This window comes from Anabrus simplex, chromosome 12 (genome assembly GCF_040414725.1).
Source record: "Anabrus simplex isolate iqAnaSimp1 chromosome 12, ASM4041472v1, whole genome shotgun sequence".
Lineage (NCBI taxonomy): Eukaryota > Metazoa > Arthropoda > Insecta > Orthoptera > Tettigoniidae > Anabrus > Anabrus simplex.
In genome coordinates this window covers 104,085,287-104,373,644 of record NC_090276.1, presented here as the reverse complement: position 1 = coordinate 104,373,644, position 288,358 = coordinate 104,085,287, and positions in this window count along the sequence as shown.

The window sequence follows — 288,358 nt, the reverse complement described above, 5'->3', positions numbered from 1 at the left end:
GGTGCTCTCTGGATTAAATATGGCGGTTGACAGCTGCACGTGGCTTTGTTTCCAAACAAGAGCACGTGGAATTTGCCGTCACTACATTTCAAAGGTATCTAGCTAAAGAGTGCAGCACTGAGGTTTGCGATGCAAGATGGCGGATGACAGCTGTGACGTACCATATTTCAAAGGTAAGTAGCTAAAGATGGCAGCACGGTGCTCTCTGGATTAAAGATGGCGGATGACAGCTGCACGTGGCTTTGTTTGCAAACAAGAGCACGTGGAATTTGCCGCCACCACATTTCAAACTAAAGAGTGCAGCACTGATGTTTGCGATGCAAGATGGCGGATGACTGCTGTGACGTACCACATTTCAAAGGTAAGTAGCTAAAGAGGGCAGCACGATGCTCTCTGGATTAAATATGGCGGATGACAGCTGCACGTGGATTTGTTTATCTCACGCTAGTGAGGTTAAGTTGGTAGCACTTAGGTTTAGGCAGCACTGCCGATGACAGGTGACGAATTTTACATCTACTACGATAAAGAGGGCAGCACAGTGCTCTGTGGTTTAAAGATGGCGGATGACAGCTGTCAAAAAAGCACGTGGCTGTCAAAAAGCACGTGGCTTTGTTTACCACACGCTAGTTAGGTTAAGTTGGTACTACTGAGGTTTAGGCCCGTCAAGATGGCGGTACTGAGGTTAGTGATGCGTTGTTGTCTGTCAAAAAGCACGTGGCTCTCATAAAACACGTGGCTTTGTTTACCTCGCGCTAGTTAGGTTAAGTTGGTACTACTGAGGTTTAGGCCCGTCAAGATGGCAGTACTGAGGTTAGCGATGCGTTGTTGTCTGTCAAAAAGCACGTGGCTGTCAAAAAACACGTGGCTTTGTTTACCTCACGCTAGTTAGGTTAAGTTGGCACTACTGAGGTTTAGGCCCGTCAAGATGGCAGCAGTGAGGTTAGCGATGCGTTGTTGTCGATGACAGCTGTCAAAAAGCACGTGGCTTTGTTTACAATTTCAAATCTCCCGCCAAAATTCAAATTTCCCGCCAAAATTCAAATTTCCCGCCAGAATTCAAATTTCCCGCGGGACGAGGCCGCAGAACTGTCCAATTATACTACTTGTGCTCATAAATACACTATGATAAAATGTATGATTTAACACCTTTGATATCGGCGCAGCTAAGTGATAAACGGATATAGACAATGAGCTACAGCGTGATCCAAGTACACAACCTACACGATATTTTGTGACAGATTCTTCCGTGACAGCGTATCAGATGTATCGGTGACAAAGTAACAGGCAAAGAGAATATGTAACAGGCTGTGATTTATCGACCATCTCTACAGTGCGTGGCCAGCGCGGCGTTGAGGCCTCGTCAATCGTCGGACGAGCTGTGGCTGTACTTCCTACAATGTGAACTGAGAGGAATGTCTAGAAAATTGTTGCTCCGACTATATTATAAACAGGGCCACTTCACACTAGGCGACTGGAATCTACGACCAGCCGCCCGAGCTTGTGAAACATTGCTTTAAACGGATCCCTTCACACTGGGCTACTCAGTAGCCGAGCTACAGAAAGAAGCCCGGCGAGCGACTTTGGCGTAGCTCACTGCCGCTACCGGTCGCCGAGGCAAATTCAGCAACCCCGGCTTCACACTGGCCTAATCTGTAGCCCAGCTAAGCGTCCTCTTTGCGTTACATTCTGAACAGCCTTCAGTGTCATTGTGCATTTCAAGTTCCTTCTCGTTACGTATTCCGTTTCAAAATATTAAAAACTGTACTAAATATATTACATGCAGTATGAATGATTTAAATAAACTGTTCAGCGTCCATCTGGAACTTAAACGGTGACGACTAATTTATAGTAATGAAGTTTAGAGAAATGCATAGTATGAAGTAATGGGACAGTTTTTCTGCGCCTTTAAAGAAAGAACATCCCAGGAAAGAAACGAGCTTTGTAATTAAAGTACAGTATTACAAATATAAGCGACATCACTTTTATTAAATGTTCAATATAAGTTAATTGAGATTTTGCGGTTGGAATCGTTTGGCTGTACGCTAAATACAGAGCCCTTCAGTCCGTAGGTTCCAGAGTTCGATTTTTTTATTATTATTATTATTTTTTTTTTTACAATTTGCTTTATGTAGCACCGACACAGATACGTCTTATGGCGACGAGGGTGTAGGAAAGGGATAAGAGTGGGCAGAAAGTCACCGTGTCCTTAATTAAAGTACAGCCCCTGCATTTGCCTGGTGTGAAAATGGGGAACCACGGAAAACCATCTTCAGGACTGCCAACAGCGGAGTTCGAACTCACTATCCCCCGAACGCAGGATGTGCCCCAAACAGCGCAGCGTTTGCTCGGTCGAGGATTTTAATCTCTTATGGTTAATGCTACTGCCTCGGAAAATGGGTGCTAATTCAAACATTGCGCCAGTTGAAACTCCTCTATTGGAGGAAGCCTGAACTTTAACAACCACATTAATTCTAAGATTTCTCAAAAGATGTCCCTACTGTAAATTTTGAAGTGTTCTGAACTATGTCAGTTTCGATTCGTTTTTGTTTTCTCTGTAGCAAGAAGTGTGAACATTCTCTTCTAGATGGCACCACTTAAGAACTACAATTGTGCACCCAAGTGCGAAGTGAAGGAACTTTTTTTTTGAAGAAATTTTGTAGTCATAAGTTTGTTCTTTGTTAAATTTCTTTCTGTCATTGTTTGAGTTGGCAATGTTAATCCGTTCGTTCCGCCAGTTTTGAAATTAGCCAATCCCGAATTTCTTAAATTCATTTTCGACCAATCGGGGCTTTCTTCCCCAACCTGCTCTGTAACTGTGTTCGGTAACCAATAAAGTTTTGTGGGCGGGTTGTAATCATTCATGAAACGTCTCGAATCTTCCACGAGGATATATAAACTGCTGATTTTCTGGTCTCGGGGCCACTTCAGTAACATCTTTCCTAGTGTGATTATATAGCAGGGGGCGGGAAGCGCCCCTTTCTTCAGGCGGCAGTTCATCCATCGGGTAATGGCCTTTTAATAACTTCTTTGTTTGCTAGCTCAGCAGTTTAACCCTCGGAGCAGGTTCGAAACTTTTATCATGTAACCTTCCTTTAAAATGTAAAAGACACTTGGTATAAAGTTCTGTCTCTTTAACTACAAATTGGGATAGAGAGTGCCTTACCCTCTCGAGCTCCCACTCATATTGTTTTGAGCTGACTTCATTTTTATAACAGTTTCCCATCTCTTCGTAATGTAATAAAGTTTTATTTCGTGTCACCTCCGTAGTATGGGATTAGGCCTTGCATTAGCGGCCTATGGCCAAATTAGGTTTTAATAAAGTGTATTAGGAGTGCTGAGTACGCCTCCACTCAAGTTGGTATTTTGGGGCCATGTCATTGTCCTGTTTCTTTACTGAATAGGCCTCAGTAGGTTGGGTATTTTTACCCCTGTTTTTATGTGTCCGGAGGACAGCTTGAAGGTGGAGTTTGGTGTGCCCGTTGATGGGCTTGAACTTTGAGAGCGGGTTGCTCTTTCTTAAATTTGGGTTCTGTGTGCCTCGAGGAGGCTTTTCTGTGTAATTGGGAGCTAGTGCTCCTTGGTATGATTGGGGTTTTCTGTCCCTTTGTTGAACCTTATACATAAGTAAAGTTGGTCTAATTGCTCAAGAATTGTGAATCTGGGGGCTCGAAGCCCAAAATCCATTAATAAACTGTAATTGTACTTTCTTAACTTGTTGATATACAACTGAGTTCCTGTTATACTTGTTATTTCTTGACCTTGGAAAGAAAATATAACCTTTGTTAAATTTTAAATTAACTTTAATTTCGTAAGTTGAGACCTGTTCATCCCAGCACCTTCTTTCACCTCTAACTACCACGGATAACTCCGTAACAAGGGGTAGCAGAGCGTGGTTGAATGGGTCTCAATTTAGCCCCTGTTGACGGCGAAACATTGCTTCGCTTTCGAACTCTAACAATTTTCTCAGTTGCTGGAATTTTTTGATTTTTCTTTTTTTCTGTCATCATGTCCGGCCCTCGCGAGGTTCTTCATCCTTTCTATTTGCGTAAAGAGGAATTAATTTATGAACTATCTCTTAGAAACGTTCAATCTGGAGGCACGGTTGCGTTGGATGCCAATAAACTTAAAGATTCCCTTGATTTGCCTATTACCTACGTTGGGAGAGAAAGAAATTGACGATGCTCTCTCCACGATCAATGACAATTGCAACCTTACCAATTAGTAAACAAAACATCCAATTAAAAATACAAACATCAAGAAGAAAACAAGCACAATACTTACCGAAGGGCAGTAGCATTAAAAAAATATGAAGCGTGGAGGGCAAAGACGAGAATAAAAAAGCCAGGGTCTTATATAACTTTGACAGGTTGCCAGGTAAATATTGCTAGCTACTAAATGACACACCAGATAAATTTAAAAATGAAGAAAATTTACTAAGCAAATGTAATTTGAAAATGGTATAAAATAAGAACAATAAAAATATATATTTCTTTTTCTAAAATTTAAAAATGCAATCAAACTAGATGAGAAAAACAGTATTTTAAAATAAGGTTAAAATTAAGGAGAAATGAAGCTCACATTAACATAGGCTTCCGCCAAAATTAAGGTTTGAAAATTCATTAATAACTCATTACCTTACATATAGAAACATTAAAATTATTTAAAAATTGGTTGCAACCGATATGCGGGCCCGCGATATAAAATCACTTTAAAATTGAAATTTGCTACACTACTAAAATACTAAATTACAAGACGCGCACAAGCACACACGTAAAAGAAGGAAAATTAGTGGCTCCAACCGCGAATAAACATAACTCCAAAGAAACGAGCTAGATGAAAACACAATACAATAATAGCGCACAGCAACTCCAACAAAAGAAGAATATTAAAGGAAATTTACAATTAACGGTGCACTCATAAAAATAATAAAGAACACTGAAACACCCAACAGGAGCTACCCGTTAACGACGCGAAGCCAAGATCCCATAATAATCATCAAAGCCACCCAAAATATTAACGTATCTTCAGATTAGATAAGAAGGGATGACATGACGTAATAAAGACAAAAGCAAGGAACGCAAACAATGGGAGAAAAGATAATAAGACAACGAAAGAAAACTCCCATTATTAAACTTAATTTTGACCAGCAAATTTCAATTTTAAGATTTTAAGTTATTAAAATAATAATAATTATTATTATTATTTATCCAAGAAGGGATAGTACCAGTTTACATTAGCCTTACTTAATCAATTCACCAGCGGTTTACATACTTTAGAACAGAGGGGGCCGTGGAATGCGCTACGATGCGAATATGAGGTGTCATTAATTAAGGCCCGTAACAATGCGATAATTATCACGTACAGATAACCAGCCACGAAGGCAATAGGACATCAGACAGCAAAAACCACCAACCAGGAAAAAATTAAGGGAGAAAACACGCACCGAAATGAATTACAAAATAATAATAATAATAAGTTTCATCACCATAATGAACATCAAGAAAAACAGTTGGCAATAATGCACACCGACAAAAACGTAAGATAAAATCACTTACACAAAATATCACCTCATAGATGCATAACTAGCGATCCCGAGCTCCCTACATTACATTAAATTTTCTTTTCAAATATATATCAAATTTTGCTTATAAGGTTACACTATACCAAATTTGTCGTTTATAATGTTGCTCATGTCCACGATGAAATTACTCACACTAGTGCCTGAACGAATGGGATCCCTTCAATAAATTATAATTTTCAGTACTTACTTGGAGTTAATATATCCAACTTACGAGACACTTGAAACTTTTAATACCGATAACGGTTAACACACTGCACCAAGTTTACATGTTACATTAAGAAAATATTAAGGTTGGAGCACACTGGATAACTTCAAAAAAAAATAACAGGGCCTAGCCCTCACATTACTCTTTAACCGCCGGAGTCAAGCTCCATTATAATAGCTTTCCCACCTCGCCAAGCCGTCTGCTTGGGAGCATCATACAACACAGCCATCTTGGAGAGTAGCGGCGAGCAGACTACTGCAGACTACTGAGCTCACACCGAGCTAGGCGAGTCGCCAGTCCCATAATTCAATGCGTGCACCGCGAAAATGCGCAGAAATTACAAATGATAATTCAGCGCATTACAGAGTCCAGTCAAATGCCTGACAATAATGGATAGATAACTTGAATTAAATTGGTCTGGTGACTTCCACAGTTAGGAAACAGTTCCAACAATGGCCGATAATACAGATAACGGCTGGATACACATGTCGACATGACAGATGAATAAATAAATACACTTAGATGCTTTGATGTAATAATTCAGTTATGTCCAGTAAATATTAGTTCCCATTTTCACATTACAACAATACTACTGAGCTAGCATCTGTAGTTAGTTTTTTTGAAGAAGGGAATCCATCTCCTAACCAACTTAAACGGATACAAGCTCGACTATTCCATTTTTACAATAGGCTCAATGATTTATTGTCTTCAAAGTTGAATGACATTCAGGGAAAGGAGGCTAGTGCCCTCATTGAAAATATTTCTAAATTGTCCAGTACTGTCGGTCAATTGTTATCGGGGGTAACGACTCCCAAGGCCGATCCGCCCATGGCGGTAAACACTGTCAGTGAGGAAACTTCTTCCAGAGGGGAAGAAAATGGCACATCTGCAGTTGCTAAAAAAAGACTGCTGCCCATTTAGAATCCGGCCCTGATCGTCGGCCCTCTGTTCCGCCTTTCTTTTTGAATAATGCTCCCTCCGAGCCTCCGCCACCCCCTAGGCAAGTACTTACTATGTCACCTGGGTTCAGTAGTTTGCCTCATCCATTAGCTATGTTACTTAGGGGTATTTCTAAGTTTTCGGTCAACTCTACCAGTGATGTAATTTCTTTTTTTAGATTCTTGGTCGAATTCCAGGATCATGCTCTAATGTTTTCCCTCTCTGCTTCGCAAATCCTTCAGATTATATATCCATATGCCATAGGGGTTCTCTCAGACAAGATAGTTAGGGCAATTGCTGAACAGTCATCCATAGAAGACTTCCACGCCCATCTGTTAGCTAATTTTATTCCGGCTCGAGCTAGGTCATCTCTAATTCAGAAATACTACTATAGAGTGCAGCGACTTGATGAAAACCTGGCAGACTTCATACTGTCACTCACCCGAGCAATGGCGATGCCTGGAATCGCGCTAGTTGACACTTTCAAGCACAAACCCGGACTGGGTCTGGATGCCAGTAGTGATGGGCGATATTTCACGAATTGTGATTTTTTCACTGATATCAATAAATCACGAGTAACGACTGTTACTTTCTACGCTATCACTGAGATCAGCCGTGATTTCAAGATTTCACTTCAAGTGATCACCGTACGCCCTCTTAACTCCATATACCGAACTAGAATGTTGCTACCTAAACTGTGACTGTGATCGACGTTGTGATCAGTCGTGATATCACGACATGTGCTGCCGCAACGGTATCCACGCGAAGCGATACGTTCAAGGAAGCAGCATCGCCATGATTACCAACAGTATGGACATATGTTGATTTCAGTTTTTAAGTTTTTAAGGACGTCAACATATCGTTCAGTAGATAATGTATTTGTAGGGATTGAGCACATTCCTCCCGAATATATTAACAACCGAAACACTTATAATCCTCGGTATCGCTTGCAATATCAGTTTCAGGAAATTGTCAGTTGACTCACAGTGTGGTATTATTTTTAAGCGCGCGTTCAAAAAAATCGTGGTACACGGGACTCTCCTAGAATAGTAACAAACATGTATTTCTCCTGTATTTTGGAATGCCCGGGGGCATATTGTCACTGGAGCTCAGTATTAGGAGGCAAGTTGACTGAAATGGCGTTTTCTAGAAAAAGGAAGAACAGTGACCTGTAGCAGTCCTTTAAAGAAGTGGATGAAAAGTTCACATCTATATATATATAAAATAACTTGTCCTGACTGACTGACTGACTGATTCATCATCGCCGAGCCGAAACTACTGGACATAGAGAAATGAAATTTTGGGGATACATTCATATTAACATGTAGGTGCTCGCTAAGAGAGGATTTTTGGATATTCCGTCGCTAAGGGGGTGAAAAGGGGGGTTAAATTTTAAAATGAGAATATCTATATCTCAAAAACTAAAAGGTTTAGAGTAATAAAAATTGGTATTTGGTATCTCCTTTAAAAATAAAGAAAGACGTATTTTTTTGTTTTCGGAAAATCCCATGAAGGGAGGTGAAAAGGGGGGGGGGAATGGGTTGAACACCTTTTATGAGGAGACATAGGTATATCTCAAAAACTGAAGAGGTTACAGTCATGAAAATTTAAATTTGGAACCTCCTTTAAAAATAACGGAACACGAACTTTTTTGTTTTTGGAAAATCCAAATAATGGGGGGGTGAAAAGGGGGGTGAATTTTTAAAATGAATGTATCTATATCTCGAAACTGTAAAAGTTTACAGACGTAGAAATTGGTATTTAGAATCTCTTTTCAAAATTTCGGAAAATCCCAATAGGAGGGGTGAAAAGGAGCGAAAAATGGGTTGAATGCCTTTAATGAGGATACTTATTTCTCAGAAACTGAAGATATTACAGACCTGAAAAAAGATATTTGGGATCTCCTTTAAAAATAAAGAAACATGTACTTTTTGTTTTTGAAAAATCCGAATAGTGGAGGGTTGAAAGGGGGGGGTGAATTTTAAAAATGAGTGTATCTATATCTCAAAACTTTCGAAGTTTACAGATGTAAAAATTGGTACTTATAATCTACTTTCAAAATAAAGAAACAGGTATTTTTTTATTTTCGGAAAATCCCAATAGGAGGGGTGAAAAGGGGTGAAAAATGGTTGAATGTCTTTAATATGGATCCTTAATTCTCAGAAACTGAAGATGTTACAGACCTGAAAATCGGTATTTGAGATCTCCTTTATAAATAAAGAAACGTGTATTTTTTGTTTCTAGAAAATACAAACAGTGAGGGAGGGGGGGTGAAAGGGGTGGTTTATTTTTAAAATAAGTGTATCTATATTTCAAAACTTCAAAAGTTTGCAAATGTAAAAATTGATATTTAGAATCTCCTTTACAAATAAAAGAACACGTATATTTTTTGTTTTCTGTAAATCCAAATAGGAGGGGTGAAAAGTGTGAATAAAAGGTTGAATATCTTTAATGAGGATACTTATATCTCAGAAACTGAAGATATTACAGACCAGAGAGTTAGTATATGGAATCTCCTTTAAAAATACAGAAACATTAATTTTTTTGTTTTTGGAAAATCTAATTAATGGGGGTTAAACAGGGGTGACAAATTGGGGTGAATTTTTGGAAAGACTGTATCTACAGTATATCTCAGAAACGTAAAATGTTACAGACGTAAAAACTGGCATTTGGAATCTCCTGTTAAAGTAAAGAAACAGGTATTCTCGGAAAATCCAATAAAGGGAGGTGGAGGGGGGTGAAAAATTTAAAAATTAATTGAATTAATTGTATGAGGATACTTACATCTAATAAAAACTAAAGTTGTTACAGACGTGAAAATTGGTATTTAGATCTTCTTTAAAAATAGAACGTCGCGTTTGGCGGAGGGGGGGATCATCTTTGGGGGCGGGTGTGAAAAGGAGTTGAATTCGTTTCATGAGGACACATATCTCAAAAACTGAAGATAATCGGTATTTAGAAGATCTTTTACTATTAAAGAAACAAATATTTTTTGCCGGAAAATTCACTTAAGCCGGGGGGGGAGGGGGTAGTGTGAAATGTAAGTGGAAAAAGTGAATTATTGTTATGGGAATACTTATATCTCAAAACTGAATGTAACACACGTGAACATTGGTATTTGGAATCTCCTTTAAGCATAAAGAAACACGCCTTCTTTGTTTCTTTTTTTTTGGGGGGGGGGGTAAATCAACAACCGCGGTGGGGTGAAAACGGAGGTGAGACCAATTGATTTTACTGTTCCTAATGTACTTATAAGGAGCCTCCGTGGCTCAGGAGGCAGCGCGCTGGCCTCACACCGCTGGGTTTCGTTGTTCAAATCCCGGTCACTCCATGTGAGATTTGTGCTGGACAAAGCGTAGGCGGGACAGGTTTTTCCCCGCGTACTCCGGTTTTCCCCGTCATCATTCATTCCAGCAGCACTCTCCAATATCTTTTCATTTCATTTGTCATTCATTTATCATTGCCTCAGAGGAGTGCAGTAGTATAATGCAGGGATTCGGCGGCCGCCGCCGCCGCACGCCTCCTCCTCCGCCGCCTCCTCCGACGCCGCCGCCGCCCGCGGGAAATTTGAATTTTGGCGGGAAATTTGAATTTTGGCGCGAGATTTGAATTTGTAAACAAAGCCACGTGCTTTTTGACAGCTGTCATCGACAACAACGCATCGCTAACCTCACTGCTGCCATCTTGACGGGCCTAAACCTCACTAGTGCCAACTTAACCTAACTAGCATGAGGTAAACAAACCCACGTGTTTTTTGACAGCCACGTGCTTTTTGACAGACAACAACGCATCGCTAACCTCAGTACTGCCATCTTGACGGGCCTAAACCTCAGTAGTGCCAACTTAACCTTACTAGCGCGAGGTAAACAAAGCCACGTGCTTTTTGACAGCCACGTGCTTTTGACAGATTTGTAAACATAGCCACGTGCTTTTTGACAGACAACAACGCATCGCTAACCTCAGTACTGCCATCTTGACGGGCCTAAACCTTAGTAGTACCAACTTAACCTAACTAGCATGAGGTAAACAAAGCCACGTGCTTTTTGACAGCCACGTGCTTTTTGACAGATTTGTAAACAAAGCCACGTGCTTTTTGACAGCTGTCATCGACAACAACGCATCGCTAACCTCAGCACTGCCATCTTGACGGGAATAAACCTCGGTGGTACCAACTTAACCTAACTAGCTCGAGATAAACAAAGCCACGTGCTTTTTGACAGCCACGTGCTTTTTGACAGCTGTCATCCGCCATCTTTAAACTACAGAGCGCTGTGCTGCCCTCTTGCGTCACCTGTCATCGGCAGTGCTGCCATCTTGGCGGGCCTAAACCTTAGTGCTACCAACTTAACCTCACTAGCTCGAGATAAACAAATCCACGTGCTTTTTGACAGCCACGTGCCTTTTTGACAGCTGTCATCCGCCATCTTTAATCCATAGAGCACAGTGCTGCCCTCTTTAGCTACTTACCTTTGAAATGTGGTGGCGGATAATTTGAAAAATGCTTTTTGACAGCAGCCATCTTGCATCGCAAACCTCAGTGCTGCCCTCTTTAGCTAGATACCTGTGGTGGCAGACAATTCCACGTGACAGCAGCCATCTTTAATCAAGAGAGCACCGTGCTGCCCTCTATGTGGTGGCGGCAAATTGAAAAATTCCACGTGCTCTTGTTTGGAAACAAACTCACGTGCTTTTTTTCTGACAGCTACCATCCGCCATCTTTAATCTATAGAGCACAGTGCTGCCCTCTATGTGGTGGCGGCAAATTCCACGTGCTCTTGTTTGGAAACAAAGCCACGTGCAGCTGTCATCCGCCATCTTTAATCAACAGAGCACCGTGCTGCTATCATGCGGGCAATTTCATCACCTGTCATCCGCCATCTTTAATCCACAGAACACCTTGCTGCCCTCTTTATGGCTACTACCTTAAGCACGTAGTAGCGGGCAATTTGAAAAGTTCTGCTAGTTATCATCCACCATCTTTAATCAAGAGAGAACCGTGCTGCCATCTTTAGCTAGATACCTTTGAAATGTGGTGACGGCAAATTGAAAAATTCCACGTGCTCTTGTTTGGAAAAAAACTCACGTGCATTTTTGACAGCTACCATCCGCCATCTTTAATCAACGGAGCATAGTGCTGCCCTCTATGTGGTGGTGGCAAATTCTACGTGCTCTTGTTTGGTAAACATAACCACGTGCTTTTTTGACAGCTGTCATCCACCATCTTTAATCCAGAGAGCACCGTGCTGCCCTCTTTATCGTAGTAGATGTAAATTCGTCACCTGTCATCCGCAGTGCTGCCATCTTTAGCTAGATACCTTTGAAATGTGGTGGTGGATAATTTAAAAAGAGAAATTCTACAGCGGCCCTCTCTCGACGCTAATTGCATAAGATGGCGGCTATACATGACTCCTTAAGGGTTCTTACGCAAGATGGCTGCTATACACAGGTTCTTATGAGACGCCCTTGTGATGCTTGCTCAAGATGGTAGTTATACATGACTCCTTATGAGATGCCCTAGGGATGCTTGCTCAAGATAGCGACTGCTCTTATGGGACGGCTTAAGTGTCCTTGCACAAGATGGCTTGAGACGCCCTAAGGATGCTTGCGCAAGATGGCGGACACAAGATGGCGGCTATACAAGTCTCCTTATGAGACGCCTTAAGGGTGCTTGCGCAAGATGGCTGCTGCTCTTAGCTTAGAGGCTAACGTGTCGTGCTAGTTCGATTCATTAAATTTGGGGCTTAAATACATAATGTTAAATATCTCGAAAACGGTGCATCGTAGAGCAAAACGGACAAAATTTTTCTACCCAATACCTCGGTTCGCAGTATGGGGAACAAGTAAAACATAGTCTAATGATGAGATCAACGGTTCGGTTCCTACTTAGGCCCTTTGGCATTCTCTCTGTTTTAGCTTGTATTGAAGCAAGTATTCGTAACATGATCAGGTTTAGCTATGGTAGAGAGTATAACGTGCCGTGCAGGTTCGATTCATTAAATTTGGGGCTTAAATGCAAAATGTTAAATATCTCGAAAACGGTGCATCGTAGAGCAAAACCTGATACCTAGGTTTGCAGTATCAGGAACAAGAAAAAAACATAGTCTAATGATGAGATCGACGGTTCAATCCCTACTTAGGCCCTTTGGCATTGGCAGCTATCTAATTCTACAAGATGGGGGCTATACATAGCTTCTTATGAGGCAGCTTAAGAGCGCTTGCACAAGATGGCTGCTGCTCTTATGAGACGCCCTAGGGGTGCTTGCGCAAGGTAGCAGCGACAAGACGGTGACTATACACAGCTCCTTATGATACGGTCTAGAGGTGCTCACACAAGATGGTGGCTGCTCTGATGAAGAAAGCTAGCTTTGCATCGTGCAGGTATCTTTACAGCACTAAACCTCATACCTTTGAAATGTAATTTGAAAAATTCTACGTGCTTTTTCTTAACAGCAGCTATCTTTAAACAATAGCGGCTATACATAAGCTGTTAAGGCCTCCTCCTATGTCAAGGCATAAACCTGCATCGGGATAGCTAGAGTAAGCACGTGCTGCAGTGATGACGTCATTATGCATGTTTAGACTTGCAAATCACTAAAGAAACATAACAAGACTAGAATCGAACACTGCACTCTATGCTGTTAACTTTATCATGTGATCGGAACATTGATTGAAGTGTTTAGAACACTAAATAAGTAGAACAGAACACTGTACTTGATACAACATGTCAGAGGATACCTTTGTTCTAAGAAGATTAGATTACCGCACATTCCTTGTAGGGCTAATAGGCTAAAGGGCTAATGGGCAAAAGGGCAAAAGGGCTAATGGGCTAAAGGGCTAAAGGGCTAATGGGCTAAAGGGCTAAAGGGCTAGGGTGCCTCTCCTCTCTTTATCCGGGCTTGAGACCGGCTCTACAACTAGAGGCGGAGTTAACACCCTAAGGAAGGGAGAATGTTGGGAAATAATCTATACGAATATAGCTACTCGATCGACTATATACTACAGATGGATGACTTAGGTGAGGGTAAGCGCTTACTTAATAATACCAACACGACGTAATTCATGCTCTATTTCAAAAATATCTTCTTTGTACTGTGTGTAACCAGCATCATGATAGGCTCTTAGCAGTTGTAAACGTTTTACCAGTACGTTGGGGTCTTTACAGTAGCTTATATCTACATAGGGTAACAGAGGCTTGTTGTGAACTTTGAGTCTATATGCAGACAGTTGATGTGCAGGGACTTGTTTTGATATAATACGTGCTTCAGCAGTAGCGTTTCTAGGTACAAACATAACTTGTTTCGATAGCGATGAAGCGTTGAAATTTCCTTCTTCTTTACCTTGCATCTCTTCTTGAGATGTTTGCACTTCGACAGAACGTGTAGTAGGCTTAGGAAATGAAGTAAAATCATCAAGCTGCAATGGCAATGAATTTTCTTCTTCTTCTACTTTCCCTTTACTACTGTTTTGATCAACATCATTATCCTTATTATCATAATCATGATCTTGCCTCTCTTTATCTTGAAGTTTGTGCTCAGTAACAGAACTTGCAGCAGGCCTAGACAACAAGGGAGAATTAAAAATCTCTCGCAGAGGTGTACTTTTTAAACATAAATCAGTGTTCGCTGGAATATGGTCGAGCTCTTTGTATTTTGTTCCCGATGAAGCTACATTACACGCGGCTTCATGACGTTGAGCGTTGTATGCGTTCTTGAACTCTCTTCTACAATGTTTGCATTGAAAAATCGTCCTACATGATATCTCATGACGTCTCCTGTGATAGCTTCGGGAAAATGCTTTTCCACACTCTTCGTAAATATACCTAGAAATAGGTTTTTCCATGACGGACTTTTATCTTCTGCTAACAGATTCTTCTTTAAATCTACTCGACATTTGTTACTCTCTACTTCGATGATGCGAACAGCTTAGCGATTAACAGTAAACTAACACAAAAGCGTATAACCAAGGTAGCAACAGTAAGGTTTAAGCCTATCAAGATGGCAAGAGTGAGGTTAGCGACGTTCTGCTGTTGGATTTTAAACTCCGCGCTATAACATGCATAAGGTGGTAGCCTTGAGGTTTACTGCTGTAAAGATGGCAGCAGTGAGGTTAGCGACGCTCTATTGTCCTTCAAAGTGAGGTTAGGCTCCGTCAAGAAGACAGCTGTCAAAAAAAGCACATGGCTATGTTTACCAAACAAGAGCACGTGGTCATGACGTCACGGTCACGTAATCAATCCTTAGCTCTACGTCGTTAAGAGCAGCATTAGGATTAGCTATGTTTAAAAATCTTAGGAACAGAGCAGCAGTATGAATAGCCATGTTTTCAAGCGTGTAGACATCACCTATCGATTTTACATGCATCGACTCTCGTACTAAACTTCTTGCGCTAGATTGCGCTGCTATCTTAGCATAACCTATACCCATGACCTTAAAGTTCAATGAATAGTCATGTTTCAAAGCGTGTACACATCAACTATCGATTTTGCATGTATCGAATCTCGTACTGAACTTCTTCAGGTAGATTGTGCTGGTATCTTAGCATAGCCTATACGCACGAACTTAAAGCACAAAAAATAACGATGTTTAACAGCGTGTTCACATCACCTATTGATTTGCATGCATCGACTATTTTTTACCGCCAGAGTGTACAACGATCGCATATGTGTATTGCTAACGTATGTGTATAAAGTTAAAGCACAAAGAATAGCTATACTCCAAAGCGTATACACATCACCTATCGATTTTGCATTCATCGAGTCTCGTACTAAACTTCTTGCGCTAGATTGCGCTGCTATCTTAGCATAACCTATACCCATGAACTTAAAGTACAAAAAATAGCCATGTTTCAAAGTGTGTACATATTACTTATCGATTTTGCAAGCATCGACTCTCGTACTAAACTTCTTCCTCTAGATTGTGCTGCTATCTTAGCATAACCTATGTGCATGAACTTAAAGTACAAAGAATAACCATGTTTCAAAGCGTGTACATATCACCCTGAACTTCTTCCGCTAAATTGTACTCCTATCTTAGCATAGCCTATACGCACGAACTTAAAGCACAAAAAATAACGATGTTTAACAGCGTGTTCACATCACCTATTGATTTGCATGCATCGACTATTTTTTACCGCCAGAGTGTACAACGATCGCATATGTGTATTGCTAACGTATGTGTATAAAGTTAAAGCACAAAGAATAGCTATACTCCAAAGCGTGTACACATCACCTATCGATTTTGCATTCATCGAGTCTCGTACTAAACTTCTTGCGCTAGATTGCGCTGCTATCTTAGCATAACCTATACCCATGAACTTAAAGTACAAAAAATAGCCATGTTTCAAAGTGTGTACATATTACTTATCGATTTTGCAAGCATCGACTCTCGTACTAAACTTCTTCCTCTAGATTGTGCTGCTATCTTAGCATAACCTATGTGCATGAACTTAAAGTACAAAGAATAACCATGTTTCAAAGCGTGTACATATCACCCTGAACTTCTTCCGCTAAATTGTACTCCTATCTTAGCATAGCCTATACGCACGAAGTTAAAGCACAAAAAATAACGATGTTTAACAGCGTGTTCACATCACCTATTGATTTGCATGCATCGACTATTTTTTACCGCCAGAGTGTACAACGATCGCATATGTGTATTGCTAACGTATGTGTATAAAGTTAAAGCACAAAGAATAGCTATACTCCAAAGCGTGTACACATCACCTATCGATTTTGCATGCAACAAAGAATAGCTATACTCCAAAGCGTGAACACATCACCTATCGATTTTGCATGCATCGACTATCGTACTAAACGTCTACCGCTAGAGTGTACAACGTTCGCAATTGTGTGCTGCTACCTATGTGCGTGAACTTAAAGCACAAAGAATAGCGTGTACACAACACCTGTCAATTTTGCACGCATTAACTCTTGTACTAAACTTCTTCCACAACAGCGTGCGATCATCGCTTGTGTGTGCTGCAATCTTAACATAACCTATGTGCACGAAGTTAAAGCACAAAGAATACCCAAGTTCAAAGCGTGTACACATCACCTATCGATTTTGCATGCATCGTCTTTCTTACTAAACTTTTTCCACTAGAGCGTGCAACAACCTTATAAGTATGCTGCTAACTTAGTATAACTTATACGCATGAACTTAAAGCATAAAGAATACTGATGTATAAAAATCTTGTGAACATAGCAGGAGCAGCAGCAGCAGCAGTAAGAATAGCAATGTTTTAAAAGCGTGTACGCATTGCCTATCGATTATACATGCATCAACTAGAGTACAAAACCTCTCCCGCAAGAGTGTGCTGCTATCTTAGCATAACCTATGTGCACGGATTTAAAGCACGAAGAATAGTGAAGTTTCAAAGTGTGTACACAACACCTATCGATTTTGCATGCATCAACTATATTAACACATCCCGCTAGAATGTACAACGATCACATGTGTTTGCGCTGCTACTTTAGCATGACCTATGTGAACGAACTTAAAGCATAAAGAATAGCGATGTTTGAAAATCTTGTGAACATAGTAGCAGTAAGAATAGCAAGGTTTACAAGCGTGTACATATCACCTTTTGATAATGCATACATCTTCTACGTGAGCGTGCGACCATCGCTTGCACTTGTGCTGCTATCTTAACATAACCTATGTGCACGAACTTAAAGCATAAAAAATAGTTATGTGAAAGTGAACATACCAGAGTGTTAACTACGTAGGTGTAGACATTGAACTTTGCATGCTGAAGCAGCATACTACGTGACCGTGACGTCATGACCACGTGCTCTTGTTTGGTAAACATAGCCATGTGCTTTTTTTTGACAGCTGTCTTCTTGACGGAGCCTAACCTCACTTTGAAGGACAATAGAGCGTCGCTAACCTCACTGCTGCCATCTTTACAGCAGTAAACCTCAAGGCTACCACCTTATGCATGTTATAGCGCGGAATTTAAAATCCAACAGCAGAACGTCGCTAACCTCACTCTTGCCATCTTGATAGGCTTAAACCTTACTGTTGCTACCTTGGTTATACGCTTTTGTGTTAGTTTACTGTTAATCGCTAAGCTGTTCGCATCATCGAAGTAGAGAGTAACAAATGTCGAGTAGATTTAAAGAAGAATCTGTTAGCAGAAGATAAAAGTCCGTCATGGAAAAACCTATTTCTAGGTATATTTGCGAAGAGTGTGGAAAAGCATTTTCCCGAAGCTATCACAGGAGACGTCATGAGATATCATGTAGGACGATTTTTCAATGCAAACATTGTAGAAGAGAGTTCAAGAACGCATACAACGCTCAACGTCATGAAGCCGCGTGTAATGTAGCTTCATCGGGAACAAAATACAAAGAGCTCGACCATATTCCAGCGAACACTGATTTATGTTTAAAAAGTACACCTCTGCGAGAGATTTTTAATTCTCCCTAGTTGTCTAGGCCTGCTGCAAGTTCTGTTACTGAGCACAAACTTCAAGATAAAGAGAGGCAAGATCATGATTATGATAATAAGGATAATGATGTTGATCAAAACAGTAGTAAAGGGAAAGTAGAAGAAGAAGAAAATTCATTGCCATTGCAGCTTGATGATTTTACTTCATTTCCTAAGCCTACTACACGTTCTGTCGAAGTGCAAACATCTCAAGAAGAGATGCAAGGTAAAGAAGAAGGAAATTTCAACGCTTCATCGCTATCGAAACAAGTTATGTTTGTACCTAGAAACGCTACTGCTGAAGCACGTATTATATCAAAACAAGTCCCTGCACATCAACTGTCTGCATATAGACTCAAAGTTCACAACAAGCCTCTGTTACCCTATGTAGATATAAGCTACTGTAAAGACCCCAACGTACTGGTAAAACGTTTACAACTGCTAAGAGCCTATCATGATGCTGGTTACACACAGTACAAAGAAGATATTTTTGAAATAGAGCATGAATTACGTCGTGTTGGTATTATTAAGTAAGCGCTTACCCTCACCTAAGTCATCCATCTGTAGTATATAGTCGATCGAGTAGCTATATTCGTATAGATTATTTCCCAACATTCTCCCTTCCTTAGGGTGTTAACTCCGCCTCTAGTTGTAGAGCCGGTCTCAAGCCCGGATAAAGAGAGGAGAGGCACCCTAGCCCTTTAGCCCTTTAGCCCATTAGCCCTTTAGCCCTTTAGCCCATTAGCCCTTTTGCCCTTTTGCCCATTAGCCCTTTAGCCTATTAGCCCTACAAGGAATGTGCGGTAATCTAATCTTCTTAGAACAAAGGTATCCTCTGACATGTTGTATCAAGTACAGTGTTCTGTTCTACTTATTTAGTGTTCTAAACACTTCAATCAATGTTCCGATCACATGATAAAGTTAACAGCATAGAGTGCAGTGTTCGATTCTAGTCTTGTTATGTTTCTTTAGTGATTTGCAAGTCTAAACATGCATAATGACGTCATCACTGCAGCACGTGCTTACTCTAGCTATCCCGATGCAGGTTTATGCCTTGACATAGGAGGAGGCCTTAACAGCTTATGTATAGCCGCTATTGTTTAAAGATAGCTGCTGTTAAGAAAAAGCACGTAGAATTTTTCAAATTACATTTCAAAGGTATGAGGTTTAGTGCTGTAAAGATACCTGCACGATGCAAAGCTAGCTTTCTTCATCAGAGCAGCCACCATCTTGTGTGAGCACCTCTAGACCGTATCATAAGGAGCTGTGTATAGTCACCGTCTTGTCGCTGCTACCTTGCGCAAGCACCCCTAGGGCGTCTCATAAGAGCAGCAGCCATCTTGTGCAAGCGCTCTTAAGCTGCCTCATAAGAAGCTATGTATAGCCCCCATCTTGTAGAATTAGATAGCTGCCAATGCCAAAGGGCCTAAGTAGGGATTGAACCGTCGATCTCATCATTAGACTATGTTTTTTTCTTGTTCCTGATACTGCAAACCTAGGTATCAGGTTTTGCTCTACGATGCACCGTTTTCGAGATATTTAACATTTTGCATTTAAGCCCCAAATTTAATGAATCGAACCTGCACGGCACGTTATACTCTCTACCATAGCTAAACCTGATCATGTTACGAATACTTGCTTCAATACAAGCTAAAACAGAGAGAATGCCAAAGGGCCTAAGTAGGAACCGAACCGTTGATCTCATCATTAGACTATGTTTTACTTGTTCCCCATACTGCGAACCGAGGTATTGGGTAGAAAAATTTTGTCCGTTTTGCTCTACGATGCACCGTTTTCGAGATATTTAACATTATGTATTTAAGCCCCAAATTTAATGAATCGAACTAGCACGACACGTTAGCCTCTAAGCTAAGAGCAGCAGCCATCTTGCGCAAGCACCCTTAAGGCGTCTCTTAAGGAGACTTGTATAGCCGCCATCTTGTGTCCGCCATCTTGCGCAAGCATCCTTAGGGCGTCTCAAGCCATCTTGTGCAAGGACACTTAAGCCGTCCCATAAGAGCAGTCGCTATCTTGAGCAAGCATCCCTAGGGCATCTCATAAGGAGTCATGTATAACTACCATCTTGAGCAAGCATCACAAGGGCGTCTCATAAGAACCTGTGTATAGCAGCCATCTTGCGTAAGAACCCTTAAGGAGTCATGTATAGCCGCCATCTTATGCAATTAGCGTCGAGAGAGGGCCGCTGTAGAATTTCTCTTTTTAAATTATCCACCACCACATTTCAAAGGTATCTAGCTAAAGATGGCAGCACTGCGGATGACAGGTGACGAATTTACATCTACTACGATAAAGAGGGCAGCACGGTGCTCTCTGGATTAAAGATGGTGGATGACAGCTGTCAAAAAAGCACGTGGTTATGTTTACCAAACAAGAGCACGTAGAATTTGCCACCACCACATAGAGGGCAGCACTATGCTCCGTTGATTAAAGATGGCGGATGGTAGCTGTCAAAAATGCACGTGAGTTTTTTTCCAAACAAGAGCACGTGGAATTTTTCAATTTGCCGTCACCACATTTCAAAGGTATCTAGCTAAAGATGGCAGCACGGTTCTCTCTTGATTAAAGATGGTGGATGATAACTAGCAGAACTTTTCAAATTGCCCGCTACTACGTGCTTAAGGTAGTAGCCATAAAGAGGGCAGCAAGGTGTTCTGTGGATTAAAGATGGCGGATGACAGGTGATGAAATTGCCCGCATGATAGCAGCACGGTGCTCTGTTGATTAAAGATGGCGGATGACAGCTGCACGTGGCTTTGTTTCCAAACAAGAGCACGTGGAATTTGCCGCCACCACATAGAGGGCAGCACTGTGCTCTATAGATTAAAGATGGCGGATGGTAGCTGTCAGAAAAAAAGCACGTGAGTTTGTTTCCAAACAAGAGCACGTGGAATTTTTCAATTTGCCGCCACCACATAGAGGGCAGCACGGTGCTCTCTTGATTAAAGATGGCTGCTGTCACGTGGAATTGTCTGCCACCACAGGTATCTAGCTAAAGAGGGCAGCACTGAGGTTTGCGATGCAAGATGGCTGCTGTCAAAAAGCATTTTTCAAATTATCCGCCACCACATTTCAAAGGTAAGTAGCTAAAGAGGGCAGCACTCTGCTCTATGGATTAAAGATGGCGGATGACAGCTGTCAAAAAAGCACGTGGCTGTCAAAAAGCACGTGGATTTGTTTATCTCGAGCTAGTGAGGTTAAGTTGGTAGCACTAAGGTTTAGGCCCGCCAAGATGGCAGCACTGCCGATGACAGGTGACGCAAGAGGGCAGCACAGCGCTCTGTAGTTTAAAGATGGCGGATGACAGCTGTCAAAAAGCACGTGGCTGTCAAAAAGCACGTGGCTTTGTTTATCTCGACCTAGTTAGGTTAAGTTGGTACCACCGAGGTTTATTCCCGTCAAGATGGCAGTACTGAGGTTAGCGATGCGTTGTTGTCGATGACAGCTGTCAAAAAGCACGTGGCTTTGTTTACAAATCTGTCAAAAAGCACGTGGCTGTCAAAAAGCACGTGGCTTTGTTTACCTCATGCTAGTTAGGTTAAGTTGGTACTACTAAGGTTTAGGCCCGTCAAGATGGCAGTACTGAGGTTAGCGATGCGTTGTTGTCTGTCAAAAAGCACGTGGCTTTGTTTACAAATCTGTCAAAAGCACGTGGCTGTCAAAAAGCACGTGGCTTTGTTTACCTCGCGCTAGTGAGGTTAAGTTGGCACTACTGAGGTTTAGGCCCGTCAAGATGGCAGTACTGAGGTTAGCGATGCGTTGTTGTCTGTCAAAAAGCACGTGGCTGTCAAAAAACACGTGGGTTTGTTTACCTCATGCTAGTTAGGTTAAGTTGGCACTAGTGAGGTTTAGGCCCGTCAAGATGGCAGCAGTGAGGTTAGCGATGCGTTGTTGTCGATGACAGCTGTCAAAAAGCACGTGGCTTTGTTTACAAATTCAAATCTCGCGCCAAAATTCAAATTTCCCGCCAAAATTCAAATTTCCCACGGGCGGCGGCGGCGGCGGAGGAGGCGGCGGAGGAGGAGGCGTGCGGCGGCGGCGGCCGCCGAATCCCTGCATTATACTACTGAGTGCGACAGGCTTCGGCAGCCGGCACAATTCCTATCCCCACCGCTAGCTGGGGGCTTATTCAGTCCATTCCTGACCCGGTTGAATGACTGGAAACAGGCCGTGGATTTTCAATGTACTTATTATGATCATAAACCGATCATTTTTAATCTTTCCTGGGTTCGTTTTCAAGAGCCATATTTTCCTTTGGAGATTCTTCTTAGATTGCAGTAGATTCTTCTGGCATATAAATAAAAATTTAAACACATTTGAAGTAAGCGATAGGTATAAGATTGACCGTGCAATTGTTCACGTCTATAATAAGGTCAGTAATGCACGGAAGTATGTCATTCGCATTGCCAGAAGTCCTGCGCACTTGCCTGCGGGCGACAATGGTGCTGGTCAAACTGTCATCAATGACAATGGCAGCAGATGTAATTTACCGCCAAGTAGAGGTCTTGCATCTTGCTGTGGGGTCCACAACATCAGTAATAATAATAATAATAATAATAATAATAATAATAATAATAATAATAATAATAATAATAATAATAATAATAATGTTCTGGACCGTGGTCAAAATGTGCGGTCCGTGCTGGAAACGGGTCTGGACGCGTAATGACTATGATTGCAGTTCGGCCGCCGGTTCAGTACCGCCAAGGCACCCAAGACGACACCACGCCGGGTATCCTCAAGGATTTGATCCACATTAAAAATGCTTATAGGAAAAGGTGGCAAAGATTTAGGGACCGAAATGACCGGGCGGAGTACCTGGACCTAGCGCGGGAAGTACGACATCAATTGCTGGAAAAAAGATTGAAAAATGGGAGGAACGTTGCCGTAATTTCTCAGAAAACGAGTCAGATCGCGAATATCGGCGGGTTATATATAAAACGGTAAGCTATAAATTTCAGTATAATACCGTAGCGAAGCACGGGTATCTTGCTAGTTATGTAATATGTACAAACAGAAATTGTCTTAAAAAGAAGTACTTCAAATCTGAATAAACATTTGGAATGCAAGCACCTCTCACTTGCTTTGCCAGAAAGCAGTAGTCAACAATCGGCATGTATCTGATGATACAGACCTGGGATTTTAAACTCTAAAAGAATGTTTTAGGCACCTAAAATGGCTTTAAACAAGTAAACAGGTTTTTAAAAGAGAATATAGTCACTCCAAATATGCTTTAAAAATAGGCAGAAAATAGACTTTAAAATATGACAATATAGACCTACACTGTAATGTGATTTTTTTTTTTTACGTTAAGTACAGTAATGTGGTATAGACTACCCTTTCTAAATAGGAATAGTTGCAAAATGAAGGCATAATTAAACAGGCGTTTATTACAAACAGCTATGGATTAGGAAAGAAAAAATTTTAATCAGTACTGTACTAAAATTAAATTAAATGCGGATTACTGGTATGCGTATTTATTTGTGAGGAACATTCCTACTGCACTTTTCAGTCGTAGTTTGCTTTACAGTATATAACAATAATCTTCTCCAAATTTTCCACAGTCAGGCTGCGTCTTTTGTCTGTTAAAACAATGTTAAAGGCAGAAAAAATGTGCTCTACACTCACAGATGTTCGAGGGGCATAGCAAAATTTACCTATATTTTTCAGTTCAATTTCACTAGGTAAGTCTACTTTTCCCCATCCATTACCTGATGTACCCTTTCCTGCACTGAATTACCTACATTCTTCTGCAATACACTAGCCCACCTGTCTTTTATTTTATCCCTTACTTTACCCCTAGTACTTAGTACAATATTCTCAGCTTCCTCAATTACAAAATATATCTGTTTGAGACTCTACTTTTTTTTCTATTTTTGTAATGATTGACTGGAAGAAATGAAAAATTTGCCTGAATATATGCAATGTCTCTCTGAACACTGGAATAATCCTTTAGCAGATTTTTGCCCATACGACACACATGCAGAGTTGTCTGTTAAAGGCATATTGTCTATCACAGATGTTCCATATAATACAGGGCAGCTTCCATTGAGGAACCCCAACGGCTGATGATTGGCTGTGGTGGAAAAGAATAGAGGGGAATTTCTCTCAGAAGATGGCTATTCTTGATGGAAGCTTACAGAACACTCTCTTCGTTGTTGAAATCAGACTATTTACTGCAGGCAACTTGGCCCTAACTATTTCTGTGAGTCTGTGCAAGGCATGGGCCATGCAAGTAACATGAACATTAAAGAAGGGTAGAAAGTTTTAACGAGAGATAGAGTAGCAATCATGTAGGAAGCAGCATTGGAGACAAGGAGAAGGTCTTTATAATCATCAACACTCCCAGGATACAACAACTGGAACCACTTGTTGATGATGTACACAATGCTCTGCTCTATTTGCTGAAGCTGCTTAGAACAAAGGAGAGCAGTAAATGTCAATTAGGTTCCAGTTTTCCTTCTATAAGATTAGCAATGTACCTGCCCACAGAGTTGCTGGTTTTGTCCACATACAACCCTATGTAACGACTCCCAAATATCCTCTGTGACTGGCAAAATTACCTCTTATATCTAAGTAGTTTTTCTTTAATGTAGATGTTGAAAGTATGTGTTGTTGGTGTATTTCTGTAAACAAATCTCTGAAAACATGACTATGCACAGAATTCCAGGGGATATTTTCAGCAACTAGGGCTCTAAACATATGAGCATAGAAACTAATGTGGATTGTGGGAGGTATACTTTGTGTGAGCAGAGTCTGACCAATGTTACTTTACATGGTTGATTTTGCTTTGTGACTCGCACTATCAGCATGCTCGTGTGAAATCTAAAACACAATAATGTGATGAAAATTACATACTAAGATAAGGAATAGCTAATGAATAAAATTTGTAATTTTGAATTACTTCATTTAAACCACTATTACTCTAAAGTTAATTAAGAACAAGAACATTCCAGGCCTCGAAAGGTCTTGGCTTTCATTTACAGCTGCTGCGCAGCTCTAGGCTTGCAGATATTAGATAGCCGTGTGGTCAGCACGTCACATCCCTCAAGTGTATTGCCGCGCCTCTGACACCGCTGCTCATTGTAGCTTCCCAACTGCCCTCACGCAGCTGGGTCAACGCCTTTCCATACCATACATTTTTCTAAATTACTGCCGGTACTGGTATCTAGGGAAAGGTGCACTGGTATCGTTAACCTTACATTAGGTGGCTGAGAATAGTCATTCATCATTATATTTTTCACTTGTGCCAGATAAATGTGTAGAATTTAATTTCCTAGCAAATACCAAATAATCGGTTACAGTATAAAACACGACTGTTGCCAATATTTATTCTATTTTTTCCTTGACATATTGGTTGAACTTCGGCATGTCTACAAAAAACGAATGTAAATAATAAAATGATTATGTTTGTACGCCTAGAAGTAAATTGTCAACGACCGTGTCTGTAATGCAACCAAAATGTAGGCTGTTTATTAAATGCAAAACCTTAGATGGCTGATTTTCTTATAAATGTTTACGCAGAGATAGCCTAGTCACAATAACAAGGCATTATCTTGATCACAAGCTACAAATAACAAGCAGCATGGACGATGCGGTGATTGTGGTCACGTCACGACTAAAAATCACTGATATCAGAAAATCACGATATCAAATCACGGTATCGCTCATCACTAGATGCCAGCATGACGTTGCTCACACCACACGCTCTCTTTCCCGCATGCGCGCAAGCAGGACTGCGATAGCGCGGTTATCAATGCGCAGAAGGAATTTTGACTTGAGAACTAGGGGCGTAACGAATGTAATATACGCCCGGCTGCCAAAGTAACAAATTCCGGCCCCCTCAAATAAAATACAAAACAACATCAGTGTCCAGCTACATGAACAAATGCATTATTTGTTATTGTAAGATAATTTTTAATTGGTTTCTTTTGACTGCCTCCGTGTTCAACGGCTAAGTTGCTGAATTGGTTTCATTTTCAGTAACTATACCTGTAACCGATACCGATGTCTCCGTTATAATAATGTATTCGATTACAGCACAGAAAAATATACGAACAAACTTAAATCAAAAACTGTTCCAATAAGGTTTGAAAAATACGTCAAAACGTATTATTAACTTCACGCAAAGAGAGTTTGACTGATTGTTATTCACAAAATTCTTATTGTTGTCGAACGTTAAATGTTCTACAGAATTTGTGGACAGTACGATCTCAGAAAGTATCATTCTGGAACTAAACTTTGCTATCAATTTTCATTGCTGTAATTATTTTTAAATAATTTGATGCATGTCTTTTCTAAAGAGCGTGTCAGGTATTCCGAGAGACTATTTGCAGCTGTGCCGTACAAATTCTACAAATATCCCTGATCATTTTCGTGCGAAGTATTAGGCTATTGTTATTTTTTCGCAAGGAGTCTGCCAGGCCCTGACTTACGCGCCTGTTTAATATTACCACTATAACGTCTCTTCCCCACTCCAATGAATATGCCACCTATTCTAATAAAAGCTTATATCCGGCCTAAGTAACACCGACAGTACAGCTCTGGCCTTCTGAGCCCAACTGGTTTAGTCCGGTTGCATTTGAAGGAGCTCAATTACGTCAGCTTCGTGTCGGACTGGTACATAGAACTCATTGGGACAAAATTCTGAAACCACGGCGTCTCCGAAAACCATAAGATTATTATTAAAGCTTATGACATGCCTTATGCTAAGACATTAAAAATAAACATTACAAGAGTAGATGTATTTTGCATTTTACCCGTGTTTATTCCCTAGCATTAAGGAAATCTCTTAGAGGTTTAAGTGTGGGGAAGGGGACAAGAGAGCGTTAGTTTCCGAGTCTAAATCCACAAAAAAAAAAAGTTCAATTTGCATTCACTAAGAACAAACAAAAAATTTTGTATTTCAAATCATGTCGTAATTTACATTATTATAAGAGAACGCTGCAATTATCGGCATCAGGAAAGTGGGGCAATTGTTCCCACCCCACATGTCTGTCTGTTAGTACTCGTTAGTGACTAAAGATCATACCAATTAAATTACTGCTGCCGATGGCTCAAACATACCGCACTCCACCCCGCTCGACCCTGACTGACATGCACGCCACTAGCATCCTTGGAGTCGAGTATACAGGACACTCCTCTCCGTCGCTAGGCCACCGTAGTAGCAAGTGGGAGGGGGGGGGGAACAAATTGTATAGACAACAAAAAGTAGGTGGGGGTGGGGGTATATTACATCAAAACCGAAATAAAGGCTACAAAATGGTAAGTTAACAGTTTACCAACTTAAGTGCGGTAGGCCTATTAATAGATTTTTGAGATTTTGATTCAATACTACAGAATATAACTTTCATCAAAGAACAATATTAAAGATATATTAAAAATTACAATTAAGTAGAAGTACGGCGTGTTTATAGAATTAAAAATCATTTTTATACCTGCCAACTTTCAAAAAGAGAAATCTTGAGACATAATGGAAAAGGACGGCAAGGGATGGGGGAGATTATAAACAATAGTAATACAGGTCAAATACAATAGAACCTCGATGCATTGTTCCCTGGAACTGTCGTTTTCTCGTATTCATCGTCGATTCGGTCACAAAAATGTTCAACATAAACCTATGTTACATCTATCGTTTTATCGCATCGATCGTCGTAACATTATTTGTCCTCGGTCACAATTTTCCCGCATTGATCGATCGTACATAAGAAAAATATACGCTTTTTTATTTATTTTTTATTTAGAGGGACTGCTCAATACTCTTAGCGGCAACCTGTTACGAGCGACTATAGAGTTGCTAGTCTTGTAGGCTGGAGTGCTGTGGGCACGAGCCTCCTGGTGCCAACGCTTCTCCTCGGCCCAATAACCGACCCCTAGAAGTATTCTTATTTACAAGAATTAAAACGTAGACAGCGTAAAACTATTTTCTGTGTTGGTATAGTCTGGCTAGGGCTGCCAACTTCGTTAAAAAAGGGAAAAATCACGCAGTGCGCCAGATACTTTTTAATTAGCCACAGGGTGATTAATCGCGTCGTACCTTGTGGAGTGTGTGGGATGCTAGAAGCCTGTTGACCGATTTGTTGCCCGCTGCCCAATAGTCTTGAAAAGCCAGACCAATAATCATTTCTCATAGCCTAGTCTTGTAACTAGTTCTTAAGTTGGCAGCTTCGCACAAAGCGCTGTGACAGCATTCGAGACGCACCGCGTTGAATTCTAACCTCTGTGATATCGTCTGAGCTGAGCTGCGGGAGCTGCGCCGTTCGCAAAGGGTCTAGGGAATCTCTTCCTAAATACATGTTATCGCCGTAATATACACGTATATCTTCAATTTGCAATATGAGAACTGAACTTAAAGGTTTTCAATTATAACGAAATGTGTAAAGAAATGTGAAACGAAACGGCTTTTCATTTTCATGTCGCAGGCCTATGTCACGGTTGCAATATTTTGATACCGGTATGTATAGTATGAGCACGTGTTGGCCTTTGGTTCAAGGGCTCTCGATTGGGTCGAGGATTTTAACTTTCCTCGGTTAATTCCAACTGTTTGGGGGCTGTCTGTTTGCCGAATTAAACATTAGAATTCATCTTAGGTAGGGCCGTATTTTCATATGCGCTTAGATCGCCTATCACGTGACAACTCGAAACGAAAGACCTGCACCCGGCTCCGGAGGCCACGTGCCATTATTGGTTTTGTTTTAATAATAATAATAATAATAATAATAATAATAATAATAATAATAATAATAATACCCGTGTGAGGATTTACCGGCTACCTCCATCGGGCGCGTCCCATTGGAATTGGGGAAGCTCGCTGGCTCTGCCGCCAGCAGAGTCAGAGGGTAGTAGGGAAATAAAATACCACCGTGAAAAAAACACTGGTCCCTTGCCAGGGTTACGGCGAAGACTGGTAAATGACCAGAAGCCAGAAAACATCTTGAGGCAACCTCTAGGGCTAACAACCCTAGTTGTAAAAGGATGGGTACCCGGCCAAAGCAAAGTCAAGTCAAAAAGCATTATGGCACAACATTTCAAGAAACATACCCCAGGGGGTAAATCTTCGGATAAATCCCTCGTCGTGAACGCCACGGCGCACGAGTCTCGTTCGGATTCTGGGGGAGACTCGACATCATGCAAGAGACGAGTCGGAGCGTCTCGGTGTACCCCGAAGAGTCTAAAACTCAGGCCAAAATCTAAAACCTTTCTAGCAACTTTCAACATAAATTCACTTACACAAACTGGCAAGCTGAAAACCCTCACCAACGCTCTTCACGAAAATCAGATATACATAATGGCCCTACAGGAAACAAGGTACCCAGATGAAGAGATTTTTGAATCCGAAGGCTACCGATTTTTCAAGAGCAAAGCGCAAAGAGGAATCCTCAATGGAGCTGTGAAGCTTGGAACCGCGTTTGCTGTTAGAACCAAGATCCTTAAATCGGTTGCAAATTTCGAACCTGTGAATGACAGATTGTCTATACTCACAATTAAATGTGCGAACAAAACCTACGCCCTAGTTAACGCACATGCTCCTACAAACGATAAGAACAAGTCTGATCCAGACGAAGTTGATAATTTCTGGGACCTACTGGATGAAAAATTAAACGAAATCCCCAAACACCATGTCAAGCTTCTTTTAGGAGACTTCAATGCCCAACTAGATCGTGAACAGAAGTACAAGAAAGTTATAGGAAATTACCCTGCTCACAAAAGAACCAATCCCAACGGCAAAAGACTGGTGTCCATTTGCGAAAATCACAACCTGCAGGTCATGTCGACCCACTTTCGCCACCTACCCAGAAAGCAAATGACTTGGCGTTCTCCCCTCCAAGCTCTCGGAGAGTTCCAAATTGATCATGTTGCAATCTCCAGGAGAAACAGCCCTGAGATTATGAATGTCAAGGTAAAGAAAGGCATCAATGTGGCCTCAGATCATTATATGTCTCTTATCAAATTCAAACCAATTCCCGCAAACACAAGGAAGACAATCAAACAGATCACACGCTTCGACAATGATAAACTTCGGCAAAGGGTCGAGGAGTTCCAGGAGAAGGCTAGACCAAATGACTGTGACTTTAACAACGCCAAAAGTCTCCTTGTTGAGGCCGCCAAAGACGTTGCAGAAATCAAGAGAAGCAAAAAGCATGCCTGGTGGAATGGTACCTGCGAATCAGTCCTCCAAGAAAGACTCAATGCGTGGAAACAGTACTACTCTACGAAATCAGAAAATGATTGGGAAACCTACAAAACCCAACGTGCCCAAGCAGCTAAGGTGTTCAGAACTGAGAAACGTAAATACGAAAAATCTCTCATTGAAAAGATAGAACAAAACTTTAGGAAGAATGAAAGCAGAGAGGCAAAGCGCCATTGAGACCAAGGAACCCTTACTCAGGTACCCAGATTCCAGACCACCCGACAGAGATGAAATCAAGCGCCACATTGCCCGTCTCAAAAATAACAAAGCGCCGGGGGAAGACTCAGTAGTAGCAGAACTATGGAAATATGCCCCAGAGGAATCACTTGATATCTTGCAAAAGCAAATAGAAGAAATGTGGAACAAGGAGACCCTACCCGAAGATTGGAAAATAGCTTTGATCCATCCATTACACAAAAAAGGCAGCATGAAGAACATCAACAACTACAGAGGAATATCTTTGCTACCCGTGACTTACAAAATTCTATCACTTGCCATCCTGGAGCGTTTGGAAGCACAAGTCGAACATCAAAAGGTCGCTCAACAGCTGAACAGATCCAAAATCTCAAAACGATCATCAGATATTGTACACTAAGGTCCAAGCAGTATGTGTCTGTCTTTGTGGACTTTAAGAAAGCGTACGACTCCATTGACCGGGAAGTCCTGCTAAACATCTCAAATGAATTTGGAGTCGATTTGAAACTGCTGGCATTAATTAAAGCCACCCTGACCGATACAAAATCCAAGGTGAAGTTCCACGGATGTTTCTCGCATTCCTTTGACATCAAAACAGGAGTCCGACAAGGTGATGGGCTATCCCCGATACTCTTCAACTGTGTTCTTGAAAAGATCATCAGAACCTGGCGGGTGAGATTACAGGAAACCAACTACAGTCCATTGAGAATAAGAACCAAATCAAAGGGGATCGCAACAGACTGCTTAGCATTTGCCGATGATATTGCTGTTCTCTCAAACGACATAGGAACCGCTAGAGCTCAAGTTGAAATTTTAAAGTAAATTGCCGAACAAACTGGTTTGCAGATATCGTTTGAGAAAACAGAAGTAATGACTAACATCAAAGAGGCTCCACCAAAACTCCATACAAAATACGGGGACATCACCCGAGTAGACAAATTCAAATACCTGGGTGAGATCATCATGAAAAATGGACTGGACAAAGAAGCACTTCAGGAGCGAGTACGCAAACTGGAAGTAGCCTACCAAACATCCCGCACAATCTACAACAAAAAATGCCTTTCCCAAAACACCAAGATACGTCACTATGAAACAGTTCTGAAGCCAGTAGTTCTATATGCAGCCGAAACCCTGTCTCTAAATGCCAACAAAGGACTCCTTGAAGAACTGGAGAAAAGAGAACGCAAAATTGTGAGAGGAATCTTCGGATCAAAGTACAGAAATGGAATCCATCAAAAGAGATCCAACAAGGAAGTCTACAGCAAAATAGAGAAAATTACCGACACAATCAGAAAAGGACGGGCACGATTTTACGGTCATCTGAAAAGAATTAACGGAAGAAAGTTAACTAAAGTAATCTTTAACTTTTTTGATTCAAATCCCAAAATCACAATTCCCTGGTTTAGATATACCAAAGAAGACCTGCAAATACTACATATCTCAGCTGAAGACGCCCTTAACAGAGATCTGTTCCGTAAGAAAATATTGACGAACGGGCTAAATCGAGACGAGCAACCGAAGAGAAGACACGGTGGCCCTTGGACAGAGGAGCGTAAACAGGCCCACTCACAAAGAATGAGGGAAATTTGGGCTCTAAAGAAGGCCAAGTTCAGTGTCAAATGCAACAAGACTTAACGTGGTCCTTGATGGCCCTGCGAATTATATAATAATAAGAATAAGAATAAGAATAAGAATAAGAATAAGAATTAGAATAAGAATAAGAATAAGAATAAGAATAAGAATAAGAATAAGAATAAGAATAAGAATAAGAATAAGAATAAGAATAAGAATAAGAATAAGAATAAGAATAAGAATAAGAATAAGAATAAGGATAAGAATAAGAATAAGAATAAGAATAAGAATAAGAATAAGAATAAGAATAAGAATACCACCCGTATTTTATTATTATGCTTTCCTCCTATTTTTATGTTGCCCGCATTTATAGTTTTCCCGCATCCGTCGTCATTTCCCCCTGCCCCCTGAAAAACGATGCATCGACTTTTTACTGTATATTTTATGATCACCCCTGAAATTAAATACTTACACAAAGTTACATCTTGATGAGTGTCTGACTCGTTGGCTGAATGATCAGCGTACTGGCCTTCGGTTCAAAGGGTCCTGGGTTCGTTTCCCGACCGGGCCAGGGATTTTGACCTTCAATGGTTAATTCCACTGGCTCGGGGATGTGTGTTTCTGCTGTCCCAACATCCCTGCAACTCACACACCACACATAACACGCATTTTTCTACACATGGCAGATGGTACCCACCCTCATCGGAGGGTCTGCCTTACAAATCGGCTAGAACTAGCCACACGAAATTATTTATTATATCTTGATGAGTGCTTATCTGTTTTCAGTTAACACTGAGAACACTTTCCGTGATCGTATAAAACAAGGAAATTAAGCAGAATATGCCTCCCGAAAATATTGAAAATATCATTTCTTAGTTGAACTCATTACGAACATTCGTCACAGAATTCCACGAGTTTCAGAACTACCGCCAATCGTACACACACACACACACACACACACACACACACACACACACACACACACACACACACACACACACACACACACACACAAAAGGTTTGTTTCAGTTCGCGTACGGTTTTGTACCGATTCATGGACTGATGTAAGCGCATGCGCGAGCTACATACTCGTTGGGAACCGTCGCGAAACAACAGTCTGTTGGAACGGTCAAGAAAAACTACAATGCGCATGCGTTCACGAGTATGCCGGAGATTCGTCAGCACGTTTGACGATAAAAGAGAAGTTTGGTTACTAAATGATTTATTTCACTACATGTAATACATATTATGTAAAGATGTATTATATAGGGCTGTACAGTTTTTATTGTGTATATTTGTGTCCTTTGTAAATATTCATAGGGTATACCGGTATCTTTAATTTTAGATTAATATCTATTGTACATAGCTCGGATCTTTGTAATTCAGCGTTATGCTGTTGCTGATAATAAATAAATAAATAAATAAATAAATAAATAAATAAATAAATACCATTTAAACATAACTGCAAACAAGTAAAACATAATAACAACTTCCCTAAATAATATTCATTTTTCGCGTTTGGGATATTGTAATGTATCTCCAGATCATCTTCGCTGGAGTCTGAGTTCATAAAATTATCAGACTCGCCTTCAGTATAGTCATGTATCATCCTTATTATTATCTAGTGCAGGGCTGTCCAACGTTCGTTTCTACGCGAGCACATTCACATGATAACTAAGGGTATGCGGGCGCCAGGTTCGATTCCACTAATTCGACTACTGTTATCGGTACTACAATGACTATATAATAATAATAATAATAATAATAATAATAATAATAATAATAATAATAATAAATCTAGAATTAAAAATTATGTGAAAATATATTTACTCACATAATTAATGTGAAATCTGGCACTGCATCCTCGCTGCAAGTTGAGGAAAGTCTGGTGTGTAACTGGAACAGGCTGCTCTTAACGCGTCATCCAGGTGTGAGTCTGTCAGGAACGATCGGTATTTGTTTTTTATTATGTTCATGGTCGAAAACGCGACTTCACAAAGATAGGTTGAACCAAAAAAGATTGCATCTTCAGAGCAACACTGCGGGTAATGGGATAATTTTTACCGTCCACCAAAGTCCAGAAATTGCCACATGTTGCGTAGGAGGATTTCAAAGAAAGGTCTGACTTAAGGCTTAAAATTTCCATTTCTAATTCTTCAGGATTATAATGTTCGAATATTACACACACCCTCCTCCCAAGCTCACAAACGTCAACAGAAACGAAGGGTTTATTGACAAACATGATTGAAAACTGGCTAAATCTGCTACAAAATTCGGACCCAATAGTTTCAAGATGTTTAGCAAGAGATGAAAAATCACGCTTGCCGCCATTTACTGTATCTGCCATAGATTTCAAATTTGGAAAATGTGAAAGGGAATTTCTGTTTAAATGGACAATCCATACCTTAAGTTTCTTTTCAAATGCATTAACAATACTTAACATACCTGAAATATTATGATCTTTTCCTTGCAATTCGAGATTTAACTCATTTAATTTTGAGGTGATGTCTGCCAAGAATGCTAATTCGATTATCCAAGATATAGCCTATCATCAAGTTCGTGATGATATTTCCCAGGAGATGATTTCATAAAGCCTCGTATCTCATCCAACAGGCAGCAAAACCGTTCAAGTGTTTTCCCTCTACTAAGCCACCTTACGTCTGAATGAAGGATGACGTCACCATACTCCGAATCTGACATCCTTAAAATATTTCTGAATAATCGATGACGAGTAGATGACGATCTTATATAATTCACGACATGAGTTACAATTTTCATGACATGATCGAACTTTAAAACCTTTGCGCATAAACCTTCCTCACATAGTCGTACTAATGGCAAGAAAAGTGACTCAAGGTGTTCTTCGCGTGATGGTAATGTAATATTATCCCGTGGTCGCCCCTTTTAGTCACCTTTTATGTCAGGCAGGGGATACTGCGGTGTATTCTTCATCTGTGTCCCCCACCCAGAGGGGGTAAATTAATTTTATATTTTATTTATTATTTACTGTACCTTCATAAATATTTCAATCATTTGTTTGTGCAATACTCTGTTGCAGTAAATGATAATAAGTGTGGATAATGTACAGTATATAAGATAAGAAGTGATGGTGCAATAGTAATAAGGCGAGTGATCCTGCAATGAAACCAGCCAGTTTTAATCTGGTTGGAACAGGTGCCTCTTCTGACTGTTGGAAGCAGGCAGCTGGATGGCCAAATACAATGATCTGAGAACTTCCCTCAACTAAACTGCATAAGGAACAAATCAAGTCTTAGAAAGAAGATGATCTCACATCTCGTCGTTAATCCTAGCTCACTTCATAAGGACTTCTTTCACTTTCCTTTTTGCTTGTTTATCTGTCCTCTCTCTCAATAAAGCTGGGAGTGGAGCAAACTTGTCAGAGGTGGAGAATTGACGAACTCTGTTTTATTGCAAATAAACAGTGCATAAATAATGATGATCAGCTACACAATAACTATAAAAGTTTCCCTTTTTATATTTTTGCTATAAAAGTTTCTATATTATTCACTTGTAATGCCTACAGAGTTTCTAAATTAATCTTTTGTAATGCCTACAGTCTTTCTGAATTATTCACTTGTAATGCATACAGTCTTTTTAATTATTCACTTCTAATGCCTATAGTCTCTATGAGATATTCACTTGTAATGCCTACAGTGTCTCTGAATTTTTCACTTGTAATGCCTACAGTCTATCTGAATTATTCACTTGTATTGCCTATAGTCTTTCTGAATAATTCACTAGTATAGCCCTTGGTCTTTCTAAATTATTCAAGTGTAATGCCTATTGTCTTTCTGAATTATTCACTTGTAATACCTATAGTCTTTCTATATTATTCACTTGTAATGCCTATATTCTTTCTGAATTATTCACTTGTAATGTATATAGACTTTCTGAATTATATACTTGTAATGCCTATAACCTTTCTGAATTATTCATTTGTAATGCCTATAGTCTTTAAATTACTCACTTTACTGCCTATAGTTTTTCTGAATTGTTCACTTGTAATGTCTACAGACTTTCTAAGTTATCCACGTGTAATATCTAGAGTCTTTCCGAATTATTCATTTGTAATGCCTATAGTCTTTCTGAATTATTCACTAGTAATGCCTACAGTTTTTCTGAATTATTCACTTGTGCCTACATTCTCTCTGAATTATTTACCTGTAATGCCTATAGTCTTTCTGAATTATTCACTTGTAATGCCTATAGTCTTTCTGAATTATTCAGTTGTAGTTCCTACAGTCTTTCTGCATTAATCACTTGTAATGTCTATAGTCGTTCTGAATTATTCTTTTGTAGTGCCTATAAACTTTCGGAATTATTCACGTGTATTGCCTATAGTGATTCTGAATTATTATCTTGTAATGCCTATAGTGTTTCTAAATTATTCACCTGTATTGCCTATAGTGTTTCTGAATTATTCACTTTTAATGCCTATAACCTTTCTCAATCACTCACTTGTAGTGCCTTCTGTCTTTCTGAATTATTCACTTGTAATGCATATAGTCATTCTGAATTATTAACTTGTATTGCCTACAGTCTTTCTAAATTATTCACTTGTAATGCCTATAGTATTTATAAATTATTCACTTCTAATGCCTATAGTCTTTTTTAATTTACCAACGCGAAGATCCAGAGCTAGTTCTTATTATATGAACCCATTGCTTCTGGATAACCTGTCGTCCCTTATGTATTGAGAAACGGGGTTTGTGCTGCCCGTCGAGGCATGATCAAAAAATGAATATAGTGTTTCCAGCTGTGCTTGTGCCTATGATCTTCAAATACTATCACGAGACCCCATGAGGGGGGCATTTAGGCATCTTCAAACTGGGGAAATGGTCCGAGAGATGTTCATTTGTAAAGGTATGGACTGTGAATTTCGAGTATTGGTAAAAGCTTGTACATCTTGATTTCTTAGCCCACCTTGTCCACTGAGCTAGGTCTATTGTCATCTCATCAAGCGTCGCGCCGCATGGAACGTCTGTATGTAGACTACGTCGGACCCTTCCCATAATCAAAGGGAAGCGCAAACAAATTTATTCTGGTGTGTGTAGATGGTTTCACTAGATTTTCCTGGTTATTCCCGACTAAGCTGGCAACCGCGCAGTCTACCATATCTTGTTTGAATACCATATTTGCTTCTCTTGGCCCACGTCAATATGTAGTTTCTGATAATGCTAAGGCATTAAGATCCAACTTATTCCGTAAATTCTGTTTTGACCTGTCTATATCACATGTAACTACTTCAGTTTATTACCCTCAACCATCTCTTAGATCTTAGATCTGCTCTAATTTCTTTCATCATGAAGATCATTCCAGGTGGGATACGTCCCTGAATTGGTTGGGCTTTGCTTTAAGTTCGGCGGTTCATGAATCCCATAAGTTCACTCCAGCTTCCGTCATTTTGAAATTTGTTCCTAACACGCCGCTCTCTTACCTCTGGTCACTTAATGATATCTTACCAGAGACAATAGATCCCGAAAAAATTAGAGATCTATGGAAGAAGGCTAAAGTCAATCCTAAAGCTTCCCATGAAAAGATTAGGGAAATATATGATCGTGGACGGAGACCCACCAATTTAAAAGACGGAGATCAAGTCATGGTAATAAATTTTGTTCCTGCGGGCAGGCTTGCCCCCAGATTCCACGGGCCATGATTCATTCTACACTTTCTCACACCAGTTACGTTTTTGGTTAGTAATCCAGCCACAGAGAGGATCTTTAGGGTTCACCTCTCTCAGGTGAAACCTATGTTATTTGATTGCTGTTTACTTTAGCCATTAAAACTTGGCGGGTGTCGGAGGTTATGTTCCTTTGAATGTTGTTAATAATTGATTAGAGGCCTTCTGCCCCGATTTGAAGTAATTTTGTATATTATCTAATATGTACGATCTTCCCCTCTGATTATTCCTGTGGTCAATTCCCTGGTGGCCACTAACAAGCCCCTGTCTCCTGTATCTTCGCACTTTCGATGCACACTCACCTTCTACGCCGCCCGCCCCCATGCCTCACAAATAATGATCGTACACACAAGGCTACAGCAACACTTCTCTGTCGCCAAAACATTATTGTTTCAGTACCCCCTCAGCCGTCAGCAGCCGTCTTTCAACATCCGGTGAGATATACCGGAATGGGATAAGGACCCACTCCACTCTAGTGAAGACTCCTTGTGGACGGCGCGCTTTAGCTCCATCCCTCCGGCAAGGGCTGAAGTGAGGTAACCCTACCGCCAACCCATCTGGGGACTGCACATCTACATCTGATCTGTGGCGACCTTCACCACGACTACACCTCTCATGTAGCGGGAGAGGTGTACCTGAGGATACTTGAGGGGTCCGAACGACCTCACCTGGGCATATGCAGCCGCGGCAGGTCTTGCCGTCAATCTTAATCAGCTTGTTATTAACTTCTATGATCACAAGGAGGATTTAAATCAGAATTTAAAATTTTCTACCAATCAACTTTCGGAAAAGACTTTTTAAAAAATTTATGGAATTTTTTCTCTCAAGTTTCTTCTTTGTTACCCCAAGGAAGGAACTTCGGGGGGGGGGGGGGAGAGCTGTACCGGAAGGTACACCTCAGCTTCTCACATTGAAAAGATGCGCCTTAAAGAACACTATCTGTCTAAGCAAACGTGAAACTGCTACTGCATGATCTTGGAACTTTAATCAGGAAATGTCACTACTGAAGTATTGTGTTATTGTGTTATTGTGAAGTTGCCTAAACTGACTGGATTTATTTGCTTTGTTTGTTTACTTCAAGAAGTATGGACATTTCCCCATAGAGATCACTACCAAAAACTATGGTCATGCACTCTGGTGCAAGGGAACGTAAGTTTTTATTTAAAGAAATTTTGTGTTTCTAGGTTTTCATAACTGAATCAATGTTCATTTATTTTCGTGTTGGCAACCCTTCTTTTTCTTTCCGCCAGTATTGAATCTGGCCAATTACAAATTTCTATAATTATATTTCAGCCTATCACAGGCTTCTTGTCATTGTTTGAATTGTCCAATAAAATTGAGAGGGTGTGTCCGGACTAGTCCAGAATCCTCCCGAACCTCTCCTTCGGGTATATAAGCTGAGGCTTTTCTGGCTATCTTGTCTCATTGATCGTCGTCTTTCTGAGTGTGTTTGTTAATGCAGGAGGCGGGACGCCTCATTCTTCGGCAGGCAGAACATCAGCCAGGTAATGTCCACATAAACTCTACCTTTCTTGCTGTCTCCGCAAATTTATCCGAGGGGGAATGTCCGAATTTCTAACTATGTAACCAGCCTTTTCTAAAGTGTAAATTTTCGTTCAGCTAATGTAAAAATTTCATGAAATCTTTAACTGTAATTCCGGGATAGAGAATACCTTACTCTCTCGAGTTCCCTTTCAGCTTGGTTCGAGGTGACTACGATATTGTAACTGTTTCTCTTTATTTCCTCTAATGCCTTAAAATAACTTTCATTCGAGTCACTTCAGTAGCTTGGGATTCGCCCCTGTATCACTGGGTCGAGAGCCCCGTTAGGATTTTATTCTTCATTTAGGAGTGCAAGTATACGCCCCTATTCATTTTGTGTTCGGGCCAGTAATCTAACCTGTTCTTTTTTCCATGATGGCACGGTAGGTGCGGTACTGGATACCCCTGTGTAAAACTGTTTCCCTTGTAAATCGTGCCTTGAGATGTAATGTTGCCTTGAGTAGGCTGTTTGAAACTGAGAACATGTAAGCTCTTTCTTAAGTTTTTTGTTATATTGAGGAGTACCTCTGGAGGCTAACTATTGTAAATATTGGAGCAAGTGCTATTAAATGGGGATATTTTCGTCCTTGTCTAAACGTTGAGAATTCGCAAGTTTGTACACTGGATCCGGTATCTCAGAATTTGTAAACTAAGGGCTTGAAGCCCCAAATCTGTGAAAATTCACTAATCTTGGATTTTCAAAGTCTTGTTTCAAGATTGCTATTTGTGCCTGTAACCTCATTACTTCACTGAGTGAAAGATTTGTTAAGTTTGTGATTTAAAGTGAAATATAACCTTTGTTAAAGTTTTAATTCCATTTCTGATATTGTAGTTAAACCCATTCAACAGCCGCACCTTCTTTCTCCTCTTTCTGCTCCATGGTTATCTCCATAATAATAATAATAATAATAATAATAATAATAATAATAATAATAATAATAATAATAATAATAATAATAATGAACACTTGAACTTACTGTTCCATCGTTGGTCGTCTGCCAGTTTTTTAAGTCCACAGACTATTTGATTTCAAGTTACATCGGTGAATTTCGATTCGTATAAATTCCTGTTCATTTCAGTGGAGTTTTCTGATCTCTGCTTGTTGAATCATTTTCTACTGCACTTAATTCGAATAAATTAGATTAAACTTACCAAGTGTTTTAGGATAGCTCCACCCTGTCAGTTGTAGTGCATGGAGTTAGACGTTCGTAAGAGGGCGTACACCGAACACGCCCGAGTTTGCAAGTTAAGTCGGAGAAAACGAGACTTTGGTGACAAATAAAAGCATAGCACTTGATATTTTGGTAGGAAGCTCAGTTAAATTCCACGTTGAAGACGATTACTATACTTTATTTATTGACTGGTTTGAGTTCTATGAACATTACGGAAGGAGAAGCAACAATCAACACCAACAGAAGGCGAACCCATTCAACAATGGTGAGTGCTCCCACACATTCTTTTTTCACTTCTTGCCAATTATGAAAAGCATTGTTTCAGAACGGCAGTCGCTCTTTGACGCCGCTTGACCAGTCTTTAACCATTACCCGAGTCATAAACAACTCATCAACACGTGTCAAAGCCTGATGGACTCGGTGAAGGCAGTAGCATTGGTCAAAGATGGCCACACCTACCGCTATGTAGCTGAGGTTTTTAGTACGCTTTTTACAAGCATTCATCGGGCTGTGAAACGTTTTATCTTACCACAGAAAGCCTGGCTCAGGCCGTAGTAAGTGCACTTCTGCTAAAGTGTTGAGTGAACCGGCACCTCACAGTGTTTGTGGCTCGCATTGGTGTGACGCAGGTCCACAACGTCGCTGTGAGTGAGAACACAGTCAGAAGGCACATTTATTCTCTAGGAAAGCAGCACTTCTGCCACAACACCGAAGAGACCGCCTTCGGGTGTTTCGAAATTGGACTCAGACAATAGTGCAGATTCAAGTTGTGATAATTGAAATTCTTCTTAAAATGAAATGTTTTGAGCATTGTTATCTTAGGAGCAGATATGAAATAGGTATCCAGTTTTGAAAACTAAAATAATGTTTGCTACCTTAAACTGAGATAATTTTAAAAATTAATACACTGGTTTTGGAGATCAGTGCCATTGTTACTGAGTTCACTGGAAAGCGAAAGTAGTAATCCACCTGCAATATATAATATCAATCAGCACGCTCCGCATGCACGATACTTGAGGTATGAAGTTAGTTATCTTCCCCTGGATTTACTTACATCTACAGAAATAACAACGAAGAGTAGTATAATAGGACAGTTCGGGCGCCACCGCCACCGCAGGCTCTCAGAGGCCTCCTCCACCAAGACCACAGCCAGAGGCCTCCCAGAGGCCTCCTCCACCACCACCACAGCCAGAGGCCTCCCAGAGGTCTCCTCCACCACCCGCGGGAAATTTGAATTTGTAAACAAAGCCACGTGCTTTTTGACAGCTGCCATCAACAACAACGCATCGCTAACCTCAGTACTGCCATCTTGAAGGGCCTAAACCTCAGTAGTACCAACTTAACCTAACTAGCGCGAGATTTGAATAGGTAAACAAATCCACGTGCTTTTTTGACAGCTGTCATCCGCCATCTTTAAACCACAGAGCACTATGCTGCCCTCTTTATCGCAGTAGCTGCAAATTCGTCACCTGTCATCCGCAAGCTGCCATCTTAACGGGCCTAAACCTTAGTGCTACCAACTTAACCTCACTAGCGCGAGATAAACAAATCCACGTGCTCTTTTGACAGCTGTCATCCGCCATCTTTAATCTATAGAGCACAGTGCTGTTCTCTTTAGCTACTTACCTTTGAAATGTGGTGGTGGATAATTTGAAAAATGCTTTTTGACAGCAGCCATCTTTAATCTAGAGAGCACCCTGCTGCCCTCCTTAGCTAGATACCTTTGAAATGTGATGGCAGGCAATTCCACATGACAGCAGCCATCTTTAATCAAGAGAGCACCGTGCTGCCCTCTATGTGGTGGCGGCAATTTGAAAAATTCTACATGCTCTTGTTTGGAAACAAACTCACGCGCTTTTTTGACAGCCGTCATCCGCCATCTTTAATCAACAGAGCACAGTGCTGCCCTCTTTAACTAGATACCTTTGAAATGTGGTGGCGGCAAATTCCACGTGCTCTTGTTTGGAAACAAAGCCATGTGCTTTTTTGACAGCCGTCATCCGCCATCTTTAATCAACAGAGCATCGTGCTGCTATCATGCGGGCAATTTCGTCAGCTGTCATCCGCCATCTTTAATCCACAGAACAACGTGCTGCCCTCTTTATGGCTACTACCTTAAGCATGTAGTAGCGGGCAATTTGAAAAGTTCTGTAAGTTATCGTCCGCCATCTCTAATCAAGAGAGCACCGTGCTGCCATCTTTAGCAGAGCACCGTGCTGCCATCTTTAGCTAGATACTGTACCAGGAAAAGTTGTGGGCAAAGGGCATGAGTAGGACCTCAGGGAATGGAACTTGGTTTTGGAGCCGATACAGAGTAGGATAGACTCGCAGAGCGAATAATAGATGGTAAAAAAAGAATTTTTTTTTCAAAACAATTTATTAATTCTTTACCCTGCGATATGATTATTGACTCAAATCTGGCATTGAAATTAAAAGCTTGAAAGTAATCTTCCTGAATTCTGTTCATGAAAATGGCATAAATATTACTGATTTCAAAGTCTTTCATATGTGAGAATATGAGGTATTGAATTTCCACCTAAAGTCTTTCTAAACCTAAGCACACACTTATAATTGTAAGTTGATATGAGAAATTAAACTTTGGTTAATAGTTTTCAGTTCTCAGTTCGTCAACCTTGATATATAGCACACTTGAAAAGCCTAAAGTCTTTCTACGAGATATGAAACTGAAATTTGAAATTAAATTAATCACTTCTGAGAAATTATGAGAACTCTGAAATATTTGTTCACACGCGGCACTGAAGTTTCCACTGTTCACAAATTAATGAAAAAAGAAAATTTTAGTCAGTTTGTTACTACTCACTTATGGCAAGAAATGTTGCTACAAAATGTCGAAGGATGGACATCTGGAATGTTCCGTGGAGAAACAGGATCGGCGATGTTCCCTTGACACACCATGTTGACGTTCCCGATGAGGTGATGACGGCTGGAACTGGATCATGTAGAATTGCAGCTCGTTAGGGTGATTTTTCGCACACGAAAAATTCACTTAGTGCGAGTAGCTATCACTGACACTGTCATTGACTGTTGAACACTATTTACGGCGTAATTGAAGTGAAATAAAGAAACACAGTCCTTCCTGTATGAAATACTATTTACAGACGTTATTGAAACGTTCATAAATGCACAGTTCACACTGGAAAAGGCAAGTCGATAATCACAGTCTTTGAACACAGTCATTAAGTCACTAGGAATTATTTTCTGCTTATCTTGTTATTATAATGTTATATTACCTCAGAAAAGTTCTTAATTTTCACTCAAATTACTGTAAGTCGTATACTGACGTGGCATGAATAAAGGAATACAGTTCGATACTCGAAAAGAAATGAGTTCTGGTGATTCTACACATTAGTTTCTGTAGAAGTTCAATATCATAAGTCTACACGTAATGACATATTCTGTGAACGTTAAATAGTTAATGTTTGCACTTCAATAAGTTCACTCGTATTATATTCTTAAATGTCTGTAGTCGCGACACGATATACTAAATATAGTGCGACGTCTTTTATAATTCTGTCGGCGATATAACTTTGCGTTCCGGAAATACGACGGAAAGTACTTTCACCGTGACTGCGCGAACATACTGTACGCGGGCCAGTCTCTCCTCTGTCTCACTCACACAGCTGTCTACTCGTCCTTGTACTGGCCTGCTGGCTGGCTGGCCTTGGCATATATAGATACCAGCGCTGGGAGAGGTAGCATCTCTCTCGGCCATGTGACTGTGATTACGTAATTTCGTTGAAATTTTAAATTATTATAACTCAACAACCATGGGATGAATTAATTCGAAATTCACAGGGATTAACTTTTATGACGTCCGCTATAATTCAGCGTTTGTCCTGTTGAAATTGGTTAACCCTTTCATTCCCACATTATGAATTCAGCTGTGGAAAATTTTTTATTCAGTATTTTCTGTATTAATACAATGCACTAAACACAAACATTTGTTGTTTAATATTTTTTATCAAATAATTTATTTTTTACATCATGTTGTTCAGGAACAACAATGGGACTCGACGGTCAAATGAAATGCGAAATATAATACTAACACAACAGATGGAAACTATTATAAATTTTGAAATAAGTAAACACATTCTTTGGTGAAATTTTCACTCTTAATCATACTAAGTACAAAAATTAACATAATTATGAAAAATAAAATACAAACATTATGAAACAATTACAAACGAAATAGACATCAATGTTTTTCAACATGCAACGACTATTTCTTGTGAGAGTCACTGAAGCAATTATTTTTTGCTGTCAAGCACAAATGATCACCACATTTTCTCCACATGATATGTGCAAAGCCCTTTTGGCAAAGTTTGCACCGGCCTTGCTTCACATCATATCCTGGCCAATGGCCAATATTGTCATATCTGATATCAGCAATTGGATTTGTTGATACTTGCACCTTCCTCTTCTTTGGATTCTTCTCACTACTGCTGGGTCCCCCTTTCCTTTTCACATCGACTTTCCCACTCTTTGTCAGGCCTGTTGATATATCAGCCTGAAATTGCATCAGTGAGTACTCACACTTTTTCCCTCGTTGCTCTTGGTATCGCATGTACAACAGCCAGCTGCTTACGACTGCTACCCCCAGACACCAGAATACCAGTCGCATATACCACTTCTTCGATCGTATGTCAATGATATAAGGCTCCAGAAGCATGTCAGCTTTATCAACCCCTCCCATGAACGTGTTGTACTCTTTTACGACAAACGGTCGATCCACCTCTATAGCCTTCTTTTCTGTAGCTCACCACCTTTTGCATTTCGATTCAGGCTCTATGGCAGCATGTGATGATATGAAATTGATGGCTTTCCGATCGAACCACCGGATCAGGGAAAGGTTAGACTTGGTTTCAACTCTCCAGTCTTTACTACCATGCCCCAATTTCTTCAGTTCTTGCTCATTTGCCAAAGGACATTTTCCCATTCTATCCTGTCTAATTGTGCCAACGCAGAGTATACTCCTAGCTTTTAGTGCTACTGCCAGTTGCAAGGATGAGAACCAGTTATCAAGGAAAACTTTGAAATTTTGTCCTTTGGGTAAATCTTGACAAAGTGCCATTACGATGTCCCCAGAAAAGCCAAGTCCGAAATCACCACAGGTACCTTTGCCCACATATACGGAAGAGCTCATCATCATCGATATAATCTGAGAAATCACTAATTGCTGATAAATTTCCATCATTTACACCCTCAACAAGTTCGTGAATTTCCTCAATAGTCATATTTTCTAGATCCAAACGTTCCATTGTAAAACTGCCTTTAGCTTACCAAAAGTTATAACTATACACAAGCTTTCATAGTTTTAGCCTATAATTGAAACCCATCTAGTAGTCCAGTAATAGTACCACCTGAAATGAAGTAAATGGAATACTTGTGAGAATTGAATCTCCGCTTATCACTCATTTTATCAATCGAAACAGCAAAATGTAGTATTATTTTGATATTGACAATTAGTAACCTTGTAGTCCCAATGTTGTTCATGGACAACACACATGTTTATTAAGGTGTATTATCATTTCATAAACTATTTAGTTGATAATTACTATGTCACAGCAATAATGCAGGCATAACCTTCACCAAAGAAACAAATAAATAACAATTCACTGCTGAAATAACAATAAAAGATTATAAATACACCACACAAAAAGCCATCCCTAGACAGCAACTTAACCTGACATCCAAGTCAAAGAGATTAATACATCTGAAGTAGATTCATGCACCACCAAGTGGCAAAATACCATACTAGAAGCTTGTTGTCCCTCAACAACAAGGGGATTTCAAGGATTGATGAACATAATACTGTATATAAGAGCTTTAAATATGATGTTGTCTACGAACAACACTGGGAATGAAAGGGTTAAGGCGTTAAAAAGCTGGTAAAAGAAAAATTCTTTCGAGAAATATCTCTAGGGGAGGTGAGCTTCAAGCGACAGGTGACATCACTTGACTCCGCCTAGTGCACTCGTAGGGTCTGGCACATACTGGAACATTCTTTACATAGATGTTCGTACGTCGGTCGGATCGTTTATGCTGGAATAACGTTTCTTTCAATTAATATGGACCAGGACCTAGGCTTTCCTGGTACAATACCTTTGAAATGTGGTGCCGGCAAATTGAAAAATTCCACGTGCTCATGTTTGGAAACAAAAACTCACGTGCTTTTTTGACAGCTACCATCCGCCATCTTTAATCAACAGAGCATAGTGCTACCCTCTTTAGTTGAAATGTGGTGGCGGCAAATTCCACGTGCTCTTGTTTGGAAACAAAGCCATGTGCTTTTTTGACAGGTGTCATCTGCCATCTTTAATCAACAGAGCACCGTGCTGCTATCATGCGGGTAATTTCGTCAGCTGTCATACGCCATCTTTAATCTACAGAGCACCGTGCTGCCCTCTGGTAGTAGCGGGCAATTTGAAAAGTTCTGTTAGCTGTCATCCGCCATCTTTAATCAAGAGAGCACCGTGCTGTCATCTTTAGCTAGATACCTTTGAAATGTGGTGGTGGATAATTTAAAAAGAAAAATTTTACAGCAGCCATCTCTCGACGCTAATTGCATAAGATGGTGGCTATTCATGACTCCTTAAGGGTGCTTACGCAAGATGGCTGCTATAAATAGGTTCTTATGAGACGCCCTTGGGATGCTTGCACAAGATGGCAGTTATACATGACTCCTTATGAGATGCCCTAGGGATGCTTGCTCAAGATAGCGGCTGCTCTTATAGGACGGCTTAAGGGTCCTTGCACAAGATGGCTGGAGACTCCCTAAGGATGCTTGCGCAAGATGGCGGACACAAGATGGCGGCTATACACAACTTTTTATGAGACGCTTTAAGGGTGCTTGGGAAATATGGCTGCCACTCTTAGCTTAGAGGCTGACATGTCGTGCTAGTTCGATTCATTAAATTTAGGGCTTAAATGCAAAATGGTAAATATCTCGAAAACGGTGCACCGTAGAGCAAAAGGGACAAACGTTTTCCGCCTAATACCCAGGTTCGCAGTATGAGGAACAAGAAAACCATAGTCTAATGATGGGATCAACGGTTCGGTTCCTACGTAGGCCCTTTGGCATTTGCTCTGTTTTAGCTTGTATTGAAGCGAGTCTTCGTAACATGATCAGGTCTAGCTATGGTAGAGAGTATAACGTACCGTGCTGGTTCGATTCATTAAATTTGGAGGCTTAAATGCAAAATGTTAAATATCTCGAAAACGGTGCATCGTAGAGCAAAACGGACAAACTTTTTCCGCCTACTACGTAGGTTCGTAGTATCAGGAACAAGAAAAACATAGTCTAATGATGAGATCAACGGTTCGATTCCTACTTAAGCCCTTTGGCATTGGCAGCTATCTTTTTCTACAAGATGGTGGCTGCTCTTATGAGACACAAGATGGCTTGAGACGTCCTAGGGATGCTTACGCAAGATGGCGGACACAAATGGTGACTATACATAGCTCCTTATGAGACAGCCTAGGATTGCTCGCACAAGATGGCGGCTACTCTTATGAAGAAAGCTAGCTTAGAGTCTACTGCGCAAGATAACAGCTGCTATTATGCATGCGGTGGAGGGCAATTTGAAATTCTATGTGCTTAATCAACAGAGCACCCTGCTGCCCTCTTTAGCTGAAATGTGGTGGCGGATAATTTGAAAAATTCTTTTGACTGCTGTCATCTTTAAACAATGGCGACTATACATAGGCTGTTAAGGCCTTTTCATTCTCCTCCTCCTCCTCCTCCTCCGCCTCTTATGTGAAGGCATAGCTTTATATCGAACAAGTTTAAACCTGCATCGCGAAGGTAAGCGTGTGCAGCGATAACATTATTGTGCATGTTTAGACTTTCGAAACATAAGAAGAGTAGAATTAAACGCTGTACTCGATACAACATGTGATCAGAACATTGATTGATGTGTTCAGAAAACAAAATAAGTGATCAAGACTAGAATCGAACACTGTACTCAATACATCATGTGTTTAGAATATGTCAGGGGATACCCTTGTTCTAAGAAGATCAGATTGAAACATAACAAGACTAGAATCGAACACTGTAATCGATGTTGTTAACTTCAACATATGATCAGAACATAGTTTGATGTGTTCAGAGCAAAAGTACAATTTTGATGATTTGCTTAGTGTAAAATCAAAAATAATGGAAACACACTGTGCACATATCGCGTAGCTAACTCGCTCAGTAAGCAATCTTGCAAAACTACAACTTCAATGATTTGCCTAGTGTAAAAATCGAAAACACACTGTACCCATACTGCGCAGCTAACTCGCTTGGTAAACGATATAGCAAAAGTATAACTTCAAATTATTTACCTTCCATCATTCGTCTTGTGTGAAAATCAGTCGAACAAGTTATCGCATAAACATGTAACATGAAATATCAGTCAATCTGTTGGCATGGGTTACAAGCATGTAGCTTATGAGGGAAGTAAAATTAAACAGAACGCTAGTGCTATAAGAAATACTCTGCTTACATTTAAGTCCCTAGCTGTTGAACAAGTTATTACATAAATATGTAACATGAAATATCGGTTCGGAAACATATTGTTTCAATCTGTTGACATAGATTACAAGCATGTAGCTTGTGCAGGCGACGGCTACTATGCAAAATGCTAAGCCGAAAAAAAATCGTGATAGGGTATGGAACCCAGGGGTTACATCTTATCAGAAGGGCAAAAAGAATGAAAGGACTCTTCCTCCTCCTTACCGCACATTCCTTGTAGGGCTAATTGGCTAAAGGGCTAATGGGCAAAAGGGATAATGGGCTAAAGGGCTAATGGGCAAAAGGGTTAATGGGCTAAAAGGCTAATGGGCTAAAGGGCTAAAGGAGCAACAACCTCATCGATCGCTATCAGCAAGAACGCTTGTACATTGTTAAGTGTAGAAAATTAATCTTTATCGGTAAATGGTTTTATGTTCAGAACAAGGAATGCAACCTAGGGGTTACGTCTTACCTAATAAAATCCCCGAGGTGCGATGAGTTACGTTTTTCTAACTAGTGTTTGGAACACTGAACTTTTCAAGATGGCAAGAGTGAGGTTAGCAATGTTCTGTTGTTGGATTTTAAATTCCGCGCTATAACATGCATAAGGTGGCAGCCTTGAGGTTTACCGCCGTAAAGATGGCAGCAACGAGGTTAGCGACGTTCTATTGTCCTCCAAAGTGAGGTTAGGTTTCGTCAAGGAGACAGCTGTCAAGAAAGCACGTTTCTATGTTTACCCAACAAGAGCACGTGGCTGTGACGTCACGGTCACGTAATCAATCCTTAGCTCTACGTCGTTAAGAGCAGCATTAGGATTAGCTATGTTTATAAAACTTGGGAACAGAGCAGCAGTATGAATAGCCATGTTTTAAAGCGTGTACACATCACCTATCGATTTTACATGCATCGACTATCGTACTAAACCTCTTCCGCTAGATTGTGCTGCTATCTTAGCATAACCTATACCCATAAACTTAAAGTACAAAGAATAGCCCTGTTTCAAAGCGTGTACACATTACCTATCGATTTTGCATACACCGACTCTCGTACCGAACTTCTTCCGCTAGATTGTACCACTATCTTAGCATAACCTATACGCATGAACTTAAAGTACAAAGAATAGCCATGTCTAAAAGCGTGTACGCATTATCTATTGATTTTGCAAGAATCGGATATCATACTAAACTTTTTTCACTAGATTGTACTGCTATCTTAGCATAACCTATACGTATGAACTTAAGGTACAGAGAATAGCCATGTTTCAAAGCGTGCACACATTACCTATTGATTTTACATGAATCGACTATCAAGCGTGCGAACATTACCTATTGATTTTACATGAATCGACTATCATAGTTAACTTTTTCACTAGATTGTACTGCTATCTTAGCAAAACCTATACGCATGAACTTAAAGTACAAAGAATAGTCATGTTTCACAGCGTGTACACATTACCTATCGATTTTGCATGCATCAAATATCATACTAAACTTCTCCCACTAGATTGTGCTGCTATCTTAGCATAACCTATACGTATGAACTTAAAGTACAAGGAATAGCTATGTTTCACAGCGTGCACTCATTACCTATCGATTTTGCATGCATCGACTCTCATACTAAACTTCTTCAGCTAGATTGTCCTGCTATCTTAGCACAACTAATACGCATGAACTTAAAGTACAAAGAATAGCCATGTTTCAAAGCGTGTACACATCACCTATCGATTTTTCATGCATCGACTTTCGTACAACGATCGCATATGTGTATTGCTAACGTATGTGTATAAAGTTAAACTTCTCCCGCTAGAGTGTACAACGATCACAATTGTGTGCTGCTACCTATGTGCATGAATTTAAAGCATAAAGAATAGCGTGTACACATCACGTATCGATGATGCATGCGCCGACTATCTTACTAGGCTTCTTCCGCTAGAGCATGTAGCAATTGCTTTTGTGTATCCTTAACCCATGTGCACGAACTTAAAGCACAAGGAAGAGCTATGTTCTAAAGCGTGTACACATCACCTATCGATGATGTATGCATCGACTATGGTACTAAACTTCTTCTACAACAGCGTGCAATCATCGCTTGTGTGTGCTACAATCTTAACATAACCTATGTGCACGAACTTAAAGCACAAAGAATAGCCAAGTTCAAAGTGTGTACACATCACCTATCGATTTTTCATGCATCGACTTTCGTATTAAACTTCTTCCACTAGAGCGTGTGACAACCTTATAACTATGCTGTTAACTTAGTATAACTTATACGCATGAACTTAAAGCATAAAGAATAGCGATGTATAAAAATCTTGTGAACATAGCAGCAGCAGTAAGAATAGCAATGTTTTAAAAGCGTGTACGCATTGCCTACCGATTATACATGCATCAACTAGAGTACTAAACTTCTCCCGCTAGAGTGTGCTGCTATCATGTGCACGAACATAAAGCACGAAGAATAGTTAAGATTCAAAGCGTGTACACATTACCTATCGATTTTGCATGCATCAGCTATTATACCAAACACATTCCGCTAGAATGTACAATGTTCACATGTGTTTGCGCTGCTACTTTAGCATGACCTATGCGCACCAACATAAAGCACAAAGAATAGCGATGTTTAAAAATTATGCGAACATTGTAGCAGTAAGAATAGCAAGGTTTAAAAGCATGTACATATCACCTTTTGATAATGCATACATCAACTATCGCACTAAACAACTTCTACGCGAGCGTGCGACTATCGCTTGTACGTGTGCTACTATCTTAACATAACCTATGTGCACGAACTTAAAACATAAAGAATAGTTATGTGTAAAAATCTTGCGAACATAGCAGAGTGTTAACTACGTAGGTGTAGACATTGAACTTTGCATGCTGACGCAGCATACCACGTGACCGTGACATCACAGCCACGTGCTCCTGTTTGGTAAACATAGCCACGTGCTTTTTTGACAGCTGTCTCCTTGACGAACCCTAACCTCACTTTGGAGGACAATAGAGCGTCGCTAACCTCGCTGCTGCCATCTTTACGGCGGTAAACCTCAAGGCTGCCACCTTATGCATGTTATAGCGCGGAATTTAAAATCCAACAACAGAACATTGCTAACCTCACTCTTGCCATCTTTACGGCGATAAACCTCAAGGCTGCCACCTTGTGCATGTTATAGCGTAGAATTTAAAATCCAACAACAGAACATTGCTAACCTCACTCTTGCCATCTTGAAAAGTTCAGTGTTCCAAACACTAGTTAGAAAAACGTAACTCATCGCACCTCGGCGATTTTATTAGGTAAGACGTAACCCCTAGGTTGCATTCCTTGTTCTGAACATAAAACCATTTACCGATAAAGATTAATTTTCTACACTTAACAATGTACAAGCGTTCTTGCTGATAGCGATCGATGAGGTTGTTGCTCCTTTAGCCCTTTAGCCCATTAGCCCTTTAGCCCATTAGCCCTTTTGCCCATTAGCCCTTTAGCCCATTATCCCTTTTGCCCATTAGCCTTTTAGCCAATTAGCCCTACAAGGAATGTGCGGTAAGGAGGAGGAAGAGTTCTTTCATCCTTTTTGCCCTTCTGATAAGATGTAACCCCTGGGTTCCATACCCTATCACGATTTTTTTTCGGCTTAGCATTTTGCATAGTAGCCCTCGCCTGCACAAGCTACATGCTTGTAATCTATGTCAACAGATTGAAACAATATGTTTCCGAACCGATATTTCATGTTACATATTTATGTAATAACTTGTTCAACAGCTAGGGACTTAAATGTAAGCAGAGTATTTCTTATAGCACTAGCGTTCTGTTTAATTTTACTTCCCGCATAAGCTACATGCTTGTAACCCATGCCAACAGATTGACTGATATTTCATGTTACATGTTTATGCGATAACTTGTTCGACTGATTTTCACACAAGACGAATGATGGAAGGTAAATAATTTGAAGTTATACTTTTGCTATATCGTTTACCGAGCGAGTTAGCTGCGCAGTATGGGTACAGTGTGTTTTCGTTTTTTACACTAGGCAAATCATTGAAGTTGTAGTTTTGCAAGATTGCTTACTGAGCGAGTTAGCTACGCGATATGTGCACAGTGTGTTTCCATTATTTTTGATTTTACACTAAGCAAATCATCAAAATTGTACTTTTGCTCTGAACACATCAAACTATGTTCTGATCATATGTTGAAGTTAACAACATCGATTACAGTGTTCGATTCTAGTCTTGTTATGTTTCAATCTGATCTTCTTAGAACAAGGGTATCCCCTGACATATTCTAAACACATGATGTATTGAGTACAGTGTTCGATTCTAGTCTTGATCACTTATTTTGTTTTCTGAACACATCAATCAATGTTCTGATCACATGTTGTATCGAGTACAGCGTTTAATTCTACTCTTCTTATGTTTCGAAAGTCTAAACATGCACAATAATGTTATCGCTGCACACGCTTACCTTCGCGATGCAGGTTTAAACTTGTTCGATATAAAGCTATGCCTTCACATAAGAGGCGGAGGAGGAGGAGGAGGAGAATGATAAGGCCTTAACAGCCTATGTATAGTCGCCATTGTTTAAAGATGACAGCTGTCAAAAGAATTTTTCAAATTATCCGCCACCACATTTCAGCTAAAGAGGGCAGCAGGGTGCTCTGTTGATTAAGCACATAGAATTTCAAATTGCCCTCCACCGCATGCATAATAGCAGCTGTTATCTGGCGCAGTAGCCTCTAAGCTAGCTTTCTTCATAAGAGTAGCCGCCATCTTGTGCGAGCACCCCTAGGCTGTCTCATAAGGAGCTATGTATAGTCACCATTTGTGTCCGCCATCTTGCGTAAGCATCCCTAGGACGTCTCAAGCCATCTTGTGTCTCATAAGAGCAGCCACCATCTTGTAGAAAAAGATAGCTGCCAATGCCAAAGGGCTTAAGTAGGAATCGAACCGTTGATCTCATCATTAGACTACGTTTTTTCTTGTTCCTGATACTGCGAACCTACATATTGGGCGGAAAAAGTTTGTCCGTTTTGCTCTACGATGCACCGTTTTCGAGATATTTAACATTTTGCATTTAAGCCTCCAAATTTAATGAATCGAACCAGCACGGTACGTTATACTCTCTACCATAGCTAGACCTGATCATGTTACGAAGACTCGCTTCAATACAAGCTAAAAAAGAGCAAATGCCAAAGGGCCTAAGTAGGAACCGAACCGTTGATCCCATCATTAGACTATGGTTTTCTTGTTCCTCATACTGCGAACCAGGGTATTAGACGGAAAACGTTTGTCCCTTTTGCTCTACGGTGCACCGTTTTCGAGATATTTACCATTTTTCATTTAAGCCCTTAATTTAATGAATCGAACTAGCACGACATGTTAGCCTCTAAGCTAAGAGTGGCAGCCATATTCCGCAAGCACCCTTAAAGCGTCTCATAATGAGTTGTGTATAGCCGCCATCTTGTGTCCGCCATCTTGCGCAAGCATCCTTAGGGAGTCTCAAGCCATCTTGTGCAAGGACCCTTAAGCCGTCCTATAAGAGCAGCCGCTATCTTGAGCAAGCATCCCTAGGGCATCTCATAAGGAGTCATGTATAACTGCCATCTTGTGCAAGCATCCCAAGGGCGTCTCATAAGAACCTATGTATAGCAGCCATCTTGCGTAAGCACCCTTAAGGAGTCATGAATAGCCACCATCTTATGCAATTAGCGTCGAGAGATGGCTGCTGTAAAATTTTTCTTTTTAAATTATCCACCACCACATTTCAAAGGTATCTAGCTAAAGATGACAGCACGGTGCTCTCTTGATTAAAGATGGCGGATGACAGCTAACAGAACTTTTCAAATTGCCCGCTACTACAGAGGGCAGCACGGTGCTCTGTAGATTAAAGATGGCGTATGACAGCTGACGAAATTACCCGCATGATAGCAGCACGGTGCTCTGTTGATTAAAGATGGCAGATGACACCTGTCAAAAAAGCACATGGCTTTGTTTCCAAACAAGAGCACGTGGAATTTGCCGCCACCACATTTCAACTAAAGAGGGTAGCACTATGCTCTGTTGATTAAAGATGGCGGATGGTAGCTGTCAAAAAAGCACGTGAGTTTGTTTCCAAACAAGAACACGTGGAATTTTTCAATTTGCCGCCACCACATTTCAAAGGTATCTAGCTAAAGATGGCAGCACGGTGCTCTCTTGATTAAAGATGGCGGATGATAGCTAACAGAACTTTTCAAATTGCCCGCTACTACGTGCTTAAGGTAGTAGCCATAAAGAGGGCAGCACGGTGTTCTGTGGATTAAAGATGGCGGATGACAGCTGACGAAATTGCCCGCATGATAGCAGCACAATGCTCTGTTGATTAAAGATGGCGGATGACAGCTGTCAAAAAAGCACATGGCTTTGTTTCCAAACAAGACCACGTGGAATTTGCCGCCACCACATTTCAAAGGTATCTAGTTAAAGAGGGCAGCACTGTGCTCTGTTGATTAAAGATGGCGGATGACGGCTGTCAAAAAAGCGCGTGAGTTTGTTTCCAAACAAGAGCATGTAGAATTTTTCAAATTGCCGCCACCACATAGAGGGCAGCACGGTGCTCTCTTGATTAAAGATGGCTGCTGTCATGTGCAATTGCCTGCCACCACATTTCAAAGGTATCTAGCTAAAGAGGGCAGCAAGGTGCTCTCTAGATTAAAGATGGCTGCTGTCGAAAAGCATTTTTCAAATTATCCGCCACCACATTTCAAAGGTAAGTAGCTAAAGAGGACAGCACTGTGCTCTATAGATTAAAGATGGCGGATGACAGCTGTCTAAAAAGCACGTGGATTTGTTTATCTCGCGCTAGTGAGGTTAAGTTGGTAGCACTAAGGTTTAGGCCCGTTAAGATGGCAGCACTGCGGATGACAGGTGACGAATTTGCAGCTACTGCAATAAAGAGGGCAGCACAGTGCTCTGTGGTTTAAGGATGGCGGATGACAGCTGTCAAAAAAGCACGTGGATTTGTTTACCTATTCAAATCTCGCGCTAGTTAGGTTAAGTTAATACTACTGAGGTTTAGGCCCGTCAAGATGGCAGTACTGAGGTTAGCGATGCGTTGTTGTCGATGGCAGCTGTCAAAAAGCACGTGGCTTTGTTTACAAATTCAAATTTCCCGCGGGTGGTGGAGGAGACCTCTGGGAGGCCTCTGGCTGTGGTGGTGGTGGTGGAGGCCTCTGGGAGCCTGCGGTGGCGGTGGCGCCCGAACTGTCCTATTATACTACTACGAAGAAGTAATACACCCTATGCTCCGACAATAATATCAACCCACTAACATCATGAAGATGGCGCTTATTGTCAGCTATGCCGTGTTTGAAGGAATCGTGCACTTCCCGAAACACCTCGGGTTACCCGGTACACGATCAGAAACAGTAAGGTAGACCGCATCCATAGGAAGGAATGGGATTTGTGCACGTCATGTAGGAGCTGTAGTGATACCGTACATCACAGACTTGCTCAGTGTGAAGTCGCCAGGAGGTATGGAGAAAATTTAGGGGGCTAGTACAATCCGTTATAAATAAGTCAGACATCTACATAGCATCTGACTGTCTGAGCCGTCTGACCTTAAGTTTTAGGGCATCTGAAGTAGTACTGCTACTATCTGCACAACGTATCCTGCAAGTAAAGAAGATACATTCTCGGATATGAGTGTCTGGATAAGGAGAGCTCTTACTTGTCCGAAGAAGACGAACTGTGTCAGAAAACTAGCTGGCCTAAGTTAATAAAGTGCAAGTGCGGTTTCTGAGACAGAACGTGAAGAAACGAAAGAAATGGAAGAGTGGCTCTCTTGGATGCGCTTAATTTGTTTGAAATTAGTGTGGAACATTTTTAAAATGTAAATTTGACATTGATCATGTTTTCTATTTACAGGTCTACCGTTTCAGCATCACTTGAATACACTTTATTTAACATGATTACTTATAATTTTCAAGGATGTTTATTGTTATATTCCTAATAAAAGAACCATTTTATTTTCAAACAAATACCGCCGACTTAGTTCAGGGACAGACTAATAACGGGTTCAATATGTGCATGTGTAGCCAACATAAGAAACATTTCAGCCAGAGGAGTGCATTAATTGCCACTAACGGACTTCGAAAAATGTGTGATTAAAGGGATAACCGGAACGCTCATGTCAAGGATAAGAATTTTGGAATGTTCAGTGTTTCTATTGGACAAATTAGTAGCAACAGATGAAAAGAACTTGCCACTACGATGAGGAAATTACGGGAAAGAAAAGACATTAACATCCCAATCTGACGCTTCATGGTCTGTTCAATGGTCGACTCTCGGCTAGGTCGTGGAATGAATTCTTAAAGCGTTTAGCACCCTAGGTTGGGGGATTGTCCTCAACAACACTATTTGGCAAAATATGTAGAGCCTCCATCATCTTGGCGACCAGGGTATCTGAGTCAGGCACTCTTCTCACTCAATTATTATTATTATTATTATTATTATTATTATTATTATTATTATTATTATTATTATTATTATTATTCTGACCTCTCCTGATTTTCCCGCCCAAATGGCATCCAACAGTCTGGAATGCCCGATGGTCCGGCACCAATGCAGGATATTTTATGTTATTTGCTTTTTTAAGTTTGTGACAGTTAAAGCGCATGGCGCGGTTAGAAACCACAGGAAGTGTACTTTTTTCTTGCGATCTAGGATCCGTATTACAATAGTGCAGTAGTGTAGTATCAAAGTGCCCCGTGGAAGTTTTCTTGGTATTTAAGCAGTGATAATATTCTCGAAATCGAAACCTTCTTCAAGTTTCAAATCAGGAGAGGAACGTAAGAACGTAACTCTGACCATCAACCAGAAACTGGAAATCATAAACGCCTGGAGAAAGGTGAGAATAGAAATATCTTATTGAATGAATTTAATATTGGCTCGTCAAAAATTTACGACATAAAAACAAAAAGATTTTACTGCAAAACGCCGTGTTACACCCGTTTTTGCTGTACTGCTTAACCTATATCGTAGTAAGGGGTATCGGCCCGGTGCCGGATTACCGAAAATACTGGACTATCGGATTTCTACTGAAAAGCAGTTTGTAAGCAGGAGTATTTACTGCCCATTTTATGACAAAATATTGATAACATTTTATGATGAGCAGTACCGGTTGAAATAGGTGAAGAGAGATTTTATACGCTCGTTAAATTAAATGGCCGGGAACGGAAAACGCAAAGGATCAACTAAGTCTCCTCTATTAGCCCTGAGTTAGTAGTGAAAGGTTCCTCTTCGAGGTAAGTCACGCTATTTCTGAATCCCAAAAAAGTAGCGAGGTTGCTGTGTGGTCTAATAAACTACTAAAGTTTATCAGACTGTGAGGAAAACCTAGACCGTCTTAGTTTGGTGCACCCTTTGCGTTACAAACAATGCTCTAGCGTTATTAGATGTTGTGATGGGTCGAACTAGCTCTTTTGAGGGAGCTAGCTCATTCGCTCCCGCTCCTAACTGAGAGTCGTTCAAAAGAGTCGACTCTTGGGAGCGGGAAGGTAGGAGCGAGCCAAGGAAGTCAGAGACCGCTCTCCGCTCCAGGTTCATTCGTTCATCCGGTTTAGGGCAGACGGCTCTTTATAACTTCCAGTCGCTCTGTATGACTTCCGGGAACGAACGATATAGCGCAAATAGTTTATATTTCCCACAACATATGGCTAATCTATTATATTAATTAATACTCTATTAACGGTAATGTCCAGTTTAGAAAGCTACTCTCAAATACAATCTCTACTGCATTTGCTACTCTTGAAATAAAACAAATGAACAACTAATATATGCACTCTTGGCAACATTGGCAATTAATCTAACGATAAAGCTTTATATACAATAACGAAGAAATGTTGAACAAATATGCAGTATTAATGGATAACATCTAATATTACTTTGCCTATGTTCCACTCTTCTTAAAATGATGCTTTTCAAGACTGAATGCACCGTGACGAGACGTATGTTCATGATATTGGCAACACTTACACGTTAAAAAATAATTGTTTATAAATGTAATGGGATGTAAGTTGCTATAGTATATACTAAGCCATGAGTTATTTATTCATAAAAGCCCAAAATAGTGTGATTTTATATTTTCTAGATTAATCATGACTCCCGTTTTTATTTGAATGAGCGAGATGGCGCGGGATAGTTCACCTTTCCCACAACACATGGCAACACAATGCCCAGTTTGGCACGCTACTCTTGGAATAAAACAAATGTACACTACTGGCAACATTCGCAATTAATCCAATGATAAAGTTTTATACACAGTAACGAAGAAACGTATCACAAATATACAGTGTTGATTGACGACATCTAATTACTTTGCCTAAGTTCCAGTCTTTCAAGATTGAATGCACCGTACGGGACGTATGTTCGAGATATTGGCAATACTTCCGTTCGACCCCGGCAGTCTAGATAAGAATAAGAAGAATCTATATTCCTGTTCACGTAGTTTACATTTCACTCAAAAGATGTCATCAAAATATCCTCTTTCGACTGGAGCTACAGAAAGTTTCTCACTTGACTCTCCGCGCTGGAACAACAGATTCTTTCATGCATTAATGCAGCGTAGGAAACATAACTGATTAAACGCGATCTTTAACGAAAATAATGGAAACTACTATCAGCACAAATGTACATATAACGAAGGATACTACAGTACGCATAGCATTTTGCCTTTTTTTTTCGCGTATAGTATGGTCACACTCTCTTCTATTTTTTTTTCGAGATGGATTGAACCGTATGAGACGTATATGTTCGATATATTGGCATTCCTTACACTACCTACTTCTTCTTCTCCTTCGACCACTTTTCCCACACTTGTGGGTTCGCGGGTGCGAACTGTTCCGCAAATGTGGACTTGGCCCTGTTTTATAATAAATGATAATGTCATTGGCTTTACGTCCCACCAACTACATTTACGGTTTTCGGAGACGCCGAGGTGCCGGAATTTAGCCCCGCAGCGGTTCTTTTACGTGACAGTAAATCTACCGACACGAGGCTGACGTATTTGAGCACCTTCAAATACCACGGGACTGAGCCAGAATCGAACCTGCCAAGTTGGTGTCAGTAGTTTGAGTCACTCAGCCCAGCTGGCCCTGTTTTACGGCCGGATGTCCTTCCTGACGCTAACCTTATGCGAAGAGATGTAATTAATATTGCGTGTTTCTATGGTGGTTGGTATTGTGGTGTGTTGTCTGAATATGAAGAGGAAAGTGTTGGGACAAATACAAACACCCAGTTCCCAAGCCAGAAGAATTAAATTCCCGACTTGGCCGAGAATCAAATCCGGGACCCTCTGCAGCGAAGGCCTCAATGCTGACTATCCAGCTAAGGAGTCAGACTCCTTACACTTTAATAAATAATTATTTGAAAATGTTCTGCGGTATACACTTTGGTATGAGTTTTTAGTCTATATTTTAAAGCCAAAACTAGTGTTATTTTCTATTTGCCTTAATTCGATTTAAAACTACGGTAGGGCCTATATTATTTTATCCACTGTACCGTAAAACCGAAAGATTTGGCAATATGTTAATTCATAACTTCGACCGCATTTAAGAAACAGGTGAGGATCTGTCAGAGTATTTCTTATTTATTTCAGACAATAAAACTACGCCGTTTCTACTTGCCGAGTGGTATATTCAGTATTCTGGATAGTGACTGTTCGTGCTTAGTTGAGGTTAGTTAACCCGAACTTCGTGTCGTTTATTTGCTCCTAACCTAATGGACCTATACTAGGCCTTACATCCTTCATAGATTATGAGTGCATACAGGAAGTGAACAGGTAAGTATTGCTCAATAACATGTTATTTATTTCATTTCATTGTTTCGTTAGGTGGCAAGTTGCCAGAAGTATGGCACAATAACGTACCTAGCAGACAGACCTCAACCACCAGGGAGTAAAGAATACAGAGAGCTGCCCGCTACACTACTCTCTGTGGCTATCGCTTGAAGCCAACGGCCACGCCCCCCATGGTTACCAAAACATGGCAGTTCTTACGTTGGGGATATATAGAAACTAAGACATTTTCTCGGGAGTAGGGAAACTTCGAATCGCTCAATTAAGTAGAATCGTTTCAAAATAACACGCCGATTAACTGTAACATTTTTTTTTTTTTGGCAAACAGACCTATTAATGCTTTTTTACTAAGCTCTAATAAAGCTTTTCTCATGACCCGCAGCCTTAAATCTACCCTCTCGCTAGTTGAATATCGGTACTACAAACCCAGTATATTAAAAACAGTAGATGCAAATCTTCACCAGATATCAGTATAGATAAGGAGTAGGCTCTTAATAATGGCATACCGCAGTCTGAATGCTCAATCAATACTGATCTGCATTTAGGTCAGTCGCCCAGGTGGCAGATTCCCTATCTGTTGCTTTCCTAGCCTTTTCCGAAATGATTTCAAAGAAATTGGAAATTTATTGAACATCTCCCTTGGTAAGTTATTCCAATCCCTAACTCCCCTTCCTATAAATGAATATTTGCCCCGGTTTGTCCTCTTGAATTCCAACTTTATCTTCATATTGTGATCTTTCCTACTTTTATAGACGCCATTCAAACCTATTCGTCCACTAATGTCATTCCACGCCATCTCTCCGCTGACAGCTCGGAACATACCACTTAGTCGAGCAGCTCTTCTTCTTTCTCTCAAATCTTCCCAATCCAAACATTGCAACATTTTTGTAACGCTACTCTTTTGTCGGAAATCACCCAGAACAAATCGAGCTGCTTTTCTTTGGATTTTTTCCAGTTCTTGAATCAGGTAATCCTGGTGAGGGTCCCATACACTGGAACCATACTCTAGTTGGGGTCTTACCAGAGACTTATATGCCCTCTCCTTTACATCCTTACTACAACCCCTAAACACCCTCATAACCATGTGCAGAGATCGGTACCCTTTATTTACAATCCCATTTATGTGATTACCCCAATGAAGATCTTTCCTTATATTAACACCTAGATACTTACAATGATCCCCAAAAGGAACTTTCACCCCATCAACGCAGTAATTAAAACTGAGAGGACTTTTCCTATTTGTGAAACTCACAACCTGACTTTTAGCCCCATTTATCAACATACCATTGCCTGCTGTCCATCTCACAATATTTTCGAGGTCACGTTGCAGTTGCTCACAATCTTGTAACTTATTTATCACTCTATAGAGAATAACATCATCCGCAAAAAGCCTTACCTCCGATTCCACTCCTTTACTCATATCATTTATATATATAAGAAAACATAAAGGTCCGATAACACTGCCCTGAGGAACTCCCCTCTCAACTATTACAGGGTCAGACAAAGCTTCACCTACTCTAACTCTCTGAGATCTATTTTCTAGAAATATAGCAACCCATTCAGTCACTCTTTTGTCTAGTCCAATTGCACTCATTTTTGCCAGTAGTCTCCCATGATCCACCCTATCAAATGCTTTAGACATGTCAATCGCGATACAGTCCATTTGACCTAAAGAATCCAAGATATCTGCTATATCTTGCTGGAATCCTACAAGTTGAGCTTCAGTGGAATAACCTTTCCTAAAACCGAATTGCCTTCTATCGAACCAGTTATTAATTTCACAAACATGTCTAATATAATCAGAAAGAATGCCTTCCCAAAGCTTACATACAATGCATGTCAAACTTACTGGCGTGTAATTTTCAGCTTTATGTCTATCACCCTTTCCTTTATACACAGGGGCTACTATAGCAACTCTCCATTCATCTGGTATAGCTCCTTCGGCCAAACAATAATCAAATAAGTACTTCAGATATGGTACTATATCCCAACCCATTGTCTTTAGTATATCCCCAGAAATCTGATCAATTCCAGCCGCTTTTCTAGTTTTCAACTTTTGTATCTTATTGTAAATGTCATTGTTATCATATGTAAATTTTATTACTTCTTTGGCCTTAGTCTCTTCCTCTATCTCGACCAACAATCTTTACATACTGCTGACTGAATACTTCTGCCTTTTGGAGATCCTCACATACACACTCCCCTTGTTCATTAATTATTCCTGGAATGTCCTTCTTGGAACCTGTTTCTGCCTTAAAATACCTATACATACCCATCCATTTTTCACTAAAATTTGTATGACTGCCAATTATGCTTGCCATCATGTTATCCTTAGCTGCCTTCTTTGCTAGATTCAATTTTCTAGTAAGTTCCTTCAATTTCTCCTTACTTCCACAGCCATTTCTAACTCTATTTCTTTCCAGTCTGCACCTCCTTCTTAGTCTCTTTATTTCTATATTATAATAAGGTGGGTCTTTACCATTCCTTACCACCCTTAAAGGTACAAACCTGTTTTCGCATTCCTCAACAATTTCTTTAAACCCATCCCAGAGTCTGTTTACATTTTTATTTACCGTTTTCCACCGATCATAGTTACTTTTTAGAAACTGCCTCATACCTGCTTTGTCAGCCATATGGTACTGCCTAACAGTCCTACTTTTAAGACCTTCCTTTCTATCACATTTATTTTTAACTACCACAAAAACAGCTTCATGATCACTAATACCATCTATTACTTCAGTTTCCCTATAGAGCTCATCTGGTTTTATCAGCACCACATCCAAAATATTTTTCCCTCTGGTTGGTTCCATCACTTTCTGAATCAGCTGTCCTTCCCATATTAACTTATTTGCCATTTGTTGGTCATGCTTCCTGTCGTTCGCATTTCCTTGCCAATTGACATCTGGCAAATTCAGATCTCCCGCTACAATCACATTTCTTTCCATGTCGTTTCCCACATAGCTGACTATCCTATCAAATAATTCCGAATCCGCATCAGTGCTACCCTTTCCCGATCTGTACACTCCAAATATATCAAGTTGCCTATTATCTTTAGAAATGAGCCTTACACCTAGAATTTCATGTGTCTCATCTTTAACTTTTTCGTAGCTTACAAATTCTTCTTTCACCAGAATGAAAACTCCCCCTCCCACCTTTCCTATCCTATCTCTACGATACACACTCCAGTGCCGTGAGAAAATTTCTGCATCCATTATATCATTTCTCAGCCATGATTCAACTCCTATTACAATATCTGGTAAATATATATCTATTAAATTACTTAATTCTATTCCTTTCTTTACAATACTTCTACAGTTCAACACTAACAATTTTATGTCATCCCTACTTGATTTCCAGTTCCCTGTTCCCTTATCACCGCTCCCTAGGCCATCCCGTTTCCCTGAATGTACCTCCCTTTAGGGGAATGCGCAATAAATCACCAAACTGGGCTCAGCAACATTGCTTAGGTCTACTACATACTTTGGAGTGGTGGTGGTGATGAAGGTTTTAATAGGAAGTAAACCCATGAAGTAAACCATTCTCTGACACAAGTGGAAACAACGCAGGACTCACATGAAGTAAACCATTCTCTGACACAAGTGGAAACAACGCAGGACTCAGCTAAGGGCCCTTTGGACGCCAACCCACACTCCGAAGTTAAGACACCTTTAGGCCCTTAATCGCCTTTTACGACACGTGGTGGTGATTATTGTTTTAAGAGGGAATACAAGTAGGCAACCATCCTCTATTAACACTAATCAGAGAGAAATGAAGATATCGGCCAAAGAAAGACAAGGGCCATGGAGGCCGAGAAAATGAAAGTCTCCCTAGACCTCGAATCCTCTTATAGGCTTGGGGTCGGAAAAGAACAAGACTTGACCATCGGAGGTCGGACATGCTAGATTAAAATTAGCCTGGCAAAAGTAAGTGGAAGGAATGACAGGACTCAGCTAAGGGTCCCGTGGTTGTCAACCCATGCTCCCAAACTGAGAGCTCCTGGGGCCCCTTCCAGTCGCTTCTTGCGAAAAGCAGGGGATACCGTGGGTTTTGTACTTCTACCCACACCTCCCCAGGGACTTTTACGACAGGCAGGGGATACCTTGGGCCTTATTCTACCGTGCAGGAAGTACAACCGGGCAATCATCCTCTATTACACTAATTAGGAGGAAAAATGGAAGGGATCCCATACTTCGAAAAATCAAGGTATCGGCCAAAGGAAGATGCGGGCCATGAAGGGCGTGAAAATGAAAAATCCCTGGGCCTCGAGTGCTCTAATTCTGTAGGTAAGAAGGGAACGCTTCAAAAATAGTAGGTACTGCATTCACCTTCAAAAATCTTTCTTCATAGACCGATAAAATGATTCCGGTTTGAAATGTGCTGAACATATTCTGGTGTAAGGAGAAGGTATCCAACTTTCCCTTCTAATTGCCTTAATCCACTCTGCTCTCCTTTCTTCATGAACAGGAAACCTCAGGAAGAATTGACGATAAACAACAAGTCTAACCTAAAAATTCTTACAAAAGTGGACGGTGCTTCTGAGACTCCGAAATGCAATGGAGGTAGTATAATGCACATATTAAAAGCCATACTTAGAATCTTACCCGTGAAATGTTATTCCAGCAATATTTTTGGATTTCCGATTCTTGCAACCGTATGCACAAAACGACATTGTAAGAGCTACAACATCAACTAAATATTAGTATCTCTTTTACATTTTTGCGTATCGTACAGTGTTTGCATCTGAAAATTCCCGCAAATACAATTTGCGTACATTGTATTCACTCCAATGAGCTGTAACAGATTTGACTCTCAAGAAAGAGCATGCGTTCTCGCGCCTATTTACGACCACGCCCCCTATGTAGACCACTGTCATTGGGCTTCACTCTCAGATCTCCAAGGCATCTCCCTGTATTCTTTACTCCCTGTCACCCACTGCACTCACAGCACTGACTCTGACTGAATGCGGGAAGAGGCTAGACCAAAGAGGTGGGCTAGACTGTACCTGTAGACTGGGCAGCCTATAAAAAAGAAAGCAGCTTCTGTATGTCACGTGATTATCTGAGCATGGTATTGGCTAGAAATGAACGAGAGTCGATGTGACGAGCGAGCTCTTTCTTAGAGTCGAGTCGGCTCGTGCTAGCTCTCAGGGAGCAAGGATGGAGCTAGCTCATACAAGAGTCGACTCGTAATTGAACGACTAGCTCTCAAGGAGCAAGGAGGGAGCTAGCTCTTACAAGTGTCGACTCTCAATGAGGGAGCTAGCTCTGAGCTAGCTCTCTCTCCAATGAGTCGTTCAAAAGAGTCAGTTCGTTCATGAACGACCCATCACTAATTAGATGCACCGCAGAGTAATAGTGTAACTTCCCAACCCCTTTTCTCGGTCGCTACATTGCGCTCTGGCATTAGATGTAAAAAAGTAGGTCGAATTCAATGTTTATTATGGCATCAATGGGAAAGTAAAACTACGCTCGTTCACAGGTACACAGGGGCGTTCATAACATTAGTTGTCAACGATTGAGACATTCACGACTACATTTCTCACAAACTCCCACCAAATATCTCGACAGGTGAATGCAAAAACGATTAGGCCTAGGGAAAATCCAAACCAAATATGCGTTGTTATCGTGCAATGTAGGCACTCGCCAATTAACAACAAGGCAGTCATTACTCAGTCGTCATGGTTACGGACTTGCTCTTATCAGCTCCAGAGAATCATGTCAGCATCCCGCCAGAGTCACGAGATAACGACGATAGCTATCACAAACACGTGAGGAACGGACCACTAACACTTCTCGATCACCGAGATAAAGACGATGTCTATCACAAATATTTGAAGGAGAGATAATTATCACTCCTCGATCACCGAGATAAAGACGATGTCTATCACAAATATGTGAAGGAGAGATACTTACGGTACCAGTCAGGGAAATAATGACAATGTCTAACGAATTCAGGGCACAATGTTTGACGTGTTCTCAGTAATACGATACAGCACAGCTCCTGCTGGTTGGCGTTCGCAGTGAAATGGCAACAGTAGGAAAAATGGAGGGCTCCGGCCTCATCCGCTAAATTAAGATTAGCCAACCTCACACTGGGATCTAACCCTGCACTAGGGCCCTAACATCGGGCATAGAAGTTCAGCAAATTTTGCTAGGCGTTCGCTAGATTTCAACCTGTAATTTAGGACAGCGTGAAAGAAGTATGTCTCTCCCTAATTTTAATATAATATACATTATTTAATGGAAATTTAATATATTTTTCTTTTAATATTATTATTAAAGTATCAGTAGGTTTGTTGATAAAGTACTTACAAAGACGGGAATATTAAAAAGGGTCGTAGTGGTTAGGCCTATACTCTATTATTGCGGGCATTTGACAGGGTATTTGAAATAGCAGTTCAACGGTTCCACCTATCATGAAGTACTTCTTTAAATAACGCGATACTGTTGCAAATTTTGTTTAAAGAAAGGATTTCAACAGAATATACAGTATTTCACTGGCAAAATAGTTATAGTAATCGCCATGTAAGGCAATACACTAGAAAGTAAATATCACCGCCCGATTCTCTTCTTTTCTCTTTTTTGTAATTGCTGATCACTGCTGCCAACCTGCCTGGTTACATATTATAATCACCAGACATAACCATAACAAACTAACCTCAGTGTAAGCATCGATAATGAATGTTTCCCTACCCTAGTAGGCCTAAATGATAAAAGTTAAGATGAAATAAATCAAGATATTCTACGCTCAATGAGGAATTAAGGAAATAAACACACTTTCTCACTCAAATTAATGTTACACATTTCTGTCTTTATTTTGACATAGAGTAGGCGTACTATAACCACATTCTTGAAAGAGGGGCGTGTTAAACGATGCCATTTATTTAATAAGTCTTTGCAGTGTGATTTTCGAAAGTTCTAGACATCAATTAATAACTTTCCTTTCTTTTGCGCGGACATTTCCTTCTCTCTTCAATAACCGGAAAGGAGAGAGATTATTGGGCATATTTCCAGCCTGCAGGCTGGTTATATCTTCAAACTTATCCAGGAAACATATAGGAATACTAATGTGCCAAGCTCCGTGAACGGAAATTAGGTCAGCGTTCAAGTTCACTGCGGAATCGAAAATAATAATGTTATTAGTTCTACTACCATAACTACTTCTATCGTTTTCATATACGCCGAAGTGGCAAAATTTCGTCCCGCAAGAGTTATTTCATGTACCGGTAGATCTAGACATGAGACTGGCGTATTTGAGCACTTTCAAATACCGCCGGACTCGAACCCACCATATAGGAACACTAATGTGCCAAGCTACGTGAACGGAAATTAGATCAGCTTTCAAGCTCACTGCGGAATTGAAAATAATAATGCTATTAGTTCTACTAACTACTTCTATGGTTTTCATATACCCCGAGGTGCCAGAATTTCGTCCCGCAAGAGTTATTTTATGCACCGGTAGATCTAAACATGAGGCTGGCGTATTTGAGCACCTTCAAATACCGCCGGACTCAACCCACCAACCTGAGCTACTCATACATTCTCTCCTTCAGTCGCTTAAATTAATTTTAAACATTTCCTGCCTTTATTTTGATGTACGCATTACTACAACTGTATTATTAAAGGGACTGGGAGGGGGAAGGGAAAAGAGAGAAAGAATCTAGATTGTATAATACATCGCAATTTCTATAAATTCAAGGACTTACCGCATATGACATATCTGCCCTTCCTTTTAATAATGATTATAGCTTTACATCCCACTAAGTACTTTTACAGTTTTCGGAGGCGCCGAGGTGGCAGAATTTTTCCCTGCAGGAGTTCTTTTACGTGCCAGTAAATCTATGGACATGAGACTGATGTATTTGAGTACCTTCTAATACAACCGGACCGAGCCAGGATCGAACCTGCCAAGTTGAGGTCAGAAGGCCAGTGCCTCAGCCGCCTGAGCCACTCAGCCCCGTGTCCTTCCTTTTGCTTGGATGTTATCTTCTTTCTTCAATAAGCAGTAGGGGATGGAGGGCATTTTAAACATATTTTCAGCTTGCAACTTGGTGGATCTCAAGCTGACAACATTAGGGAAACTCAGGAAAGGTACGGGGGCGCTAATGAGTCGCTTATTTCATTTATTTCATTGCATATTGATATTGCTATGACAACATGACTGCTTTATGGTGTAGATACAGTATAAAAGTATTTCTTCCCAAATAGATTTGTTATACACCCTCATGGATGAGGGACGCAGGCGAAGAATACACCCACGGTATTCCCTGCCGGTTGTAAGAGGTGACTAAAAGGGGCGACGAAGGGATGATTGTATTAGAACCATGGAACTACTTTTGATTAGTACCATCATGTGGGGAACACCATGGGCCGCCTTTACTTACGAGTAGTATCACTATGTTAGATACACGATAGGTTTGTGATTAGTAGCAACATAAGGGGAGTGTATGGGTTTTCCAATACCCGTGATTAGTACCATTGTGAGAAACACCACGTGTCTGGGCGTTACCTGTGATTAGTACCACTATATCAGCGGCACCGTGGGAGGAACACCATGGGAACACCGGCGCCCGTGATTTGTACACCTAGGTGAGGAACACCATGGGTTTGCGTTGCCTATGAGTGTCGCCATTATGTGAGAAACACCATGGGTCTGCATTACCTGTACAAAGTAGAATACTTGAGAGTAGTACCATAATGTGTTGAACATCGCGAGTCTACACTATTTCTGATTAGTACCGCACCATGACAAATATCATGGTTCTACTTTACTAGCGATAAGTACCATTATGAGGGTCTGTTGACCTGGATTTTGGACTCCTTTAGACAATACGCATCCTCGATTCAGAATTGTGCTTTAGAGCAGTCAATTGGTCAGTAATACTATTGTTTATGATAGTTTCTGAATTGGATCCACTGATGGTTTGAAATTCATATCCATCCATTCATTCATCATCATCATGTTCCTTTATTCTGGTCAGGATGGATGACGCCTTCCGAAAGACTTTCTCCAGGCCACGAGGAAAGCTGGTCAGTATGAAAGACGCTCAACAGGTTGCGTTCAGGAATTGGAAACCAAAGACTAACATGAGAAAGTGGGGTTTTGTTTGTGACTCCACTCTATATGAATGTGGTGAAGAACAGACAATGAGCCATCTTCTTGTTTGTAACTTGTGTCCAACTACTTGCACTCTACAGAATGTGATCGACGCTACCAAGGAAACATATAAATTAGCCGCTTATTGGTCACACCACATTTAATTAATTTTGTATTTATGTAGAGCTTAAGGGGAGAACGTACTGCCTATGCTGACAATGGTAATTTCTCCATTTTTAGGTATGCTCAGGTAAAAGGTCCTTTGTCCTACAGATTTGAAACTTCATACTGTTACTGTAGGAACTTCGTTCTTTACATTGCTGTCTTTAGTTTTAGCATTAGATGCATGGTTATTGTTTGGGAATTTTTTCCAAATTAAAGAAATGTTCATGAAAAATTTGAGTAATAATAATTTTTTCTGGTCTCATATATTGCACCCGTCCACCTCCCGAGTCCCAGACTAGCATTTATCTCAGGGGTGTCGGTTCATTATTTAAGTCATCAAATATAAATATAACGGCATAATAGAACACGGGAATGAACGGAGCAATTAAAATTAAAATGGGGAAGGCTCGAATGTAACTTGAATTTAAGGACTCCATGATAGGACTAGGAAGTGACTGTTAACTTTAAAAAGGGCATCATCTAACTACAATAAAAAGATTATGAGAGTGGTTTCCTTTGAAATAATTTACCAGAAGGAGCGGTTTATTACGCCATCTGACGTATGAAACTTTGATACATTTGGCAACGATATTTAAATTTCCACACATGTTACATACACAAATCACTTGCCATACCGCAAGTGGTATCAATATCTTGCTGGGTTGCTTCTGAAATAAAATGACATTTTGGAGGTATAACTTACGGATCGATTCCATTTGAATCGAACCGTTACTCAAGGATATAGCTTCCTTCTATCGGGAGCCCGAGCGTAACCCATGTTACGGTCGGCTTCCCGATTTAACTAAGATGACGTACTCCGGCTATATACATTTTTCCGAGACCGGTACTCGGACTGGGTAATGTTTCTCGTGAATTGCGAAAACTGGATTCCACGGACAGTTCCTATCTTACGATATCCAGCTGATACCATACCACTGAATTAGCATTTATATTTTATTTACATGTGATTTGAAATCTTGCAAAGTAGCCTCAGCAGACTACTGCCACAGATGAGATAACGAGAAGCGATTGGGAAATACCGTGGCAATGGCCCCCCTCGCATCGCGAGCGAAGTAAACAAACATGCCAAGTATTACTGTCACATCGTCCCATGCGGAAACCGTACGATAACGAGGTACCAAATGACTCTAATATAATCATTCTCATGATTCAAACATACGAATAGAGGGATGTTGTCACCAAACAATTAATCCACGATCGTCGGAATATTCATGAAATTATCATCCTTGAAATTATTATTATTATTATTATTATCAACGGTTCCTGGCACTGTCACGTTTGATTAATATCGTCATTATTATGCGGGACGCAAACACAAATGGTTATTACTGTTATTATTATTATATCCCTCTTGTGATTATTATTATTATTAATGAATAGGTGACTCAAGATATTATTATTATTATTCACGTCCCTTCAGAGGTTATTATTATTAATGAACCGGTCACCTCCGCCAAAATATATTAAGATATCGGTCGCAATTACAAATATTTCACTGATCAACCAACGACATCATTACTGTTATTATTATGACAATTATTATTAATCTGACCGCGATGATTTAACATCGTCCTTACATTATTATTATTATCGGTTGCATATTATCATTTAGATTCCCGTTTAACATCTTTATCAACGCTCATTTACTTAAGGTAGTCCAATCCTTTATCTGCAATATTTATTATTATTATTATCACGACATCATGATTGTCCTCGCTCGTCATTACAATGAATACAATCTACGACCATTTATGTGGAATCTGAACTCATCTTATCCTTAGATCCGTTGTATCTCAACGAATAGCTGTGCAGTCTATTTATTTCGTACATGCTGTCACGGGTTCGAATTCTACCCGCTATGTAACTCAGTCTTTCTCTGTGACACTGCCCGTACATTTTACACTCATATCAATATCCTAAGTGTCTCTCGTACGGAATCTATTTTCCTCTCTATCTCAATATTTATTCCTCACAGAATTATCAACTGACTTATTTATTCATTTCTGACATCGTACGACCTTTATTATCTGACTGCAAATTCTTTCACATTTTTCTATCTCATTTTGATCTACGCTTTAGTTCATTCTCCACAAATAATCGTAACATCTTGAAATTATATTTACCAAAATTTGACAATCATGGTCTCGTAATATTAGTCCTACGTGTTCCGGCTAATGAATCGCAACTTTCAGACACGACATTTATACGAAAAAAATATTGGACCGTAATTTAAACCACACGTTCATTAAAATGTACGGATTATTAACACCGATCTACATTTCAATATTATTAATTGATCAAATTAAATTACCACGCACTTTAATTCCGAATTCAAAACGACCTCCCGTCATTAAATGATTCCCAATAAACTCAACACCTGATCACATAAATTTATTATTACGCACTGCTCACTAAATATTCCAATATCACATGAATTATTATTATTATATCCAAATTATATTTAAAAAAATATCTTCTTCAAAAAATAGTTATATTATTTATTTATTATTTATATTAATTTAAAAAAATAATTTCGTCTGTTACACGGTAGTTCACTCGTAATATGTTTAACGCATAAGCCCTTTCACAAACTCGATTTATTCTGGCACTAAACACTCCAGATATGATTTACTTGGAAATTATTATGTTAATCGCATCTCACAAATTTAACAACTTCACTTTGAAAATATGACCATATTAATTACAACAAAACACAACTGGTATGGCGAAGCTGGATTTTCCTTCAATGTCATTACATAGCTCGTTAAAATGACAAAACAGAAAACACATATCGGGTCTTATTTAACTATCATAACCACAATCAAACGTAAAGAAAATTATTAACTACAAAGAAATATGAATGCATGCATGACTTAACGTACTACCCTATATATACAAATTTACATCTCCAACAAACTGAATACATAAAAGACCCGATTATTTACCTTGTTATTATTTAATACTCTCCGTGCTACAAATTTAGGATGGGGTCGTTAAGCGACTCATCTTGTTACCGAAGGTAACCAAGTATAATCAAGTTATTCCCATTTTTCCCATCACGATAACATTTCCCAAATATTATTTACAGTTTAGTACTCATCTTAGTTATCGGTATTCCATTACAGCTTTGCAGATGAGAGGCACCTCCGGCCCCTCTCTGCGTTTTACTCCTCCATTCTTGATGGCGTAGTTCCACAAAAGATTTCCTGGCACATTACCATTTTACACTGATATCTTGATTACCACAAACCTTCACCATTTACAACGTTAACACTGAATACTTTAACTTGGATACAACAAATTACTATCCTAGACCCAAGAATTTAATATTTACACTATTTAATCTTCGTCCAACTACCGCACAATGGACCTGGACACGTACGACGAGGTGTCAACTTTTACGCCCGTCGCGATACGCTTGTTTCGTACGGCACTCTTGACGTGTTCATGACATCGGTTCGATATAGCAAAGTACAGGCTACTACTTCCTTAAAGTACTGTTCGTCACACAGTCTATTATGTACGTACTTATTTGATATAATTTATACTACTCCCTTGCAGTGCAATTACTTTACATCACTGATATTTATAAATGACAAACACTGTCCTACGTTAACTATTTCTAGTTCATGTTGCTTGAGCGCGATCACATTTTACGAACACTGGCGGATGCTCGCGCCACTAAATGACTGTACGTCCGTAGAATTCTAAGTTAGCGGCGACCAACAGTTCAGCTCCCGATATTTAATTCAAGAGTACCGCGACCGTCAATTCAGCTCCCGAGATTCACTTCAAGTGTGTTGCGACCGTCAATTCAGCTCCCGAGATTCACTTCAAGTGTCCTGCGACCGTCAATTCAGCTCCCGAGATTCACTTCAAGTGTTCTGGCGAGGATCCCTTGCCCCGTATATATGGATGAAGCCTTTTTCCCGCGGATTCCTTGACGTCATACCCCTGAGGGAGGGGGTGGATTTTTAATATCGGTACTTGCACTCCGAATTGGAAGTTAAGATTTACATCGAATTAATCCACTCCGCTAGCATATCTGCTGGATTAAATATGAACTCCTGGTGATCACAGATTTAGGAGATACTGGTGGATTTAGCTCCTCACATTTCGCGCCTTCGTAAGCGTCCCTTACAACGTGGTCTTCTTTCAGCCAATGAGATTCAAGCTGTCTGGTTTCCAAGAAATCCAGCCTTCAATTTATTTAATTCGCCAATAATTATTGATTATTTTTCCATGCGTGACATCTAATAAATTCATTACATCCATCCGTGTACTCACAATAATTTATTACTGATTACTTTTGTAGTTACGAAAATATCTCATCCATCCTTCCTTAAGATGGTATCCCTGAGCCTTCCATTAAATTTTTACGATTGGCCGGCAAGCGGTCACGTGATTTAAATCTCCACCTGCTCGAACTTAGGCTAGCGAATGTACACACAGCCGCTGTAATTTTCCATGAGCTCACGGAATTTCCGTCCTGCCAAAAATATCCCAATGTATTACTCATGTGGTGAGTTTCCTTTGTATGACTCTCCCCCTTCCCCTTTCTGACCAAGACTTATTTGTGGACTCTGTATTTCCTTGTTCGCCAACTAATGATATTCCCTGCTGTGAAGTAGCTAAAAGTTGTCGTGTTGAGCTAATTCGTCAGGCTCCAGTCTGTCGTCCTTCCTTCGCTCCGATTTCGACATTACATAAACGAAATATTTTCAACTACACTTCTGTATTTCAATAAATGTACCATATATTATTTTACCGATCAAATCATGACTGACAATGGGCCTAAGTCACTCGGGTTCAATATTAACATATCTAAAATAACCTGGTAGCTTTACAGAGAGAAGATATGGAAGTATCACTGATGATTATTTCAGATTTCTACCTTTTATAGTTTTTGGACTCAGCGTACCTATATAAAGAAAAAAAACAAAAGCAGAGAAAATTAACTTTAAAGTTTAGCTTATATAAATCTTAGTTGAGATGTAGTCTAGAACCCTCCTGCTGTAAATATTCATCCTACTTGTCCTCTATACTCCTTTTCATTGCTCTCCTTGACTTCCTTATCTTGGCTTCCACTATAAACAGCTTTTTATCCTCCATTTTGGTCCGACGAACAACGAAAGATTGAAATGCACTGAGCGAATTCCACCCTGTTTGGATTCCCAGCTGTTCTAGAACTTTAATTCTGCTTGAATTTCCCATATTAAATGATAAAACAGCATCATGTACTCCTAATTTTACGGTTTTATATCCAACAAAAATATTTTTAGGTACCGGTACACGGCTCCAAATAACACTGTTAAAAGACTCGTTTACATTTTGTGTTTTGCCATGCAAACTTTTCTTCAATAAATCGGGATGGGAAAGATCCTTATAAATGGGCTTAATCAGAAGCATCACACCACGTCAAGCAACTCAGTAACCCTAAATAATAAGCTAACATAAAAACCTTGAAGAAAAATCTAGCCTAATATTGCTATAACTTGAAGTTGGATTAAAGAGATTATTTGTAAAAAATTATGAAGGTGGATTAAACGTATTCAGATCCTAGATATTATCTGTACATCATACGGTATAATTATGTCTTGGAAAACTTCATGTTAGTTTGTTCTCTTTTTCTGTCTAATCTTGGACAAGTTTCGGTACTGATGCCGTTTGTGCTATTTTGGATATTTCTGTTGCTGTGGGCAACTTTTCTTTATAAGATTTCGACTGATGAGAAGCTCCAACATAGTCTATGCGGTTCACTAACGGACTTTTATTTCCTAGAACTAGAAAGTTATCAAAAAGTAAAATCCAGTCTACACTCAGAGGAGGGCGTGTCATTAGCAAATGAGAGGGGCCATGGAATATCCAAATTATGGGCACTTGTAACGCGATTTCACTGAAATAATAAACGGTGCTCTATTGTACACATACCAAAGAATACTAAAATACATTAAAATGAAATTCGCAAAATTTGCAAAAATTGAGGTACGTACTCCCCTGGACGCTGGCTAGTGCATACCGTGGAGGCCACTGCATAGGCTACTTGTGGTTTTATTTTTGTGGTTCTCTCATTTTCATTTCAGGCTAATGCTGTGGCTGTACCTTAACAACCGCTTATTTTCATTTTAAGTCCTAGCCCTCTTTCCTATCCTATTCTTGTCTTATAACCTGTTTTCATGTGATATAAGCCAATAAACTGTATATGTAAAAATCTGGTAATGTATTCACTATATTAAAAATTAGTTTATTTACATTGTAAGGGATATGTAATAATAATAATAATAATAATAATAATAATAATAATAATAATAATAATAATAATAATAATAATAATAAAAGTATGCACACACATCAGTCACCATTCCATGGTGACTGAATTACAAAGCAGAGGGTATGAATAAACAAACATAATAATAAACATGAGTACTAGTATTTAAAAAGCACAGTCATATCCGTCCTCCCGATGGTATCACCACCTTGACAGAGGCAAAATACATTTTATCGGGTGTTTTGGAGACTTGCTTGTTCAAACGATCCTTAAAGCTACGCCGGCGGGAGCATATGCTCCTGGTAGGGCCACACAAGCCGGACCTGGTCCTCCAGGTTGGGGGTTGGTGCGTGGGACTAACAACTTCACCACCACAAAAGTACATATTGTTCAATAACTAAATAGAGATAATCAGACGGTCCTAAATTTATGATGACTAAAGCGTGCTAAATGACAACAATACGGATATATTGGAACATGGAATGTGAGAAGTATCTTTCAGGCTGGGGCTAGTAGAAAATTGGAGGAGGAATTACTTAAATATCAGATAGATGTGGCAGCATTACAGGAGATAAGACGGAAGACAATCGAGGTGGCAGATCTACAGCACTACATTTTGTTCAATAGTGGGGAGGAAGAAAATAGAATACGAACAGGGTTTATGGTGAAGAAATCGATCAGTCATAATATGACTGAATATGAAGCAATAAGCCTCAGACTATGCCGGTTAAGACTGAAAGGGAGATCTGATAACATATCACTAATTAGTGTCCATGCCCCAACAGAGGATGCCGAAGGGGAAGAGAAAGAAGAGTTCTACGAAAAAATGGAGCAAGTATATGACAAGTTGCCCAAGTATGATATTAAGTTGTCCTAGGGGATTACAATGCCAAAGTAGGCAAAGAGAAAGGAAACCACCCAGTGGCAAGATATCACAGTAAACTTCAAGAATCCAATGAGAACAGTGGAATTTTATTGATTTTGCATTTAGCAAGGAGCTGGTGATTATGAGCACATGTTTTCCCCATAACGAGATTCATAAAGAGACATGGATATCACCGGATGGTCAGACAAAGAACCAGATAGACCATATGCTGATAGGTGCGCGACATGCCTCCAATATTATCGACGTGAGAAGCATGCGTGGTGCAGACCGTGATTCAGATCACATATTTGTGAGGATTATGTTCCAAGAAAGACTGGCAATTAAATACAGGGACAGAGCTGAGCAGAGCACGGTCTATAATGTAGAGCTGTTAAGGGATGATAAGAAGGAGGAAGAGTATAGAAACCGCCTGCCAAGAAAACTACAGATGGGCAGAAACGGGAATATGGACATCAATAAAATGTGGTAAGAAACCAAGCTAACAATAAATACAACAGTGCAGGAAGTACTTGGAGAGAGAAGGAAACAGAATAGAAATAAATGATATGACGAAGAAGTGGGTAAAGTTCCTAGAAGAGAGAAATCTGGCCCGACAAAGAATGCTACAAAGACCCACTCGAAATTATATGGCAGTTTTTAAATAGAAACTGTGAATAGCAAAGACATTGATAAGGAACGAGAAAAGAATAGAAGGGAGAGAAATGAATGAAGTGCAGAAGAATTTTAAAAACAAACAAGGTGGAAAATTCTTCCATGGGGTTGGAAAAGTAAAGAAAGGATATCAACCTAGAGTGAATATGCTTAAGGATGAGACTGATTGTTGGGAAAGAACGAATTCTGGAAAGATGGGCAAAACATTTCGAAACATTACTTTCTGTCAGACCAATAAATGAACAAAAAGACGGATCAGGTAGTATGGAAACTTCAGAGAATGATGAGTGTGAGGGGGAAGAGAGGAACGATGAGAATGGAGATGAGGATGAAGACGATGTGGGATCACCATCGGTTGAAGAAATAAGTGAAATTATAAAACAATTGAAGTACAGTACAGCCCCAGGGAATGACCTCATCACTGCAGAAATGGTAAAACTGGAGGAGAAGTGTTGGTGAGAAGAATACATGAGAAAATTATAAAAGTGTTGGAAACAGGTAAAATGCCAGAGGACTGGACACTAGCAAATATATGCCCTATACATAAGAAGGGGTCACGCATGCAATGCAAGAATTATCGAGGTATATCCTTACTGAGTATAGTGTAAGAAACCCTCTCTACAGCCATAACAAGGGGAGTTATTAGTAGAGCAGAAAGAATTATAGGGAAGTACCAAGCTGGTTTCAGACCTGGAAGATCGACGTCGGACCATATTTTCACCACGAGAATGACTCTGGAAAAGACATACAAATACAACGTTCGACTAGGACATCTTTTTATATATTTTAAACAAGCCAAGACAAAGTAAAGAGATGGACATTATTGGAAACAATGAAGTATTTTAAATTCCCACAGAAGGTAATAAAATTGACTAAGATGACCCTGGAGACCAGCAGAAGTCAAGTAAAAGTACAGAGAAGTCTGTCAAAATCTTTCAGAACCGAAGAAAGCCTAAGACAAGGAGATCCCTTATCACCTGTGTTATTTAATATAGTGGTGGAGAAAGCTGCAAGATCAATAACTACTAATCCGGGTGGTAATATTTACAATAGACTGATCCACGTTTTGTCTTATGCAGATGGTGTGGTGATAACTGCTAGGAGTATTGAGGCACTTCCAACTGCCTTAAGGGAGCTGAAAGATGTGGGTGGATCTTTGGGTTTAGAGATAAGTGAGGCTAAATCTAAATAGCCTATATGGTATTGAAGAGAAGTGGAAGGAACACCGAAAAACTCCAAGTGGATGATTACACCTTTGAAGCAGTATAATTATCTAGGTTCAGTAATAACATCAGAAAATGAAGTTGAGACAGATATTGCAAATCGCATTAAGGCTGCCAACTGATCCTACAGAACACTGTACCCTCTTCTGAGAAGTAAAAATTGTAAAACTGACCCTCTACAAAACAATAATTAAACCAGTACTTATGTATGGGAGTGAGGCATGGGTATTGACTGAGGACACAGAGAGGAGATTAAATGTGTGGGAAATGAAAGATATTTGGATCGGTGAAGGAGGGAGATTTATGGAGAATCAGAACAAATGGAGAAACAAGATTATTGTATAAGGTGCTGAACTTGGTGACCTCAGTCAAAATGAGAAAAAAATTGGACGGCTGTGGCATGTGCAACGGATGGAGGAGGGAAGACTTCCATGGAAGGCACTGACAGGGCACCCTGGGGACAGAAGGAAAGGTTGGCCCCAGATGAGATGGCTGGAGGACGTGGAGACTGATCTGAGGACCGTTGGAGTCAGGAGGTGGCGTAGGCATGCTGAAGATCGGGAAGACTGGAGAGCTGTGGACAAGGAGGCCAAGGTCCTTAAAGGACCGTACAGCCACAGAGTAAGTAAAATTCATCTCCGTACAAGCCATGAAGGCCATTGGAAGGGTGAAAGGTTATTCTCATTATTGAAACGTGGTTGCAGAACTCGATCACCAGATTATGCTATTCTTAAAGACACTGAACTAGGATGGATTATTGTTGGACACTACCACCAGAGGAAAGAGAAATGTCTTTAATAACATGTTTCTTGAAGTCACAGGACAGGTTAGACACCCAGCTACAGCAGTTCTGGGAAAGAGAAGAGCCTACATCATCAGTCATGACAAGAGACAAGAGAGCCACAGAAAGGCACTTTACAGAGAATACCACTAGGGATGCTACAGGTAGATTTATAGTTCACTTACCCCTCGATCAGAAACATGAGGTTCTGGGAAACTCCTTCAATCATGCCATGTCAAGACCAGCTCAACTAGAACTGCATTTCGGTAGGCATCCCTCACTTAAGCACGAGCACTTTCTTCATGAGTAAGAGGCCGTGGGGCAAATGGTTAAGGTCAGGGAATGAAGGTGGAAGCTATTATGTAACCCCATCATCCAGTTTTTAAGCATAATAGCTCACCTAAAAAATCGAGGGTTGTATTTGTTACATCTGCTAAAATATCTAACAATATTTCATTGAATGATACAGTAATGGTTGGAACGACAATACAAGAGGATCTTTACTCTGTTATTCTAAGTTTTAGAATGCCTTCACCGCAGATATTGCTGAAATGTATCGGCAAGTTATGCTTCATGCAGATGATAAACGCACATGGTACATCTTTCTTTCACCATCCAGTTCATCTCAAGGTGGCACACAGGCTGACCAGGCTGATGCTAGACTAACGATGATACTCCGTCATTTTTAATGTCCTTATGAAAACAAGCCCAGCATTCAGCTAATAGAAACCACAGCCTTCAGCAAAAGCTTTGAATATATTTTTATGACTTGTTTTCAGGTAATTGATTGATAATTGTATTGTATTTTATATGTATTGTATTGTATTTTAACAAACACTAATCTATACTTTATGTGTTACTACATACAACATTAAGATTTTTCAACTACAGTCCATTAATGGCAGATCTCAATTTAACACCACAGTGTATTTTTATACATGTAAAATGTGTGTTATGGATGCTGTATCTTTTTATAATGGTGTTTTTTGACTAGACTCTATTGGTTTAGAGGAGGTGACTAAACCTAAAGAAGTATTAAATTTAAATGTGGCAACAATGACATTTACAGTAAGAAACAAAAGTTTTAAACTAGAAAAGCAGTTGGAATTTATAAAGTTTTGGGAGATAAACTAAAGACAATGGGTTGGGGTATAGTACTGTACCATATCTGAAGTACTTATTTGATCATTGTTTGCATGACGAAGCTATACCAAATGAACGGAGAGTTGCTATAGTAGCCCCTGTGTATAAAGGTACGGGTGATAGACATAAAGCTGTAAATTACAGGCCATAGTCTTCATAGTCTCATTTAAATCCCCAATCACCCTCCAGTCAGTATTCCTCCCATTTTCCCATTTTCATACCAGGAAAATGATGGAGCTGTACCTTAAGTAAGGCATGGCCACTTCTTTCTAACTCCTAGCCCTTTCCTGTCCCATCGTACCATAAAACCTATTTGCGTCGGTGTGACGTGAAGCAACTTGTACAAAAAAAACTAGATGCATGCGTAATAATGTGATAAATTTTGATCAGAGCACATAGGCAGGACCAGATACCTAGAATATACAGTGCCTCTTTTCCTTTTTTTTTCTATTTCGTTTTACGTCGCCCGACATAAATAGGTCTTACGGCAACGATGGAACGGGAAAGGCCTAGGAATGGGAAGGCAGCGACCGTGGCCTTAATTAAGGTACAGCTCCAGCATTTGCCTGGTGTGAAAATTGGAAACCACGGAAAACCATCTTCAGGGCTGCAGACAGTGGGGTTCGAACCCACTATCTCCGAGGTGCGAGCTCACAGCTGTGCGCTCCTAACCACACGGCCAATTTGCCCGGTTCTTTTCCTTTTTTATGAACTTTGCTGGCTGAAGATTTTCTCCAATGAGGACGAAACATGATTTATGTTATTCTGAAAGGAATAAAGTTAATTTGTATTGTAACTGTGGGAATCTCCTGAAAGTACCATAACACTTAATAAGAACCAGATGTAGTACACTTGGACTGGGGTACCAGCATAAAATAGCTATGTTTACCAAAAAGGTAACATTTCCCTACAATTTTCAAATGTAACACTGTTATATCTGAGAGAACAGGGCAATTATAAATGTATTACTTCCCAGGAAAGTTGGAAAACCCTTAATCTCATGAAATAGTTCTTACAGCGGTACAGCCAACTCCTCTTCCTTCTTCTTCTTCTTCTTCTTCTTCCTCCTCTGATTCACAGTATAGCCATCATTGTGCAGAATATCATGAACAATATACCTGGTTTAAGAAAAGAGAAATATTGTTATGCATACATGAAAGTAAACAACATTAGCCTACCTAAAGTTATGTTTACATTATACTGTGCCTCTTTAAGTGACTTTGATTCATATGACACATCTTTTGTTGAGTTTTAAGGTGGAGCCACCCCAGTTCTGCCTCACCATGACTATAAATTAAAGGAGAAATAAAAACAAAATTCTGTTACATCATTAAATATAATTCTGTAGTAGAAAATATTCAATCTATTATAATTACCACTAATTGATCCTTCCTCCATTTTGCTGTTGGTTGATGCTAACATTATCCATCACAATACACAGGGTCCTATATTTCTTAATCCTATGACTATGTTTCCACCCACATCTGAGATTTCTCACTGTTCATAGCACCATGATTATCTTGACTCTTCAAATTTGTGGCAAATATCAAATCAGCACCTGTAAGAATTGTGAGTTCTAGCATGAAGTAATTTCTTCTTTTCCCTAAAAATATCAAACCACCTTCTATAGGGATATTAACAGACAAAAATTGTTATTTCTATTGAATGATTGAAAAAGATGTCTGATTTTAAGTGAAAGCAATTACAATGCAACAGTCACCTGATGATGAAGTTAATGAATTGTTACTTACACTACTCTATGCTAAAATTTATCATGTATTAGTATATCTAGTATATTAATAGTATATCTAGACTAGAAGTCCATGATCACTTGTATTAATGATATTACTATAAAAACTAATGTTTAATACTTTAGAAGAAATGTAACTGTTACGACACCAAACCTGTATCAAGCACTAAAAAATAGGAAGCTTAGAAGGTGCGCAATAGTCAGCTATACACTGATTCAGGTGGAGATTGTCAATACAGAATGAACCTAATATATAGGCTTATAGTACAAATAATTTGCTGATACCAATATCCAGTAATATTACATGAGCATACACAGGAGAATTGACCTAAAGTGAATAGCTACAGGTCTTTTTCATAACCAACAGACACCTTAACAGTGGAGAAGTCAAATTCAAGAACCAACCAACCAACCAACCAACCAACCGACCGACCGACCGACCGACCGACCGACCGACCGACCGACCGACCGACCGACCTACCTTTCTTTCTACTAAAAGAGGTATCTGACTAGAGAGAGCATGGGTTAGCGAACTCGGGGTCTTTAGCTGAGTCCACGCATGATGTGTATTAAGCTGTTGTCTATTTAACCTTCCTTGGCAAACTCTTGTAGGACACTTCATTCCGAGGTTGTGGGGGTTGATCAGAGTAAAGCTCCTCCAGGGGCACCCTTCCTTTAGGCAGGAGCGAGCAACCTGTGCTGTTGTTGTGTCTGCATTGCTGAACTCGATGAGTCTTAAGCTGAGTCTAGGCATAACGTCTACCTAACCTCGTTGACTAACTCTTTCAGGGCGCTTTATTTCGAGGTGGTGGTGGGGGGCTGAAGCAGAGTAAAGCACTTCTAGGGGACACCGTTGCCTTAGGTAGGATTCGAGCAACCTGTGCTGTTGTTGTGTCTGCATTGGCGAAGTCGCGGAGGTCTTTAGCTGAGTCTAGGCATGTTGTGTGCTAAGCTGTCGTCTATCTAACCTCCTTGGCCAAATCTTGTAGGAGGGCACTTCAGCCCTAGGGGAGCAGAGTAAATGTTACTTCTAAGGATTCGAATGTGGACTTGACATAAACTCAAAACTAATGAGCTTATGTGCAATTCAAATATCCTTACTTTGATTGAAATGTGCGCACGATGATGGAGTACAGACTACTGAAAATGTGGAGACATGCACATCTCAGCAGATAGAGAGAAGAAAAAAAAAATGACTTTGCGAGCTAAGGTCTATTTTCCCCTATCTGGTGTAGTAGAAAGAAATGTTGACACTTGATTTGAGAGAAAACGCGGGGTCTTCAGGAAAAGGTCAAAGTTTGATAGTGATGACGTCACTACAGCTCTCGTTACTATGATGAGGTTACTCTACTTAGATCCTCATGCGCAAGACAGCAAGTTTTACTACCGGATGCCCTTCCCGACGCTATCTTGGGTAGTAAGGCAAAGGGTATTCTCGAGACGTTATTTTGAGTAGTAGGGCAATGGAGATTACATAAGGGAGCATAAGAGAGCACATCTAACCACATGGAGAAGCCTAACCTCAATATTTACGGCCTCATGCCCTTCCCGACGCCAATTGCACAAGATGGCGGCTATAAACAGCTCCTTTTGAGACGGCTTAAGAGCGCTTGTGCAAGATGGCGACTATCTAATTGCACAAGATGGCGACTATACATAGCTTCTTATGAGTCGGCCTAGGGGTGCTTGAGCAAGATAGCTGATATTCATAGGCTCTTATGTGACGCCCTAAGAACGCTTGTGCAAGATGGCGGCTATCAAATTGCACAAGATGGCGACTATAAATAGCTTCTAATTAGTCGGCTTAGGGGTGCTTGCACAAGATGGCTGCTATACATAGGCTCTTATGAGACGCCGTACGGACGCTTTCGCAAGATGGTGGCTATCTACTTCCACAAGGTGTCTGCTATACATAGGATCTCATGAGACGGCTATGGGCGCTTGGGTAAGATGCCGGCTATCTGTGATTGCACAAAATGGTGGATATACATAGGCTCTTATGAGAAGACCAAGGGTACTTAGGAATGATTCCGACTATTTGTGATTGCACAAGATGATGGCTATACATATAATCTTATGGGGCGTCTAAGGGACGCTTGAGCAAGATGGCAGCTATCTAATTGCACAAGATGGCGACTAAAAATAACTTCTCATGAGTCGGCCTAGGGGTGCTTGTGCAAGATGGCTGCTATATATAGGCTCTTGAGACTCCCTACGGACGCTTGCGCAAGATGGCGGCTATATAATTGCACAATATAGCGACTATAAATAAGTTCTTATGAGTCGGCCTAGGGGTGCTTGCGCAAGATGGCTGCTATACGTAGGCTCTTATGAGACGCCCTACGGACGCTTGCGTGAGATGGCGGCTATCTAATTGCACAATATAGCGACTATAAATAGCTTCTTATGAGTCGGCCCATGGGTGCTGGCGCAAGATGGCTGCAATATATATAGGTACTTATGGGACGCTCTAGGGACGCGGCTATCTAATTGCACAAAATAGCGACTGTAAATGGCTTCTTATGAGCCGGCCTAAGGGTGCTTGCGCAAGATGGCGGCTATTTAATTGCACAGGTTGGCTGCTATACATAGTCTCTTATAAGACAACTATGGGCGCTTGCGAAAGATGGCGGCTATACATAGGCTGTTATGAGACAGACAAGGGCGCTTGGGCAAGAAGCCGGCAATGTATGATTGCAAAAGATGGTGGCTATACAGGGGCTCTTATGGAGAAAGATAGCGGCTGTGGGCGATTGCGCAAGATGGTGGCTATCTAATTGCACAAAATGGCTGCTGTACATAGGCTCATATGAGACGGGTATGGGCGCTTGGGCAAGAAGAAATCTATGGGTGATTGCACAAGATGGTGACTATACCTGGGCTCTTATGGAGAAAGATGACGGCTATGAACGATTGCGCAAGCTGGCGTCTATCTAATTGCGAAGGAGGCTGCTATACATAGGCTAATATTGAGAAAGCTGGCTTAGAGGATACTGCACAAGATGGCGGCTATACATGGGATCTTATGAGATGCCCCTGGGACGCTTGCGCAAGATGGCGACTATACATGGGCTCTTATGCAGAAAGATGACGGCCATGGACGCTTGCGAAAGATGGCGGCAATACATAGGCTTATATGGAGAAAGCTAGCATAGAAGCTACTGTGCAAGACGGCGGCTATACACAGGCTCTTATGAGTATAACTCCTAGTCAGAGGTTACTGTCCATGATGGCGACTGCTCTTAGGTGACATCTTAAGGGCGCTTGCGCAAAATGGCTGCTATACACAGGCTCTTATTGATAAAGCTAGCCCAGGGGGCCACTGCACAAGATGGCAGCGATACATAGGCTCTCATGGCCTCTTCCTCCTCCGAAGGGATACAGCCGCTCTCCTCGTCCTCCTCCTTATCCGTATAGCAAAAGGCAAAAGGGTACCTGTGCCTTGCAAACTGGTAAATGGGCAAAAATGGCTTCTCCTCAGGACAAAAGGGCAAAAGGGAACCTCTTCTTAGCAGAAGGGCAAATGGGCAAAAAGAACACTTTCTCCTCATTGGTAGGGCAAAAGGGTAACAGGGAACTGCTCCTAGCAAAAGCACTAAAGGGCACCTCCTGCTAACAAAAGGGCAAATTTGCAAAACAACACCTCCTCCGCATCTGTAGGGCAAAAGGGCACCACCTCCTAGCAAACGGGCAAAAGGGCACCTCCTCTTAACAAAACGGGCAAATGAGCCAAAAGTACACTTCCTCCTTATCTAACAAATAAAAGGGCTACTCTTCCTGGCAAAAGGGTTCCTCCTACTCCAAACAAAGGGGCAAAAGAGCAAAATGGCTCCTCCTTAGCTGTATAGCAAAAGAGCAAAAGGGCTCCTCTTCCTCGCAAAAGGGCTCTTCCTCCTGGAAAAATGACTCCTTCTTACAGTTACTGAGGTTAGCTCCATCCCTCCTCTTACAGACTGATGCTTTCCAGAATTAAACGTTACTTTACAAACAAATATACTTACGTTGTGTAGCGTTATCCTCATCGCAAAAATTCCCCGATTGAGGAGAAAGCGGTAGGAGTAAAACGTGGTAAGGAGAAGGTAATACCATTTTCAGCATGCACAAATATTGTAGGATAAGCAAATGCTGTATCCGACAAGGCAAAACAGGTTCAATCCAGTTACAGAATGCAATTGTAAAAATATAGGATTGGCATGCTGCATGTTTTTATCCGACAAGACAAAACATGTTGACTATTAAACAGAAAACTTTTATCGTTGCTGTGTTCCGTCCAGACAAGTTACAATTAGCACACACTAGAATTGATTGTGGAACAAGACGAAACATGTTAGCTATCAGTGATCAGAACAGAAAATCTTATAACGCTAAATATTTTAAGATTAATCTCTCTGTTTATACAGTTGTACTCTTATATGCAATCAGCGCGCACACATAGAATTGCAAATGTTGTATATCCCTCCCCGACTAATTCTTCTTATTCACTGCAGATAAAATGATTTTACTACTATGCAGGGGATCCCTTAGTGCTAAGGAGAAAAATTTTGCGGGATTCGTACACATGCAACAGAAAAATCTGTATAGATTTCGAACTCTGATTTAGTTACAATATGAAAAACAGATTCAAACCTTCTTTTCTTATCACAAACATGGAAAGTAAAATTAAACATAACGCTAGTGCTATAAGAAATACACTGCTAAGCATCTAGCAATCGAACAAGTTATCGCATAAACATGCAACATGAAATATCGGTTCGGAAACATATAGTTTCAATCTGCTGGCGTGGGTCATAAGCATGTAACTCATGCGGAAAGTAAAATTAAACAGAACGCTAGTGCTGTAAGAAATACACTGCTTACATTTAAGTCCCTAGCAGTAGAACAAGTTATCGCATAAACATGTAACATGAAATTCGGTTCGGAAACATATTGTTTCAATCATTTGGCATGGGTTACAAGCATGTAGCTCATGCGAAAAATGAAATTAAACAGAACGCCTAGTGCTATAAGAAATACATTGGTTACATTTAATCCCCTAGCAGGCGAATAAATTATCGCATAAATATGTAACATGAAATATCGGTTCGGAAACATATTATTTCAATCTGTTGGCATGGGTTATAAGCGTGTAGCTTGTGCAGAAGAGGGCTACTATGCAAGATAACTGCAAAATGCTGAACCGAAAAAGAATCCTGCTGCACACATGATAGGTAATTGAACCCAGGGGTCACGTCTTATCAGAAGGGCAAAAGGATGAAAGGACTCCTCCTCCTCTTCCTCGACCTCCTCCTCCTCCTCGTCCTGTTCCTCCTGACCGCATCTTCCTCATCCTCCTCGTCCCCCTGACCACGTCCTCCTCCTCATCCTCCTCCTCCCAGGGATAAAGGGCTAATGGAGTAAAGGGCTAAACGGCAAAAGGGCTCGTCCCCCTCCTCCTCCAACTTACCGCGACCTCCTCCTCCCAAAAGGAGTTAGCTGAAGTTGGTACATTATGACAGCAGCAACACCCTTATCGATTGTTATCTGCAAGAACGTTTCTACTTTGTTAGGTGTAGCAAATTAATCTCTGTTGGTAAATGGTTTTGTGTTCAGAACCGAAAAAATTCATGCCACCTATAACCAGGAATCGAACCCAGGGGTCACGTCTTATCAGAATTACCTAATAAAGAATAAAATCCCCGACCCATTAGTGGTGCAATGAGTTGCGTTTTTCTAACAGATACCAGTATCTGCTTGATAGATTTTAAGTGTTTGGAACATTGGACTTTTCAAGATGGTAGCAGTGAGGTTACAGATGTTCTGTTGTTGGATTTTAAATTCCACGCTGCGGCGTGTCTAAGGTGGCTGCAATGAGGTTTAGTGTCGTGAAGATTGCAGCAGTTAGGTTAGCGATGCTCTATTGTCCTTAAATGTGATATTAGGGTCCGTAAAGATGACAGCTGTCAAAAAGCACGTAGCTTTATTTAAAACAAGAACACGTGCTCGTGAGTCACGGTCACGTGATATTCTACGTCAGCACGCGAATTCCACAATCCACTCCTACTCGGTTAGAACTCGTCAAAAGCATGTCGATTTTAAATGTCGCGCTCTACGTCGTTAAGTTAGTGCACATAGGTCATGGTAACGTAGCAGCGCACACACAGATGCGATCGTTGTACACCTTAGCGGAACAAGTCTAGTAAGATAGTCGATGCGTGCATAACCGATAGGTGATGTGTACTTGTTTTTAAACATCGCCATCCTTACTGCTGCTATGTTCGCGAGATTTTTAAACATCGGTATTGTTACTGCTGCTATGTTCACATGATTTTTAAACATGACTATTCTTAGTGCTACTCTTAACGACGTAGAACGCGGAATTTAAAATTGACATGCTTATGACGAGTTCTAACCGAGTAGGCGAGGATTCTGGAATTCGCGTGCTGACGTGGCATATCACGTGACCGTGACTCACGAGCACGTGTTCTTGTTTTAAACAAATCTACGTACTTTTTTGACAGCTGTCACCTTTACGGACCCTAACGTCACTTTTAAGGACAATAGAGCATCGCTAACCTAACTGCTGCAATCTTCACGGCGCTAAACCTCATTGCTGCCACCTTAGGCACGTCGTAGGTCGGAATTTAAAATCCAACAACAGAACAACTGTAACCTCACTGCTGCCATCTTGGAAAGTTCAGTGTTCCAAACACTAAAAAACTATCAAGCGGATACTGATTTCTGTTAGAAAAACACAACTCATTGCACCACTAAGAGGTCGGGGATTTTATTCTTTATTAGGTAATTCTGATAAGATGTTACCCGTGGGTTCGATTCCCGGTTATATGTGGCATGAATTTCTTCGGTTCTGAACACAAAACCATTTACCTATGGCGATTAAATTGCTTCACCTAACAAAGTAGAAGCGTTCTTGCAAATAACAATCGATAAGGGTGTTGCTGCTGTCAAAATGTACCAACTTCAGCTAACTCCTTTTGGGAGGAGGAGGGGGAGGAGCCCTTTTGCCGTTTAGCCCTTTACTCCATTAGCCCTTTATCCCTAGGAGGAGGAGGAGGAGGAGGATGAGGAGGAGGACGCGGTCAGGGGGGAGGAGGATGAGGAAGATGTGGTCAAGAGCAGCAGGAGGAGGAGGAGGAGGTCGAGGAAGAGGAGGAAGAGTCGTTTCATCCTTTTGCCCTTCTGATAAGACGTGGCCTCTGGGTTCCATTCCCTATTACTTTTCGGTTCAGCATTTTGCAAGCATCTTGCATAGCAGCCCTCTCCTGCACAAGCTACATGCTTATAACCCATGCCAGCAAATTGAAATAATATGTTTCCGAACCGATATTTCATGTTACATGTTTATGCGATAATTTATTCGCCTGCTAGGGGATTAAATGTAACCAATGTATTTCTTATAGCACTAGGCGTTCAGTTTAATTTCATTTTCCGCGTGAGTTACATGCTTGTAACCCATGCCAACAGATTGAAACAATATGTTTCCGAACCGAATTTCATGTTACATGTTTATGTGGTAACTTGTTCGACTGCTAGGGACTTAAATGTAAGCAGTGTATTTCTTACAGCACTAGCGTTCTGTTTAATTTTACTTTCCGCATGAGTTACATGCTTGTAACCCATGCCAACAGATTGGAACAATATGTTTCCGAACCGATAATTCATGTTGCATGTTTATGCGATAACTTGTTCGATTGCTAGATGCTAAACAGTGCATTTCTTATAGCACTAGCGTTATGTTTAATTTCACTTTCCATGTTTGTGATACGAGAGGAAGGTTTGAATCTGTTTTTCATATTGTAACTAAATCAGAGTTCGAAATCTATACAGATTTTTCTGTTGCATATGTACGAATCCCGCAAAATTTATCTCCTTAGCACTAAGGGATCCCCTGCATAGTAGTAAAATCATTGTATCTGCAGTGAATAAGAAGAATTAGTCGGGGAGGGATATACAACATTTGCAATTCTATGTGTGCGCGCTGATTGCATAAGAGTACGACTGTATAAACAGAGAGATTAATCTTAAAATATTTAGCGTTATAAGATTTTCTGTTCTGATCACTGATAGCTAACATGTTTCGTCTTGTTCCACAATCAATTCTAGTGTGTGGTAATTGTAACTTGTCTGGACGGAACACAGCAATGATAAAAGTTTTCTGTTTAATAGTCAACATGTTTTGTCTTGTCGGATAAAAACATGCAGCATGCCAATCCTATGTTTTTACAATTGCATTCTGTAACTGGATTGAACCTGTTTTGCCTTGTCGGATACAGCATTTGCTTATCCTACAATATTTGTGCATGCTGACAATGGTATTACCTTTTCCTTACCACGTTTTACTCCTACCGCTTTCTCCTCAATCGGGGAATTTTTGCGATGAGGGTAACGCTACACAACGTAAGTATATTTGTTTGTAAAGTAACGGTTAATTCTGGAAAGCATCAGTCTGTAAGAGGAGGGATGGAGCCAACCTCAGTAACTGTAAGAAGGAGTCATTTTTCCAGGAGGAAGAGACCTTTTGCGAAGAAGAGGAGCCCTTTTGCTCTTTTGCTATACAGGTAAGGAGGAGTCATTTTGCCCTTTTGCTCCTTTGCTAGGAGGAGGAGGAGCCCTTTTGCCCTTATGCCAGGAAGAGTAGCCCTTTTACCCGTTAGATAAGGGGGAAGTGTACTTTTGGCCCATTTCCATGTTTTGCTAAGAGGAGGTGCCCTTTTGTCCTTTTGCTAGGAGGTGGTGCCCTTTTGCCCTACAGATGCGGAGGAGGTGTTGTTTTGCAAATTTGCCCTTTTGCGCTTTTGCTAGGAGCAGTCCTCTTTTGCCCCTTTTTCCTGCAGATGAGGAGGAAGTGTACTTTTTGCCCATTTGCCCTTCTGCTAGGAAGAGGTTCCCTTTTTCCCTTTTGCTAGTAAGAGAAGCCATATTTGCTCTTTTGCAGGAAGAAAAGCCCTTTAGCCCTTTTTCAGAGAAGAGGTGTTCTTTTTGCCCAATTACCCTTTTGCTAGGCACAGGTACCCTTTTGCCTTTTTGCTATACGGTTGAGGAGGAGGACGAGGAGGGCGACTGTATCCCTTCGGAGGAGGAAGAGGCCATAAGAGCCTATGTATAGCTGCAATCTTGTGCAGTGTCCCCCCTGTGATAGCTTTATCAATAAGAGCCTGGGTAGAGCCGCCATCTTGGGCAAGCGCCCTTAAGCCGTCTCATAAGGAGCTGTGTATAACCGCCATCTTGTACAATTGGCGTCGGGAAGGGTACCCGGCCGTAGAAACTGAGTTTAGGATCCTCCATGCGGTTAGGTGTGCTCTATTATCCTAATCTCCATTAACCTACTACTCAAAATAACGTCTCGGGAATACCCATTGCCTTACTACTCAAGATAGCGTCGGGAAGGGCATCCGACCGTAAAATTGAGGTTAGACCCCTCAAGAGGTTAGGCTTGCTGTCTTGCGCATGCGGATCTAAGTAGGGTAACGTCATCGTAGTAGCGAGAGCTGTAGTGACGTCATCACTATCAAACTTTGACCTTTTCCTGAAGACCCCGCGTTGTCTCTCAAGTCAAGTGTCAAACTTTCTTTCTACTACACCAGATAGGGGAAAGTACAGCATAGCTCGCAAAGTCATTTTTTCTTCTTTCTATCTGCTGAGATGTGTATGTCTCCACATTTTCTGTAGTCAGTACTCCATCATTTTGCGCACATTTCAATCAAAGTAAGGATATTTGAATTGCACATAAAGTCATTAGTTTTGAGTTTATGTCAATTCCACGTCGAATCCTTAGAAGTAACATCTACTCAGCTGCCCTAGGGCTGAAGTGCCCTCCTACAAGATTTGGCCAAGGAGGTTAGATAGACGACAGCTTAGCACACAACATGCCTAGACACAGCTAAAAATACCCGCGATTTCGCCAATGCAGGCGCAACAACAGCACAGGTTGCTCGAATCCTACCTAAGGCAACGGTGTCCCCTAGAGGTCCCCTAGACTCAGCTAAAGACCCCGACTTCGCTAATCCGTCTCTCTCAAGTTGGGTACCCCATTTAGCAGCCTCTTACAACAGTATTCCATAAGATGGCGCGTGGCGGCCATCGTGCGCATTAGCAATAGTGGTGGATTGCGCGCGGCGGCCATCTTGCGCATTAGCCCCTGCGCCAGGACCGTCTATTTTTCCCTACTAAATTAAGATAATAGTATTTTGAGAAGGCCAGGTCGGTAATTTTGTTGAGAAGGCCAGGTTGCTTTATAACTATGATCGTAGGAAGGTCAGATTGCTTGCTCGTCCCGTTAAGAGCAATTAAAAATCCGCACTATAAAGTTTACTTTCCTGAAGATAGCAGTTAGCCATCTGCATGTAGTTAAAGATTTCGGCTGACAGCTCTCATAAAGCACGTGGAATTTTTCAAATTGCCCGCTACTACATGCCTAAGGTTGCAGGCATATGGATTTAGCCCCGTGCTAGCACTGACGTTTGCGATCGTCTGTTGTTTAAAGTTGGCCGCTGTCAAAAAAAGCACGTGGCTTGGTTTACAAACAAGAGCACGTCGCGCGCCCACGTGCCTAAGGTGGTAGCCATGTACATTTTGCCCCGTCAAGATGCCAGCACGATGCTCTGTTGTTGAAAGATGGCCCCTGTTAAAAGGCGCGTGGCTTTGTTTACAAACAAGAGCATGTGGAATTTTTAAAATTACTCGCCACCACGTGAATAAGGTGGCACCTATGAGGATTTAGCTCCGTCTTGATGGCAGCATGATTCTCTCTTGTTTAAAGATGGCCGCTGTCAAAACAGCACACGGCCTTGTTTACAAACAAAGGCACGACGTGCCCCCAGGGGCCTAAGGTGGCATCCATGAGGTTTAATGCCTTAAAGATGGCAGCACTGAGGTTAGCGATCTTCTGTTGTTCATAGGTGGCAGCTGTCAAAAGTGAACATGGCTTTGTTTGCAAACAAGAGCACGTGGCTTTGTTTACAAACAAGGTCACGTGGTGATGACGTCACGGTTACGTGGTCATAACGTCACGGGGTCAATCACCTTGGCCGGGGTCAATGACCTCGGGTGCTTACGCAGCAGAGAAATGCTGACGAGGTGGATTGGACGCACATAATCCTGCTATTGACGAGAGAAATCTCCCAATTCAAGAGCACTTTGCTCCAAACGATACAAATTTTACAGCCTTTCAAAGGCACACCTCAATATTACAGCAAACGTAGAAAAGAGCTTACATGCTCTCCAACATTAACCAAGGAGACTGTGCTTCCCAATTTCTTACAGCCCACTCAAGGCAACATTACACCAAAAATGTTAAAAATTTCTGGCCTCTCTAGGCCCAACGTACGATTTTACAATTTTGACGCAGGGGTGTCAACTACCCAAATTACTGGGCCTTCATGGAAAGAAGAACATTTTAATTACTGCCCGAACACAATATGAATAGAGGCGTACACTTGCGCTTCTAGAAAATTAAATATAAAACCCTAATTGGGCTCTCGGCCCGATGATGCAGAGGCTAATCCCGAGAACTGAGGTGACTAGAATGAAGGTTAAACAAACGCTTGACAGAAAAGAGAAACAGTTACAAAATAGTAGTCACCTCAAGCTAAGTTGAAGGGGAACTCGGGAGGGTAAAGCACTCTGTCTCCGATTTACAGTTTAAGATTTTATGAAATTTTACTTTAGCCGGAAGACAGATTACATTTTAGAAAACAGGTGATTACATAGTTAGAAATTTGAACCTTCCCCTTCTGTAAGTCTGCGGAGATAGCTAGACTGGTGGCCATTAACTGGGCTGATGAACTGCCTGGCGAAGAATGAGGCACCCCGCCTCCTGTCTTGAAATGCACACTCTCAGAAACTCGGTGATCCAAATCCAAGGTAGCTTGAAAAGGTCGCAGTTTATATACCCGAGGGGACGGTTCGGGAGGTCTCTGGACTAAATCCGGACACATCCACTCAATTTTATCGCTTAAACCAAACAGTTACAAGAAGCCAATGATTGGCTGAAAAATGTTTATAGAAAAATAGTGATTGGATAGATTCAAAATCTGGCGGAATGAGAAAGAAGTGTTGCAAACCTTGAAATAACAAAATGAATGAAAGTTAATTTATTTGAGAAAACATAATAATACAAAACTCCTTTAAATCACAAATTATTTTACCTTGCAACAGAAAAGGTTAAACTTCTTGACGTAAGCCAAAACAAAACACATAAGTCCAGTCAGTTTAGGCGACTTCAAAAGAACACATTACCCAATAATTCACTGATGAAATCTTCTGGTCAATGTCCCAACTTAATGCCGTAGCTGTTTCGGGTTTTTCTAGAGAGGTAGCGCTCCTAAAGGCGCCTTTTAAATTTACGGGGTTGAGTTGAACCTCCCGGTACGGACATGACAGTGACGTCACGTTATTCGTCTGTCGGATGGCGACGTAAATCCTTAAACAGAGTAAAACTGCACCAGACCCCACCAAAATAGTCTGTAGACCCCTACATAATGGCGTCTGTGTGTGTTCAGGTTGCCCTCACACACAAGGATACGACTGTGACGTCACGTTACTTGTGCGTCGGAAGGAGACGCAAAGCTTTAAACTGGGTAAAACTGGCCCAGAGCCCACCAAAATATTATCTGTAAGGATAGGCCCCATCCAAAATGCGTCTGTGTGTGGTTAGGCTTGCTCGCGTACGCAAGGATATAACTGTGACGTCACGTTACTTCTCCGTCGGATGCAGACGTAAAGCCTTAAACAGAGTAAAACTGGGCCAGACCCCGCCAAAAGTGTGCCTGTACAGATAGACCCCTTCAGTATGGCGTTTGTGTGTGGTTAGCCTTGCTCTCTTACACAAGGGAATGACTGTGACGTCACGTTACTTGTCGGAAGGAGACTTATAGCGTTAAACAGAGTAAACCTGGGCCAGACCCCACCAAAGTAGTTTCTGTAAGGATAGACCCCTATAATATGGCGTATGTGTGTGGTTAGGCTTGCTCTCTAATGCAAAATCCGCGAATCCCCACTGTCCTGGTACTGTACTGGTGTCAGTTACCTCAGACTCCCATATCCCCACTGCTGGCTGGGGTCAATGAATTCGGGTGCTGACTCAGCATAAAAATGCTGACAAAGTATTTCAGAACCTACGTTTTCCTACTACTTAGTGTGTATAATTTTTGTGTTGTATTTTCCAGGTTTTGTTTATTTCCATTTTATGATTTTTATTTTGTGCCCGGTGCGTTGTTCCTCTGTTGTAAAGTTGTCATGTATCAATAATGGGGATACATAAGCCGATGGCTATTTTTATAAGAGAGGTTCTTACCTCATCTGTGATCATGGGTTCAGACCCATTTAGTAAAATCTGTGAAAATTTTGGAAGGGTGATTCATATGCAGTCCTGAACGAGTATTTTGTATGTTTGTGCCCGAGTGTTCGGAATATGTTTGTAATTTAGGCCATTACTAGTGGATCGGGTATTACTGTCGCACATCGTGTACGATTTAGGACTTAACAAAGCACAGAACCACTATATTTTCCATGTTCCATTCCATACGAAGCTCTCGTAATATCTCTGGTTCGTTACCCGTATCGTATGTAAACGATTTGTGTATGTAAAAATTCGTGTGATTTTCTTTGATTGACACAGCCATTGGTCGGTTTAGTGTAGTTTGTTTTTATATTTTAGTACAATAAATCCATTTTACCAGTTTTCTAGAGTTCTCATTTACTAGATTTACGTACGTATTACCTGTCCATATATTTTAGTGTATTTTACACTTGTAACGCGGACAGATTTCTTTCAGTACTGAATACAAAATTTTAATCTCGAAGACTCAATCTTGTGCCTGTAAATTGATCGCCCCTGTTAGGTTAAGCAGGGGGTTCGAATCCGTGCCTCTTGCACTATTGCCCACTAAAACGTTGGCTGTTGGGCATCGAACTTGCAGCTGTAAAATGTACGTAAAATTTGAGTCTGGGATCGAACTTAGGGCCTGTGAGATTAAGCCTGCACACGTAGTCAGCGTAACGTCATATGAGGTTAGCCAGCAGTCCGCATATGAAATCGTCAGCGCTGTGACGTCACCCAGTGAAGGGCGGAGGCTGTTGAAGTCAATTTTATACCATATGCAACTACTAGGTTGTACATTTAGATACGTCTTTTCCTTCATACCCTTTATAATATTATAACATGATGTCATGTGCGAAGCGTATATAACTTGCTTGTTGTTTAAACATCTAACGTCATCGGCCCCATATTATTTATATTCTTAGCCTTGTTCGAACCCCGTCCCTTTCAAGCATCACAAACATTGTTTTAATATATTAGTCAATAAGAACTCCATGTTCCTCAGGCTTATCGGGGTTTCAATTCTCTCTGCTTCCAAGGACTTGACTTTACCTTAGCCGACACCTCCATTCTTCTGAAATTACACTTATTCCTCTTTCAGTACTGTGATGACCTCGCAGTTTTAAGTAACACCACAAACTACAAACATTGTACTTTTTACAGATGCTGAGCTACAAACTCGGATTCTTCGTCATCGTCGTGCAACAAATTTCGGCATATTATCAGCCTGGTAAGCCTCAGGAAACATTCAAATTCCTTGCTCTTTAGCAAAGATTTGTGAAAGGATAGACAAAGCTGGTAGGGTGAACAACTTTTCACAATGTTCGTAAGTACTTTTTAGAAAATAAAATAATAATAATAATAATAATAATAATAAGAAGAAGAAGAAGAAGAAGAAGAAGAAGAAGAAGATGGTGAAACCCGTCAAGTCATAACAGCCAATGGGGTAAATATATTTTGTAGCATTCCCTTATATACCACATTGTTTGTACCTTATTAGTTTACAATTTTCCTTCTGTCACAGACATTTTTAAGTCTTTCAAGGGACAAAACGAAGGGAACGCAAGTTCAAGTCAGTACAGGGAGACGCATATCTGGGAAATCTGACCCCGTAAACCACGGAAGAACACATAGAAGGATACGTAAGGGGAAATGGGGTATCTGGAACAATGGTTAGTGACACCATTACCAGGAGAGCGTTCAAAATACGCATCCCCATGAAAGAACATGACAAAGTATATGTGGGGGCATTTTGGCCGGCCCTTTTGAGATCCCTGGAGGTCACGGGAAAAATTCATAAAGTGGAACCGGATCAAGTGAAAGTTCTCAACTGGAACGCAGAAAGACTAGAAGGCGTATTAAGACAGATGCCGAGAGACATTTTCAGTGTGGAAAAAACAAGGAATTGTCGGAAAGGGTTTCAAAGATTTTCAGGAAATGAGAAATAAGGGATCAGCAGTTACAACATTTATTATATTAATAATGTAAAGATGACAATAAATACTAGAAGGACTTTGACAATAATTAATGAAGAATACATAATTATTATATTGAGCGCATGGCCTTGAGCAAAAGGTAGCCACCGGCTGTGCGTATAGAAATGTTGATATAAGTAAGACTGTTGTCTTACGACACCTGGAAAATTCAGAATATCTGAATGGTCACATTAATCTGGAGGCTGGTCGAGACCAAACCCATAATTGAAGCTAAGTAACATGAATAAGTAGATAAATATTAAAGTTATCAAGAGACTAACAAAGTTGAATGTACGAAATTTCGTTAACAAACGTTTTCTCAGGAAAGTTACAATTTGGATCAGAAAATCTTAAGTTCAATCTTGCAGCACTCAATTCTCCGCCAGGGAGTAATAAGTTCAAAGAAAATTGCAAAAGACCTTAGTCCAGCAGCTTCATTATCCGGTAGTGAGCTGCAATTAATAACCTTCATAGACGATCCAACCGACTTATAAAATAAATGTGTCCTTTCCAAGTATTAGACACGACTGGTTAAAATAGACAATAAAATCTCAGTAGATTAGCGCATATCTCGCTACGAAGAAAACCAAAGCCTAGGCTGGCGATCGTTTCATATTGAAGTGAAAATACAGAGGTCAGCCAAGCCATCAACAAGTGCAGCTACGCTGATTGACGAGTCATGCTCTAACGCTCAACACATGAGCGAAGGGCGAGGTGATTGACCTCGAGCAGAATGTAGTGTAGGACATGTTGGCCGCTATTCCCAATGCGTGCGGACAGGTATCTTGCCAAGATAAAAGTGCAGCATAGGAGCTGCTGTAGAGTACTGGCGGCGATTCCGGTAAGACCCGGAGAATGAGGGCAGTATTCCTCTAGACTTGATCCTTAAATAGCGCTGTAGAAGGTTCCAGATAGGAGGCAAATATACTTTAGTGCTGTAAGACTAACAGAAATAATTACAAACCAGTACATTAAAATCTTAACAAAAAATACAAAATGGTGAGGGAAAGAGAGTCCAGAAAGAATATTAAAAATTTCCAATTAATTAATTAATGTAAAAAAAGGTTAAAGGCAAATAACAGAAATGACCAATGAAAAAATAGAAAAGCGCGGAAGAATACATTCTCGGTACCAATTAGAAATGAAGTTGCCGGTGACGCAAACAGTCATGTCAAGGTGATGCAGCCAATCAACAAGCAATTAAAAATGACGTAAGGCATCGAAGAAAAGAAAGGAAATAGGCAAGCAGTGTTCGTATGACCTGTGACATGATTGCACGTCGAAGGGAACTTATAATAAATCAACGAAAAGTAACCAAGCCGACATAATTAAGGTAAGAACAACATACAACATAAATTCAGACAAATATTAGAGGTACCGAAAATAGTGAAAATTACCAACATACTGTACGTTCATGGACGCATGAACCACAGTGAGTTCGAAGTCTGTATACTGACAGAGACATTTATTACCGCGGAATCAATGTGTGAGTGACAGAATTCTATAACATTCAGGCATTTGCGAGGAAAGCCGTCAGGTGGAATAACATGCCTAATCAACTCGAAATGTACCCCCTTTGAAACAATTCTCAAGGAGGAGAATTAACTGGTCATTAAAACGAGAATAGGAAAATTAGTAGGCGCATAATACAGACCAGAGTGTTACCTGCGTAACAATTTTTCCCTCTTGGGAAATATTTTCGAAACTGGCCTCATGGCTGTGGAAAAACTGTGTCCTTAGAAGTGGTTCGCCGCTTCTTTATTTCTTCTTTCCAAAACTTATTGCCCGGCTGTCTGTATGCACGTCCTATCGGTGCCTGACTGTATTCTCCTGCACTCTAGTGGCGTAGGTATGTACTACCTCGCGAGCTACGTTACCACTCAGGCGGTTGCCCTCTGCGCACATGTGATCGTTGGGGCCGGCACTGCGGAATCTCGGGAAGTCGCCATTGCTGTTTGGTGAAACGGAAGAGATGGACGTGTGTGGCTTCTCTCTCCCTAAGGAGATAATTTCTCCGAAAATGTTCGAGCCTGGCTAAAGTTACATACGTGGGGCTTTTGCCCTGGGGATTTCTGCAAGTTGTTCTGGTTTATTATTCCTCGTCTGGAATTTGCATGTTATGTTTTTTTTAAGTAAGTAAGTAGCATATTCTACGGAAGCCGTCCTCACAACCTTCCAACTGGATGAAACTGTAAGTGTTGTTGCAACTAAACCTTTACTGATTTTTGGTGAAAGACCTGAAAATTTTCCTATGTGAAGAAAGTGTGTGCGACACTAGGTAACTGGCGTCATCTAAAGACTAAGTCTTGCCTTGTGGAATTTCATATTTTCGGCTTGTTAATTGGAATTTATACCATGTGTAATTATGTCTGTTAAATTGGGGCTTGCGTACTGTGTGAAAGAACGTTTTGGATTCTTCGAAAACATAATTGGGTAACCTAGTGTTTATTAATAACTTTTCTAGGCCTAAAGGTTTTGTGATAAAGGCTATCATTTTGCTGGAATAATTTAAAAATCGAGTCGCTTCAGGGATGTGGGTATTACGTGTACAGTGTGTCCCGGTACCTTTCTTACTTGTTTCTCTGGTTGATTTTATTTTAATTTAACTTAATTTTATTCTCCCTTTGGGTTTTTGGGTTATTTTCTGCGTCTGTTTTCTTGGCCCTTTGTTAGTTTTCGCCTATTGTTGTTTGCGGCCTGTGATTGGCCCCTTCCTTCCCTTGACCCATTGTTGGTCGTTGCCATGGGAATGCTAATGTTGTTGATGTTGTTGTGACGGGATTGATGACTTGTATTTGATGTGCCGATGATGTATTCTACCTTCTCCGCGGATTTCCTTGGTCCATTTTATTTTTCTTTGAGATTTTAATTTTACCTTCTGCTTATTTTTGCTCCCGGTGTTTCGGTGCTTATTATTATTATTATTATTATTTTCATTTCTTGAAAGGTGCACGTAATACCTACCCATCCTTGCAGGGGGTCGTTTGACACATCCTAAAAAGGGGTTTTCTGTATCTATATCAAAAACTGTTTCTGTCAAGGTTGTTTCTCTCGGTTGAAAGGATGTTAAAAAAAACTTTTATACTGTACAAAGAAAACCTTTGGTTGTAAGAAAACGTGAGAGTTGTTGAGGGGTTTCATAAATCTACATTATCTTGCTAAGTCTTTCAAGAACTAAATAATTATTTTCTTTTAAACGGTCGACCGTAGGGTTTTGCTTTGAGTTAAAATATTTTTAAATTTTTAATTTTATTATTTTCCAGCGAGGATATTCCTATTTGTTTATCACTTAATTATGCTAATTAAATATCTTTGTTCCCCAAGGTGTTGGTGTTTTCCTTTAAAAGGGGGGATAATTTGATATGACCAGGTGTATTTTATCCGCTCCTTTGGGGGCCCTGTTTTATTTTCTCATGGTAAGTGCCCTTTTTTCTTTAATTTGTCTTTGTCTAGCACGTTTCCACGTATCTGAACCGTGCCTTTGGTACACGGTCAGACCCTTGGTGCTGTCACTTGTGGTAATTATGCCTTTTATTGCTCTAAGTGTTACAGTTCGTGGTAGCAGAGCGTGGTTAATTGATTTGTGTGCCTCTTACTTGGATCTACCTGTAGGTCTGTTGCATCCTCATTAAATTTATTTTGGCACTGTGTACTATACGCTTTATCTCCCTTTCATTAAGCTTTTCTATTTTGTTTGTGCCAACCACCTGAGTTTTTTTTTGCATTGTCCCTTTAAAAAACCTGGTCATTGGGGAACTTTAAATTATTTGAGGTTTCAAAGAGTATAAAAAACTGAAACTTGTAAAGTATCTTACTGTGAAAGGAACGCTTTTATTTGGATTAATTATTTTTGATTTATTGTTTCATGTACATCAACTATGGCGAGGGCTGTGCTGTTCCCATTCCAACTCAGGAAATCTGAGCTAGTTTATGAGCTCACTATCAGGGGTATCAATCCTGCTAATACTGTTGCCGAGTGCGCTGCTTTGCTGACATCGCATGTCCAGGTTCCTATTATTCTTGATTCTGTAAAGATGTGCTGCAACTTTGGTGAGTCCTTAAATTTAATTACTGACTGTCTCACGGAGATAGAGGTTGTCAGACAAGAATTCATTGAAACTTCCCCCACTAAGGGGCAGATTAACAGACTTAAGGCTAGGTTGTGGCATTATTTAGGCCGCATCCAAGATTTGATTACTATGTGTCCCCAACCTAGTCTTGTTTCTGAAAGCACTAAGCTGTTAACAATTGCTTCTAGCATTTCTGCTGAACTAGATATTATGCTAGCAAGTAAGGATATGGAGAATTTATCAGTTGTTGAGAGGGAAACCTCATTGCCTTCTAGTCATGCTGATGCCTCACTTAATAATCAACCTTCATGTTGTGCTGCCTCCCCAGTTCTTGAAAATTTGTTAGCCCGTTTAAATTGTGCTCCCTCTCACTCTTCACTGAAGGATCTTTTCAACGGAGTTAAAAATTTCTCCGTCAATTCTATTGAAGAAAGTACCAGGTTTCTGAGGTTCCTGGTAGAAATGACAGAGTCAGGTAGCGTGTATTCTGTCGATGACTTGGGAATTTTCCGAGCCCTATTCTCTCATTGTGAGGGAATTTTGAAACGTGAAATTTCTGAAGCAATTTCAAATAATTTAACCATTATGGAAATTCATGAACTTGTATTGTCTAAATTTATTCCTTCATTGGCATTGCAGAGTTTGATTCCTCAGTATTGCTTCCGGACTCAATTGCTCCATGAAAACCTTTTGAACTATGTACTAGACTTGCAGTTTTATTGCAAGGTATTTAGAATTTCGGTGCCAGAAGAGGAAATGGTGGCCCGTATTCTGAAAGGTATTTCCCCTGCCTATCGTTCATACCTCTCCCTCACAAAGAGTCCAACTCATTTTCTTGAATTGGAAGCTGCGTGTACCTTTGCTGAAGATGTAAAGCACGGGGATGCTGCAAGACCTATCTGCCACCCTCCTCCTACTGTGAACCCTGTTTCGCCTCAAACTAGGGATAGTGGGTCTTCTAAAAATGTTATAATTGCGGGTCACGTGATCACCTTAGGAACGCTTGCCCCTCAGTCAAGCGTGGCTCTGGTCCTTGTTGTTATTTGTGTGGCTCGAGGCAGCACCTTAAAAAGAATTGCCCTACTTCGTTCCGAAAACGCAGTCAATGACTAAGGCCTAATGGTAATTCTGGTGAATCGCTTGCGCCAGAAATTTTTGTGGATTCTGAAAAGGTTATTTGCCCGCGGGCATGCAATAAGATTTCTGCTTTGGTTGAGTCTAAAAGTACCTTCGCGAAAGTGGAACTGAATAATGAACCCATTGTTACTCTTATGGACTCGGGTAGCTTCGTCACCTTAATTGATGCTAATTGGTATGATGAAATGAGGTCCCCTTGTAAACTGCCTGAGTTGAAGAAGGTCAATGTTGCATGTGTCACGGCTAATAAGCATAATATGAAAATTTTGGGGTCCGTTGATGTGAAATTGCGTATTGGTAATTTTACTTGGAAAGTTCTTTGCTTGGTGACTCCAAAGCTAGCGTGTAGCATGATTTTAGGTACGGACTTCTTGTCAAGTACTGGTCTAATTTTGGACCTCCAGGCTAGGAAATTTCACTTTAAATTTTCTCCAAATTGTAAATTCGATATTATTGATGCTCCTTTGGGTACCTTCAGTGTTTCTTGTGTAGGTAAAGCGCTACCTAGGGAGAACAACGAAATAGATCAGTTGGATTTTAGTCATTTGGATTATCAGCAGGCTAATAGTGTGCGTGACTTGTGCCACCAATTTCCCGATGTCTTCACTAGCAAGTTAGGAGTTACTGATGTTCTTGAGTATCAGATTGAGCTATCTGATAACACCCCTGTTAGATCTCCTCCTTACCGTCTTTCACCACCTAAGATGTTAGAACTCAAAAAGATTATTGATCAGATGCTTGCCGATGGGGTCATCAGACCGTCCACTTCTCCCTATGCATCTCCTGTTTTCCTAGTACCTAAACCCTCTGGGGGCTATCGTGCTGTAATTGACTACAGGGCTTTGAACCGCAAGATCATCTTGCAATCTATCCCTTTACCGGATTTGCACACTTGTTTTGGGTGGTTCTCAGGAGCCAAGTTTTTCACTGCGTTAGATCTCAATCAGGCGTATTACCAAGTCCCGTTGTCTAAGTCATCTATTCCACTGACTGCTTTCATTACTGATTGGAACCTTTACGAATTTCTGAGACTTCCGTTCGGGATCTCTTGTGGTGCGGCCGTTCTTACGAGGCTGTTAGATTCGATACTTTCGGGTATTAAATTCAAGTTCGTTTTTCATTACCTGGACGACCTGGTAATTTTCTCAAATTCCTTTGAAGAACATGTCGAACACGTTAGAGAAGTCATGCATCGCTTGAGAAAAGCTGGACTAACTGTTAAGTTGTCTAAGGTAGCGTTTGCTAAGCCGAGTATGTCTTTCCTTGGACATGTGGTTTCCTCTGATGGTGTCTCCATCGACCACTCTAGGACTCAGGCTATTAGGGATTTTCAACCCCCTAAAGATGTCAAAGGCATCGCACGTTTCGTGGGCATGGTGAACTTCTTCAGGAAGTTCATTCCAAATTTTGCAGAGATAGCAGCTCCTCTAAATCATCTCAGACGTAAGGATGTCAAGTTCATCTGGGGCCCCTCTCAGCAAGAAGCCTTTGAGGTCCTGAAGCTTGCCTTGTCAAATGCTCCTGTGTTGGCTATACCCGACTTTAGTAAACGCTTTATTGTACAAACCGATGCCTCTGGAAAAGCAGTTGCTGGTGTACTCTTACAGGAATATGAGGATGGTCGTAGACCGGTTGCCTATGTGTCTAGGATCCTCAATGATCTGGAGAGTAAGTACTCCATCTATGAATTAGAATGTTTGGCCGTGCTGTTTACTCTTGAAAAATTCAGACCTTTCATTGAACATGTAAATTTTGATCTGGAAACAGATAATCAGGCTCTGTCGTGGGTCTTGAACCGTCCCAAAAGAACGGGCAGAATCACTAGATGGGCGCTTAGGATCTCAGCCTTCAGTTTTCAAGTAAAGCATATTAGGGGGGCGGAAAATGTCATCGCTGACAGCCTTAGTAGAATGTTTGACGGGAGTTTTGGTCTTGATGAAAAATCTAAGGCTGAAGAATATGATGAAACTAATGTTGCTAGTGTGGGTGCCATTCTTTCGGACCTACCTCTGTTGTACCATGAGTATGCAGATCATCAAAAGGCTGATCCTGATTTGAGAGAAATCATCGACAAAATTAGTGATGGTATTGTGGTTAAACCTTATTCTCTGGTGAAGGGTGTCTTATGCTGTAAAGGTCGAAGGGACACTAATTTCAAAATTGTTGTACCCAAGGTTTTAGTGCCAATCATCTTCAAGTACTATCACTCTTGTCCCATTGGTGGCCATTTAGGCACCTTTAAAACTAGGCAGAAAATTAGACAGTTCTTCGTTTGGAAAAGAATGGATGGTGATATCCGAAACATGATTAGGTCCTGTAATATTTGTTCTATTAGCAAACCTAGTTTGAACAACCGTGTAGGTCTATTATCTTCTTCACAAGCCTCTCGCCCTATGGAACGGTTATTCATCGATTTTGTCGGTCCGCTCCCTCGCTCTACCTTGGGAAACACTCATATCTTCGTTGCTATTGATGCGTTTTCTAGATTCTCTTGGATTTTTCCCACTAGATCTACGACTGCTCGTACGACTATAAGTTGCCTTAATTCTATCTTCGCGTCCTTCGGCCCCCCCAAGTTTCTGGTTTCTGATAATGCCAGTGCTTTCACTGGTCACTTGTTTAAGAAGTACCTTTTTGAGCTGAGCATTTCCCATGTCACCACTACCCCTTACTATCCTAACCCTTCTTACGCCGAGAGGATGAACAGGAACCTCAAATCTGCTCTAATTGCATATCATCACAATAATCAATCCAAGTGGGACTCTTGCCTGCACTGGTTGGCTCATGCCTTCAATTCTGCCACACACGAAACTCATGGTAAAACCCCCATGTCACTTATGTTCAGCTACACCCCGTACTCTCCTATTTCCAATGTTCTGGGCATTGATGATCTTCTTCCGGACTTGTCTAAACCAAATGACGTTCAGAAAATCTGGGATGAAGCAAAGAAGAAGTTGTCTGTATCCTATGAGAAAGGCAGGGTTAAGTATAACAAGGGTAGAAAGTCACCTAGGTTGAAGGTTGGAGATCAAGTTTTTGTCAAGACCTATCCCATTAGCAAGGCTATTAACAAGTTTTCAGCCAAACTTGCTCCTCGGTATCATGGTCCCTGTACTATTTTACAGTTTTTATCTCCGGTGTCGGTACTGGTGAGTGACCCCATCGCCAAGAGGATTAGACGGGTTCATTTGTCCCAGTTAAAAACAGGTTAACGCATGTTTGGACTTGCGGATGAGAGCTACCTTTCAGTGAGCAAATTTGATTGGTCTCCGTGGGTTATTATGTAATTATTCTGGTCTAGTGTGAATTTAATCATGTGATATTTTTCTCCCTTTTCTCGTGTGCTGTATTTATTTTGAGGAGTTTTGGTGTTGCTTGTCGTACTTAACTTCTTTTCCTGTCAACCATGGTTGCTTAGTTGGGTGAGAAATTTTACCACGTGTTTAAGCTTTGGTACCTTATCTGCTGCGTTCACGCCTCCGGTGATTCTTGGCATGACCATGTAGTACTTTCTAGCGTGTACTTGTTCTAATCATTGTATTTTGGAAAGGTAATTGCGGTTTGCGAGAAATGTGTGTACTTTCTCTTGCTCTATTGGCACCCGATTTCTTAATTGTAAAGATCTAACTACTCTTTGGGTCTGGGTGCAGGTCTCTCCGTCTATCATAATTCGATTGTATCCTGATCATTTACGTTTGCAAAATTTTGATAATAAATTTATTTATTGGCTCTTGTACTGCTGTTGCCTTGGTTTCGTACTCATTTGGAAAATTCTGGGCAATTTCTGCTCTGTGCGTTGTTGTTAGTCCGGTAGGAAATCTGTTAGTCTCCTAACCCCTATTTATCTTGCCCTGTCCTAGTCTTTGGTCCTAGTTCTTGTTATCTGATTCCTTGCGGGTAATATTTCGGTTATCTATTCCTATTGTGGTTTGTTAGGTGTGCTTTGTTGAAACGAATTAGCTTTTGGTTTCCTTGTTGGTGTAAGTTGACTAGGATCTGGATATACCCGGTGTTATGGTCCTGTTGCTTATGTTTTGGATCGGATGTGGGTAATGGCAATGGCGGAACTCTATCAATTGGAATTGGTGGTGGTTGGTTGTTTGTCTCTACGGCATGGACTTCACAGTCTTCACTGCCTTCTATCTCCAATTTCTGGTGACACGATTCCCTAGGTTGCGAGTGCTCTGATGTCCTTCTCTGGGGCATTTCTGTTATCTGTTGTGAATTCCCGGTTTACTGAGTTATCCTTTCCTAATCATTCTTGTACCGATGGTTTTCTGGTGAAAAAAATCCTGCCCCGGCTAACCTTATTTTGGTAAATTTTTCTTTGGGTTTTCCTTCCTGGTTGTGGCAGTTAACTAGGTGGTTTCTTATTGTATTTCTGCTTGCAAGTGGTATTAATTCTATCCTCTTCTGAAGTCCTTACTTCCCTGGTTTTGTCTCTAAGTGGTGTATTATTCTTGTAGTATGTTATTTAAAACGAGTTGTAGCTCCATGTCGCCCTGCCCAGTCTATTTGTTTTGGTGGTGTTTTGCACGTATTGCACTAATGGATCCTGAACCTGAGGAGTGCGGTCTCCATTCGTGCCTTGTAGGTATTGGTTTCGGTCCTGTCTTAGTAAAGTTGTAAACGGTACCGTGGTTTGGTTTTAGGTTTGCCTTGTGAGGTAGAATGACGGCTTCACGACATGTTGTTGAGGGTAGTTGCTGTTTTCCTCCATTTTAGCTAACGCATGTCCGTTGTGGTCCATTATTGTTGTATTATTGTCGTGTAGTATTGGTTACTTATTATGGCGCTTCGGTATGGGCGGTGTTGCCTTTAATTTACCCTGTGTCCCGGCAGATTGGGAAATAAACCCTGGCATGGATTTACTACTCTCTGTAGGTGTGTCTTATCTGCTTGCATATAATGTGTGATTTCTGTATGACCTGGTCTATTCTTTGATTTTAATTCTCTGCATACCCTAGTAATCTGACGTCATCATGCAATTATCCTATACTATAATGTTCTTCTCGAAATAACCTGCCAGCCTATTGGCCCTTTTCCTTCTGAAGTGTTTGAAAACCTTGGCTATCGTTCATCATCTTGTCGTCCTACGGTGCTCCAGTTGAGTATGGGATCAGCTGGCGCTTCATAGGCGGCACTGAAACCTTCCCACTATCTGGTGATGTGTTTGTTTGGTGGTGTTTCTTATTTCTCTGTTATTTGGAGTGTTTTCTAGTTACCTGGTTCGTGACCTATCTTTCATATCTTATTTCCCTTGTACAATGTTAGAGAGCTACCTGTGACTGTGTGGCCACAGTGTGAGTCTCGGATATCACCTTGTTCTAGTCTGGATTTGTCCGAAGTTTCTGGTGGATAGCCGGTAGGGAATCTTGTCAGATCTGTGCTCCCATATTCAAAGGCGTTGGCTTGATTGAGGTACTTTATTGAACCTTTTAATCGATTGAGTCGCCCTTGGTTAAGATATATGTTTGTATGTGCAGTAAAATTGTGAGAAATGTGTTTTTAGATGGGGTAACACTCCTATTTCCTTTCAGCCAATTTTTGTCCCGTTTCATCATGGTGTTAAAGATTGTGTTTCATAACCTCTGCTACCCTCCTATTACTCTTTGCTTGGTGTTGTTTTGGCTCGTTGCTGATGACCAACTATACGCGTACCCTCCATCTGAAAGATCTTGAAGTCCCAACCGCAGCCTGTACATTCATCTTGTCTTGAGTAATTATTTACTGTAACCCATGTATTTTGATTCTTACCTAGTATCCTATTTCTGGGAGTTTCTCTTAATGGTAATATTAAAAAATAGGGGTAAACTATATCCAAATCCTGTTTCTTGTTTATTTGGGTTTTGCATGGAATGTATACGTGGTATTAAAATTGATTTATTGCTAAATTTATTTCTTGTCCTTGGGCATGTACTTAAAGGGTTTAAGTCTTGTTAATTGGCTCACTGATTGGTGGTTCTATTCCGTTTTAAATTTAATTTAGGGAGGTTGTAAGCTTAATTAATTTGTAGTTCTGTGTAACGTTTTTCAACATCCTTTTCCTTGGTCTGGGTCTTGGTTTCGTAATATTATGTATGGAAGGGAGTTTCTCTTAGCTTTTCTGTTATTGCAATCACTCAGCACCCTTGAGTTGGTGCTTGTCTGTAAGTTTTTGGGCTATGTAACGTTTGCCTCCTGGTTTCTGTTTGTCAATGGTGACGTTATTGTGTAGCCATCCTGGTAGGATGGGTTGTATGCATTGAAAAGTGTTTTGTGGAAATAACTATCTTGGTTTCCTAGGTTATTGTTTTTCTTGTGTATTGAAAATTGTATCCTTGCCTATATATTTTTGTTGGCATGATACCTTAAATGTAATGTAATTTGGTTTTTGGGTATGGATTGTTTAAATAATTATCGTATTCTGTTCCTGTGCCATACCGTAATCTTAAGTCATGTTAATCTAGTTTAAGGTTAGGTTAAGTATTTTCCGGTTGGACCTTGTGATTGTGTTTTACGCTCACCAATGTTGTTTTCTCTCTTCCCTTCCCTTTCTGGGAGTTTTTCCTTTTTGGGGTTGTCGTTACCATCCAAACCAAAGGGTGGAAACCAAATGAAGGCGTTTCTTATCTAACGCAAGTCCTATAATATTACAAATTTAACAAACATGTAGTAATTTAAGTCTAGGTATGTGATCTGGTGCAGTTAAGACCTAGAAGGTCTAATGTTCTGAAAGCAAATAGTTATGAACTTTACCTAAAGGTGTGTATGTACCACAAGGTAGCGTAACCTCCGATCAGATGACGCATACGAACTTGCGGAAGATAATAGTTCGCATTAAAGTTTAGTAAGAAATCTAGAGAATAAGTGTTCCCTGTGATCTGGACCATTAATAATTTGCCTGCGACTTGGGTGTTGCACAGTTTGGTGCATGGAAATTCATTATTATTGAAAGTGGCTAGACATTTGGTGTCGTCTAAGTGAACTGTACTGTTTCTTTAATTTAAATCACATGTGTTTGGGTTCTTAGTGACTGTTGGACTCGTTCTGCTGGTGGTGCATAAACTGAGGCTGGCGATTGGTGGTCATTTTCTCATTCGGACTATTCTACCAAAAACTTTCTTTGCTTCAAGACCACCGCCTTATGATGGTAAACATGTGTGGGACATGTCAAATTTCGGGGAGGGAGACTGTTACCTGCGTAACAATTTTTCCCTCTTGGGAAATATTTTCGAAACTGGCCTCATGGCTGTGGAAAAACTGTGTCCTTAGAAGTGGTTCGCCGCTTCTTTATTTCTTCTTTCCAAAACTTATTGCCCGGCTGTCTGTATGCACGTCCTATCGGTGCCTGACTGTATTCTCCTGCACTCTAGTGGCGTAGGTATGTACTACCTCGCGAGCTACGTTACCACTCAGGCGGTTGCCCTCTGCGCACATGTGATCGTTGGGGCCGGCACTGCGGAATCTCGGGAAGTCGCCATTGCTGTTTGGTGAAACGGAAGAGATGGACGTGTGTGGCTTCTCTCTCCCTAAGGAGATAATTTCTCCGAAAATGTTCGAGCCTGGCTAAAGTTACATACGTGGGGCTTTTGCCCTGGGGATTTCTGCAAGTTGTTCTGGTTTATTATTCCTCGTCTGGAATTTGCATGTTATGTTTTTTTTAAGTAAGTAAGTAGCATATTCTACGGAAGCCGTCCTCACAACCTTCCAACTGGATGAAACTGTAAGTGTTGTTGCAACTAAACCTTTACTGATTTTTGGTGAAAGACCTGAAAATTTTCCTATGTGAAGAAAGTGTGTGCGACACTAGGTAACTGGCGTCATCTAAAGACTAAGTCTTGCCTTGTGGAATTTCATATTTTCGGCTTGTTAATTGGAATTTATACCATGTGTAATTATGTCTGTTAAATTGGGGCTTGCGTACTGTGTGAAAGAACGTTTTGGATTCTTCGAAAACATAATTGGGTAACCTAGTGTTTATTAATAACTTTTCTAGGCCTAAAGGTTTTGTGATAAAGGCTATCATTTTGCTGGAATAATTTAAAAATCGAGTCGCTTCAGGGATGTGGGTATTACGTGTACAGTGTGTCCCGGTACCTTTCTTACTTGTTTCTCTGGTTGATTTTATTTTAATTTAACTTAATTTTATTCTCCCTTTGGGTTTTTGGGTTATTTTCTGCGTCTGTTTTCTTGGCCCTTTGTTAGTTTTCGCCTATTGTTGTTTGCGGCCTGTGATTGGCCCCTTCCTTCCCTTGACCCATTGTTGGTCGTTGCCATGGGAATGCTAATGTTGTTGATGTTGTTGTGACGGGATTGATGACTTGTATTTGATGTGCCGATGATGTATTCTACCTTCTCCGCGGATTTCCTTGGTCCATTTTATTTTTCTTTGAGATTTTAATTTTACCTTCTGCTTATTTTTGCTCCCGGTGTTTCGGTGCTTATTATTATTATTATTATTATTTTCATTTCTTGAAAGGTGCACGTAATACCTACCCATCCTTGCAGGGGGTCGTTTGACACATCCTAAAAAGGGGTTTTCTGTATCTATATCAAAAACTGTTTCTGTCAAGGTTGTTTCTCTCGGTTGAAAGGATGTTAAAAAAACTTTTGTACTGTACAAAGAAAACCTTTGGTTGTAAGAAAACGTGAGAGTTGTTGAGGGGTTTCATAAATCTACATTATCTTGCTAAGTCTTTCAAGAACTAAATAATTATTTTCTTTTAAACGGTCGACCGTAGGGTTTTGCTTTGAGTTAAAATATTTTTAAATTTTTAATTTTATTATTTTCCAGCGAGGATATTCCTATTTGTTTATCACTTAATTGAATGGATGAAAACCATAACGGTATAAGTGACATTTTTTAAAAAATGAGTTAAGTGCAGGATATAACTCCAGGAGGATGTATCCTTTCACCAGAAAAGAGATACAAGTGATAGCGGCAATATTCTGCACTCTAGTGATGGGTGGTATAACTACAAATAGCATGCTTTATATGAGTGGCGACGATGTTTAAATGCCTTTTTCTCTGAATGACCAAAATGCTACTTATACCGTTATGGTTTTCATCCATTCAATTATGCTAATTAAATATCTTTGTTCCCCAAGGTGTTGGTGTTTTCCTTTAAAAGGGGGGATAATTTGATATGACCAGGTGTATTTTATCCGCTCCTTTGGGGGCCCTGTTTTATTTTCTCATGGTAAGTGCCCTTTTTTCTTTAATTTGTCTTTGTCTAGCACGTTTCCACGTATCTGAACCGTGCCTTTGGTACACGGTCAGACACTTGGTGCTGTCACTTGGGGTAATTATGCCTTTTATTGCTCTAAGTGTTACAAGAGTAAAGGGCAATAGACATGGTGGACTGTATAACTGTATACAGAGAGCACTATATACTATACAGGAGAATGAAACAGTAAGAGTAAGATACCAGCCTACTACAAGATATCAGCCAGGGAAAGGCCATGGCAGGAATAACAAGGGCGCCCATAGAACAGGGGCTAGACCTGGGGGTATGTAATATTTGTAGTATTTTGGAAGATGAATGGCGACTTGTAATCCGTGGTAGAATACCATACACGATATCACCTGCCAATTGTACGTAATACCGACTTTCACAACATCCTCTTGAAAGAAAAACACTTGAATATATTAGATTTTTCCTTTCCCTGAGAGCTAGGGGAGAGGCGCGTCCCCACCTTGCCCCCGGGCATGGGCGCCCATGAGGAACAACAAAATTCAACGAAGAAGGAAATGCAGCGAGGCAGGACACCAGGAAAACGCTGACCAGGAATGTTACATTGAAATGCTAATAACACAAAAAAATCGCACTTACCTAAAAGAACGGAAGGCAAAAGAGACCTGGAATGCTACCAGACAGCGCAATGCGCTACTAAAGATGAAAAAGCGGGAATGTAGGGCAAAGGATGCCGAGAAGGACGACGTGAACCGCAATTCTCTACAGGCCTACCGATGGAGACCTACGAGAATCACAAGGAGGGGTGAGTGATCATAAGCGACGAAGTGAGAAAGGCCATCTCAACAAGGCACCGAGAATAGACAGACTCTGCGCACAACATCTAAAAGCTAGAAGCAGTGTGAAAAAGTGCGTGGAATCCGCTAACATACCTAATGCATGGCGGAAAGCAGTCTTTATACAAAGGACACGAGTAAGCCAGAATCTTACAGAGGTATAGCCCTGGAATCGATGGCATTTAAAATACTCACCATACTATTAGCACAGAAAATAAGTACCCTGGTGGAACCACTGTTACCTGATGAACAATTTGGATTCCGGAAAACGAGATCCCCCCTCATAGCGGCGAGTTGTCTGCTAAAAGGCTTGCAAAACTGAACACACGCCCATGGGAAGAAGTATGTAATTTTCATTGATTACACCAAAGCCTTTGACACTGTCAGTAGAAAGTGATTAATTGGGTAAAAGGAAAGCCTTGTGGGACGCTCGGATATGAAGGAATTTGATAGCTGACATGCAATCGGCAGACCAAGTGCAAATCAGTCACGGAGTATCCCAATGAGACTGGATAGATCAAACCATTGGAGTGCTAAAAGGGGACCCATTGAGATCTGCGGTGACGCAGGATCTCGCTACAAAACTCGAAGAGGGAGCACAAAGAATGCAGATGATATGGCACTACCCGCTGATAATCCACAACGGAATGGAGCTCATCACACAATGGGCGGGTGACAACGAGCTAAAGAAGACAGAATGAATGGTTTTCAGGCGAGGAGGACATTGACACCGGAAAACCAGTTCACACATCTACACTACAATTTTCCGGGACGACCTTCTAAGTACACATAACGAAGAGACTATCTTCTGCACTTAGAAGCCTAAGTGACATCAAATATCTGCAAAGAATGTCGCTGGAGACAGCCATGAAACTTTTCCAAGTCAAAGTGCTAGGCATTTGAAGTAATATGGGATTACCTATCAGACAATTGGAAAGTATGAAACCGAGTTACCTTAAGAGGATTCTAGGGGTAACTAAATTCACCCGATCCCGGTACGTACATATTTTAGCCCGGGAAACCTTCTTGATAGAGGATTTAAAACTACAAATGCCTCTGCAGCAAAAATTCCTCGCACGAGGAACTGTTACGAGAACTATGAAAGAAAAGAGATTCGATCAAAGAAAGCTTTTACCGTACAGACGCACTGATAAATAAGGACTGGATGAAAGAGGAATATTAGGTGAGATATTTGGTGACACACTTTGCAATACACGGTTTCCGCCACCGTGTCTGTGCCAAGAAATCCTACCACCGGGCAGCCAGGGGTGTTTATGTACATTGTGCATTGAAGTGGAAGTAGAGAACAGTCTCTCTCACTAAATTTTGCTCTCCTTGAGTGAAATGTAATTTACTTATGCAATAAGTAAATTTTGCACATTGTGTGCAATAAAATTTATTATTACAAGTCTTGTAACAGTATTTAGTGTATAGAACCTACCCAGCAAACCTTTTGGACTGGTATTTTTACCATTGGAAATTCATATCAACGGACTTTGGCCACGAACATTGTCGTATCACATTTAATGCAATATCTTGCCATCTTCGTTTCAATTTGTTTATCCTATTTTCTTCTCTCTATGAGGTGCTGCGCTCTGGGGCCTAGCCTTTTAACTTTCGAGGCCGCCCCAGGCATTCTGCGCACGCGCTGGTAGGAGTAGAGTAGATACAAGACCAACTACAACCTATCAGACCTTAATGCAGAATCCAACATGGCGGAAACATTGGGCTCACTGTCTGCTGTGGGAAGCAGCTAGGCATTAATTCCTAACTAATATTGTTACGGAGATTTCCGTGGTAGTTAGAGGTGAAAGAAGGTGCGGGCTGGAATAGGTCTCAACTAAAAAATTAAAGTTAATTTAAAACTTTAACAAAGGTTATATTTTCAAAACTTAACAATGGTAACATAGAATTTGAAAACTTAACAAGTCAACAACAAGCCAAAATCAGATACAAAGAAATTGCAGGTGTTAGGGGATTATTACAAGGTCTGGGCTTCGAGCCCCACAATCACAATCCTTGAGCTATTAGCCCAACTTTACCAAGGTATAAAATTGAACAAAGGGGCCGAAAACCCCATCATGCCAAGGAGCACTTGCTCCTAATTACCATGTTAGGCCTCCTCGAGGCACTTTCCAAAATACCAGAAAGAGCGGACCTGCTCTCAATTTTACAGACCTATCCAAGGCTACAACAAATTTCACTTCTAACTGCCCTCAAGGCACACAAGGAAGCAGGGGCATTTAACACCCAACCTACAGGCCTTCACATGAAGAAAACAAAATATCAGGTTAATTAAATGGCCCAAAAAACAAAATTGAATTGAGGCGACTACATGCACTCCTACACTAAAGTTTATTAAAACCTATGTAGCGCTAGGCCGATAATACAGGGGCTAGGGAGATGACTCGTATGAGAAAACTTTAATACATTAAGGTAGAGAAGAATCGGTTATGAAAACGTAGTCACCTCAATTGCAAAATGAAGGGGAGCTCGAGAGGGTGAAGCACTCTCTATCCCTGCTTTACAGTTAAAGAGATTGTAGTTTTTACCAAGAGAGAAAAAGGGATTTACATTTTAAAGAGATTGGTTACATATTAAAAGTTTCGAACCCTCCCCGAGAGTTACACTGCTGAGCTAGCAAGAAATAAAGATGTTAAAAGGCCATTACCTTGTTGAATAACTGCTGTCCGAAGAAAGAGGCGCTTCCCGCCCCTGCTACATATCCACACACTGAATTAGATGTTATACTAGTGGCACCGAGACAAGAAAATCAGCAGTTTTTATACCCTCGTGGAAAATTCGAGACCTATCAGGAATGAGTAGACACACCCCATCAATTTTATTGGATAGCTAAAAGTTACACATCAACATCGAAAATGAAAGACACTATTGGTCAGAAATTAATTACAAAAATTAGTGATGGGTTAAATTCAAAACAGGCGGAAAGAAAGGATAACTGCTGCCGACCCACAAACCACAGAACAAAATTTAGTAAAAACAAAACTTAGGAATACAATATTTCTTCAGGAGAGTACATTCCTTTACACCAGAGTGCGTTATCATAGTTTTTTGTAGAGACATCTGTTAGAGAATATCCACACTTCTTGATCACTGAAAAACAAAAGTAAATAAAAAAACACTCAGTGACATCTTCTGATTAACCGTAGAACTAGTTCAGTTGAAAGTTCAGAGCTTCTCCTGTAGAGGAGTTTCAATTGGCGCAAGATTAGAACTTGCGTCGTGGAGGTGTACCGCCCGGTACAGTCCTCCCCCCCCCCCCAAAGTCCTTCCAAGGGGTGACACAGAAGAACACAATTTTTTTTCCAAGGCAAGGTCCAAGTTTGTTGTTGACTATTGCAATTAATTCCAGAAGGATTTGGAAGAGAAAAGAAAATTTTCCAGTAGCCGAAGGTTTCTTAGATTGGTTTGATATTGATGGATGGGATTAACTTAAATCCAGTTTTAGAATTTCTTTGTAGTAGCTTTTGATGAAAGGTCTCTATGTTTGCAGTAGTTGAATTCAGAAAAAAAACTTTAATTCTAGAAAGGAAATTTTTTTCAAGTCCACCAAATGTTGATTTTGAAGCCAAAAAGGTATTAATTGCAGATATAGAATGTTCAAGTAACTGTTGAAGTGCATTAGCTGCTGATTAATTTGTGACGGCAAGACCAGCCGCCTCTGCCTATATCCAGAGGAGGCCGCTCGGACCCCTCAAGTACCCTGAGATACGCTTCTCTCGCTACTTTGAGAGGGGTAGTCGTGGCGAACCACGCCGCAGACGCGACGATTGTTTACAGTCCTCGATCAGTTTGCGGGTGGTGCGCCGCACATCAGCCTTGGCCGGAAGGAGGGCTCCGGTTCGCCGTACACTGGTTGACCTCACTGGAGTGGAGTGGGCCCGTACCCAACCTCAGTGGCGGTACGGCGCCGCACGGTTGCGGGGGCACTGAAACAGTAAAATCTCGGCGGCAGAATTTTTGTAGTCATATAATGTTTTAGGGTACTGTCTTGGAGTTGAGGCTGAGGGGCCAGTGGCGTGGAAACTTTTATTTAATCTTTATTGCCACTGGTGTGGTTTAGCAGGAGACGGGAGCGTGGTAATGGCCATGTTGACAGGACAGCAGAGTAACTATGGGGAAGGTTGTACAAGGTGAATGTACATACACAGAGCAGAAGACCTTAAAAATAACTCCCACCCAAAAATATAACCATTGTGGTTCTTTCAAAATGTTAAAGATCCAATGAGCAAGTAATTTACACAGGTTTCACCTGAGACAGGTGAACCCTAAAGATCCTCTCGGTGGCTGGATTACTCACTAACAATGTGACCAGCGTAAGAAAATCCAAGACGGTGCACGGCCCATGAAACCTGGGGCCAAGCTTGCCCGCGGGAACAAAATTCTTGACCATAACTTGGTCTTCCAAAGATCTTTAATATTATCTGGATCTATTGTCTCAGGTAGAATATCATTAAGAGACTAAAGGTTAGAGAGCGGCGTGTTGGGAACAAACTTAAACATCAAAGAAGCTGGAGTAAATTTATGGGATTCATGAACCGCCGAATTCAAAGCAAAAGCTAACCAATGCAGGGACGTGTCCCACCTAGAATGATCTTCATGATGATATGCAATAAGGGCCGACCTCAGATTACGATTGACCCGTTCAGCTAGAGATGGTTGATGATAGTAAGCCGAGCTAGTCACATGAGAGATGGACAAATCAAAACAGAATTTAGGAAGGAGATTGGAGGTGAAAGCTTTAGCGTTATCAGAAACAATATATTGACACGGACCGAAAGAAGCGAAGATGGAATTTAAACAAGAAATAGTGGACTGAGCGGTAGATGGTGAAAAACTTAGCTTTACGAAACCAAGGAAAACAAGAATGAAGGTCTGGAAGGGGCACAGACTGTAACACCACCTTCCGATTGAGAGCCCTGTAATCAATCACAGGCCTGAAGCCACCTTGGGGTTTCGGGACTAGAAAAATAGGCGAAGAATATGCCGACTTAGAGGGGCGAATAATACCATCTTTTAGCATCTGATCTATGATTTCTTTCAATGCCTTCATTTTAGGTGGAGATAGCCTACAAAGTGGAAAACGGACAGGAATCGAATCCGTAACCTCGATCTTGTATTCGATAAGGTCAGTAACACCAAGAGTATCAGAAAAAACTTCTGGAAACGACTGACACAACCTGCGAATACTATCAGCCTGCTCCTCAGGTAGATGTCTAAGGTCTAACAACATCTCATCCTGGATAGGCGAAACAGATGGACATGACACAGAACTACATTTTAATAAAGGGATATTGAATTTACTATCAAATTTGAAAGTGCACGACTTGCTCTGAATGTCGAGCACAAGACCGGTGTGTGACATGAAATCCGCTCCTAGTATAATGGGGCAAGACAAGTGCTTAGCCACAAACAGTTTTATTTTCCAAGTGAATTTCAAAATGCGGATCTTAGCATACAGAGAACCTAAAATTTCTAATGGAGATGAGTTGGCCGAAACATATTGAACCGAAGACGAACAAAAATCAGGAAGTTTACAAATAGATTTTAATTTGGAATACCATTCAGCCGAAATTATTGAACAAACACTGCCTGAATCTAAAAGAGCAGTTACGGGCTCATTATTCAATTCAATTTTGAGAAATGGAACAGGTGCGGGGGTATCCGCCGCGATCCTAAGACATTCTTTGGGACATTCAAAAGATAATGTAGAACATTTCAGCCTTTTCTCTGAATTTTCGTCGGATTTAACCTGGGCTGAGCTTTGAAAAGATGAATCTGCCAACTCAGCCGGAGCCACTAGTCACTTATGGTTGTTGGTGGAAGTTGCACCCGAAGTTGAGCAGGAGGGGCTGCTGTTAGCATTAGGGCAGTTCATGGCGATATGTGAGAAAGCGCCACATTTAAAACAGCCTTGTGATGACCCTGCTCCATTCCTGGTCCCATTGGGTTTAATCAAGGGGCACTTATTCCTAAGATGGTCAGGTGACCCACACGCATAACATTTGCGGGGTGTTATGGTTCAGCGAGGTGGAGGCCGAAAATTACTAGAAGATGGAAGAGGTTCTTTCGCGACACGTAAGGTGTCGGCGTATCGAACTCCTTCCGCTGAGACAGCCATAGCCTCTAATTCGGCAAACGTTTGCGGACGCGACGCAAAATACAAGTATGACCTGTAAGAAGGTGAAATTCCTTCCACTATAGCCTGAACAATATGATCTTCAGTAAAATGGAGGGCAAATACTCTGGTGTAGAATTTGATGTCTTGAGTAAAGTCGGCAAGGTTTTCATCCAGACGCTGTACTCGGTAGTAGTACTTTTGAATTAACGATGACCTAGCTCGAGCGGGGATAAAATTTGCCAGAAGGTGTGCATGAAACTCTTCAATAGTGGATTGTTCGGCAATTGCTCTAACTACTTTATCAGATAGAATACCAATAGAATAGTGATATATAATCTGCAGAATTTGACACGGGGAAAGAGAAAAAACAAGGGCATGATCCTGAAATTCAACGAAAAATCTTAAGAATGAAAAAACGTCACTGGTAGAGTTAACAGAAAACTTAGAAATACCTCTGAGCAACATTGCTAAAGGATGGGGCAAACTGCTGAAGCCAGGGCACATAGTAGGTAGAGGCCTAAGTGGCGGAGAAGCTGTTTCAGAAGGTGGATTATTCAAAGAGGTACGACGTTCAAACTCATTGTCTAATGGGGCCGAGGTTTGTTGCACTCCTACTGATTTCCTATTTGCTTCTCCTTTAGAAGACTCTTCCTCGCTAACTACGTTTACCGTAGCGGGTTGATCAGTTTTGGGAGGTACTGCCCCAGTTAACAATAGGCTAACCTTACTGGACAAATCGGAAAGGTTTTCGAGGACAGCACTAGCCTCCTTCCATTGAGTATCATTCAATTTAAGAGACAACAGATCACTAACCCTATTGGAAAAATGGTACAATCTAGCTTGTACACGTTTAAGTTGATTAGGTGATGGATCACCCCCTTCAAGAAAAACTAACTACCGATTAGCATTATCAGTAATCGTGGATAGAGCGTCATCAATCCCTTTTTCTCCCAAAGTCGGGATGGTAATAGGCAAATCAAGGGAGTTTTTTATCTTATTGGTATCTACCGCAACCGTGCCTCCAGATTGAACATTTCTAATGGTTAATTCATAGATCAACTCCTCCTTGCGCAAATAGCCGGGATGGAGGACATCGCGAGGGCCGGGCATGATGACAGAAGTTAACAAATTTGGAAAAATCGAAAAATGCCAGTGACTGAGAAAATTGTTAGAGTTCAAATCAAAAGCGATATTTAGCCGTCAAAAGGGGCTAAATTGAGACCCATTCAACCACGCTCTGCTACCACTTGACACGGAGATTTCCGTGGTAGTTAGAGGTGAAAGAAGGTGCGGGCTGGAATAGGTCTCAACTACAAAATTAAAGTTAATTTAAAACTTTAACAAAGGTTATATTTTCAAAACTTAACAATGGTAACATAGAATTTGAAAACTTAACAAGTCAACAACAAGCCAAAATCAGATACAAAGAAATTACAGGTGTTAGGGGATTATTACAAGGTCTGGGCTTCAAGCCCCACAATCACAATCCTTGAGCTATTAGCCCAACTTTACCAAGGTATAAAATTGAACAAAGGGGCAGAAAACCCCATCATGCCAAGGAGCACTTGCTCCTAATTACCATGTAGGGCCTCCTCGAGGCACTTTCCAAAATACCAGAAAGAGCGGACCTGCTCTCAATTTTACAAGCCAATCCAAGGCTACAACAAATTTCACTTCTAAGTGCCCTCAAGGCACACAAGGAAGCAGGGGCATTTAATACCCAACCTACAGGGCCTTCACATGAAGAAAACAAAATATCAGGTTAATTAAGTGGCCCAAAATATAAAATTGAATGGAGGCGACTACATGCACTCCTACACTAAAGTTTATTAAAGCCTATGTAGCGCTAGGCTGATAATACAGGGGCTAGGGAGATGACTCGTATGAGAAAACTTTAATACATTAAGGTAGAGAAGAATCGGTTATGAAAACGTAGTCACCTCAATTGCAAAATGAAGGGGAGCTCGAGAGGGTGAAGCACTCTCTATCCCTGCTTTACAGTTAAAGAGATTGTAGTTTTTACCAAGAGAGAAAAAGGGATTTACATTTTAAAGAGATTGGTTACATATTAAATGTTTCGAACCCTCCCCGAGGGTTACACTGCTGAGCTAGCAAGAAATAAAGATGTTAAAAGGCCATTACCTTGTTGAAGAAATGCTGACCGAAGAAAGAGGCGCTTCCCGCCCCTGCTACATATCCACACACTGAATTAGATGTTATACTAGTGGCACCGAGACAAGAAAATCAGCAGTTTTTATACCCCCGTGGAAAATTCGAGACCTATCAGGAATGAGTAGACACACCCCATCAATTTTATTGGATAGCTAAAAGTTACACATCAACATCGAAAATGAAAGACACTATTGGTCAGAAATTAATTACAAAAATTAGTGATGGGTTAAATTCAAAACAGGCGGAAAGAAAGGATAACTGTTGCCAACCCACAAACCACAGAACAAAATTTAGTAAAAACAAAACTTAGGAATACAATATTTCTTCAGGAAAGTACATTCCTTTACACCAGAGTGCGTTATCATAGTTTTTGTAGAGATTTCTGTTAGAGAATATCCACACTTCTTGATCACTGAAAAACAAAAGTAAATTAAAAAACACTCAGTGACATCTTCTGATAAACCGTAGAACTAGTTCAGTTGAAAGTTCAGAGCTTCCCTTGTAGAGGAGTTTCAATTGGCGCAAGATTAGAACTTGTGTCGTGGAGGTGTACCGCCCGATACAAATATTATTAACGCCGATAACGTTCATAATTCATAATGATCGTAAAGAAGAATTAGTACATGAAATATAAATCATGTTTCCAAGTTAGAAAACACGAAACGGTTTAAAATAATATACCAAAATCGAAATAAGTGTTCAACCAACTTACATAACCCTACAAGACAAAATGTAAGTACCGTAATTAATATTTGTTGGTAAAACAACCACGCACAACACATTACAAAAAACTCCATAAGAGTGAAATGACGCACTGTGCTTAGTAAATAAGATATTTAGCAACCAGGTCAACTTTAAATATCACACGACTCAGTAACATAACCCTGCAACACTTGAAATTGACAACATTTAATAAATATTTGTTGGTAAAACACAACAGTGAATACAGATGGCGGCTGGAGGAGACACGCGCAAGCTTAGTGCTGCTGCAGTTTGTGTTGTTTGTGTGGTGATAATCAGAGTTGTTGCGCTTTACTGTTCTCTGCACGGGTCTATTCGAGTTAAGGAATCTGTGTGTGCAAGTGAAAAAGTGTGTTCTCCTTTTGCATGGCTACTAGCAAAGAGAAACTACTACATTCCGGCGTTCTCTCTGACTGGATGCGCCATTTTCCAGACTTATAGGAGCCTCCCTACTAGCTCGGAGCCGAACAAGCCTAGGCCTGGTCGCTCAGCGATTAGGGGCTTGCTTTGTCTCCTACTACTGGCTGCAGATGTCCACTTAAACCCCGGTCCCACCACTTGTGAAATGAAAACAGACATAAACATCTATTGTCAGAATGTGCAAAGCCTAAACAATAAGTTGTCTGATTGTGAACTATCCCTGCCAGACTTAAGAGAAGTTGACGTGATTGGACTTACTGAAACATGGCTCTCTTGGGCTAGTGACAGTGAACTACCACTCAGTGCTAATTACAGCATATTCCGTCGTGATCGCGCTACTCTAGGTGGTGGAGTGTTGCTAGCAGTGAACAGTGCTTTACCATGTAAACGAAGGACAGATCTCGAACGGAACTGTGAGTTAGTGTGGGAGGAGTTACTCTTTCCTCGACCCTGTACTTGTGGGATGTTACTACAGACCACCAAACAGCCCATTCAGTGACCTTGAACAGTGCCTGGACTCAGTCATTGCAGCTCTCCCTCATGGTGAAGTAATTTTAATGGGCGACTTTAACTTGTCTATAAAGTGGTCTTCTAAAACTAACGGACTGTCAGCTAACAACTGTGACACATACTTTATAGACAGTTTTATTAATGGCCTCGGACTGAAAAAGTTTAATATGTACCCAACCCGTGGACCCAACACCCTGGACTTTATGCTCTCCTCATTAGAACTTAAAACAATAACCCCAGGCGGAAACCTTTTCCTGTGCGACCACCAATCCCTCGATGCTACATTCCTCCTTCCCCACCCCTCCTCAAAGCCTCACAGCAGGACATCCTACCACCCTACCTACATCTGGCGCCGTGCCGACTGGCCTGCAATGTGTCGTGCCCTGGAATGCCTTCCCTGGAGTCTGCTCGAAATAGCTGATATCGAATCGGCTCTTGACCTGCTGTACGACTGGCTGCAAGCTGCAATTAAAGACTTCGTACCTGCACAACGGGATACTACTAGCAAACATCAACACTGGATATCACAAGAGACCAGACTGATACTATTTAATAAGAAGAGAGCTTGGCGCCTGTGGAAAGACTTCCCTAACCCACACACTCACAATACCTTCGTTAAAATCCGCCGCCACGCGAGGTTTATGGTCAGAAGAGATTACAAAACACACGTAGACACTGTCACTGAAAACGTCCGCAGCAATCCCAAGCGCTACTGGAGTCTCATCAACACACGGAGAAGGACGGAGCGGATTCCTGTCAGCGTGAACCACAACGATGCAACAGCAGATGGCGCCGATCGCAATGAACTGTTCAACAGGTATTTCTTCTCCAACGTCTGCCCTCCCTTACAAAACCAACCGCTCCCTCCCATTGTTACAGCTTCAAACAGAACCCTATCAAGCATAACTACCACACCAAGTGAAGTTCATAACCTTCTTCAAACTCTTCGTACCAACAAAGTTACCGGTGCCGACACTATAGGTCCTCTTTTCCTAAAAAATACTGCCAGCACTCTTTGCGTCCCTCTCTCTAAATTATTTAACAGATGTTTTGCCGCGGGCTATTTTCCTATTACCTGGAAACAGGCAAATATTGTTCCACTTCCCAAATCAGGCAACTAATTTAATGTTTCATCTTACCGACCAATCTCTATTCTCCCCACACTATCCTTTATCTTTGAAAAAATTATACACCAGCGTCTCCTCGCATTCACTTTGCCGTATATCTCAACCAAGCAGCATGGTTTTCTACCAGGTGGCTCTTGTCTAACAAACCTGGCCACTCTGCATAGCTTTGCATCACACGCCATTGCAGCTAAATCACAGCTGGATATCTGCTACGTAGACATTGCGAAAGCTTTCGATTCTGTTGACCATACTCTGTTGCTCCATAAACTCTCCGAACGATTTAATATACATGGCAGTCTTCTGACCCTTCCTGCTGGCTTTCTACATAACCGTTGGCAGAGAGTGGTAATATCAGGCACTTCATCCTCATGGTTACCAGTCACCTCCGGTGTCCCATAAGGCAGTACTCTTGGCCCCTTGCTGTTTTCTTTGTTTATGGAAGATCTGCCGTCCGAACTCAACGAAACAGCGAATACCCTACTCTTTGCTGACGACTGCAAGATATTTAGGGAGATCAGGAATCCAGCAGATGCAGCTCTGCTACAGTCCTCACTTAATGCCCTCTCGAACTGGTGCTGTACTTGGAAACTTCTCCCCAATCCACAAAAATGCAGCCACATGACCATAACACTGAGTAAATCTCCTCTACCGACATCATATTACCTACTCGACAAGCCTATCACCGTGGTTACGCAACAGCATCTATAATTGAATTGTGAACAAAAAATGCTGTTCCTAGAATTGAAGGTGATTTTCTTTTATTACCCATTTTATATTCCCTGATCGCTGGTTGACCCTTTATATTATCTTGTACTTGCCCATCATAGATACTTCATTTGATGGGAATCTTGTTTCCTGCACAGCGAGTAGCTTGATCTGATATCTCTCCAGTTCTTTGATAATGTGTCACCGCTGCACATCAGGCGACAGGTAGCTGACCTGAGTTTCTTCCACGAGATCTTAAATGGACATTACCGCTCGGAACATCTTGTTTCTCTCTTCTCTCTCCGCGTTCCTTCCCGCTCCACCAGAACCAAAGACCTTCTCCACATTCCCCACACTCAGCACTCAATACTTCAACGATCTTTCCTAATCCGCCTCCCAACACTCTTTAACAATATTAATAGGAGACAAGAGCTTGATATAGCATCAAATAAAAGTGTATTCGAGAGGTGTGTAAATAGTATCTTAAGGATAAGTTGATGTGAAGGGATTATACCGCCATCTTGACCCACGACGACTTGGCTATGAACATGGACATTCTCATGGTTTTCGATTTGGACAGTTATTAGTAGGATGTGTACCTGATCTTGTTATATTTTGTTATGTTTGTTATATTTTATTATGAAAGTTTACGTTTGTTAAATAGTCTGTTGACAGTGCAAGTGAAATTTGCTCAGTGTAGCTGTATCTTGTGCTTCGTGAATAAATAAATAAATAAATAAATTACAAGAGAAAAAACTCATAGCACTGAAATAGCGTACCGTACTCAGAAAATAAGAAATTCAGCAACCAAGTCTACTTTAAATACTCACATGACTCACTAACATAACCCTACAGCCAGTACACTTGAAAATGATTGAATTAAAGTAGCATTTGTTGGTAAATCGCATCAATACACAACACGTACGTATGTTAAGTGCTCAGAACTGGAGGCTGGTTTGATCCTCAACAGTTCCACCATCAGCTATCAGAGGTGGCCTAGGTGTCACTGAAGAGGCATATTAGGGAAATGAGAAGTGAAGTAGTTCTCCGTTGCTTTCCTCGTTGAGCCAAAAGTTGCTATTATATATCAGTCTGCCAAGCCCACTAAACTGAACGCACCGACTGACCATATGAGCAATATTTTCACACCGTCCATCACAGAGACTGGCTGCATAAGGAATGGCATTACTAGCATCACTCATACCTCGGTCACTTTCATGTTAACACCAATATTGTTGGTCTGTTATTGGACATAATAAATTTTGCAGTTAACTCATTCCTGGTTGCCAACGTTTTGCCCCAGTGTGCTTAGTTGGGCTCACCAGTTGGTGAATAGCACACCTACCAAGACGCATGACTAGTGCATACCGTGGTGGTCACTGCGTAGGCTACTGGAGCCACCGGCAGTGCCAATGCACTATGAGAGACTTTGTCTCGTTTTCAAAAATTGATGCCTGCCAGGCCATCATGTTCCCTATGGGAATCGACATCTACATCACTTTCATGTTGTCAGAGCCAAGGATGAGACTGAGACAGGTTAATGTAAGTAACAAAATTGCTCTAGCCCATACCAGAAGACATTGTGCACTGAAAACACTAGGTCTTGCAAGCAAAGGCATATTACATGAAAAATACAAATTACCCAGGACAGTGAAATAACATGCTCTACAAATACACATTCACCAGCTACATTGTACTTTAAATATGCAATTAAAGGTGTATTTATAAGAACATCAGGTTATTTTCAATGAAAGTAATCGAGATTAGAGACAAACTTAACTGATACATTTAAAAATGCTTTTCAATATGTCGAGCACACAAGTTAAATATAGGCTAAATATTACACTATAAGATACCTGTAAAAAACAAATTATTAAACAAAGAATGACTTGCTTCATTCTTAAAAGAACATCAGATTCTATCAAGTCACATTTAATATTTTTAAATATTTGTTTATTTTGTCCAAACACCTATGAATTTGAAATTTGGAACTTACGTTAATAAAGTCGTGCCTTCTCAACTCCACCATACATTGTGAGGCGTCTGCAAAACTGTTACTCCTTCAATGGCTCGAATCCCAACAGCTACAAGTCCTCTGCTCATTATTACATCACTGTCCCAACCTGGTCAGGTCAATGACATGCTGCACTCCTCCTTCAGGTGCTTTACCTCAGTGTGTTCATAGTAATACTATTCATTGTAGTTGCTATCATTATTATTTATCATATTACAATTATTTTTAAACTACACAAGGGTTCTTAATGAGCATTTAATGGTCTGCCTGTTATACCAGAACATTTTTAATTAGAGAGTCCTTGTAAGATGTTATTTTTAGTGATAAATGATAATCAATTCAAGGATCAACTCAAGTGGCGAGGGCGGTACGTAAGTTCACAGAACCTACTATAGATAGGAATATCCTAACCCACATTCCAGGCGTTTAAGTCAGAGATTACCTCCTGTGGGATTCATTAAGCACTAATGTAACAAGTGTGAACGAGTCAATACTGGAAAATAGGGCTTCCTTCTTAAGAAATTAAACTGACACGTTATCTTCTGAAGACGATCATTTACTGCTAAGTTTCAACACTTTGCGTTGCTTAGTTTTTTGACTTGGTTCTGCATTTGCAGCATCACAGGTACTTCTCTTGAAGTTTTTAGATTGAAGTTTCTTTACCAGTTCTTTTGAGACACTTCTTTCCTCAAGGGCTTTACCATAATTATTGATGAAAACATTTGCTATCACATGAATGCACTTTTTAAATCATTGTATTCAACTTCATACCACACTGACACTCATCATCAACGTTGCACACACTACTCTCAATTAACTGATATCCTAACACAACCAGTGCCTTTCTTTGATTGTGTAACTTAAGAAATTCTGGTTCGTAACTGTCACTAATTAATGCCTGGAAAAGTCTGAAAATGTTACAACACAAGGATATGACCATAGACGATGGACACTTCAAACCACCTCTGTTCACTAGATTAAAATACATCATCGCTTCCCTGTCACTATCCACAAGTAATTCATTTTCACTCTGCAACATTTTAATGCAGTCATCACACTTTTTACACAATATTTCAATCACTTGCAAACTGGTGCAGCTAGCAATGCACACTAAAATCTGCAGTGTTTCAAGGGGAATCGTGATGTGAACTACTTCATCTAATGCAGACTGTAATGCATCTAAATTATCAATAATTCCATCATGGCTATTGTTATGGACATTACGGGCAAAGTCTTTCAAAGAAAATTCACCAAGTTTTGCAGACCTCATCTTCAATACTCCTAACACTTTGAGCTTTCTTTCAGACTCAAGAATTTGTTCCACAGAAACATTATAAGTGCAACCACTCAATCTTCTGTAGGCACCAAATCTTCCCTCTAAACTGTCTGTCTGCAATTTGGCAGTAAACACATAAGACCAGTGGTACTTCCTGAAAATATATTTACACAGTTCTACCACTGTGGTAAGAGTATGTGTCAAAGCAATATACGTTTCACTTGTTAATCTTCCTTCTGTTTGTGACATGTGCCATATGTCTATGTATGTTTTTAAACATGTAAGGAATGAAAATTTCTTGTCATCAGGCCCAATAATTGGACTAGCCTCTTCATTCCTGGTATATGTACCTTTCATGGGATGCTGTACATTACAGATTGACCACCACTTTTGAATTAATTTTACAAACTGGATTGTTCCATCAGAAACATCCACACCTTGACTTTTAAGCAATTCCAAAGCAGCAATATTCTTAGGATCAAAGATTTTTACTGCTAACGATACATTTTGTCTCTCTATTGGTGTTGGATACAGAGCCTTTCTAGATAAATTTGGAGCCATTTTTAACAACAATCTCGTCTCTGAGTGAAACAACTCTCTGAGGTCTAAAAATTTGGCCTCAGTAGTTGTAAATTTACAGACTGACGCTGTACCAACATCAACGTTCACCATTTCACTTAAAACAGCAAATGTCTCATCAACGTTTGGTATAATGAAGGTTTCATCTGATCTGTTCAACCATTTATTTCTAATGCACTTTAGAATATGTACACTGTCAAAAAGAAGAAACAAGGACTTACATGGATCTGCTGGATTTTGAATACAAGGTTTCAAGTTATTACTACCACATAAAAGTTCAAACATTTTCCTGTTGGTGCGATGGTTATCAGCAATCAAGCAGACAACATCAAAACCTAATTCAACCATGACTTCTAAAACCTTAAGTGTGAGATCATGCAGTGTTTCAGAGTTCATATTCTACACCGGAAAAAGACCAATTATATCTTTATTACCAGAATGCAATGATGAAGCCATAAATACTTGCATGGTAGATGCTGCATCATACTCTGAACTATTTTCAGCCATTCCTACTAATTTACCAGCTTTATATGAGATTTTTGAGTTTACATGAACCTCGTCAAGCATTACTGACACAACCTTTTCATTCTCCTCCAAAGTTTGCTTTTTTCTCTCAAAAAAGCTACCTGTGCAAGACCTATTCCTGGACTGCTGGGGCCTATTTTCGATAAAAACTGCCTTAAATATACATGATGAGGCAATGTCATTACATTTGTTTTACACAAAAAATTGTATGCACCAGGGTACGAATAAGAGAAAGTCGCAGCCCATATCAGTAGTTCTGGGGAGTATCGTATTTGATTGTTTATAGAGAGCTGTAATTGTTCCAAGACAAATTGTATTTTACTAGTTCTCTCTTTACTAAACTCACAGTCTAACTCAAGTGCATTTTTCACAAGCTTCATCCAAAAAGAAAGTTTATCAGTGAAACCAATATTATCATCAGAATAACTTGCGATATGACTTACCAAAGTGTCAAACTTTGTCCATCTGTCACACTTCAGGTCTTCTCAACCATCAGATTCTAATATAAACCTAAAATGCTCTGTAGGCAAACACACATTTTTGTAAAACACTTGAACTGTAAAAGAACTGGAAACCTTAAAGCTCACTGAAATGAATGGAACGTTAGTAAATGACTCATCACCCACCTTCACAAATAACATGTAATCTTCCTTCACTATTGCAGTGAATGGTTTAACACATTTTTTCACGACTTCACAGATGGATGTGTTAAAATCAGTAATTTTGTCATTTTTGCACCACTTATTGAAATTCTCCTCATCTCTCCTAATAAGCTCTTGGAACCTGTCTTCAGGATTTGTCCTTTGTTTTGAAACACTAACAGTGTGATAAGAGGGCTGATTAGGAAATATAGTGGGGTATGCATCAGGAGTCAGTTTTGGGATTGTTCTGGGCACTCTAATGGGATCACCGTTGAGCACAGGAAAAGCATCTTCACTTATAATAAACTTAGGGTCAAAATGTTTAATGCATACGGAAGTATTATCAGTAATCTTAAAATGGTCACGATGAATATTCCTAACCCATTTGTCTCGTAAAACTTTGTCCTTAGGAAACCTAAAAGTTGTAGTATTGGAAGACCCATAATTTGATCGACAACCAGGCACAGAACATTTACGACCCATTGTACTTATCTAACACATTTATACACTCCACCAGACCAAACTCACCGAAGCAGCAGCAAAAAATATACGGCACTAATAACCTCTAAAATACTAAAACTAATTCTACTCCACCAGATCAAACTCACTGAATCACCAACACATTACACACGGCCCTAATAACCTCTGAATACAACTAAAAACAGCACTAGCACTTAAAAAAATAACTAGATAACAAATAAAAGGACACTGAAACATTACTTAACACACAAACATATTCGGTGGATAATTAACTTGCGAATTCCAGAAGCAAGATAACCTCAACGAACTAGACACGTGCTGAGCTTACACCAAACTGAATGTAAACATGGCCCTACATGCCGGCAAATACAGTAGAGATAATACGCGACACTTATGGATTTCGCCTTGCTAAAATGGGAGACAATTCGACGGTGGCGCTCCTAGTGACTTGACCTGAACAAATCGCGCTAAATTCAAATATCAATGGAAATGTATATACGGAAATGGATAAATAAATTACGTCTAGAAAGAAAGTGTTATTGAGATATTAACTTCGAAGTTACTAAATCAATTCTGGATAAATGATTGAAGAATTATTTAAAAGGTTGTTAATCAAAGACTGAAATTAGACACATAAACAAGATATGAAATGGGCTGCTGTGAAATGGCTTGATCTTTCATTTATGCATTACTTTTTTAGCTTTAGCATTCCTGCCTGAACTTTTACGGTTGGATTTGTCTTTTTTTCTCATTTAGAAAACATTTTATCTTCACATTAAGACACTTGTCAATAAAAATATCAGCACCTTACACACATGATGCAATGAATTAACAATTAAAATCTGGACAATTTTCCTCTTAATATGAAGCCTACTAACAGAAAGAAAATCTATAAAATCCCGGCTTTAATCTGAGAAGAGGGATAAAAGAAAGAAAAGTATGAAAAGTATGAAAATGTTGTCGATAGTAATGCTTTAAGGAATATTTACGTACAATTAGAGCAAAAATTTAACATACCCTTGGCTGTATTGTCGAGGATTTCTAAAGTCGATGGCCTGGAAATGATCTGAACAGATCTTATAATTCTTATATAAGTGTAACGTCCCTTCTTTCTTGTATACCTTATCCAAATCGCTTCTGTGACATTTCAAAACCCACAGATCACACCTACAACAACACATCGGTATTGAAGGTTAACTGCTGCACTATAGAATAAAATATGCGTATTACATTTCATGCCAGTTAAAATATGGGTCGAGCAGGTCAGAAGATTATGAAGTACTATAAAAATCTCTGTCACTGGAAAAACATATTTGCAAACACAATATTACTTACATGTTCTTGTCACGAGGGAACCTGAAGAACGACCGCGCATTTTTCTCTACTTCGTAATTACTGCAACCAAACACAGCAAATACCTTTCCCCTCATGTTGAGAGGAGATATCAAGGAATGACACACGCTACTATTTAATTACGTCAACTCACTGAAAACGCATAAATAACACCAAAAACTTCACACAAAAATACATGTGCTCTTATGAGAGAATCAGTACTGTTCAGGTCTATCCGCTAGAGTGAGCTCCAATAGCTGTCCCTCGATATCTCGCTCAGTGTCGCGTATTATCTCTACTGTATTTGATGCCGGATACCGTACGCGTAGCCCAATGCGGCGGCCATTTTGTGACGTATCGATATGTGCCTTCAGGTCTGATAATATTGTAGTTGGTCTTGGTAGATACCAACGAGCTAGCTCGTTTTTCGTCTTGGGCACGCTAACAGTCTAAGACGAGCTGCCATAAGAGAAAGGTGCGTGTGGTTGTGCAGCGATACGGCTTGGGTGGGCTGATTTGACCCGGGATGAAACCAGACCGCTGCGGGCATTGGAGCCCATTAACCTAGTAGCTGGCTTCGATTTATTCAACATGTGTGCTACGAGCAGTTAATCTGCACTTTCTTCTTTTATTGGTCTGGTTGTGGAAGGTATTCTTCTGGAGCCTGTGTGTTGCTTTGTTGCCGAGGGATCAAAAACTGTAAGTGTCATCTTTTCATTACTCATGGGAATTCTATTTTCAAAAGAACTCTACTGAGGAAAATTTCCAAGGAATTATTTTGGTTGTGTGCCTTAAATGTGGTCTCATCCGGAAGAATAATTATTATCTTCGACTCGCATAATGACTGCACGTTCGTTACATTACCACGGTTTCGATTATGGAAACTTCATCTTAGTGTCTTAAAAGAAAAAGCGCGGTGTGGACAGTTTTTCAAAATTAATTTCAAGTTCTACTATAATTTTAGCCCGGAAATATCCCTAGAACTCTCTGTGCATCGAGGAGTCCACGCAAGGATCTGTTTAATTCTGGTTAACCTTTCAGAATTTTATTTTCCGTTGGGCTTTTGGGTTTATTTTATCTTATTCTGTTCTGCTTATTTTGGCACTTACCATTTATTATTTTATTTGGGCTGGTTCTGTGTCGTTTCGTCTTTGGCGGACATGCTGTTTGTTGTTGTTGCCTTAGCAACGTGTTGTTGATTCTATTGTTGGGATTACTTGGATTTTTATCTGTCCGGTGAGACTTAAATGTGCCTCCTATTTTGTGGATATGTTTTGATTTTTGTCTGCACTAAGTGTGATGTGATCCTAAATTTTATTTTCGCCACCTATTTTTCTCGGATTTGTAAATTTTGAATGGGGATTAGTGTTATTGTTTGGTGAAAAGACTATCCTTGCGTCGGCTCACCTTGATCTAGAATGGATTCTTAATTGTGTGAGATTTTACAGCAATCTAAGGCAAATGATTTCCTAGACGTAGGCGCATCTCAGTTAATTAAGATGATGTTACGTTTCATTAATTTAAAGGTAGGTGACGGTCTCGTTAGGAAGCTTTAATCCTTTCTGATTTTATTTGAATTCTTATCGAGGTCAATATTTTATTTTCTTTTAAAAAACCTCAATTGGTTTATATTTTATCGTTCCTTTAAAAACTTGTCAAGTTAATCAACATTTTCTTTTCTTTTAACAAAGTTGAATTGCTTTTCAACTTATTGTTCTTTTTAAAACATTCCAATCTAATCGACGTTCAATGGTTCCTAAACACTATTCAGAATGTTTTCAATGCTTTTAATTTCCGTTATAATATTTATTTCCTCTTTTGAGTTCTTGCAACCTATTTTTTTACGGACTAAAGTCACCTTGTGTTACAAAAGATGTGGATTTTCATTTCGCTGAGTTAATGGAACACTGTCACTGTTTCTTTTTCGAATTTTTGACCACGTCCTTAAGCTGCTTCCTCCCACCTTCTTGGGTAAGTGTGTATTTTTCTCCTATTTAGTGTATACTTGTGTGTTGATGTTTGTTTTTACCTGGCAATTTGGTCTCTCTCTCGTGTTCGCTTTAACTCCCATTTGGGGACGAATACACTACCAACCTTCTCACCCGGGGGCCTCGCCTCTAGGTGTGTAAGGTTAATTGCCCATCGTCTGAAGGTGGTTCGGGTGACCTTGAGGACGGTATCGGTTTGATTCTTACGGTGATGTTGCGATAGGAAGTATCTAGAAGTAGGAAGGACTGACCTTGGCCATCCCCAGCATTTGCCAGGTGTGAAAACAGTGAACCACAGAAAACCTACTTCCGGGCTGCAGGGACACAGACCATGCAGCGACCGGCTTAAATACAAACACATTTCGTCTAGTTCCGTTTAGGAGCCGCCGGGAATGTGTGGAGGTAAACCATTAATTCCAAGGAATTCGAGAATTATGTAGGAAATTGAATGAGGTAACTTTCATCTTCAGTATTAAATTGTTGACGCTAGTGTATAGTTTTGAATTACTAGGCATAAGGCCAATGACTTTCATGTTGTTGTTGTTTGAGTCATCAGTCCATAGACTGGTTTGATGCAGCCCTCCATGCCACCCTGTCCTGAGCTAACCTTTTCATTTCTACGTAACTATTGCATCCTACATCTGCTCTAATCTGCTTGTCATATTCATGCCTTGGTCTACCCCTAGCGTTCTTACCACCTACACTTTCTTCAAATACTAACTGAACAAGTCCTGGGTGTCTTAAGATGTGTCCTATCATTCTATCCCTTCTTCTCGTCAAATTTAGCCAAATTGATCTCCTCTTACCAATTCGATTCAGTATCTCTTCATTCGTGATTCGATCTATCCAGCTCACCTTCAGCATTCTTCTGTAACACCACATTTCAAAAGCTTCTACTCTCTTTCTTTCTGAGCTAGTTACCGTCCATGTTTCACTTCCATACAATGCTACGCTCCACACGAAAGTCTTCAAAAACATCTTTCTAATTCCGATATCAATGTTTGAAGTGAGCAAATTCCTTTTCTTAAGAAAGCCCTTCCTTGTTTGTGCTAGTCTGCAAGTAGTATAATACAGGGATTATGGCGCCGCCACCGCCACCGGGCTCCCAGAGGCCACCTCCACCACCACCACAGCCAGAGGCCTCCCAGATGCCTCCTCCATCACCACCACAGCCAGAGGCCTCCCAGAGGCCTCCTCCACCACCCGCGGGAAATTTGAATTTGTAAACAAAGCCACGTGCTTTTTGACACCTGTCGTCGACAACAACGCATCGCTAACCTCAGTACTGCCATCTTGACGGGCCTAAACCTCAGTAGTGCCAACTTAACCTAACTAGCCCGAGGTAAACAAAGCCACGTGTTTTTTGACAGCCACGTGCTTTTTGACAGACAACAACGCATCGCTAACCTCAGTACTGCCATCTTGACGGGCCTAAACCTCAGTAGTACCAACTTAACCTAACTAGCGCGTGGTAAACAAAGCCACGTGCTTTTTGACAACCACGTGCTTTTTTGACAGCTGTCATCCGCCATCTTTAAACTACAGAGCACTGTGCTGCCCTCTTTATCGTAGTAGATGTAAAATTCGTCACCTGTCATCGGCAGTGCTGCCATCTTGGCGGGCCTAAACCTTAGTGCTACCAACTTAACCTCACTAGCGTGAGATAAACAAATCCACGTGCTTTTCTGACAGCTGTCATCCGCCATCTTTAATCCATAGAGCACAGTGCTGCCTTCTTTAGCTACTTACCTTTGAAAAATGGTGGCGGATAATTTGAAAAATGCTTTTTGACAGCAGCCATCTTTGAGCACCGTGCTGCCCTCTTTAGCTACTTACCTTTGAAATGTGGTGGCGGTAAATTCCACGTGCTTTACAAACCTATATGCTTTTCTGACAGCTGTCATCCGCCATCTTTAATCCAGAGAGAACAGTGCGGCAATCTTTAGTTTGAAATGTGGTGGCGGCAAATTCCACGTGCTCTTGTTTGGAAACAAATCAACATGATTTTTTGACAGCTGTCATCCGCCATCCTTAATGACCGTGCTGCCCTCTTTAGCTACTTACCTTTGAAATGTGGTGGTGGTAAATTCCACGTGCTTTACAAACCTATATGCTTTTCTGACAGCTGTCATCCGCCATTTTTAATCCAGAGAGAACAAAGCTGCAATCTTTAGTTTGAAATGTGGTGGCAGCAAATTCCACGTGCTCTTGTTTGGAAACAAATCAACATGCTTTTTTGACAGCTGTCATCCGCCATCTTTAATCACCGTGCTGCCCTCTTTAGCTACTTACCTTTGAAATGTGGTGGTGGTAAATTCCACGTGCTTTACAAACCTATATGCTTTTCTGACAGCTGTCATCCGCCATCTTTAATCCAGAGAGAACAGTGCTGCAATCTTTAGTTTGAAATGTGGTGGCAGCAAACTCCACGTGCTCTTGTTTGGAAACAAAGCCATGTGCTTTTTTGACAGCTGTCATCCGCCATCTTTAATCAACAGAGCACCATGCTGCTATCATGCGGGCAATTTCGTCAGCTGTCATCCGCCATCTTTAATCCACAGAACACCGTGCTGCCCTCTTTATGGCTACTACCTTAAGCACGTAGTAGCGGGCAATTTGAAAAGTTCTGTTAGCTATCATCCGCCATCTTTAATCAAGACAGCACCGTGCTGCCCTCTTTAGCTAGATACCTTTGAAATGTGGTGGCGACAAATTGAAAATTTTCACGCGCTCTTGTTTGGAAACAAACTCACGTGCTTTTTTGACAGCCATCATCCGCCATCTTTAAGCAACAGAGTACAGTGCTGCCCTCTTTGTTGTGGCGGCAAATTCCACGTGCTCTTGTTTGGAAACAAATCAACATGCTTTTTTGACAGCTGTCATCCTCCATCTTTAATCACCGTGCCGCACTCTTGCGTCAGCTGTCATCCGCCCAGCAATTCTCTTTCTATATAATAATTTCGTGTGGCTATTTCCAGCCAAGTGCAGTCTAAAAAAATAAATCCTAGTCTTGTTGTATCAGGAAGGGTAACTGGCTAAATCCCGGTCTTTCAGCGTCAGGAAGGGCAACCGGCCATACCGTGAAACAATAGTGTATGATGTAAGAGGCTAGATACTGCTTTTTAAAATCTAAGAAGAGCATCTAGCTGTAAAACCCCGATTCTCGTGTTAAAAAAAGGGCATCTAGTTGTAAAACAGATTCTTAATCCCAGTTCTTTGATGTCAGGAAGGGCAACCGCTCGAAAACAATAGTGTATGATGTAAGAGGCTATATACTGCCAGTTTTGCGTCAGCAAGGGCAACTAGTCTTAAAACAAATTCTTGCGATTTAAAATCTTAGTTTTGCGTCAGGAAGGGCATCCGGCTGTAAAACGATAGTTCACGATGCAGCGATTTAAAATCTAAGAAGTGCATATAGCTGTAAAACCCCGATTCCCGTGTTAGAAGTTGTAAAACAGATTCTTAATCCGAGTTCTTTGACGTCAGGAAGGGCAACCGGTCGAAAATAATAGTGTATGATGTAAGAGGCTAGATACTGCCAGTTTTGCGTCAGGAAGGGCAACTAGTCTTAAAACAAATTCTTGCGATTTAAAATCTGTAAAACATATTTTTAATCCCAAGAGAATCGAACCCGAGACTTTCGGGTGAGAGGCATGCACACTAAACCAAACTGTAGGCTATAGGTTACATTTTTTTGTTCCACAGTCTTTGAAGTTGTATCGGCGCAGTCATTCAGAGCGAGGTACGGAATGCATGTGTTGGCTGAAATTGTACACGCATCTTCCGGCTGTAGTAACCTTGAACGAAGACACTGCGTGGTGATAAGCTACTTGTAACTCACGGAACGTCTTCTTAGCTGAGTAGCATTCAGCCCGTGTAAGCTCCTAACATAAAATACGATGATTGTACGGAGAGGTTAAAACACAGTGCCAGATTATAGCCCACTCCTATCGAAAGAGCCTGCACGGCGCCGGCATGTAGGCTACTCCTGTTGAAGGAGCCTGTACAAGGTTTAACACCCCTCTATCAACAGCCCTTACTTAATGCTGGCTTTTTGCACGCCCTCGAAACTACCTAAGAATGTAATATACTACTGTAGGGAGAGGGTAAAACCCGGTGCCGGCACATAGCCTACTCCTACCGAAGAAGCCTGCACATAGCTTAACGCCTCCATCCGACAAATGAATCACCCTCAACACTCTTGTACTCACAATCATTTTCGAAGGAGTCTGCATAAGGTTTAACGTCCCCATCAACAGCCCTTACTTAATGCTAGCTTTTTTGCACACCCCGCCTCTTAGATCATACACCATAGTTTTACGACCGGTTACCCTTCCTGACTAGGATTTTAAATCGCAGTATACGCGATAAATTTGTTATAGCGGATTTTATAACTAGATATCCCGGTACCGGCACATAGCCTACTTCTACCTATTAAGCCTGCACAAGGCTTATTGCCTCCATTCGACAATGAATCACCATCAACGTCTTGTACTCACAATCATTTTCGAAGGAGCCTGCACAAGGTTTAACGCCCCCTATCAACAGCCCTTACTTAATGCTGGCTTTTTTGCACACCCCGCCTCTTAGATCATACACTATAGTTTTACGACCGGTTCAGGCCAGCTCTTGTTGCATAAACATTTAGTTCCAACTGTACTGCAGTTGTCAGCGACTTTCACATCCGCTTGGTAACAAGCAGCGTATTGACTCGCTGCAGTCTGCGTGAAGCGCTCACAGTTCTCTGTATGCGTTTATTACGTACACATCTCCCGTCTAAGTACTGTCTGCTGTGAATATTATTCTTCAGCCTTTATCTTAAGGTAAGTCAGAACTGTTAGTTACTCTTTGCAAAGCAACTTCTACGCTGGGTAATAGACATCTACATTCATATATGTTTGTTCTTTTCTTTTTTAGGTACCGTTCGAGTTACAGGCTTGAAAGTACGCATTTTATTCATCCGAGTAACAGTCTGCAGCACGTGCTTTTTTAAGGTATGTTTTCGAACTTTGAGTTGTAAAGATAGCTAGGCTAGCTGATGTACCTACACTACATTCATATATGTTTGTTCTTTTCTTTTTAGGTACAACTAGAATATTATCATTCGAGTTACAGGCTCGAAAGTACGCATTTTATTTATCCGAGTAACAGTCTGCAGCGCGAAGCTTTTAAGGTATGTCTGACCTCTATACGTTGAAACTTGGTTTCTTTCGAACATCGTAACTTTGGTTTAGTGTAAGAGAAGGCCTAATGGCCTTAACTACGCCAATAAAGACATTTATCTATCTATCTATCTATCTATCTATCTATCTAATCATAAATAGTTGTTCTCTTCAATCCTCATGCTATAGACGAGGTTAATCTTATAATTTCAAACTCACAGCAATGTCCGACCTGTATACGTTGAAACTTGGTTTCTTCCGAACATCGTAACTTTAGTCTATTGATAAATAGTCGTTCTCTTCAATCCTCATGCTATAGACGAGGTTAATTTTCTAATTTCAAACACACACATAGCTATGTCTGACCTCAACAGGCTGAAATTTGGTTTCTTCTAAAACATCGTAACTTTAGTCTATTGATAAATAGTTATTTTCTTTAATCTGCATGTCATAGAAGAGGTTAATCTTAGAATTTCAAACTCACAGCAATGTCTGACCTAGACAGGTTCAAACTTGGTTTCTTCCGAACATAGCAACTTTAGTCTATTGATAAATAGTTGTTCTCTTCAATGTTTTCTGCTGTAGAAGAGGTTAATCTTATAATTTCAAACTCACAGCAATGTCTGACCTGCACAGGTTCAAACTTGGTTTCTTCCGAACATAGCAACTTTAGACTATTGATAAATAGTTATTTTCTTTCACCTGCATGCCATAGAAGAGGTTAATCTTATAATATCAAACTTACAGCAATGTCTAACCTCTATAGGTTGAAACTTGGTTTCACCCGAACGTTATAACATTAGTCTAATGATAAATAGTTGTTCTCTTCAATCCTCATGCTATAGAAGATGTTAATCTTATAATTTCAAACTTACAGCAATGTCTGACCTGTACAGGTTCAAACTTGGTTTCTTTCGAACATCGTAACTTTAGTCTATTGATAAATAGTTATTTTCTTTAATCTGCGTGCTATAGAAGAGGATAATCTTATAATTTCAAACTCACAGCAATGTCTGACCTGTACAGGTTCAAACTTGGTTTCTTCTGAACATCGTAACTTTAGTATATTGGTAAATAGTTATTCTCTTCAATCCTCATGCCATAGAAGAGGTTAATCTTATAATTTCAAACTTACAGCAATGTCTAACCTCTATAGGTTGAAACTTGGTTTATTCCGAACACCGTAACTTTAGTCTATTGATAAATATTTATTTTCTTTAATCTGCATGCCATAGAAGAGGTTAATCTTATAATTTCAAACATACAGCAATGTCTAATCTCTATAGGTTGAAACTTGGTTTCTTCCGAACGTCATAACATTAGTCTAATGATAAATAGTTGTTCTCTTTAATCTGCATGTCATAGAAGAGGTTAATCTTATAATTTCAAACTCACAGCAATGTCTGACCTGGACAGGTTCAAACTTGGTTTCTTCCGAACATAGCAACTTTAGTCTATTGATAAATAGTTGTTCTCTTCAATGTTTTATGCTCTAGAAGAGGTTAATCTTATAATTTCACACTCACAGCAATGTCTGATCTGCACAGGTTCAAACTTGGTTTCTTCCGAACATAGCAACTTTGGTCTATTGATAAATAGTTGTTCTCTTCAATCTTTCATGCTGTAGAAGAGGTTAATCTTATAATTTCAAACTTTCAGCAATGTCTGACCTCTATAGGTTGAAACTTGGTTTCTTCCGAACATAGCAACTTTAGACTATTGATAAATAGTTATTTTCTTTAATCTGCATGCCATAGAAGAGGTTAATCTTATAATATCAAACTTACAGCAATGTCTAACCTCTATAGGTTGAAACTTGGTTTCACTCGAACGTTATAACATTAGTCTAATGATAAATAGTTGTTCTCTTCAATCCTCATGCTATAGAAGATGTTAATCTTATAATTTCAAACTTACAGCAATGTCTGACCTGTACAGGTTCAAACTTGGTTTCTTCTGAACATCGTAACTTTAATCTATTGGTAAATAGTTATTCTCTTCAATCCTCATGCCATAGAAGAGGTTAATCTTATAATTTCAAACTTACAGCAATGTCTAACCTCTGTAGGTTGAAACTTGGTTTCTTCCGAACATCGTAACTTTAGTCTATTGATAAATAGTTATTTTCTTTAATCTGCATGCCATAGAAGAGGTTAATCTTATAATTTCAAACTTACAGCAATGTCTAATCTCTATAGGTTGAAACTTGGTTTCTTCCGAACGTCGTAACATTAGTCTAATGATAAATAGTTGTTCTCTTCAATCTTTCATGCTGTAGAAGAGCTTAATCTTATAATTTCAAACTCACAGCAATGTCTAACCTGTACAGGTTCAAACTTGGTTTCTTCCGAACATAGCAACTTTAGTCTATTGATAAATAGTTGTTCTCTTCAATGTTTTATGCTGTAGAAGAGGTTAATCTTATAATTTCAAACTCACAGCAATGTCTGACCTGTACAGGTTCAAACTTGGTTTCTTCCGAACATAGCAACTTTAGTCTATTGATAAATAGTTATTCTCTTCAATCTTTCATGCTGTAGAAGAGGTTAATCTTGTAATTTCAAACTCACAGCCATGTCTGACCTCTATAGGTTGAAACTTGGTTTCTTCCGAACATCGTAACTCTAGGCTAGCACACTTACCCTTTTATATCCTATTATTACTATGTGTGATGCAAGTGCTAACGCTACATTTATATATTTGTTCTTTTTAGAAAAACCATGGAGAAGATTAACCAGCTAGGTCATATTTCAACTCCAACTACCAAGCCGTTAACAAGTCTACCGCTAAATGAGCAATTTAAAGTAATTTCACTACGAAGATTAAAAACGAAATTTGGAGAAAGGATTTTATGTGTCTGCGAAGACTTTCAAGTTTTTTTACCTAATAGATTTAGCGTGCTAACTGATTTAGAAATAGAAGAACTAAATCAACGTTCTATTTTCATTATATATCGCGGCATAGAGAACAAATCTTGTGTTATTAGTTTTACTGATGCGTAAAAGCATGTACATATAAGAATTACATTGAGAAAGCAAAAGTATGCAAACATCACTACAAGTAAAATCATTCATGATAAAACTAGTACATACAAGATGTAAATAAATACTGTAGATTTGGCATATTCTTTTATTTTAGATTAGGTATTACCTTCTCCTCCTACTCCTTCCTCTCGAAGAAGAATAAGAGCAAGAAAGAAGATGTTGATTAAATTCGTAAGTATGTTATCGTCTAGCACAGTAAGTATGTTGAGAAGAGATTTTTTTTCCTAAACAGAGCTTGATTCTTGTCTTGTAACATAGTGTACTACAACATCGCACTATAGAATGTGTATATATGTTTTTTGAACGGTAGTATGTATTCAAGTCTAAAACTTGCACACTCTCGCTTTGCGATGCATGTTCGATAAAGATGTACCTTGGCAGAGTAAGTAAAGGTAAAGGAAGTTATACACATCAATTAATGTTCTGATCACATGTTAAGGTTAACGACATCGAGTGCAGTGTTCGATTCTAGTCTTGATCACTTATCTAGTGTTTTGAGCACATCAATTAATGTTCTGATTACATGTTAAGGTTAACAACATCGAGTGCAGTGTTCGATTCTAGTCTTGCTATGTTTTAATCTCATTTCATGTTCTAATCACATGTTGAAGTTAACAACATCGAGTGCAGAGTTTGATTCTAGTCTTGTTATGTTTTACAATCTTTTTTTTTTTTTTGCAATGCATGTTCGATGTTCCTACCTTGAAAGAGTAGAAAGAGTTCGATTCTAGTCTTGCTATGTTTGAACCTGATTTAATGTTCTAATCACATGTTGAAGTTAACATCAAGTGCAATGTTCGATTCTAGTCTTGTTATGTTTTACAATCTTGCTTTTGCAATGCACGATCGATAGAGATGTACCTTCACTGAGCAGGAAGAGCAGCTCAGTAAGTATGTTGAGAAGAGAATTTTTTGTTTTTCTAAACAGTGCTTGATTCTAGTCTCGCAATGCTGTGTTCTGCAACATCGAACTATAGTACGCGATTCTAGTTGTAATAGGTTTTAAACAGCAGTATGTGTTCAAGTCTAAAAATGCATCACTCCAGTTACGCGATATGTATAAAGGTATTCTCAAACATGTCGTATCGTGTTCTATTCTAGTCTTGATCACTTATCTAGTGTTTTGAACACATCAATTAATGTTCTGATCACATCTTAAGGTTAACAATATCGAGTGCAGTGTTCGATTCTAGTATTGCTATGTTTTAATGTTCTAATCACATGTTGAAGCTAAGCAAACAATAGCTATCTTACGCAAGCTATTCAAAACTGTAGTCTTGTTTTCTATTAGAAAAATCGATGTTCTGATCATATATTGTATTGAGTACAGTGTTCGATTATATTCTTAATCGCTTCTTTTTAAATTGTCCGTTACTACGATCAAGAGCGCAGCACGATGCTCTCAGATGGCGGATGTGGAATTTGCCACCACCACATGTCGAAGAATAAAGATGCTAACATGATGCCCTCTTGGCAGCTTTCCAAATTGTCTACTACCACATTTCAACTAAAGAGTGCGACACTGCACTCTCTTGATTAAAGATGGCGGATGACAGCTGACGAAATTACCCCGCATAGGGCAGCACGGTGCTCTGTTCATTAAAAGATGGCGGATGATAGCTAACGAAATTGCCCGCATGATAGCAGCATAGTGCTCTGTTGGTTAAAGATGGCAGATGACACCTGTCAAAAAAAACACATGGCTTTGTTTCCAAACAAGAGCACGTGGAATTTGCCGCCACAATAAAGAGGGCAGCACTGTACTCTGTTGCTTAAAGATGGCGGATGATGGCCGTCAAAAAGCACGTGAGTTTGTTTCCAAACAAGAGCGCGTGAAATTTTTCAATTTGCCGCCACCACATTTCAAAGGTATCTGGCTAAAGAGGGCAGCACGGTGCTCTCTTGATTAAAGATGGCGGATGATAGCTAACAGAACTTTTCAAATTGCCCGCTACTACGTGCTTAAGGTAGTAGCCATAAAGAGGGCAGCACGGTGTTCTGTGGATTAAAGATGGCGGATGACAGCTGACGAAATTGCCCGCATGATAGCAGCATGGTGCTCTGTTGATTAAAGATGGCGGATGACAGCTGTCAAAAAAGCACATGGCTTTGTTTCCAAACAAGAGCACGTGGAGTTTGCTGCCACCACATTTCAAACTAAAGATTGCAGCACTGTTCTCTCTGGATTAAAGATGGCGGATGACAGCTGTCAGAAAAGCATATAGGTTTGTAAAGCACGTGGAATTTACCACCACCACATTTCAAAGGTAAGTAGCTAAAGAGGGCAGCACGGTGATTAAAGATGGCGGATGACAGCTGTCAAAAAAGCATGTTGATTTGTTTCCAAACAAGAGCACGTGGAATTTGCTGCCACCACATTTCAAACTAAAGATTGCAGCACTGTTCTCTCTGGATTAAAGATGGCGGATGACAGCTGTCAGAAAAACATATAGGTTTGTAAAGCACGTGGAATTTACCACCACCACATTTCAAAGGTAAGTAGCTAAAGAGGGCAGCACGGTCATTAAAGATGGCGGATGACAGCTGTCAAAAAAGCATGTTGATTTGTTTCCAAACAAGAGCACGTGGAATTTGCCGCCACCACATTTCAAACTAAAGATTGCCGCACTGTTCTCTCTGGATTAAAGATGGCGGATGACAGCTGTCAGAAAAGCATATAGGTTTGTAAAGCACGTGGAATTTACCGCCACCACATTTCAAAAGTAAGTAGCTAAAGAGGGCAGCACGGTGCTCCAAGATGGCTGCTGTCAAAAAGCATTTTTCAAATTATCCGCCACCACATTTCAAATGTAAGTAGCTAAAGAGGGCAGCACTGTGCTCTATGGATTAAAGATGGCGGATGACAGCTGTCAGAAAACCACGTGGATTTGTTTATCTCACGCTAGTGAGGTTAAGTTGGTAGCACTAAGGTTTAGGCCCGCCAAGATGGCAGCACTGCTGATGACAGGTGACGAATTTTACATCTACTACGATAAAGAGGGCAGCACAGTGCTCTGTAGTTTAAAGATGGCGGATGACAGCTGTCAAAAAAGCACGTGGTTGTCAAAAAGCACGTGGCTTTGTTTACCACACGCTAGTTAGGTTAAGTTGGTACTACTGAGGTTTAGGCCCGTCAAGATGGCAGTACTGAGGTTAGCGATGCGTTGTTGTCTGTCAAAAAGCACGTGGCTGTCAAAAACACGTGGCTTTCTTTACCTCGCGCTAGTTAGGTTAAGTTGGCACTACTGAGGTTTAGGCCCGTCAAGATGGCAGTACTGAGGTTAGCGATGCGTTGTTGTCGATGACAGGTGTCAAAAAGCACGTGGCTTTGTTTACAAATTCAAATTTCCCGCGGGTGGTGGAGGAGGCCTCTGGGAGGCCTCTGGCTGTGGTGGTGGTTGAGGAGGCATCTGGGAGGCCTCTGGCTGTGGTGGTGGAGGTGGCCTCTGGGAGCCCGGTGGCGGTGGCGGCGCCAGAATCCCTGTATTATACTACTTCTGCATTTTATGTCCTCCTTACTTCTGCCATCGTTAGTTATTTTACTACCCAAGTAACAATATTCATCTACTTCCTTTAAGACTTCATTTCCTAATCTAATATTTCCTACATCACCTGCCTTCTTTCGACTGCACTCCATTACTTTTGTTTTGGACTTATTTATTTTCGTCTTGTACTCCTTACCCACGACTTCATCCATACCATTCAGCAACTTCTCGAGATCTTCTGGAGTCTCAGATAAAATAACAATATCATCGGCAAATCTCAAGGTTTTGAATTCCTCTCCTTGGACTGTGATTCCCTTTCCAAATTTCTCTTTGATTTCCTTTACTGCCTGTTCTATGTAAACATTGAAATGAGAGGGGACAAACTGCAGCCTTGCCTCACTCCTCTCTGGATTGCTGCTTCTTTTTCAAAGCCCTCGATTCTTATCACTGCAAACTGATTTTTATACAGATTGTAGATAATTCTTCGTTCTCGGTATCTGATCCCTATCTTCAGAATCATAAATAGCTTGGTCCAATCAACATTATCTAGATCTACGAATGCCATGTACGTGGGCTTGTCCTTCTTGATTCGATCCTCTAAGATCAGACGTAAAGTCAGGATTGCTTCACGTGTTCTTACATTTCTTCTGAAGCCAAATTGATCTTCTCCCAACTCAGCTTCAACTTGTTTTTCCATTCTTATGTAAATAATACGTGTTAAAATTTTGCAGGCATGAGATACTAAACTAATGGTGCGGTTGTTTTCACACCTGTCAGCACCGGCTTTCTTGGGAATAGGTATAACAACATTCTTCCGAAAATCGGATGGGACTTCTCCTGTCTCATACATCTTGCACACTAAATGAAATAACCTTGCCATGCTGGTTTCTCCTAAGGCAGTCAGTAATTCAGAGGGAATGTCATCAATTCCAGGTGCCTTGTTCCTATTGAGGTCACTCACAGCTCTGTCAAACTCTGACCTCAAAATTGGGCCTCCCATTTCATCTGCATCAACAGCCTCTTCATGTTCCAGAACCAAATTATCTACATCTTTACCTTGATAAAACTGTTGGATATGCTCCTGCCATCTTTCTGCTTTGCCTTCTTTCCCTAGAAGTGGCTTTCCATCTGAGCTCTTAATATTAATACACCTAGATTACCTTTCTCCAAAGGTTTCCTTGATTTTCCTGTATGCAGCATCTAACTTTCCCAGGACCATACAGCCTTCGACATCCTTGCACTTCTCCTTCAGCCATTCTTCCTTAGCTAGCTTGCACTTTCTATCCACTTCATTCTTTAATCGCCTGTATTCTTTTCTGCCCTCTTCATTTCTAGCATTCTTGTATTTTCGACGTTCATCAATCAGGTCTAGTATCTCCTGAGTTATCCACTGATGCTTAGTTGATCTTTTCTTCCTTCATAACATTTCTTCAGCAGCCCTACTGACTTCATTTTTCATGACTCTCCACTCTTCCTCTATAGTGTTTCCTTCAGTCTTTTCATTTAGTCCTTGTGCAAGATGTTCCTTGAAACAATCCCTCACACTCTTTTCTTTCAACTTGTCTAGATCCCATCTTTTTGCATTCTTTCCTTTCTTCCATTTCTTCAGCTTCAGATGGCATTTCACGACCAACAAGTTGTGGTCAGAGTCCACGTCTGCTCCTGGGAAAGTTTTGCAATCCAACACCTAGTTTCTGAATCTCTGCCTAATCATAATGAAGTCTATTGGATACCTTCCAGTGTCTCCAGGTCTCGTCCACGTATACAGCCGTCGTTTGTGGTGTTTGAACCAAGTATTGGCAAGGACTAAATTATGATCAGTGCAGAATTCAACCAGCTGACTTACTCTTTCGTTCCTTTGTCCCAATTTAAATTCTCCTACTGTACTACCTTCTCTTCCTTGGCCTACCACTGCATTCCAGTCTCCCATTACAATTAGATTCTCGTCACCTTTTACATATTGTATTAAATCTTTTATCTCCTCGTATATTCTTTCGATTTCTTCATCATCCGCTGAGCTAGTAGGCATATAGACTTGCACTATTGTGGTGGGCATTGGTTTGGCGTCTATCTTGACGACAATAAATCTTTCACTATGCTGGTCGTAGTAGCTTACCCGCTGCCCTATTTTCTTATTCATTATTAAACCAACTCCTGCATTTCCCCTGTTTGATTTTGTGTTGATGATTCGGTAGTCGCCTGACCAAAAATCTTGTTCTTCCTGCCAACGTACTTCACATATACCAACTACATCTAACTTCAGCCTATCCATCTCCCTTTTCAGATTCTCTAACCTACCACAACGATTCAAACTTCTAACATTCCATGCTCCGACTCGCAGAATGTCAGTATCCATCTTCCTGATGATCGCCCCCTCTCGTGTAGTCCCCACCCGGAGATCCGAATGGGAGACTAGTTTACCTCCGGAATATTTTACCCGGGAGGAAGCCATCATCAGTACATCATTCATACAGAGAAAGCTGCATGTCCTCGGGAGTTGGTTACGGCTGTAGTTTCCCCTTGCTTTCAGTCGTGTAGCAGTATCAACACAGCTAAGCCATGTTCAGTATTACTACAAGGCCGCATCAGTCAATCATCTAGACTGCCGCCCTTGCAACTACCGAAAGGCTGCTACCCCCCTTTCGATGAACCATTCGTTAGTCTGGTCTCTCAACAGATACCCATCCGATATGGTTGCACCTGCGGCTCGGCTATCTGCATCATTGGGACACGCAAGCTTCCCCACCGCGGCAAGGTCACATGGTTCGCAGAGGAGGATGACTTTCATATTCATAAATTAATTAAGAATGGCAACTTTTGTAAAAACAGAAAATGATATTTCGCAGAAGTGAACGTTTTGCTACAGACTGCAATTACGATATCATCAATTGCTAGAATTCTGGCTGGTAGTTCAATAACACTTGATCCACAGAGGGGCAGTCACTGTCAACGACTTCTACAAAACAATTCAGCGAATTCCATTTCTTTTGTGGTTTTGCCCGCATATTTTTGTAAGATACGTGGCGTATTTTGAAAAAGGCCCAAAGAGGAGATTATTTAATACAGTTAAAAATAAATTCGGTCTAGGAAACTAAGAATAACGGCCGAGAGGATTCGTCGTGCTGACCACACGACATCTCGTAATCTGCAGTCCTTCGGGCTGAGTAGCGGTCGCTGGGTAGGCTATGGCCCTTCAGGGCACTTACATCATTGCGTTTGGTTTCATAAATGAATAATTGTTTCGTGATAAGCAATGTGGCAAAACAGACAAAGTTTATGAAATGACTCCCTAGGACGCACCAGGAAGAAATGTAATGCCGTTAGAAGACGATTAGTACTAATTTATGAGTGACTATCTGCCATTGGGGTTCTATCCCGTATTGAACCGTGCTAACCGAATATCGCCAGCTGCATTGCAATGTCATTTTAAACCAGACACCAAATTCTCATTTAAATTTAGAGGAACGTTGAATGTAATATGCACTGTTCAGCAGCTGGGCAGCAAACAGTGGTAGAATCTCACTGCACAAGCTTGCCTTCTCACCTTCCTCCACCTCTATCGTGCCTGCAGCTCAGCGCTCTCACGGTTCAGGCCCGCAAGGTTCGAAAATCAGAATGCTACATTTCTTCTTTAATAATTTGAAATACATGGATAGAAATGTTCATGTTTTAAAGACACCCTGAATGTCTACAACTTTTGTCAGAATGACCATCGGTTGAGCCGTTCTTTCGACAAAAGTCAGCGAAGTGTTTTAAAGATATAGATAAAAAAATATCTATTTCTCCTAGGAAAAGCAAGTGCAATCATTAGCAATCTACAGACAACTATCAACGACCTTGCAGCAGGAGCTGGTGCTATTTGGCACAACTAGAGTCCGACCAAATATCTCATCTCATCCACAGTAACAGGTCTCCAATTATCATACGTGCAGTATTTAGCATGTGGTCTTGCTACAGTTCTTCCACGTATCGGTTAGTTTCTCTTACATGGTAAACAACCTGAACTATGCCATCACTAGATAATTTACTCATATCGGCGTACTTTGAATGTGTCCAGGTTGATCGGACTTGTTATATCGTTAACTATTGCTGGACCTACCTCATCACCTATCACTCCCCCCCCCCTTTCCCACACACACTACTTTCCGACTCATATCGCTTTCCTGTAAGTAATCTGCACTTTTGTACGATTTATAAGAGACACTAACTGAGAACAAACACGTGTTTACTCAGCACGTGTTGGGGTGAAAACAGGAGGTTCATTCATTGTTGGCTGCCATATTGAATATAGTCGGAAGAAAAATAAGCTCCTCAAATAAATACCAAAACTAAGTAATTACGCAAACTAATCTTGTGAAAATAACTTTCCAACATCCTTAACATCTAGACACGGTTGTGCTGTGCTCGCTTTGCTTTCTAGAGCTCGCTATCACCTCGTGCCCGTGTTTACAGATCTGTGTGACTGTATTGAATAACAGTATTATATAGTATAGTGCAGCCTTACCAATTAGAAAACAAAACATCCAATTGAAAAATACCAACATCAAGAAGAAAACAAGCACAATACTTACCGAAGGGCAGTAGCATTTAAAAAAAAAATATGAAGCGTGGAGGGCAAGGACGAGAATAAAAAGGCCAGGGTCTTACATAACTTTGACAGGTTGTCAGGTAAATACTGCTAGCTACTAAATGACACACCAGATAAATTTAAAAATGAAGAAATTTACTAAGCAAATGTAATTTGAAAATGGTATAAAATAAGAATAAAAATATATATATATCCCTTTTTCTAAAATTTAAGAATGCAATCAAACTAAATGAGAAAAACAGTATTTTAAAATAAGGTTGAAATTAAGGAGAAATGAAGCTCACATTAACATAAGCTTCCGCCAAAATTAAGGTTTGAAAATTCATTAATAACTCATTACCTTACATATAGAAACATTAAAATTATTTAAAAATTGGTTGCAACCGATATGCGGGCCCGCGATATAAAATCACTTTAAAATTGAAATTTGCTACACTACTAAAATACTAAATTACAAGACGCACACAAGCACACACGTAAAAGAAGAAAAATTAGTGGCTCCAACCGCGAATAAACATTACTCCAAAGAAACGAGGTAGATGAAAACACAAAAAGATAATAGCACACAGCAACTCCAACAAAAGAAGTATATTAAAGGAAATTTACAATTAACGGTGCACTCATAAAAATAATAAAGAACACTGAAACACCCAACAGGAGCTACCCGTTACAGACGCGAAGCCAAGATCCCATAATAATCATCAAAGCCACCCAAAATATTAACGTATCTTCAGATTAGATAAGAAGGGATGACATGACGTAATAAAGACAAAAGCAAGGAACGTAAACAATGGGAGAAAAGATAATAAGACAACGAAAGAAAACTCCCATTATTAAACTTAATTTGACCAGCAAATTTCAATTTTAAGATTTTAAGTTATTAAAATAATAATAATAATTATTATTATTATTTATCCAAGAGGTGATAGTACCAGTTTACATTAGCCTTACTTAATCAATTCACCAGCGGTTTACATACTTTAGAACAGAGGGGGCCGTGGAATGCGCTACGATGCGAATATGAGGTGTCATTAATTAAGGCCCGTAACAATGCGATAATAATCACGTACAGATAACCAGCCACGAAGGCAATAGGACAACATCAGACAGCAAAAACAACCAACCAGGAAAAAAATTAAGGGAGAAAACACGCACCGAAATGAATAATAATAATAATAAGAAGAAGAAGATTCATCACCAAAATGAACATCAAGAAAAACAGTTGGCAATAATGCACACCGACAAAAACGTAAGATAAAATCACTTACACAAAATATCACCTCATAGATGCCTAACTAGCGATCCCGAGCTCCCTACATTACATTAAATTTTCTTTTCAAATATATACCAAATTTTGCTTACAAGGTTACACTGTACCAAAATTGTCGTTTATAATGTTGCTCATGTCCACGATGAAATTACTCACACTAGTGCCTGAACGAATGAGATCCCTTCAATAAATTATAATTTTCAGTACTTACTTGGAGTTAATATATCCAACTTACGAGACACTTGAAACTTTTAATACCGATAACGGTTAACACACTGCACCAAGTTTACATGTTACATTAAGAAAATATTATGGTTGGAGCACACTGGATAACTTCAAAAAAAAATAACAGGGCCTAGCCCTCACATTACACTTTAACCGCCGGAGTCAAGCTCCATTATAATAGCTTTCCCTCCTCGCCAAGCCGTCTGCTTGGGAGCATCATACAACACAGCCATCTTGGAGAGTCGCGGCAAGCAGACTACTGCAGACTACTGAGCTCACACCGAGCTAGCCGAGTAGCCAGTCCCATAATTCAATGCGTGCACCGCGAAAATGCGCAGAAGTTACAAATGATAATTCGGCGCATTACAGAATCCAGTCAAATGCCTGACAATAATGGATTGATAACTTGAATTAAATTGGTCTGGTAACTTCCACAGTTAGGAAACAGTTCCAACAATGGCCGATAATACAGATAACGGCTGGATACACATGTCGACATGACAGATGAATAAATAAATACACTTAAATGCTTTGATGTAATAATTCAGTTATGTCCAGTAAATATTACTTCCCATTTTCACATTACAGTTTTCCCCTCCCGAAGCCAGAACACAGGGGAGGCGCAAGTCCAAAACAATGGATAGCATGCCAATGGTATAATTTCAATGTCCAAACAAATCTTCATACGTTGGATACAGGAAGAGACACACCAAAATTTTTTTTCAGGTTCAAATAACAAGGAATGGTCTTACTTGGTTGCAGGAATGTTGACCTTCACACAATACTAGCAGATTACATGTTGAGTGTGAACAGAATGGGATGCAACCTGGCCAGCGTTTCATCACGCACCACACAAGTTGACAGTACATTATTCAGCACATTGATCACACCAGTACCGAGCGCAGTAGGGAACCACAGATATCACACACATTAGATCTCCGATCAGCAGATGCATGGGTGCTCGCGCGCGCAAATAACTGGAACACCACACACAGGAGCAGAAAGAGAGGGTCCAAGTGTACATAGCAGACCATAATAAACAGAAATGATCCAACCACTAACGTTGGGGACCACAAAATTCTTCCAACTAGGTTTCCAGGACACCTTAGCAATATTTCACTATGCTTCGAGGCGTTACACAAGTTCCACATGTCCAAATTTACCAGCGATAATAGTTCAAATTTTGCACCCGAGTTAAACATATAAGTAACACCGTTAACGTCATTATACCAGACCACATAGTTTGTATCGGCATTTGAAGAATTACCAAAATAACGAGGTTGTTTTACATTCTTTTGTTGACTAGTAAGCAAACATACACAAGTTTTTTGAATTACCAATTTATGAGTTATAGTATTATCCATCCAACCTTTGAATAAGACTTACATATCAAGAAAAGGGAAAATAACTCAACTAAAATATTCCAAGACTTCAATATACTAGTATCGAGACTAATCACAAGAGATCAGAAATGTAATTTTGAATATTTAAGGTGGTTCATGGAATCCAGTGGCAAGTTACAGCGGTTTTAGTCCCAGCAAGTTAAGTAAAATTTGATAGACTCAACAATTTGATAGGTCGAAGACCATTATAGTTTACACATTCTTTTACATGAAATACTAGCATACTTCCACACATCACATAATTCCACAGGACAGTACAGATACCAGAAAGATCCTTAAGACCAAGAACATGAAAGATAAATGACCAGGGGGAATCAGGAAGGTAACAAAGCAAAAGGATATTACTAAATGGAGGCAGCAGACCACATACTGACAAACCATGTACAGAAAACAGGTAGCCCAGAACATGAAGATTAGGAAAACAGGTGACGCAGAGGCAGAAACTTTCACAATAAACACAACCATCCGCAACCATAACTTAGCAATCACATGGATAATCGACCAAGAATAAGAAGCAACGATGGCAATAACTGGAGACTTAACCGGTATAATAATAGGTGGAGCGGTGTACACAATGTGTGTCCGCAAGAGATCACCATGCAACCATTACCGAGGCCAACAACCACATGACAGCCAAGAATTACAGTCAGGACGATAGAGAACAACTGAGAAGACATGGAAAAGATATTACATCCACCAGAACCAGCTCAACGCAGCATAACAAGGGCCAAAATTCAGGGAAAGTTACCTCTCCATATAAATAATCTTTGAATGTACTGAGCACAGGTGTATTATCACAACCATCAAGTGTTCAGAAGAACCTCTGGATAACCCAGGACTAATAATATGGTGGCAAAACAACAGTCCACCCTGTGTGATTAGACCAATCACCACAGACACCCTACCAGCCAGTCGGAATACACGGGATATAATAAAATATAAACGATGAAGAAGTGATAGGTTACACGATGACAAGGCGCATAAGTTGATGGAGAAGAACCTTCAGTCAATCAGTTGGGTCCCATACCCCAACGACGGACAAGGAATCTTCTCGACAGTGCCGGATTTACACCAAATGATCCCATACTCATTGGAATAGAACCCAGAACAGTCAGATGACAACCAGGCAACGATATAGTGTTGCACAAACATGCAGGGTAGAGCCAGAAGCGACAGAGTTACAAGGGGTTACCTTACTAAACCAGATGAGGAACTACGGAAGGCACGAACCAAGGAATACCTTATGTAAATAAGATAAAACGGAAGACGTTACACAGTGACAAGCACCAGGTACAAGGAAAATTTCTCGTACACAAATTTTTCACAATAACAGCAGATCACATATAGCATCTGATCCACGGATACAAATCAAAAGCGACATAAGCTCTCATACCACTAGACATCAAATGAAGACATGATCAGGACAGTGTACATTCACAAAATGACAAGATTTACCAATTACATTCCCATAACCCACAGAAAATGAACTGGAAGGAAGATTTACTACAGAAGGTTAATTTCAGAACAGATTCCACCATAATTAGAAGAACGCCACCAGTAACAACACAACAATTGCGAAACTCACAACCAAAATCCCAACATGAAGACACAGTAAAAACGAAGGGTCGTTTAGCTATAAGCTAGCTGTACTCCACACCAGAACTCAGAAATGAACCCACACAACTGACATAAAGTACCAGTAACAACACATGGGTAAGGCGACAAGAGATAAGGATGATCAAGAATCAACACATGGAGCAACCAACCAGAACTAGCAATGGAAAAATCAGGAAGAATGAAAATTCACTCAAGCGCATGGCCAAAACTGATATCATTAACCAGCACCAGAAGATCACACACATGCGTGACACTAGTCACACATAATGAGCAGCAGGGAATGAAACCCAGAGCAAGAATTTAGTACACAGACACCTGACAGAAAATATGCATGGGGAAGAAGCTAATATACAATGACTACAATTAACCAGGTCAAATAAACCACAGATTCACAAGGAAATTAAGACCACACCTCATTACAACAAGACCACATGAGTGAAGTACATGCACACAGCAGAAAAGGTGAATAAAAGGTGATGAGTAGTTCCAAAAGGACTAAGACATGAATAACATCAGGTACAGAAATTAATCACTCCACAACAGAACTGACAGAGCTACCTGACATGGACACATCAAATTAAAAAGATAATACCATCTCAGATGAACCATACAGACGTAGCCTATCACCGTTCAATCAGGAAAAGCTTTTCAGAGTATATGACAATAGGAAGACTGCCCAAGGTTACACAAATAGCATTAAACACAACAAATTCAAGTGAGATTCCCATCAATACACCATAATCACATGACATAATTATCCACGAGTTCAATACAGACCTACAACAACACCATATCAAGAACGGGAACATGCACAAGACCACACAAGGTAAAATAGGAAGAAATCCCACAGCACATGACCCAGATATGAACCAATATAGGCCTACATAAGCAAGAATCACCAATACATGAGAACTCACCACATTGAATAAACTCAGAATAATAACACATGACACATAGTAACCTGGACAAGGCAGAACGGTAAAATAAAAGTGGAAGGAGAAAGTCACCATGGGTCAAGATTGTAAATCAATTTCACATGCTCAGGCCAAACAGCGAGGTGGGTGCACAGTCACTGCAAGAGAAAATTTTATTACAATACAATTTCATATCACAAACTCTGGACCATGGATGAAACTGGAATAAAAACACCACTTAGAATTTAAATCAGGGTCACAACAGCAGTTCCAAAACCCAACACAAATTAATCCAAGTAAATCCCACCAAGGACAGGCACTGCAATTCCAGCAAGACCTATAGTATACCAAGAAGCTGCAGATAACAAGGTCAAGAACATCACATCATTAAGGTAAAATGTGGAAGAAACTTTCAATTATTAAAATCAGAAAGTAAATTAAGTAAATATTTCAAATTAATTATTAATAAAAGTGAGAATGGTCTTCAACTTACCCCTACATGGCAGGTACAGTATAAGCAAACCCCAAAACCAACAGGATTCCATGACCACGGAACATGGTAAATAAAACAAGCAGCAAGTGCACAGATACAGAGCCACGCCATACTCCAAGGCCAAGAAGGCAGCGACAAGCAAGTCTCGATCAAACATGAAACATACATAGGAAGGAATTATTTTGGTCCATTTCAGTTTTACATTTTTTTAGTTTAAAAGGTTGGTCGCTTTTAGCAGCCAGCAATACTGACCCGGGCAACTTATAAGGTTGTTAGAACAACAACAACAACCACAGCGAATGCTACCACTCACTACTGCAGCCTTACCAATTAGAAAACAAAACATCCAATTGAAAAATACCAACATCAAGAAGAAAACAAGCACAATACTTACCGAAGGGCAGTAGCATTAAAAAAAAAAAATATGAAGCGTGGAGGGCAAAGACGAGAATAAAAAGGCCAGGGTCTTACATAACTTTGACAGGTTGCCAGGTAAATACTGCTAGCTACTAAATGACACACCAGATAAATTTAAAAATGAAGAAATTTACTAAGCAAATGTAATTTGAAAATGGTATAAAATAAGAATAAAAATATATATATATATCCCTTTTTCTAAAATTTAAGAATGCAATCAAACTAAATGAGAAAAACAGTATTTTAAAATAAGGTTGAAATTAAGGAGAAATGAAGCTCACATTAACATAGGCTTCCGCCAAAATTAAGGTTTGAAAATTCATTAATAACTCATTACCTTACATATAGAAACATTAAAATTATTTAAAAATTGGTTGCAACCGATATGCAGGCCCGCGATATAAAATCACTTTAAAATTGAAATTTGCTACACTACTAAAATACTAAATTACAAGACGCACACAAGCACACACGTAAAAGAAGAAAAATTAGTGGCTCCAACCGCGAATAAACATTACTCCAAAGAAACGAGGTAGATGAAAACACAAAAAGATAATAGCACACAGCAACTCCAACAAAAGAAGTATATTAAAGGAAATTTACAATTAACGGTGCACTCATAAAAATAATAAAGAACACTGAAACACCCAACAGGAGCTACCCGTTACAGACGCGAAGCCAAGATCCCATAATAATCATCAAAGCCACCCAAAATATTAACGTATCTTCAGATTAGATAAGAAGGGATGACATGACGTAATAAAGACAAAAGCAAGGAACGCAAACAATGGGAGAAAAGATAATAAGACAACGAAAGAAAACTCCCATTATTAAACTTAATTTGACCAGCAAATTTCAATTTTAAGATTTTAAGTTATTAAAATAATAATAATAATTATTATTATTATTTATCCAAGAGGTGATAGTACCAGTTTACATTAGCCTTACTTAATCAATTCACCAGCGGTTTACATACTTTAGAACAGAGGGGGCCGTGGAATGCGCTACGATGCGAATATGAGGTGTCATTAATTAAGGCCCGTAACAATGCGATAATAATCACGTACAGATAACCAGCCACGAAGGCAATAGGACAACATCAGACAGCAAAAACAACCAACCAGGAAAAAAATTAAGGGAGAAAACACGCACCGAAATGAATTACCCAAAAAAAGTAATAATAATAATAATAATAATAATAATAATAATAATAATAATAATAAGATTCATCACCATAATGAACATCAAGAAAAACAGTTGGCAATAATGCACACCGACAAAAACGTAAGATAAAATCACTTACACAAAATATCACCTCATAGATGCATAACTAGCGATCCCGAGCTCCCTACATTACATTAAATTTTCTTTTCAAATATATATCAAATTTTGCTTACAAGGTTACACTATACCAAAATTGTCGTTTATAATGTTGCTCATGTCCACGATGAAATTACTCACACTAGTTGCTGAACGAATGGGATCCCTTCAATAAATTATAATTTTCAGTACTTACTTGGAGTTAATATATCCAACTTACGAGACACTTGAAACTTTTAATACCGATAACGGTTAACACACTGCACCAAGTTTACATGTTACATTAAGAAAATATTAAGGTTGGAGCACACTGGATAACTTCAAAAAAAAAAATAACAGGGCCTAGCCCTCACATTACACTTTAACCGCCGGAGTCAAGCTCCATTATAATAGCTTTCCCTCCTCGCCAAGCCGTCTGCTTGGGAGAATCATACAACACAGCCATCTTGGAGAGTCGCGGCAAGCAGACTACTGCAGACTACTGAGCTCACACCGAGCTAGCCGAGTAGCCAGTCCCATAATTCAATGCGTGCACCGCGAAAATGCGCAGAAGTTACAAATGATAATTCGGCGCATTACAGAATCCAGTCAAATGCCTGACAATAATGGATTGATAACTTGAATTAAATTGGTCTGGTAACTTCCACAGTTAGGAAACAGTTCCAACAATGGCCGATAATACAGATAACGGCTGGATACACATGGCGACGTGACAGATGAATAAATAAATACACTTAAATGCTTTGATGTAATAATTCAGTTATGTCCAGTAAATATTAGTTCCCATTTTCACATTACAATAGTATAGTATAGTATTATATGTAGTCACGTGCACATAAGGGATTAGTGTTACCTGTGAGTGGGGACGAGGGTCCCCGGGACTTAGTGAGGATGGAGGAATCATCAGACGGTGGCCTAGGTACTCTATCTAACCATAATTCACTTAGCTCAGATATAGGTACCGCATTAAACTTGTGCTATTCAGACGGACCGTTAAGTGATGTAGACCAAATACCTTCTCAAATATCTACACTACGTAAACGTGGTCTCCCGGACGAGCGTCCTGATTACTGGAATGAAGAGGGCCTAAGTGTGAAGAAGCTATCAGTGTCAATAAGTGCCAGTGAAAATTCTCATGAACATCGAACTAGCTGCCCAATTCCGCCAGCCCCATCTGTGCAGCCTGTGCAGTTGAATACGTCCCAGCATCCAGCTAGCCAGCTTGCTCCAAGTCAACAGGTACGAAGCAGCGCTCAGCATGAGTCATACCTCTATAAGTTAGATGATAAAGGTCCGTTCATAGTGTATGCTGAACATAAACCCGATGAGGCAGGTGCGGTAACTAAACATATCGGCCGGTTACATCCAATGTCCGTGGGAAAGTGTATTAGGGCCTTAATTCCAGACATGCGTACTTCTATAATGAACATTACTACAAAGGGACGTAATAGGGTTCAAATAGAACTTTCTTCCGCTACCTGTGCAAACAGGCTTGCTCAGTTACAATCCGCCTCACTCAGTCTTTACATACCAAGGCATCTAACGGTGAAGAAAAGTCTTATTCGTGCAGTAGATACGTCCTTCTCGGAGGAAGAATTACTTTCAGAAATTCAGTCAGATAAGAAAATATTAGAAGTACATCGCTTTCACCGTAAACTTGTACGAGACGGACAGACTGTACTAGTGCCTCGGCAACTGTTGCGTGTTGTATTTGAAGGTCGCACTTTACCTCCTTACGTGTATATATTTAACACTCGGTGTGGTGTAGAACCTTACGTCCAGAATGTAACCCTTTGCTACCACTGTCTTAAATACGGCCACGTAAATAAACAGTGTCGTAGCAAAGCACGCTGGGCATGTTGCGGCGACAGTCACATCACTGCAGATTGCCTTACTCCAGATCCGCCTAAATGTATTTACTGCTCAGGCCCTCATCGTGCAGATGATCGATCCTGTCCAGAATACGAATGACAGCGTAGGATTAAATATAATATGGCCCATTTAAATATCACCATTGAGCAAGCACTCGAAATAGAATCTACAAGCACATATGCTAATACTGTGATGCAAAATAACACTCCTCCAGCAAGTACATCTTACCACAAGGAATTTCCATCCCTTCCTTTCCCTGCACGTGGGCCACTTCCCACCAATAACCTTTCCAACTCTTCTTTCCCTAGTACCTCTAAGGTGTCCTCTCGTTTTATACCCAAACGTTCTTCCACCCCAAAGTCTAGAGTTCTAGTTCACAACCAGTGGAAAACATACTACAATGGACAGCGTTCTCCTGCCAACTCCACTGGACCTATATACCCTACACAACAAGTTCAACCAAGTCAACTGCCTCAAACAACACCACAGGCTCTACCTACAACTCCACTGCTTGAAAACATTGTCCAGTTTATTTTGACGCTTAAAAACACGGCCTCCTCGGAAACTGATCCCTCTCATATACGTGACGTTATTTCATCACTTTTTAATCAGAATAACCATGGATACCGCACATCAACTGAATAAAATCATACAGTGGAACTGTCACTCAATACGAGCGCATAAACTTAGCCTTTAGACTCTACTGCGAGATTACTCCGTTTCAATGTGTGTAGTTAGTGAGGCCTGGCTGAAGGATACTACCCCCTTTCAGCTTCCAGGCTACAATTTTATAAGAAGTGATCGTGGTGATGGTTATGGAGAGGTTGGAATTCTCCTCCAGAAGAACATCCTTTATGATCAAGTAACTCTTAATCTTCGAGGGTCGAAATTGGAAACATGTGCCATCAAGGTTAACTACAGGGGTTCACCGTTAACTATTGTTTCCGTATACCGATCACCTAACCAACTGGTATCCGCACACGAACTGCGTCGACTCTTTTCCCAACTTTCACAGCCTGTACTTATCTTCGGAGACTTCAACTCACACCACTTGAATTGGGGAAGTTCTTCTACTGACTCACATGGAATACAACTCATGGGTGTAGCTGAAGAAGAAAACTTAGTGCTACTGAATGATGGGTCCCCTACCCGAATTTTCCGACCTAATCAAGCTCCTTCGGCAGTAGATGTTACTTTTGCATCTCCTTCAATAGCACTCGACTTCTCCTGGCAGGTTCTACAGGACACTCTAGGATCTGACCACTTTCCAATATTATTAACATCGACTAATAAATCAACCATTCCTCATACATCTACCCAACATATCGTTGGAAAATTCGACAAGCTGACTGGGCAAGTTACAAGGAGGCAATAGATCTCATCCTGGAAGAATACTACGAAACGAATGACATTGTCAGAGACTACGAAACATTCTGCGATTCCATTCATCGAGCAGCCTGCCTTACAATTCCACAAAACAGACCATATGCATACAGCAAACGACGTCCAACTCCCTATTGGGATAACGAATGTCAAGCTGCGTTGCATGACAGGCGTGTGGCACTCCACCATTATAAACAGGATGCTTCTGAAGCTAATTTCCTCACCGTACAACAAACTCAAGCGAAAGCAAAACGCTTATTCAAGCTTAAAAAGCGTCAGGGTTGGCGCCAATATTGTACTTCTCTCAACTCATCTATCTCTCCTGCTACGATGTGGCGGAATATTCGTCGTTTCCGAAACTCACAGAACTGCCCTCAGTTTACATCTACATGTACGATACCAATAAAAGAGGACATCCTGAGAAAAATGGCCCCTCCTTCAGCTCATATAGGTTATTTACCACGCAATGGCCATGAAGATAATTTCCATCCACTACTTCGTCCATTTGAATTTCAAGAACTTATTAAAGCCTTGAAAACGAGTAATAATACTTCCCCAGGCCCAGATAACATCCATTACCCAATGTTACTCAACATGTCTAGTGATGGACATAAGAAACTACTTAAGCTGATGAACAGGATGTGGTTTCAAAGAGTGCATCCTCCGTCATTTAAACTTATTCGTCTGGTACCATTATTGAAGAATGGGAAAAATCCACAACTAGCTTCATCCTATCGCTCACTGTCCTTGATATCCTGCTTGTACAAGACTATGGAAAGGATGATTAAGCATCGATTAGAATGGTGGGTAGAACATCACAAGCTGCTACCACCTCAACAAATGGGTTTTCGACGAGGGAAAGGTACAATAGATACACTTGTACATCTAATTACAGACATCCAACTTGGTCTGAGCAATAACAATTACGTTGCGGCATTGTACACTGATCTGTCTTCTGCGTATGACAGCGTGCTTATTCCCGTCTTAGAAGACAAATTACGCTTCCTACATCTCCCAGAGGACTTTATTGGGAACCTCAGTTGCCTTCTGCAAGATAGACATCTCATCATGTTTCACAATGGCACGACAATTGGTCCTCGAATGACATCCCAAGGTCTTCCACAAGGCTCTATCTTGTCTCCGTTGCTTTTTAACATATACACAGCAGACCTCACATCTATTCTTTCTCCTGAGATTCAAGTTCTTCAGTATGCTGATGATATTTGCATTTATACAGAAGCTGAATCCTTGGACAAGTGTCAAGAACAGATGACGGTTGCCATGAGGACTTTCACTCCTTGGCTTCATAACCATGGATTAACGACATCTGCAGGAAAATCAGCAGTCTCTATCTACACTCGACATTCGAGACCCCCACTGGACACGATTCATCTGGGTTCCTACTTATTTCCCTACAAGGTGGTGGTGCCTTATCTAGGACTTCTCATCGATCACAAATTGACATGGTCTCCACATATTCATCATGTGCTCCGTAAGTGTGATATTTCAGTCAATATCTTACGAGCCATTAGCGGCTCTTGGTGGGGCTGTGACCCGAAAATTGCGCTGCAACTGTACGGAAGTTTGATTCGACCTCTCCTGGATTATGGAAGTGGATGCTTTGCTACGGCTTCCAAAACATTGTTAACTAAACTAGACAAATGTCAGTATAAGGCCCTTAGACTCTGCATAGGAGCAATGCAGACTACACCTACAAATGCTCTGCTACTTGAAACACTCGAACCTCCTCTCCATCTACGAAGGCAATATCTAGCGGGGAAATATATTTTCAAACTTTTTCAATTCAGGGAGTCTCCAATACTTCACAAGATAACTAAGCTGACTACCCTAGTACTGACTTCACGCTACTGGAGAAAGAAACGTCAACCGATCCTAGTGGATGAATTCACCAATCTCAGTGGTTGCAGGCGTATTATAAGCACTACAGATACCCATCCCAGTTTTAACTGTTCTTTTGAAATTACTGTTAAGAAACTGGATATTCGACAAGAAACATCATTTGAGATCACTGTGAACTGTAACGATGTCAGCCTGAAACGTTATCTGGCAGAATGGCCACACGCCCGACACGTCTACACAGATGGATCAAAGGACTGTAATACAGTGGGTAGCGCCTATATCGATGTTCAATCCGGCAGTTGTGGTAAGTTCAAGCTACCTCCGACAGCATCTATATTTACGGCTGAGCTTACAGCCATTTTGGGGGCCCTCGAATACGCTGCTAATCTTCCTGAGCGGTTGATTGTGGTGTTGTTTGATTCTAGATCAGCACTGCAGAGTCTACAAACCATTCACTCACGGACATCATCCTTGATTCTCGTACACGAGATTATTGCACAGGTACATCGACTTGAGACACAGGGGAAGAAAGTTTCATTTGTGTGGGTAAAAGCCCATGTAGGAATCCCAGGCAATGAACTAGCAGACAAAGCAGCACGATCTGCTGCCACTGAAGGCCAACAGACTTATACGACAGTTCCAGCATCGGATTACACCTCCTTGCTTCGTCGACGGCAATTGATGGCGTGGAACAACGAGTGGCATGATACCTCCCAACAACGCGGAAAACACTATGCCACTATCCATCCAGATATTCCAAACGATCTTTGGCACCATCAGCTTCCCTATTCGCGTCAATTCATCAGAGCAAACGCAAGAATGAAGTTTCATCATGGTTGTTTCCCTCAGCATCTGCACAAAATCCAAGTACTACGATCTCCCTTCTGTTCATGTTCAGCTGATACAGTTGCCGATCTTAATCATATATTCTTTGGATGTCCACACCACTTTGTACGCACTACTTGCCTACTTCAAAATTTATTGGCATTAGGATACCAATTACCCCCTATTCTTTCGTCAATTCTCCACAAAAGTGATCAATCTGCTTACTTTGAGTTATATGCATTTCTTTCTGCCATTGGACTGCGAATCTAAGTCCTTCACCTAGCATCGAACTTACCCTATAGTACTACAACACTCCTACCTTCTTCTGATCCACGGCCTAGTCACGCGTACCACTAGATGTCCTCATAGGCATTATGATGAGAAGACGAATCCATCTCTCCTGTCTCCGAGCAACAAATAAATTAAAACATAAGTTCCTATAAAACTCCCTTCCATTCATAATTCACTGGCTGAGTGGGCTTCGACCCGAATGCCAAATATATATATATATATAAACAGATGGTTACTTTACTAAGGCATGTCGTTCGATAGATTGATCGTTCATTTTGAATATGTTAAAGTTAGACTGAATGTGTGGGAACATATGCACTTAAACTTCTGGCACTGCCGGGGCGCTAGTTTTGGCGAGGTTGGCGCTGAGTGAGTAAATTCTGGATACCTAATAGGAAAAGTAACCGACGAATATCAAAGACTTGTCAAGCCGGGAAATGAAGACTTGGCGATAGCACTTACAGACAGGCTCAAGTAACGATCGCACAAAGGTACCAACTGAAAATTATAAAGAGACCACAATATGCTTTTTTGTCAAAAAAGTCGACCATTTACATTTTTTGCTAGTGGCTTTACGTCGCACCGACACACATAGGTCTTATGGCGACGATGGGATAGGAAAGGCCTAGGAGTTGGAAGGAAAAAGCCGTGGCCTTAATTAAGGTACAGCCCAGCGACCATTTAAAGACGGATAGTCATTGGTTCAAGAAACGCCAACGCACGAAGTCAACTGGTACAGAATCTGTTAAATCATCTGTCGAGGTAGAAAGTAAACGGAGTTATGAGACATTCAATGTACAAGATCAGCAAAATAATACCCAACGTGATGGATGGTGCATTGATTCCTGTGCAACAGGTCATATGACTAGCTACCAAAAATGTTATTAATTAATTAATTTATTTATTTATTTATTTATTTATTTATTTATTTATTTATTTATTTATTTATTTATTTATTTATTTATTTATTTATTTATTTATTTATTTATTTATTTATTTATTTATTTTTACTGCCTTTTTACAGTGTCGAAGTTAGAGCTTGAGGCTCTCTCTTACACAACCACATACTAATTAAATTATACTGGTAAATAAAATGCTAAGATTTCTAAAATATAGTGATCTTGGGTAATAAGGATAAAGAAATATGCGGAACAGTATGGGAAAATATCAGATTTAGGAAAGGGGGAAATGCTGTCGATAATACTAGTCACGTTGCTTACGAAATCTGTGAAGATAGCAGGGTCCAAATTATATGTTGCGGCAGTAGGAATGGAAAAAGCCTTTGACACAGCGAGCAGGGAGGCGTTATTTACGAGATTAAGTGAGATAGCATTATCTAAGAAAACGAGGGGCGCAATTGCAATGTATATGTTGTACCTGTCCAGGGCTCCAGTACATAATGATTGTAATTGTCAAATGCGATGACAGAGTGGACCCCAGCACCCCTAAGTGAGTGACTCGAGCGGCATGCAGGCAATAATCTTAGTTATGAGAGGAATACGAGAAGAATGGTTCTATATTTACACAAGCTTTAATGAGTATAGGTTAAAAACAAAGCGAAGATTTGCCATGAAATTTACACACACGAGAATAGATACCGTACGTCTGATTTATGTTGAGCGATTGAATGTCTTTCATTTTAATTCCGCATTTCTCACTCTATAACTATAAAATATCGAAAATGCGTCTCCTCTCGGACTATTTAACACTCGAAAACACTCAATATTTAATACACTATAACACTTATAACACATATATAATTAAATAAAGGCATATCTCGAGACGGTTCATTGTCTTAGAGAGAAGTACATGGATATGATTAGTGAGAAGTTTCGAACAGTAGACAGTCAGCAGGTTCAGGATATAGAAAGTGAATGAGTGGCATATAGGGTAGTAGAAACAGCAAGGGAATGCCTAGGAACAACTGTGTGTAAAGATGGGAAAAGTCGAACATCTTGGCGTAATGATGAAGTGAGAGCAGCTCGTAAACGTAAAAAGAAGGCTTATACAAGGAACAAGGCAGACAGGGATTTGTACGTAGATGAAAGAAACAGAGCTAAACAAGTAGTTGTTGAATCCAAAAAGAAGTCGTGGGAAGATTTTGGTAATAACCTAAGAAAGGCAAGGTCATGAAGCAGGGAAACCTTTCTGGTCAGTAATAAAGAATCTTAGGAAGGGAGGGAAAAAGGAAATGAACAGTGATTTGAATAATTCAGGTGAACTCATAATAGATCCCAGGGAATCACTGGAGAGGTGGAGGGAATATTTGGAACATCTTCTCAATGTAAAGGGAAATTATCCTGGTGGTGTTGCAAACAGCGAAGCTCATGGGGAGGGGAACATGATGTTGGTGAAATTATGCTTGAGGAAGTGAAAAGGATGGTAAATAAACTCCATTGTCATAAAGCAGCAGGAATAGATGAAATTAGACCCGACATGGTGAAGTATAGTGGGAGGGCAGGGATGAAATGGCTTCATAGAGTAGTCAAATTAGCGTGGAGTGTTGGTAAGGTACCTTCAGAATGGACAAAAGCAGTAATTGCACCCATCTATAAGCAAGGGTACAGGAAGGATTGCAACAACTATCGAGGTAACTCATTGATTAGTATACCAGGCAAAGTATTCACTGGCAACTTGGAAGGGAGGGTTCGATCAGTCATTGTGAGGAATTTGGATGAAAACCAGTATGGTTTCCGACCACAGAGAGGCTGTCAGGATCAGATTTTCAGTATGCGCCAGGTAATTGAAAAATTATACGAGAGGAATAGGCAGTTGTGTTTATGTTTCGTAGATCTAGAGAAAGCATATGACAGGGTACCGAGAGAAAAGATGTTCGCCATACTGGGGGACTATGGAATTAAAGGTAGATAATTGAAATCAATCATAGCCATTTATGTTGACAATTGGGTTTAAGTGAGATTTGATGATAGAATGAGTTCTTGGTTCAGGGTACTTACAGGGGTTAGACAAGGCTGTAATATTTCACCTTTGATGTTCGTAGTTTACATGGATCATCTGCTGAAAGGTATAAAATGGCAGGGAGGGATTCAGTTAGGTGAAAATGTAGTAAGCAGCCTGGCCTATGCTGACGACTTGGTCTTAATGACAGATTGTGCCGAAAGTCTGATGTCTAATATCTTGGAACTTGAAAATAGGTGCAATAGTATGAAGATTAGACTAAAGTGATGTCAGTAGGTAAGAAATTCAACAGAATTGAATGTCAGATTGGTGATACAAAGCTAGAACAGGTCGATAATTTCAAGTATTTAGGTTGCGTGTTCTCCCAGGATGGTAATATAGTAAGATTGAATCAAGGTGTCGTAAAGATAATGCAGTGAGCTCGCAGTTGCGATCAACAGTATTCTGTAAGAAGGAAGTCAGCTCCCAGACGAAACTATCTTTAGATCGGTCTATTTTCAGACCAACTTTGCTTTACGGGAGCGAAAGCTGGGTGGACTCAGGATATCTTATCATAATTTAGAAGTAACAGACATGAAAGTAGCAAGAATGATTGCTGGTACTAACAGGTGGGAACAATGGCAGGAGGGTACTCGGAATGAGGAGATAAAGGCTAATTTAGGAATGAACTCGATGGATGAAGCTGTTCGCATAAACCGATTTTGGTGGTGGGCGCATGTGAGAAGAATGGAGGAGGATAGGTTACCTAGGAGAATAATGGATTCTGTTATGGAGGGTAAGAGAAGTAGAGGTAGACCAAGACGACGATGGTTAGACTCGGTTTCTAACGATTTAAAGATAAGAGGTATAGAACTAAATGAGGCCATAACACTAGTTAAAAATCGAGGATTGTGGCGACATTTAGTAAATTCACAGAGGCTTGCAGACTGTACGCTGAAAGGCATAACAGTTTAATGATAATGTATGTATGTATGTATGTATGTATGTATGTATGTATGTATGTATGTATGTATGTATGTATGTATGTATGTATGTATGTATGTATGTATGTATGTTATTATTATTAGGTTCGTTACGACCCCTGAGGATCACGAGTGGCTTGTTCGGTACGTCTTCTTTCTTCCCAGTACCTCTTCATTCTTTCACTCCTCCTCTTTCTCTCAGCTTCCGTGATCAGAATCTTGATCCTGGTGTCTGTCCATTTGTGACCTTCCACGAGCTTGTTGTATTTGGACCTATCCTGTACTGTCATCAGTGGATATTTTTCCTTTATGCCAATAGTCTCCCAATCTTCTCTGATTTCCTTCATCCAATTATTTCCAGTTAAGCAGGTTGCATTCCATAGCTTCTTCGTCAGCCTACTGTCATCCATCCTCATGAGATGTCCAACAAATTCCAACCTTCTCTTTCTTATCACACTCGAGATTGGTTGTATACTCACATATAGTTCCTGCCTTGATCTGTGTACCCAGATTTCACCTTGCTTTTTGGTGCCCCATATATGTCTCAAGATTCTTCTTTCCTCCTTCTCCAATTGTATGCATGCTCTCTTGCCCAATGTCAGCGTTTCAGTTGCATATAATCCAGCATTCTTGATGGTTATCATGTAGTGTCGCAGTTTGACGTTCTTCGAGAATTTCTTCTTTCCATATGTAATCATGGCTGGATATCGTAGTTTCAGCAGCAGTTGAGCTCTGTCTGTGGTACTTTTGTTGCTTTGTACTTTACCCGTGATGTTCTCACCTAGGTACCGGAAGCTGTCGACTCTCTCTACCAATTGGCCTTTTTTATACCAATCGGTTTTCGTATTCAGCACCTTCGACTTGTTGTAGGCTATTTTTAGATCAACTTTTGCTGCAGTCTCTACTAGATTTGCTAGTGCCAACTTTGCCTCTTCTTCCTTCTCATGTAACAACACCATATCATCTGTGAAGGCAATCCACTATTACATTGTTTTTGATCTTATATCCGATCTGTACACCTTCAATTCCCATGGCTCTATTCAACTGTCTCCACTGTTTCACCACTTCATCCAAAACTATAGGCAAACTGAAGTAATAGATGGTATTTAGTGATCATGAAGCTGTTTTTGTGATAGTTAAAAATAAATGTGATAGAAAGGAAGGTCTTAAAAGTAGGACTATTAGGCAGTACCATATGGCTGATAAAGCAGGCATGAGGCAGTTTCTAAAAAGTAACTATGATCGGTCAAAAACGGTAAATAAAAATGTAAACAGATTCTGGGATGGGTTTAAAGAAATTGTTGAGGAATGCGAAAACAGGTTTGTACGTTTAAGGGTGGTAAGGAAGGGTAAAGACCCATCTTATTATAATCTTATAATCTTATTATAATTCGGAACCAAGAAAATAAGCGAGATATATGCCGACTTAGAGGGGCGAATTATACCATCTTTTAGCATCTGATCGATGATCTCCTTCAGAGCCTTCATTTTAGGTGGAGATGACCTATAAGGTGGAAATATAACGGGGATCGAATCCATAACCTCAATCTTGTATTCGATAAGGTCAGTAACACCAAGAGTATCGGATAAAACATCTTGAAACGACTGACACGACTTACGAATACTATCAGCCTTCTCCTCAGGTAGATGTGTAAGGTCTAACAACGTCTCATCCTGGGTAGGCGAAACCGATGAACATGACACATTTTAGCAGGGAAATTTTAAAAGTATTAGCAAACTTGAAGGTGCACGACTTTCTCTGAATGTCGAGCACTAGGCCAGTAGATGACATGAAATCCGCTCCAAATGTTACTGACAAGACAATATCTTAGCCACAAGCAATTTCAATTTCCAAGTAAATTTAGAAATCCGAATTTTGGCAAAGATGAAACCAAAATTTCTAATGGAAAAGAATTGGCCGAAACGCATTGAACGGAAGACGAACAATAATCAGAAAGTTTACAGGCAGATATTAATTTAGAGTACCATTCAGCCGAAATAATAGAACAAACACTCCCAGAGTCTAATAGGGCAGTAAGCGGTTCATTATTCAACTCAATTTTGAGAAAAGGTACAAGTGGAGGGTCTCCGCCGCAATCCTAAGTCATTCTTTGGGGCATTCCAATGCGGGGTTACAGAAACTGCTACCCTGGTCCTAGCTTTCAGAGGCTTTGACCGGGGCTGATGAACCCACTGACTCAGCCGATGCCACTAGTCACTTTCGATTATTCGAATTGGTGGAGGTTGCACCAGAAGTTGAACAGGAACGGTTGCTATTCGCATTAGGGCAGTTATTGGCGAGATGATTAAATGAGCCACACTTGAAACATCCTTGTGATGACCCTGCTCCATTTTTTGTCCCATTGGATTTAATCAAAGGACACTTATTACTCAGATGTTCTGCCGACCCACAAGCATAACATTTACGGGTTGTGGAAGTTCGGCGAGGTGGAGGCCGGAATTTACTCGAAGACGGAGGTGGCTCCTTAGCGACACGTAAGGTGTCGGCATACCGCACTCCTTCAGCTGATACAGCCATAGCCTCTAATTCAGAAAAAGTTTGAGGACGCGACGCAAAACACAAATATGTCCTGCAGGGAGGAGAAATGCCTTCCACAATGGCCTGCACAATTTGATCTTCTGGGAAATGAAGAGTAAATACCCTAGTGTAGAACTTAATATATTGGATGAAGTCTGCCAAGTTTTCATCCAGTCGCTGTGCTCTGAAATAATACTTTTGTATTAAGGACGACATGGCTCGAGCCGGAATGAAATTAGCTAGCAGATGGGCGTGGTTGGCTTCTATAGACGATTGTTCGGCTATTACTCTATCTTGTCCGAGAGGACGCCTGTGGAGTAAGGGTAAATAATTTGAAGAATTTGCGAAGGAGAGAGAGAAAACACTAGAAGGGGATCTTGGAATTCAACTAAGAACCTTAAAAATTCAATTACGTCATTGGTAGAATTGATGGAAAACTTAGAAATTCCCCTAAGCAACATAGCCAAAGGAGGAGGCAGACTACATAACAGGTGACGGCCTAGGGGGTGAAGAAGCCTCAGACACAGCATTATTCAAAAAGAATGCTGGAATGGATGTACGACGCTCAGCTTCATTGCCTAATGGGGCAGAAGTATGTTGAGTGGCTACCGATGTTCTACTTTCTTCCCCTTTGGAAGAATTCTCCTCATTAGCTATGTTTACAATAGTGGATTGGTCGGTTTGAACTGTTCCAATTAACAATTGACAAACTTTACTGACATTTTTGATAGATGATCAACTAAATTACTCGCCTTCTTAGCATGACCTTCCTTTAATTTTAGAGACAATAGATCGCTCACCCTGTTATAAAAATGGAACAATCTTGCCTGCACTCTCTTAAGTTGATTTCGCGCTGGATCACTTACTTCAAAAAACTAACTACAGATGCTTTCTCAGTAGTGTTCTTGGCGATAGTGGAGAGAGCCTCATCAATATCTTTCTCTCCCAAGGTTGTGATACTAATTGGCAGTTCAAGGGATTCCTTAAGCTTGGTGGTATCGGCCGCAACCGTGCCTCCAGATTGAACATTTCTAATAGCTAATTCGTAAATCAATTCCTCCTTGCGCAAGTAGCCGGGATGGAGGACTTCGCGAGCGCCGGACATGATGACAAAAATGTACAAAATTAGAAAATAGGAAAAGAAAATTCCAGCGACTGAGAAAATTGTTAGAGTATAAATCGAAGCTTATGATTAGCCGACAAAAGGGGCTTAATTGAGACCCATTCCACCACGCTCTGCTACCACTTGTTACGGGGTTACCCGTGGATCAGCACACGTTAAAGAATGTGCCGGCGTGAATGGGTCTAACAAGGGAACATCGGCAATGGGTAATTCGCCAATCGCGATGAAACTTGGAAAACACATTGAGGTACACGTAAAAATGATGTCGGCATCAATTTTGGGTGCCAACATTCATTAGGGCGTTAACTACGGGGCCTAAAATTTGCGACTTTTCAAATTCCGCGCGGTCAGCGATGAATACCTGCTGGCCAATGCTAAGCTGGCACACTGCGTATCTGGAGACACGCCTCTGCACCTCCTCCCCTCCCCGCTCCAATTGGTTCGCCACCGCACGTTCCCCTTCTCCCCGCGCTTGCCGGCAGCTTAGCTGTTCAACGGGACCGACTGCTTCTTTTCGTACTGTAATTATTGGAATCCTTTAAATTACGTTCCGTTTCACACATAATGATAATAAATAACCTACATTAACATACCCATATTTTATTCAAATGTTATATTTTCATTCCTGCTAATTCCGGTGAGTTGTCACATTCGCGGGTACAACTCCGAGTTAAGTACCACGGAAACGCGGGATGGGGTACCACGTCCTACCTACGCTTAAATTATTATTTACGTCTAAAACGCCTCTAAGCTGTCGATAGTGTCCTTTAGAATGGACATACGTATGGAATTAAATTAAATCACCCACCATTAAATAAGTCCCCCACCTTTAAACAACGTTAAATACCTTTTTATGTAAAGAAATTACGTGCCGGGGTAGAGGATCTCAATGAAAGTAATGAGATTCGGTACCTCGGGATATCAAGACCTGGTTATAGGTCCAGATCTTCTTTTTATGACCCCTTCCCCCCACCCATTTTGTGTACGCTACCAGTTGTGTCATAACGAAACGGCATCACGGACGACGACGACAACAACAACAATTATAAACTCCGAGTTTGAAACTACTGGTATTTTCCGTATTGCGTACTCTGGTATAATGAACAAGCCTATAGGTAGAATGTTTTTATTTGTGCTTGTACTGAACGATTTATTTATGTTTTGCAGTGACAGGCACAACACATTTCAATTGCAACAATGGTTGTCGAATATAAATTAATTTAATTCATAGGCAACTTCAATATGAGTATGACATGGAATGTAGTAAAGTTTGACGTACCGAGCTCGATAGCTGTAGTCGCTTAAGTGCGTCCAGTATCCAGTAATCGGGAGATAGTGCGTTCGAGTCCCACTGTCGGCAGCCTTGAAGATGGTTTTCCGTGGTTCCCCATTTTCACACCAGGCAAATGCCGGGGCTGTACCATAATTAAGGCCACGGCCGCTTCCTTCCAACTCCTAGGCCTTCCGTAATCCATCGTCGCCATAAGACCTATGTGTGTCAGTGTGACTTAAAGCAAATAGAAAAAAAAAGTTTGACGTAATAAGAAAAGCCTTGAAACATAAAAAAGATGTGCATTTATATATGCAATAGATATACAGTAATCGCAGGCAGACCTGTAGTCTTACTGTACCCGTACATTTGCGTTATAGCTGACGAAGGTCTATGTATTCAACAAGTACCGATATTAAAGTATCACACTACAGTCTTCTGGGTATAATGGCAGTTACATACCCAAAAAGTTAAATGACTATTGTACGAACTGGTACAACAAAAAACAATACAAGGCAACACAATAAATGACTCCGTAACAATTACATCGGGCAAATTCCCCGTCAATAACTGATAGTAAACAAAAACAATCTTTGGTCTATTCGAAACATTAAAAAATAGTGAAAAGAAAACCGAAACGAATCACAATTAACAACAGGCACCGTACTATTGTTTTGCTAATTGTTTTACGTCGCACGGACACAGATAGATCTTATGGCGACGATGGGATAGGAAAGGCCTATGAGTTGGAAGGAAGCGGCCGTGGCCTTAAGGTACAACCCCAGCATTTGCCTGGTGTGAAGATGGGAAACCACGGAAAACCATCTTCAGGGCTGCGGACAGTGGGATTCGAACCCACTATCCCCCTGATGCAAGCTCACAGCCGCGCGCCTCTAACCGCAAGGCCAACTCGCTCGGTGCAAACGTTTTCACAAATATCTCAGAAAACGTAAACTGACTAATACAACGTGGAAATTACAAAGGAGAGATATGAGGAAGGCTGATAGAGTACGCAAAGTGTAGCACCGGTTCTCTTCGACAGCTAAGCGGCCGGCAAGCTCGGGGAGAAGGGGAACGTGCGGCGGCGATTCAATTGGAGCGGGGAGGGGTGGAGCTGCAGAGGAGTGTCTCCAAATACGCAGCGTGACAGCTTAGCATTGGCCAGCAGGTATTCACCGCTGATCGCGCGGTATTTGAAATGTCGCAACTTTTAGGCCCCATAGTTAACGCCCTAATGAATGTTGGCACCCAAAATTGATGCCGACATCATTTTTACGTGTACTTCAATGTGTTTTCCAAGTTTCATCGCGATCGGCGATTTACCCATTGTCGATGTTTCCTTGTAAGTACCAGATCAAAGTTCATTTAAAACTGTAACAAAGGTTATATTTTTCTCTTAAAAAAAAAGCAAGTAACAATGTAACAGGTATCAATGTCAATAAACAAGTCTAGGAAAGACAAGATTGGTGGTATAAACAGAGCTAGGGCTTCAAGCCCTCACTTTACACTTCCTGAGCTACCGCTCTACCTTATCATAACCTTACATAAGGGCAGAAATCCCCCAATACCTGGATCACTTGCTCCCAAAATGACAATGTCATGCCTCCCAGAGGCACATTTACAACACATGAAAAGAGCTAACGGGCTGTCCGTTTTCAAACCTATTCTAGGCAACACCAAAAATATCTTACACTTTTTGGCCTTCCTTGGCCCAGCTTACAAATTGAAACAGGGGTATCTCGTACCCAACCTACAGGGCCTTCGTGTAAAAGAAATAACAGTTAAATGAATGCCCCGAACACAAAATGAAAGGAGGCGAATACTTGCACTTCGCGATGTGACTTCTTAAAATCCAAGAGGCACTAAGCCGATGAAACAAGGGCTATTCCCAAACTACTGAGGTGGCTCGAATAAGAATAATTTAAGACATTACGGAAAGGAAAAAAAAGACCAGTTACAAACGTAGTCACCTCAAACCAATTTGAAGGGGAGCTCGAGAGGGTACAGAACTCTCTATCCCCGATTTACAGTTAAAGATATTATGAAGTTTTTACATAAGCCGGCAGAGAATTTCAATTGTAAAAAGTAGGTTACATGGTTAAAGTTTCGGACCTTTCCCTCAGGTTAAACTGTGGAGCTAGCAAGATATAAGATGTTAACTAGCCATTACCTTGCTGAAGACCTGCTGCCTGAAGAAAGAGGCACCTCCCGCCTCCTGCTCGACACACACACTAAGTTAGATATTGATCAAATATCCAAGAGACTTGAAAATCTGCAGTTCATAAACCCTCGGGGAAAGTTCGAGACCTTTCACGAATAAAACAGCCACACCCTCTCACTTCATTGGACAGTTTCGAAGTTACACTTAAAAATCGAGGAAGAAGCCTGCGATAGGCTGAAAATTAATTACAGAAATTAGGGATTGGCTGAATTCAAAACTGGCGGAAAGGAAAGATCAATATTGCCAACCCAAAAATGAATGAACGAAATTTAGTAAAGATAAAACTTATGAATACAAAATTTCTTCAAGTAAGTTCTTTCACTTCGCACCAGGGTGCATGATCATAATTTTTTGGCAGTGACATCTATGAGAGAATGTCCACACTTCTTGATGAATTTCATACAGTACATGAAACTTCACAATAACAAAATTACGTCAAATTACTGTAGTGACGTCTTCTGAGTAAAGGTTTAAATAGGTCTAGTTCCAAGTTCAGTATTTCTCCTGTAGAGGAGTTCTTTTAGCCGCAAGAATTAAATGTGCGGCGTAGAGGTGTACCTCCCGGTACACGTGGAATTTACTGAAAGTTTTTGAAGTTCCTCCAAGCAACATAGCCAGAGGATGGGACATACTAATAAAACAGGGTGACATAATTGGTGTTAGCCTAGGGGATAGAGAAGCTTTCGATACAACATTATTCAAAAAGAACGTTGGAATTTGTTTGGGATGACCAGACTCTGTTTCCAATGGGGCAGATGTTTATTGAGTAGCTACAGATTTTCTACTTCTTACATTCTTGGAAGAATCTTCCTCACTCACAATGTTTATCACAGGGACTTGGTCGGTTATGGGAGAAGCTGCCAGAGTCAACAATTGATTAACTCTATGAGGCACCGTTCACACCACGTGATATGTAGTAAGGAATATATTCCTTGGAAGGTTCGTGACACTGGGCGATACTACATGAGTTACAAATATGAGTTCAAACGTTCTAGTGGCTTATTGGTTCAGGCGTAGGATGAGAATAAAACGGAAATACTGGGTACATCCCTACAATCTTACGAACCTGCACCATAGCTCGGCTGTTGTTTCTTGAAAGCTGTCTCAACATGAATCAAAATTCAGGGAGATTTTTAGAATGAATCCTGAAAACTTTCAATTTCTGAAAAGCCTATTGTCACGAACCCTTGAAAAAAAGATACACCCTTCAGGAAGGCCATTTCTTCAGATAAAAACTTGTGATTACTATAAGGTAAGTAGATATGAATATAAAAAGCAGTATTAATAAAATTTAGCTGTTTTAATTTGATTCCAATCAGTTCCATGAAATTAATTAAAGGTGTTACAGAATTGTCTTCTCTTCTTCCCGTCATGTTTACAACTCAAAATATCGTTCGATACTAATCTCAGAAGAGACTAGCAAGCAGCACTTCGAGAGATACATCACTTGCGATATATTGTGCAATTGCGCAGCTGTGAACCTTTTTCATCGCCTCCCTTTAGATTACAAGTATCTGTCTGTGTGTGCACCCAACCTATAGGGCCTTTTCGGAAAAGAGCAGCTTAAGTAAATGGCCCGAAACACAAACTGAATGGAGGCGTACTGCGCACCAAGGTAATGACCATATAAAAATCCTAAAGGGCAATAGGCCGATGAAACAGGGGCTGTTCCCAAACTACCGAGGAGACTCGTATAGAAATTACATTAACACATTACAGTAAGAAAAACAGTTAGAGAAAAACGTAGTCACCCCAAAACAAGATGAAGGGGAGCTCGAGAGGGTACTTCACTCTCTATCCTCGGTTTACAGTTAAGGATTCTATGAAGTTTTAACTTTAGCCTGAAGAAAGTTACATTTTAGAAAGTTGTTACATACTAAACAGTCGGACCTTTCCCTCAGGTTAAACTGCGGATGTAGCAAGAAGGAATAAAGTTATGTAACCATTATCTTGTAGATGTTCTAGCTGCCGACGAAAGAGACCGCCCGCCTCCTGCTTAACACACACACACACTTAGCTAGACGTCGATCAATTGGCCAAGAAACGTGAAAAGCCGCGCTTTATAAATCCTCAGGGAAGGTTCGAGATCATTCAAGACTAAACCAGCCACACCCTCTCAATTTAATTGGTTAATTTCAATGTTACACTCAGAATCGAACATGAAGTTGTGAGAGGTGGAAAATTAATTACAGAAATTAATGATTGGCTAGATTCAAAACTGGCAGAAATAAAAAGGAAATATTGCCAACCCAAAAATAAATGAATATCAATCAGTTACAAAAACCTAGAAATACAAAATTTCTTTAATTTATAACTTCTTCCACCTCGCACCAGGGTGCATGATCATAGCTTTTGGTAGTGTCATCTATGGAAGAATGTCCAAACTTCTTGATGAATGGCAACCAAACAAGGAGAAATTCACTCAGTTTAGAAAACTGCACAATAAGAAAATTACATAATATTTCGGTGGTGACATCTTTTGAATAAAGTTCTAAGTTCCTGTTGTAGTAGTTTCCATATTAGTTCGATAGGGGAGTTCATTCTAGCGCTTGTTTTGAATGTGCGGCGTTGAGATGTACCTCCCGATACAGTCACTACTGAAATATTAAGTAACTGTGTTATTGTGAAGTTTCCTAAACTGATTGAATTTCTCCTTGTTTTGTTTGCTGTATATCAAGAAGTTTGGACATTTTTCCACAGATGACACTACCAAAAACTCTGATCGTGCACTCTGGTGCAAGGTGAAAGAACTTATAACTTAAAGAATTTTCTTATTTCTAGGTTTTCATAACTGAATCTATGTTCATTTATTTTTGGGTTGGCACACTTCTATTTCTTTCCGCCAGTTTTGAATCTAGACAATCAGGAATTATGTAATTAATTATCAACCAATCCCGCATTTCTTGTTCACTTTGTGTTAACCAATAAATATTGAGAGGGCGTATCTGGATTAGTCCTGAATTCTCTCGAACCTTCCCTGAAAATATATAAGTTGCGGATTTGCGAGTTTCCTTGTCAATTGGTCATCGTCCTTCTAAGTGTGTGTGTTAAGGCCTTTCGGCTAATGTAAAACTTCATAAAATCTGTAACTGTAAATAGAGGATAGAGAGTGATTTGCAGTCTGGAGCTCCCCTTCATCTTGGTTTGAGGTGACTACGTTTTTGCAACTTTTCGTTCCTATAATATGTTAAAGTTATTTCCATGCAAGCCACCTCAGTGGTTTGGGTCTAGCCCCTGTTTCATCAGCCGAGAGCCCTGTAGGTTTTAATATTTCATTATCTGGAGCGCGGTGTTCCCCTCAATTCTCCTTGTGTTCGAGCCGTTTACTTAACCTGTCTTTTTTCGCAAAAGCCCTGTAGGTTGGGTACTAGATACCCCTGTATAAAACTACTTCTATATGTAATTCGTGGCTTGTGAGGCCAGAGAGTGTAACATTTTGATGTAATATGGCCTTGAGCGGGCTGTAAGGAACTGAGAGCCTGTTAGCTCTTTTTCAAAGTTTTGTTACAGTAAAGAGTGCCTCTGTAAGGCTAGATATTGTATTTAGGTAGCAAGTGCTCTTGAATTGGGGGATTTCTGCCCTTGGCTAAATTGTTCCTAATTTTGAATTGAAATTTTGTAAATTTGAGCTCAAATACTAGGGGCTTGAAGCCCATAATTGTTAAAGTTCTAAATTTTGAATTCTTCCAAATTTCTTTTCAAGATTGGCATTGTACCTGTTTTTATTTCATTGTGATTTCACCTAGTGGAAATCAGTTAAATTTTTTTAATACTGAAAGAAATATAACCTTTGTAAAAATTTTAATTTTATTCTTGGTATTGTAGTTCGACCGATTCAAACCCGCACCTTCTTTCACCATCTCTGCGTTCCACAGATATCCTCCTTACTTACAGTGTTTATCACAGGATTTTTCCAAAATGGTAAAAAGTAGATAATCTGTGGCAACTCAACAAACTTGGAAACTGAGTCTGGTCATCCGAAACAAATTCCACCCTTCTCTCTGAACACTGCTGTGTCTGAAGCCTCTCAACCCACTAGGCCGTCACAAATTGTGTCACTCTGTTTCAGTGGTTTGCCCCATCCATTGGCTATGTTGCTTAGGGGAATTTCTAAATTTTCAGTAAACTCCACTAATCACGTTGTAATATTAGTTAGGTTCCTTGTTGAATTTCAAGATCACGCTCTAGTGTTTTCTCTTTCACATTCCCAAATTCTTCAAATCATGCATCCTTATTCTGCAGGCGTCTTATCTGACAAGATAGTCAAAGCTATAGCTGATAGATCATCCATAAGGGATTTCCACGCCCACGTTTTGGCAAATTTCATTCCGCCTAGGACAATGTCCTATTTAGTACAGAATTTCTATTTTAGAGTACAATGTCCGGACGAAAATCTTGCGGACTTCATCCAAGATATAGAATTTTATACTCGAGTGTTCGCCTTCCATTTTTCTGAAGATCAAATAGTGCAAACTATTATTGAAGGTATCTCTCCACCTTATACATCTTACTTATGTTTTGAGTCTCGTCCCCAAATGTTTGCCGAATTAGAGGCTAATGCGGTGTTAGCAGAAGTTGTAAGATATGCCGACACCTTAAGTGTTGCAAGGAGCCGCCTCCATCTTCTAGTAGTTTTCGGCCTCCACCTCGCCGAACTTTCACCACCCGCAAATGCGATGCTTGTCGGTCTACGGAACATCTGCGTAACAAGTGCCCAGTGATAAAATCGAGTGGGACAAAGAATGGAGCAGGGTAATCACAAGGATGTTTCAAATGCGGCTCGTTTACTCACATCGCCAAGAATCGCCACATCCTGTTCAACTTCCGATGCAACCTCCGCAAACCCCACTAATAGAAAATGACTAGTGTCATCGGCTGAGTCGGCATATTCATTTTCCCAAGACTCAGCCCCTGTTAAACCCAGCGAAAGACCTGGTAAGGATAAAGGTTCTTCTAATCTATCGTCTGAAGGCCCGAAAGGATGCCTCAGATTTGCGGCGGAGTCACCCACACTTGTACCATTTATTAAAATAGAATTGAATAGTGAACCTGTCACTGCTCTATTAGACCCATGGAGTGTTTATTCTATTGTTTCGGCTGAATGGTATTATAGATTAAAGAGTATTTCTAAGTTTCCCGACTATTGTTCATCTTATGTACAATGCCTTTCGTTTAACTCTTCTCCATTAGAAATTTTGGGTTGCAAAATTGCTAAAATTCGTATTTCTAATTTCATCCGGAAAGTAAATTTGTTAGTGGCTTGTCTTTCCCTGTAATATTGGGGCTGATTTTATCTCTTCTGCTGGGCTGGTGCTCGACATTCATAGCAAGTGGTGCGCCTTCAAATTTGCTTATAATTGTAAAATTCCTTTGCTAAAATGTAACTCTGGGCCATGTTCATCTGTTTCGATTACTCAGGATGAGATGTTGTTAGACCTTATATATCTAGCTGTAGAGCAGGCTGAATGTATTCGTAAATGGTGTCAGTCGTTTCTAGATGTATTTTCTGATACTCTTGGTGTTACTGACCTTATTTAATACAAGATTGAGGTCACGGAATCGATTCCAGTTAGGTTTCCACCTTATAGGCTGTATCCATCTAAAATGAAGCATCTGAAAGAGATCATCGATCAGGTGTTAAAAGATGGTATTATTTGACCCTCTAAGTCGGCGTATTCATCGCCGATTTTTCTGGTGCCGAAACCCCAAGGTGGCTTCAGGCCCATGATTGATTATAGGGCTTTAAATCGGAAGGTGGTGTTACAATCTGTGCCCCTTCCTGACCTTCATTCATGTTTGGCATGGTTTCGGAAAGCCAAGTTTTTTATCATCCTAGACCTTCATCAGGCGTACAACCAGATCCGCCTAGCTGAGGAATCGAAATATCTAACTGCTTTTGCCACTGATTGCACCTTGTCTGAGTACAACCGCGTGCCTTTCGGGCTCCCCACGGGGGCAGCTGTTCTCACTAGACTGCTAGATAGGGTCTTCTATGACATCAAATTTGAATACTAGTATCTCTGTCTTGATGACGTCGTAGTATTTTCTGAGACCTTCGAAGACCACCTAAATCATCGAAGGGAAGTACTTGATCTACTTCGTAGGGCCGGGTTGACTGTCAAGTTATCTAAAGTAGCTTTCGCTAAGCCTTCTATGTCATTCCTAGGGCATATTGTGTCGCCCGATGGTGCTTCTATTGATCATTCTAGAAAACAGGCCATCCGTATTTCAAACCCCTAAGGACATCAAAGGTATTGACAGGTTCGTAGGCATGGTGAATTTCTTCAGGAAATGTATTCCTAACTTCGCTAACAGAGCGGCGCCCTTGAACTTACTCCGTAGGAAAGGGGTCAAATTCGAATGGGGGCCATCTCAACAAGCCGCTTTTCAAGACCTAAAATTAGCTCTTTGCAACGCCCTGTTCTTGCAATGCCAGACTTTTCGAAGAAATTCATTGTTCAAACCGACGCCTCTTCATCGGCGCTGGCTGCTATCCCTCTTCTGGAAACTGAACTCGGAAGGCGACCCATCGCCTATGCTTCTAGGACATGGGTTGGGAAGAATAGAGAGAAAGAAGAAGAGCTGCTCGACTAAGTGGTATGTTCCGAGCTGTCTGCGGAGAGATGGCGTGGAATGACATTAGTTGACGAATAGGTTTGAATGGCGTCTATAAAAGTAGGAAAATCACAATATGAAGATAAAGTTGGAATTCAAGAGGACAAACTGGGGCAAATATTCATTTATAGGAAGGGGAGTTAGGGATTGGAATAACTTACCAAGGGAGATGTTCAATAAATTTCCAATTTCTTTGAAATCATTTCGGAAAAGGCTAGGAAAGCAACAGATGGGGAATCTGCCACCTGGGCGACTGCCCTAAATGCAGATCAGTATTGATTGATTATCGGCTCAAGAGGCCGAACATTCCATCTATGAACTACAGGGTTTGGCAGTTTTATTTGCACTAGAGGATTTCTGACTCAATTTGAAACATGTCAAGTTAGACCTAGAAACAGATAACCAAGCCTTAAGTTGGGTATTAGCTAGGCCGCATCGTAGTGGTCGTATAGCCCCTTGGGCCATCAGGATTTCTGCCTTCCAGTTTGATGTGAGGCATATAAGAGGATATGAAAATGTTGTTGCGGATGTACTAAGCTACATGTTTTCTCATGACGTGGAGACCACCGAACAGGGAGATAGTTCTTCTCTTCCAACGTCCATACCTTCCGGCATTAATGCCACTCTAACAGATGCCCCTATGCTGTTTCGGGATATTGAAAAATACCAACGTGATGATCCAGTGCTGGCTCCTATTATGGAATCCCTTTCTTCTGGGGAACATGTCGTCCCTTTTGTATTGAGAAATGGGGTTTTGTGTTGCCCGTCGATGCATGATAAAAAATGAACGTTGTAGTTCCAGCTGTTCTTGAACCTACGATCTTCAAATATTATCATGAGACCCTATTAGAGGGACATTTAGGCATGGATGGCGAAATCCGTGAATTGGTAAAAGCTTGTAAATCTTGCTTGCTTAGTAAGCCAACTTTGTCGACTAAGCTAAGTCTATTATCTTCTCATCAAGCGTCGCCCCACTTGTAGCGCCTCTATATTGACTACGTTGGACCCTTCCCCCAATCAAAAGGGAACGCCAATACATTCATTCTAGTGTGTGCAGATGGTTTCACTAGATTTTCCTGGTTATTTCCGAATAAACTTTCAACCGCTCAGTCTACCATATCTTGTTCGAATACTATTTTTGCTTCTTTTAGTCCTTGGCAATATATAGTTTCCACTAATGCCAAGGCATTCACGTCTAACTTATTCCGTAAATTCTGCATTGACCTGTCTATCTCACACGTAACAAGTTCTGCTTATTTCCCTCAACCATCTCTGGCTGACTGGGTCAATCGTAATCTTAGATCTGCTTTGATTGCATTTCATCATGAAGATCATTCCAGGGGGGATACTTCCCTGAATTCTTTGGCTTTTGCTTTAAATTCGGCGGTACATGAATCCCATAAGTTCACTCCAGCATCTCTCATGTTTAAATTCTTTCCTAACACGCCACTCTCTAACCTTTGGTCAGTTAATTATATATTACCAGAGACAATAGATCCCGATAATATAAAGTGATCTATGGAAGAAGGCTAAAACCAATCTTAAAATTTCCCACGAAAAGGTTAGGGAAAGGTATGATCGTGGACGGGGGCCCACCAATTTAAAAGTCGGAGATCAAGTCATGGTTAAAAATGTTGTTCCTACAGGCAAGCTTGCCCCCATATTTCATGGGCCGTGCGTTGTTTTAGATTGTTTGACACCAGTTACATTATTGGTAAGCAATCCAGGCACAGAGAGTATCTTTAGATTTCACATCTTCCAGGTGAAACCTGTGTAATTTCATCGGCATTTATGTAGCCATAAAAATTTGGCAGGAATCGAAGGTTATGTTTCTATAATTCGAGGACTTCTGCCTCAATTGTTTTATTAAATTTTGTATGTGGCCTGTTATGTACGACCTTCGGCTCTGTTTTTCCTGCTTTCAATCCCCTGGTGGCCATTACCGCGCGCCCGTCTCTCACCTTCCACGCCGCCCGCCTCTCTGCCTCACCAATAAAGATCGTACTCTCCAATCTCAAACAACAACACTTCTCTGTCACCCTCAGCAGTCAGCCGCCGCACTCTAACACCGGAGTGGGGACTGGGCCCACTCTGTACGGAGTGCCGGAGTCCATCTTCCCGGGAAAGGTTGAAGTGAGGTAACCCTACCGCCAACACATCTGGTGACTGCACATCTACTTCTGATTTTCAGTGACCAACACCACCAGCACCCCTCTCATAGTAGCGGTGGAGGTGTATTTAAGGGTACTGGGGGGTTCCGGGCTACCTCACGTGGGTATCGGCAGCGGCGGCAGGTCTTACCGTCAAATCTATCAGCATGTATTTAACTTTCTGCGACCACAAGGGCACTTTTAATCCGGATTTACGATTTTTCTACTAATCTACATTCAACTGGAAATGTTTTCTCAAAATCCTACTGTCACCCCAAGGAAGGACATTTGGTGGGGGGGAGGTCTGTACATCTCAACTCCGCTCATTCAAAATAAGCGCCTTCATACTCTTCTATCGACCAAAAGTCGAAACTGATACTACATGAATTTGGAACATTAATCAGAAGATATCACTACTGAAATATTAAGTAATTGTATTATTGTGAATTTTCCTAAACTGATTGAGTTTCTCCTTGTTTTGTTTGCTATATATCAAGAAGTTTGGACTTTTTCCCACAGATGACACCACCAAAAATCCTGATCATTCACTGTGGTGCAAGATGAAGAAACTTATAAGTTAAAGAAGTTTCGTATTTCTAGGTTTTCATAACTGAATGTATGTTCATTTATTTTTGGGTTGGCAATACTTCAATTTCTTTCCGCCAGTTTTGAATCTAGCCAATGTAATTAATTCTCAACCACTCCCGCATTTCCTGTTCACTTTGTGTTAACCAATAAATATTGAGAGGGCGTATCTGGATTAGTCGTTAATTCTCTCGAACCTTCGCTGTGGGTATATATGTTGCGGCTTTTCGAGTTTCCTTGTCAATTGGTCATCGTCTTTCTAAGTGTGTGTGTTAAGGCAGCCGGAAGAACATGTACCAGGTAATGGGCAAGTAAATTATATCTTCTTTGCTGTCTCCGCAACTTTATCTGAGGCGAAGTTCCGAATCATAACTGTGTAACATACTTTTCTAAACTGTAAATTTTCTTTCGGCTAATGTAAAAATTCATAAAATCTTTAACTGTATATCTGGGATAGAGAGTGAGTTACCCTCTCGAGCTCCCCTTCATCATGGTTTGAGCTGACTACGTTTTTGCAACCTTTCATTCCTGTAATATGTTGAAGTTATTTTCCTGCGAGCCACATCAGTAGTTTGGGACTAGCCCCTGTTTCATCGGCCAAGAACCCTGTAAGTTTTAATAGTTCATTATCTGGAGCGCGCTGTTCGCCTCCATTCTGTTTGTGTTCGGACCGTTTATTTACGTTCTTTTTCGCAAAGGCCCTGTAGGTTGGGTACTAGATACCCCAGTATAAAACTATTTCTATTTGTAATTCGTGCCTTGTGAGGCCGGAGAGTGTAACATTTTGATGTAATATGGCCTTGAGCGGGCTGTAAGAAACTGAGAGCCTATTACTTCTTTTTCAAACTTTTGTAATAGTAAAGAGTGCTTCTGTAAGGCTAGATATTGTATTTAGGTAGCAAGTGCTCATGAATTAGGGGATTTCTGCTCTTGCCTAAATTGTTCCTCATTTTGAATTGAAATTTTGTAAAGTTGAGCTCGTAGCTCAGGAATTATAAAACTAGGGGCTTGAAGCTCAAAATTGTTCAAGTTCTGAATCTTGGATTATTCCAAATTTCTTTCCAAGATTGGCATTGTACCTGTTTTTATTTCATTGTGATTTCACCTAGTGGAAATGAGTTAAATTTTTTAATACTGAAGGAAATATAACCTTTGTAAAAATTTTAATTTAATTCTTGGTATTGTAGTTAAAACCATTCAAACCCGCACCTTCTTTCACCATCTCTGCGTTCCACAGACACCCCGGAACAATTATTATTATTATTATTATTATTATTATTATTATTATTATTATTACCGGTATTATTATTATTGTTGTTGTTGTTGTTGTTGTTGTTGTTACGGGGTTACCCGTGGACCAGCAGAGGTGAAAGAAGGTGCCGGGGTGAATTGGTCTAACTACTATGTCAAGAAATAATTTAAACTGAACTGGAAGGTTATATTTTCAAAAAACAACAAGTTAACAAAATTCTCACTTAGTGAGATAACAATGATATATCAGGTACCATGACAAAGTTTAGACAAAGCTAGAAAACCCAAACTTCAGTGACTGTTTAGTAACCAGGGCTTCCAGCCCCTCGCTTTACATTTCCTGACCTCTCAGCTCAACTTTACAAAAGATTGCAATTTTACACAAGGGCCGAAATCCCCTAATACATGAAGCGCTGGCTCCCAACTCACAATAACAATAACACGAAAGGCATTCAGTAACCTTACTTTGAAAACAGCTCCCAGGCTCTCATTTTTCAAGCCAATTCAAGGCAACACCAAAAATATCTTACACTTTTTTGGCCTTCAATGGCCCAGCTTGCAAACTGAAACAGGGGTATCTCGTACCCAACCTATAGGTCTTGGTGAAAAAAGAAATAACAGTTAAATAAATGGCCCGAACACAAAATGAAAGGAGGCGAATACCTGCACTCCCGGATATGAAGTCTTAAAACCTAACTGGTGCTAGGCCGATGAAACAGGGGCTATTCCCAAACTATGGAGATGACTCATATAAGAAGGAAATTAAAGATATAACGGAAAGGAAGAAAACCAGTTGCAAAACGTAGTCACCTCAAACCAATATGCAGGGGAGCTCGAGAGGGTACGTCACCCTCTATCCCCGATTTACCGTTAAAGATTTATGAAATTTTACATGAGACGAAAGGAGATTTACATTTTAGAGTAGTTAGTTACATAGTTAAGGTTTCGAACCTTTCCCTCGGGTTAAACTGCAGAGCAAGCAAGAAATAAAGATGTTAATTGGCCATTACCTTGCTGAAAAGTAGCTGTCTGATGAAAGAGGCGCCTCCCGCCCCTCCTCGACACACACACACTAAGTTAGATGACGATCAAATGGCCAAGAGCCGTGAAAATCCGTAGTTTATAAACCCTCGGGGAAAGTTCGAGACCTTTCAAGAATAAACCAGCCACACCCACAGAGTTTTATTGGTTAAAATCAAAAGTTACACTCCAAATCGAAGATGAAGCCTTTGATAGGCTGAAAATTAATTATAGAAATTAGGGATTGGCTGAATTCAAAACTGGTTGAAAGAAAAGATCAATATTGCCAACTCAAAAATGAATGAACGAAATTTGGTAAGGAAAAACTTATGAATACAAAATTCTTCAAAAAAGTTCCTTCACTTCGCACCAGGGTCCGTGATCACAATTTTTAGCAGAGACGTCTATGAGAGAATGACCAAACTTCGTGATGAATGGAAAACAAAACACGTAGAATTACATAGAGTTCATGAAACTTCAAAATAAGAAAATTAGGTCCAATTAATATAGTGACATCTTCTGAGTAATGGTTTAAGTAGGTCCAATTTCAAGTTCACTGTTCCTCCTGTAGGGGAGTTCTTTTTAGGCGCAAGATTTAAACGTGCGGCGTAGAGGTGTACCTCCCGGTACAATTATCATTATTATTTTACAGGGATATATAGTGGACCGCATGGGTGAAGAAGCGCGTGGGGTTAATCGCTGGACAGGGGACCGTTTAGAAAACATTATTTTTTAAGATAAATTGAAAATGTGTTTCTTTCCTTTCTTAAATTTCAAACAGAGTAGTTTGCTGATTGAGCAAGAAGCAGAAGAAACATAACAAAGAGCTCGTCAGCTTCTAAGTCCCCAAGTTGCGTGGGAAGAAAACTCCCAGTTATTAAAGTACATGGTCGAAGAGCATAGTATTCCAAAGAGGTACAACATTATTGCGTCTGGGCTCTAATTACATAGAGGTTTGTCTAAATAAAGCGATATGTCGTTTGCTACCTTCTGAACTACACTGGTAGCAAATTGGTTTACACCATGACACAGTGATCTCAAAGCACTTTGCCTCATGATAGGCTTATCATTTACAAATTTCACAAACGGTTTGAAGACTGTTCCACAAGGGAACCTAAATGCAGACAGGGTAATTTTCGAAACCATAATGAGTATGTAGGGCCATATTACCCATCCAACTAGGCCTTAAGTAGGAAAAGAAGAAGGTTACAACAAATAGAGTTCATTATCAAAAGACAACGAGGCGAAACACCAGCACTCCTTGAAATAATATCCTGTAAAAGAGAAGAACCTAAGTAGGCGTAAGGTACAACGGCACAGAGGCTAATCCCATGCAGAAAAGGGTGACTAAAAGGCTAACATTTAAAGGCCGAGATAATTTACCAAGTTTAGAGGCTGAAAATCTCTAGTCACCCAGCAAAAATGGAGAAGGATATAGTTTCTAGGGTAACCGGTCTTGCTCCCGCACATTAAATATTTCCTCCGAGGGTATATAATTTTAATCCGAAGACCGCACAGAAAGTCCTACATTATCGCGATAAGTAAAAAGCTTACATATTATATTTCAAGGAAAAACGCTAAAATTTTCCACTCAGTACACACACCGGCACAGTCACATATTTAGGTTAATTCTACGATTACCTGTTAACTCTGGATCTTATCCAAGCCGGCCGCCCCATGCCTCCTGCCCATTATAACCTCCGTCAAGTGGCGCACTCAATAACCGGAGCAAATCAGACAAGACGGCCAAAGTGCGCTCGTCTTAAACAGATCTGCAGGGGAATGTTCTAGAATATATTGGAATCCTCAGCGCTAATAGGCTATATTTCCATTCACTAACCTGAGTTGTCATTGTTTAGAAAACGACATTACAGCCGTGTGGTAGGCAGATTACATTATAGAAGGGACCTGTTGAAGTGTTGACAACTTCGGCACATTAAAAAAATTAACAAGTAAAAAGGTATACTAACTATAAGAAATTGAATTTCTCTGTAGATGACCTACACCACCGGTGATCGCCAGAGCCATCGGGAGAAGTACAAAGTCAGAGATGGCCATAGTGGGTACCCCTGTAAGGTGATATCAATGTTAATCGTTGAGTACAGTTGCTGTATATGTATGTTGCAGGATACAGGTGGTGCGAAGGTAGGGGAAGAAAACTTCCTTGCAACTCACCTGTGAAAGCAGGCTGGGGTGTAAAGTGTAGGGACATTTACGTCGGCCGGGCCTGGTATAACGGGAATCTCCTCCCGGCCAAGGTGATTCCGCAAAATGGCGCTGCCTACGTGGGCTTGAACGGGATAGAACGCAAAGTCCGCACCTATGAGGTAAGACTATAATGTTGAGTTCAGGAAGGGCGAACTTGGTTCCGAGGATGAAGAATGGTATGGATAGGGTTGAGACGTGGTAAAGTGCCGGCGAGTGTTGAGCAGCCGATTTCTGCTTATATAATTACGTAGGGAAGACTGCTTTAATGTTGAGTGAATTGTCTCCGCCATAAAGTTGGTTAAATTAAAATTAGATAATTTTTTACACTAGGAATATTAAAGAGTTTCTTCTCTCCTCGTAATCAAAACCACTTCTCTTGAACAGTTAAACATTAATCATAGCTAACATATAAGTAATATTTATTTCATTAATTCAAATCATTAAGGAATCTCACCCGCTGCTATCAGCGTCACTTTTTCCCCTTTCTGAATCTTTTCCAGTATTCGTAGATGAAATATAGACTCCTAACGAAAAATCTGTCGATATGTAAAGAAAATCGATGGAAGAATCCAGAATATGAACCATTATATTGTTACTGTCCAGGGATTTAAGATGAAAGAATTGAACGTTCCTTGGCAGCTAACTACGACAGTAGTATAATAGGAGAGTTCAGCCGCCTCCTCCCGCGGGAAATTTGAATTCTGGCGGGAAATTAGAATTTTTGGCGGGAAATTTGACTTTTGGCGCGAGATTTGAATTTGTAAACAAAGCCACGTGCTTTTTGACAGCTGTCATCGACAACAACGCATCGCTAACCTCACTGCTGCCGTCTTGACGGGCCTAAACCTCAGTAGTGCCAACTTAACCTAACTAGCGTGTGGTAAACAAAGCCACGTGCTTTTTGACAGCCACGTGCTTTTTTGACAGCTGTCATCCGCCATCTTTAAACCACAGAGCACTGTGCTGCCCTCTTTATCGCAGTAGCTGCAAATTCGTCACCTGTCATCGGCAGTGCTGCCATCTTGACGGGTCAAAACCTTAGTGCTACCAACTTAACCTAACTAGCGCGAGGTAAACAAAGCCACGTGTTTTTGACAGCTGTCATCCGCCATCTTTAAACCACAGAGCACTGTGCTGCCCTCTTTATCGTAGTAGACGTAAATTCGTCACCTGTCATCCGCAGTGCTGCCATCTTGGCGGGCCTAAACCTTAGTGCTACCAACTTAACCTCACTAGCGTGAGATAAACAAAGCCACGTGCAGCTGTCATCCGCCATCTTTAATCCATAGAGCACTGTGCTGCTATCTTTAGCTAGATACCTTTGAAATGTGGTGGCGGCTAATTGAAAAATTTCACGTGCTCTTGTTTGGAAACAAACTCACGTGCTTTTTTGACAGCTACCATCCGCCATCTTTAATCAACAGAGCATAGTGCTGCCCTCTTTAGTTTGAAATGTGGTGGCGGCAAATTCCACGTGCCCTTGTTTGGAAACAAAACCATGTGCTTTTTGACAGCTGTCATCCGCCATCTTTAATCAACAGAGCACCGTGCTACTATCATGCGGGTAATTTCGTCAGCTGTCATCCGCCATATTTAATCCACAGAACACCGTGCTGCCCTCTTTATGGCCACTACCTTAAGCACGTAGTAGCGGGCAATTTGAAAAGTTCTGTTAGCTATCATCCGCCATCTTTAATCAAGAGATCACCGTGCTGCCATCTTTAGCTAGATACCTTTGAAATGTGGTGGCGGCAAATTGAAAAATTTCACGTGCTCTTGTTTGGAAACAAACTCACGTGCTTTTTTGACAGTTACCATCCGCCATCTTTAATCAACAGAGCATAGTGCTCCCCTCTTTAGTTTGAAATGTGGTGGCGGCAAATTCCACGTGCTCTTGTTTGGAAACAAAGTCATGTGCTTTTCTGACAGCTGTCATCCACCATCTTTAATCACCGTGCTGCCCTCTTTAGCTACTTACCTTTGAAATGTGGTGGTAGTAAATTGTACGCGCTCTTGTTTGGAAACAAACCGGCAATTTCGTTAGCTGTCATCTGCCATCTTTAATCAACAGAGCACCGTGCTGCTATCATGCGGGTAATTTCGTCAGCTGTCATACGCCATCTTTAATCTACAGAGAACAGTGCTGCACTCTATGTGGTGGTGGTAAATTCCACGTACTCTTGTTTGGAAACAAATTCTATGTACTCTTCAGCTGTCATCCACCATATTTAATCAAGAGAGCACCGTGCTGCCCTCTTTGTGGTGGCGGATAATTAGAAAAATTCTCTTCGACAAGCAGCCATCTTTAATCCAGAGAGAACAGTGCTGCCCTCTTTAGCTACTTACCTTTGAGGCGGTTAATTTGAAAAATTCTATTTGAAAAGCTGCCATCTTTAATGAAAAGAGCATCGTGGTGCTATCTTGCGGGTAATTTTTTACGTCACAGCTGTCATCCACCATCTTGCATTGCTAACCTTAGTGCTGTCCTCTTTAGCTACTTACGTTTAAAAAAAAATCTATTTGACAAGCTGTCACCCGCCATCTTGCATCGCAAACCTCAGTGCTGCACTCTATGTGGTGGCGGATAATTTGTAAAAATCTTTATGACAAGCAGCCATCTTTAATCCAGAGAGAACAGTGCTGCCATCTTTAGCTACTGCCATCTTACATCGCTTACCTCGATGCTGCACTCTTTAGTTGAAATGTGGTGGCGGTAAATTCGAACAAGTTTAATCACGCATCGGGAAAGCTAGAGTAAGCACGTGCTGCAGTGATGACGTCATTGTGCATGTTTAAACCCGTTCGTTGACTAAAAGCTTTAGTCTTCGTGAAACAGTGATAGAGTGTGGAGTGTAAACAAGACGAAAACATTAATAGTTGATGTGCAAGGCTTTAAAGTAAACGGAAATAAATTTTGTGTTTAAAGAGGTGGCTGTATTAGATTGCAGTGTGTTGTGGGCTCCAAAACTTGTTAGTTTAGTATTTAGTCCACCGTTCCCTTACTGTTTGCAAACAGATGAAGATAAAAAGCAGACTCAGTGGATTGAAAACAATTTAGGTTTGTAGTGGGAAGAAAAAGGAATACCTTATCGTTTTCTACCTTTAATGATGAATGCACATTTGTCAAGAGCAGATGTTGTTCTTTTAAAGGGTTGTGAAAAGAAAGAATGGTTGCGTGATTTTCTACCATCATCATGTGAAATTATCGACATGCATGAATTAGGGTGCCCATCATTTAAAACTCTTCCGAAAGAGCATAGCAGAGAAACAAGTAAACAGTCTTTACAACATGTATGCATGCTCTTTGATTGGTTGTGTCGCAGTGCATGTCGGGAAGTGGACAACATATGTAAACTGCAGTGTCGAAATAACCTTAGTGTAAAAGAAACATTTGTAGAGTAAAGACATCATGTCATTTCTAACAGATACTAAGTGTAACGCAGTTGAATAGGCGATCGTAAAGTTTTATGCATGCAAAAAGAAACTAAACACTTTTACTGAAGAAGAGTTAAATGCATTGCCAAAGGCATTTTTTGTTAATGTAGCTGCGAATGCTGTAAAGAAGATTTGGGATAAGGTGCCTCGTGAGTGGACTCAAGATCCTGTTTTGTCAGAGCTTCAAACGTGTAGTTTACATCATGAACACGTGAGTTTAGGTAGACGACCTTCTGTGAGACAGTGCCGTACATGTCAACTAATTAAACTGTATCACGGACCTAAAACTAACGAGTTGTCTTCGCTTATAAACACTTATCATGGCTGTGGAGAGAGTAAACAAGGAAAAGGTGAAGAAACGTGCTGGGAGAAAGATGAGGAAGCATGTTGGGCGTGGACTCATCAATAGAATGATTGATCTTCTTTTCTTCGTGCTTCATCTCCCCTGCACCCCTAGAACACGTTCGCCTAACACGTAGTTACATGCTGCCTGCATAGAGTATGTCGTGTAGCTGTTAAAATCTGCTTCGTACAGTTATGCTGTGTGTGTGTGTGTGTGTGTTATTACCTAGTGCTTTAGCTGCTCAGAAATATATAGCAGCACTTGTCGTTGTTGGTGCAATAAAACGAAAACTGAGTGACAAAGACAGTAAAATAAACAAAGGATAAAAATGTATATATATATATATATATATTCTAAAATAAATATGAATTGTCAAAACATATTACAGGTGTTGTTTAATCCTACAGCATGTCCTAGTGACTTAGAAGAAAGGAAACATAGAGGATCAAAAGAAAACACACATAAGATTTAAAGTACATCCTCTTTATTAATCCATGAATTAAAGCTGTTATTAAAACCAAGCCATATAACATACATACATACGACGTTGAATAACACGTTCAACTAAATAGTGATCAGGATATTTTGTTTTCTGCAGTTCTTCGATGTAGAATCCTCCTTCAATAGGCTGTCCTCTGAGATCGCGAAGTAAATACGTAACTGGATTAGTAAGCTTAACACTTCTGATTTGAAAAATTTCAGTGCTCCAGTTAGGTGTGTATCCTTTTGCAAAGATAGACTTGTGTTTGCTGATGCGAAAAAAATCACCTTCTTTAAAACGATGGCTACGTGGATCAGCTGTTTTAATTACAAGATGAATAGCATTTATGCGAGGTGTATTCTTTGTAACAAGACGTGGCTTTGTTCCGATAGTGCGATGAGGTGTATCGTTGTAGGTAGATAAAAGTCTAGGTAGCAGATCAATCCAACGATATGAACCTTGCGCTGTACATTCTCGCCACATCATTGTTTTGAGTGTACGATTAAAGCGTTCTACAACACTTGCCTTGAGATTGCTGAACGTAGAGTAGTGTTGAATGCCAAGTAACTTGAGGTAAGAAGAAAAATCCTTGTTGTAAAACTCTTTACCTTGATCAGTTTGAAGAAGCCTTGGGCAGCGTTTCGATTCTTCAACAATATGTTTAAATGCTTCTTTAACTTGAGCTGCTGTTTTAGAACCCACGGGTTGTGCAAAAGCAAACTTCGAGTACACATCGATAACAGTAAGTAGATACTTATACCCCTTATTACTAGAAGCATATGGAATCATTTCTACTAAGTCTGCTTGCAAGAGATCATCTTTTCCTCGTGCAATAACGCGTCTGCGACAGTAGGTGCGACGTGCTGGTTTATGTAACTCATGTGCGATGTTAACCTTTACAGGTGAGATCTTCTCTTGACGAGCCATTACAAAATAATACCAGCATAACGTAGTTCTCTTTCTATTTCTAGAATTTCTGATCCGTGACCAGTGTGACCAGCCTCTTGCGATGCTCTTAAAAGTTGTAATCGTTCAACGAGTAAGTTTGGGTCATTCCAGTATCTTACATCCACATACGGCAACAAAGGCTTGTAGATAATATCTAGACTACGTGCAGTCGGAAACAGCTTAGAAATAAACTCACGATACCTGTAACTCTTATTCGCATTTACAGCTTCTGTTCTCTTGTAATTACGTCGTGTTGCGTCAGTAGCAAAAAGTATTGCTTTATATTTTTATGATCATCTTGTAAAATTATATCCTTGTCAGGTATTCGTGAGAAAAGAAGTTCTAAGAGTCCTTTCGTAGGTTTATAGGTAACACCTTTTACAATGAGTTTGTTGCTATTAATCTTAACATTTGAATTTCCTATCCGGAAACAGTCATCTTCGTAGCGAATACCGTGGGTAGTGTCAGGTTGTCCTGTAAAAAGTTTTTCTATATAAGGTGCAAAGAGAGATCCATAGGTATCTTGAATAAAAGTTCTAAACTGATTGCGATACTCTGGTGTAATCATAACCTCAGACAAAGATGGTAGATTTTGCGTCGATGTAGTAGGTGTTTCAGCAATAACATTTGTAGTTAAAAACTCAACACGCTTAGATGGTGATGTATCATTAAGTTCTTCTTCTCCTCCTTCCTTATCTTCCTCTTCCTCTTCTTGATCTACATCCTGCTTCTTCTCTTCCGTGTCTTCTTCATGCTTTTCCTCTTCATGCTTCTCTTTATGATATGATGTTTGCATAGAAGCAAAACTTGAAGTAGACTGCGGTAATGAAGTAGAATTAAAAATTTCTTTGAGTGGTGTACTTAGTTGTGTTTTTAAAAATAAATCCGTGTCTGCTTGAATACGTTTAAGCTCTTTAAATTTCCGTCGAATATTGTTTCGGGCTTGGATGATATGTTTTGTGATCTCCTTGCTAGATGTTAACATGATGATGGTTTTTAATCGAGTAGTTACTGTAATTCTGTGTTAATGCATATAAAATGATCGAAACCCATGCGATATCGTCCATGCTGTACATCACTTTCTTTATCAATAACTAAAAAGCTGTAACGGTGTAATGACCAACATTTAGCACACATACGTTTAAAGTCATCGAATGTCATATCAGTGTTAACATGATCGTTATACACATGTCGCATGTTGCGTTCATCTTGCCGAAAAAGCACAATAACATTTGCGTTGTCGCGTATCAACTGCTTAGGCACACGAGAATAGGTTTGGCACAAATAGATGCAATCAACATATTTATGCCGACCCATACTAAAGAATGCACGAATAAAGTTTTGCTGTTCTGTTGCGACATCATCAAAGGTCATAAGAGAATTAGGAAGCACATCGTCTGGTGATGGTACTTGCTCATGCGAATTAAATTTAAAATATCTTATTCCATCTTTAACTAGATCGTGCATTACAGTTTGTAGAATAGTATATAGCGGCTGATAGAGTGACTTTGCGAAAACGTAAATATTCTCGAAGCGTACACCATTTACAGAAGTAATAAGTGTGAGTAAAAGATTTGTTTTACCGCATCCCGACGGACCTGATATAATACATCGAACAGTAAAAGGAAACAACGTTCCATGACGTTTTCTTGTAGTTGTACTAGAACTAGGTAAGAGGTGTGGTACAATGTCGTTAACAGGTAGCGTGTCTTGCTGCTTTATAATCTTCATGATAACTGAATCATAAAGTACGAAATAGTAAAATATATATATTAAACGAAACAAGAGGCAACGGTTAGTTTATGATTTGCTCTTGACTAGTAAAGTCGTGTCCAGCATGGTGAAACAACGGTATCCAAACGACATGAAGAAGAAGAAGAAAGTAAAAACTGTTGGATGGAAAGATGTTATAAAGACTGCGCAAAAAGCTATTCGAGGGGAATACAATCCTCGTGTAGCTATTACTAAGGCGTTACGCGCAGCAAGAGCGAGAATTTCTCCAAAGTGCAGAGCAATATTTAGTAAACGTGCACGAATTATTCCTGTACCAAAACGAGGAGGATTTCTTCCTGCGCTGTTTGCTGGCTTAGCAGCTTTACGGTCATTGCTAGGTGGTGCTAGTGCTGTAGCGAGAACTGTCAAAGCTGTAGAAGAAGCGAAACAACTGTTGAAAGAGAGTGAACGTCATAACAAGACGATGGAGGCAATTGCGTTACGAGGCAAAGGTGTGAACATGAAGCTAGCGCCATACAAGAAAGGGCTTGGTATCTACATTTCTCCAAAAAACGTCTACTGAATGCACTGCCATATCGAGCTCTAACGCATGATGAAGAGTTTACGTTTGCTAAACAACTAGGAATTCATTATTTTCGAGGAGTGTATATGCGCGATCAACTACCAGTGCGCCCACGTGAACGTGAAAGTGCCGTAATTAACTTGGACGACAGGCGTGGACCTGGAACTCATTACGTTGCTTATGTAAAACGTAAATCTAAAGTACGGTATTTTGATAGCTATGGAGATTTACCTCCTCCTTTTGAGCTCATACGTTATTTCGGAAGCAGTGCAGACATTGTTTACAATAAAAACCGTGTGCAAAACTTTAATACACGCATGTGCGGACGATTATGTCTTATGTTCTTATATCAAACCCAGACAGTAGAGAAAGTGCATTAGTGTCTACGTGATGACGAACAGTGAAAGAACGTTTGCTGTACGTGGAGAAGGACCTGAGACAACCGTCTATTTTAATCCACCAATCGAACTTGGTTATCAGCCGCATAGTCTTGGACTAGTATCGTTTGAAAGCTACAATAAAATCTATAATGTGCGTGATGGTTTAAACAAGTTCTATTACGATGAGTATGTGCTAACACTACCTTCAGTTAGTTATACAGTAGACGATATTCATGACTATATTGAAAGTACGTTAATTGATCAGTTTGGGGAAGATAGTTTTAGTAATCATAATTACAAGTTCTCTATCACTATAAGCAACATTACACATAAATGTGTTATTGAATCATCATTTAAGATTGACTTCAAATCACAACCTGATTCGATTGGACCACTGCTTGGATTTTCATCGAGGGAGCTCCTACCGAACGTACGTTACGAGTCTGATCAACCTATAAAACTCTTCGATGATTATAATGTGAACATTACTTGTAATATTATTACAGACTTGAATAGTAATCTACAACCTTCGCACGTCCTGCACGACTTTATTGTTACAGAGGAACGTGGATATACTATTTGTGAGAAACCAGCAGTAGTTCTGTATCATCCTGTGTCTGTAAAACACATTAGCAACATTACTCTTAGACTTGTAAATAAACATAATCAGCTTATTCATTTAGATCAGCACGCGTACGTAGTTTACAAACTACATCTTAAACCAGTATGAAGACCATCTATAAAACACGGTGTACATTCCGAAGACATACTACATGTGTGCAGAGACTCATCGAGTTAACAGATACCCATAAGCAGGTACTCCAAGATTTAGGATATACACTACTACAACAGAATGGAAGAAATGCTAGACATTACGAATACAGTAGAAAGTCGTGAAGGTGTAGTACGAAGTGAGCTTCATTCCTATCAACCTTTTACGTTTGGATTAAATAACAATGATGAAATTCATTTTATTATTAATCAACAAGATGTTTACACCTTACCACACGAAAGCTACCTCTATATTGAAGGACGACTAGGAAAGTCTGATGGAAGTGGACCAAGCACTTCACAATTAAACAACCATGCTCTAGCTTTCCTCTTTTCTGAAGCGCGATATGAAGTAAATAATGTTGAAATAGATCGAACGAAGAATGTTGGTATTACAAGTGCAATGAAACTCTACCCTTCTTTCTGTGATGAAGAAAGTAATCTTTTGCGGATGGCTGGATGGTGTCCAAAAGCTACTAACAACTGGATGATTAATGAGGATGGAACTTTTACGGGTATGTTATCACTGAAACATATTTTTGGATTCGCAGAAGACTTTACACGTGTTATAATCAACGAAAAACAAGAGCTTATTCTAATCCGTGATCGAAGTGATTACAATTCTCTTAAAGCAGTAGAAACACCTGTAGAATCGAAAATAACACTGCATCGTATACTGTGGCGGATTCCACATGTAACCTTATCTGATCGTGAAAAACTTCGATTGCTCAAGATTGTAGAAAATGATACACCATTACCTATACGTTTTAGAAGTTGGGAGCTGCATGAATATCCTGTGTTACCACCTACAAACAAGCATAGCTGGGCTGTTAAAACATCACGTTTTACTGAGAAGCCCTTGTACATTATTTTTGGATTTCAAACTAATCGTAAATTCAATCACGAAAAAGATAGCTCACTGTTTGATCACTGTAAATTAAGACACGTTAGATTATATCTCAACGGAATTACGTATCCCTACGAAAACATTGACATTAACTTTGAGAAAAGTAAGTTTGGGATGCTCTATGACATGTTTTGTAAATTTCAATCATCGTATTATCAGAAAGAAGGTCGTCCGCTATTTACACCTCAAGAATTTAAAAATAAAGCACCGATTGTAGTTATAGACTGCTCTTATCATGAGGAATCTATAAAAGAATCTCCAGTTGATATTCGTTTAGAATTTGAAACATCTGAAAATATTCCTGCTAAAACAGCAGCGTATTGTCTTATTATTCATATGAGTGATGTTACTTACCATCCGCTAACGAATATTGTTTGGAGACTATAAATTAGAATAGATCTTTATCATTTTCATTAGTGTGTGCTTCGACATCGTACGCTATGGAACAAAACTGTAAATGTGCATGCTGTTTGCATGCTCATACGCAACATTTTATTTATCTTTCACGAGTGAGTGAGGCTATTAAGACGTTCTACAAACATAGATCGTCGATGCCGAAACATCTTATTCAATACTTACCACCAGGATTTTTATATACGTACGCTGCCTCTTACGTACATAATTTTTGGGACATCCTTCCTCTACACAGTAAGATGTCGATCGAAGTAGCTTTATGCAGAACTTTTGAACGACATTACAAGCATCGAGGAGAAAATGGTGATGATGATTGGGATGGACCAAATCCGAGGATTGAACACTGTACACAGTGTATGAATGAACTTTCTCTAGTACCTCATGATGATGATGATGATTCCGAAAAGGAATAACAGCAAGGTAAGTAGTATATGATCTTCTCTGTAAAGCATAACATACTTAGTATAATATATTTCTAAATGTTTTGTTTAATTTGAATGTTGCACGAGGCATTTCAGAAGCATACGTTGTTAAGAAGCACACCAACCTTGTCAGCAGCAAAAACGAACACTGTTGTAGCACATTTGTAAATAAATATTTGATCGCATTCAAAAAATGTTGTACTTATTGCATTGCTTTACACCGACTTACTCTTAAGAAAAACGATCAGGTCTAAACATGCACAATGACGTCATCACAACAGCACGTGCTTACTCTAGCTTTCCCGATGCATGTTTAAACTTTTTCGAATTTACCGCTACCACATTCATTTACACCGACTTACTCTTAAGAAAACGGACAAGTGTAAACATGCATGATGACGTCATCACTGCAGCACGTGCTTACTCTAGCTTTCCCGATTCGTGATTAAACTTGTTCGAATTTACCGCCACCACATTTCAACTAAAGAGTGCAGCATCGAGGTAAGCGATGTAAGATGGCGGTAGCTAAAGATGGCGGCACTGTTCTCTCTGGATTAAAGATGGCTGCTTGCCATAAAGATTTTTCAAATTATCCGCCACCACATAGAGTGCAGCACTGAGGTTTGCGATGCAAGATGGCGGGTGACAGCTTGTCAAATAGATTTTTTTTCAAAGGTAAGTAGCTAAAGAGGGCAGCACTAAGGTTAGCAATGCAAGATGGTGGATGACAGCTGTGACGTAAAAAATTACCCACAAGATAGCACCACGATGCTCATTTTATTAAAGATGGCAGCTTTTCAAATATAATTTTTCAAATTAACCGCCTCAAAGATAAGTAGCTAAAGAGGGCAGCACTGTTCTCTCTAGATTAAAGATGGCTGCTTGTCGAAAAGAATTTTTCAAATTATCCGCCACCACAAAGAGGGCAGCACGGTGCTCTCTTGATTAAATATGGTGGATGACAGCTGAAGAGTACATAGAATTTGTTTCCAAACAAGAGTACGTGGAATTTACCACCACCACATAGAGTGCAGCACTGTTCTCTGTAGATTAAAGATGGCGTATGACAGCTGACGAAATTACCCGCATGATAGCAGCACGGTGCTCTGTTGATTAAAGATGGCAGATGACAGCTAACGAAATTGCCGGTTTGTTTCCAAACAAGAGCGCGTACAATTTACTACCACCACATTTCAAAGGTAAGTAGCTAAAGAGGGCAGCACGGTGATTAAAGATGGTGGATGACAGCTGTCAAAAAAGCACATGGCTTTGTTTCCAAACAAGAGCACGTGGAATTTGCCACCACCACATTTCAAACTAAAGAGGGCAGCACTATGCTCTGTTGATTAAAGATGGCGGATGGTAGCTGTCAAAAAAGCACGTGAGTTTGTTTCCAAACAAGAGCACGTGAAATTTTTCAATTTGCTGCCACCACATTTCAAAGGTATCTAGCTAAAGATTGCAGCACGGTGCTCTCTTGATTAAAGATGGCGGATGATAGCTAACAGAACTTTTCAAATTGCCCGCTACTACGTGCTTAAAGTAGTGGCCATAAAGAGGGCAGCACGGTGTTCTGTGGATTAAAGATGGCGGATGACAGCTTACGAAATTGCCCGCATGATAGCAGCACGGTGCTCTGTTGATTAAAGATGGCGGATGACAGCTGTCAAAAAAGCACATGGTTTTGTTTCCAAACAAGAGCACGTGGAATTTGCCGCCGCCACATTTCAAACTAAAGAGGGCAGCACTATGCTCTGTTGATTAAAGATGGCGGATGGTAGCTGTCAAAAAAGCACGTGAGTTTTTTTCCAAACAAGAGCACGTGAAATTTTTCAATTTGCCGCCACCACATTTCAAAGGTATCTAGCTAAAGATAGCAGCACAGTGCTCTATGGATTAAAGATGGCGGATGACAGCTGCACGTGGCTTTGTTTATCTCACGCTAGTGAGGTTAAGTTGGTAGCACTAAGGTTTAGGCAGCCAAGATGGCAGCACTGGGGATGACAGGTGACGAATTTACATCTACTACGATAAAGAGGGCAGCACAGTGCTCTGTGGTTTAAAGATGGCGGATGACAGCTGTCAAAACACGTGGCTTTGTTTACCTCGCGCTAGTTAGGTTAAGTTGGTAGCACTAAGGTTTTGACCCGTCAAGATGGCAGCACTGCCGATGACAGGTGACGAATTTGCAGCTACTGCGATAAAGAGGGCAGCACAGTGCTCTGTGGTTTAAAGATGGCGGATGACAGCTGTCAAAAAGCAGTGGCTGTCAAAAAGCACGTGGCTTTGTTTACCACACGCTAGTTAAGTTAAGTTGGTACTACTGAGGTTTAGGCCCGTCAAGATGGCAGTACTGAGGTTAGCGATGCGTTGTTGTCTGTCAAAAAGCACATGGCTGTCAAAAAACACGTGGCTTTGTTTAACTCACGCTAGTTAGGTTAAGTTGGCACTACTGAGGTTTAGGCCCGTCAAGACGGCAGCAGTGAGGTTAGCGATGCGTTGTTGTCGATGACAGCTGTCAAAAAGCACGTGGCTTTGTTTACAAATTCAAATCTGGCGCCAAAATTCAAATTTCCCGCCAAAAATTCAAATTTCCCGCCAGAATTCAAATTTCCCGCGGGAGGAGGCGGTTGAACTCTCCTATTATACTACTTACGACTCCAGTGTTCAGAGTATAAGGAGTATCGACCTATTGGGGGGAGGGGTGTTGATGAAGCAGCGTCAAGGAGCTTGTGATCCGTATCGTCATGAGGATACTTACACAAGAAGAAGCAATCCAGGAAGGAGTGAGGCAAGGCTGTAGTTTGCCCCTTCTGCATTTCAGTGTTTACAGATAAAGACTCTTAAAGATACCAAAGAGGTATTTGTAAAGCGAATCTCAGTCCAAGGAGAGGAAATCACTAATCTGAGACTTACCGATGATATTGCTATTTTACCTGAATCTGCAGAAAATATGCTCAAATAGCTTAATGGTATTGGTGAAGGAGTAAACGAAGTAAATAAAACAAAAACGGACGTGATTAAGTCAGGAGGTACAGGAAATATTAGATGATGAAATGAAATCTTGAAAACTAGATGAATGTTGCTACCTCATTAGTAGAATTACTAATGATGCAAGAGCTAAGGAGAGCATAAAATACAGAATAGCACAAGCAAAGAAGGTCATTTTTAAAAAGTTAATTCGATCACAGTCGATATTGAAATTGGAATTGATTCAGAAGACGGATGTATGAAGCGTGGTAAGGCAATTAGGTCAGAAGAAAAAGAAAATACAAGATTCTGAAACGTGGTGTTACAGAAGAACGGTGAAGCTGAGATGGATAGAAGGAATAACAAATGACACGAGAAAGACATGACAAGCAGAAGAGACAGAATGAGACATCCTTGAGAGAGGTGTAGGCGATAAGGAAGGCAGAGATAGACCAAGATATTGCGCCCTACCCTGACGGCTCGTCGGAAATATTAAATTATAATATTTGGCACATTGCACTATAATTATAAACTATGACTGCAGACAGGCATTAGAAGAGAAGCAGATTAGAGTTGAGACCGGAAGTCCAGGAGACAGAATGCCGCGGGTCACTTGCGCAAAGCTTTCCACTGACCGTGGGAAGCGTCCAATTTTACTCACACTCAGCATAGGCCAGCACGTGTAGTGTTTGCTAGGCCACGAGGTGTGTTCAGCCAATTAGAGAGCGAGGGAGTGGCTATTATGAATACTGGACCGCGCAGAGTTAAAATTTCAGGCTGACCAACATTGTTTTACGTGTGGTGTGTTCAACAAGAAAGAGTGGTCAGTACTGTTATTTGAGGCTTTTCCACAGGTTTGAGAGCTAGAAATATTCAGGGATAAATTAGGAAAAATTGTCTGAGCCGTAACCTAGATATCATAAGTGTATTTGATATTAACTTCAGTGAATTACAAATACATTGTCCGAAACAATAACTCTGATTGGCTGAGCATTTGAATATTCAGTGAATCCCCTAGCCATAACGACGTCTGCTTAGTTACTTAAGCGCATCACATGTTGGGATGTTCTCCTTTCTCTGTGTGGTGTCGAGTAGTGAACATCGGGGTGTTACTTCAGTGTACGTGGGACGCGTGAGTGCTTCCACGTGGGAAGGAGTTTAATTTTGGACGGTCTTACCGACCAAAGACAGTGTTTTCCTTCTACTGTGAACAGTGATATTGAAACGGTGTGCAGTAATAATTTGCCAAGTGCGTTATGTCACAATTTCGTGTATTAATAGAACAGACTGTAATATCCGCCGCAGACTGGTAATCGAGCGAGAGACGATTATCCGTGTATTATATTCGGGCCGGTCGCGTTCCGCGAGAGACTATTCGAATCGATCCGCGGGCCGCTCCTAGTGACAGTGTTTAAACACCTAATATTTACTGTACATTGTGAACGTGTTGCTGGTGTTACTTTATTCACATGGGCTTGTAATTACAGCCGACAGAGGGTTTGTTCGGTGCAACGTGCACAGAGAGCGGTGAAGAATTACTGACCAGAAATGTGTGTGTCACTGTTACACAGGAACTAGTTTCAAGAAGATGGCATCCTCCATAGAAAAGAGAAGATTGGATCCACGTGTTGAAACTCTGCTGGTCATGGAGTTACTTTCCATAACAGCGGGGATGTGATCTTCTGGAGATGTCCTGGGAGTTGCCAAGATAAGACGCATGTAATATTTTTAAAGGGCATGCTTTGTGAATTACGATTAATACTAGTGAGGCTTAGATTAGGGATTTTCTTTAGTATAAATTTCAGCCTCACGGCAAATGTTCATATTATATTTCTGCTGTTGTAAATAAGAACAGGTCGGGGTTGTATACTTTATTTTTCTTTCTTCTACTTTATAATTAGTTAGATGGGATATCGAGGGAATTGATAGGTCTTATTTGACTTTATTTGTGTGAATTATGTATGTTATCTAGCTTCAGGTGCTTCCTATGTTTTTTGGTTAGAGGGAGAAGGATTAGATAGGTGAAATCATTAACATCCCGAGTTACACACTCGCAGCGTCGAGACTAATTTTTATTTATTTATATAGAGAGATTAGCGATAGGTAGGATGCTTGCTGCATCAATTACAGATGCTGTGAGACGTGTGGAGCTGTATGAGCACCGTTAATTATAATAAGTTCTTCTAACATCGGTTGGAAACTGTTTTAACAATGATTAGACAGGGAATCGAACCCTGATTTATAATAAAAATGGCTGATGAAATTACAGGTTAGACATGAGAATTGAGTGCATGCTGAAATATATAAGTCAGTGATGCGAGCAGTGTGCATGCCTGGAAATGTTTTGAGAAATATGTGAAGCGAGAATAGGCCTGTGATTGTATTATGGATTATTATTGAGAATTAGAGTTGCCGTGAAGATAATGTCAGGCCGAGAAGTTTTTATATGTATGTTGAGAAATATAGTAGCATGCCAGCAATGTGTACGTTGAATGCGAATTCCTGAGCGGTTGTTGAAATATTAGCTCGCTATGAAGGTCAGTTTATCAGCCAATGTTATACTGTAGTTGTGAAGCGAAGAGCGATTTCCGTGATATAATCCTGTCAAAACAGTGACAAATTTCCAAGAGTATTCTTGAGTTTTAATATTCTTTTCAGTTGATTGCCAAGCAGGGTATCTGTACTTGACGAAGGGCGCTATCCTGCGCACCGATGTAGTAGGGTGAACGAGATTGTTGCCCGTTGTCTTCCTTGTGTTTATTGAATTTTATTGTTTGTTCCTTTTACAGGATTGTGTATTTGTGTGATATTATTGTGATTTTGGTTTGTTGTATGGTTGATTGATGGGGAACAGCACGAGTGCTGAGTTGATTAAGGTCAATCTAATTCCGACTAGGTATTTGGTGAACCGCATTTCACATCATGTCAGTGTAGTTTGTAAATTATCTACCCACCTGATCCAGTATCAATTCTTTGATCATTCTAGTTAATTTGGTTATTGTAAATATAGAGTAGGGAAAGGCCACTAGTATTTGTCGTATGTCACTTCGTCTTATCCCACTACGTTCGAATTTAGATCACGTTTAGATGCGCTTATCGGGGCAACATTCCCGAAATTACACAAATCCGTAAAATTGTTATTCTTGCGATGGTGTTACTCCATGTGGACAGGAACGTTGGATTATTACGTTGATTCATAGTGAAACTTCTCTGTATTTTATTTTGTAATTGGAAGTTTCATTTTCTCATTTTATTTGTTTTGCGTGGATAATGTTTGTTTTTTCACATTTCTATTGGTTGAATGTTATTTTATTACGATGCCGGTTTAAATCCGTTTTAATTTGATTTTTTACTTTGCGATTTGTAGTATGGTTCGGGTTGTATTTTTCTATAAACCTATCCTACCCCATATTAGTGTTTCTCATTCGAGATAAACCTCCATTATTCCTGTCATGATACTTAGAGATAAGTTTCAACTTCGAATTTTAGACTTACCCGCGACAAATTAACCCACTCTCTACCCATCTGATTTAGTCGGATGTTTAGTCAGGAAATGGAGGGTTCCTACCCCTAGGTACCGTACAGTATGAATATTAAAAGAGATACGTTGGCGTGAAGAACTACTTCAAACAAGCCTATGGACGACGTTCATTTCAACAACAAAAGAAACACAAGAGAATAATGTTAAAGTTTATCTAATACACAAATTCAAAGGAATTTACTTTAAAATATAGAACAAATTCTACAGTAAATGGTACAATCTGAAATCGAAACGCTAGGCTTCTTAGAAATCACATACATGTATACCTGTGAATGTTCAGAAGAACCAAGCCATACAGCAGAGTTCAGTTTGTGTCATTTACAGATGTCGTAATAATGGAAATGACCCCTCACGGACAGTGGGGACAGAAAGGGTAACAAGAAATCTCAACAAACAGCAGGTTACAAGGAGTTCATCTAGAAACACCCCAGGGCCATCTTCACAATACACCTCTCAACCAGAAGCAAATTACATGTATTTCATCTAGGAAAATCCCACAGCCATCTCTATTATAACACACACAGTAAGCATCAGAATAAAGGGAGTTCATCTTGAAACACGTCACAGCCATTTCCATCATAACACTCTCACAAACATCAGATTACAGGGAGTACATCTTGAAACACACCACAGCGATCTCTCTTATAAGAAACTCAACAAACAGCGGATTACAGGGAATTCATCTAAACATCCCACAGCAATCTCTATTATAACACACTCAACCAGAAGCAAATTACAAGGAGTTAATCTAGAAAAATCACACAGCCATCTATATTATAATACTCTCAACAGGCAGCATACTACAGGGAGTTCATCTTGAAACTCGCCACAGCCATCTCTATTATAACACCCTCAACCATCAGCAGATTACAGGGAGTTCATCTTGGAACACCCCACTGCCATCTATATTGTAACACCCCCAACCAGAAGCAAACTACATTCAATCAATCAATCACTACTGATCTGCATTTAGGGCAGTCGCCCAGGTGGCAGTGGGGACAGAAAGGGTAACAAGAAATCTCAACAAACAGCAGGTTACAAGGAGTTCATCTAGAAACACCCCAGGGCCATCTCCACAATACACCTCTCAACCAGAAGCAAATTATATGTATTTCATCTAGGAAAATCCCAGAGCCATCTCTATTATAACACACACAGTAAGCATCAGAATAAAGGGAGTTCATCTTGAAACACACCACAGCCATCTCTCGTATAAGAGACTCAACAAGCAGTGGATTACAGAGAGTTCATCTTGGAACACCCCACAGCCATCTCTATTATAACACACTCAGCCAGAAGCAAATTACAGGGAGTTCATGTAGAAAGATCCCACAGCCATCTCTATTATAACAATCTCAACAAGCAGCATATTACAGGGGAGTTCATCTTGGATCACCCCACAGCCAACTCCACAATACACCTCTCAAACAAAAGCAAATTACAGGGATTTCATGTAGAAAAATCCCAGGGCCATCTCTATTATAACACTCTCAACAACTAGCAGATTACAGGGAGTTCATACTGGAATACCCCACAGCCATCTCAACTATAACACACTCAACCAGAAACAAATTACAGGGAGTTCATGTAGAAAGATACCACAGCCATCTCTATTATAACACTCTCAACAAGGAGCATATTACAGGGAGTTCATCTAGGAACATCCCACAGCCAACTCCACAATACACCTCTCAAATAAAAGCAAATAACAGAGAGTTCATGTAGAAAGATACCATAGCCATCTCTATTATAACACTCTCGAGAAGAAGCACATTACAGGGAGTTCATCTTGGAACACGCCACAGCCAATTCTGTTATAAGAAACTCAACAAGCAGCGGATTACAGGGAGTTCATCTTGAAACACACCCCAGCCATCTCCACAATGCACCTCTCAACCAGAAGCAAATTACAACCATCTCCACAATACACCTCTCAAACTGAAGTAATTTACAGGGAGTTCATGTAGAAAAATCGCACAGCCATCTCTATTATAACAATCTCAACAAGCAGCATATTATAGGGAGTTCATCTTGGAACACCCCGCTGCCGTCTCTTCTATAACACTCTCAACAAACAGCGGATCACAGGGAGTTCATGTAGAAAAATCCCTCAGCCATCTCTATTATAACACTCTCAACAAGCAGCGGACTACAGAGAATCTTGGAACACACCACAGTCATCTCTCTCATATGAAACTAAACAAGCAGCGGATTACAGGGAGTTTATCTAGAAGCACCACACAGAGATCTGAATTACAACACTCTCAACAAGCTGCAGGTTACAGGGTGTTCATCCCAAAACACTCCACAGCCACCTCTCTTGTAACACATTAACGAGGGGAAGATTCTTGGGCGTACATCTTGAAAAACTTACAGAATTACCATCTAGTGTTGAAGGCAAGCCACTACACACAGCAATCCCTCTTATAGCACTATCAACAAACAGAATATTACAGGAAGTTCACCGTAAAACAACCCGCAGCCATCTCTGCAAAGCACCGGTCAAAAAGGGTAGCACATTTCAGGAAGTTCATCTTGAAATATCACACAGCCATCTCTACTATTACACTCTCAACAAGCAGCAGAATACAGGGCGTACATCTAGAAGCACCACACAGCCATCTGTATGACAACACTCTCAACAAGCACTAGGTTACAGCGTGTTCACCTTGACACACCGCACAGCAATCTCTACTGTTGCACTCTCAACAAGCAGCAGATGACAGGGAGTTTATCTAGAAGCACCACACAGCAATCTCTATACAACGCTCTCAAAAAGCAGCAGGTTACAGGGTGTTCATCTAGAAACACAGCACAGCAATCTCTACTGTTAAACTCACAACAAGCAGCAGATGACAGGGAGTGTATCTAGAAGCACCTCACAGCCATCTGTACGATAACACTCTCAACAAGCACTAAGTTACAGGATGTTCACCTTGAAACACCGCACAGCAGTCTCTACTGTTGCACTCTCAACATGCAGGTGATGACAGGGAGTTCATCTAGAAGCACCACACAGCCATCTGTATTACAACACTTTCAACAAGCACTAGGTTACAGGGTGTCCATCTAGAAACATCGCACAGCAATCTCTACTGTTGCACTCTCAACAAGCAGCAGATGACAGAGAGTTCATCTAGAAGCATAACACAGCCATCTGTACTATAACACTCTCAACAAGCACTAGGTTAGAGCGTGTTCATCTAGAAACACCGTACAGAAATCTCTATTATAACACCTCCATCAGACAGCAGGTTACAGGTGTTCATCTTGAAACACCCCACAACCATCTCTGCTATTACACTATCATTAAGCAGTAGAATAGAGGGTGTTCATTGTGGGACACCCTAAAAGCCTTCTCTACTATAACACTCTCATCAAGCAGAAGAATACAGTGAGTATAATTCGAAACACCCTACTGCCATCTCCACTATTACACTCACAATATGCACCAGGTTACAGAGTGTTCATCTTGAAACACCCCACAGCCATCTCTACCATGGCACACGAATCAGGAAGCGGGTTACAGGGTATTCATCTTGAATCACCTCACAGCCATATCTACTATGGCGCTCAGGCAGCGGGTTAGAGGGAGTTAATCATAAATCACCCCACATACATCTCTACAATTTCACTCTCAGCAACCAGCAAGTTAGAGCATGTTCATCTTGAAAATGCAATCAGCCATATGTACTATGGCACTCCCGTCAGGCAGCAGGTTACAGGGAGTTTTTCTTGAAACACGTCACAGAAACCTCTATTTTAAGACTCCCAACAGGCAGCAGGTTACAGGGAGTTCATTTTGAAACAACCCACATACCTCTACAATTTTACTCTCAGCAAGCAGCAGGTTAAAGGGAGTTCATCTTCAAACACCCCACATACATCCCTACGATTTCACTCTCAGCAAGCGGCAGGTTAGAGCGTGTTCACCTTGAAACTGCCCACAGACATCTGTATTATGGCACTCCCGCCAGGCAGCAGGTTACCGGAAGTTCGTATTGAAACACCCCACAGACATCTCTAGAATTTCACTCTCAACAAGCAGCAGGCTACAGTGTTTTCATCTTGATACACCACACAAAATCCCTACCATCTGGCAGCAGGTTGCAGGGAGTTCATCTTGAAACACCACACAGCCATCTCTACTATTACACTCTCAACAAACTTTAGGCTAAATGTAGTTCACATTGAAACATCCCACAGCCATCTCTCTCATTACATTCCCATCAGATAGCAGGTTACAGGGAGTTCATTTTGAAACAACCCACATACCTCTACAATTTTACTCTCAGCAAGCAGCAGGTTAAAGGGAGTTCATCTTGAAACACCCCACATACATCCCTACGATTTCACTCTCAGCAAGCGGCAGGTTAGAGCGTGTTCACCTTGAAACTGCCCACAGACATCTGTATTATGGCACCCCCGCCAGGCAGCAGGTTACCGGAAGTTCGTATTGAAACACCCCACAGACATCTCTAGAATTTCACTCTCAACAAGCATCAGGCTACAGGGTTTTCATCTTGATACACCACACAAAATCCCTACCATGGCACTCCCATCTGGCAGCAGGTTGCAGGGAGTTCATCTTGAAACACCACACAGCCATCTCTACTATTACACTCTCAACAAACTTTAGGCTAAATGTAGTTCACATTGAAACATCCCACAGCCATCTCTCTCATTACATTCCCATCAGATAGCAGGTTACAGGCAGTTCATCTCGAAACACCACACAGCCATCTCTACTATGGCACACGAATCAGGAAGCGGGTTACAGGGAATTCATCTTGAATCACTTCACACCCATATCTACTATGGCACTCCCATCAGGCAGCAGGTTACAGAGAGGTCATCTTGAAATGCCACACAGCCATCTCTACTATTACACTCTCAACAAACTTTAGGCTAAATATAGTTCACCTTGAAACACCCCACAGCCATCTCTCTCGTTACACTCCCATCAGTCAGCAGGTTACAGGGAGTCCATCTTGAATCACCTCACAGACATCTCTACAATTACACTCTCAACAAGCACAAGATAAAAAGAGTCCATCTTCATAAATCCTACAGCCATCTCTACTATGGCATACCCATCAGCCAGCAGGTTTCAGGGAGTTCATCTTTATACACCCCACAGCCATCTCTACTATGGCATTCCCATTAGGCAAGCAGGTTACAGGGAGGTCACCTTGAAACACCCCACAGCCATCTCTACTATGGCATACCCATCAGCTAGCAGGTTTCAGGGAGTTCATCTTGAAGCACCCATTAGCCATCTTTACTATTACACTCACAACAAGCATTAGGCTACAGGGAGGTCAACTTGAAACACCCCACAGCCATCTGTATTACAACACTCTCGACAAGCACTAGGTTACAGGGTGTTCATCTAGAAACACCGCACAGCAATCTCTACTGTTGCACTCTCAACAAGTAGGTGATGACAGGGAGTTCATCTAGAAGCACCACACAGCCATCTGTATTACAACACTTTCAAGAAGAACTAGGTTACAGGGTGTTCATCTAGAAACACCGCACAGCAATCTCTACTGTTGCACTCTCAACAAGCAGGTGATGACAGGGTGTTCATCTCGAAACACCGCACAGAAATCTCTATTATAACACCCCCATCAGAGAGCAGGTTACAGGGAGCTCATATTGAAACACCCCACAACAATCTCTGCTATTACACTCCCATCAAGCAGTAGAATAGAGGGTGTTCATTGCGGGACACCCTAAAAGCCTTCTCTACTATAACACTCTCAACAAGCAGAAGAATACAGGGAGTTTAATTCGAAACACCCTACTGCCATCATCCACTACTACACTCTCAACAAGCACTAGGTTACAGGGTGTTCATCTAGAAACACCGCACAGAAATCTCTATTTTAACACCCCCATCAGAGAGCAGGTTACAGGGAGCTCATATTAAAACACCCCACAACAATCTCTGCTATTACACTCCCATCAAGCAGTAGAATACAGGGTGTTCATTGCGGGACACCCTAAAAGCCTTCTCTATTATAACACTCTCAACAAGCAGAAGAATACAGTGAGTTTAATTCGAAACACCCTACTGCCATCATCCACTACTACACTCACAACCAGCACTAGGTTACAGGGTGTTCATCTAGAAAACCGCACAGCAATCTCTACTGTTGCACTCTCAACAAGCAGCAGGTGACAGGGAGTTCATCTAGAATTCTAGAGCCATCTGTATTACAACACTCTCAAAAAGCACTAGGTTACAGGGTGTTCGTCTAGAAACACCACACTGAAACCTCTATTTTAAGACTCCCAACAGGCAGCAGGTTACAGGGAGGTCATCTTGAAATACACCACATACATCTCTACAATTTCACTCTCAACAAGTAGCAGGCTAAAGGATGTTCATCTAGATGCACCACACAAAATCTCTACCATGGCACTCCCATCTGGCAGCAGGTTGCAGGGAGCTCATCTTGAAACACAACACAGCCATTGCTACTATTACACTCTCAACAAACTTTAGGCTAATTGTAGTTCACCTTGAAACGCCCCAGAGCCATCTACCTCGTTAAAATACCGTCTGTCAGCAGGTTACAGGAAGTTCATCTTGAATCACCTCACAGGCATCTCTACAATTACACTCTCAACAAGCACAAGATAAAAAGAGTCCATCTTCATAAATCCCACAGCCATCTCTACTATGGCATTCCCATTAGGCAAGCAGGTTACAGGGAGGTCATCTTGTAACACCCCACAGCCATCCCTACTATGGCATACCCATCAGCCAGCAGGTTTCAGGGAGTTCATCTTGAAGCACCCAATAGCCATCTCTACTATTAAACTCACAACAAGCGTTAGGCTACAAGGCGTTCACTTTGAAACACCCCACAGCCATCTGTATTACAACACTCTCAACAAGCACTAGGTTACAGGGTGTTAATTTTGATACACCCCACAGCCATATCTACTATGGCATACCCATCAGCCAGCAGGTTTCAGAGAGTTCATCTTGAAGCACCCAATAGCCATCTCTACTATTACACTCACAACAAGCATTAGGCTGGAGGGAGTTCACCTTGAAACACCCCACAGCCATCTCTTTCATAACACTCCCATCAGTCAGCAGGTTACCGGGATTTCATCTTGAAACACCCTACAGACATCTCTACCATTTCACACTCAACAAGCAGCTTTGACTGAGTATGCGACAGACGGCCCTTTACTTTAACGAAACAGAAGATCCCAGGCTAGCATTAGTCACATCAGATTCCTGAATAACACCAGCACTAGATGTCAGAGTGCATACTTGAGCAACAACGGATGCAGAACTAGAGTCAACACTTTCACACATGTCAGATAGGATAGACACATCAACTTCAGAATCTGTGTTATTCAAATTATTCCCTTCAAGCAAACCACTGATTCCGTCGGAAATTCTCGAAAATTGTACTAGTAAGGCCTGACATTCCTGCCGCTCAATTTGCGGCAACTTGAGAGACAACAAATCCCTAATTCTGTCCAGGTAATGTAGTAACTGCGCCATAACCCGCGCTAATTGGACATGCGAGGGCTCAGAAGCACAAAAGGACACAATAATGGAGTTGAATTCTGCAAACCTATCTTTAATCACGGCCAAAGGTTCACGCAACTCGTCAGTAGTTAACTTGGGTATGGTTATCGGCAGATTTAGGGACCGTTTCCACAGGCTAGTGCCATCTCTGACCTTGCCTGTGGAATTAATTTTTCGGATTTTTAATTCTTAAAATAGTTCTGACTTTCTTAAATGGAAATGATTAGGTACAGCACGAGCCATACTGACGGGCAGAAACAAAATTCAAAGCGATATACGACTTTCAAATTCTACGCAGAATTAGGCCAACCACGGTCACCGTTCACTCTTCTTTCTTCCGCAACCACGCTCTGCTACCAGTATGTAACCGGTACTTCAGGGATTACATATTTAAAAGGGAGGAAAGCAAACCAAATTACAAGGTACCTAAACACTATACACACCGTAATCGTGTAAGGATCAGTGGTGAAAACAGCAGAAGTAAATATCAGTGGGACGGTACTAGGAACCTACCAGGGGCCAGGAGATGTCTAGGTTGCAGTTTATGGAAAAATCAAACGGTGATCTTGGATTTTCAGTAATATTATTTCCCAAACGTACCTTACAAAATAATTTACGAACAGTTTCAGCAATGCGAAAAATACCAATACCAGTAGCAAAATACAAATTACCGTACTGTACATCTAATTACAAACCAAGTTCGCAATACAATCTTGAAGGTAAGAGGAAACACAATACACTTTTACCATACAGAGTGAAGTTAAAATAACCTTTCAAAACATTTGAACAACATAATAGTGGCGATTAAGAATATCTCAAATGCAATACGCTTTTACAATGTAGAGTGTTAAACTAACCTTCCAAAACATTTGAACAACGTAATAGTGGCGATTAGGGCAATCTCCTGTGAATACACCAAATAAAGCTAAATGGAACTTGTTACCGGACAGAAAACAACAGCGCTTACCTAAGGCAGCCCATTCTGGTAGCGAGACGACGTCGACCACGTCAAAACTTCGGCAGGCCATGACCAAGACCGCTTAAAGTTTTAAGACACTCACGAAAACTGCCTAGCCCCTTTTAAAGGGAAATCTGGCCTTGGAGTAGCAACAACGACTTTCAAACTCTACGCAGAATTAGGTTAACCACGATCACCGTTCACTCTTCTTTCTTCCGCAACCACGCTCTGCTACCAGTATGTAATCGGTACTTCAGCGGTTACATATTTAAAAGGGAGGAAAGCAAACCAAATTACAAGGTACCTAAACACTATACAAACCGTAATCATGTAAGGATCTGTGGCGAAAACAGCAGAAGTAAATATCAGTGGGACGCTTGCCCGGATTGACCAATCACAACTCTTTCTGCGTACGCAATCTTTAAATCACATTCTCGAATACATACGATCGCGAATCATCCATTTCCAGTATAGTAAGAATATATTTCTCAAATGCATAACTAAGAAACGCCAACATTCGCGTCACAAACTTTCTGGACGGTTCCAGTTAATATAGAAATGTAATCTACTACTTACAACCAACTTGTGTAGAACAATATTTTATACACTGTACAGGTGAGGTAGCAGAATGGAATACAAATAAAATATTCTAGCACAACACTCCAGATCATACAGTAAGTACTACTTAAAAAGATTTAGAAATAAAATCTACAAACACTTTTCTACTTCGAATATATTCTATATCTGTGTCATATTTCGTTCTGTAAACTTGCCACACCATAAATAACATACTGCAAACACCCTGGCGAGTGAATTATCCTCAAAATTTCCCCATTTCGAGTTTCCTGAACCGAGAGTTGGCGTTCACTTCATTTTTAATTGAACATAATATCCCTTTAGCTACTGCCGATCATGGTGGAGCTCGGTTTAGGAAAATGTTTCCAGGTTCAGAAATTGCAAAAAATATGGCTGTGGTCGTACAAAAGCTACGCACATTTTAAAAGAAATAGGTACAGATTCAAGAAGTGAACTCGTTGGTTATATGCAACGTGAACCATTTTCTTTAGCTACAGATGGGAGTAAGTTCTAACACCAGTTGTCAAGGCCGGACCAAAAGAGGCTGCTTTCCGGCAATTTCTCTGTGCATGACTTCACATGATTTCCCGGTACGGCGGAATACCCGGTGCATCAGCAGTACTCACAGCTAGCTTACCGATGAAGACTTGACAACACTTCAAGACATGTCGTGATTTCTCGGCACGGCGGAGTACCCGGTGCATCTACAAAACACGCTGCTAGCTCACTAATGAAACTTTGACAACACTCCACGACATGAATGATTTCCCGGCACGGCGGAGTATCCGGTGCATCTGCAGTACGCACAGCTCACAGATGAAGTCTTGACAACACTTCATGACACGCCATAATTTCCCGGCACGGCGTAGTAGCCGCTGCATCTGCAGTACTCACAGCTAGCCCGCTGATGAAGTCTTGACAACACTTCACGACATGCCGTGATTTCTCGGCACGGCGGAGTACCCGGTGCATCTACAAAACACGCTGCTAGCTCACTAATGAAACTTTGACAACACTCCACGACATGAATGATTTCCCGGCACGGCGGAGTAGCCGGTGCATCTGCAGTACGCCCAGCTCACAGATGAAGTCTTGGCAACACTTCATGACACGCCATAATTTCCCGGCACGGCGTAATAACCGCTGCATCTGCAGTAATCACAGCTAGCTCACTGATGAAGCCTTGACAACACTTGAAGGCATTCCATGATAGCCCTGTGCGGCAGAGTACCCAGTGCATTCGCAGTACTCACACCTAGCTCACTGATGAAGCCTTGACAACACTTCACCAGATGTCATGATTTCCCGGCACGCGGAGTACACAGCGCATCTACAATACACGCTGCTATCTCACTAATGAAGCCTTGACAACACTTCACGACATTCCATGAAAGCCCTGTGCGGCGGAGTACCCAGTGCATGAGCAGTACTCACACCTAGCTCACTGATGAACCCTTGACAACACTTCACGACATGCCATGATAGCCCCGTGCGGCGGAGTACCCAGTGCATGAGCAGTACTCACACCTAACTCACTGATGAAGCCATGACAATACTTCACGACATGCCATTATATCCAGGCACGGCGGAGTACCCAGTGCATCTGCAGAACTCACAGCTCACTGATGAAGGCTTGACAACACTACACGACATGCCATGATTTCCCGGCACGGTGCAGTAGCCGCTGCATCAGCAGTAATCACAGCTAGCTCACTGATGAACCCTTGACAACACTTCACGACATGCCATGATAGCCCCGTGCGGCGGAGTACCCAGTGCATGAGCAGTACTCACACCTAACTCACTGATGAAGCCATGGCAATACTTCACGACATGCCATGATAGCCCTGTGCGGCGGAGTACCCAGTGCATGAGCAGTACTCACACCTAGCTCACTGATGAACCCTTGACAACACTTCACGACATTCAATGAAAGCCCTGTGCGGCGGAGTACCCAGTGCATGAGCAGTACTCACACCTAACTAACTGATGAAGCCATGACAATACTTCACGACATGCCATTATGTCCCGGCACGGCGGAGTACCCAGTGCATCTGCAGAACTCACAGCTCACTGATTAAGCCTTGACAACACTAGACGACATGCCGTGATTTCTTGGCACGGCGTAGAAGCCGCTGCATTCGCAGTACTCACACCTAGCTCACTGATGAAGCCTTGACAACACTTCACGAGATTCCATGATTTCCCGGCACGGCGGAATACCCAGTGCATCCACTAAACACGCTGCTAGCTCACTAATGATGCCTTGACAACACCTCACGACATGCCATGATTTCCCGGCACAGGCGGAGTACCCGGTACATTTGCGGTACTCACAGCTAGCTCACTGATCAAGCCTTGACAACACTTCACGACATTCCATGATAGCCCTGTGCGGCGGAGTACCCAATGCATGAGCAGTACTCACACCTAGCTAACTGATGAAGCCTTGACAACACTTCACGAGATGCCATGATTACCCGACACGGCGGAGTACCCAGTGCATCTACAAAACACGCTGCTAGCTCACTAATGAAGCTTGACAACACTTCACGACATGCCATGATTTCCCGGCACGGCGGAGTAGAGGGTGCATCTGCAGTACTCACAGTTCACTGATGAAGCCTTTACAACACTTCACGACATGCCATGTTTTCCCGGTAGGGCGTAGTAGCCGCTGCATCTGTAGTACTCACAGCTAGCTCACTCATGAAGCCTTGACAACACTTTACGACATGCCGTGATTTCCCGGCACGGCGGAGTACCCAGTGTTCTGCAGTACTAACAACTAGCTCACTGATGAAAACTTGACGACACTTCACCACATGCCGTAATTTCCCGGCACGGTGGAGTACCCAATACATCAGCAGTACTCACATCTATTTCACTGATGAAGCCTTGAAAACACTTCACAACATGCCGTGAAGAAAAAGCTAGGAAAACAGCAGTAGGAAATCTGCTACCTGGGCGACTGCCCTAAATGCGGTCAGTAGTGACTGATTGATGATTGTTTGATTGATATCCCGGCACGGCGGAGAACATGGTGCATCTGCAGTACTCACAAGTACTTCACTGATGAAGCCTTGACAACACTCATGGCATGCCGTGATTTCCCGGCACGGTGGAGTACCCAATATATCAGCAGTACTCACATCTATTTCACTGATGAAGCCTTGAAAACACTTCACCACATGTCGTAAAGAAAAAGCTAGGAAAACAACAGTAGGAAATCTGCTACCTGGGCGACTGCCCTAAATGCAGTCACTAGTGACTGATTGATGATTGTTTGATTGATATCCCGGCACGGCGGAAAACATGGTGCATCTGCAGTTCTCACAGCTAGCTCACTGATGAAGCCTTGACAACACTCATGGCATGCCTTGATTTCCCGGTACGGCGGAGTACCCAGTACATCAGCAGTACTCACATCTATTTCACTGATGAAGCCTTGACAACACTTTACGTCACGCCGTGACTTCCCCGCTCGGCGGAGTAGCCACTGCATGTGCAGTACTCAGATCTAGCTCACTGATGAAGTCTTGAAAACACTTCACGACATGTTATGAGTTCTCGGCACGGCGGAGTACCCGGTGCATCTGCAGTACTCATAAGTAGCTCACTGATGAAGACTTGACAACACTCACGGCATGCCGTGATTTCCCGGCACGGCGGAGAACACGGTGCATCTGCAGTACTCTCAGCTAGCTCACTGATGAATTCTTGATAACACTTCACGTCATTCCATGATTTCCTGGCAAGACGGAGTACCCAGTAAGCATGCAATACACACAACTTCTTCATTGATGAAGCCTTGATATTACTTAATGACATGTCTTCGAATCCTTACATTGCTGATATTTTTTCGCTACAGGCTTACGGTAGAGGGTGATGACGGGTGGCGATTGTCAGCCAGTGCCGTACGGCGGCAGTACAGACAACACTAACGATTTTGAACTATGTTTCGCAGGTGCTGTGTGGGGGGACACCAGGTTGGCTTTCAGCTAGAGACGGTAATGTACCGCGGAATGCAGTTCCTGTTGGCAGAACTCATGTAGGAAGGGTCTTGTACTACGGCCGAGCTCACTTTAAGGATGGCTTACATGCAGGCAAGGTAAGAACTTGTTAAAACATTCTTTTGCACTTTGAGTGGATTACGTGAACGTGTAAAGGTAGTGACGATTATTGGATAGAATGTTCACTGCATTACATTTATTATTATTATTATTATTATTATTATTATTATTATTATTATTATTATTATTATTATTATTATTATTATTATTATTGTACCGGGAAATACACCTCAACGCCGCGCATTCAGAACTAGCGCCTAAATGAACTCCGCTATTGGTAAAACAGTGAAACTGAAAGTACACAAACTTGGAATTAAAATATTGAGTAATTTTGTTATCTGCTGTTTCCTACCTGAGTGAATTTCTGCTAGTTTTGTTTCCCATTCATCAAGAAGTTTGAACATTCACCCATAGATGACATTACCAAAAAAACTATGATCACGCACCCTGGTGCAAAGTGTAACAAGTTTTAATTTAAAGAAGTTTTGTATTTATAGGTTGTTGTAACTGAATGATGTTCATTTATTTTTGGGTTGGCAACATTTCCTTTTTATTTCCCCCAGTTTTTAATTTAGCCAATCCCTAATTTCTGAAATTAATTTTCCACTTATCACCGTCTTCTTCTTCAATTCTGAGTGTAACTTTGAAATTAATCAATAAACTTGAGTGGGTGTGGCTAGTTTAATCTTGAATGGTTTCGAACCTTCCCTGAGAGTTTATAAACTGCGGATTTTCACGTTTCTTGGCCAATTGATCGTCATCTTATTGAGTGTGTGTGTCAAAGCAGGAGGCGGGTGGCCTCTTTCATCGGTCAGCAGTCCATCTACTAGGTAATGGCCACATAACATCTTTATTTCTTACTAACTCCGCAGTTTAACCCGAGGGAAAGGTCCGAATCATTAACTATGCAATCTACCTTTTCTAAAAATGTAACTTTCCGCCGGCTAATATAAAAACTTCATAAAATCTTTAACTGTAAATCGGCGATAGAGGGTGATGTACCCTCCAGAGTTCCCCTTCATCTTGGTTTGAGGTACCCAAGTTTCTGCTTTGTATTAAAGTTATTTCCACCCGCGCAACCTCAGTAGTTTGGGATTAGCCCCTGTTTCGTCGGCCTAGTGCCCTAGGTGTAAATTTTTTTTTTTGGGAGGAGCTTAGTCGTCTCCTCCAGTCAGATTGTACTCTGGCCGCTTATTTAACCTGTTCTTTTTCACTAAGGTCCTGTAGGTTGGGTACTAGATACCTCTGTGTAATAATATTGCTATTTGCGCTTTGTAAGGCCTGTGCTTGCCAGATTTTCATGCAATGTTGCCCTCAGAAACTGAGAGCTTGTTAGCTCTTTTGCAAGTTTTGTAAGTGTAAAGTGTCCCACTGGAAGGCTAGATATTTCATTTTGGGAGCAAGTGCTCTTGAATTAGGGGATTTCTGCCTCCATTAAATAATACCTCTTTCTTTCGTGAAATTGTAAAACTAGGGGCTTAAAGCGCAAAGTGTTAATGTTCTGAATTTTGGACTTTTTCCAATCTTATTCAATGATTACTACTTGTACCTGTAATATTGTCATGAAAAAATTGTTAAGTTTTATGCTCTGAAAATGTAACATTCAGTTTAAGTTTTAAATTCTATTCATGACATTGTAGTTAGACCCATTCACTCCGGCACCTTCTTTAACCTCTTCCTGCTCTACGGGTATCCCCGTAACAAGCGGTAGCAGAGCGTGGTTGAATGGGTCTCAATTAAGCCCCTTTTGACGCCTAATCATAGTATCCGTTTCGTACTCTAAGAATTTTCTCAGTCGCTGGAATTTGTTTTTTCACTTCTAAATTTGTAAATTTTCTTTCATAATGTCTGGCCCTCCCGAAGTCCTCCATGCCGGCTACTTGCGCAAGGGGGCATTAATTTACGAATTACTTATGAGGAATGTTCAATCTGGAAGCACGGTTGCGGCAGATACCACCAAGCTCAAAGAGTCATTAGAATTACCTAGGCTATTAGAATCCCAACTTTGGGAGAGAAGGAAATTGATGAGGTTCTCTCCACTATCACTGATAATACCACTGAGCTAGCATCCGTAGTAAGTTTCTTGATGTGAGTGATCCATCTCCCGATCAATTAAGAGAGTGCAGGCAAGATTGCTTCACTTTTAAAATAGAGTTAGGGACCTATTGTCTCTCAAGTTAAAAGAAGACCATGCTAAGGAGGCTAGTAACATTGTTGAACACCTTTCTGAAATCTGTATATATACATATATATCGGATCTCCGGGTGGGTGCTACTTTGATGTCTCGTGAAAGAGAAACAACCACAGGAAAAATCCAAACCTACCAGCTCTGCACGTACAACTGTCGTTCTCTATTAAGCAATGACAGATTAGAAGAGCTCGAAGATGAACTTGGAAAGATCAACTGGAGCGTAATCGGTCTATCTGAAGTACGCCGTAAAGGAGAAGGGTGTTACCTTTTGAATTTTGGTAATTTATTCTATTACTGTGGTGAATCAGAATGAGGGCTTAATGGAGTAGGATTCCTAATCAACCGACATCTCGTAAACAAGGTCTCTGTATTAGAAGGTATTTCAAGTAGAATTGCGCGATTAGTTCTAAAACTCTCTAAGAGATACGAAATGCACATTGTGCAAGTATATGCGCCCACATCAAGCCATTCAGACGAGGAGTTAGAATTCTTTTATGAGAGTTTACATGAAACCTGTGAGAAGGGGAGTGACTGTCACTTTCAAATAGTAATGGGTAACTTCAATGCGAAGGTTGGAACCTGTAAGACTGGTGAAACTGTTGTTGGAAACTATGGGATAGCCGAGAAAAATGAGAGAGGGGAGAGAGTGGTCCAGTTTGCCGAGTACACCAAGATGCGTATAATTCTTTAAGAAACACCCAGGGCGTAAACAAAGACTTTAATATTACTTATCTAGACTCACAGAGCGCGCTGGTGCTATGCGGAAAATTGAATATCTTCGCGCTTCAGTTTTGAATGCATGGTTAACACGTAGTGTTGTTTACAGTTTCTTGTGTGTTTTTCATGGTGATTCCTATCGGTTAGCGGGTCTGTGGTTGTGTTATGTGATAAAGTGATAATTTGTAGTATTGGCAACTATTTTAGTGACGCGTGCGAGCTTACATTGATTGGCGATATTAAAGGAGAGCAGGCCTAAGTGAAGCCGTAAGTGCGGAGTGGAGAAATATTCACGATGGTGACCTCTTGTGCAGCTTTCAATTGCACAAATCGGTATCAGAAAGGATCTGGTATTTATTTTCACAAGTGAGTAGAAATTGAAATGTTATAAAATTACCATAATCGAGAATGGGCTACAGAGTGGTGGATTCAGGTATGTATGGACGTGGCATTCTCAATGTTTAGGCTTCTTCTTCTTGGCGTTTTTCATTTCATTACGGGAAGTTCTTAAGAACTAAACAGCTATTCTGAAAAAGCGCACATTTTGTTATTACAGACTGTGTACCCGTATTAAAATTTCGATAAACACGGGCCTAGAATCCGAAAAATATGATTGATAAAGCTTGGTAATCCCATCTATTTTTAGGTCAAATTATGGCTTCAGATTGTTAACAATTATCAGAAAAATGATTTATTGATATCATTACCCATGTTTTCACATCTCCTTTATAATAAAAGAATTGTTAAGTATGCTGTACCAGAGAAGTTTGACTAGGCTGACTACTTTGCACTAGAAAACACTAATCAAACTACCTATTTAACTGTTATATTCGTATATGCTTAATATTCAAGCTCCTTTGTCTTCTTCCTTATGTGAATCATAATGTTCCTGTAATAAAAAGTTAGAACACATTTTAATTTGTGCTCAGGAAATCTCCTTTCAGTTCGAGTTTATTAAATCATTAGGGCTAATATTGGTATTTAAGATGAGAATAGTATGAGAGGGAATTTTGCAACCTAAATGATATATTATTCCTCTCTTAAATTTAACCAGCTGGTAAAAATATATTTAATTCCGAGAAACTTAAACTAAGCTAGGTATTCTTTTCATTGTTAGATACATGTAGAATTATGAGGTAGAGCAGTACTAGTGTAATGAGTTTTTCAGGAAGAATATTTTCAAAAGGTAAAATAATGTAGTGAAATGTGAATGATTGCTGGCTCCACCACTCTGTTCTGAAATATATCACATGAGGTTCTATTTATGAAGCAGAAGAATATACTGTGATAAATCACTTGGAGGATGTTCTGTCATTGTACCAGGAATGGTTGAGAAAAAAAGGAGGAGATAGAAATATATACATTTCTTTGATTTCGAATACATGGCTATTATTTTTAGACATATTGCTTACAGATTTCCATTGAATAAGCCTGAACTTCTGTCAAAGTGGCTTGTTGCAGTTAAAGGAGACAAGTTTTTTCCAACTTATTTGCATATACTATGTAGGTTGTGCCATTTATTATTAATGCATTAGGATCTGGAAATAGCTAAGTTCCCCTGATGCTTGGAAATAAATATTTCCGTACGGATCTTCTGCTTTTGCTTTCTAAAGCGGCACCTTTTAAACATTTTATTTCGGATGTATCTAATTAACATCTTTTCTTACCGTGTTATCCTGTATCGCAGGAATAAAAATAACCTGTCGACAGGTGTTTTCATTTGTGCGTAATTGAAGTTAATGCATGAATTCCATACTACGGTCTCATCGGCGAGCTACAGAGTGCCCGCAACATGGCGATACGCGCATGGACAGCTCTTCCCCAGTCACACTCTACTGCGCAGCCAGCGGTGTAGGGCCTTGGGCGTAAATGGGCACGGAGAAGTCCCAATTTTGAATTCACCAATGAGATCGATTTTGTTCTCTGTAACATCCCTCAATTTATTAAAGATGTATCAGTCCTCAACAGATTCAATACTGGTAGTGACCACCGACTAGTAACGGCTAGAGCCGAGTTAAACATTAGGGAACATCGACTTAAACTAGCGCGGGAGAAAAAGAAACAAATAAATCTTAAACATCTAGAAGAAAATAAAGAGAGATTCCATCAAGCCCTTCAACAAAGCCTACATGAAACAACTGGTGAAAATCTGGCAAAAATGCTAATGGATACGGCTGAAGTAATTGGAGGGTTGAAAAAGAATAACACCCGTGATAAGAAACTCAGTGACGATACCAGGAACCTGCTAATGAGGAGGAGATAAATGAAAATTCAGTCTGACTGTGACAAAATACAGTACTCTGAGCTGTGCAAAATCATAAGAAAAAGAATTAAAGCCGACTTAAAGAAATTCAACGAAGATACTCTAAGAACTTGCTTATCTGAAAAAACAAGTTTGAAGTCTACTAAAAGGAAGCTACAGATCAGGAAGAAGCAATTAATTGCATTAGATGGGGACAACGGACGAATTACTGATAGGGAAGAACTTCTTGAGTTCATCAGGAACTTTTATAGCAAATTGTACGAGAAGGCTGATGATAACCTGTCCTTGCCTGACTTATCCAACATTTCCCAAGTCCCGGAAGTTCTCCCATCTGAGATCAGACTTGCTATAAACAGTATGAAAAAAGAATCAGTCGCAGGTAGCAATAACCTTTCAGTTAGCGTTCTCAAACTTGTTGGTGGTGAAACTTTAAGCCACTTGGCAAAAATATTCACGCCTTGTCTACACAATGCATTCATCCCTCCATCTTGGAACAGAGCAATGGTAATTCTCCTGCACAAAAAAGGGACCATACATGACATCAGAAACTATCGTCCTATTTACTTGCTTTCTGTCCTTTACAAGGTTTTCACCAAGGTACTGACAAATAGAATCAGTTCAACGCTTGATTTTGCGCAACCAATTGAACAAGCAGGTTTCCGCCGAGGTTTTGGAACAATCGACCATATACTCACCCTTCGTGAAGTTATCAGCAGAAGTAATGAATATCAAATGCCGCTCTGTCTAGCCTTTGTGGACTTTGAAAAGGCTTTTGACTCGGTGAGCCACGCTGCTGTTATGCAAGCCTTAGCTGAACACGGCGTCGATGCTGCCTGCATAAGAGTTCTCCAGCATATCTACGAAACCTCTTCAGCCTTCGTGAACATCAATGTGCCAACCACGGATTTTCCCATTCAAAGAGGTGTTAAGCAAGGTGACCCCATATCTCCCAAGCTGTTCTCAGCAGTATTAGAAATGGCCATGCCAAAAATCAACTGGCAAAGCACAGGAATCAAAAATCAATGGGAAAAGGCTGAACAATTTAAGGTTTGCAGACGACATTACACTTTTGGCCAACGACATCGATGAACTACAAACTCTAATACAAGATCTTGTCTCAGCCTCCCAAAAAGTGGGACTATCCATGAACCTTTCTAAAACCAAAGTAATGCTCAACAAATGGGCCCCAGCAAGAAAGCTGCATGTGGGAAACACCACATTACAACAGGTCAATGAATTTGTCTATCTTGGGCAACTTGTAAACATGAAAAGGGACTTAAGACCGGAAATCTTCCGACGTATCAAACTAGGATGGCAAGAAATTCTTCAATCTTCAAATCCAAATCCAACATGCCACCCCACCTAAAGAAGATAGTCTTTGAGCAGTGTGTTCTCCCCGTACTGACTTACTGTTGTGAAACCTGGACATTGAGCGAGTTTGTTAAGCAAAATCTCAGAACAACCCAAGGAGCTATGGAACGGTTCATGCTAGGCTTGACGAAGAAAGACAGGAAGAGAGCAGATTACATCAGGTCAGTCACAAAGGTCAGTGACATTTTAAAAAGGGTGTTTACCCTAAAATGGCAGTGGGCAGGCCATGTTCCTCGGAGAACTAATGGTAGGTGGACAAAGCTTGTGCATGCGTGGTGTCCGAAAGATCATCTCAGACCAAGGGGAAGTCCACCGGACAGATGGGGTAAAGACATCCGGAAGATTACTGGGATCAATTGGCAGAACATCGCTCAAGACCGTCCCAGATGGAGAGACCTCATGAAAACCTACCTTGCTTCGGACTTAAAGAGGCCACATCGTAAAAACGATTGAATATGGCTGATAGTGATAGTGATATATATATAATAAGAGTTTTGTCTGTACATTGCTCAGAATTTGAAAATAATGGTATTTCTGTACCGGTCATGTCAACAGTAACATGGAAATGCACTTTTTACTTTTCCGTAATTTCTGTCTGTCTGTCTGTCTGTCTGTCTATCCGTCTGTCTGTCTGTATGTACACGCATCACTAGAAAACGGCTAAAGAGAATTTAATGAAAATCGGTATGCAAAGTCGGGGAATAAGTCGCTACAATCTAGGCCATAAATAATTTTATTCACGCTGATTGAAATGGTAGTTTAGGGAAAGGCCTAAAACTTAATTCTTAAATATGAACATTATTTGTTGTCTTATCTCATTGAAAATGGGTATGCAAAGTAGGAGAAGGAGCCACTACAATATAGGCTATTTAATTCATGTTAAGTGAAATGGTAGTTTAGTAGAAGACCTAAAATTTAATTCTCAAATAATTATATTATTAGTGGTCGTACGATAAATACTACATAACCGAAGTTATATAGAATTAAATTTCAGACCATTTATCTCTTATACACAGATATTCGTGTATTTGTATTTTTGTTGCTAAGTCCATATCAACACCGAGACACGAGAAAATGGGTGAACAGAATTTAATGAAAATCGGTATATAGAGTCGGGGAATAAGAAACTACAATCTAAGCTATAAACAATTTTATTCACCCTGGATGAAATTGTAGTTTAGGGGAAGGAGCCTGAAATGTAATTTTTAAATACCTATGTTATTCATCCTGTCGAAAAGTACTACATGAAAATTATAGAGAATACAATTTCCGCTCATTTATGTTTTATTCAGTTTTACCGTACCGACTATGACAAGAGCGGTATTTCAGCGTCGGAACAAAAGTAAATGTGAAAGCCTACAATATCGAATAACGTTGATCAACAATAACATTATTATATTATATTTTATTATTAACCATTGTTTGTTGAGATGTTCTTTGTCTCTTACGTTGCATCTCAACTCCGATAGATGGGATTAGTGCTGCGTACAAGAGCATAATAGCCTGACTGAATATTGGCGGGAAATAGCCGGGGAGTTAGAACATTTTCTTCTTTAGCGTGCCATTTCTCTGGTTCATATATTTTCTGATACAGCTGGTACGTAACACACTGGTTCGTCATAGTATTCCAGCTATTCGATCCCTACTCTGACGCGCTGTTTTGAATGAGCAGTGGGCATACTTAAGGCAGAGGCTCACTTAGTAGAGTAGTAGTATGGCCTGGTATAGAATGGCAATTTAGACCTATTCCAAATTACAGCACCACAATTCATTGAATAACTCAAAATTCAACCCTGAAAAGAGGAGTTTCTTTAGAAAAGCTTCTTCATCCTGATTTTTATTAAATTCTACATTCATTTTGTTCCAAATTAGCAGTGAAGAGGAGATTTCTCCTCCGTCTTGGAGGAAAAATTTGCCTCAAAGTCAGATAGATTTTTCCGCCGCCAGTGTAGTGAATTGATACTTTTCGACTCATCGGGTACTCCTAGGAAACAGATTAAGTAAAAGGGGCATAGTTTTTGCCCTGGGAGTCACCACTGTTCGACCCCCTCCCAAACGAAAGGAAACAAAGTGTGTTCACGGCTCACGGCTGTCTGCGGCTTGGTCATTCCAGCTCTGGAACTTTGGACTGTTAGCTCGGCAGCTTAGTCCTGTTCATTAAGAGTGAGAAAATGTGAGATTTTTCATTTGATCTAGTATTCCATATGAAAACATTGCTTTTAATCGCGTCATTCCTACTGACGTCATTGTAATGTGTGTTCACTTCATTTGGGAAAACCCCTAAGACATTCTTTCTGAGGATGTAAAAAGTCAGGTGGAGAGAGAGTGTCTACCATTATAATTAAAGCTCAACAACCTGATTGTGACTGATGGTAGGCAAGCGGGTCTACCATTACAGTGAAAATTCCCTAACTCAGTCTTCATATGAGAAAAGATGTTTGGTGACTTCCCAGTCGCGTTTCCAGGGTAACGTTAAGATCTATGCAATTTCATACAATCTTGCTCATAATGCGTACACTACCTAACCTAGAATTCTGTATACAATGTAGAATTCCGTAGCGAAGCACGGGTAGATCAGCTAGTTTCAAATAAAGTTAGTCAATTGTTGTCAGGGACAGCTGCTCCTAAAACCGACCAAGCCACTGTAATAAACATCGTAAGTGAAGAGGATTCTTCCAAGGGCGAAGAGCGTAGAAAGTCTGTGGCAACTCAACAAAAGTCTGCTCCATTAGGAAATAAGCCTGATCGTCGTACATCCATTCCACCATTCTTTTTAAACAATGCTGTGTCTGAAGCTTCTTAACCCCCTAGGCCGTTACCTATTATGTCACCCGGGTTCAGTAGTTTGCATCATCCTTTGGCTATGTTGCTTTGGGGAATTTCTAAGTTTTCTATTAATTCCACGAACGATGTCATTTCCTTTCTAAGGTTTTTAGTGGAATTTCAAGATCACGCACTAGTGTTTTCCCTCTCTTACTCTCATATTTTTCAAATAATTTACCCTTACTCCAGTGGTGTCCTCTCGGACAAAATTTTTAAAGCAATAGCTGAGCAATGTACCATACAACACTTCCATGCCCTTCTGCTGGCTAACTTCATTCCGGCTCGTGCCATGTCTTCTTTAATTCAAAAGTACTATTTCAGAGTACAGCGACTGGATGAAAATCTCGCAGACTTCATCGAGGAAATTCACTCTTCATTTCCCTGAAGATCAAATTGTACAGACGTTTGTAGGAGGTATTTCCCCACCCTATAGGTCATATCTGTGTTTCGCGTCGCGTCCTCAAACGTTTGCAGAGTTACAGGCTATGGCGGTCTCAGCCGAAGGAGTTAGGTATGCCGACACCTTATGACTCCCTAAGGAGCCCCCTCTATCTTCTAATAGTTTTCGGCCTTCACAGTCTTGCCTAAGCCACGGACGAGTGAGGTGGCATTGAGTGGAGGTGTGGGTGAAAGTGCCGAGTGCAGGAAGGTTGTGGGGAAGTATGCCGACAATGATTAGTGTAGAGCAGTACAGGGCGACGGTTGGAAGATGGCAGGGAAAAATGAAGAAAGAAGAAATTAAATTAGGAGGGTGTAAAATGGATTTGGAGAGAAAAGGTGAATTATTGCTATCAGCGGCGGTGATTATAATTTTGCTATGCATTGGGGGGTCGAGCTGAACCCAGGCCCGACCTCTAGTAGAAATGAGGAAACGGAGGCATTCAAAAGAGCCGTAAAATAGGTGGTGGAAGAAGTTGGCCCCTTTGAGCAAATTAAAAATATGATTAAAGAACAAACCAGGGACTTTGGAAAAATGGAGGTATGGTTAAGAAAAAAAACGGAAGATATAACAGCACAAGTGAGACATAACACCGAAGAAGTTGTAACATTAAGGGAAAAATAGGACGATTAGAAGAGGAGAACTTGAAGCTGAAAGTAGAAGTGGAAGCCAATACTTTATATCGAAGAAAGAAGTGCTTATTTATATATGGTGTGACTGAGGAGTTGAGAGAAGACAAAGTACTGACAACCTATAAAGTAGTGGACTTAATACAGGGGAAATTGAAACTTAATTTTAGTGAAGTAGATATAGACGATGTGCAGAGGGTGGAAAAAATTAGGGGCACCAGGCCTATCAAACTAGAACTGTTTTCTACGTTGATGGCTGATGCTGTGATAAGAAATGCGAGTAATGTGCAGAGAGAGAAAGTATGGATCAAGAGAGACATGGGATGGGAGGCGAGTAGGAACGAGAAAATACTCAGGAAACACAAGATTCGTGCAATAAATCAAGGGTTGAGAGCAACTATTAAAGGGCAAGATCTAGTGGTAGAAGGCAGAAATTGGAAGAGAACCTGGACTGTAAATAGATTGATTGACTTAGACAGAAGAAGAAGAAAAAGTGAGTAGTGTAACGAAAGGTGGGGAAGTGAGGCGAGATATCAGTAACAGTGCGCTGTGTGTGCCAAGTGAAAATGTGATCATAAACAGTGAAGAAGCCCAAGTTCAGGAAGAGATGACAAGTGAGAAGGTGACCATAAGAAGTGAAGAAGAAAGGCAGGGGAGTGAAAGCAGTGGAGTAAGGGCAGGGCAGGGTAAAAAGGTGACGTCAGAGGCAACCCTGGGGTGTCTCAATCTGAGCTGGGAAAGAGGCAATGGCAAAAAATTTACGGAGATGATGAGAGCTGGAGTTGGAGGCAAAGGTACACAACAGAGTGAAGATAGTGATGAATTGGCTGCTAAGAGAGGTGGTAGAGAAGCAGGAAGGTATAGAAATCTGACTGACATGTGGAGTACAGGTAGAAATGAGAGGGGTGTAATCACTAGAAGTAAAAAACAATAGTTTAGTGAGTAGTGAAGATAGAGATTGTTAGATGTAAGAATGTAGTGTTGAGTAGAGGTGTTATTTGGTAAATATGTGGAGGCAATAGTATTTGTGTGTGGTATGAGATTGAGAGGTGGTATATGAAGCGAGGTGTTGGTATAGAATGGTAGTTGTAATAGCTTTTGGGTTTGGTATGATGTTTATTTAATGCTAAATAAGTGAGTGTTGAGAGGGAGCAGAGTTTTGGATGGTGGAGGTTGAAATGTGGTGTTGGTGAAGAGATGGTATATGAGTGTTTGGTATTTTGAGTGTTATATGTATTGAATGTTAGTTGGTATGAACAGTAATAAAGTGAGTAAGTAAGTAATTAAGGGCATGATTGTCGAAGAAGTAAGAGATGAAGGTGGTGTTGGTGGAGTTGGAAGTTATGATGGTATTTATTTGTGAAGGTGGTGATGGAGAAGTGGTATGTAAGTTATGAGAGGGAGCAGAGTTTTGGATGGTGGAGATTGAAATGTGGTGTTGGTGAAGAGATGGTATATGAGTGTTTGGTATTTTAAGGTGAAGATGGCTTGGTATCTAGATATGATTATGTGTTATGATTAATTTATGATGTGTCATATTGCTGAAATGAGGTGTTGGAGAAGTGGTGGTATAAAATGGTCGCAGTTATTGAGGACTGTGGTTGAAATGTAGTGAGAAGTGGTGTTATTTTGTAAATCTTAGATTTTGTAAATTTTGATTTGGTGGTGTATTGTGGAAGGTATAAGAGGTGGATCTGAAATGGAAATTGTGGGTAAGAGGGGGTATCTGAATCCGGGAGTTTGTACGTAGATGGTTTATTTATTGCTGAATTATTTTAGATTTGGGAAGTGGTATTATTGTATTTGTGTTTGGTACTAGTAAGTTGATGTAATCGGATCTTTGGGAAGGGGTATTATTGTATTTGTGTTGGGCATTAGTAAGTTGATGTAATCGGATCATTGATTACTGAATGCGGGGGGAGTGGTGTCATTTTGTAAATTGTGGTTTGGTGGCGTGTGTTGTATTATTTTTCTATACCTTTTCGGTACAGTAGGTGGAGTTTGTAAGAGTAAATGCGGGTTGGTAAATGTAGGGTATGGTGGATTGGAAGGCAATTGCGGAATGTTGGTTGTTATGATTTGGACAGAGAGTAAGCTAGAGAACAATGAAGATGACGTATGTGCTGAATGCACAAGGACACGTAATGAGTGATGGTTATAGAGTGCTTGTGAAGGGTAAGTAAAGCTGGCTGGGTAGTTAAATTTAGTAATTATTGATGTAGCATTTGTGTAGGGTATGAGGTTTATTCAGTGCTGAGGAGTGATTATATTTTGTAAAATTCGGTATGACTGATGAATTTGTATGAGAAATGTGGATGTTTTGGTTTGGATTACATGGTAGGAGACGAAAGTGCTCAATATTATTATTTATGCTATTTATTGTGGTAGTATTATTTATTGTTGTATTATATTAGAGTATCGGAGAAGCGTGATGTGATTGGGATGATGTTTATTTAATGCTAAAATAAGTGAGTGTCTTTTGGTTTGTTGGAGAGTGGATTGGCATGCAAGTGTTGAAATGATGATTGATTAGGTGTAGGTAAGGAACAATATAGTGATGTAAGTGTTGAGTGAAATAAGGGCAACTGAAGAGTATGGGAGCAAGTATGTGTAAAATGTATGTGAGTTTGTAAGAGTGAATACGGGTTGGCAAATGGGGAGTTATTGATGTATTGTGTAATATATAAATCTATTGGTGGCGAAATTGTGGAGACGGAGGGGTGTATGAGATATGCATTGCTAAAGGACAAAGTTGAGGTTTGCCTGAGCACAGCAATGCAGAGTAGGTCATGCAGTCCTCTGGCTCCGGGATGGCGCATGTGATATTCTATGTTTATTTCTTTAAGTAAGGCAAACGGTCCATAGAGGGAATCAACCGTTGGCCAGATTATTATTAATATTATTATTTTATTATTATGATTATTATAATTAAGTTATTATTATTCTCTTCTGTGTTATGATTATTTTATTTATTGTTGTGAACGTGGTGGCTTAGGTTGGATGATTTTATTGTGAACATGTATTTGGGGCTGAACGCCTGTTCTGTTCATGAATAAATACAATAATAATACAATACAATTTCGGCCTTCACCTCGACGAACTTTCACCACCCGCAAATGCTACGCTTGTGGGTAGAATGATCATCTACGTTACAAGTGCCCAGTAATAAAATCGAGTGGAGCAGGGTCATCACAAGGATGTTTCAAATGCGGCTCTTTTACTCATCTCGCCAAAAGTTGCCCTAATGCCAATAGCACCCCCTCCTGCTCAACTTCTGTTGCAGCCTCCACGAACTCCAGTAATCAAAAGTGACTAGTGTCATCGGATGAGTCGGCAAGTTCAACTTCCCAAGGCTCAGCCCCCGTTAAACCAAACGAAAGCTCGGAACAGGGTAGAAGTTCTTCTAACCCCGCATTGGAATGCCTTAAAGAATACCTCATAATCGCGGCGGAGTTCCCCGCACTTGTACCTTTTCTCAACGTTGAATTGAATTGTGAAATCGTTACCGCTCTATTAGACTCAGGGAGTGTTTGTTCCATTATTTCGGCTGAATGGTATTCGAAATTAAAATCTGTCTGTAAATTTCCTGACTATTTTTCATCTTCTGTTAAATGCGTTTCGGCTAACTCCTCTCCCATAGAAGTATTAGGGTTTTACCATTGCCAAAATTCGGATTTCTAAATTCACCTGGAAAGTTAAAGTGTTTGTGACTAAGCACTTGTCTTGCCCCGATATATTAGGAGCGGATATCATGTCTTCTACTGGTCTGGTGCTCGACATTCAGATCAAGTCGTGCACTTTCAAATTTGCCAATAATTGTAAAATTCCTTTGCTGAAGTGTAAATCTGTGTCATGTTCATCTATTTCGCCTACCCAGGATGAGATATTGTTAGACCTTAGACATCTACCTGAGGAGCAGGCCGATAGTATTCGTAAATTGTGTCAGTCATTTCCGGATGAATTTTCTGATACTCTTGGTGTTACTGACTTTATTGAATACAAGATTGAGGTTACGAATTCGATCCCAGTTAGGTTTCCTCCTCATAGGCTGTCTCCACCTAAAATGCTCTTAAAGTGATCATCGACCAAATGTTAAAAGATGGTATTATTCGACCCTCTAAGTCGGCGTATTCATCGCCCATTTTTCTAGTTCCGAAACCCCAAGGTGGCTTCAGGCCTGTGATTGACTATAGGGCGTTAAATCGTATGGTGGTGTTACAATCTGTGCCTCTTCCCGAAATTCACTCTCGTTTTTCATGGTCTCGGAAAGCTAAGTTCTTCACCATCTTAGACCTTATCCAGGCGTACAACCAGACCACTCTAGCCGAAGAGTCGAAACATCTAACAGCATTTGCCTAGGATTGGAACTTGTATGAGTACAACCGCGTGCCATTCGGACTCCCCACCGGGCAGCCCTGCTCACGAGACTGCTAGATAGGGTCTTCTCCGACATCAAGTTTTAATACTTGTATCATTACTTTGATGATGTATTTTTGAGACCTTTGAAAAACACCTAGATCATCTAAAGGAAGTGCACAATCATCTTCGTAAGGCTGGGTTAACTGTCAAGGTATCCAAGGTAGCGTTTGTAAAGCCTTTCATGTCGTTCTTAGGGCATATTGTGTAGCCCGATGGTGTTTACATTGATCATTCTAGAACACAGGCCATCCGTGATTTCAAACCTATTAAGGACATCAAAGGTATTGCCAGGTTCATAGGCATGGTGAATTTCTTCAGGAAAATTATTCCTAATTTCGCTAACAGTGCGGCGCCCTTGTACTTACTCCGTAGGAAAGGTGTCAATTTTGAATGGGGGCCGTCCCAGCAAGCCGCCTTCGAAGATCTGAAATTAGCCCATTGTAACGCCCATGTTCTTGCAATGCCAGATTTTTCGAAGAAATTCATTGTCCAAACCTAGGCCTCACCAACGGCGGTTGCTTCTGTCCTTCTTCAGGAAACAGAACTCGGAAGGCGACCCATTGCCTATGCTTCTAGGACATTATCGGCTCAAGAGCCCAAATATTCTATCTATAAACTTGAAGTATTGCCTCTTTTATTTGCATCAGAGTAGTTCCGCCTCTATCTGGAACACGTCAAGTTCGACCTGGAAACAGATAATCAAGCCTTAAGTTGGGTCTTAGGTAGGCCGCGTCATACTGGTCGTACAGCCCACTAGGCCATCAGAATTTCTGTCTTCCATTTTGATGTTAGGCATATAAGAGGATCGGAAAATGTTGTTTTGGATGGATTAAGCCGCATGTTTGCTCACGATGTGGAGACCTCTGAACAGGAAGACAGTTCTTCTCTTCCCAAGCCCATACCTCTGGGTGTAAATGCCATTCTAACTGATGCCCCCATGTTGTTTAGGGATATTGAAAAATATCAACGTGAAGATCCTGTGCTGGCTCCTATTATGGAAACCGTTTCTTCGGGGGAACATGTCGTCCCTTATGTGTTGAGGAAAGGGGTTCTATGTTGCCCGTCGAGGCGTGATCAAAAGATGAAAGTAGTGGTTCCAGCCGTGCTTGTACCTATGATCTTCAAGTATTATCATGAGACCCCATTAGGGGGGCATTTAGGCATCTTCAAAACTCGGGAGAAGATCCGAGAAATTTTCATTTGAAAAGGTATGGACGGTGAAATTCGTGAATTGGTAAAAGCTGGTAAATCTCGCTTGCTTAGTAAACCCACCTTGTCCACTAAGCTAGGTCTATTATCTTCTCATCAAGCGTCCCGCCCCATGGACCGCCTAAATATAAACTACGTCGGACCTTTCCCCCAATCAAAGGGGAACGCCAACAAATTCATTCTCGTGTGTGTAGATGGTTTCACTCGGTTTTCCTGGTTATTTCCGACTAAGCTGGCTACCGCACAGTCCACCATTTCTTGTTTTAATACCATATTTGCTTCTTTCGGTCCTTGTCAATATATAGTTTCTGATAATGCTAAAGGCTTTACATCCAACCTCTTCCGTTTTGATCTCTCTATATCTCATGTACCTACTTCGGCGTATTATCCTCAACCATCTCTGGCTGAGCGAGTCAGTCGAAATCTTAGATCGGCTCTCATTGCGTTTCATTATGAAGATCATTCCATGTGGGATACGTCGCTGCATTGGTTGGTCTTTGCTTTAAATTCGGCGGTTCATGAATCTCACAATTTCACTCCAGCTTCTCTGGTGTTTAAATTTGTGCCTAACACGCCGCTCTCTAATCTTTGGTCACTTAATGATATCTTACCAGAGACGATAGATCCCGATAATATTAGAGATCTGTGGAAGAAGACTAAGGCCAATCTTAAGGTGGCCCATAAAAAAGTTAGGGAAAGATATGATGGTGGATGGAGGCTTACCAATTAAAAGTCGGAGATCAAGTCATGGTTAGAAACTTTGTTCCCGCGGGCAAGCTCGCCCCAGTACGGCAGCGAACGGCTGAAGGTGGGTACTCAAACAGTAAGATCTAGGCGGCAGAGAAGTGTTATTGCTTGAGATTGGAGAGTACGATCTTTATTTGAGAGGCAAAGGGACGGGCGGCATTGGTGGTTATGTGTGTGCCAATAATGCGTTGATGCAGGAGACGGGGGCTTGGTAATGGCCACCAGGGAATTGACCACAGGAAAAATCAGAGGCGAAGATCGTACATTTCAGTTACAATATCAAGCAGGGCAGAAATCCTTAAATTTTTTCTTATAAAAAAAATTAAGAAGAAACTTAACCTTCGACTCCTGCCAAGTGTTGACAGCAAAGTAAACAATTAAATTACACAGGTTTCACCTGAGTATTATACATGGATGGTTCGGGCGCCGCCTTCGCCTCCGGCCCTCCGCAGAGGCCTCCTCTACCTCCACCTCCACAGGTTCTCGGGAGAGGCATCCGCCGCCTCCACCTCCACACGCTCTCGGGAGAGGCCTCCGCCTTTTTAACTGCGCTGGCTAAGAGCGCGAGCCTAACCCCACATCCACCATCTAGGAGTGGCTAAACCTAACTTTCTACGCGTAAGAAAGCTACCCTAACCTCATTGATGGGCCTAACCTCAGTCTTACGACCGAATGCCATTTTTGACGCGTAAGAGATCGAGCTTAACCTTACAGACGGTATCTTGGAGGGGATTAACCTAACTTCTTACGCGTAGGAGAGCTAGCCTAACCTCATGGAGGGGCTTAAACTCAGTTTTACAGCCGGATGCCCTTCCTAACGCCTAAGAGAGCGAGCCTAACCTCACATCCGCTAACTTCGAGGGCCGTAACCTAAATTTTACGCTCACGACAGCAAGCCTAACCTCATGGAAGGGCCTAACCACAGTTTTACGGCCGGATGCCCTTCCCGACGCTACAGTATCTTGATTAGTAGGACAATGGTATTCTCGAGACGTTATTTGAGTAGTAGGGCAATGGAGATTAGCATAAGAGAGCACACCTAACCTCATGGAGGAGCCTAAACTCAGTTTTACGGCCGCATGCCCACCCTGTCCGCAATTGCTCAAGATTTCGGCTATACACAGCTCCTTATGAGACGGTTTAAGGGTGCTTGCGCAAGATGGAAACTGCTCTTAGGAGACGGCAAATGGCGCTTTCGCAAGATGGCTGCTATACATAGGCTTTTATGAGACTCCCTAAGGATGCTTGCGCAAGACGGGGGCTATCTAATTCTACAAGATGGCGACTATACATAGCTTTTTATGAGACGGCTTAAGGGCGCTTGCGCAAGATGGCTGCTATTCATAGGCTCTTATGAGACGCCCTAGGGATGGTTGCGCAAGGTGGCGACTATACAATTCTACAAGATGGTGGCAGTACATGGTTTCTGATAAGACGGCTTAAGGGCGCTTGCACAAGATGGCTGCTATACATAGGCTCTTATGAGACACCCAAGGGATGCTTGCGCAATATGGCGGCTATCTAATTCTACAAGATGGCAGCTACACATATCTTCTTATGAGACGGCTTAATGGCGCTTGCATGAGATGGCTGCTATACGCAGACTCTTACGAGACGCCCTAGAGACGCTTGTGCAAGAGGGCAGATATCTAATTCTACAAGATGGCGCCTACACACTGCGCCTTATGAGGCGGCCTAGGAGTGCTCGCACAAGATGGCTGCGATACATAGGTTCTTATAAGATACCATGGGGATGCTTGCGCAAGATGGCGGCTGCTCTTATGAAGAAAGATAGCTTAGAGGCTACTGCGCAAGATGGCGGCTGCTGTTATGAAGATCGTTATGCATGCGGTGGAGGGTAATTTGAAATTCTACGTGCTCTTGTTTGTTATCGAAGCTACGTGATTTTTCATAGCGGCCATCGTTAATCAACAAATCATCGTGCTGATATCTTTAGCTACTACCTTTGAAATGTGGTAGCGGGCAATTTGAAAAATTCCACGTGCTTTTTTGACAGCTGTCAGCGGCCTTCTTTAATCAAAAGAGCATCATGCTGCCATTTTTAGCTACTACCTTTGAAATGTGCTGGCGGGCAATTTTAAAAAGTCTACTTGGTTTTGACCGCCATCTTTAAACAACAGCTCATCGTACTGCTATCATTACGACACAAAACCTCATCCTTATACAGGTGGTGGAGGGTAATTCGAAAAATTCCACGTGCTTTTTTGACAGCTCCCATCTTTAATCAGCAGGGCATCGTGCTGTTATCTTTACAAAGAGCATCATGCTGCCATTTTTAGCTACTACCTTTGAAATGTGGTGGCGGGTAATTTTAAAAATTCCAGTGCTTTTTTGACAGCTGCCAGCGGCCATCTTTAAACAATGGCGGCTATACAGGGGCTGTTAAACCTCCTCCTCCTCCTCCTCCTCTATCTCCTCCGCCTCCTTCTCCTTCGCCTCCTCCTCTGTCAAGGCATAGCTTTATATCTCTTTGGAACCAGTTTAAACCTGCATCGCGAAGGCAAGAGTGTACACGTGTTGCAGCGATAACATCATTATGCCTGTTTAGACTTGCAGATCACAAGGGAAGTGATTGAAACATAACAAGACTGGATTCAAACACTGTACTCGATGTCGTTAACTTCAACATGCGTTCAGAACATTGTTTGATGTGTTCAGATCACTACATAAGTGATTAAAACATAACAAGACTAGAATCGAACACTGTACTCGATGTCGTGACATACAACATGTGTTCAGAACATATCAGGGGATACCTGTGTTCTAGGAAGATAGATTCGAACAGAGAAAAATAATAAAACTAGAAATCTGAACAGCTTGTGCAAAATAGCGGCTGTTATAACCTCCTCCTCTTCTTCCCGCTTGGTTAAGGCATATCTCTATCGAACATACAACGTGATCTTATGCATTAGGCAGTGCACATACTGCGTAGCCAACTTGCTCGATAAAAGATAATATGAATACAATAAGAGTACAACTTCAAATGATTTGCTTTGTATCATTTGTCTTGTGCGAAAATAAAAACAACAAAAACCATACTGCGTAGCCAACCCGCTAGGTAAACGATACATTAACGGCTTTGTCTTTCTGTCAATTTTGGAGTGACAGATGTACAATCTCTTGCTCAACAACACAGACGAGACACACTCAACAAATTAACGGCTTTAGTGGTTTTGTCTTCCTGGCCAATTTCGAGTAACAGATGAAGCATCTCCTTCAACAGTCGAGACACACCCCACATATTAGTGGATTTGTCTTCCTGTCCATTCTGGAGTGACAGATGCAGCATCTCTTGGTCAACACCACAGTCGGGTTATATCCCACATATTAGTGGCTTTGCATTCCTGTGACGGATGTAGGATATCTTCCTTAAAACCGCAGTTGAGTACATTCCGCCTGTTTATCTCTTGGAACTGGACCTTTGTTTTCACTAGGAGGGTGCTGATTTCAGGAAATGCTTCCTTGCAAACTCGTTGCCAATTATTTGGCATAAATTGTATTTTATGTGTTCATGTTCATTCCAACCATTGACACTCCCAGACTGTAGACTGCTCCATTTGTGGAGTTGTATAATTTTATAATCCCTCCTTACCAGAGCCCTTGTCTTTTTCGTTATTATGGTACATACAGTAAGTGAGAGCAAGAGAATCAATTTTTTCTGGTTTAGAACTTGATATGGCAGAGTCATATCTATAGTGTCCGGCTCCATGGCTAAATTGTTAGCGTGCTGGCCTTTGGTCAGAGGGGTCCCGGTTCGATTCCCGGCAGGGTCGGGAATTTTAACCATAATTGGTTAACTTCGCTGGCACGGGTGCTGGGTGTATGTGTCGTCTTCATCATCATTTCATCCTCATCTCGACGCGCAGGTCACCTATAGGTGTCAAATCGAAAGACCTGCACCTGGCGAGCCGAACATGTCCTTGGAGGCTTGGAAACTCCCGGCACTAAAAGCCATACGCCATTTCATTTCATATCTATAGTGTACTGTAATACACCCTTGATGAACAGTACCAAGAATATAAGCTCAACTCTAGTCACGTAAATCTTAAGTGCATATTTCACTCACTCTGCAGAAACATTTCATACGACTTACGTACCACGGCAACTAAATTTTCAACTTGAAGGACCAAGAAGAATCATCAACAGCTGACGAAATCTAGGTTATTCGCTTCATCATACATTCATTCCTATTTTAAAAACAGAATATGGTAATATCCAAGTAAGTTTATTATATTTATATACGATTCAAATTTCAATAATAAAACTTGTTTTATATATATCTATTAAAATACCATAATATTATTAAATTATAACATACTTTGAAACGTTTTAGGTAAGTGTTATGTGAAAATAAGCATGCAGAAACGTAAATGTTAATATACACTGACTGACAGAGCAAATGCAACACCAAGAAGGACTGGTTCGAAAGGGATGAAAGTTAGGGGAAAAAAATAGAGACGGCACGGACGAATAATTGATGTTTATTTCAAACCGATATGCAGGTTACACAATGCGCACGGCATCGACTCAGTAGGATGTAGGACCACCGCAAGCGGCGATGCACGCAGAAACACGTCGAGGTACAGAGTCAATAAGAGTGCGGATGGTGTCCTGAGGGATGGTTCTCCATTCTCTGGCAACCATTTGCCACAGTTGGTCGTCCGTACGAGGCTGGGGCAGAGTTTGCAAACGGCGTCCAATGAGATCCCACACGTGTTCGATTGGTGAGAGATCCGGAGAGTACGCTGGCCACGGAAGCATCTGTACACCTCGTAGAGCCTGTTGGGAGATGCGAGCAGTGTGTGGGCGGGCATTATCCTGCTGAAACAGAGCATTGGGTAGCCCCTGAAGGTACGGGAGTGCCACCGGCCGCAGCACATGCTGCACGTAGCGGTGGGCATTTAACGTGCCTTGAATACGCACTAGAGGTGACGTGGAATCATACGCAATAGCGCCCCAAACCATGATGCCGCGTTGTCTAGCGGTAGGGTGCTCCACATTTACTGCCGGATTTGACCTTTCTCCACGCCGACGCCACACTCGTCTGCGGTGACTATCACTGACAGAACAGAAGCGTGACTCATCGGAGAACACGACGTTCCGCCATTCCCTCATCCAAGTCGCTCTAGCCCGGCACCATGCCAGGCGTGCACGTCTATGCTGTGGAGTCAATGGTAGTCTTCTGAGCGGACGCCGGGAATGCAGGCCTCCTTCAACCAATCGACGGGAAATTGTTCTGGTCGATATTGGAACAGCCAGGGTGTCTTGCACATGCTGAAGAATGGCGGTTGACGTGGCGTGCGGGGCTGCCACCGCTTGGCGGCGGATGCGCCGATCCTCGCGTGCTGACGTCACTCGGGCTGCGCCTGGCCCCTCGCACGTGCCACATGTCCCTGCGCCAACCATCTTCGCCACAGGCGCTGCACCGTGGACACATCCCTATGGGTATCGGCTGCGATTTGACGAAGCGACCAACCTGCCCTTCTCAGCCCTATCACCATACCCCTCGTAAAGTCGTCTGTCTGCTGGAAATGCCTCCGTTGACGGTGGCCTGGCATTCTTAGCTATACACGTGCCCTGTGGCACAAGACAACACGTTCTACAATGACTGTCAGCTGAGAAATCACGGTACGAAGTGGGCCATTCGCCAACGCCGTGTCCCATTTATCGTTCGCTACGTGCGCAGCACAGCGGCGCATTTCACATCATGAGCATACCTCAGTGACGTCAGTCTACCCTGCAATTGGCATAAAGTTCTGACCACTCCTTCTTGGTGTTGCATTTGCTCTGTCAGTCAGTGTAGAATATTTTTATTTTGAAATTTAATAATAGTAATTGTACCGGGAGGTACACCTCAACACCGCACATTTAAAAGAAGCGCCTTAAGGAACACTATCTATCGAACAACCTGTGAAACTGCTAATACATAAAGTCGGAACATTGTTCAGAAGATGTCACTGCTGAATAACTGAGTAATTTGTTATTTCGAAGTTTCCTAATCTGACTGAATTTCTTTGTTTTTGTTCTAGTAATGAGTGATTTAAAGAAGGTTTGTGTTTATAGGTTCTCTCAATTAAATTACCTTTAATTTATTTTGGTACTTCAAGGTTTGCAACACTTCTTTCACATTCCGCCAGCTTTCCAATCTGGCAACTAACCAATTTTCTGTGTTTATTTTTGAGCCAATCATAGGCTTCTGTAGGATTTTGGTTTAACCAATAAATTTGAGAGGAGTAGCCGTTTTGGGGGGTTCTGCGGCCACCGCCACCACACGCCCTCGGCAGAGGCCTCCACCGCATTGACCTCTGGCAAGGTCATGACGACGTGCTCTTGTTGGTAAACATAGCCAAGTGCTTTTTTGACAGCCGTCAAGCTGATAGCCACGTGCTTTTGACAGTTGACAGCTGCGATCGTGAAACAACAGAAGAACGCAAACGTCGGTGCTGCCATCATTACAGCCTAAACCGTACGGCTACTGCCTTAGGCACGTAGTGGTGGGCAATTTGAAATTCCACGTGCTTTTTGGCAGCTGATATTTTTTAACAACAGAGCATCGCCAACTCAGTGCTGCTATCTTTACGGCACTAAACCTTATGGCTGCCACCTTAGGCACGTAGTAGTGAGCAATTTGAAAAAGTCCACGTGCTTTTCTGACAGTTGTCAAGCTGACAGCTGCCATCATTAAACAACAGACGATCGCAAACATCAGTGCTGCCATCTTGGCGACACTAAACCTCATCCTTAGGCACGTGGTATAGCGACCGGCTAGCTGCCTTTCCCGACGTCTAGGAGTGCGAGCCTAACCACACATCCGCCATCTTGGAGAGCACTCTTACTGTGTTTTGGTGGATCGCAGAGAGGTAAAAGATGGTGTGGGCTTGAATGGGTCTAACTACGATATCAAAAATTGAATTAAAACTTTAAATAAAAGTAATATTTCTTTTAGAATTTCAAACTTAACAAATTTTTTCACTTAGTGAAATAACAATGAAAAATTTGGGGAATAAAATTGAGAACCCCAGAAAAGGGAATTTAACAATGTCGGGCTTCAAGCCCCAGAGTTACAAGTCTTGAGCTACAAGATCCAGTTTTACAAAATTTGCAAAAATCACAATGTTTAGACCAGGACAGGAAAATTCCAAATCAAGAGCACTCTACTCCAATAACTTTACAGCCTTCCAGAGGCAATCCTCAATATTACAGTAAACTAGAAAAGAGCTTACAAGCACCCCAACATTAACCAAATTTTAACAGCCCGCTTAAGGCAACATTACACAAAAACTTTATTATCTCTGGCCATTCTAGGCGCAATTTACAAAATTTATTTTACACAGGGAAATCTATTACCCAACCTACTGGGCTTTTGTGGAAAAAGAACAGGTTAAACTAATAGCCCGAACACAAAATGAATGGAGGCGTACATTTGCGCTCCTAGATCCTAAAGGGCTCTCGGCCCGATGGTACTGGGGCTAATCCCAAGCTACTGAGGTGACTCGAATGAAAGTTAATTTGATACATTACAGGGAAAATGTTACGAAATCGTAGTCACCTCAAACTCGAAAGGGTAACGCACTCTCTATCTCCGATTTACAGTTAAAGACTTTATGAATTTTACATGAAAAGGAAGAAGTTTACATCAAACGGTTACATAGTTAGAAATTAGGACCTTGCCCTCGAATACGTTTGCGGAAACAGCTAGAGAGATAGAACATTGGTGGCCATTACCTGGCGGTTGTTCTGCCTGGCGAAGAATGAGGCGCCCCGCTTCCTGTCTTAACACACACACACACACACACACACACACACACCCTCAGAAAGACGAAGATCAATAGACAAAATAGCCGGAAAAACCTCAGCTCATCTACTAAAGGGGATTGTTCGAGAGGATTCTGGAATAATCTGGACACACCCTCTCAATTCTATTGGCAAATTCGAAAGTTACGAACAAGAAGCCTGTGATAGGCTGAAAAATAATTACAGAAAATTCTTATTGGCCAGATTGAAAACTGGCGGAATGCGAGAGGAGTGTTGCAAACTTTGAAATATATACAAAAAACAAATTAAATTAATTTACTTGAGAAAAGTCATAAACACAAGATTTCTTTCAATAACAACTTCTTTTACCTTGCACCAGAGTGCATGACTGCAGTTTTTGGTTGTGACATATATGGAGAAATATCCAAACTTCTAGATGCACAGAAAAGCCAAAATAAATCCAATCAGTTTTGGAAAATTCACAATAATACAATTACTCCATAATCAATGGTGACATCTTCAGGTCAACGTCCCAACTCCATGCGGTCGGTGTTTCACGTTTTTTTCGATAGAGGAGTTCATTAAGCCGCTTCTCTTGAATGTGCGGAGTTGAGGTGTACCTCCCGGTACAGACCTCCACCCCAAAGGTCCTTCCTTGGGGGTGTTACAAAAGAAATTTGACAGAAGAAACAAATTTTCCGTAGAAATTTTAAGGAGATAATTTTTTTCAGAAAGTCCATTTGTGGAAAAAAAGGCAAACTAGATTTGAAGTCTTCTTGTGATCGTAGTAGTTAATTACATGCTAATTAAGTTTGACGGCAAGATAGCCGCCGCTGCCGATACTGAGGTGAGGTAGCCCGGACCCCCAGATACCTTCAGATGCACCTCTCCCGCTACTATGAGAGGGGTAGTCGTGATAGTCGCCGCATGTAGATGTGGATTGGCGGTGGACATGCCGCACTTGAGCCCTTGCCGGGAAGATGGACTCCGGCGCGCCGTCCAGAAGGAGACGTCACTAGCGTGGAGTGCGCGCATTCCCCACTCCGGTATCGCTCGCCAGATGTTGAACCACGGCCGCCGACGGCTGAGGGGGTACTGAAACAATAACAACTGGACGACAGAGATATGTTGCTGGTGTTTTGATAGTACGATCTTTATTGGTGTGAGACAGTGTTGCGGGCGGCGTGGATGGTGAGCGTGTGTCAACAATGCGTGGATGCAGGAGACGGGGCCTTGGTAACTGTCACCAGGGAATTGACCACAGGAATAATCAGAGGGGAAGATCGTACATATCAGGTAATATAAAAATATTTATCAAAAAACATGGCAGAAGGCCTAGAATCAATCTTTAACATGATTTAAAATAATTTCCTCAAAGAAACGTAACCTTCGACACCTGCCAAATTTTAATGGCTTAAGTAAACAACAATGAAATTACACAGGTTTCACCTGAGAGAGGTGAAACCTAAAGATCTTCTCTGTGGCTGGGTTACTGACGAATAATGTAACTGGTGTCAAAAAAATTGAATGAAGCATGGCCCATGGAATCTGGGATAAGCTTGCCCGGAGGAACATAATTTTTAACCATGAATTGATCTCCGACTTTTAAATCGGTGGACCTCCGTCCACGATAATATCTTACTCTAACCTTTTCATGGGAAGCTTTTAAGTTGTTTAGATTTCTTCCATAGACTCTGGTAATATATCATTAAGTAAACAGAGAGCGGCGGGTTAGAAACAAATTTAAACATGAGAGATGCCGAAGTGAACTTATGGGATTCATGCACCGCCGAATTTAAAGCAAAATCCAACCAATGCAGGGAAGTATCCTAGATTGAATGATCTTCATGATGAAATGCAATCAAAGCAGATCTAAGATTACGATTGACCCGCTCAGTCAGAGATGGTTGAGGGTAATAAGCAGAAGTTGTTACGTGTGAGATAGACACATCAAAGCAGAATTTACGGAATAAGTTAGATGTGAACGCCTTGGCATTATCAGAAACTATATATTGACAAGGACCAAAAGAAGCAAAAATGGAATTCAAACAAGAAATGGTGGACTGAGCGGTAGCCAGCTTAGTTGGAAATAACCAGGAAAATGTAGTGAAACCGTCTACACACACCAGAATAAATTTATTTACGTTTCCCTGTGATTGTGGGAAAGGTCCGACGTAGCCTATACATAGACGTCCCATGGGGCGAGACGCTTGGTGCGATGGAGGAGTTCATTAAGGCACCTCTTTTGAATGTGCGGAGTTGAGGTATACCTCCCGGTACAGACCTCCCTCCAAAAGGTCCGTCTTTTCGCTGTTACAGAAAGAAATTTGGCAGAAGAAAATGTGTTCCATAGAAATTTTTAAGGAGATTATTTTTTTTAGAAAGTCCATTTGTAGAAAATTTGGGAAACCAGATTTGAAGTCTTCTTGTTATCGTAGAAGTTAATTACGTGCTGATTAAGTTTGACGGCAAGATGCCGCCGCTGGACAAGGTGGATTTAACTAAGAAAGCAAGATTCACAAGCCTTTACTATTTTCTGATTTCACCATCCATACCTTTCCAAATGAACAATTCTCGGATATATTCCCGAGTTTTGAAAATGCCTAAGTGCCCCCTAATGTGGTCTCATGATAGTACTTGAAGATCATAGGCACAAGCACGGCTGGAACTACTACTTCATCTTTTGATCGTGACTCGAAGGCCAACAAAAACCCAATTTCTCAACAGTAAGGGGCTACATTTTCCCCAGAAGAAAGTGTTTCTATAATAGGAGCCAGCACAGGATATTGGCGTTGGTATTTTTCAATATCCCAATATAACATAGGGGCATCAGTTAGAATGGCATTAATGCCCGAAGGTATGGGCGTGGGAAGAGAAGAAATATCCTCTAGTTCGGTGGTCTCAACTTGATGAGAAAACATGCGGCTTACTCCATCCGCAGCTACATTTTTAGATCCTCGAAAATGCCTCACATCAAATTGGAAGGCAGATATCCTGATGGCCAACTAATACTCAATTTAAGGCTTGGTTATCTGTTTTCAGGTCGAATTTGACGTGTTCCAGATGAAGACGGAACTCCTCTAGAGCAAACAAAACTGCCAGACCCTCAAGTTCATTGATGGAATATTTGGCCTCTTGAGCCGATAATGCCCTAGAAGCATAGACAATGGGTCGCCTTCCGAGTTCTGTTTCCTAAAGAAGGACAGAAGCAACCGCTGTTGGTGAGGCGTCGGTTTGGACAATGAATTTCTTCGAAAAATCTGGCATTGCAAGGACATGGGCGTTACAATGGGCTAATTTCAGATCTTAGAAGGCGGCTTGCTGGGACGGCCCCCATTCAAATTTGACTTCTTTCCTACGGAGTAAGTTCAAGGGCGCCGCACTGTTAGCGAAATTAGGAATATTACCATCCTTCAACATTCGATCGATGATCTCGTTAAGAGCCCTGTCGTGACCCTAAGGGATGTACAACAGGCTGAGGACTTGGGTTCGAATTTTGGGGGCGTATAGTCAGATTGGCGACGTTTGCACACTAATTATATTCTACAACTCAGAATATTCACACATTGATATATACAGGTAATATGTACAATTTTAATACAATATCTCTGACACCATTTACTCTCAATCCCTTCTCTACTTTGAATCTCTGTGAAAGTCCTTAAGTTTTTTTCCTAGTACACACAAGAATACATATAATACATATTCACTGGTTGAATACTTAACTACGGGTATAGTTGATCCTTGTACGGCTGAAGTCTTCGTTCTTGTTTCTTCACTTCTGTCTCCGTGTAGCGTTCCCTGGAACCCGTTGATTTACGCGACGAAGCGATACTTTCCCAAATAAGATTGAGTTGCTGGTTTATACAATTTCTTTCAACACCTACTTTGATAATCGGTGTGGTAAACCCTTGTGATTGCTTGCTGGCAAATCACACTTACTTTCTGAGCCTAATATCCCTCTGACTTGCTATTACTCTACTGCGTACTTGCGGCTCTACTCAAAGTCTACCAGCACTCCAACAGTTCTCCCCTCTACAGCCGAAAAGCCTCCTTCGAGGTCTGCTAGCCCAAAAGCCTTCTTCGAGGAATCACAGTCAAAAAGCCCTGTTGTTTACAAGTTATCAAGTTTTATATCTTCTTTCTATTCTTTCTCGAATAATCCTACTGATTCACATACCACCACCACAAGTCACTAGTTCACGTCACAACTACACTGTTCACTGATTGGGTGTTTGGCATGGAACCACCCAGTCACGTTTATTACACAAATTGTTCCAGAACACTTTGGAAACTGTTTCTATGCCCTTTACACGTGACTCTGTATATTTCTGACCCAAAAGAAGTGCGCATTTATCTTACACAATATTTCACAATATTAAGACACAAAGCTCTTGGCTTACGAGCTACAAAGCAACATCGAATGTTCTAAATCTTTCTTTGAAATATCCTGTTATTTCTCTTATTATTATTATTATTATTATTATTATCACTTATGAATTATGAGTTATGAACTTACACAAAATCTCCTATAATTTCCCTTCATATATACATGCGTTCATATGCCTGCTCCTTTTTAAATCACAGGCTTTCTACCCTGGAGGTCGCGGATTCGAATCCCATTTGAACCCGTTCGCTCTCTCGTTAATACGCGGAAAGTGCGTCGTGAGCCGTCGTTCACGACACCTCCCCCACCTGGGAAGAAGTGCTTTGCGTCCTCTTGACGCAAACACTTCTGTCAGACACTCGTGTTTGCTTACACTTTCCCTGGATGTGGAATGTCTCCCCAGTGTGACATTATTATCTTTAAACTCTACCTTTCTCTTTATATTTCAAGCTACTGGGTGTTTGTGCTGTTGCTGTGTCTTCAACCGCAACTACATTGACTTCTGAATCATGTATACTGGCGCGACTACTCGCTAACCTTGGTCTCTCAAAATGGACCACTAAGTCATCATCTGATGACCTTTCTTTAACCCTATTCTCATTAATGATTTTCTGTTTAAAGCGCATTTGAGTACAACAACCCGTAACTTGATCCCAATGCTTTTTTCTTAAAAAATTCCCGAAAAGCAAGGACAACACTTGCAACATGTTAACAAAATCACTAGAGCCACAATAGCCATTATCGTCCACACTATGATTTTATACACATTGATATCAGCATGTAATTGTTTTGTATACAACTCTTTTTTTATTTTTCCAATATTAAATTTTCCACATCCTCAATTTTTACTCCAGCATTTTTAACATCGTCTATATGTGTGAGCAGGCTGTGTAGTGGTACCTCTTTTAACTCAGGCAAATCATTTAGTCTTATATCACTATTAAGATATTCACAACATTCATATTCTAATAAAATGTCAGGAACTATATCTTTCCTATAAGTTGTGTTAACACCACCTGTGGACCGTATCTTACTATCTGGTCCGTAAATTGTACAAGGACCGGGCGAGTTGGCCGTGTGGTTTGGGGCGCGCAGCTATGAGCTCGCATCCGGGAGATAGTGGGTTCGAACCCCACTGTCGGCGGCCCTGGAGATGGTTTTCCGTGGTTTCCCATTTTCACACTAGGCAAATGTACCTTAATTAAGGCCACGCCTCTTTCTTCCCATTCCTAGGTCTCTCCTGTCCCATCGTCGCCATAAGACCTATCTGTGTCGGTGCGACCTAAAGCAAAATAGCAACAACAACAATTGTACAAGGTTGATACATTGTAATTATACCCACATTTATTAAATTTACGTTATGTGTTTCCTCACAAACTACTGATATCCTTGTAAGTGATGGAATCAAATATAAATATTTATTGTCACTTACAGGTAACCGTACAAGCTGACTAACTTTGATTATGTTTTTATTACACTCACTTGGTATTATTGTTGCCCCTTTCAATAGAGTCAAAATGCAGTCTTTTGTCCATATACCAATTTTAACGCAATACTAGATGCACACATTCTGTGAATTTCATCTACTTGTTTGCAGTCTTTCACTTGTTCTTTACTTAAATATGCATATAACTGCTGCTCTGAATCAATAATAACAGTCTTTTTCTACCCTGATATGAACATACTCTTTTACAATATTTACATTGTTATCACTGTCTTTCATTGGCATAGGGAAAGGAATTATTTTATATAGCTGAAAGTTTTTCTTGTCAGTTAGAGGCATTTTTTCAGATACACTAACATATTCTTATTTATGAATGCATTTACAGTTGCAATCCTGTAAATTAAATAATCTCGAGCCATATCCAACTCTAAAGGGAGGGTCATCCCTTGTGGAAACTGATCATGGGATTTCCTATAAGCTTTTAAAATCGCAGAAGGACTCAAAATTTACATATTAATAACCTCTAATTGTGCATACATTATTCCATCTGACATCACCTTATATTGATCATACACTTGTGTAATGAGATCCTCTATCTGTATCAAATGTCGGTTAATGGCAATCTCAATATCTAATTGAGTGAACTCGCGTTTTAATTGACTTGTTTCATTTCCCAAAAACTCTTTTATCTGTTCTGAATTCTTGTTTAACTTTAGCTCATTAGCTGTTACATCGTATAAAGTATTGTTCAATGACTGTAGTGTAGACCGTGTAACAGTAAGTTGTTCCTTCGCAAGTTTAAGTGTTGAAAGCTGTTCTTTTTCTAATTCTGAAATTTTATTCTGGTAAATCTCAGCATCATCGTTATCGAGTGTTCCAAACAATGTTTTCGATAACGTGCCTATAAAATTAAATAGACCTCTCTTTTCACGTTTCATTGTATTCTTAGTAAATTGTTTCAAAGTGTCCCTTAATTCTTGTACTCTCGGTAAACGATTAATCTCCGTATGCACTTCGTGTTGGCAGGTAAAATTCAATTCACTCTGTAACTGATAACATAACACCTGTGTTTTCTCTATGTTCTTCCTAATTACTGTGTATGCCTCTGCTAATTTACTTAAATTGACATAAGTGACCAATCTCCACTCAGTAGTCGACAACTGTACGTTTCCCTCATCTTTAAAATATATCCCTGGGGTTTTCTCATACGGAGTTATCTGAAAATCTATCCCATTTCCAACTACTTTTCCCCGAAAGTATACTATAAGCACTACCTAAATTATCCAATACATCTTGAATGTAGTGTGTGTCTTCTTGTTTCCTTACGGGTGACCTGTAAAGAAAAGTCTCTGTTGTACCGTACTGTAGGAGTACTACATTTATGCAAAAGTTTGCAATTACACGTGTTTCAAGCACTGTTATCATAATTCATAGTAACTCATTTCTAATGCAAGTTATGTTCATCATGCCATATGGTATGCACTTTGTTTTACCCTAACGAATGTTTCCCGTGTTGGGGTTCGTATCCCGTATGTGGTTTTGTTAAGTGTAGCCACCACCATATTTCGTATAGTTCTCCCGATTTGTGTACCCCTGTTTAGTTATTAGATCACTTTACTCCCGTATACGCAACTACTGAAGGACATTTTCGCCCAAGGTTCATTAGACTCACTTTCCTGTTACCTGTAGCGGCCTGGTGCCGTGTTGTGACAGTGTCCCTTGCCAAGTGTTTTCTCTATCTGGTGAGTGCTGTTATGTTAGTTTGAGCTGGCCAAGTTCAAACATCCCTTCGCTCTACTCAGCACTGTATTCTGTTATTATTATTATTATTATTATTATTATTATTATTATTATTATTATTATTATTATTATTATTATTATTATTATTGTACCGGGTGGTACACCCCCACGCCGCTAATTCAAACTTTGCGCCAGTTGAAACTCCACTACTGGAGGAAGTCTGAACTTTATCTACGGTGCTAATTCTCAAGTTTCTCAGAAGATGTCCCTACTTGTAAATTTTGAAGTTTCTAAACTGGGTCGTTTTCGATGTATTTTTGTTTTGCCTGTAGTAAGAAGTGTGGACATTCTCTTCCAGATGGCACTACTGAAGGACTACAATTATGCACCCTAGTGCGAAGTGAAAGAACTGTGTTTTTGGATAAATTTTGAATTCATAAGTTTGTTCTTTGTTAAATTTCTTTCAGTTATTGTTTAAGTTGGCAATATTAACCCTTTCTTTCCGCCAGTTTTAAGTTTGACCAATAAGAAATTTCTGTAATTAATTTTCCACCAATAATGTGTTTCTTCTTCATCTAGTGGAGGGGTTTTCGTTGTTAACCAATAAAATGATTGTGGGCGGGCGTTCTCATTCCTGAAACGCCTCGAACTTTCCACGAGGGTATATAAACTGCTGATTTTCGGGTCTCCGCGCCACTTCAGTAACATCTATCTTTGTGTAAAGTACGTAGCAGGGGGCGGGAAGCGCCTCTTTCGTCGGGCAGCAGTTCAACCACCAGGTAATGGCCGTTTAATAACTTCTTTTCTTGCTAGCTCAGCAGTTTAACTCTCGGGGCAGGTCCGAAGCGTTTTACCGTGTAACTTTCCCCTAAAATGTAAAGACACTTGGTATCTATTCTATCTTTTTAAACTACATATTGGGATAGAGAGTGCTTAACCCTCTCGAGCTCCCACTCATATTGGATTGAGGTGAACTTATTTTCTCAACCGTTTCTTCCTTAACGTAATGTAAATTGTCTCCTTCTATAAGTCACCTCTTTAGTATGGGATTAGTCCTTGCATTAGAGGCCTAGTGCCAAGTAGGTTTTAGTAAGGCGTATTTGGAGTGCAGTTTCGCCTCCTCTCAAGTTGGTATTGTGGAGGCCATGTAATATTTCCGTTTTGTTTTGCTGAATAGGCCTCAGTAGGTTCGGTATTTTTATCCCTGTGTCTATGTCCTTGGAGGACAGCTTGAATGTGGAGTTTGGTGTGGCCTTTGATAGGCTTAAATTTTGAGAGCGAGTTGCTCTTTCTTGAAAATTGAGTTGCTGTATGCCTCGAGGAGGCTTTACCGTGTAAAGAGGAGCAAGTGCTCCTAGGCATGATTGGGGTTTTCTGCCCCTTTGTTGAACCTTGAATATAAGTAAAGTTGGGCTCATTGCTCAAGAATTATGTGTCTGGCTCTCGGAGCCCAAATCCTGTAACACTGTCATTGAACATTCTCGTTTTTTTGCTTTGCTACTCTGTACCTGCCATTCTTGTTATTTCTTGATTTTGCAAAGAAAATATAACCTTGTTAAATTTTATCTTAACTTTAATTTCGTATTTTTGAGACCTGATCACCCCCGCACCTTCTTTCACCTCTGCACATCCACCAAAACTCGGTAACAAATGGTAGCAGAGCGTGGTTACATGGGTCTTAATTTAGCCCCTTTTGACGGCTAAACATTGCTTTGATTTAAACTCTAACAATTTTCTCTGTTGCTGGAATTTTTTGATTTTTCCTTTTTCAAAATTGTTCTGTCATCATGTCCGGCCCTCGCGAGGTTCTCATCCTTTCTATTTGCGTAAAGAGGAATTAATTTACGAACTATCTCTCAGAAATGTTCAATCTGGAGGCACGGTTGCAGTCGACTCCAATAAGCTAAAAGATTCCCTTGATTTACCTATTACCATCCCGATTTTGGGAGAAAAAGAGATTGACGACGCTCTCTCCACGATCAATAATAATACTACTAAGCTAGCATCTGCAGTTAGTTTTTTTGAAGTAAGTGATCCATCTCCTAATCAACTCAAAAGAGTACAGGCTAGGTTGTACCACTTTTATAATAGGGTATGTGATCTATTGTCTCTGAAGTTAAATGACGTTCAGGGTAAGGAAGCTAGTGCCCTTGCTGAAAACTTGTCCGAAATGTCTAATAAGGTTAGTCAGTTGTTATCTGGACCTGCCATCCCTAAAGTCGACCAACCTATGGTAGTAAATATTGTTAGTGGGGAGGATTCCTCGAAAGAGGAAGGAAGTAGTACAGAGGCGACTACACAACGTACATCTGCCCCATCAGAAAATATGTCAGATCGTCGCAAGTCCATTCCACCCTTTGTGTTAAATAATGCTCCTTCCGAATCTGTTTCTCCGCCACTTAGGCCCCTTCCTACTACGTCTCCGGGTTTCAGCAGTTTGCCCCATCCATTAGCTATGTTGCTTAGAGGTATCTCTAAGTTTTCGGTTAACTCTACCAGTGACGTAATTGCATTTTTACGGTTTTTAGTTGAATTTCAGGACCATGCTCTTGTTTTTTCTCTTTCTCCGTGTCAAATTTTACAGATAATTTATCCCTATGCAATTGGTGTTCTCTCGGACAAAATTGTTAGAGCAATAGCGGAACAGTCATCCATTGAAGACTTTTATGCTCACCTTCTTGCAAATTTCATTCCTGCTCGTGCGAGGTCATCCCTGATTCAGAAGTACTATTATCGTGTACAGCGGTTGGATGAAAACTTGGCAGATTTCATCCAAGATATTAAGTTCTATACCAGGGTGTTTGCTCTTCATTTTCCTGAAGATCAGATTGTACAGGCTATTGTAGAAGGTATTTCACCACCTTACCGATCATACTTTGTGTTTTGCGTCACGTCCGCAAACTTTCGCTGAGCTAGAAGCTATGGCTGTATCGGCCGAAGGAGTTAGATACGCTGATTCCTTGCGTGTCGCGAAAGAACCCCCTCCTTCTTTTAGTAATCCTCGGCCTCCACCTTGCCGACCAGTCACATCCCGTAAATGTTATGCTTGCGGGTCGCCTGACCATCTTCGCAATAAATGTCCATTGATCAAAGCGAGTAGGACAAATAATGGAGCTGGTTCATCACAGGGCTGTTAATGTGGGGCTTTCTCACATATCGCCAAGAATTGCACAAATTCGAATAGCACCCCCTCCTGCTCAACTTCTGGTGCAACTTCCACCAATGCCAATAATAAAAAGTGACTAGTGTCTTCGGCTGAGTCGACTAATCCATCTTCCCAAGGCTCAGCCCCTGGTAAACAGGTCGAAAATTCAGGGAAAATTCAGTCTTCCGATTTATCTTTTGAATGCCCCAAAGAATGTCTTAGGATTGCGGCGGATTCCCCCGCACCTGTGCCCTTCCTCAAAATTGAGTTAAATAATGAGCCTATAACAGCTCTTTTAGATTCAGGCACTGTTTGTTCAATTATTTCGGCTCAATGGTATTCGAAATTGAAATCTATTTGTAAACTTCCTGACTATTGCTCATCTTCTATTCAATATGTTTCGGCTAATTCTTCTCCATTAGAAATTTTAGGTTCCTTAAAAGCCAAAATTCGTATTTTTAAATTTACTTGGAAAGATAAATTGTTTGTGGCCAAGCACTTGTCTTGCCCCATTATATTGGGAGCTGACTTCATTTCTCACACTGGTCTTGTGCTCGACCTTCAGAGTAGGTCGTGCACTTTCAAATTTGCGTCTAATTGTAAAATCCCCTTATTGAAATGTAATTCTGCATCATGTTCATCTATTTCGCCTACCCAGGATGAGATGTTGTTAGACCTTAGACATCTACCTGAGGAGCAGGCTGATAGTATTCGTAAGTTGTGTCAGTCGTTTCCAGAGGTGTTCTCTGATACTCTTGGTGTTACTGACCTTATTGAATACAAAATTGAGGTCACGGATTCGATTCCTGTCCGTTTTCCACCTTATAGGCTATCTCCACCTAAAATGAAGGCTCTGAAAGAAATCATTGGTCAAATGTTAAAGGATGGTATTATTCGGCCCTCTAAGTCGGCGTATTCTTCACCTATTTTTCTAGTCCCGAAACCCCAAGGCGGCTTCAGGCCTGTCATTGATTATAGGGCTCTCAATCGGAAGGTGGTGTTGCAATCTGTGCCCCTTCCTGACCTTCATTCTTGTTTTTCATGGTTTCGTAAAGCAAAGTTCTTCACCATCTTGGATTTGAATCAGGCCTATAATCAAATTCCCCTAGCTGAAGAGTCTAAACACCTTACAGCGTTTGCCAAGGATTGGAATTTGTATGAATACAACCGCGTGCCTTTCGGGCTCCCCACGGGAGCAGCTGTACTCACTAGGCTGCTAGATAGGGTCTTCTCCGACATCAAATTCGAGTACTTGTATCACTAACTTGATGATGTCGTCGTATTTTCGGAGACTTTTGAAGAACATCTAGATCATCTGCGAGAAGTTCTCAATCGCCTTCGTAAGGCCGGGTTAACTGTGAAGTTGTCCAAGGTTGCCTTTGCTAAGCCCTCCATGTCATTCCTAGGGCATATTGTGTCACCTGATGGTGTTGCAGTCGATCATTCTAGAACACATGCCATCCGTGATTTTAAACCTTCCAAGGACATCAAAGGTATCGCCAGGTTCATTGGTATGGTGAATTTCTTCAGGAAGTTTATTCCTAACTTCGCTAATAGAGCGGCGCCCTTGAACCTTCTTCGTAGGAAAGGCATCAAATTTGAGTGGGGACCTTCTCAACAAGCCGCTTTTGAAGATCTTAAATTAGCTCTCTGTAATGCCCCTGTCCTTGCTATGCCAGATTTCTCGAAGAAATTCATCGTCCAAACCGACGCGTCGTCGTCGGCGGTAGCTGCAGTCCTTCTTCAAGAGACTGAACTAGGGAGGCGACCCATCGCCTATGCATCTAGGACTCTATCGGCTCAAGAAGCCAAGTATTCCATCTATGAGCTCGAAGGTTTGGCAGTCTTATTTGCCTTAGAAAAGTTCCGTCTCTATCTGGAACATGTCAAATTCGACCTGGAGACGGATAATCAAGCCTTAAGCTGGGTCTTAGGTAGGCCACGTCGTACTGGTCGTATAGCCCGTTGGGCCATCCGAATTTCTGCCTTCCAATTTGATGTTAGGCATATCAGAGGTACCGAAAATGTTGTCGCAGACGGACTCAGCCGTATGTTTTCCAACGACTTCGAGACCCATGAACCGGTCGATAGTTCATCACCTCCCGAGTCCATACTATTTGAGGTTAATGCCATCTTAACAGATGCTCCCATGCTCTTTAGGGACATTGAGATATATCAACGTGAAGATCCGACGCTGGCTCCGATAATGGAAACCCTTTCTTCTGGGGAACATGTTGTCCCTTATGTACTGAGGAATGGTGTTTTATGTTGCCCTTCGAAGCATGATAAGATGATGAAGGTTGTAGTTCCAGCGGTTCTTGTACCAATGATCTTCAAGTACTATCATGAGACCCCATTAGGGGGCATGTAGGCATCTTTAAAACTCGTGAGAAGATTCGTGAAAGGTTCATCTGGAAAGGTATGGACGGTGAAATCCGTGAACTAGTAAAGGCTTGTAAATCTTGTTTGCTTAGTAAACCAACCATGTCCACCAAGGTAGGCCTGTTGTCTTCTCATCAAGCGTCGCGCCCTATGGAACGCCTGTATATTGATTATGTAGGACCCTTCCCCCAGTCAAAGGGAAATGCCAACAAGTTCATCTTTGTATGTGTAGATGGTTTTACCAGATTTTCCTGGTTATTTCCGACTAAGCTGGCTACCGCTCAGTCCACCATTACCTGTTTAAATTCAATCTTTGCTTCTTTTGGTCCGTGTCAATATATTGTGTCTGATAATGCTAAGGCTTTCACATCTAATCTATTTCGTAAATTCTGCTTTGACCTGTCCATCTCTCATGTGACGACTTCTGCTTATTATCCTCAACCATCTCTGGCTGAACGGGTTAATCGTAATCTCAGGTCGGCCCTTATTGCCTATCATCATGAATATCATTCTAGGTGGGACACGTCCCTGCATTGGTTAGCTTTTGCTTTGAACTCGGCTGTTCATGAATCACACAAATTTACTCCAGCTTCGTTGATGTTCAAGTTTGTTCCCAACTCGCCGCTCTCTAACCTCTGGTCTCTGAGTGACATTCTACCTGAGACAATAGATCCAGATAACATTAAAGATCTTTGGAAGAAGGCTAAAGCCAATCTTAAAGTGTCTCATGAAAAGGTTAGGGAAAGATATGATCGTGGACGGAGACCCACCAATTTGAAGGTAGGCGACCAGGTGATGGTCAAGAATTTTGTTCCCGCGGGCAAGCTTGCCCCCAGATTTCAATGGCCGTGTACTATTCTCGATTTCCTTACACCCGTTACCTTATTGCTAAGTAATCCAGCCACCGAGAGGATATTTAGGGTTCACCTGTCACAGGTGAAACCGGTGTAATTTCTGTGCTAACTTGCTTCATATAATTTTGAAAGAAATATGAAGGTTATATTTTTGTTTGAGGGGTTTAACTTTTAAGGCCTTCTGCCCTTGGAATCTGTTTCCCTGTAGGTAAGCATTTTTGTAAACCTCCCCCGACCAGTTAAACTGCCATCCTGTCCTTGCCATGGCCATTACCACGCTCCCGTCTCCTGCTCAACAACACACAGTGGCTTTTCAATGAAATAAATATTTCTACGCTGCTGGCCCCTCAGTTCCAACCACAATGAATGTACCCTAAAATCATTCTGGTCCAACAAAATTCTGCCGCCGAGCTTTAATGTTTCAGTGCTCCCGCAGCAGCGCGGCGCCGTACCGCCACTGAGGTGGGGTAAGGGCCCGCCCCTCTCCAGTGAGGCCAACCAGTGTACGGCGAGCCGGAGTCCTCCTCCCGGCCAAGGCTGATGTGCGGCGCACAACCTGCAACTCGCCCGCGACCTGTATGTTCGCCGCGGGCGCGGCGTGCTTCATCTCCACTACTCCTCTCATAGTGCGGGCGAGCGGTATCTCAGGGTACTTGAGGGGTCCGAGCGGCCTCCTCCGGACTCAAGCAGCGGCGGCTAGTCTGGCCGTCAAAGTCATCGGTAACAATTATTATTATTATTAATATACTTTTCACAAGCTGCCTCTTCCTGTTCACCTTGTCGCATACACACATTATATCAATATATCTCTCCGTTTACCTGTATCGTCGCTCTATAAGATTGGACTCTCGGTTTCAATCCCGATGTGTGAGATGACAACTAGGTTAGGCTCTTACGGACCTTAACCTTTCTGAAGGGTTTCACGATAACACGCCATGTGTTCCGCTCCACCAATTATTTCTTAGCCCTGGGTAATCTAGGGGCCTCTTTAACCTTTTGGTCTGTATTTCGACCCTCTACGCATAAAGTTTTAAGCGGGTTTTGTGTACCTAGATTAGCTTACTTTTCTTGTTGATTTTCAACAAGCAATTTACACCATCAATTCGCTCTATTTCGTAACTTTCTCTGTATGGTGGTTCGAATTTTGATGACCTCCCTCGTCTCAAGGTTTCATCCCTTAATAATACCTTATCGCCAACCTGAAAATTTATTTCCCGTTGTTTTCTGTCATAATTTTCTTTCTCCCGCCCCTTGCTCTGAATCAGAGTTTTGCGTGCGATCTCATGGTTTTCCTTAATCTACGGGTTAGACCTTTGATTACATTCTGATACTCACTATAGGTAGACTCTGGTTTTCTCTGCAAAATTCCTGGTATATTAGCCTTTCGCCCGAATATCAATTCATATGGTGAACCCTGTGTTACTGTGTTTAGAAGTGTTATACACAAAAGTAGCTGTTGGTAGATAATCATCCAGTCATTTTGTTCTTTACATATTCTATAAATATTCTATAATCACGCGGTGTGATCGCTTGATACTCACGTTTGATTGCGGCCTGAATGCCGTTGTATGGGTCTTTCCGATTTTCAAAATTTTACATAGCCTCTTAAAAGTTTGACTCCTGAAATTACTTACCATGCCTGTTAGAATTTTACTTGGAATTCCGAATATGGCGATTACATTCATTACTAGTGTTTTTGCTACCGTTTCAGCTTCCTGATTGACCATTGGGCTGGCAATTAAATATTTTGACAGGTAAGTATGTATTTGTGTTGTCTCTCTGTAACTGGCAGGGGTCCTACGACGTTCATTGCTACTTTTTCGAATACTTGGTTCGGGGTGTCTGTTAAAATCATGGGCATTCTAGCCTCTGGACACGTAATTTTATATTTCTGACACGAAGGACAAGAACGTACAAATGTTTCTACATCCTTCTTCATGTTCGGCCACTGTATAACATCTTTAATAGGTGCTAGCGTTCTTGTGATCCCTTGGTGTCCGCCTACAAGGGACGTATGAGCATCATGCAATATTGCTAACTTTTCCTCCTCAGTTAAGTCTTTTCGCTCTTTAACATGTGTTTCGCTTTCTTCTTCGGACTCATTCTCCTCTGCTATTGCGTCCTCGGAGTTGGAGTCTTCGATTCGTACCTCTGTTCCTGATCTCTCTGCTTTCGCGTTCACGAGATCATTCCGCTCATTATCTACTCTCTCGGCTTCACCTGTTTCACTTATCCCTTGGGGAGTAGTTCCCTCTGAACTCACCACTTGCACCGTTCTTTCAGGTACAACGGGAATTCTACTCAATGCAACCGCATTCTTATTTGTTTTGCCCGTCTTATACACTATCGTGAAATCATATTCAGCTAATTTCAGTCTGAATTTTATTAACCTGAATGACGGGTCTTGCACATTAAATACCCATTTCAGTGGCTTGTGATCTGTCACTACTGTGAAGTGTTTCCCGAATAAGTATGGTCTGAAATACTTTACACCCCACACAATTGCAAGTAGTTCTTCCTCTGTGACGGGATAGTTTTTCTCTGCTTTATTCAGAGTTCTACTCGCATATGCTACTGGTAAATATTTCCCTAATTCTCATTGTGATAGTATAGCATCCAAGGCTTCGCCACTTGCATCCGTAGTGAGGATGAATGGCTTCTCAAAATCTGGGTACTGTAATACTGGTTTCTCGGTTAACTTCTGCTTCAAAATAGTAAAGGCTGTTTTCTGTTTGTCTGTCCATACATAAGAGGCATTTTTCTTCAGGAGTTCGTACAGAGGTTTTGCGATCTTACTGTATTCAGGAATGAATCTTCGATAATACCCGCTTAAGCCTATAAATCCCTTCAATTGTTTTGTCGTTTGTGGCCTAGGAAAATTCCTTACCGCCTCAATCTATCGCTCATCTGGTTGCACTCCATGCTCGGTAATGATATGACCTAGGAATTGAACCATGCTCCTTTTGCATGTTTCTCATATGTTATGTTTACTACTCATACAAGTTTTGTTGACCTCAGTTCGAGGAAAAACCTGAGTATATCCCTTGATAGGCCACAGAGCGCAGCACTCTGCGTGGTGTGTATTGACGATCTTTTGCCGTACTAGACTACTGTTTTCATCTTTTGACGCATATCTTTGCCTTCCTCACTCGTGATTTTTTTTTACAATGGAGGCTAGACGATGTGAAATCGCCTTCCTTTCCTTTAGGTGGATTTTTACCTTATTTAAACGTGGGTTTACCACCATTCATGCCATAATTAATGTCTTGATTTAACAGGTATGTGCTTTCTGTTGTCTCTTTATTATTACTACGTTTGCATTACCTTTTTACGATCCCTGATGGGCCGGTCGATGTGCATCTTCTATTTCGGTTCGTGTAAATGGCGTGTGTGACTGTGAGAGGTTAATATTATGATTACTGCTAATTTGGGAATTTGGTCTCGAATCCATCACGTTTTTGGTGCACTTGTTCGGGTGCATTTGTTTTGTTTGTACCTGGCCGCCTTCGAAGCAACGACTTTCGTGTCGACAAAGTTTTATTTGAAGTCGTACGAAACTCAAGCTTAATGTGATTTGGTGCACGATCCTGCCTGTTTTGCCCGATTATACAAAATACGTATAATCTTATATTGTGCTCCCATAGTGCACGTTATTAGTTCAATATGCGAGATCTGGAACTGTGTTAAGGTGAGTCATGTGGCGTGTATTTGTACCTCATGTGAATGTTATGAGTGAATGCTGGTGTCTGAAGCAAGTAAAAGATGGGCTATCGATTGGTTTATTCATGTTTTATTTCGGTTTCATTTCGATTTTGTTTGGGTGCCTCTTTTCCTTATCTTGGTACAGATTTGTCATTTACTTGGCCATGTGTTGGTTGGGGCTCGGCCTAACCGCCGGTCGGCCATGTTGGTATTCTTATTTTTCGTATCTCTGCGCATGCCTGTTTTATTTTGCTGGACCAAAGATGCTGTACTCAGCGCCTTTGGCTGGTTCATTCCTTTACTCCTTGCGTCTTATGTTGATCTCTGTGGTGACATGGGTTAAAATGTTTTTGTAGTAGGAGGCTTCTATTGTTGTCGTGCGAATGGAGAATGGAAAGATATGCGCTGTGAATAATTTAATCTGAAGTTAAAAAAAATATATATATTGGCTGTACTACCGTGCACACGGCAAATTTAATTGAAATATTAATGGTAATGAGGTCATTACTGTATCAGTGAGCTGATAACGAAATATTTGGTGTGTGTTATAATTATTTATGTTGAGCTCACCCCACGACCTCGGCAGAAACGCTTGTGAAGGTATGTTTATGTCTTGTTTTTTCTTTTCTCTGTTATGCGATTGGCTTCTTTTTTTCCATGTTTGGATTCTATTATTAATTTACTAATAAACCTTGTCCTTATGTTTATTCTACGTTTCATTTATAGTAGTGTTCTATAATCGTCCTCGTTGGTTAATAACGAGGCCCATCTTGAGCTCAGGGCCGTTTTCTGCCTTCCGTAATCGCGGTCCGCACCTCATTCTCCCGTTACGTTTGTTTCATTTTCGTCATATGCTATCCGTAAGGGAGGGGTTTGGCACAAATGGTAGCAGAGGCGTACTCGATTAGGGTATCTCTTCTGAAAAGAAGGAAATTCAGACGAGATAGAGCTGGAGATGGAGATTATGTACATATTAGTCTAGTGCAAATTCCCATGCCTTAAGTTCACGAAGCCAATATATATATATATATATATATATATATATATATATATATATATATATATATATAATTTAATTCTAACCTTCTGTGTTTGTTTGTCATTATATGTGTGTGTTGTTTAATATCTCTGAGAAATAATCTGCATCATGGAAAACCCCAAAGATTTAGAGTTGAGTAAAGATAGCGAGGTATTCGCGGCAGATATGTCTAATCTTGAGAATGATAAGAGAGATCGTAGTGGTAGAATTAATGAAATGCCTGCTTCTGGTAGTAACAGTGATAGATGTACTGATGATAGGCATCCCATTGCATATGGTAATCGCGCCCTCGGCAAAAATCGTGTTGACCCTTTTTCTCCAAATTCCAGATTCACTAGCGATTATAAGGTTAATGTTAACCCTGTGTTCGAGGTTGTACGTAAGTGGAAATTAAACTTCTCGGGGGAAGGGAACGGCTTCAGTGTAGTCGAGTTTTTGGAACGGGTGGAAGATATCGCTCAGTGTAGCTCAATACCCCTTGACTTGTTTATCCCTGTTATTCCTGGAATGCTGGAAGGCCCGGCGTTGCGATGGTTCCGATTAATTAAAAGTAACATCCAGTCGTGGGAGGAGTTTGCTGCTCGAATAAAACAGCGCTTTGGATTGTCCGACATGGACTATTGTTTGAGGCAGGAAACTTTTAGAAGAACGCAAGGGATAGGGGAAAGCATTGATGATTATGCTACTGGAATTCTCACCTTGTTTAATCGGATGTGCGTGAAGGTACCTGAGTCCGAGGTTTTCGATCAGTTTTACCGGAATTTAGCCCCTGATTATAAATTGCATATCAAGCGGTCTGAGGTCGAGTGTGTAGAGGACATCATAAACCTTGGTCGCGAGTTTGAGTCTGCCGTAAATCAAAATAAACTGTATCGCCCACCTCCTACCCCATCTGATTGTTCTTTCCCCGATGTTGCTTGCCGTGCGCCCGCCAAATCCGTCTCCTTCGCTACTGCACCTTCTGCATCCCCCCCTTTTAGTACCCCAAATCGTAGACCCGACTTTGCATCTGCCCCTCAGCGTTGTGTAAATTTTATCCAACCTTCCAACCCACCCAGTGCAAGTGTGCCCACAGTGAGAAATTGTTGGAATTGTGGGAAAATGGGGCACGTTTCTAAAAATTGTTGGTCAAGGTGTCCCGCTAAATGCTCTAAGTGTGGTCTTGCTGGTGTTACACTGCGAGTATGCCCTCGGTGCAACTCCCAGCAGGGAAACTAGAGGCGCGCCGGCATGGTGGCCCGTCGTTGGCGCCTGATGATGGTGTGAATAAGAGGATCTGGGGCCTTCCTTCGTCTACACCCTGGGCCAAAATTCTTATAGGATCGCGCATATTTTATGCTCTGTTGGACACCGGTTCGTGTGTTTCGTTTGTCAATCAATCCTTGGTGTCTTCTGTCAATTTAGCGTATCTGCAAGGTTGTGAAAGCTTAGGAAAGTTCATGTCTGCTGACGGTCGTGAGGTATGTCCGGTGGGTCGAGTCATATGTCACATTAAAATTCATGGTTTGTCCTGGGATTGGACTTTCAATGTCGTTCCCGACCTGTCGGTACCGATGATTCTTGGAACTGATTTCATGCTAGCTACTGGCCTGTCTCTTGATTTTATCACTCGAACCTTTGCCTTCCGTTTTAAATCGGGCGTTAGCTACCCCTTTGAAGCCCCATTCCAACGTGCCTCTGTGTGTACCCTAACTCAATGCCAACTTCCCAATGCCTCATGTGACCTTTCTGACAATCAAAATCTTATGTTAAATGGGCTGTTGGAAGAGTTTTGTGATGTTCTAAGTGTCGAGCTAGGATGTGCTAAAGATTTCTCCTACACCATTGAACTGAAAGAAAATACCCCTGTAAGATCTCCTCCGTTCAGTTGCTCGCCCCCTAAGTTACGCGCCATGCGTGAATGTGTGAACGACCTGTTGGAGAAGAAGGTCAACTCCCCCTCCAAGTCGCCCTATAGTAGCCCCGCCTTCCTAGTCCCCAAAAAGGACGGTAAATCTAGATTGGTGATCGACTATCGAAAAATAAATAAGAACGTCGTCTTCGACAGCTTCCCGTTGCCCACTATCGAGAGTGCGTTTCAACATTTCCATGGGGCCAAATATTTCACTGTTTTCGACTTCAATTCTGCTTACTTCCAAATCCCCTTGGACCCCAAAAGCCGCCCCTGCACTGCCTTTGCCACCCCTTTTGGCTTATTTGAGTTCAATAAAGTCCCGATGGGCATCTCTATTGGTGGCCAAGCGCTCAGCCGGGTGATGGATACGATCTTCGGCGATTTAAAATTTTCCTACGTGTTTAATTTTCTGGACGATCTTCTCATTTACTCTGCCACTTTCGACGAGCACCTGGCTCATCTGCGTGAAGTTCTGACTCGCTTGCGAAAGCACGGATTTACAATCAACCCCAAAAAGGTGTCCCTTTGCTCCAAACGTTTGAACTTTCTGGGTCATATCATCTCCGATTCTGGAATCGCTGTTAACCCTGACAGAGTTAAATGTATTAGGGAGTTTCCTCAGCCCAAAAATGTCCGTGGCGTCAGGAGATTTCTCGGTATGGTCGGTTTCTACAGCCGTTTCATCAAGGATTTTTCTCACATTTCGGCCCCCCTTAATTTTTTGAAAAGGAAAAATTGTCGTTTCGTATGGGAGCAAGATCAAACCCGTGCCTTTGAGCTACTGAAGAAAGCTCTTTGTGAAGCCCCGGTCCTCCACAGTCCCGACTTTTCACGAGACTTTGTTCTGCAGTGCGACTCTAGTGAAATCGTCATTTCTGCCGTGCTTAATCAGTCTGATGAGGATGGGAAGCTAGTCCCCATTGCATACTTTAGCAAACTGTTACGTGGAGCTGAATTGAAGTACTCGATTTACGAGAAAGAATGCCTGGCTGTTGTATTAGGTGTTGAAAAATTCCGCTCATACTTGGAACACCGTCATTTCTTCGTCCATACGGACAACCAAGCCCTGTCGTGGATGAGTGCGAATGTCAAGCGGCTCGGTCGCACGGCTAGATGGATTCTCCGGCTGTCGGCCTATAAATTTACAATTGTGCATGTACGTGGTAAGGAAAATGTCGTGGCCGATTGTCTGACGCGAATGTTTGACGGGGAAATGGAGAGTGAAGCCGAACTGGAGGAAGACCATTGTCAAACTGATAGTATTGAGAGTATCAATATCTTGCAGAATTATCCCTGGTCCTTCACGGACATCTCCGAGCATCAGAAGGATGATTATGAGTGTCAGGAATTGTTAAAAGGAGTCGCTGATGGGTCTGTCCGAGACAAGTCGTTCTGTGTCAAAAGGGGTTTGTTGCTTCATCGTAATTGCAAAAAAGGAAAGGACAAGGTTTATGTCCCGGTTAAATTAAGGCCCATGATGTTGCATTATTACCACGATTCCTACCTAGGCGCTCACCTTGGCCAGTACAAAACCTTGCACCGCGTTTCTCGTGATTTCTTTTGGCCCAACCTCAAAAAGGACGTACTTGAGTATGTAAGGAGCTGCGATGTGTGTCAGCGGTCTAAACCTGCTCAATCATCCCTAACCGGTTTCCACTCTGCCGATGTTGCGACATATCCGGGGGAAAAACTGTTTATCGATTATTTTGGTCCTCTCACAAAATCTAAGAATGGCAACGTCGGAATTCTGTCCGTCGTCGACGCCTTTTCCAAGTTCGTATGGTTGTTCCCCGTGCGTAAAATGAATTCGAGCAACGCTGTTCAGCTTTTAACCCGACATGTATTTGGTGTTCATGGTCCCCCGAAAGTCCTAGTGTCTGACAATGCTTCTACTTTCAGATGTCGCCAATTTCGGCATTTGTGTTTCGGATGGGGTGTTAAACACGTTTTTCTGAGTCCCCACTACCCCAAGCCTTCCCATGTCGAACGTTTCCATAGAAATTTGAAAGCCTGTCTGTCAGCCTTCCACAGCGCGGACCAGCGTAGCTGGGACAATAACCTGTCTTTCTTTGTTTTAGCTTTTAATAATGCACTTCATGAGTCTCATCGCAATTCCCCAGCTGTTCTGTTTCTAGGGAGAAATCTTACTGACCCGCTCCAATTGAAATGGGACATAAACTATCTGTCGGAGGCATCCAGAAACAGGAGCGTGGAGGAGAAATGGAAAGAAGCTTTGGACCAGTTAGTCAGAGCCCGGAACCGAGTGGCTAAAAGATTCGACCAAGGGAGAAAAAGAGTCACTCTTGAAATTGGAGACTTGGTCGTGGTGAAGATGTTTCCAATAAGCTCTGCTGCTGACCAAATTACTGGTAAATTGTGTCTGAAATGGTCTAGCCCCCAAAAAATCGTAAGATTCCTGGGACCAGTTACAGTGGAGTTAATGGATTTAGCCGATAAGAGGGTATCAAAAGCTCACGTGAGTTTGTTGAAGCCCTATCGTCAACGGGCCAGTAATGTTTGATGTTTTTGCCTTGTAGTTTGGTAGCATCGTATACTTGAGTGAACTGTCATACCATTATTTGCATTCTAAAGTCCTTCCTGTTTCAGGGATAACGACGCAAAATGAAATGGTTAGAATGGATGCTGGTATTTTTCGATGAAAATGAACCGAATGAATTTCAAAACCTTGGCATAACGGGAGAGGTTCACCTGTTTGTACCATTCCTCTTTCAAGACCGGTCTCGAATTTATGAATGAAGTGGATCGTTTAATGCAATAAGGCATAGACTGATTGATTCAGCGTAACCCTTTATGAGAAAATACACACGTCAATATGTAACGAACTGACTTATTTGAATGTTGTTGAAACATATGGTTAAAATCATTTATGTTGTGCTTGTATATAGGCATAATTTAATTTTAAGGTCTTAGTTGTAATAAATGCGCGCATTTATTTTAAGGGAAATCTCGTTTAAAACGTGTCTACTTGCTTGATCACCAAGATAAGACACATTTTAAACGTGGGGCTGCTGGATGGTGAACCATGCTCCTTTTGCATGTTTCTCATATGTTATGTTTACTACTCATACAAGTTTTGTTGACCTCAGTTCGAGGAAAAACCTGAGTATATCCCTTGATAGGCCACAGAGCGCAGCACTCTGCGTGGTGTGTATTGACGATCTTTTGCCGTACTAGACTACTGTTTTCATCTTTTGACGCATATCTTTGCCTTCCTCACTCGTGATTTTTTTTTACAATGGAGGCTAGACGATGTGAAATCGCCTTCCTTTCCTTTAGGTGGATTTTTACCTTATTTAAACGTGGGTTTACCACCATTCATGCCATAATTAATGTCTTGATTTAACAGGTATGTGCTTTCTGTTGTCTCTTTATTATTACTACGTTTGCATTACCTTTTTACGATCCCTGATGGGCCGGTCGATGTGCATCTTCTATTTCGGTTCGTGTAAATGGCGTGTGTGACTGTGAGAGGTTAATATTATGATTACTGCTAATTTGGGAATTTGGTCTCGAATCCATCACGTTTTTGGTGCACTTGTTCGGGTGCATTTGTTTTGTTTGTACCTGGCCGCCTTCGAAGCAACGACTTTCGTGTCGACAAAGTTTTATTTGAAGTCGTACGAAACTCAAGCTTAATGTGATTTGGTGCACGATCCTGCCTGTTTTGCCCGATTATACAAAATACGTATAATCTTATATTGTGCTCACATAGTGCACGTTATTAGTTCAATATGCGAGATCTGGAACTGTGTTAAGGTGAGTCATGTGGCGTGTATTTGTACCTCATGTGAATGTTATGAGTGAATGCTGGTGTCTGAAGCAAGTAAAAGATGGGCTATCGATTGGTTTATTCATGTTTTATTTCGGTTTCATTTCGATTTTGTTTGGGTGCCTCTTTTCCTTATCTTGGTACAGATTTGTCATTTACTTGGCCATGTGTTGGTTGGGGCTCGGCCTAACCGCCGGTCGGCCATGTTGGTATTCTTATTTTTCGTATCTCTGCGCATGCCTGTTTTATTTTGCTGGACCAAAGATGCTGTACTCAGCGCCTTTGGCTGGTTCATTCCTTTACTCCTTGCGTCTTATGTTGATCTCTGTGGTGACGTGGGTTAAAATGTTTTTGTAGTAGGAGGCTTCTGTTGTTGTCGTGCGAATGGAGAATGGAAAGATATGCGCTGTGAATAATTTAATCTGAAGTTAAAAATATATATATATTGGCTGTACTACCGTGCACACGGCAAATTTAATTGAAATATTAATGGTAATGAGGTCATTACTGTATCAGTGAGCTGATAACGAAATATTTGGTGTGTGTTATAATTATTTATGTTGAGCTCACCCCACGACCTCGGCAGAAACGCTTGTGAAGGTATGTTTATGTCTTGTTTTTTCTTTTCTCTGTTATGCGATTGGCTTCTTTTTTTTCCATGTTTGGATTCTATTATTAATTTACTAATAAACCTTGTCCTTATGTTTATTCTACGTTTCATTTATAGTAGTGTTCTATAATCGTCCTCGTTGGTTAATAACGAGGCCCATCTTGAGCTCAGGGCCGTTTTCTGCCTTCCGTAATCGCGGTCCGCACCTCATTCTCCCGTTACGTTTGTTTCATTTTCGTCATATGCTATCCGTAAGGGAGGGGTTTGGCACAGAATGCTACCTCTGTTCACAAAAATTCGCACTTATCTGGCTGTAATTTAGCCTGTGCTCCCTGAGTCTTTGAAATACTTCCCGTAATCTCTGATTATGGTCTTCTATGGAACTAGCATAAACCGAAATATCATCCATATAAATAAGACATAACACCATTTAGGCCCAACATGGCGGTTGTCATGAGCCTCATAAAAGTAATCGGCGAGTCTTTTAATCCAATGGGCATACGTAAATACTCGTAACGCCACCCTAAAGCTAAGAATGCCGTCTTGTCACGCGCTGCCCTCTTGCAGGTAATTTCGTCAGCTGTCTTCCGCCACCTTTAATCCACAGAGCACCGTGGTGCCCCTCTTTATGGCTACTACCTTAAGCCCGTAGTAGCGGGCAATTTGAAAAGTTCCGTTAGCTGTCATCAACCATCTTTAATCAAAAGAGCACAGTGCTGCACTTTTTAGTTGAAATGAGTGGTGGCAAATCCCACGTGCTCTTGTTTGGAAACAAACCCACGTGCTTTTTTGACAGCTGTCGTCCGCCATCTTTAATCAAGAGAGCACAGTGCTGCACTCTTCAGCTACATACTTTTGAAATGTGGTGGCGGCAATTAGAAAAATTCTACGTGCTCTTGTTTGGAAACAAATCCACGTGCTTTTTTGACAGCTGTCATCCGCCATCTTTAATCAAGAGAGCCCAGTGCAGCACTCTTTAGTTGAAATGTGGTGGTAGCAAATTCCACATTCTCTTCTTTGGAAACAAACTCAAGTGCTTTTTTAACAGCTGTCTTCCACCATCTTTATTCAAAAGAGCGCAGTGCTGCACTCTTTAGTTGAAATGTGGTGCCGGCATATTCGAAGTGCTTTACAAACTCACGTGCTTTTCTGGCAGCTACCATCCGCCATCTTTAATCAAGGAAGGACCGTGCTGCCCTGTTTAGCTACATACCTTTAACATGTAGTGGCGGCAAATTCGAAGTGCTTTACAAACTCACGTGCTTTTTTGACAGCTGTCATCCGCCATCTTTAATCAAGAGAGCACCGTGCTGCACTCTTTAGTTGAAATGTGATGGCTGCAAATTCGAAGTGCTTTACAAACTCACGTGCTTTTTCGACATCTGCCATCTTGAAACAAGAGAGCACAGTGCTGTACTCTTTAACTACTTACCTTTGAGGTGCACAATTTGAACAAAATTCTACAGCAGCCATCTGTAATCAAGAGGGCACCATGCTGCACTCTTTAGCTAGATACCTTTGAAATGTGGTGCGGACAATTTGAAAAGCAGCCATCTTTAATCGACAGAGCACCGTGCTGCACTATTTATCGTAGTAGTGGACAATTTCTACGTCACAGCTGTCATCCGCCATCTAGCATCGCAAACCTCAGTGCTGCCCTCTTTAGCTACTTACCTTTGAGGTGGACTATTTGAAAAATTCTATTTGACAAGCTGTTATCCGCCATATTGCACCTCAAACCTCAGTGCTGCTCTCTTTAGTTGAAATGTGGTGGCGGACACTTTGACAGCAGGCATCTTTAAACAATAGAGCATCGTGCTGCACTCTTTAGCTACATATCATTGAAATGTAGTGGCGGGCAATTCCACGTGACAGCTGTCATCCGCCATCTTGCATCGCTAACCTTAGTGCTGCACTCTTTACGACACTGCTGGTAATTTAAAATCTACGTGACTTTTTTTTACAGTTGTCATCCTCCTTCTTGCATCGCAAACCTCAGTGCTGCCCTCTTTAGTTGAAATGTAGTGGCGGATAATTTGAAAAATGTTATTTGAAAAGCTGCCATCTTTAATCAACACAGCTACCGCTATCTTACATCCTTACCTCGGTGCTGCACTCTTTAGTTGAAATGTGGTGGCGGAAAATTCTATTCGACAGCAGCCATCTTTATTCAACAGAGTACCGTGCTGCTATCTTTAAGGCTACTACATTGCTAATTAGCACTTAGGTGCCTACGACACAAGATGGCGGTGGCTGTTATAGCCTCTTCCTCTGTTAAGGCATAGCTTTATCGAACAAGTTTAAACATGCATCGGGGAAGCTAGAGTAAGCACGTGCTGCACTGATGACGTCTTTGTGCATGTTTAGACCTGATCGTTTTCTTGAGAGTAAGTAGGCGGAAGGAATGCAATAAGTATGCATCATAAAAGCAAGAGTGTGCATGTGCAGCAGCGATGACGTTATTGTAGGTGTGTATTTTTAAACCCGTTCGTTGACTAAAAGCTTTAGTCTTCGAGAAACAGTGATAGAGAGTTGAGCCCAATCATCACAAAAACATTAATAGTTGATGTGCAAGGCTTTAAAGTAAACGGCAAAAAATTTTTGTTTAAAGAGGCGGCTGTGTTAGATTGCAGTGTGTCGTGGGCACCAAAACTTGTTAGTTTATAGTATTTAGCCCACCGTTCCCTTACTGTTTGCAAACAGATGAATATAAAAGCAGACTCAATGGATGAAAAATAATTTAGGTTTGAAGTGGGAAGAAAAAGGAATACCTTATCGTTTTCTACCTTTAATGATGAATGCACATTTGTCAAGAGCGGATCTTGTTCTTTTAAAGGGTTGTGAAAAGAAAGAATTGTTGCGTGGTTATCTAACATCATCGTGTGAAATTATCGACATGCATGAATTGGGATGCCCATCATTTAAAACTCTTCCGAAAGAACATAGTAGAGAAACAAGTAAACAGTCTTTACAACATGTATGCATGTTCTTTGATTGGTTGTGTTGCAGTGCATGTCGAGAAGAGAAAAACATATGTAAACTGCAGTGTCGAAATAACCTTAGTGTAAAGGAAACATTTGTAGAGTAAAGTCATCATGTCATTTCTAACAGATACTTAGTGTAACGCAGTTGAAAAGGCGATCGTAAAGTTTGATGCATGCAAAGAGAACATAAACACTTTTACTGAAGAAGAGTTAAATGCATTACCAAAGGCATTTTTGGTTAACGTAGCTGCGAATGCTGTAAAGATGATTTGGGATAAGGTGCCTCGTGAGTGGACTCAAGATCCTGTTTTGTCAGAGCTTCAAACGTATAGTTTACATCATAAACATGTGAGTTCAGGTAGAAAACCTTCTGTGAGACAGTGCCGTACATGTCAACTAATTAAACTGTATCACGGACCTAAAACTAACGAGTTGTCTTCGCTTATAAACACTTATCATGGCTGCGGGGAGAGTAGAAAAGGAAAAGGTGAAGAAAGGTGTTGGGAAAAAGATGAGGAAGCATGTTGGGCGTGGACTCATCAATAAAGTGATTGATCTTTTTTTCTTCGAGCTTCATCTCCCCTGCGGCCCTAGAATACGTTCGCCTGACACGTAGTTACATGCTGCCTGCACAGAGTATGTCGTGTAGCTGATAAAATCTGCTTCGTAAAATTATGCTGTGTGTGTTATTACCTAGTGCATCAGCTGGTCAGAAGAAGATAGCAGAACTTGTCGTTGTTGGTGCAATAAAACGAAAACTGGGTGACAAAGACCGTAAAATAAACAAAGGATAAAATGTATATATTCTTAAATAAATATGAATTGTCAAAACATATTACAGGTGTTGTTTAATCCTACAGCATGTCCTAGCGACTTAGAAGAAAGGAGAGGTAGAGGATTAAATGAAAACAACATAAGATTTAAAGTACATCCTCTTTATCAATCCATGAATTAAAGCTGTTATTAAAACCAAGCCATTTAACATACAGTTTACTCCCACGACGTCGAATAACACGTTCAACTAAATACTGATCAGGATATTTTGTTATCTGCAGTTCTCCGATGTAAAATCCTCCTTCAATAGGCTGTCCTCTGAGATCGCGAAGCAAATACGTAACTGGATTAGTAAGCTTAGCACTTCTGATTTGAAAAATTCAGTGCTTCAGTTAGGTGTATATCCTTTTGCAAAAATAGACTTGTGTTTGCTGATGCGAACAAAATCACCTTCTTTAAAGCGATAGCGATGTGGATCAGCTGTTTTAATTACAAGATAAATAGCATCTATACGAGGTGTACTCCTTGTAATAAGACGTGGCTTTGTTCCGATAGTGCAATGAGGTGTATCGTTGTAGGTAGATAAAAGTCTAGGTAGCAGATCAGTCCAACGATATGAACCTTGTGCTGTAAATTCTCGCCACATCATTGTTTTGAGTGTACGATTAAAGCGTTCTACAACACTCGCCTTGAGATTGCTGAACGTAGAGTAGTGTTGAATGCCAAGTAACTTGAGGTAAGAAGAAAAATCCTTGTTGTAAAACTCTTTACCTTGATCAGTTTGAAGAAGCCTTGGGCAGCGTTTCATTTCTTCAACAATATGTTTAAATGCTTCCTTAACTTGAGCTGCTGTTTTAGAACGCAAGGGTTGGGCAAAAGCAAACTTCGAGTACACATCGATAACAGTAAGTAGATACTTATACCCCTTATATGATATATGGAATCATTTCTACTAAGTCTGCTTGCCAGATATCATCTTTTCTTCGCGTAATAACGCGTCTGCGACAGTAGATGCGACGTACTGGTTTATGTAACTCATGTGCGATGTTTACCTTCACAGGTGAGATCTTCTCTTGACGAGCCATTACAAAATAATACCAGCATAACGTAGTTCTCTTTCTATTTCTAGAATTTCTGATCCGTGATCTGTGTGACCAGCCTCTTGCTATGCTCTTAAGAGTTGTAATCGTTCAACGAGTAAGTTTGGGTCATTCCAGTATCTTACACACACATACGGCAACAAAGGCTTGTAGATAACATCAAGAGTACGTGCAGTCGGAAACAGCTTAGAAATAAACTCACGATACTTGTAACTCTTATTTGCATTTACAGCTTCTGTTCTCTTGTAATTACGTCGCGTTGCGTCAGTAGCAAAATGTATTGCTTTATATTTTTAAGATCATCTTGTAAAATTGTATCCATGTCAGGTATTCGTGAGAAAAGAAGTTCTAAGAGTCCTTTCGTAGGTTTATAGGTAACACCTGTTACAATGAGTTTGTATTTATTAATCTTAACATTTGAATTTCCTATCCAGAAACAGTCATCTTCGTAGCGAATACCGTAGGTAGTGTCAGTTTGACCTGTAAAAAGACTTTCTATATAAGGTGAAAAGAGAGATCCATAGGTATCTTGAATAAAAGTTCTAAAGTGTATGCGATACTCTGGTGTTATCATAACCTCAGACAAAGATGGTAAATTTTGCGTCGATGCAGTAGGTGTTTCAGCAATAACATCTGTAGTTAAAAACTCATCACGCTAAGATGGTGATATATCATTAAGTTCTTCTTCTTCCTTATCTTCCTCTTCTTGATCTACATCCTGCTTCTTCTCTTCCTTATCTTGTTCATGGTTTTCTTCTTCTTCATGCTTCTCTTTATGATATGTTGTTTGCGTAGAAGCAAAACTTGAAGTAGACTGCGGTAATGAAGTAGAATTAAAAATTTCTTTGAGTGGTGTACTTAGTTGTGTTTTTAAAAATAAATCCGTGTCTGCATGAATACGTTTAAGCTCTTTAAATTTCCGTCGAATATTGTTTCGAGCTTGGATGATATGTTTTGTAATCTCCTTGCTAGATGTTAACATGGTGATGGTTTTTAATCAAGTAGTTATTGTAATTCTGGGTTAATGCATATAAAATGATCGAAACCCATGCGATATCGTCCATGCTGAACATCACTTTCTTTATCAATAACTAAAAAGCTGTAACGGTGTAATGACCAACATTTAGCACACATACGTTTACAGTCATCGAATGTCATATCAGTGTTAACATGAACATTATACAGATGTCGCATGTTGTGCTCATCTTGCCGAAAAAGCACAATAACATTTGCGTTGTCGCGCATCAACTGCTCAGGCACACGAGAATAGGTTTGACACAAATAGATGCAATCAACATATTTATGCCGTCCCATACTAAAGAATGCACGAATAAAGTTTTGCTCTTCTGTTGCGACATCATCAAAGATCATAAGAGAATTAGGAAGCACATCGTCTGGTGATGGTACTTGCTCATGCGAATTCAATTTAAAATATCTTATTCCATCTTTAACTAGATCGTGCATTACAGTTTGTAGAATAGCATATAGCGGTTGATAGAGTGGCTTTGCAAAAACGTAAATATTCCCGAAGCGTACACCATTTACAGAAGTAATAAGTGTAAGTAAAATATTTGTTTTCCCGCATCCCGACGGACCTGATATAATACATCGAACAGTAAAAGGAAACAACGTTCCATGACGTTTTCTTGTAGTTGTACCAGAACTAGGTAAGAGATGTGGTACAATGTCGGTAACAGGTAGTGTGTCTTGCTGCTTTATAATCTTCATGATAACTGAATCATAAAGTACGTATTAGTAATATATGTATTAAACGAAACAAGAGGTAACGGTTAGTTGATGATTTGCTCTTGACTAGTAAAGTTGTGTACAGCATGGTGAAACAACGATATCCAAACGACATGAAGAAGAAGAAGAAAGAAAAAACTGTTGGATGGAAAGATGTTATAAAGGCTGAACAAAAAGCTATTCGAGGGGAATACATCCTCGTGTAGCTATTACTAAGTCATTATGCGCAGCGAGAACGATAATTCCTCCAAAGTGCAGAGCAATATTTAGTAAACGTGCACGAATTATTCCTGTACCAAAACGAAGAAGATTTCCTCCTGCGCTGTTTGCTGGCCTAGCAGCGTTAGGGTCATTGCTAGATGGTGCTAGTGCTGTAGCGAGAACTGTCAAAGCTGTAGAAGAAGCGAAACAACAGTTGAAAGAGGGTGAACGTCATAACAAGACGATGGAGGCAATTGCATTACGAGGCAAAGGTGTGAACACGAAGCTAGCGCCATACAAGAAAGGGCTTGGTATCTACATTTCTCCAAAAAACGTCTACTGAATGCACTGCCACATCGAGCTCTAACGCATGATGAAGAGTTTACGTTTGCTAAACAACTAGGAATTCATTGTTTTCGAGGAGTGTGTATGCGCGATAAACTACTAGCGCACCCACATGAACGTGAAAGTGTCGTAATTAACATGGACAACAGTCGTGGACCTGGTACTAATTACGTTGCTTATGTAAAACGTAAATCTAAAGTATGGTATTTGGATAGCTATGGAGACTTACCTCCTCCTTTTGAGCTCATACGTTATTTCGGAAGCAGTGCAGACATTGTTTACAATAAAAACCGTGTGAAAAACTTTAATACACGCATGTGCGGACGATTACGTCTTATGTTCTTATATCTAACCCAGACAGTAGAGAAAGAACATTAGTGTCTACGTGATGACGAACAGTGAAAGAACGTTTGCTGTACGTGGAGAAAGACCTGAAACAACCGTCTATTTTAATCTGCCAATCGAACCTGGCTATCAGCCACATAGTCTTGGACTAGTATCGTTTGAAAGCTACAATAAAATATATAATGTGCGTGATGGTGTAAACAAGATCTATTACGATGAGTATGTGCTAACACTACCCTCAGGTAGTTATTCAGTAGACGATATTCATTACTATATTGAAAGTACGTTAATTGATCAGTTTGGAGAAGATAGTTTTAGTAATCATAATTATAAGTTCGCAATCACTATAAGCAGCATTACACATAAATGTGTTATTGAATCATCATTTAAGATTGACTTCAAATCACAACCTGATTCTATTGGACAATTGCTTGGATTTTCAACGAGGGAGCTCCTACCGAACGTACGTTACGAGTCTGATCAACCTATAACACTCTTCGATTATTATCATGTAATATTATTATCATGTAATATTATTACAGACTTGAACAGTAATCTACAACCTTCGCACGTCCTGCACGACTTTATTGTCACAGAGGAACGTGGATATACATTTGTGAGAAACCATCAGTAGTTCTTTATCATCCTCTGTCTGTAAAACACATTAGCAACAATATTCTTAGACTTGTAAATAAACATAATCAGCTTATTCATTTAGATCGGCACGCGTACGTAGCTTACAAACTACATCTCAAACCAGTATGAAAAACATCTATGAAACACGGTGTACATTCCGAAGACATACTACATTTGTGCAGAGACTCATCGAGTTAACAGATACCCATACTCCAAGATTTAGGATATGCACTACTAAAACAGAATGGAAGAAATGCTAGACATTACGAATACAGTAGAAAGTCGTGAAGGTGTAGTACGAAGTGAGCTTCATTCCTATCAACCTTTTACGTTTGGATTAAATAGCAATTATGGAATTCATTTTATTATTAATCAGCAAGATGCATACACATTACCACACGAAAGCTACATCTATATTGAAGGACGACTAGAAAAGTCAGATGGAATTGGACCTAGCACTTCACAACTAAACAACCATGCTCTAGCTTTTCTCTTTTCTGAAGCGCGATATGAAGTAAATAATGTTGAAATAGATCGAACGAAGAATGTTGGTATTACAAGTACAATGAAACTCTACCCTTCTTTCTGTGATGAAGAAAGTAATCTTTTGCGGATGGCTGGATGGTGTCCAAAAGCTACTAACAATTGGATGATTAATGAGGATGGAAATTTTACGGGTATGTAATCACTGAAACATATTTTTGGATTCGCAGAAGACTTTACACGTATTATAATCAACGAAAAACAAGAGCTTATTCTAATCCGTGATCGAAGTGATTACAATTATCTTAAAGCAGTAGAAACACCAGAAGAATCGAAAATTGCACTTCATCGTATACTGTGGATGATTCCACATGTTACCTTATCTGATCGTGGAAAACTTCGATCGCTCAAGATTATAGAAAATGATACACCATTACCTATACGTTTCCGAAGTTGGTAACTGCATGAATATCCTGTGTTACCACCTACAAACAAGCATAGCTGGGCTGTTAAAAATCACGTTTTACTGAGAAGCCCTTGTATATTATTTTTGGATTTCAAACTAATCGTAAATTCAATCTCGAAAAAGATAGCTCACTGTTTTATCACTGTAAATTAAGACACGTTAGACTATATCTCAACGGAATTACGTATCCCTACGAAAACATAGACATTAACTTTGAGAAAATTAAGTTTGGGATGCTCTATGTCATGTTTTGTAAATTTCAATCATCGTATTATCAGAAGGAAGATCGTCCGCTGTTTACTCCTCAAGAATTTAAAAATAAAGCACCGATTGTAGTTATAGACTGCTCTCATCATGAAGAATCTATAAAAGAATCTCCAGTTGATATGCGTTTAGAATTTGCAACATCTGAAAACATTCCTGCTAACACAGCAGCCTATTGTCTTATTATTCATATGAGTGATCTTACTTACCATCCGCTAACGAATATTGTTACGAGACTATAAATAAGAATAGCTCTTTATCATTTACATTAGTGTGTGCTTCGACATCGTACGCTATGGAACAAAACTGTAAATGTGCGTGCTGTTTGCATGCTCATACGCAACATCTTATTTATCTTACACGAGTGAGTGAGGCTATTAAGATGTTCTATAAACATAGAACGTCGATGCCGAAACATCTTATTCAATACCTACCACCAGGATTTTTATCTACGTACGCTGCCTCTTACGTACATAATTTTTGGGACATCCTTCTTTTACACAGTAAGATGTCGATCGAAGTAGCTTTATGCAGAACTTGTCAACGACATTACAAGCATCGAGGAGAAAATGGTGATGATTATTGGGATGGACCAAATCCGAGGATTGAATACCGTACACTGTGTATGAATGAACTTTCTCTAGTACCTCATGATGATGATGACTATTCAGAAGAGGAATAACAACAAGGTAAGAAGTGTATAATCTTCTCTGTAAAGCGTAACATACTTAGTAAAATATATTTCTAAATGTTTTGTTTAATTTGAATGTTGCAGGAGGCATACTGCATATAGTTGTTAAAAAGCATACTATCCTTGTCAGCAGCAAAACGAACACTGATTTAGTGCATTGTAAATAAATATTTGATCGCATTCAAAATAGTGTACTTATTGCATTCCTTCCACCTACTTACTCTCAAGAAACGATCAGGTCTAAACATGCACAATGCCGTCATCACTGCAGCACTTGCTTAATCTAGCTTCCCCGATGCATGTTTAAACGTGTTCGATAAAGCTATGCCTTGACAGAGGAAGAGGCTATAACAGCCACCGCCATCTTGTGTCGTAGGCACCTAAGTGCTAATTAGCGATGCAGTAGCCATAAAGATAGCAGCACGGTACTGTACCTATCCAAAACAAGTTACCGTGCTTCACAAATATGACGTTAGAATGGAGCACCATCGGTGAGCCTCGAACGCAGCGCGGTCGTCGAAGCCTCACCCTCACCTACTAGAATGATTCGCTAGCTAAGTCGGTATCGCATTTTCGGGTCAGTAGACCGACCGATGGGGCGGTAATTTCTTCAATAATACTCTATAGTAGGGGAATATTAATTATGAGAGGAACACAATTTCATTACTAATGAGAAGAGAAACTATATATTGTTTAACAATTGTTACTGTACTAGTGAAACACATCTTACTTACATGGCATCATACAACATTGTACATGTGATATTGAAGGTTATCGTGACGTTAATGTTCGGCAGTCTTTCTCTACACTTCATCATACGTTCAATTATTCAAACTTAAGAGGCGTTCCCTCTTGAACTATTTACCCTATCTCAGACTTAGAGAGGCTTTTTCTCTCCAATTATTTCGTTTCACACTTACACAGATCACTTTACGCACAAATCTATTCAGTATGGCCATACCCTGCTGTAATCCTGTTTACCTGCCGAGAATTAATATATTCAAATTATATCAAGCTATGATATAAGCCTACTACCATCGATGAACTGAAATGTGCTAAGGTTATTTGTGTACACTCCCAAGCCCTTGAAAGTCGCACTACAACATTTCCTTAAGTTAATCATTGCTGAATAGGCAATGTAATAAACACGCTCATTTCATTAGGATTTTTATCAATACATCTAACAGGACATTATTTACACAACGTTGCTGCCTGTGGACAAGCATAGAGCGACTCAAATACCAAACATCGTGCACAGAGTATCATAGCACTTCCTGCAAGAAATGGACAAGGACAAATACGTTTCACACACTCACTCGAAACACAGATGGCACAAGCCACCCGCTGTTGGTAACAGTGAGCATAAACTATCACTGTCTCCTGGAATGAACCCAGGATCTTCTGAGACGGGGTATGTCTAACCTGGAATTCCCTGCACGCTGTAAATAATTAAGAAAGGAAATTGGAGGGATCCTTCTTTTAATGCTCATTTGGAATCTGTGCGACGTTGGCTCTATTCAAATTAACACACGTAATCGCTGTGCCGAAGGAGAGAACGCAGCCACTTGTATTTGTTCCCCTTCACTGAAGAAAACACTTCTACTCCCCTGTTTAAAGGGGCCCATAAATCTACTGCTGTTAGCTGCCCGTGACACACTTCCAGAGAGCGGTCCACTAGGCCCTTTCAGACAATTATTTCACGGCAAATAATCTATCTGCTTCTTTCAATACCGGCCACAATGGCATCACAACAAATTTCGGCTCTATATCCGGCCGTAATCAACATATTCACATCGCGATATCCACCTCGCGTATCTTAAAGACCGATTCCAAGGGAACTTCACATTTTCATTTCACACTGTATATTATGGCTACAGCCTGTTCAACCATCTCGTTTCTCCTTTCGGTACATCGACTACGATGCATATTTAATGATGAACTCCTACCACAAGGGTCCAAATTACCTCACGCCCTCGCGAGTTAAATAATTCGACGTAATATACCCCTGTCTCGATCCGTTCTTCAGGTGCCTTACTTACTAATTTGGAGGAATCTCTACCAGGTGAAGTGCTCAACAAAAAAATATGAATTACTGAAAAATCTTGATGACTCATATATGCTATGGAAAGATGATAACTGGAGTCCTTTTTACAGAATATTTAAGCCCTCTTTACGTGACAGCGCTTCACACTTAATTAATCTAAGGTCTTCATAATTACGTCATGCATTACCAAATCTTTATATAAAAATGGAAGTAAAATATTGTTGTTCCAAACCATGAAGAAAGTATTCTGTAGAAGACCCAAATAAAAATGAAATTATTATTATCATCCCTCTGAAATGGCATACTAGCGATCTACGTTATGTCAACATGCAAAATTTACATATTTACAATGGGTAACGACCTTCAAAGATATAAATACTTGGAAATGTACTCAGCCTTTATGATGCCACGTTCACAGCATTACAGGAGGGCACACAATGAGTTTACTCGAAACCCATAATGTAGTCAGCGATATGAAGTTCTCTGGTGACCAACTGGCAAATCACGAACATGATGACGACGTTCCAGACGTTCTCTGCTACCAGTCGAAATTTCGGCAAACAGATAGATGTCTCGTTCTCTCTGGTACACAGGCAAATTCTGGCATACAGCTGGATATCCCGTCACTCCGACGCTCTTGTGGACTCCTTATGTAAATGAGGGGAAATTATCTCATGTGAATGCGTTAGTTTGTTATACATCACATTTTAAATACATGGTTGGATCTGCTCAATAGCACGAGCATTCCAACCCAATGCCGGTAGTGTCTCTGAAGCCCGACACTGTTCCCTTCTCATCCACCTATCCATTTTATGGACAGCTACTCTAGGCCCTGAAATTCCACTGGGTCACTTAGAACAAGTCACTGGTTAGGCCACTAAAGCGTTAGCATTCTCGTATTTCACGACGAGAGTTCAGGCATACTCTATTGCACTTAGTCGTAAGGCGAGCTCCCTACTGCATTAGAAATTGATTTAACGTGACACTGCCCTTAATTATGCCGGTGATGAGTCGTTCATTAACTTTCTTTATATTTCTCATTTATATCGAGTACACACACTCCACGCACTTAGTTAGATACATGCCTATTTATGTTAATTTAGCCGTCTCAGTTTAGGCATAGGCTCTATACGGGGCTCGATGCACGACCTCTTCTACACACGGACAGCGGTCACTACGGTTTCGTACCGTTTCTACTATACTAATTAGCGGCACACTGTATGTGCGAACATCTTACTTATATTGTGGTTATTTCCACATATATCCACAGACTTTATTAAATCACTGCATTACATTGCTCAAATTACAGGATGATCTCTTCATAAACGACTCACACACAAATCACGACGAACTACTAACGAACTGGCGTTGCACTGGAAATGAACTGGTGGAGTCTGCCTCTCAGCTCCTAACTATATAGGCGAGATGCTCGGATGCTGAGAGTGGGGGGAAAATGCAACCCCTTCTCAGAGTTCGCTCCGGTAATATGCAACGTAGAGTGACAAACAGGGTATCAAAATGTAGCTCCTGTATTCCCATTTTCACTGAGTGAATGTTTTTGAAATAGCTTCGTAGATTCTCGAGTAATCTTAAAAGCGTCCTTTTGTCTCTGTCGGTGAATGATGACGAGCACTAGGGGATTCCTTGTGTTCGCTGGCACGGTTAGGGTCAGACATCTGGTAAACATTAAGACGCGCCCTTGTTTACGGCGTAGTTACACCTCTGTCAGTTAAGTAGAGCACTTCTCGGTCTCATAATTATGCGTAAAATTCCCTGATTCAAATGAGTGTTTGCGCTTGATTAACCATTGAGTATCTTGCGATTTATAAAAATTAGCAGGAAAAAACAGATGAATTCGATGAGTTGGCAGTGGTGAATGAATGAGGGAAATAGGGTATAATGTTTGTTCTGACGTTGGATATACACTCTGGGCTCGGCTAGTGACCTAGATCCTGTGTCACGTGATAACGCGTCTCTTCTCATCTCGCTCGCGGTTGGAGTGAGAAAACTTCATGTACAAGCGCTCTTGCACTGCCTCGCTGCTAATTACTAGCAACTAGAGTTGGGTCACGCGACTCTGGATACTGCAAATCGTGTCCTGGAGCGGGTGGAAAAATTCTAACTTGGGCAGTTTTTATCGTAGAATGACGAGGAAAACGGCATATTTCATCTCCTGGATATCATGACATACCATAGGTGACGTTGTGAACGGTCACAGTACTCTGTTGAATGAAGATGGCTGCTGTCAAATAGAATTGTCCGCCACCACATTTCAACTAAAGAGTGCAGCACCGAGGTAGGCAATGTAAGATAGCGGTAGCTGTGTTGTTTAAAGATGGCAGCTTTTCAAATAACATTTTTCAAATTATCCGCCACTACATTTCAACTAAAGAGGGCAGCACTGAGGTTTGCGATGCAAGAAGGAGGATTACAGCTGTTAAAAAAGTCACGTAGATTTTAAATTACCAGCAGTGTCGTAAAGAGGGCAGCACTAAGGTTAGCGATGCACGATGGCGGATGACAGCTGTCACGTGGAATTGCCCGCCACTACATTTCAAAGGTATGTAGCTAAAGAGTGCAGCACGATGCTCTATTGATTAAAGATGGCTTCTGTAAAATTGTCCGTCACCACATTTCAACTAAAGAGAGCAGCACTGAGGTTTGCGATGCAAGATGGCGGATAACAGCTTGCCAAATAGAATTTTTCAAATAGTCCACCTCAAAGGTAAGTAGCTAAAAAGGGCAGCACTAAGGTGTGCGATGCAAGATGGCGGATGACACCTGTGACGTAGAAATTGTCCACTACTACGATAAATAGTGCAGCACGGTGCTCTGTCGATTAAAGATGGCTGCTTTTCAAATTGTCCGCCACCACATTTCAAAGGTATCTAGCTAAAGAGTGCAGCATGGTGCTCTCTTGATTAAACATGACTGCTGTAGAATTTTTCAAATTGTGCGCCTCAAAGGTAAGTAGTTAAAGAGTACAGCACTGTGCTCTCTTGTTTAAAGATTGGGATGCCAGCTGTCGAAAAAGCACGTGAGTTTGTAAAGCACTTCGAATTTGCCGCCATCACATTTCAACTAAAGAGTGCAGCACGGTGCTCTCTTGATTAAAGATGGTTAATGGCAGCTGTCAAAAAAGCACGTGAGTTTGTAAAGCACTTCGAATTTGCAGCCACTACACGTTAAAGGTATGTAGCTAAAGAGGGCAGCACGGTCCTCTCTTGATTAAAGATGGCGGATGGTAGCTGTCAGAAAAGCACGTGAGTTTGTAAAGCACTTCGAATTTGCCGCCACCACATTTCAACTAAAGAGTGCAGCACTGCACTCTCTTGAATAAAGATGGTGGATGACGTCTGTCAAAAAGAGCACGTGAGTTTGTTTCCAAACAAGGGAATGTGGAATTTGCTACCAACACATTTCAACTAAAGAGTGCAGCACTGTGCTCTCTTGATTAAAGATGGCGGATGACAGCTGTCAAAAAGGACGTGGATTTGTTTCCAAACAAGAGCACGTAGAATTTTTCAAATTGTCGCCACCACATTTCAAAGGTAAGTAGCTGAAAAGTGCAGCACGGTGCTCTCTTGATTAAAGATGGCGGATGACAGCTGTCAAAAAAGCATGTGGGTTTGTTTCCAAACAAGAGCACGTGGAATTTGCAACCACCACATTTCAACTAAAGAGTGCAGCACTGTGCTCTTTTGATTAAAGATGGTTGATGACAGCTAACGGAACTTTTCAAATTGCCCGGTAGTATGTGCTTAAGGTAGTAGCCATAAAGAGGGCAGCACGGTGCTCTGTGGATTAAAGATGGCGGATGACAGCTGACGAAATTACCTGCAAGAGGGCAGCACGGTGCTCTCTTGATTAAAGATGGCGGATGACAGCTGTCAAAAAAGCACGTGGATTTGTTTACCGATTCAAATCTCTCGCTAGTAAGGTTAAGTTGGTACCACTAAGGTTGAGGCCCGTCAAGATGGCAGTACTGAGGCTAGCGAAGCGTTGTTGTCTGTCAAAAAGCACTTGGCTTTGTTTACCAATTCAAGTTTCCCGCGGGAGGTGGAGCAGGCCCCTGGGAAGGCCTCCCGGGTGGTGGCGGTGGAGCGGGCCCCTGCGAGGGCCCCCAGTGCGGTGGCGGTGGAGGAGGCCCCTGGGAGCACTGCGGCGGCGGCGACCGCAGAACCATCCAATTATACTACTCCCGTTCCTTAGCATGCACGAATATCGAACCCGTTCTATCATGTTCCCTTCGTGACTGATCCCTTTCTGTAATGGACTGGTTTCTACTAGTCTGTCGCAGAGGACTGTTTGACTTTTCTGCACATTTCTGAGTTGCGCTCCTACATGGGCCTTTACTTTGATGGGACTCATCCTTAGGCCCGTTATGGTGGTCCCGGTTTAGTTTAAATCTTTATTACGAGAACTTTTCCCTTTCACATACTGTTCCGGCCCGTCTATGCACTGTTTATCCTTTTCATGTCCCCTTCTCGCATACTCATGAGGTTTGGATTTCCCGTTTTCTTTTCCGCTATTTTCCTTTTGGTCTCTGAACCAACAAGTTCTTTGTAAGTGACCCGTTCATCCGCAAATGAAGCATTTTATTTCCCTGAGTTGCTTCGGCTTTTCACGGCAATGGGACTGTTTGTGTCCCGTCCTGCCACAATTATAACATCGAATTCTTGCACAAATATGGATTTCTCGTGATTAATCTTCATCCTTTTCCCTAGCCTTCTTTCTACAGTCTTTTCATATATGGCCTACATTCTGACAATACTGGCAGGTAGGTGGACCTTTCTTGGTGGCTTTCTGTTTTCTACAGTCTCTAGCTATGTGCCCCTCACAATTACAATTATAGCATATCACTCTAATGTTCGACCTGTTATTTGTTACTTTACCGGATGTTTGCCCGGTCATTCGCGGTGACTATCTGCCTGAGTACGTGTATGCTTTCACTCTCGTTTCGGCGGGTTTTCTAACCTGACCCATGAGTTGCTGCTTAGCCTGAGCGGAAAATATCGCTGTTTCCTCTTATGTGGCAATGTTGACCGCCTGTTCTAATGTTTGTGCGTCCCGGCTCTTAATGAGAGATTGTATTCTTTCATCTCTGATGCCCTGTACAAAACTAGCCTTTACTAATTTACGTACTGCCCGTGCTTGGTGCTCCCTGGCTGCTAATGGCTCGCCCTGGACCATTGCGTTCCGGAGTTCGGTTCTCATACGGTCAATCCTATGCGCCCATTGGGCGATGGTCTCTGTTTTACCCTGTCTGGCGGCAAACAATTGACATGCATAGAAGTCTACAGTTCGTCTCTCGGAATAATATTCGTGTAAAGCTCCCAAGCAATGGCAAACTACCTCACTCCACATCTTGCCCAGTACGCCTCATTTTGGCGCTGCCATTGGTTTTTGATGTTTCCTTACAACCGCATAACCTTTGGTGGTGCTATTTGAGGATCCAACCAGCCTCTGGGCTGATGATCTAACAGACAGACAAGGCTCCCTTTATATCTTTCCACGTTTCAATATCGGCCCTTACCAATAATTTACTACGTGCATCTTTCGTGATTTTAGTGAGTATTAATTTATCAAATAGTTCGCGCTCTTCCGGTCTAACTAACCCTATCGCCATTTCCTAATTTTCACAAAATTCTTGTAATCTTTCTTTGTGTAAGCCGTCAAATTCAGCCCCTATGAGTTTTAAATCATCTGTTGCTGATAAAAAGTGAGCATGGCCGCTTGCATCATGCATTACTTCTGCATTACTAGAGGTAGGACTAGCATTTCTATCTGAACCCTCCATTATGAGTTGGCTTTTGACTCACCCTCTCTGGATAATCACTGAACTTCGAGCCGGATTGAATGTTCCCGAATAACTGTTACTGTCTGCTTTCTGCCTCCAAGCGACTCAAACGACTTGAATTCGTTTCCCGTTGCCTTTCTCTTAATGTACACGAAACAGTGATCAAATACAATTACAATTTTATTCACTTGTATACATTCACAACAAATGAACACCCGAATTTTCTAGTAATTTCTCGTAAATTAATAGTTACCCCACATCTGATACCAAATTTTTTCAGTCCACCTGTCCTGACCCTAAGGGATGTACAACAGGCTGAGGACTTGGGTTCGAATTTTGGGAGCGTATAGTCAGATTGGCAACGTTTGAACACTAATTATATTCTACAACTCAGAATATTCACATATTGATATATATACAGGTAATATGTACAATTTTAATACAATATCTCTGACACAATTTACTCTCAATCCCTCGTCAACTTTGAATCTCTGTGAAAGTCCTTAAGTTTTTTTCCTAGTACACACAAGAATACATATAATACATATTCACTGGTTGAATACTTAACTACGGGTATAGTTGATCCTTGTACGGCTGAAGTCTTCGTTCTTGTTTCTTCACTTCTGTCTCCGTGTAGCGTCCCCTGGAACCCGTTGATTTACGCGGCGAAGCGATACTTTCCCAAATAAGATTGAATTGCTGGTTTATACAATTTCTTTCAACACCTACTTTGATAATCGGTGTGGTAAACCCTTGTGATTGCTTGCTGGCAAATCACACTTTTCGAGCCTAATATCCCTCTGACTTACTATTACTCTACTGCGTACTTGCGGCTCTACTCAAAGTCTACCAGCACTCCAACAGTTCTCTCCTCTACAGCCGAAAAGCCTCCTTCGATGTCTGCTAGCCCAAAAGCCTTCTTCGAGGAATCACAGTCAAAAAGCCCTGTTGTTTACAAGTTATTAAGTTTTATATCTTCTTTCTATTCTTTCCCGAATAATCCTACTGATTCACATACCACCACCACAAGTCACTAGTTCACGTCACAACTACACTGTTCTCTGATTAGGTGTTTGGCATGGAACCACTCAGTCACGTTTATCACACACATTGTTCCAGAACACTTTGGAAACTGTTTCTATGCCCTTTACACGTGACTCTCCTACATAAAACTTGTTAAAAAATAAGTGGCGCTAGGCCGATTCAACAGGAGCTATTCCCACACTAGGGAGCTGACTCGTATAAGAAAATTTTAATTCATCATGAAAGAAAAGAAAATCGGTTATGAAAACGTAGTCACCTCTGATCAAAATGCAGGGAAGCTCGAGAGGGTAAAGCACTCTCTATCCCCGAATTACAGTTAAAGTAACATGAAAATTTTACATCGAAGTGGTATAGGTTACATCAAAACGGTTTCAGACCTTCCCCGAGGATTAAACTGCTGAGCTAGCAAGAAAATAAAGATGTTAAACGGCTATTACCTTTTTGAAAGGCTGCTGACTGATGAAAGGGGCGCTTCCTGCCTCCTGCTATTCTTCCATACACTAAGCTAGATGTTGTACGAGTGGCCAAATACCAGAAAATCAGCAGCTTTTATACCTTCGTGGAAGATTCGAGACCTTTCATGAATGATTAAAACGCATCCACAGTCGTTTATTGGATAAATAAAATGTACACATCAAAATTGGGGAAGGAAGATACCATTGGCTGAAAATTAATGACAGAAATTATTGATTGGCTAACTTCAAAACTGGCGGAAAGAAAAGATT